Source organism: Leopardus geoffroyi, chromosome B2 (assembly GCF_018350155.1).
Source record: "Leopardus geoffroyi isolate Oge1 chromosome B2, O.geoffroyi_Oge1_pat1.0, whole genome shotgun sequence".
Lineage (NCBI taxonomy): Eukaryota > Metazoa > Chordata > Mammalia > Carnivora > Felidae > Leopardus > Leopardus geoffroyi.
Genome location: NC_059332.1, coordinates 83,878,723 through 84,167,080, shown reverse-complemented (window position 1 = coordinate 84,167,080; position 288,358 = coordinate 83,878,723). Strand labels below are relative to the sequence as shown.

The window sequence follows — 288,358 nt, the reverse complement described above, 5'->3', positions numbered from 1 at the left end:
AAAGCTGTAGGTGCTGGCTGTTGAAAGGGAAATTACACTGAAGCTTCTCCCCCACCCGCCACATGCCTCCAAACACATTAATGTAATAAAAAAGAAGCTAAACTGATCTCACCAGTACAAAATGCATGTGGAGGGAAAAAAAAAATCAAAGACCAATATTAAGCATTAATCCAATGTTAAGAAGAACTAATAAAGATGACTGAAAAACAGTGACCAGTGAGGAACAAGTAAAACCAAAAGAGCGAGTGCATTAACTTCCCGGGACTATTATAACAAATGACCATAAACTGGGTTCCTTAAAACAACAGAAATTTCTCTTCTCACATTTCTGACAGATAGAGGTCGACAATCAAGATGTCAGTAAGGCTCTCTCCCAAGGCTTTAGAGAAGAATCCTCCCTTGCCTCTTCTACCTTTTCGTGGTTGCCAGCCCTACTTGGCGTTACTTGACTTGTAGATACATCAGTCCAGCCTATTCCTCCGTCTTCACATAGCCTCCTCTCCCGTGTGTCTGTGTCTTCACATTTTCCTTCTGTCCCTGTCTTCGTGTCCAAATGTCCCTCTTTTTATAAGGACACCAGTCATATTGGGTTTTGTGTGTACCCTAATCCAGTGTTACTTCACCTTAACTTGCTTACATCTGTAAAAGACTCATTTCCAAATAACATCACATTCACAGGTTTCAGATGGATGTGAATTATATGGGGGCACTATTGAAGCCAGTACAAGTTGTCTCAAAAGCCAATGAAGAAAGCTTATCAGAGAGGGAGTAATGATCAGCTAGCTGGTCAAGTACTGCTGTAAGAAATGTCCTTTTGCTTTAGCTACCTCAAATTTGGTGATGACGTTCAAAAAAGCAATTTCAGTGGAAAGTTGGAAGCAAAATTCTAGTTTACGTGGCTCAAGAGAGAATGAATATTGAAGAATTAGAACAACTAGCAGAATTTTGCTAACAAAAGAGAAAGACATATAGTATCAGATGGGTGATAAGTAAAGTTTTTTGTGTTTGTTTTGTTTGCTTTAAGGTAAGTTAGACAGTAAGTAAAATGTTGTTTTTGTTGTTTTTTAATGTTTAAGCAAGAGGAAATAGCAACAATTTTTAGACTTAAGAGAGTGATTAAGTAGAGAACAAGTAGTGATGATTAAAGGATAAAAATTAGGTCTACTGATGTCTTTGGTGAGCAATAAAGGATGGAGAAATTGACTTTTGGACTTACTTTCTTCATGTTCTTTATAAACCTGTGTATGTATCAAAGATAATTTGTCATAAATAATATTGTCCATGATTTTAAAAAGTTGTCTTCCTCATAAAATTTGAATTAGAAAGCTCTGCTTCAATTTCAGTTCATCTTCACATGACGAGAAATTTTCAAACAGAGCTTTTTCTTGCAAAACTTGTACCCTTGATGAATATGTACAAATGAAATAGTTATTAAATGATATTTTATTGAATATTATGAATACTGGTACAACAAACAATCCACAAAGATTATAATTATGGTTTAATATAACCTCCATTATCCTGCTTTGTATCATTTAAATTTGTATTAGCATTTTTTTGCTAAAAGAAGGTATCTCTCTCTCTAGCTATCTAGCTAAGACCTTCATAACATTCCTTTTTAATCATCAATCTATTTTCTTGTTCTTGTAAATATTTGAAAGATTTTGATAATTACTTTTGTGTATATAAGAAACTTCCATGTGTCTAATTAACTACTAGGGCATTTTGCTTTTGTAATCATAAACTAAAAATGAATTAAAAGGAGTGATAGAATTTCAACACATAGCACATAAAGAAATTTTCACTTCAAGCTTCATATGAAATGCTTGACTATATTTGATTGTTAATATTCAGAAATTAAAAATAAATCTGAAGCACTTGACTTCTTCATACTACTGTTATTAATATATACTGATTACACACAAATGATGCCAGGAATCATGCTAGCAATTCCACACTGGATGTCTGATCTTACTAAGAAAATTTGGGAGAATACCAAGGTTAAGCCAAACCTCAGTCACAACTTAAATCAAGTATATTAATTATGCTTTCTAAATCTAAATCTTGGCTTGATCTTGTTCTGCTTTGTCTATCATGTCACAGAAGTATGTATTAAAATCTCCAAGTACACTGTTGATTTAACTAATTTCCCCCATTGTCCTAGCATTTGTTGCTTTAAACAGTTGCAACTTAGGACTATAAACATTCATGAATGTTATATGGTTTTAACTGATTGTTATAACTAAATATATTTGTCCCACTCTATCTCATATTTTTGTTGAATCCTCATATTTCTTCGCTAGTTTTTTGGCTGGTGGTATTTATGGTACTTACTGGTTTCCAATATTTCGTGTTTTATTTTTACCCTATTACCTACCCTATGTTCACTAAGCAAATTTTTCCTATTGCTATGAAATAACATAGCCTCTATGATTGTTTTTCTGGTTGTGCTCTTTAGCTTACCAAGACTTTCTGTTTAATTTTTCCCATCAATTTCATAAGCACATTAGTACTTCATAAGCACCTCATAAGCACTGCATCTCCCTTCCAAACAAGATAACGTAAATGAACAAGCTTCCAATTCCCTCTCACTCTGGGATTCTTCCCTGTTGACTCATGTTATAATTCTGTCCTACATTTGTATTTGTTTTCTTGGTAGGAGTTTCTTCCAAAATTGTGTTTTTAAAAGGTCTCTCTGTATTTTACAAATCATGTGCCTAAAACTATCTTCATTTTCTCTCATACATAAAAAAACAGTTAAAATTCTAGGCTCTGATTTCACATTGTTTGCAATTAGAAAATACAGTTTGAGGGGCGCGTGGTAGGCTCAGTTGGTAAGGGTCCGACTCTTGATTTTGGCTCAGGTTATGACCTCACAGTTTATGAGATCGAGCCCCCATATTAGGCTCTGTGCCAACAGTGTGGAGACTGCTTGGGATTCCCTCTCCCTCTCTCTGTGTCCCTCTCTTACTCGTGTTGTCTCTCTCTCTCTCTCTAAAATAAAATAAACAGTTTAAAAAAGAAAATATAATTTTGTTGCTTTTTTTTGGTCATATATTTCTTGTGTGGTGATATATGAAGTCAAAACAATGTTTGTTCTTCTCTTGGTAACCTGCTTTTCTCTCTGAAAAACATTAGAATCTCTTTTTGTTTTGAAATTTCCTACACTTGACTAATATATTAACTCACTCTGTTATTAATGACATTAAGATTCTTTCTATTTTATGTCTGTTATAAGCAGTATGCCTTACATATTCAGGTACACATCTTCTACTGTACAAATACAAATTTTTCTTAAGCTCATGCCATAATACCTTACTGTTGTATAATACTTAACTGATTTTCTTTCATAGATTTCACAAGTTCATACGAGTTCCTCTTGTTGCTCATCTTCAGTGACAATAGTGTTAGATTTTTCTTTACATTTTTGTTAAAGAAAGTAATGTCTAATTTTCATTTTCCTAATTATAATGTATATGTTTTCATATTTTCATCAAATATTTGTTTCCTGTACTGTGAAATACCTCTTCATATCATTTGTCCATTTTTATTAAATTTTTAAAATCCATTCATAGGAACTTTTTATATATTCTAGTCACTAATAAACTGTAAATTATATGTTTTGCAAACAACTTCTTACAGTTTGTGGCTTTTACAAGATTATAGTATCATTAGCTCTATTTTGTGATTTCTTTGTCTTGTTAAAAATTCCTTCCCTACCTTAATGTTTCAAAAGATATTCTCTTAGGTATTTTTTCTTAATACTTATGATTTGCCTTCTCCTTCATCATTGATGCACATGGCCATCTTGGTCATATATCAAGTTCCAATATATGGCTGAGCTTGCATCTGGAATCTCTTTACTGTACCATTGGTGATTTTCTCTACTCTAGTACCAATATTACATTATCTCAATAATTTTGCTTTAATATAAATCTAAATTTATGACAGGCTATAGCTCCTCACCTTTGTTTTTACAAACCTTTCATAGTAATCTAAGTGGCCAAGATGCACCCACAATATATAAGGGCACAAATTTAAAAATTCCCTATTTTACGGTACTTAGATTGGGCTTATGTTCCTGGTTTATCAGCAACACCTCTCCCTCTCATACACATAATAACATTTGCCCCAGGAATTTGGCACAGTTTCCAGAAACTTTATGAGTCTGCTGATAATTTGATATCCTACTGGATAAGCAATATTATTTTGCCCACTTCACAGCTGAGAAAACTGAAGTTAATTGAAATTTTAAACAATTGACCAACTAGATATAAATTTATCAAATATGTCTTTGTATATTTCAGAATATCCAAAATTACTTGACTCTAAAGAACACAAAAATTTGGTCATTGATTTATTATCCACTCTTAAGGAAATTCGTTATTACAGACTATAGAATTTATTGTGGAGAGGAAATCCAGAGAACACTCTTATTATTTTGACAGATAATTGTTAGCAAACATTAGAAAGTAGCATCCTCTGTTCTTTAGTTTGGGCATATAAAGTTAAATGTTGCCAAAATCTTCTACTAATTGTCTTCTAGACAACAGCTGAGACTTGGCCACCTCATATGTATGGTAATTGTCACTGTCACGTGCAAGCCATTATAAATCAGTAATAATGCACGACGTCAAATATGCACAAAATAATGCCCTCCTGTGGACTGTCAAAGCACGCCCATAATTTTGCTGCATGGCACACCTGTGAAGGTTGATTTTGGTTTGAAGCTCCAACCACTGGACTGTTTTCATCAAACTGTTCTGGATCCTGTTCTAAGTGATTATTCTTGTTGAAAAATGTATCTTATCTCTGATTATTGCATGCCTACTTGTGCTCTCTGCCCTTGTTTTTTGCCAGCAATTTATCTAGGAATGCTTCATGTGAATTTGTACTCAAATATGTTTTTAAAGTTTCTTTCCCATATCTCTTATACAATATAATTAAAGTGAAATTGTAAAAGACCACTTATTGGAGATGAACCCCTTCAGAAATTTCCCTGAAGCAGCAGCCACAGAGTACTGGAGAGAATTCCTTACTGCAGTTTCTCTATTGCATCAAATTTCAGTAAAATGACTAGTGTAGAGATGATAAGCTCACTAAAATATCAGGAACATAAAAATTCCACTCATATGTAACAGACCACAGTATGTTTAAAGTGTTTCTACTAAAAAATATAGCTTGGAATTAAAAATAAGAGTTACTCATCTAACTATCCTGCATATAAATACATATTCAATTCAGATTTCTTTACACCATATGACCTTGTTTTTCGTAATAAGATTTTTATAATGCACAGAGTAATTGTTATGTACTTAAAATAATTCAGTCAAATGCATATATTCCAGATCATATGAGAAATATTTTGGCCCCCGATTCCCCTTAAGATAACACCCAGTCATGATCTAATGCCTGGGTTTTTCCCCCTTTTTTAAATCACTGTTTATTAAACTACTTACTGATAGTGGACCTCACAATACATATATGTCCTCTCTCATTATTTAATCTGCCATTTGAGATTATAACACTGACTATTAACTATTATTTAATATTGTTATAGTCAAATCAATTACAATACACTTCTTCATTATCCAACCATATGAGTCTTCCTAATTTTATCCTATCCCTCAATTCATCTATTTTAATAATAAAATAGGGCACCCTAAAAAGACAAAAATATTTACATCACTGTTGACATCAGCCTAACACTCACAAGTGAATAAAATTAGATACATAAGAAATATGTACAGCAAATATCAGTAAGATTATTTCTATATAAAATTATGTAGTTGATGATGACGATAATGATGATGATGATAATTTGTTTACCACTTGTTGTATGGGATAACTGCTAGTAAGATATACATTTTACTGAGAAAGGAATAAGATGAGACTATTACATGACTTAAAAGAAAAATTTTTTTCATGTTTATTTATTTATTTTGAGAGAGAGAAAGCAAGCACCCACATGAATGGAGAGGGGTAGAGAGAGAGAGGGAGAGAGAGAATTCCAACCAGGTTTTGCACTATAAGCACAGAGCCTGAGGTGGGGCTCTAGCCTACGAACCATAAGCTCCAGCCTATGAACCATAATCATGACCTGAGCCACAATCAAGAGGCAGATATTTTAACTGACTGAGCCACCCAGACACCACACACAATTACGTGACTCAATGAAGATCATGCACGTAAGTAGTGGGAGAGTTTGGAATAAAAATCATCTTTGATTCCCAAACCATAATCATTATGCTATGCTATCTTGGAAGTTGGGAGAATGAGAAAGTGAAGTCCTGTCAAGGTATGAAAATCCTGCATGACAACACTAAGTATATCTTGGCCTGTGCACCTAGCCTTTGTAAGAGCAGTGAAGAACATAGTTTGTTCTTATCCACTGCTACAACATGGCTAGAATAAGGTATATAAATTGTGCATTATCAGACACAAATGAACAAAAACCAAAATAACTTTTGTATCTTTCGTGGTACACATGTGTTTAGTTGGGTGGCTGGTGGGAGGGAGCTCTTTTTTTCCCAAGATGAAAAAGAATAGTTGTAAACCCCATGTCGATCTGCCAAAGCCTAAATTCAAGGTTCTTAAGTCTTGACATGGTGTTTGACACATCAGGGGCAGATTTAGGTTCTTCTGTACTCTGGTAAAATTAACATTGTGGATCCAGCAGAAATTTGTCAAGACTCAACAGATAATAGAAATGACTAACCATAAAATGTATTGGGAATTATAGATTACCAAATTACATTTTCTCTTCCCAGAATAACTTTTGTCATATAAGGGAGCCCACTACAGTATCCTCTACATCATATTCATAGGAGTCTTTTTGGTCATGGTGATTTCTAAAAAGAATGAACAATAGTGTTAATTACAAAGCACTCAAGGCCTACCAGGCAGGCCAGCCCTCTTGATCCTGTCTTGGAGGATGTGTTCTGTCGCTTCTAATCTCCTTTTATACGGACATAGCTAAGAATACATTTTGTACCTGTGTCCACAAAGAATCAAGTAATACCATGCAGCATTGGTCAGTGAGTTAAGTTGGTATCTAGTAAACACCACCAGACTAGAGGCCAGAAAGCATACAGTCTGGAAAAGAATATTTTTACCTTCTAGTCAGGGTCTGGTTTGTATTGATCAGACTTTACACTGTATTTTTCCAATATAACTATTAATTAATAGGATAATAATAAATAAGTAGCATCATTTTTACTAGAACGTTAAGGTTAGGTGCAATTAAGCATTTTAGAATATGGCTGAGAATTCCACCTAAAACAAGCAAACTAAAAACAAATCTGAGATTCTTTGGAATTTATTTATGAGAAACCTCCTCTAATTCCAAATGTAACAAGAAACAGAACGTCAGGAGCTAATCTGGATACACTGCTGGAATGACTCCTTGAAGTTTGGAAAACATGATGACTCCTAGTAAAAATGAAAGGTAGATGCGGAAATTGCCTTGGCATAGGTATTGAAGAGGGGGTTAAGAAGTTCAGAGAGGTTGGAATGCTAGAATGGATTTATTACATGTTATCAGCAACCCCATAAGTTACTGATCAGTGATCCCCATAAGCTGCCTATGTTCCCCAGGAGAACCTAGTGGACACTTCATTTATTAAAGCAATAAAGAATGATCGAGTGGTGAGGGCACGGGCATTACTGAGGAGCTCAGTTTCAGCTTTCTTTTGTAGGTCAGAGTTGATAGTAGGAAAAGCTATTGGGTTCTTTAGAGGAAAGAGAAAGAACAAGGTTCTGAATGGTCCTAGTCAGATGAAAGCAACTGTCAGAGGTTAGGTGTTCATAATTATCATAACAGGTAATAAATCCAAAATGGCACCTGGAAGTCCTGACTTGCAGGGATCTGTGCTGATGGCTAATAGACTATGGTGATCCTATGAGTGAGATATATGGATATCCAACAAGGGTATCATTGACCTATATAATTACAAAGATCAAGTGAGAATGAGCTGAAAGTTGGTGTCAGCTAATGTGGTTGAAAATCCCAATCTTTCATCCAGCTCCTGTGGGAGTAGATGCAAAGGCACAAATTTTTATATCTTATACCTCAGTGCCAGCTAACGAGTTTCTGGCTTAGAAGAGACACTAAATAATAAGAAGGATAAAATGACTCATTCAATGGTCAGTCACCTTTTTCCTTGACTGTTCAATGTTTGTATAAGACACCCATGGGGCACCTGGGTGGTTCAGTCGGTTAAGTGTCTGACTATTGATTTGGCTCAGGTCATGATCTCCTGGTTTGTGAGATAGAGCCCCTTGTCATACTCTGGGCTGACAGCATGGAGACTGCTTGGGATTCTCTCTCTCCCCCCCCCTTCTCTGCCCCTCTCCTGCTCTCTCTCTCTCCAAATAAATAAATAAACATTAGAAAAGAAAAGAGAGACCCAAGAATAGAGTCACTATTGGTGCTTTGGCCAATGGGATAAAAGTGGAAGTGATATGTGCCACTTTTGAGCAGAAGTTTTAAAAGTTACTACATTTTCTGGTACCTTGCTTTTTCCTTTCTATTATTAGCATAGAAATATCCTTGAAAGGAGCTGCTTTATGATGCTTGATTCCAATGTAAAAAAGAGAGAGAGTAGAGGATACAGCCTACCTATGATAGACCTACAACATGGGCAAGAAATAAACCATTGTTTTTAAAACCAGTGAGGTTTTTGAGGTCATTTGCCACCACAGTGCCACTTAACCTATCCTGACTAATGTAACTATCAACTCAGTAATTATAGCAATAACTTGTCAAAAAAGAATTAACTATTCCTCTTTTATAACCTATAATTCTTAGTGCTCAATTTTCACATGGCCCAGAAGTCCCTCTCACAGGGACAAAGACAGACAGGAGGACTTGCCCATATTTCTGGATCGTGGTCTGATATCTCTAGTTATAAAGAATGAGTTTGTTTTCCTTGTGGCAGAGCCTAAGTGTGTGCAGGGCTCATTTCAAGAGCAATCCTTGACAGGTGTTCAGCCAAGTTAACTAATAGCTTCCTTATCACCATGTACAATGGGCTCCCCATGTAATAGTGCTTTCCATTTCAATATATGCCACTTCAAATGAATTCATGAGGCAATAAGTCAGTAATTTTCAACCTTTGCCTTCAAAATTTCATAAGGGAAGAAAGAGCAGCACATTCGTTGCAGATTATCTTTTCAGGTCTAAATCAGGATCTCCACCATTCATAGACTGTCATTTGGAGGGAATATTCAGTTTCCTATAAATTTTCATCACCTTTGTAGACCTATCATTATTACCCAATGCAAATGCAGCCTCCAGTGTGATTTAACCACATAGGAATCTGTTCATTTGCAAAAACAAAGCAAAACAAAATCCACAACAATAATGTGCTGTATAGTTCACATTTTTGAGATTGAAAAGATAGTTTCTTACCACAAGGTGGAAATAACACTGACAATAAGGATAAATCTCTTTCCTTACAAATATGAAGCCTGATGAATTCAACGTGGACTTGAACTTGTGGCCTCAAGTGTTTACATCATCCTAGGTGCCTTGGCAGCCCACAGGCCATTGAACAAGCATTAATGTTTGTCATGAAACCATTGATTCTTGTGTGTATTTCACGGCAGGGAAGCATTAATTTAAGGATTCTTCCTGACAGGTTTCTACCCATGGGTTGGGTATGCACAGAGGCACAGCATTTAAACATAAACATAGGACTAACCCCTTCCTTTCCTTCTAGTGAATCACTACTATATATTCTTCTATCATTTTTCTGAGGGAGGAGGTGATGGGAATAGTCATTTATCCTGGGGCAAATCTCTGCCCTTGTTTATAAAAACAAAGCCTTTGTTATTCTAAGATACAAAGAAACACAGTGTACCTTCCACAGGTTCCTTTTTTCCATCACATCTTTGTGGCCCTAGATCAAAATCAATTGTTGATTTTAAAAATTAAAACAGCTGGTGGTCTGACTTCCAGAGGGTAATAGCAGTACATTCTTAGTTGCACATTGCCTAAATTAAAGGAATAGCATTTTGTTCATCTGGTCATAGGTATATTACCACTTCAACCATCAGGTTGCATTTTGAAAGACATGGGAAGATTGGTTTGCTGATAGACCTCTGATGTCAGTCTTTGAAATGCCCACTCAGATGTATCTGAGTGAGTCTTTAGCATATTATGAGATATATTTTGGTGGGCTGGTGCCACTTCTTAGTATCACAGGCTATTTGGTGGTTTTCCCTAATTAAGATAGCTATACACTCCTACTCTTTTTCCAGATATATAATGCAAGAATTCTTTAGGGTCAGTGTTAATAGTAACACCAGATACTGATTGTGTATTTTGATGAGGATCTCACAGTTGTCCACATAAGTATTTAAAGTATTGCATGGTCCAGTAGGTGGCAAGAACACTGATTTTATGGGCTTGAAATTATTACCTATGCTCTTATATATAATGATTTTGGCAATTAGAAATTACTAGACATTTTGGAAAACAGCTGCAGTGGAGGTGAGTAATCAAAGCAGAAGGTTTTACTCAAGAGCATTCTTTCCACTAATAAGGAAAGTCCAACATATTTAGAATACTTGAGAACAGAAAAAATAATCCATGTGTTACACAAATATTATTTCATCATTTTCTTTATTAATTTACAGAGTTATTTAATGCTATTATATTCTACTATGTCATATTTGTCACTTAAAGTGGTCAGTTTTGCACTTTGCTATGTTTGCAATTAAGTAGCTTTATATTATTGAACAAAAGGCGTTTCCAAATATCCTAATGTAAATTAATAATTTGTGAAAATGTAGTATTCTATGCCCCAATTTCTTCACATATGCTTTTCAACCAATTCTTTATTTTCAAAATTACTATTGTGCTTTTTTGTGTGTCTTGCGTCCATGAAATACAGCTAAACCAACACTAAACCATCCTACACACTTAGAAAAATGGAGGATTAACATAACCATCTGCACAACCTGAACCACAGAATTCAGCAAGTACGCGGTGCGGAGACGTGAATTTGGGGAGCGAGAAGCCGCAGACGGTAGAGAACCGCTTTTGTGGGTGGAGAGAGGAAGGAGACTGGGGAGTGAGGGAGAATACAGGAAAAGGACCCCTCTCCAAAAAGAGCTGGAGAGAAAGTGGAAAATTGGAAACAGCCTCAGGGACTAAACTAAAAAGGGAGAAAGGAGAAAGGAGAGGGTTTAAATTCCATTAAGACAGTAAACAAGGGGAGCGCAAAGGCTGCAACTCCGCAGCTCCATACCTGGCGGTGCTCTGGTGGGAAGGGCGAATCCCCAGGAGCAGAGTGGGGTCCGGGAGGTTCTTGGGCCTCAAGGGAAAAACGGTTCCACTGCTGGAAGGACAATTGGTAGAGACTGTTGAAGCCACCTGGTCCCAGCAGACCCAGAGAACAGCCACATTCGCTGGTGCTGGAACAAGGTCATTAAGGGTGAAGCCTGGTGCCAGATGTGTGTTGTGATTTTCCATAATCCCTGAAACGCTGCTGCTACACTATCTTGCAAACTTTTTCTGGGGCAGGCTGGTACCTGGCCACAGTCTCAGGGCACAGGCAGCAGCAGGGTCCAGCAAGTATTCCTGGGTGGAGCCGACATTGGGCCATTGCTCATTCGGCCATTGCTCAGTGAGACCTTCCCACAGAGGAGCAGAAAGGGTCAAAGCCGCAGTCCTTCAGAGGTAAGGGGCCGGGGAAAACAGCCGCATCCGAGACAAAACTCGGGAGAGAGGTACTGCCTGGAGCCTGGTCACAGGGAGTGAAAAAGTGGGAAGTGGACGAGAGCTGAAGACAGAGGACGGGTGCACGATTGCTGATCTGGGAGAACAGACTGGGTAACTGCGTGGTGCCATTTTCACTCCCGCGCTCCCACGCAGGCGCATACGCGCCTACAAGCACCCAAACAATCCACCCCAGTAGGATAGCAGTGCCATCTAATGGAGAGCGGAGCTGTTACACTGAGCCCCGCCCAAATGAGCCAACTTCACTCTTCAAGAACACAAGCCTCACTGCCGGCTTAGTTTATGGACTATAAAGAGCTACATAGACTAACTTCTAGGGGAAAATGAAGTAATTTCAGTCCTATTTCAATCTGTTAGCAGGTTCATCTATTCAAATTTCTTTCTTTTTTTCTGTCTCTTTTACACTTCTTTTTCTTGAATACAGAAAGAAAAAAATTCATTTTTATTTTCAATTTTTATTAAAGACATTTCTCTTTAATTTTTGTTACTGTATTTTTTATTTTTGTGTAATTTTTTTCAAATTCTATTTTACTTCCATCATTTTATTTTAGTCTACTACAGTGTATTAACTTCTCCAAATTTTCAAACGATTTCCTTTTTTTTTCTCTTTTTTGTTTCTTTTCTTTTTTTGAATGCAAAATGAGAAAAACTTCATTTTTTTTAATTTCTATTAAAAATATTTTTCTTTAATTTTTTTACTATATTTTTTGCTTTTATGTAAATTTTTTCAAATTCTATTTTATTTCCATCATTTTATTTTAGTCTACTACAGTGTATTCACTTTTTCAAATTTTCAAAAGATTCTTTTTTTTCTTTTTTTCTCTTTTTTCTCTTTTTTGTTTCTTTTCTTTTTTCCTGAATACAGAAAAAGAAAACATTCATATTTATTTTTAATTTTATTAAAAATATTTTTCTTTAATTTTTTTCTACTATATTCTTTACTTTTGTGTATATTTTTTCAAATTCTATTTTACCTTTATCATCTCATTTTAGTCTACTTCAGTGTATTCATTTTTTCAAATTCTCAATTTCCTTTTTTTCTCCCCCCCTTTTTTTCTCTAATCTGTCAAATCACTTTCAACACCCAGACCAAAACACACCTAGGATCTAGCATCATCTACTCAATTTGTGTGTGTGTGTGTGTTTAATTTTCAACGTTAACATTTTTTTAATTTTAATTTTTTTTAATTTCAATTTTTCTACCTCATTAATTCCTTTTCTCCCTTCAAAATGACGAAACGAAGGAATTCACCCCAAAAGAAAGAGCATGAAGAGACAACAGCCAGGGATTTAACCAACACAGATACAAGCAAGATGTCTGAACCAGAATTTAGAATCACAATAATAAGAATACTAGCTGGAGTCGAAAATAGATTAGAATCCCTCTCTGCAGAGATAAAAGAAGTAAAAAATAGCCAGAATGAAATTAAAAATGTTATAAATGAGCTGCAATCACAGATGGATGCAGCGGCGGTAAGGATGGATGAGGCAGAACAGAGAATCTGCAACATAGAAGACAAACTTATGGAGAATAATGAAGCAGATAAAAAGAGGGAGATTAAGGCAAACTAGCACGATTTAAGAATTAGAGAAATCAATGACTCATTACAAAGGAATAACATCAGAATCATAGGGGTCCAAGATGAAGAAGAGAGAAATAGGGGTAGAAGGGTTATGTGAGCAAATCATAGCAGAAAACATTCCTAACCTGGGGAAAGACACAGACATCAAACTCCAGGAAGCACAGAGGACCCCCATTAGATTCATCAAAAATCAACCATCAACATGGCATATCATAGTCAAATTCACAAAATATCAGGCAAGGAGAGAATCATGAAAGCAGCAAGGGAAAAATAGTCCCTAACATACAAGGGAAGAAAAATCAGGTTTTCAGCAGACCTATCCAAACAAACTTGGCAGGCCAGAAAGGAGTGGCAGGATATATTCAGTGTGCTGAATCAGAAAAAAATGCAGCCAAGAATTCTTTATTCAGCAACGCTGTAATTCAAAATAGAAGGAGAGATAAAAAGTTTCCCAGACAAACAAAAATTAAAGGAGTTTGGGACCACTAAACCAGCCCTGCAAAAAATTTTAAGGGGGACGCTCTGAGGGGACAAAAGATGAAAATACATATATATAAATAAATAAATACCAAAAGCAACAAAAGATTAGAAAGGACCAGAGAATACCACCAGAAACTCCAACTCTACAAGCATCATAATGGCAATAAATTCATATCTTTCAGTACTCACTCTAAACGTCAATGGACTAATGCTCCAATCGAAAGATGTAGTATAACAGAATGGATAAGAAAACAAGACCCATCTATATGCTGTTTACAAGAGACCCACTTTAGACCCACTTTCAATTTTCAGATTGAAAATAAGGGGATGGAGAACCATCTATCATGCTAATGGTCAACAAAAGAAAGCCAGAATAGCCATACTTATATCAGACAATCTAGACTTTAAAATAAAGACTGTATCAAGAGATGCAGAAGGGCATTATATCATAGTCAAGGTGTCTATAGACCAAGAAGACCTAACAATAGTAAACATTTATGCAAAGCTCCAAATGTGCAAGCACCCAAATGTGCAAGCACCCAAATATATAAATCAATCACAAACATAAAGAAACTCATCGATAGCAATACCATAATAGTACAAGACTTCAACACCCCACTCACAGCAATGGACAGATCATCTAATCAAAAAATCAACAAGGAAACAATGGCTTTGAATGACACACTGGACCAGATGGACTTAACAGATATATTCAGAACATTTCATCCTAAAGCAGTGGAATATACATTCTTCTTCAGTGCACATGGAATGGTCTCCAGAATAGACCATATACTGGGACACAAATCAGCCCTAAGTAAGTAGAAAAAGATCGAGATCATACCGTGCATATTTTCAGACCACAACACTATGACACTTGAAATCAACCACAAGAAAAAATTTGGAAAGGTAACAAACACTTGGAGACTGAAGATCATCCTACTAAAGAATGAATGGGCTAACCACGCAGTTAAAGAGGAAATTAAAAAGTATATGGAAGTCAATGAAAATGATAACACCACAACCCAAAACCTCTGGGACGCAGCAAAGGTAGTCATAAGAGGAAAGTAGATAGCAATCCAGGCCTTCCTAAAGAAGGAAGAAAGACCTCAGATACACAACCTAACCTTACACCTTAAGTAGCTGGAAAAAGAACAGTAAATAAAACCCAAACCCAGCAGAATATAGGGAATAATAAAGATTAGAGCAGAAATTAATGCTATTGAAACCAAAAAAAACAGTAGAACAGATCAATGAAACCAGAAGCTGGTTCTATGAAAGAATTAACAAAATTGATAAACCACTAGCCAGTTTGATCAGAAAGAAAAAGAAAAGGACCCAAATAAATAAAATCAAGAATGAAAGAGGAGAGATCACAACCAACACAACAGAAATAAAAATAATAAGAGAATATTATGAGCAATTATATGCCAATAAAATGGGCAATCTGGAAGAAATGGACAAATTCCTAGAAATATATACACTACCAAAACTGAAACAGGAAGAAATACAAAATTTGAACAGACCAATAACCAGTAAGGAAACCGAATTAGTAATCAAAAATCTGCTAAAAAACAAGACTCCAGGGCCAGATGGCTTTCCAGGGGAATTCTACCAAACATTTAAGGAAGAGTTAACACCTATTCTCTTGAAACTGTTCCAAAAAATAGATATGGAAGGAAACCTTCCAAACTCTTTCTATGAAGCCAGCATTACCTTGATTCCAAAACCAGACAGAGACCCCACTAAAAAGGAGAACTATAGACCAATTTCCCTGATGAACATGGATGCAAAAATCCTCAACATGATATTAGCCAACTGGATCCAACAATACGTTTAAAAAATTATTACGACCAAGCGGGATTTATACCTGGGATGCAGGGCTGGTTCAATATCCACAAAACAATTAACGTGATTCATCACATCAATAAAAGAAAGGACAAGATCCCCTCAATAGATGCAGAGAAAGCATGTGACAAAATATAGCATCCTTTCTTGATAAAAGCCCTCAAGAAAGTAGGGATGGAAGGATCATACCTCAAGATCATAAAAGCCATATATGAATGACCCAACACTAATATCATCCTCAATGGGGAAAAACTGACAGCTTTCCCCCTAAGGTCAGAAACAAGACAGGGATGACCAGTCTCGCCACTGTTATTCAACATAGTATTGGAAGTCTTAGCCTCTGCAATCAGACAACACAAAGAAATAAAAGGCATCCAAATCGGCCAGGAGGAGGTCAAACTTTCACTCTTCACAGATGACATGATACTCTATATGGAAAACCCAAAAGATTCCACCAAAAAACCGCTAGAATTGCTTCATGAATTCAGCAAAGTTGCAGGGTATAAAATCAATGCACAAAAATCGGTTGCATTCCTATACACCAACAATGAAGCAACAGAGAAATCAAGGAATCGATCCCATTTACAGTTGCACAAAAAACCATAAGATACCTAGGAATAAATCTAACCAAAGAGGTGAAAAATCTATACACTGAAAACTATAGAAAGCTCATGAAAGAAATTGAAGAAGACACACAAAAAAAAAAAAAAATGGAAAAAGATTCCATGCTCCTGGACAGGAAGAACAAATACTGTTAAAATGTCAATACTACCCAAAGCAATCTACATATTCAATGCAATCGCTATCAAAGTAACACCAGCATTCTTCACAGAGCTGGAACAAATAATCCTAACATTTGTATGTAACCAGAAAAGACCGCATATAGCCAAAGCGATCTTGAAAAAGAAAACCAAAGCAGGAGGCATCACAATCCCAGATTTCAAGCTATACTACAAAACTGTAACATCAATACAGTATGGTACTGGCACAAGAACAGACACTCAGATCAACGGAACAGAATAGAGAACCCAGAAATGGACCCACAAACATGGCCAACTAATCTTTGACAAAGCAGGAAAGAATATCCAATGGAATAAAGACAGTCTCTTCAGCAAGTGATGCTGGGAAAACTGGACAGTGACATGCAGAAGAATGAACCTGGACCACTTTCTTATACCATACACAAAAATAAACTCAAAATGGATAAGAGACCTAAAAGTAAGACAGGAAGCCATCAAAATCCTCAAGGAAAAAGCAGGCAAAAACCCCTTTGATCTTGGCCGCAACAACTTCTTACTCAACACGTCTCTGGAGGCAAGGGAAATAAAAGCAAAAATGAACTATTGGGACCTCATCACAATAAAAAGCTTCTGCACAGTGAAGGAAACAATCAGCAAAACTAAAAGGCAACCGACAGAATGGGAGAAGATATTTGTAAATGACATATCAGATAAAGGGTTAGTATCCAAAATCTATAAAGAACTTGTGAAACTCAACACCCAAAAAACAAATAATCCAGTGAAGAAATGGGCAGAAGACATGAATAGACACTTCTCCAAGGAAGACATCTAGATGGCCAACCAACACATGAAAAAATGCTCAATATCACTCATCATCAGGGAAATACAAATCAAAACCACAATGAGATACCACCTTACACCTGTCAGAATGGCTAACATTAACAACTCAGTCAACAACAGATGTTGGTGAGGATACGAAGAAAGAGGATCTCTTTTGCATTGTTGATGGGATGCGAGCTGGTGCAGCCACTCTGGAACACAGTACGGAGGTTCCTCAAAAAACTAAAAATAGAACTACCCTATGACCCAGCAATTGCACTACTAGGCATTTATCCACGGGATACAGGTGTGCTGTTTTGAAGGGACACATGCACCCCCATGTTTATGGTGGCACTATCAACAATAGCCAAAGTATGGAAAGAGCCCAAATGTTCATCGATGGATGAATGAGTAAAGAAAATGTGGTGTATATATATATATATATATATATAATGGAGTATTACTTGGCAATCAAAAAGAATGAAATCTTGCTATTTGCATTTACGTGGATGGAACTGGGCGGTATTATGCTAAGTGAAATTAGTCAGTCAGAGAAAGACAAAAATCATAGGACTTCACTCATATGAGGACTTTAAGACATAAACAGATTAACATAATGGAAGGGAAAAAAATAATATAACACAGGGAGGGGGACAAAACATAAGAGACTCATAAATATGGAGAACAAACTGAGGGTTGTTGGAGGGGTTCTGGGAGGGGGGATGGGCTAAATGGGCAAGGAGCACTAAGGAATCTACTCCTGAAATCATTGTTGCACTATATGCTAACTAATTTGGATGTAAATTTTTAAAAATAAAAAATAAAATTAAAAAATTACTATTGTGTCCTTTCTCAAAAAAATAACTAAAAAATCATAAATATAAACTTATGACTCATAGTCAGAATGTGATTTTTTTTTTTAAAGTTTATTTATTTTTGGGACAGAGAGAGACAGAGCATGAACGGGGGAGGGGCAGAGAGAGAGGGAGACACAGAATCGGAAACAGGCTCCAGGCTCCGAGCCATCAGCCCAGAGCCCGACGCGGGGCGCGAACTCACGGACCGCGAGATCGTGACCTGGCTGAAGTTGGACGCTTAACCGACTGCGCCACCCAGGCGCCCCAGAATGTGATTTTTTTAATGTTTATTTATTTTGAGAAGGAAAGAGAGTATATGTGTATGTCATGTGCAAGTGGAGGAGGGCCGAGAGAGAGGGAGAGAAAGAATCCCAAGCAGGCTCTGTGCTGTTAGTGCAGAGCTCGATGTGGGGCTTGATCTCACGAACCATGAGATCATGACCCGAGCCAAAATCAATAGTAGACACTCAACCCAACTGAGCCAAGCAGGCACCCCAGTGATTTCTCTTAAACAAAAATTAATTGTGTACAACTGTCATGTCTAGAACTCTATGACAAACATTTTTCACAGGCTTTCATCTTCTCAACAGAAATACATATAAACATAATATCGTGGTCATTATAACTATTTAAGATTATTTGTCTTGCCAAGTGCATATTTATTCAATGGAAACAAACTTTATTTGTGTTTTTCAAAAAAAAAAAGGAGTACTTGGGTGGCTCAGTCCAACTCTTAATTTTGGCTCAGGTCATTTCTCAGTTCGTATGTTTGAGCCCCGCATCGGGTTCTGTGCTGACAGTGCAGAGCCTGCTTGAAATTATCTCTTTCCCTCTCTCCCTGGCCCTCCCCAGCTTGTACTCTCTCTCTGTCAAATAAACTTAAAAAAAAATAAATAAATAAATATCCATCCAAAGGTGATATTTAGGTTGGTCAACTGTCGAGTAGTTGTGTAGTTTTCAAATAATTCTTATTAATTGTTTTGATCAATATTGAAGAGAAATTAGTATGTTTATTTTTTCTTTAATTGTTAATGAGGTAATTTGCATTTTATTTATACAACATATATGGATTGTTTATAATTTATCATATACAGTATGGCAATGTGCTTTCTTACAAGTCTGCATGTTAATAATCAGCTAATGCCTATTTTTATTATCTAACAAGCATGACCTCTTGATATTTTAGGAAGCAGTTATATGGATCTAGAGTAGAAATTGTTTGTATGTAGACTTCCGTACATTTAAATGGTAATCAGTACTTTTCTTCTTAAACCAATGAAATCATTTTCATTTAAACTGGCAGAAGAAAACCAGCTTCCTTTTCAGCAAACTATGGTATAGGCTTAGATATGGCCATAATACATTTATGTAATAGTTATAGAATTATTAATTATGATACGTTAATTTTTGTGTATCAATGGAGATCTAGTCAGGAAAAGAGAAACACTATTTGTTATTTCAACATAGGGAAGTCAGTATAAGGAATTGTTGTAGTATATGCTAGAGAACTAGAAATATATAAAGGAAATACTGAGGTAACACAGACAGTATCTGCTGGAGGCAGCCTACTGCCTCTGGGCCTGGGGAGCAGTAAAAGGAGATGGGTAGAGAGCCCCAAGAGCAAGACTCCAACTTCTGACGCAGGAGCATGACTCCTTGTACCTCTGAGGGGTGTGGGAGTGGACAAAAATCAGGCACTGGAATCCACTGGCACTGCCAGGGAAGGTTTATCAGGTCCAACAACCAAAGAGGAGAGAGCAACCCTCCCAACCCCCAGACCTCTATGCCTTTTCTTGTGATACTACCACTGGAACCTATGTGGAATCACCTGGCGATGTGGTTTGCAAGGATTCCCCACCACCCCCAGCATCATGGTATAGAAAGATGTGTTTGGAGTTAGGAGAAAGTGTAGCTCAGTAATCAACACTTAATCTTTCTTGTAGTCATTATTGTGAAAGTCTCCTTAAAATTTGAGGATTTGGATTTCACGATATGACATATGCTTTTAAAAGATCAAGATGGATTACATTATATGTGTATATTTTCTCTAAATGTTAGTATTTACTGCTTTTTAATTAGCAGGATTACATAAAATCCTTGGTGCTTCTTAACCCCCTTTTCAGTTCCCTCTGGATTTCTTCACCTGAGGGAAAGTGACAGAAGTGTTTCATATCCATGTTCCCACCTGTGCTCTTCCCCATCAAGAAGAGCAGGTTGACTGGCCAGGCTGTGCCACTTATGAAGTTTGTCAAGGAAGGGATGAGTAGTCCCTCTTGATGTAAGCCATTCCTCTCTTATCCATGAAATAATGTATTTATAGATGCGTGTTGTTATTGGATGACTAGTACGCATTTAATGATTGATTGTTCTATTAATGTCATGTGCATTGTTTATATTTCCATTAAAAGCATAATATTAATTTTAAAAGGCGAAAGATTTATGCGATCTGAAGAGAAAACAGAGTATAGCATAATATTAATTTTAAAGTACAAATGAAAATGTTTTCTGTCTCACTATTTATATGTGGCAAAAATATATCATCAGTTGAACTTTTTTTTTCCCATTCAGTCAGTACTGGCAATTTTCACGAAATATAAAAAGAAAATTTTTATTTTGAAATTTAGAAAATTACAGTGAAAGTATTGTGATCAGGAAAGTTTTTTTTTTAAATGTTTTTATTTATTTTTGAGACAGAGAGAGACAGAGCATGAACGGGGGAGGGTCACAGAGAGAAGGAGACACAGAATCTGAAACAGGCTCCAGGCTCTGAGCTGTCAGCACAGAGCCCGACGCAGGGCTCGAACTCACGGACCGCGAGATCATGACCTGAGCTGAAGTCGGACACTCAACCGACCAAGCCACCCAGGAGCCCCGATCAGGAAAGTTTTTAAGTTCATACTGAGAGTGGCTTTTGTGGCAAAATTGAAATTTGAGACTTTCTCTTAAATATAATTTTCCACGACCAGCTGAAAAAAGTGCTAAATAACAAATGCTGAGACAAGGGTCTTGAGGACAATTGCTTCCCAAGTAAAAGAACAGTCAACTTAATTTATCAATTTCTATTTTGAATATTAATGGGTTTACCTATTTGTAAGTGGGAAACTTAGTCAAAATTCCCAAATATTCTTAAATCAGTTCATGTATCTAGGTAAGTAGGTGGAAAAGTTCTTTGGAGTTGTACAGCATTTCAATTCCATTCCATGAGGACGTGTAGCTTGAGGAAATTTCTATGACTGTATATTTTTTAATTAAACAATATTTCTATTATAAAAGATAACAAATATATGCATCGAAGATATACAGTTCCATGAATAATCATAAAGCAATTACTCATGCAACTCCATCAATGTCAAGAAATTGAACATTACCAGCTATGGTGGGCAACCTGCTGAATGATGCTCGCTTCCTGTTTATTCATGCCCTTGTATAGACTGGGTTTAGTAACTTGCTTCTAGAAAATAAAATGAGGCAGAGGTGATAGGATGTTATTTCTGAGATTAGGTAATAAAAAGATAGTGGTGTTCCTCTGGGCATTAGTTCTCTTGTTCTCCCTTAAATCACTCACATTGAGGGGAACCCAGGTGGCTCAGTCGGTTAAGCATCCAACTTTGGCTCATGATCTCGTGGTTCGTGGGTTCAAGCTTCGCACTGGGCTCTGTGCTGACAGCTTGGAGCCTGGAGCCTACTTCAGACTCTCTGTCTCCCTTTCTCTCTTCCCCTCCCCCGCTTGTGCGTGTGCTCTCTCTCTGTCTCTGTCTCTCTCTCTCAAAAATAAATAAACATGAAAAGTTTCTTTTTTTTTTTTTTTAAATTTTTTTTTTCAACGTTTATTTATTTTTGGGACAGAGAGAGACACAGCATGAACGGGGGAAGGGCAGAGAGAGAGGGAGACACAGAATTGGAAACAGGCTCCAGGCTCTGAGCCATCAGCCCAGAGCCCGACGCGGGGCTCGAACTCACGGACCGCGAGATTGTGACCTGGCTGAAGTCGGACGCTTAACCGACTGCGCCACCCAGGCGCCCCGAAAAGTTTCTTTTTAAAAATCACTCACACTGAAGGAACCTCAAAGTCATGAGGCAGCCCTTTGAAGAGATTCACATGACCAAGCTTAGAAGCAGATTTCAGAGGACTGCCAAAATCCTATCAGTGAGCTTGGAATAAGACACTTCAGCCCCAGTGGAGGCTTGAGATAGCTGTCCTGGCAGACACTTTAATTTCACCCTCATGAAAGACATTGAGCAAAAAGCACCTGTTGCATCCTGATTCCTGACCCATAGAAACCGGTATAACAAATATTTGTTGTTTTAAGCCACTGAGTTTTGTAGTAATTTGTTGTGCAGCAATAGATAACTAATGCCATCACCTAAAAGGCTCTTCTGTGTTCCCTCTTAAATATTTCCCCTTTCTCCTCACCATCCCCCAAAGTAACCACTATTCCTACTTCTAACAATAGCTTTGTTTTCCCTGCTTTTGAAATTTTTCTGAATCCAATCATATAATTTATATTCTTTTATGTCCAGCTTCCTTTGCTCCAAATTATATCCATGAAATTCGTTTTTATTAATGTATAGTTTGGGGTTCTTGTGATTATTGTTGTTGTGAAAATTCTTATGCGTGTCTCCTGGAGCTCAGGTTTACGTATTTCTTTTTTTTTTAATTTTTTTAAATGTTTATTTATTTTTGAGAGAGAGAGAGTGAGAGAAAGAGAGAGTGTGTCTGTCAGAGCACGAGACAGGAAGGGACAGAGAGAGAAGGAGACACAGAATCCCAGGCAGGTTCCACACTCCAAGCTGCCAGCACAGAGCCTGATGCCAGGCTTGAATTCACATGAGATCATGACCTGAGCCAAAGCCAGACACTTAACCAACTGAACCACCCAGGAGCTCCGGTTAACATATTGCTGATTACTATAAACTTTCAATTAAAATTTCTATATCAAAAAGCACACATGTTTTCAATGTTGGTATTAAATGACAAATTGTTTTCTGGAGTGTTTGCACCAGTTTATATTCCCAACAACAATGTATTAGAGTTCCCACTACTCCACATCCTCACCCAATTTTGCTATTTTAGTTTTTAAATTTTAGCCCTTCTGTCATGGGAGTAGTGATGTTTCAGTGGGAGTTGAACTTACATCTTCCTGGTGACTAATGTGGTTGAGCAATTTCTGATTTCCTTGCAGGGTTCTCCTTCAAATATTCTGTGGATTTGTCCTTCTCTTAATAATTTTAGTAGCCCTTTACAAGTTCTAGACACAAATCTTCTCTTAGTTATATGTATTTAAAATCATTTCATCCATATTGGGGGGTTTGCACTTCTATTCTTCAAATGGTGTCTTCTGATAAACAGAATAGTTTTTATTTTAATCTGATTTCTTAGTCTGTTCCTTATGGTTAGCACTTTCATAACTAATATAAAAAGTCTTTCCCTTTCCCAAGGTCAACATGATTTCACCCATAGTATCTTTTATAAACTTTATTGCTTTATTTTTCATATCTACAATCCACCAGGAATTGATTTTTATGTAAGTGTGAGGTAAGTGTCAGATTTCATTTTTTCCCATATGGATGTACAGTTGACACAAGATAATTTATTGAAAAGACCATCTTTGCTCCTCGGCATTGTGGTGTTACCTATGTCATAAATCAGGTAATATGTTTTCAGACTCTTGATTTCATTTCATTGGCCTATATTCCTGTCCCTATGCCAGTATATACTGTCTTAATTACTATAGGTTTTTAATAGGTCTTGAATTTTGATATCAGTTTATCAATTTTTCCCTAAAAATAAATACCCTTCAGGATTCTGGTTGGGATTGCACTTAATACTTAAATAAGCTTAGGGAAAATTGACATATTCACAGTAATTACTCCTTCAATTTAAAACTATAGTATATTCCCTTGTCTTTTAGGCATTTAATCTTTGGTCTTAGTTCTTTGGCCTCTAGTTCTGTGCAGCATTAGAGTTCAGGACACACACTGTGGGGGAGACCAGCCATGTTTGAGCTCCCTGAAACCTCTAACTATGTCAATCCAGGTCCATGTGACCCCCCCAAATCCACTCCTTCTCTCTAGTAGCAGCCTTATGTGCAGGTAAACTTACGGGTCTCTGCTTTTATCCCAAACCTATGACCAACAAGTGCCTGCAAGGATAACTGCAGATCCTTAGCTCTTGTCCATAACCTTACGTACTCACTAGAATTCTTTCTAGTCTTTGCGGCTTCTGGGGTATTATGGTCCCTTTAAATCAATGAGTTTGTAAATTTCCCAGATTTTCTACTTTGTAACTGTTTTTGATCTGTTTTAAAATGCTTCATCTTACCGAGAAATGGACCTCTTTGAGGGTTTATATTTGACTTAGACAAGAAGCCAGAGCCATTAGCGATTGGTTAGCACCTTAATCCAGTTACTGAGATTAAGATGGTTCAAATTTGGGCTTCAGTCCCTATTTAGGTGAAGATATTGATTTCTTCTTTCTGGATTACCTTTTCTTCTGCAGTGTAACTCTTTGGAGATTCTAATTCAAATGATAGGGCTTTTCTCATCTGGCCAGCATAGATTTGACTTTCTGCTCTTCAGTATTGCTAATTTATCACAAGTTCTACTCAGTTTGTCTCTAATGGAATTTATAGGTGCCTCCAAACTTAGGAGAAGGGTGCCTGGGTGACTCAGTTGGTTAAGCCTCTGACTCCGGCTTGGGTCATGATCTCATATTCATGGGTTCGATCACTGCATCAGGCTCTGGGATCACAGCTCAGAGCCTAGAGCCTGTTTTGGATTCTGTGTCTTCCCCTCTCTCTGCCCATTCTCTGCTCATGCTGTCTCTCTCTCTCAAAAAAATTAAGAAGATAAATATTAAAAAAAAGTTAAATTTAGGAGAAAAGCAGCCCTAAATATTGGGATTACTTCTTAGGGTTTCTATCTCTTCCTGGATCATAGCCCCGTAATTCTTCCCATCTTGTTAGATCTCTGGTGTCTCAGCAGAATTGTTCTCATATATTTTTCCTCGGCATTTTGGTTCTCTCAATGAGGAAACCTGATTAGCTAGTCAATATTTCTTTACCAAACGTAATATCATAGAAAAACTCATTAAGGGTTGTTTTCACCACAAGGAAGGTTGCAATTTTTGGAGGAGGCAGAATAAAATAAAGTAGTCTGATTTGATTTGACAGCACTTCATTTTGTTGGTGTTGTTCTTGTTTTAGTTTTTCTGTTTTTGAGTACAGTGCCAAAGATCTGCTCTGTAAGTTCAAGTACTTGGAATGAATGTTTTACTTGACAAAATGGTAGCAAGAACACATTAAAACATGGGGCTAGCCCGTGCTTTAATTTTTAAGGTTCCATTTAGAGACTTCATTTGGCTGGTCTTCTGCCAGCTTAAAAAAAACACTTGAACATTTTAGCCTTGCACATGCTTTGCATTTACAAAATTGCTTATAAAAATGTATAAAGGCTGCTCTTTAGGGACACAGAAGTATTCTCTCTTACTGTCAGCAATATCTCAATCCAGATGATACAGCTCTATGTTTTATTGTTGAACATGAATGAACTTTATGGAATTACATGTACCAGAACCCCAAAAACCATAGTTGAAATATTTGTAATCCCTCATTATTTGGGTATCACTATACTCTTGTTCACAACATTTGCATCCTCACAACCATGCATTAGATTAAGCTCCAGCAGCTTACTCAGTTTACTAGTGCTTGGTGCATTAGCATTATGCTTTCAAAATAACACACGTGTACCCCTGTATTAGTTATCCATTGCTGTGTAATAACTTAGTACAAAAAGTTAGAAGTTTAAAACAACACACATTTATTACCTAAGTTTCTTAGGTCAGGAATCAAGGCATGGCTAAGCTAGGCCCTCTATTTTAGCGTCTTCTGTAGGCTGCAATCCATGAGTCAGCTGGGATGGAGTCATCTCAAGGCTTAACTTAGGGCAAGATCCACTTTCAGGTTCACATGGTTGTTGGCAGGATTCAGTTCTTTGCAAGCTGTTGAACTGAGAGCTTCAGTTTCTCACTGGCCAGAGGGAACTCTTTGTTCTTATACATGGACCTTTGCAAGGTGCCAGCTTGCTTTATGAAACCATGCAACCTGAGAAGGCAATACAGAGAGCCAACTATCACAATGGAAGTCAGTGTTTTGTAATCTAATCAAGTGACATCCCAGCATTTTTACCATTTCCTGTTGGCTAGAATCTAGATGCGAAGTCCAGGCCACAGTCAAGAGAAGGGGATTACAAAAGAACTGGAATGCAGGAAAGCTAACCTATGGAGGGAAGAACTGACCAAAAGTTCATATGCAACTGGAAATCATGCTCTATGTGATTAGTGATATACTGCAATCAATCTTCCTGAAGTAAATCTCTGATGATATCACTACACTGCCTAATGAAAACATCAAAGATTTTATTGCCTACAGTTATTTACAATCAAACCTCAGTCTTCATTTCCAACTTTTCTATTTTTTTTTTTTTTTTTTTACCATTCCTCAAGAATTCCATGCTCTAGCCAATGTTGTTAGTTTAATTCATAAGGTGCTTGCTCTGCATGTTTGTTCGTGTTGTTCCCCTTGCCTGAAATAACATGCCCTTCTCTTGCCGTAAAGTAAAGGTTTCAGTCTGGAAAAGAGAAGGGACAGTGGAAGACACATTATTTTTTCACTTCAAATATTTAAATACATAACACTAAACAAGCCAATATATAGAAGACTAAGAAGGCAGGATTTCAGGAATAATGGAGAATTCCTGACAGCTATCAAGCCTGCCCAACAGTGAAATGAACCGCCTCAAAAACAGTGAATTTTCCACTTTTTTAGGGGTTCAAATAAAGAGAAAAACCTGTCCATTATTGGGATAAAGGGATTTTAGCATTCAGTGGGAGTTAAAATGAAAAGACTTCTAAGGCACCTTCCAACTCTTAAGATTCCATGAATCCATGAATTTATTTTAAAAAAATAAAGCAAAATTATTCTCTTTGGCATACAAAGATGAGAAAAAATTATTTCCATGATAAAATTTAAAAATAAATCATACTTTCTACTTAATTTTAAGCTCTGGGTGTTGAACAAACTCAGGAAACACCATTTTTCCATAGTTCCCTTATTTCTAATTCATAATTGTCATAATAAAGTATGAAATTACCTAACATTTCAAATTTTAAAATAAATGTTGGTAATCTATGTGCAAAAATGAAATGTAATATTTGGTCTTTATATATTGTGTTCTTTATATATCTTCTCCTATTCTGTAGGGTGCCTTTTAACTTTGTTGATAGTTTTCTTCACTGTGTGGAAGAAGTTCCCAATAGTTCGTCTTCTTGATGAAGTTCCAATAGTTTATGTTTGCTTTTGTTTCCCTTGCGGCGCTTAGTGTTTAGTAAGGAGTTGCTCCAGCCAAGGTCAAAGAGACTGCTGCCTGTGTTCTCCTTTAGGATTTTGATGGTGTCCTGTCTCACATGTAGGTCTTTCATCCATTTTGAATGTATTCTCTGTGTGGAGTAAGAAAGAGGTCAAGGTTCGTTCTTTGGCATGTTGTCATCCAGGTTTCCCAACACCATTTGTTGAAGAGACTGTCTTTTTTTTCCACTGGATATTCTTTCCTCCTTTGTCAAAGATGAGTTGGCCATATAGTTGTGCGTCCATTTCTGGGTTTTTTACTCTGTTGCACTGATCCATGTGTCTATTTTTGTGCCAGTACCCTACAGCCTTGAAAACTACAGCTTTGTAATATAGCTTGAAATCTGGAATTGTGACACCTCCAGTTTTATTTTTCTTTAGTTTTCTTTAGTTTCATAATTGCTTTGGCTACTCAGGGTCTTTTGTGGTTCCTTACAAATTTTAGGATTGTTTGATCCAGCTCTGCAAAGAATGCTGGTAAAGAGAAAAGATAGTGCCATTTGAAAGCCCTTTCCCATCAAGTATTTCTTTTTTTTTTTTTTAATTTTTTTTTTCAACGTTTATTTATTTTTGGGACAGAGAGAGACAGAGCATGAACGGGGGAGGGGCAGAGAGAGAGGGAGACACAGAATCGGAAACAGGCTCCAGGCTCCGAGCCATCAGCCCAGAGCCTGACGCGGGGCTCGAACTCACGGACCGCGAGATCGTGACCTGGCTGAAGTCGGACGCTTAACCGACTGCGCCACCCAGGCGCCCCTCCCATCAAGTATTTCTTAAGAATTTCCATAAAAGGAATCCAGTCTGTGTTTTCACATAATCCTTAGTTATTGTTCATTTTAGGTTGATGAATGAGACTGAACTTCAGAAAAATATTTATCTTGCTTTAGAAAAATTCATAGATGAATCAGCTGCCCAAACTCTTGTTGCTATTTCTCTGGATAAGTTGAAGCAAGTGGGCTATGAATGATGCTATGAATCATCACACGACTAAAGACACTTTTAGAAGCATGACTTTGAGTGCTTTGAGAGAGACAGAGGGGAGCAGAGATTAAAGGGGCAAGTGGTGTCCATTCCATATTGGAGCACCTGATTAACCGTCCCTCCAGACGGTGTCCAGTAGAAAAGAGCTAATCTGTAGATGGAAATCGGAATACTTTTTTTTAAAAGGAAAATCTTTGGCAGTTGCTTATATTTTGTTTTCTCTAAACTATAAGATGGCTGCAGGCAGGGGCCCTGTCTAATTTGTTTTAATGGCATGTCTCCATTACCATCACATTCACACAGACAAACATTTATATTAATCAATGATTGAGTGAGTGAACACAGTGACTGATACGTGAGACTCAGACGAGGTGCCAGTGTTTTGGCGAGCCCTAGAACGTAGATTCTGCTGAATGGTGTGGTATCATGCAGCCGAGGATTGTATCTCATAGAAACAAGGGGGCTTGAACACCAGTATATCCTGACTCCTTCATGAGGAGAAATAGAGTTAGGTGCAGCCCCGTCTGGCCAGGCTCTTTCTGTCACATATATGATATTATTCAGGGGAAATAAACCAGACAAAATAAATTGGACTACTTTGTAAAATTAGTAGTATGGCCATAAGACAAAACATATCCCTATAGAGGAGGATGGAGTTTTCTTTAAGACAAATGGAGACTTCCATCAAGGGAGAAAGTTTGTTCTGGGACCTAGGGAAGCAGATTTTAAATTAGGGAAAGAGAATTTGTTCTGCTTTTAGTGGAACCAAACGAGATGTGGCAAGAGATGATGGTAAGAGATTCAGATGTGGTAAGAGATTGATTGTCTTGGCCACAAAGAAAAGGGTTAAGAGTAGGAGAGGAGGCAGGCCAATAAAGGATTTTTATGATGGGTCTGGACCTGGGCAGTTGTCGAAAGTTGTTTTTTTGCTTTTTGTTTTGCATACACATTTTACTTTCCAAAATGAATGGCAAAACTTCGTTACAATTTGCTGTGTGGACTCTGTCTTGTGTTTGGGAAGAACTGAATACTTTCCTTAGTGTTCTAGTCACAGTAGCGGGGGCAGGCACCAGAGTGGTGACCCTGATGGTCAACAATAACAGAAACAGCTCAGTGCACACACGGTGTGGAAGGCCAGGGGAAAATGTCCCTGACAAATTGCCTGAAAATATTCTGAATGTACTTAGAGAGTGGCCATTTGGTAATCAGTTACCTCATCTGTAAAATGGGGCAATAATATTTGTCCCTGCTTCCCTCCAGGGAAGTTATGAAATGTAAAATAATAAATGACTGTAATGTATTTGAACACCTTGGAAGAAATATGATATATAAGCATATGATATCATGATTACCTCCCTAATAAAAAAGGAAAGAAAATATTAAAATAACAATAATATGTACATTTTCACCACCTGCAGTTGTATATGAAATATATAACTCTTTTTATTGTTTTCTGTCTAATCCACTGCACCTGCATTAAAAATGTACCCCAATGGCCTAATTTTTAAAAATAAATAAAATTTAGACAGGTACTTATTCTTTTATTCACCCCATTGTGCCTAGGTCTCACAGAACATATTTTAAATAATATACTACCACAAAGAGACCACTTCAATACAAATCTCAATAGTGTGGGTTAGTAAAAATTACTTTTAAAGGCAAACATCTGGCACCTCATAAATATATATCACCTTTCATCAAGAGTTTTTCAAACTCTCTCCATATATATTACACTTATAAGCATTATTAATTCAGCATATTGTACATTGGTTTTAAGTAGTCCCAAAGCAGAATTATATATGTAAAATATGTGCTGCAATATCTAGGCCCGTGCAGATCATAAAGAACAAGACATTAACCACAATGCTAAATCCTTTTGATTTAATGTGTTCTGTTAGCTAACAGGGGTGATTTTTAAAGCACAGATACAAGAAAATACTAGTTAAGCTTAAAGGCAGCTATTTATTCTGTCTAATTTTTTTCCCTCTCTTGTGACATTTAGCAAATTATTCTAGGCTTACATTTAGCTTGTGTCAAAAATATGTCTAAAATATTTTACTCTGGTTTATTTCTACATCTGAAAGAAATCCTAAGACGACTTTGCCTTTACAAAGGCTGAATCTGCAACACCTAACTGGTGCCTCTTTTCCAGGGGATATTGGAAAAAAAGGGAAAAAAAAAAGGATATTCTGTAATGCCCTTTGGCATTTTTTTCCTGTCATTAATGATCTTACTGTGAAGTTATTTGTTGTAGTTCAGTTTTTATTTTTTCTAAACAAGTAAATGCCAATACCTCTTGCTGTGTCTTTAATAATGTTGAAGAAAATGCAGTCAGTTTTATTGTTATATTTTTATAATGGTGCATATATTTATTTCATCAATCTTACTATTTTGCCAAATTTAATAACACTAGCTCCTTTAGCTGTTCCTGACAAGTTAAAGTTAGATGAATTTCCTTCTATTTTCATATTTCTCTCTACCCCTTTAAGAAATGAATACCACAAAATAGGTACATTTAAAGGTAAAAGTTGTGCAAGTCTATGGCCTAATCTGGAATCCACAAAATAGGCTGTTTCCCTCACTCATCTTGTACACCTGGAATTTTATGTAAAATTATAATCATCCCTTTATTCTACATATGTGTATGTTTTAAATTCCTATTGACTTCCAGGCGCTATGTCAGGCAGGAGACAAGCAAAAGAGACAGCATTTCTAACCATGTAGAGCTTTCAAAATAAAAGAGAGAGCAAAGAATAAGTAAACAAGTAACTAAATAACTTAAAATTATTTAAGTGCTCTGAGGGAAAATAAAATGGTTATGCCCAAAAACTAAAAGGGAGGATCTTCTTTGGATAAGGTGGTCAGAGATACCCTCCCTAAGTACCTAAGACTAAGTATATCATACTGGTTTCCTGATTAAATAATGAATAGAACACATATATGTAACTTCTTTCCCAAGTCATATTAAAATGACTATCCAAATATTCAGTGTATACACAGAAAATTCTGTCCTAGTTTATAAAACATGGAAGAATAATAGTTACATACCAGAAACTTTAAGAAAATTCTCTGCATAAGGACAATCTGTACAATGATTGCTTGTTTGGAAAATAAGTGTAGAGATTTCAAAACAATTCACTAGCAGCAACATGTAGAAGGCCAAATGGACGTTAGGACAGTAAGACAGCAATATGTGATTCCATCAGAGTCCCAGTAAGTGCTCAAGTACTGTTTGCTTTGTGTCTGGATCCCACAGCAATTGCTCACAGTGCATCCTTGGTACTGCCCTTGATAAATAACGGCTGCCATGATAAATGCAAAAAGGTGGCCTTTGATACAGAGGGAAGCTCCCTGCTGCAAAGCCTACAGCATTGGTTCTCTCTCTATAAACATGTAATATTGGAGCTCTAAACTGGCAAAGTAAAACCATGAAATATGCGAACTTGATCTTTCTCCCTTTGTTTGAGCTTAAAAAGCTTAGTCTCACAACCTCTAATACGTTCCATTTCACACCAGAGCAGAATGATCCTAGATAGGTCTCCATAAGGATAAACTAATGTAGAAAAATCATGGGTACGTAAAATTATATAGAAGTTCAAAAGACTAACTCAGAAGTGCAGTCAGAAGAGTTAAATTTTCTTACAATACACTAAACATTTTAAAAAATATATAATCAATGTTTTTTTATAAGAGCCAAGGCAATAGTCAAAGCAGCTATGAATCAGAGAACCAGAGGGAAAATATAAACCAGAAGAAACTACATAAAGAACAATATAACCACCAAATTAAAATCTTCAGTAAGGCAGACACTAGCAGATGGAAAGGGCAGAAACTAATCACAAATTTCTACTATGAGCCACACAGTCTTCTAGGCACTGTGGATGCAGCAATGAAGAGCACAAAGTCTCTGTTTTCATATAGTTTACAATCCACTCTGGAGAGACAGCCAGAGACAAAATGAACAATTAAACATCTGCTATATGGGAAAATAAAAAGTGGGATTGAAATCCATAAAAAAGGGAAAGGGAATGGGGATCAAATTTGGTAGTGAGGTTGCAGTTTAGACTTGAAGGTCAAAGAAGGTCTTACTGAGAAGGTGACACTGGAGGGACTTGACGTTGTAGGAAAGACAGTGTGTGACATCTAAGGCCAAGTTGTAAAAGACATTGTAGCTTGTCTTGATTTCTTTCTAGAGACAGCCATCTGTCATGTCAAAAGGACACTCAACAGGTATGGAGAGGTTATCATGGAGACAAAGTGAGCCTTCCCATCAATAGACAATACCAACTTGCCATACGTGTCAGTAGCCACTTTGGAATGGATCTATCTCCCAGGTCCGGTAAAGACAAAGGATAGCTGCAGTCCCACCCAACTTCTGACTGAATCCCATAAGAGACAAAATTTCTCAGCTGAGATGCCCCAGAATTTTGGACACAAAGAGTCTGTGTGAGATAATACATATTTAAAGTTTTAAGCTACTATGTTTGGGGATAATTTGTTATGCAGCAGATAATCACTACACATACAGTTATCCAGAGAAAGAGCATTCCCAATGGAAAGACAGCAAGGGCAAGGCTCTGAGGTAAGATATATTGGATATGTTTTGGGAAAAGTGAGGAGGCCAATGGGGCTGGAGCCAAGGGAGTAAGGAAAAGAATGTAAGAATTAGAGTTAAGGTGAAGAGATAGAAGCCAGACAAGATAGGGCTGAATAAACAATAGAAAGGAGCGTGGTTTTTACATAGAGAAAAATGGGGATCAGATAGAGATTTTAACCTCAGAAGCAACAGAATCTGACTTATGGTTTAAAGCATTCACTCTGGCTGAGGTTCAGAATACACTGGGGGGCGGTGAACAAGCTCAGAAGCAAAGAGACTAGTTAGGAAATTGCTGCAATAATCCAAGCATACTTGATAGAGACCTGATACCAGTGAGAGTGGTAGAAAGTGGACAGGTTCCAGATATATATGGAAGACAGAGTCAAGAATTAGGTGTCAGGTGAACAAAAAAGGGGAATCAATGATGACACCAACATTTTAGCCTTAACAAGTAGTGTTATAGAGTTAAATCTGAAAGGTATTATAAAATGAATGTCTGTAATATTTCATGTGGAACTACATGGTGGTATGGAAAAATATGTAGATTAGGAAGAGATCAAATAGATCAAATTGTACTTCCACAAATGAAAATTTTAGTTTGAAATTAAAAATATCTCTAGAAAAAAAGCAGAAAGAGATGAAGACAGAATTAATGGGTAGGAAAAATAAAAAAGAATGTGGCAAAGTAATCCAGAATAGCACAAAGAACTCAATAGATAATTTCGCATAGATAATATAAGAGATAAGTTATGAGATAAGGAGAATGGAATAATAATGTTCAACATGAATACAAGGCTGGTAGTTCCGTAATTCCTAGAAAACTACTTAAAACATAGTAGCTTTCAATAAATATTGACATTTTTTTAACCGAATTGATAATAATCCTACAAGAAAAGTGTCAGGAGAATGAGAGAGAAGATTCCAGGTGAGGGATTCCAGTTGAGGGACTCCAGCACTTGGGTAAAGCACAGAAATAGAAAAAAATGGATTGAGGAGGGTGGGAAACATCAATCCACACTACCCTCATCATCCCTTCCTCAGGTCTGGGCAGCACAGAGCAAACAAGGACATGCTCTCTATGGGAGAAGGAGAGTGAAGTGAGCACTTGACTTTACCATGGACCCCAGAAAAGGCCTGTCTTTCACTAGATGAACTCCTGTGGCCATAGATAGTTCCTGTAGGCTCCCACAAACCCAGGCCACTGACCTACACTTGGCACCTGCCAGCACCCGCACCCTCAGGTAGCTCCTATGTCCCCAGCATATGTGGCACCAGGCTCCTGTCAGGCTCCCACAAATCCTGAACCCCAGCTCACCCCAGTCCTACCAGCTCCTGCAGCTCTGGGCAATCCTCAATGTCCCAGGAGGCTCCCATGACACTGGTAAGTTAATTGTAAAAGATATGTTTATGAAAAATATCACAAAACTTCACTAAGGAACAAAAAATATTTTAAAAGATAAATAAGAGGAGAGATACATACCAGATTTCTGAATGAAAGATAGGATGTTAGGGGCACCTGGGTGGTTCAGTCAGTTAAGCATCCGACTCTTGATCCCAGCTCAGATCATGATCTCACAGTTCGTGAGTTCGAGCCCCACATCAGGCTCTGAACTGATGGCACAGAGCCTGCTTTCAATCCTTCTCTCTGCCCCTCCCCAATGTGTGTGTTTTCTCCCTCCCTCCCTCTCTGTCTCTCAATGTAAGTTAGTAAACTTTAAAAAACAAAGAAAGATAAGATGTTGTAAAGGTGTCCATTTTTCAAAAATTATCTGTAAATTATCTGTAAATATAATGAGAATCTAACCAATATCCCAAAAGGATGTATTTTAAATTTGACAAAAATAATTCTAAGCTATATCTGGAAACATAGATGGTGCTGTCCTTGTACCCTCTTGCTTAGAGATGGCCATGCTCTCGAGGGAAGCATTAGACTGTATTTTACACCTCCTGAAGAAGATGTTACATATAAAGGTGGACAGAAAATTAGTATGTGACTATTTTAAGTTAATTTCCTATCTTTGATAGGTGCCTTATTCCACACTAATTTCTTACAATGCTTCTAAGAAGGAAATCTGTGTTTCAAAATTGTATGTCCATCAAATCGATTTTAGTGCACAGATTTGCAAATAAAGGTTCACCAAGCTTCAATTGCTAATCTTTTCTTTCATAAATGGTAAGATAAACACTAATATGTATTGAGTACCTCAATTTTCTAAGAATTTTATATGCATTTTCTCATTCAATCTTTATACAAATGCCATGAGATAGATAGTTCAGAGAAATTAAATACCAGTTGTTGAAGTACTTATTGATAAACTCAGTCAATCTCAGGACTTTGGGGCTCTAAATTCAGGCCCCTTCTTTTTGTTGTTATTTTCTTATGGTATTAGTGCTTTTTAAAAATCTCCTTAATCATTTTGAATATTCCTATTGCAAATGTTATTATTTCTAGTTTGGTCTTTCTTCTCCATTGTATCTGCCAGTTCTCATTAGTAATGCTACACATTAGTAATTTGTTGTGCATTAGTAATTTTGTTTAATTTAAACTTAGTCTATTTTATTTATTATTTTCTATTGGATGCCCTAAAGTTGTTGAGGAACTGTATGTCACTTCAAAGATGTTTTGGCTTGTTTATTCTGGGAGTTTCAAGGAGTTCAATGATCCTGGACCAATTTTTATGTTGAATATTTGCCATATATGCCTCAGCCATGGAGGGTATGTTCATGGTCACCTTCTTCCTGCATGTTAAGTAGGCTTGGGATTTTAATTTCTCTTCAGCGACATTTTCTCCCAAGAGATAGAGACCAGAAATTCCCTTATGCTTTTCAGGAAGAGAGAGTAGAGAGAGAAGTGCTGAGTTTTCTATAGGTCCTTTCCTCTTGCAGCCCTGAGGTCATGTTGTCCATTCTTGAATGCCTTCATACATTTTAAAGCCCACTTCTCCAGCTCCTCCAGGACCTTCTAGAACTCCAATCCCTCAGTCACCTGGGTATCAACTTCGACCTATTACTTTTGCATTGATTTTGTAATTGATTTCAGGCAAATGTGGATTCACTTTTAATTTTTTATGTCAGATATTTGACTTTTTAAATCTAGCATTTCTCTGTGTGTGTGTGTGTGTGTGTGTGTGTGTGTGTGTGTGTACAGAGAGAGAGAGAGGGCACAAGCAGAGGAGGGGCAGAGGAAGAGGGAGAGAGAACCACAAGCAGGCTCCCTGCCCAGCATAGAACCTGATGTGGGATGGGGCTCAATCTCAGGAAATCACGAATCCAACATTTAACTGACTGAGCCACCCAGGAGCCCTCCATCCATATTTTTAAAGGAACATTTCCTAATCCTCATTCACATAAGGTGTCTTGGAACCCATGCTCTACCTTCCCTCAGTTTGTAGCTCTATTGACTGAGAGTTGTTTCTCTCTATCCTTGTTTAGTTGTTGTTTTGTTTTAATCCCATATATTTTCTATTCCTGTATCACTTCCTTATTTCTTGATTTCTTCTATCTTCTCTACTTCTTTCTTCTCTACTTTTCCTCTTTACTTATCCACAACATCAGCCAGCTCCTTTTCCCATTTTTTTCCCACTTCATGTAACTTGTTATCTATTAGCTATAAATTTTGTTTGGTTGTCTCTTGTTACACAAGGATATAAGTCACAGCTGGAATATTATGCTATATTTTGTGTGCTTCATTGGTTAGCTCAGAACACTACAAGAAATTACAACCAAAATGGGACTTTAGGGATCAAATTATGATGAAAAATTAATTAAGTTAATTAACTGCAACTTGGAGTTTGAATGTACAGAACTCTTTCAGGTAATTAGCACTCCTATAGGCGAGGGACTCTATTATTTAGGATGTAACAAAGTGTGAAGTTTAAACTGAAATTAGGTTATTTATGGAAAAACTCTATCTCAACTATAAGTTCTAAATAAATATCAGACATATTTAAAGGTAAGATCTGTTAAATATGCCAAGACAACTTTAGAATGAAGATATTCTGTAAGTGTGGCTAATTCTCATTCTAATGTAGAAAGGCAGGTAAAAACATTTCATTGATTGATGTAAGGATGGAGTTTCTCTATCATTTTAGATCATCTCTTAGCAGGATATCAGTTTGTATAGTAGAAATAATATTAGCTCGCACTTACTGGTTATCCACCATGTGATACATTTGGATACATTTAATTACTCATCTCCTTCTAAAATGACCCTAAGAGATAGTACATATCATTATTTCATCTTACATATGAGCAACTAAGACACAGACAGTTTAAGTAACTTGTTCAAGGTGACACAGATACTAAGTTAGGGAATTGGGATTTAAAATTAGGCAGGTTGACTCCATTCTAGGCTTTTAAGAATCACTACACTTTAAGAACTATACTCAAAGTCTAAAGCAGCCACATTACAAGAACCATGGAGTCCTTGGATAATTAATATTAACTGAAACATATCTATGTATTTTTCACCTAAGTACATATTAATGTTTTAATTCCTAAATATCTATACTTCACATGAAGAGCTAATACTTGGACTTTTTTTTTTTTAACTGAAAAGGAATTCCTTAATATGTTGCCATTATGGGTGTGTGTTATCCAACTTGAATTGAGTTTACTTTTATGGTATTACTATTTTAATAATACCATAAGAAGAGAAGCACAAATCATTAGGATAATCTATAAAGAAGAGTTCGAGAAAACATTCATCACAGGGCCATCCTTACCTTACTTTGGTCCAAGGATTCATAATAGCCACCTGTGACTTTATTCAGATAAAGACAATAGAAAAGAATATAATCACAAATTAAAAAAAAATCATTTTGACAATCTCTGCTCTCAGGCACTAAAATAAAAATAAAGGTTTTCAATTTTTCTTATGCAACATGTTTTAATTTGTGAGTTTTATAAATATTGTATGATTTCTCTTGATTATAAACAACATATAGGAATTGTACAAAATTTGGAAAGCACAGTAGAGTAAAAAGACAAAAGAAAGAAACAAAGAGACAAAGGACGGGAGGAAGAAATGAAAGAAGAGGAAAAGGAAAGAGGGAAGAAAGGAAGGAAAGAAGGAGGGAGGGAGGGAAGAAAAGAAAGAAAAAGACAAGAGAAAGAGAAAGAAATAAAGAAAAGAAAAATTACCTATAATCCAACATCTCAGAAGTAATTTCTCTCAATATTTTGGTGTACACTATTTCTAATACATATATATATATATATATATATATATATATATATATATAATGGTATATAAATTATATATATGTATATATATATATATATATATACATATATATATTTAAAATATTCACACACGAAATGCAATGTACATACTCATTTGTGCTCTGCTTCTTTTTCAGGTAGCAGTATATTATGAAGAAAACATACCCTGTGCCATTAGTCAATCTTTTCACTTTTTGTTTTGAAATTATTCCAGATATACAAAAACATTTTGTTTTTAATTTTGTTTTTAATTTTTTAATGTTTATTTACTTTTGATAGAGAGCATGAGCAAGGGTGGGGCAGAGAGAGAGGGAGACACAGAACCCAAAGTAGGCTCCAAGCTCTGAGTTGTCACCACAGAGCCCAACACGGACTTGAATTCACAAACCGTGAGATTATGACCTGAATTGAAGTCGGCACTTAACCAACTGAGCCACCCAAGTGCCCCCATACAAAAATATTTTGTATCTTTCACCCATCTTCTCCAAATGTTAACATCTTTCAAAACACAGTAAGATTATCAAAACTAGTAAATTAACATTGATACAATACTAGTACTAATCTAGAGACCTCACTGAAATTTCATCAATTGTCCCACTAACCTCTTTTTCTGGTATACGATTCAATCATGATCACATACAGCATTTAGATAATCATGTTTCTTTGGATTTCTTTAATCTGGAACAATTCCTCAGTTTTGATCTTTCATGATTTTGAATCTTTTGAAGAGTGCTGGCCACTTATCCTTTAGAAGGTCCCTCAATTTAAGTTGCTCTGGTAGTTGACGTTATGCATTTTGGGCACATATATCACAGAAGTAATGTGTCCTTCTTAGTGCATCATATCAGGAAGCTCAAGTTATTGATATGTCTGATTCCTGGTGACATTAGCTTTGTTCACTGAGATGGATCTACTAGGTTGTTCTACCATGAAGCTACCATTTTAATCCCTTTGTAGTCCATAAGTATCTTTGGGAAGATACTTGAGATTACGTAAATACCCTATTTCCCATGAAACTTTCACCTACTAATTTTAGCATTGATAATTCTTGCCTAAAACAGTTATAACTGCAGTGTATACTAAATGGCAATTTTCTTTTTCCACCATCCCTCTACAATTATTAATTTGAATTTTGCTGTTAAAAAAGGGCTTTTCCCATTTATTTATTTATTTATTCAATTATATATATATATATATATATATAATATATGACATATATACATGTCATACCAATATATATATATGACATATACATATGTCAGTATGGACTCACAGATATTTGTTTCCTTTTGTGTTTTATAATCCATTACTATTGTTTATTTTCCTGCTCCAATTGTACCAGATTGGCCATTGGAACATATCCCTATAATTTTTCAACTACTCTCTTACTTTCTAGCACCACAAGATATTCCTGTCTTATCATATACTTTCTCTGCCCTAGAATCTGCCATTTCTCCAAGGAAATGGTTACATCTATTGGAGAGTAGCATTAAGAAACCAAGATCCAGGCACTAGGCATGTTGATTACTGGTTGGTTTTGTTGTTTCTAGACCCTTTTAGTAGACAAAACTAGGAAATATATGTATGTATGTACACTAATATACACACATTTATTTTTTTATCTGTATGTAGGTATATATGTCTATATTAAAAATCATGAATTTATATGAATTTTTAAAATGTTTTTAACGTTTATGATTTTTGAGAGAGAGAAAGGGACAGCAAGCAGGGGAGGGGAAGAGAGAGAGGAGATACAGAATCTGAAGTAGGCTCCAGCCTCTGAGATGTTAGCACAGAGCCTGACGTGGAGCTTGAACTCATGAGCTATGAGTTCATGACCTGAGCTGAAGTTGGATGCTCAACAGACTGAGCCACCCAGGTGCCCCTATATGGATTTTTAAAGTTTATTTATTTATTTATTTATTTATTTATTTGAGAGAGACAGAGACAGCATGAGTGGGGGAAGGGCAAAGAGAGAAAGAGAGACAGAACCCCAAGCAGGCTCCATGCTGTCAGCACAGAGCCCGATGCAGGGCTCGATCTCACAGAACTTTGAGATCATTACCTGAGCCAAAACTGAGTTGGACACTTAACCAATTGAGATACCAGGCTCCCTTTAATTGATACTTTTTAATTCCACTCCAACAACTTCTAGTCTCCTATCTTTCCTGACTTACAATTCTTTTCCTCCACAATAGGAAACCTGGCACTTATTACCCACAATATCTACATATGTGCTCAATTGAGAATATACATAAAGTCGTTTCCCAATTACTAACCCACTCTCCTACTGAAATATGATAGTTATTATATATGAAAGTTATTTTGTCTATGTTCTTGAATCATATAATTAAAATATTGTTTTGCAAAGTTACTTATTTTAGTTTTTATTCTTCATCCCTCCAGTACAGTTATGTTATTCATTTGTAATACTATGAAGCTCATTTATACTTTATGTATTATATTAAGCTCCCTTCCTAAATCCCAGTCTTAATTAATTAGGAATATGTTAAACTCAGAAGGGCCCATGCTTGGCTTAATGCTATGCTGTTGCTGTCCTGAAATTCCTAATTTTTGAACCATAGGCACCTCATTTTAATTTTGCACTTGGCCACCCAAATTACGTACCAGGTTCTGTGTCCTAACAGAGCTTTCGGTATACTCTTATAGTAGCTTCCATGTCCACCTGCTTCGTCACTTCAAAATAACATAGCCTCCATCATCCTTTATTTCTTATTCACTTCTCCTTTTCCAAGGAAAGTTTATTGTTGAATTATTAATTCCGTGATCTCCTAGTTCTTAAGAAATAGTCATTTTACTTGTTCACTCTTCAACTCCCTCAAACATGGTTATATATCTGCAACTTAAGCGAGGAACCCCATCACGACTTGTTAACTCATCAAGCTAAAATTGTATTTATTTTATACCAAACATCTCAAAAGTGGTTTTATTTTTTTCTCTACTCACATTACTCCTTAAGTTTTAACACCATAGTTCTTTTTCCTTGAAACTTCATTTTCAAAGTTGCACAATGATCGACCAATTGCCAAAATCAGTACACTTTCCCTAGTTTTTCACAATTCCTTAACAATGTCTTCATTGTCGACCACTTTTCCCTACTTGCAATTTTCTCCTTAACTGCCTTTCATTATGTAACACATCATTTCCCCTCCTCTTCTCTGGTGGTTTTTCTCTCCCTCAGTCTGCCTTTTGTGGATCTAAATAAGGCTCAGTCTTCAATCAAAAGAAAAACAGGGGTAGGAGAAGTTAAAGGCAGGATGCAGAGGTACAGTACAGAACCAAAAGAGTTCTGGAGAAGAGCAGAAAACTGAGTTGTCAGAACTGAACTACAGAAATCTGGAAACCTTTCCCCAGGGTTTTACTATTAAAGTGTTTTAGTCCAGTGATTTTTAACATTCTGGGAGGTTTCAATTCCCAAAAGAGAGGATCAGATTGAGGCATCATCTGCCTTGGATCAATCATCTTCGGCCCTGCATAAAACTGGAAATAGAGTCATGGTCAGAAGCTGGAAAAGACCGCAGTTGGTACGCACTGAAAATATTCACTGTCTCCTACATTCCCGTACTGAAGAGAATATTCTTGGTTTTTTTTTCTTCCATTCTGAGTGATATAGTTTAAAACAGACAATAAAAATCCAGCCAGTAAGTACCCAGGGAAGAGTGGCTGAATGAGGATAGTCTAAAAACATATATATCTTGGATATAAGAAGAGTTACAGGGAAGAAAATATGTGACAATAGTTTTCAAATATTTTAAATTTATCAAATCATAGGGACCCCTGGGTGGCTCAGTCTGTCAAGCATCTAACTTTTGATTTCGGCTCAGGTCAGGATCTCAAGGTTTGTGAGATCGAGCCCCAAGTCCCGCATTGGGCTCTGAGCTGACAGTGCAGAGCCTGCTTGGGATTCTGTCTCCTGTTCTCTCTGCCTCCCCTCTGCCCCACTTGCTCTCTGTATCTTTCTCAAATTAAATAAAAATAAACTTTAAACCTATCATAATCAGAAATCATCTGCTAATTTCATAGCCCCAGGGAAGAGAAATGAGTATCACAATGTAAAGTATGGGTGATCATATTTCTGAAGCTCAAAGTAAGGAGGAATATTTTTAAATTATAAAGTTTTTCATTAACAGTATTATGAGAATTTGAATACCCAATATATGTTATGAGAAAACTCAAATTTTTCCCTCACTGGAGATGTTCAAATTGAAAATTAACAATCATCTATGAGGAATATTCTGGAGAAATATGCTGATACTATTTGCAAATCCACAGTAACCATTTTCCAGGAATATAATTATGTAACATTGGCATTGGGATAGATTTTAGCTCATCTAGTCTACTTGCATCACTCTATAAGTGAACAATAGAGACTATGAGTTATGTGGCTACAAGGTTGGTTAGTGATGGAACCAGACCAGAAACGCCATGATGAATACTCCACTAACCTGTGGAGAGCACAGTATCTACAATGAGCAGAAGAACATAATAGGTCACAAACAGAATACTGGTTAATCTTAGCCCTTAATGCCAAAAGTTATTCTGACAGCCTAAAGCTATAAAGTTTAACAGAGCACTCTGTTATTATGTGGCAAATAGCTTAAGCTGGCAGTTTTTTCCACCCATGATGATGAAAAATGTTTGCATAATTTTTTAATGTTTATTTATTTTTGAAAGAGAGAAAGAGAGAGAGAGAGAGAGAGGCAGAGAGAGAGGGAGACAGAGATTCCGAAGCAGACTCCAGGCTCTGAATTACCAGCACAGAGCCCATCTCAGGGCTGGAACTCAGGAACCATGAGATCATGACCTAGGACGAAGTTAGATGCTTAACTAACTGAGCCACCCAGGCACCCCTGCATATATATTTTTTTAATGTAAAAGTAATATAAAACAAAACCAAAAAAAAGATAAATAAAGTAGGAAGCAGAGTGAAGAAAAATCACTGGTGGTCCTATTCAAACAAAATTATTTGGGTACTTTGGCTTATTTAATTCCAATATTTATTACTGATGTATATGCTTGTACATGACTTATACACACACATTTCCCATGTATAAAATTTCACACTTTTATTTTTACTCTTCTCCTAAACATCATCACATACTGTTAAACAGTTCTCTACTTTTTCTTTAAAGGAATCTTTTTAAAAAATTGTATCTTAATAAAGTGTTTTTTAAAGGAAGTAGTTGAATACAGTAGCATCTTTTTTTCTCATATTACAGCAACATTCAGGTCTTTCCAGATCTCCATATTTAACTTTTTTTAAGTTTATTTATTTATTTTGAGAGAGGGCATGCAAGGGGGGGGGGGGGGCGGGGAGGGGCAAAGTGGAAGGAGAGAGAGAGAGAATCCCAAGCAGGAAAGAGAGAGAATCCCAAGACCCTGGGCTGGATGCAGGGCTCCATCTCATGACCCTGAGATCATGACCTGGGCCGATATCAAGAGTTGGACACTTAACTGACTGAGTCATCCAGGTACCCCTTCATATTTAACTTGAAAAGACTCTCTAATCACTGGGACAAAGGGCTGTGTCTTACCTCCACAGTCATTCTCATCTGTGAATAATTTAAGGCAGAGCAAATTTGCGACTATACTTCAACAAGTATCTTGGCCATCTATCCCATATATCATCATAGGTAATGCTTCTCCTCTCCAGAGTGCTATGAATGGTGCATGACTGTTTTCCCCTCAAATAAATACAGTGACTTAACGCAAAATATCCCAGGTAAACATGCATGTGCTCTTAAGGCTTATGTAATATTCTTGTTTTTTCTGTTTGGAGAAAGAGAACTTTTTCTTTCAGAGGTAAGCATGCATCTTGCCAGAATATTATCCTTTTAAAATTAATTCCTTGTGATAATTGAGCAAGAAATGTTGGAGAATTCTCATCATGGTGAAAATGAGCATAGGAACTATGTGAATGAAGGACTATGAGAGTTCAGAATAGCAGAAAGAGTGAGCATTCAGGTTAATATTAGAGAAAGGGAGACGAAGATACAGAAGAATATTTTCATTTTGAATAATATTTCTGATCATATTTGAATTCTAAAACCAACTGGAAACAGAAATATCCAACCCTTCATCCTTTATTAAACATCAGCTGTCACCTGTGTGTGTGACAATGATCAAATTGTTTTGGAGTCTCAGTTTACTCTTCTGTTATTAGTGCATTAAATGATACAGTTTCCAAGATTCCTTCCTATTCTTCAAATCTAGTCTGTTAATCTGTTATTCAGTGACTGTCACTATTACCATCACCATCACCAACATCTCTAGCAATGTTTATTAAAACCACAAGATTACCTTAGTGAGGATACAAAAGCTTATTAACCATGATCCCTGCTGTCAACGTCCATCTACAGTAGTGAAATATAGTTAAATCAGGATTATAAATAATGATAATATACAGATTAAACATTCTATTTTAACTTAAAATATATTAATGACTACTCATCCACCAGCCTTTTTGACATAAAGAGCTTTAAAAAAAACATATGTCGAGTGATTGGACAATAATAATATATTGTTTATAATTTCTAGTCTTTATTTCTTTGGAGTAAGAACTTAAAGTTTTCTGAAGATCTATGTTTGCAAAATCCTTTTTGGATTATTTTTCTTTTTCTAATCTGTTATTATGGTCTCACTTATATAACCTTAAGGTTTTCTTTTTTGAGCCTTTTGAAGGCATTTGGCTTAGTTTTCCTATATCCAACTCTTGCTACACTTACATTTTGTTACTTTTATAATATGTAATTACATTAAATAATTACAATTTTATTTAAACTGTTATAAAAAAATTTGAAAACAAATTCACCTTTAAAACAACCAAATTCATCTTACTTTTGATAAGCATATAAGTATCTGGTGACATTTATATGTACAGAAGTGCACAGGTATGCTGGAGTGTGGCCTTCAAGTAACCAATATTCATTGTGCCTTGGGCAGCAGTTGGTGTCATTTACAGAGGGATAGTTGAGTGCCTGTTAATCCAGCAGTTGTGGAAACTGGGTAAGAGAGCTTTACTATATTTGGGGATAAAAGATAAGCAAATAAACAAGTGTGTAGAAACATGGTAGATATCACTATAGAACAAGGGAGTGAATATATAAATACATGAAATAACATAAGTCTAACAACTGAGTGGACATTATATGGTAAATAATGAGTCCAGAAAAATGTTTTCAAGACACGGACTGTTAGGAGGTAATAATAGACTTTCCCCCCCACACGTGAATATTTCCTTTCATGTCATAGTAAATAAAATTAGTGGAACACTCCTGTCCTCCCTCTGCCTCTTTAGTCCTCTTTAATTCAGGAGAATACAATGTCTTTCCCATTGAAAACTTGAACTTAACATTTCCCTTCTTCTCTTTTGGGAATGACCTGCTGTCTGGAGTGGGCCTGTACTCCCAAGATTAGGTGCTGCCCCAGGGAGTAGAGGGATCTTGCCCCAGCCCAGAGGTGACTGTGGTTTGGGGTTTGGTATTAGGAAGCATGCTTGCCTACAGATATAAGCCACATTTTCCAACACAGACTTTAGCAGTAATATAAGGTAATATTTTGGCTCTTCCTGTTTATCACCTATTTCTTTCATTTGGTTCAGAACTTGAGTGAAGACAGGTCTAGGTAGTGGCTAGCCTCTTCAAGGAATCTAACAAGGAGATCAAAGAAGGCTGTCTGAAGGATATGGAACTTTGGGTGAAGACTGAGAGACATAAAGTCCCTAGTACTTACCTGTTTCATTGACATTACCTTTTAATGGGTCTGTCATTCCCAATTCTTTGCTGATATGTCTTAGACTCTACAGCCAAAATAATCTGTCTTAAAAATGTGCCTCTGCTTAAAAATCTCAGTTACTTTCTTAGCATGACATTCAAGGCTCTTTATGACCAGGGTGGCCATTTATCCTTTTTTGTCCAGGAAAGTTCCAGTTTATATTCATTGTTGTGTGTCATTATTTATAGCACCCCCTTCTATTCTCAGAGTATTCTACTTCAAAAAAATGTTATTGTCACCATTCATGATCAACATTTATGTCATTTATGATCAACATGACACCTAATTTTTCAATTTGTTATCCTGCTACTCTCTAACCTATTCTTTTAGCTCTACCCAGTACAACCACTCAGCAATTCCAAACAACGCCTATGCTTGTCTCTTCTGGCCCTTCATCAAAGCAGCTCATCTTATATGGAATGCCTTTCCTCCCTTCTTCATTTGTTAAAAGCCTACTTATTCTTTATGGCCCAGATCTGAGGTCACTGCTTCTGTCATCCATGACCTCTCTCTCTGCTCATGCGAATTCACACTTTGTTTGTGTCTACCACTGGAACGAAATGTACTTTCAGGTTCTAATGCACCAGTATATTTTGATCAATGTATACTATTTAATTTTTGCTAAAACAGAATATACGTAATATTAAACAGTGCCTAATGAGGGAACATCAAGATGAGAGAGTCCTTTATTACAGTTTAGAGCTGGGTACAAGATGCTCCAGGCAAGAGTTAAGCACAGTTTAATGTTAAGCGGGTGACAGAGAACAAACTCAGATTAAGGGTGACGTGTGAGAACTCTCCCTGGTGAGTATATAGCAGTGCTTGTTTAAATGGGCAGTAAACAGTCCAGCTCCAACAGTGGCCTGTGCTCAGAAGCATGGATCTTTTTATAGATACTGTGAAACACTGTTATGCTGTGGTAGTGATTGCATTATAATTATTGCTAACCTGTTTAGTGTTCTTTTGAGTCTTTTAATCACTTGATTCAAGTGTACTATCAAAAATTCTAGGATTCACAACTGTGCTGTGATGACCAGAGAGAAAGAGAGCTACTAAAATAGGCACTAAGAGCAAAGGTTTTTGAATAAAAGAAGATGTGGGGACCTGTTCTGCTGCACCCTATATGTGACCTTAGACAAATCACTTAAACTCTCTAAACTAAGTTTTTTCACCATTTATAGAGGGGAAAAAAACACCTGTCCTATAAATGTTGATGTGTGGATTACATAAAATCATGCTTGTAAAGGGCATACAGAGTAAGTACTCAGTAAATGTTAGCCACCTCTGCCTAGAAAACATTAACGTGCTCTAGTATATTAGGTTATGGTACTGTGGGAACCAGTCAACTGGTACAACTTTGTGTATGTGGGGAAAAGTATGCAGAAGAAAACTCAGATGTTTAGAAGTCTCCTCTAAACAGCTTTTCAGCTAAGCTGATTCTGAGCCACCCATTGCAATTTTCATAAACTGGTTCAAATGTGTTGGTCCTTGAGGGACTGACAGAGAGGCCAGGACTTCCTGTTGGTGTATATCCTTGGGGATAACTTTCAAACTCGAATACCTTTACATCAGTTCTCTCTCTCTCTCTCTCTCTCTCTCTCTCCCTAGCTCTTGTTTTCTCTGTCTCTCTCTTTCTCTCACTGTCTCTCTCTCTCGCCTTGTATTTTTTTTGCTTTTGGTTTTTAAGAAACCTAAGTGTTGGGGTGCCTGGGTGGCTCAGTCGGTTAAGTGTCCGACTTCAGTGCAGGTCATAATCTCACGGTTGATGGGTTCGAGCCCTGCATCGGACTCTGTGCTGATAGCTTGGAGCCTAGAGGCTGCTTCAGATTCTGTGTCTCCCTTTCTCTCTCTCTGCCCTTCCCTGCTTGTGCTCTCTCTCTCTCTCTCTCTTTCTCTCTCTCTCAAAAATGAATAAACATTAAAAAAAGAACACTTAAAAAGCAATCTGTTTGCCTGGCAAGACTGTTTTTTGCAACTATTTTCCCAACAAAGGTTTCTATACCTTCTGACTCATGATAGGATAGAAAATAATTTCCTGTCTTCTTTCCTTACTCTATTCCTAAACCAAGTGTACATCACATTAAATGTTTTATTATAATGTCATTGCCATTAATGAAGGCAAAAAAGAATAAAGAAACTTATTCTACTACCCTCTTCCCCCTTATTATATTCTATAAAAAATAAAAATCAAGAAAATATCCTTCTGTAAGGGCTAGTGGTAGATTTAGGTACACAAACAGCAGATATAAGTCCTATCCACTTTTGAGAGAAAAATCATTCTGAGAATATCTGAGCATTTCTTCTCTCGTAGGGCTGGGAGTCAGTGCATGAGAGAGTCTCTGGATAAAGTGCAGAAGAGAGGAGGGAGGGAAAGATGGGAAGACAGCAGCTACACTTACTAGAAGTAGTAGCAGAAGGTTAATAGAAGATCAACTTTAGAGAGTTATTTCTTTTCTTCCCATTCCATTGTTCTCACCCAGATCAATATTAATCTTGCCTCACAAATTGTTCTTTAGTTTTCTTATGATAGGGATAATATCAACTTTATAAAGTTGTGTGGGAATTAAACATGATAATAAAACACTAGAAAACACTAGAAACAATACATTGCACATGTAAGAATTCAATGGTGTTAATCATTATTATTATCATTATTTTTAACTTTTATTGTTGGTCCTACCCAAGAGTGATACGAAGGCAGAACAAAACATCAGATGGATTGTGTGATATGTGTGAGATGGGAAGAAGAGAAGGCAATGTTTTCTGTACTGGGATAGGAGTTTGCAAATGAATGGAGAACACAGAAAATGCAAAAAGCATTTTACTAACAGGAAAGGGGAGGCCCCATATCCATAAACATAGGGTCATAGGGACATATATGTTCAGTATTTGATTTCAGCCTGGAAGTCAAAAATGCACAGACTGTAATGTGGTGAGACAGCAAGAAAGGAGGATTGTGTCAGGACAGAAGTGGAATCAGTAAGTAGGAAAGTAAGATGGCAGAGGGATGGTCATGGAGGATGACCTGAGAAATGGGCACAGATCATTAAGACAGTTTCAAGCCAAGCTCCTAAGATTGGAAAAGGGAAGGGTGTAAGAACAAATGGCTCCTTTCTGACTGGAATGTGGTGGCAGAGCAGCAGTCAGTGAACATATCAGAAGAAATTCAGGTCATCCCAGGAGACGTGTCAGCAAATTGAAAGAGATTATAAGCAGAAAAGTATTCAGGGTTCTGTCCATCGGAAATGAATCAAGATAAATTAGAGAAAAGTATGACCTTGGTCAAAAGGGGGTCAGACATCAATATTCTCCAGGAACCAATATGATATGAGCTCATAAAAGAATGGGATCAAGTAATTAGCCTAATCTCCCAGGGAGAGTTTTTGAGACAGACTGTTGCCACCAATCAGGTAGTGAGGTATTTCCAAGAACACCTAATGAGTAAATTAATTAACTAGGCTTTTATCTCCTAAGAAAATGAAAAGGACATCCCTCACATAGTGGAATGCCTGTTTGACACACTGGATTGGGGCAAAGACAATGTAGGCCCTCTTACATGCGGAAGCATTTACATTTATGTAAACCAATTTACTACAACACTTAAGTCAGTATAAATGCAAATAAATGTTGACTATATCTAACAAAGAGTTTATTTGCATTTTAACCATATCTTTTAATCCCAGTATAGAGTAGTGATTGATGGAGGACTTTCTAGGACATTGGCAGGACTATGGATGGAGATATTTTGGAGCAAAGAAGACTTTTGCACCTTTTAAAATCCCATCGGAAACCTGTATATACCTGGGGCCATTCTTAACCCAGGCAGTTTTTATAGAAGGTTCTGGGAGTTGTCAAGGATGCCACAAAGAAGTAATGTAAACATTGCTGTCCACATTCCTCAGTAAGTCAAATCACTTAACCATTTCTGTTGAAAACAGTCTGAAATTATGAGTTCTTCAGAAAATCACACAAGTTCTGTCATGGGACCAAGTGAGCTCTTAAGATTTTGTAATTTGGGGGCTAGAGGATATGTTAAAATTCTTATTAGCTAAAGTGAGGGTAAAGGAAGCAGGGTACAAAACTGTACATGTTTATACAGAAATTAAATATATATGCAATTTGGCTAACAATGTACTTGGAAGAACTTTAAACTTGTGGTTAAGTTTAGAAAGTGAAGTTGAGGGTTACCTGAGAATAAAGGGCTAGCTTTATTTTACCCATCACTGTAATGCAGCTATCAATATTTTTTCACATAACCTCAAGTTCTCTGAAGTCTCCTGGATTTAACTCAGATTTCTAATACCATTTTAACATTTTACACAGTGGTTTAATAATACAGAGTCTTCCACTCAAAAAAAATTAGGAACAGATGGTGAGAATGGACTCATTCCCATTCCTGATGTGCACTTTATTATACTACTTTCAAAGAGTGACTTAAAGCACATTCCAAAAATGTACAGTAGGTGTGTGGATTGTGTCTCTTGAGAAATGACTACTTTGTGCTGTATTCCTTTAACTATTGCTGTTCCTAGCTCTGTTTCAGACTGTAATGGGACAATTTTAGATAAAAAATAAAGCAAATTTATATCTGGTGATGCAAATGCACACCACAATAATTATTTTATAACCTATAAAGGAATTTTAATATTTGAGTCTCTTTTTAAAATAAAAACTCTATTCTCTAATATTTAAAAAGGATCTTTATAGCTCTCAGTATCACACCATAATAGGATATTTTTAAAATTTTAATTAAAAATTTTTTGTTGAGGTATAATCAATATATAACATTATATTACTTTCAAATGTAGAACACAATGATTCAATATATGTGTATAATGTAAAATGATTAGTACCATAAATGAGATATTTTTTAAATTCCTGATTTTAGAAATTAATTATCAAATTTTAAGCTAAAAATAAAAATAATGATAGTTAATATGAAGTGAGTAGTTTTTACTTGCCAGGCATTATTTTAAGTGCTGTACATTTTTAAATCTCACTGTTTGCTCAAGATTACCCCAATTTTAGCAAATAAATTTTTAGACATAAATTTATCCCCAATCATAGATGAGAAAACTGAAATATAAAGAAATAAAGTGTTTTATGTTCCTAAGATTTATAAATACATACTCTGTTAGATGGCAATCAATAGTAACATTGGACTAATAGCAGAATAAGAAAAATTAAATGCATACCTACAGAGTAAAAACTTAGTTGATTGTTGAATGTATTTACTACTAGATTGTAGTATAGTTTGTGTCTACCAGAAATATAGATAGCAATGAGTAAGTTTTCTACAAATATACCATTGGCTCAATGTACCTCAACTATGTTCCTAAACACTAGAATTGTGTTCAAAATTTGATATTCTGCTTCATATGTCATAGCTACTTTACTAGAATAATAAACAGAATGCAGAGTTTGGGAGAGGCCAATGCATCTTTATAGTGATAATGACTTGGTATGAGCACACTGCTTGGGGGTGAGGGTTGCTATGTAACAAAACAATGATCCAGGTCTGATGCTGTAATAAAATTCACCACCAATCTATCAAAGTGATTGAATGAAATATACTTTGGTGTCCTTGAGTCACATTTCCTTTTAGAGAGATTTCAAAATAACATCCTGTCTTTGAATAGTAAATATTTTCTTCATGTGAATTCCAAAAGATCATGCTTGCTTAAGAAGTACAAGATGAATAATGAAACAAGAGATCCCTATCTTCATTTTATCAAGTGACCAAGTGTTGACTTGCATTTCCCCTGGATTTACAGTTTAGAAAGACTACTGATTTAGGATCAGAATTAGCTCTTGCCAACCTTATAAGCCACATGAAGCAGTGGTTTTCAAACATTAGAGGATATCGGAATCACGTGGAGCGTTGTTAAAATTCAGTTTATTGGGAACACCATCCCAGAATTTTGGATTCACTAGGCCTAGAATGGGGCTAAAGAATTTGATCTCTAACAAGTTCCAAGTGATGTTGATATTGCTAGTTGAGAGACCACACTTTGAGAATCATATTCAGTGTGTGCGACATGAGTCTCAAAACCAAGCATTAACCATTTTGATTTGCATATGATTTTTATGACTTTGAATGTTCTCTTGGAGCTAATTCTAATATTTAATATTTTATAGTTAGTTGTGTGTGTGTGTTTGTGTGTATACACATATATTTAAATTTCATAACTCCCTTTTTTCAAAGATGATTGCCCTAAATATCCTTCTCTTCTGGGTACTTAGATCCTAAACAAATTTTAAAAATGTAAAATTTTGTGAAGGGATATATTCATGTATATAAATCTTCCTTCCTATATTACCACCAATTTTAGGTGGCAGTTTTGCATAAATGAAAGGATTTTTTAAATCAAGAAAATGGTAATATGCTTCAAGTTGATCTTTCTAAATAGACAATATTACAAAGAATTATTGTCTGCAGCTTTCCAGAGTATATACAGACCATATAAAGTAACCGAGGCCTTGTGTTAGATAGGTCCCATTATTTTCTCTTTAACAGAGAAAATCACTTCTTTTAACAGGCTTAGAATAGTATATATAAAATTTTGCATAGCACAATTCCTATCAGGTTTGGAGAACAAATTTTTGGTGCTACTTAGATATGCCTTCCCTTTTCAATAAGTTTACTCTACAAACCTAATTTTGAAATTAAAAATTGACTAATATTATAAAAGGGAAACACATTAAAAGTTGGTCAGAAATGTAAGTAATTTATTAAATTCTAGTTTCCACTCACTCACATTTGTGGCTTAATATGGAATTCAATTTACAGATTGTTGACATGTTTTTAATGGAACAAATGCAATATTCCCTTTATCTGATAACTCTACACACAACTATGTTATTAAGATGCGGTATTTAAAGAAATGCTTACAAACTTAAAAAAAAAAAGCTAACATCTGTTTGCAAAGTAATCTTGCAGTCACTAAGAGTAAAACTATATTACTATCAGGAGACACAAAAGAAGGCCAGAGGAGTTGTATTTTCTCCGCTTGTTTGTATTGTGAAGCACAGTTAAACAAATAGTGTCTCCCTTTCATGGCTCAGAACCCCAGCCAATAATACAGCTGAAGGCTGAAACTATTCGAAAGGGCGATGTGGCTTTTGTTGGGATCTGGCTGGATGACATTGCTTAGTGGAAAGCAAAAGCACTGTTTCTCTACCACAAATACTTTACAAGGCAAGGAACTTTAGAGAGGGACGACAGCAGAAACTATTAGAAGATTAATGAGGATCCCCACAGCCTGTTCTTTTATGGATTGCCAGGAACTCTTTCATCAACTATATTTACTGAGCAAGTGAATCTACTGGAAAAAATATATATACATAAATATATTTATATATAAAAGGGGTTCCTATGAGCTTGCTTTAAGGTAAGAGACCCTAAACAAAAGAGTTAACATTTTATTAACAATGCACGACTCAAGGTAAAAAAAAAATACAGAAAAGAAAAAAAAACAGGGGGAAGCTAAGAAAACTTTCATTGTGCATGACAATTAGACATTTTGCTCTTCAATGCCAACGAGCTGCTTTTGGGTTTTCTCACAAATGTAAAGAAGGTAATGTAGGATGAAAGTAAAATATATCACACTAACAGGTATTAATGTACATGATAAATCATTTTAAACCTGCCTTACCAATAGTATTTGGTATCTCAACAATAACATAAATATTTATGAGTTCATTACATAAAATTAACAAGAAAAATGACTATTTTTTAAATTGCAACAGGTTTGATATCAAGTTTATATACCACCTATATAAAACTTATGTATTTTTTATTTTTATTTTTTTCATGTTTTTGTTTAAATTCCAGCTGGCTGACATAGTGTATTTTTTTTTAAATACAGAGTGAACACGTTTTAATCTATTAATGGTTTAGATGAGCAGAAGAAGTTTAAACTTCAGATTCCAAGTAAAATGTCAAAATAATTCGTGCAATTCTGTATTAGTTTTAAAATAAACGCATCTCCAGTGAAGAGAGCTCCCTTGTTTTATAGCTTACCCTTTCCCTTCTTTACCTCCTCCCAACACGGTAAGCACATATAGTTCCAGCAGAAAATATGCAAGTTAACCGAAAAAGCACATATGATAACTCTGCTAAGAAATGGTGCTCTATTCCATTGACAGGGACAATTGCAACAAAATTAATTAAGCTTTTTTTATATAACTGTTTTTGGTAACCAGATTTTATAAAATTTAACATAGGTATTATGTGGTCTCCATACAATTTTGGATCACTTTATAACATTCCCAAACAAAACAGTATCCTAAACATAGATGTACATTGATCCAAGTTATAGTTCATTTAAGAAAAGAAACCAGATTAGTGTAATGGAGTCAGAGCACCATCAAAACTCATGATGTCACCCCAGCTACATATCCCTAGTAAACAACACCATAGTAAGAAGGATGTACATAAGTAGAAGACGATTACAAATGTCAACTATTAGGGGATTTAGAACAAAATTAAACATTTATATTTAAATATGATCTCAAAATATTATATTTCAGAAATACTATTGCCTCCGCTGTCTTATTATATCCATTTGCTTCTTGTTTGACCAAACCCTAAGACCTTCTTCCCATTAGGCGAACGAATCTGCCATCATTTACCAGATTAATGAAAAGTATAAACTAGCAGATCGGTCCTCTCCCTTTCTGAACCAATCCTTCTTTAAAACATAGCAATAAATAAAATGCTTAGGCTTCAAAGACGTTCCCTGTTAGGCAGCAGGCAAACCACAAAAGTAATTACATTTACAAAGAAGAATTGAAAGTAAGGCATCGTTCTAAAAAATAAGAATAAAGATAAATTCATTTATTGAATTAGAGCTACTTTAAGGACACTATTTCTACTACTGTTTGGCACTCTATGTGTTTTGGAAAAAAAGATTTAACCCCAAAGAGGATATATTAAATTGTATTATGCTGAATTCATGACAAAATATTTCAACAATATGAAAAAGTATAAAAAAAAGCCCAGGAACCTACCACCTAGATTTAAGTTATCAGTTTGCTGTACTATTTGCCTCAGATAGTTTTCCTTCCTTCTTCCCTCTATTCTCTTCTTAATTAGACATTATAATTTAATCTCAAGGCTATTTACCACATTGGCTAATCTCATTTCCTTCTCTCCTTCCCAGTAGTAGCCTCTATCCAGAATTCAGTGTGTATTAATTAGCCTTATTCATGTTTTAATTATTTTATTACACATGTATGTATTCACAAACAAGATGCAGCATTATTCTATATTGTTCCATGTATTTGTACACTTCACATAAATGACATCATACATTTGGTATTATTCTGCAACTTGAACATTTTTGCCAGATGTTATATTTTTGAAATTTAATCACTTTGGTACATATCTATTGAACTCATTTGTTTTAGCTCTGAATAACGTTTTATTATATATATGTAATATCATTTATTTCCTCATTTCTCCCATTGATTAGAGTTTGGGTTGCTTTCACTTTCTTTTTCAATTTCTACCCTACGAATAATAATAAAATTTGTGTTTATTTTCTGATGTGGTTTATGACACTGGCTCAAATTTCAGATTTCTTTCTCCTCCTATAACTTTTTTCCTCACCTCTTCTCCTCTTTCTCTCCTTTTCTCTTCTTCTCCCTGTCCCCTTTTATCTTTCTTCACCTCTTTCTCCTCCTCCTCTTCATTCTTCCTCTTCTTTCTTTCTCTATTTTAACTTTATTTATATTCTGATAATAGATAAACCTTCTATATTCAGAATAGTCAAATTTATCCTTCCATGAGAAGATAACCATTTTTGAAGAAGAATTTGGAACATATGCCATATGAAGAAGAGGTAAAAGTTTCAAAGATAAATAGATAGAAAGATTATTTATTTTGAGAGAAAGAAAGAGAGAGAGAGAGAGAGAGAAAGAGAGAGCCAGGGAGGAGTAGAGAGAGAGGGAAAGAGAATCCCAAGCAAGAGAATCCCTGATGCGGGGCTTGAACCCACGAACCATGAGATCGTGACCTGAGCTAAACCCAACAGTTGGACACTTAACCAACTGAGCCACTCAGGTGCTCCCAAAGAGATTTATATTTGAGAGGAGACTATAAGGAGACATAAAAACACATTTTTATAGTGTTTTCCTGTTTCTATGCTTTATTTCACTGACACTTAGAAATATCATAGGTTAAGTGTTGTTACCCCTTTCCTAGAAATGAGGAAATTGATGTTCCTTGGTCTGTATCACTTGATCAAGATCACAGAACCAATAAAAAAATGAAGCCAGGTTTAGAACTTAAATCCTTCCAACCTTGAACTGCTGCTTGGTCACTCTACTGTAAAATTTTCTGAGACTGCCATAACAAATAACACCAGATGGGTGGATTAAACGCAGAAATTTACTCACTCACAGTTCCGAAGGCCAGGAGTCAAAAATCAAAGCGTTACACTCCCATAGAAGGATCTCAGGCAGAATCAATTCTTCCTTCCAGCTTCTGGAAGAAGCTCCAAACATTTGTGGCTCCAAACATTCTTCAGCCCATGGCTGCATCTTATCTCTGTCTCTGTCTTCACATAACCTTCTCTTCTTTCCTTATGTCTGCTCCTGTGTGTGTTTTTTAATTTTGTATTTATTTTTGAATGGGGGGGGGCAAAGAGGGAGGGAGACACAGAATCCAAAGCAGGCTCCAGGCTCTGAGCTGTCAGCACAGAGTCTGATGCAGGGCTCGAACTCACAAACCATGAGATCATGACATGAGCCAAAGTCAGATGCTTAACCAATTAAGCCACCCAGGCACCCCTCCTTTTTGTTTGTTATAAGCACACTCGTCATGGGATTTATGCCTACTTGGATAATCCAGATGACTTTTATCTTGATCCTTAGCTTAATTACATCTACAAACACTATTTTTCCAAATCAGTTCACACTCAAAGGTTCCTAGGATTAGGAAATGGACAGGTCTTTGGGAGGCCCACAACAGTCCTTGTACAAGGCATTAATTATTTAAAGGATAAAGTATGGAAGATGGGTCATTAAGTAAAGGGCAGACAGAATCAATGTAATTATTTTTATTATTATTTTATTACTTTATTAACTTAGCAAGTACTTACTGATAATCTACAATATGCCAAGAACTCTGCTAGTGTAAGAAAGACTGTCATAAGAAACACAAACTCACCCCCCAAAACAAAACAATCTTCTGGTGTTCATACATGAAGTTTCTTGATTAATAATAAAGATATGTATTAAATATATCATTAATCAATTAAAATTGTAATATTGGCCATGATGAAGCCCATTCTAAAAAAAGTTTTCTACCTAATGATTAGGCAAATAACATTCAAGATTAAAAAATCTTACAAATATGTAGTCCAACATCCTAATTTTTAGCTGTTTCCCTTTACTTATTAAAAATACACAGAATAAACTCCTTTTTTAATCAAAATGTATTTGATATATAGAATTGTGAAAATCTAAGTTGAACAGCATGTTAAGTAGATACATTTATATATTGTAATATGATGCTATTGCAGTGACAGTTAACATCTCTATCACATCACACAATGATCCTTTCTTTTCAGTGGCTGGAATCATTAGTTCTAGTATCTCAGCAAGTTTAATAATTATAATACAATATTGTTGCCTACATTCATTTTATGGTGCACTAGATCTCCAGGGCTTATATACTACTCATGCAAGTTTGTACTCTTAAACAACATCCATCCTATACCTTTAACCCCATCCCCTGGTAAGTACCATTTTACTTTCTATTATTATGAGTTTGGCTTTTGTTTAGGTTCCACATACAGTGATATCATACAGTCCTTTCTCTGACTCATCTCATTTAGCATATGTTCAAGGTCCATCCGTATTGTCACACATGGCAGAATGTCCTTGTATCTCATGTCTGAATAATGCCACAGAACAAATTCTTAAACACATGAAGGGAAAAACAAATGCTGTCTTCTTTTTTTAAGTTTATTTATTTATTTTGAGAGAGACAGAGACAGCGTGAGTGGGGGAGGGGCAGAGAGAGAGGGAGACAGAGAATCCCAAGCAAGTTCCATGCTGTCATCGTGAAGCCCAATGCAGGACTCGAACTCATGAACCATGAGATCGTGACCTGAGCCAAAACGAAGAGTCAGACACTTAACTGAGTGAGACACCAAGGCACCCCAAAACAAATACCTTCTAAGATTCCTTTCAACATTATATTCTATACTTCAAACTTAAACTTAAGCGTTCATATGTTAGCTATATTTTTCATGAAACAAGCCATACTAGTTACCATGTGACATAATTGATGTTGAAACACAAAACTAGAGAACATGTAAGGAAACTTAAAAATATTCTATTAATTGATTTGTGGAAATGGTAGCAGGAGTAGATTTATCATGGTATAGTAGATCCACCATGCAAAAAACCCAATTGGTTTTATTTAATATTTTCAATTTTTGTTAAATAGATGGTAAGAATATAAATGACAATAACACTAATACTTGGAAGTCAGTGGGTTTACCGGAAAGAGCAAGAAATTGAAATTCTGATATACCAGAATTTAAATCTTTATGCTTTATCACTACGTAAGTTAGCTAAGAGACAGTCTTCTCTCACTTTAAATTTTTGAGAAATAATGAGCACTTGACAGTATTGTTGTGAAGATTTTCTGAGTTATTATACCTAAGATCTTAGTCTATACAGTTGCTCAAAAATGTTAAATCTCTTCCTAATGATTAACTGGTTAAACTTAATGGTCTCTTCCATTAAGATGAATAATCCATATTCTAGAAAGATATACCTAAATGGCTGCTCAGTATTTCTATTTGGGTACCCAATGGGCATCTCAAAATTAGCAAGTGCAAAACAAAACTCTTGACTCCACTTTACCCCCAAGTACCCTACCCCAAATCTGCTTCTCCTTTTACATCTCTTCATTCATAGTCAATGGCACCTAGATGATTGCACTGCAAATACAAAAGGTAAAATTGATTCCTTTCTTTCATCACCTCCCATGTACAAACCACCAGAGAGATCCAGTTACTATACTTCTTACATATATCCCAAATCCGACCATTTCCATTGAACATTGACCACTTTGTTCGTTACCATCTTCTCTAACCTGGAAAAATGTAACAGCATCCTAACCTGTTTCCCAGTTTCCATCACTGGCTTTCACATGGCTCATTTTCCACATGTTAATCAGGGCAAACTTTTAAAACTGTAAATCAAATCACTCCTCTGATGAAATCTCTCTAATGCCTTCTCATTGAAATTAGAATAAAATCTAACCCCATTGTCTTCACCTACAATATACTGTTTGATTTAGTCTCTGCCTATCTTTCTAACCAACCACCACTCCAAACAAACAGACATGCTTTCAAAAGCTGATTCTCTCATCAGGGCCTTTTCATATTCTACTCAAAACGTCCTTGCCTTTAAAACATTGGCCCATTCAGGTCTCAGCTCAAATGTTACCTCCTGAAAGAGATCTTCCTTGGTCATCCCATTTAAAGTAGCCCTCTCTTCCTTATCTACCTCAGCCACCCCTGATCCCATATTCTAGTTTTATTATTATAGCACTTACTACCATGTAAAAGTGTCTTGTTTAACTATTTGGGGATATGTTTATATCTGCTCTATTGAAAGGTAATCCCCAAAAGGGAAATCATCTCTTTTGACTTCCCACAGTACCTGGCATCAACTATCAGATAAGTACTCAATAAATGCCATTAAATGCTTCAGAAAAGCAGATGGCAGCAATAAAACAATAACAATTTGTAAAGATTGTGGGAAAATGCTCAAATGATCACAAATATACTTAAGTGTTCTGACAGAAATAGAGAAAACAAAGTGAAATAATTACTTTAAAATTCTAAAACAGTGGAAGAAATGTTAACGTTCTGAAGTATTGATTTAATATCCTTATCTTCTTAAAATCCTCTTTGCTGCACATTGAAAAATAGTGTGGAATATAATTACTAATAATAAAGATATAATATTAAGCAATAATAATGCAATTATTATGATTTGGTTTATAAAAGAAGAAATATAAGGAAAATAACATATCCTAATAAAATTTTAACTCACATAAACATTTAAAAAATCCAAACAACCATGCAGTAGGCTGATTCATGTGAACAGTATACAGTAATTCTAGCATTAATAAATAATAGTCATTGCCTTTAATGAAGGTCAATTTCCTTCAAGTTAATATAATAATTTTGAGGTTTTGTAACTCAAGGAAAAACTATATGGAGGCTTAAAAACTATTCACGTAAGCCATGAAAAGCAAAGGTACTCTTTACTCTTGGAAATTTTATTAGTGTAAAATGAACATGATTATGATTTGATTTGTGCAGTCTTGTATCTGTGATTACTCTAAATGTTGCCTATTAATTCTTAGAATTATATTAAATACACTGAAGGAAGATTGGTTAATATCCCTTGAGATTTCCATGAGAAATACATGTCTTTTTCATTTGGCTAGCCAGGTGGGAAATATGAACACAAAGTCAATACTAATTTACATAACATACTGTTACTGTGTCTAAAGGCTTAAGAATATGCATTTTCCAGATAATAATAATCCCTTCCACTTTACAGTTTACAAGTCACATCAAATACATTAATTCACCTGAGCTGTATTAGCAATCATGTAAGGTAAGTATAACAGTGTATTATTTCATCTTTACAAATAAGATAAAAGAAAGATGAGGATCAGAAATTTAAGTAATTTTTCCAAATTGCATGGCTAGAAAATGGACAACTTAAACCAAATATAGCCCAAGGTTGAAATTTCTATCCCAGCACGCTTTTCATCATACCATCCACCTCTGCTAATTTCCTGACAGGTAGGACATGAAGTAATTAAAGAATGGTGCCTTGAGCTATTGCTACCCAAGGAAGTGTCATGACATCCATGTTTCCTTGCAACAGCAGATCTAGTTCTGATTCCAAGCAAGAAGTGAGCCTTAAAAACAAGGAACTAAAAACCCCTCTTGCATCACCAAAGTAAAGAAAAGAATACTAATTCTACAAAGAGAAAACAGCTGCCAGTAGACACAGTGCTCTCAAAATAGAAGGGCAGAGAGCAGCTGGAAACTACTCCCAGACAGTAGTTTTCAGAACATATTGAAGTGAAGCACAGCTTTCTGCAGAAATCAATTGGTAAAGATCCAATGATAAAGATTATACTTTGATGAAGAAAAATAGAAAAAGACAGAATCTTGTATTAAGGATGCAGGAGCTAGGTCAGACAGATTTGGGCAAGAGAAAGTTGAGAGACAGAGATCAGAACCCAGATTGGATCATATCATGTTGTTAAATGAGCATTACAAGTCTTGTGTGAGGGTACTTTGGAAATACCAGAGATTACATTATGCCCATTATAAATCTTACCTGATTATACTGTAAATTGTATAAAGCATTCCTTTGGTTTATCGACTCAGTTACTCTAGATGAATAAAGTTACTATCTTCATTAAGTTCCAGTATGAAGAGACTTCTCTGAGTATCTGTTTATATGAAGAAACCTAAACAACACTGTTCTTATTAGAGTTGAAATTCTGGAGCCAAGATTTGATTAAATTAGTCAGTTAACCAAGTTTATACCTTTCTGAATGAAGTTTATTTCTGTCTTAGGCTGACTGTATCCCTCCACCAAGGGTCATTGCTTCTCTTAAGGACATGATTGTACATGACTGTGTCCCTCCAGTCCCCCAAAACTTCTTCCTCCACTATTCCCCCTGGATCTAAGTGTGGTAATACTTTGCTGATATGATCCAGATTATTGTAATATACTTTGTGGTGACTACACACCTACCGATTCATAATTAGTATCTCTAGAAACAAATTATTCTAGAATTAACCTAGTGCAAGTGTGACATCTGTTTCCTATTGGTACCTTAACTGATATAGACCCAAATGGCCCAAGACTGTTACCTAGTTTTCATCACAAACATTACAGTTGAATTTTAGTATTTCCTATTGACACAAATGCAACTTGGGCTTCTAGAGTTTAAACAAGTTACCTAACGTCACACAGATACTGAGGGAGCACCAAAATTTTGATATAGACTAATCTAAGCCAAAGCCTCTGATATTTCAACTATACTGCATTGACTCTTGAGTTTTTTTTTATTATATAGATTTCCACATTTGTATGCCTTATTTCTAACAGATTGTTTTTTTTTTTTATTTTTTTTTTCCAACGTTTATTTATTTTTGGGACAGAGAGAGACAGAGCATGAACGGGGGAGGGGAAGAGAGAGAGGGAGACACAGAATCGGAAACAGGCTCCAGGCTCTGAGCCATCAGCCCAGAGCCTGACGCGGGGCTCGAACTCACGGACCGCGAGATCGTGACCTGGCTGAAGTCGGACGCTTAACCGACTGCGCCACCCAGGCGCCCCTCTAACAGATTGTTTTAAAGTGACAGAATGTGTGAATGAAAAAGACAGTAGAGATAATCTATCTTAAACCCATTATGAATAAATGAGGTAACAAAACTGGGGGAAATGAACTAATTTGCTCAAATTCACAAAGGTATTGATTGCCAGCTAAGAATCCCACATGCATTTTAAATAAAGAGATATGTGATATTCAAAGACCTACTGATGCAGAGAGGTAAAGTGAGTTACCAAACATGAAATGCTCAAATATTGAGATTTTCTTTTCATTCTCTAATATATGTTCTAAGAATTGTAAAGCAGAGTAGGTCTCAAAATCCTGACTACTAGAGAGGAAATTGAAAAATTTGTGTTAACTGAATATATCCATCTATTGATTTTTCTGATCATATTATAGTCTTGATTAGAAATAAAAAATTATTTTCTGAAGGTAACGGTAATATGGCAAACATATTTGATATTTTGAAATGCTGTAATTCTTATTCTTATCCTCACAGTATTTAGAAAATCACTATCTGATCAAATGAATAATTCTGATATTTGAGGCAATTTTGAGTAAACCTTATTACTGCCTTTAAAATATAAAATAAAGTAGTAATCTGGGTGGCTCAGTTGGTTAAGCATCCAACTCTTGATTTTGGCTCAGGTCATGATCTCATGGTTCATGGAATTGAGCCCTGCATTGGGCTCAAGCACGGAGCCTGCTTGGGATTCTCTGTCTCCCCTTTTCTCTTCCCCTCCACTGCTTGCATGCTCTCTCTCTCTCTCTCTCTCAAAACAAATAAATAAACTTTAAAAAATATATAAAATAAAAAAGTTAGCTAAAGCAAGCATAGCTAACTTCATACTAAATATAAAACGCTAATAAACAATAACGATAAGCTCAAATAAAACTGCTATAATGTTTAATGCCTTTGGAAGTTCTAACCAATACAACTAATAAAAAATAGTAGTTAAAATTCAGTCAGAAAAAGACAAATACCATTTGATTTCATTCACATGTGGAGTTTAATAAACAAAACAAACAAGCAAAGGGAAAAAGAGAGAGAGAGACATACCAAAAAACAGACTCAACTATAGAGAACACACTAGTGGTTACCAGAGGGGAGGTATGAGTGGGGATGAGTGTAACAGGTGATGGGGATTAAGAAGTACACTGCTGTGATGAGCACTGGGTGATATGTGGAATTTTTGAATCACTATATCATGCACCTGAAATTAATATAACACTGCATGTTAACTAACTGGAATTAAAATTAAAACTTAATTTTTTTTAAATAGTAAAGAATAAAAGTGAAAAAACAGGGAAAGAAACAAAATTATTATTTTTATGAATAATATGGTTTACCAGGAAATTAAAAAGAATGAAGAGAAACACTATAAAATTAACAAGAAAATTCAATAAAGTAGCTGGAAACAATATAAACAAACAAAATGACATAGCTTTCCTGTATATCTGTATTAAATAATTGAAAGTATAATTACAAAGACATATATTAGCACTAAATATCAGGTACTCAGTAAGAAAACAAAAGAGATATATGAGATTTATATGAAATAAACTAAAAATTTCCTGAAAGCCATAAAGTAATATTTGAATAAATTAAAAACCATGAGTTATCTGTGGATATGAATGCAAAATATATAAATCTCTAATTGTTTCAAAACTACTTTAAACATGTAAGACTATTTTTTTTTTAATTTTTTTTTTCAACGTTTATTTATTTTTGGGACAGTGAGAGACAGAGCATGAACAGGGGAGGGGCAGAGAGAGGGAGACACAGAATCGGAAACAGGCTCCAGGCTCTGAGCCATCCGCCCAGAGCCCGACGCGGGGCTCGAACTCCCGGACCGCGAGATCGTGACCTGGCTGAAGTCGGACGCTTAACCGACTGCGCCACCCAGGCGCCCCAAGACTATTTTTTAAAATTGTTTTAATGTTTATTTATTTATTTTGAGAGAGAGAGCATGCATGTGTGCACAGAAGGGGGAGGGGCAGAGGGACTGAGAGAGAGAAATGCCTAGCAGGCTCCACAGTGACCCTGGATCATGACCTGAGCTAAAATCAAGAATCGGACGCTTAACTGATTCAGCCACCCAGGTGCCCCTAAAATTGTAATCCTATTTTAATCAAAACTCTAGAGATCTTACCTTAATTTAAAAAAATTCAACATCCATGAACAGAGAAGCAGAAATCAAACAATTTTTGTTTGGAAATTTACATGAAGAATTCGTTTGCATAAAAGAACACATGATAAAGAAAATATGGAAAACAATTAGGGAGGAATAGATTAATCAACCAATTGTCTTGAACAAATGGTCAGGTAATAGAAAAATATCAATTAAAATCTTTTACACAACATGCAAAAATATATTATAGATTAAAGATTTTAAATATAAGATATCAACACATATAAAACAAAAAAACATGATTAAAACTTGTTTAGTCATTGGAAGAAACCAAGGAGGATACAATTAATATATTGGCAACATGAAAATATAAAACTGAAGGGGGCACTTCGGTGGCTCAGCAGGTTGAGCATCCAATTCTCGATTTTGGCTCAGGCCATGATCTCACTGTCAGTGAATTAGAGCCCCATGTTGGGCTCTGCACTGACAGCGCTAAGCCTGCTAGGGATTGTCCCTCTCCCTGTTTCTCTGCCCCTCCCCTATGCGCTCTTTCTCTCTCTCAAAATAAATGAATAAACTTAAAAAATAAACAAATAAAAGAAACTATAAAATTGAATGATGAGAGTATCATAAACATTATTAAAATATAAACCAAAGTTTGAGACAATATTGAGAAAATAGATAAATGAAGAAAGAATAAAAGAGACAATTGAAAAGGAATTTCATGTAAATGTATAAAATGTATAACTGTATAAAAGACATTGAACATCAAGAGTAATGAAAGACATTTTAATTAAGAAAAAAATAGATTCAAGGGGCACCTCGGTGGCTCAACTGGTTAAGCAACTGGCTCTCGATTTTTTTTTAATTTTTTTAACGTTTATTTTATTTTTGAGACAGAGAGAGACAGAGCATGAACAGGGGAGGGTCAGGGAGAGGGAGACACAGAATCTGAAACAGGATCCAGGCTCTGAGCGGTCAGCACAGAGCCCTACGCAGGGCTCGAACTCACAGACCGCGAGATCATGACCTGAGCTGAAGTCGGCCGCTTAACCGACTGAGCCACCCAGGCACCCCCTGGCTCTCGATTTTAGCTCAAGTCATGATCTCATGATTCTCAAGTTAGAGCCCCATGTGGGGCTCTGCACAGACAACATGGAGCCTACTTGGGATTCTCTCTCTCCCTCTCTCTCAGCCCATCCCCCCCACTCTCTCTCTCTCAAAATAAATAAATAAATTTTAAAAAGATAAGAATCATTTCTTTAATAAATAGCTTTTCAAAGATTTTTTAACAGTTAATAATTTCACAAATTTGTGAAGAGAAGAAAATCTCATCCATTGATAGAAGTTGTGTCTATAGTACAATGTTTATGAGAAATAATATGAAAATATGTATTGATATACCCAATAATTTCATTCTTGGTCATCCAAAGCCTAACAAGGGCATAATCTAAAACATAATAGTTATGCACTAATTTCTTCTATACTGCATTAGAGTAAACACAGGATTACATTGCATAGTAATATATTAACTATGTTCAACCAGATAGGAAAATAGTAGTAAGTTTTGTAAATTGTAGTTCATGCTAATTGATTCTTATATGAATCAAAATATCCATAATAATTTGCAATTCCCTAATGACTAATGATGTTGAGCATATCATTTCATGTGCTTATTTGCCATCAGTATATCTTCTTTAGCGAAGGGTCTATTCAAACTCTTTCCACATTTTTATTGGGTTGTCTTTTTATTAGCAAAGTTTGAATGTTTTATATATATATAATATTTTTATGATATATTTTATTTATATTTATATATAATTATATATAATATATATTACATACCTATATTTATCTATATTATATAATATATAATTTATATATAATTTATAGTGTAGATAAATATATAATTTATAAATATTACATTTATATAATATATTTATAATATATTTTATTTATATTTTAATATATTTTATTATATATTATATATATATATTTTTTTAAATAATAGTTACACAGTGTGGTACTACTCTTTGTATATTAGAAGAACTAACTATACCAAGTATTGGAAGGTTATGAAGAAACTGGAGCTCTCGTACGCTGCTGCTGGTAAAATGGTACAACCATTTTGGAAAACCAGTTTGGGAATTTCTGAAAATACTTACCATATGATCCAGCCATACCACTCCTAGTATTTACCCAAAATAAGCAAAAGAATATGTCTGAACAAAGACTTGAATACAAATGTTCATAGAAGCTTTACTTATAAAAGCCCAAAACTGGAGAGAAAAAAACAAAAATGTCTTCAATAGATCAATAGATAAACAAATAGTGATACTTTTATATAATAGAATACTACTCTTCAACAGGCAGGAATGAAGTACTTACTGATACATGCAACAATATGGATAAATTCAAAATAGTATGCTGGGTGAAAAAAAAAAGACAAAAAGTTTGTATATTCTATGATTCCATTTGAACAGAATTACAGAAAATGCAAGATAATCCAGAGAAAACAGATTAATGGCACTAGGGACTGGGAGGGAGAGAGTGTGAGGTGTGTGGGGAAGGTGGAAAACAGGAATTATAAAGGGTTTTGAGATTAGTTTAGGGAATGAAAGATGCATTCATATCTTATTCCTATTGGTGGATTCACAGGTGTAGACATACACCAAAACTTATCAAAATGTACATTTTATATATGTAAAATTTAGTGCATGTCATTTATACAACAATAAAGCTATTAAAAGCTCACAATGACCATGCCCTTTTATATTTAATTGTTTTCTTTATTCTGTGATTACATCATTTTGTGGCCAGATTCTTGACCTTGTGCCACTAACATAGTGGGTGAAGAATATCCCTCAAGTGAAAGGTTTATGGAGGGAAGTCACATGGGACTTTTAGGTAGGGAATATTACCCAGAAGCCACTCCATAGAATCTTCACGTAGGAGGGAAGACAGAGAAACAATAGGAATGAAAGACCAGAGAAATAAGAAAGGTGAACATGGGTTAGGGAGAGGAAATAGGTTTAGAAGGGTCCAGGAGCACATGAAGGCCAAGGTCAGTAGTTGAAGATATGAGACATTTGCCCAAGCTACTCACCTAACGGGTACAGTCTAAAGTGTCTAATTAGACTTGGAGAGTCTAGCATATTTCATTCGATGAGATATAGCTATTCTAAGGTAGGTAATGAGTTTACTGATTAAATAAAGAAGAGATCTCTCAGTGATGCCCCTTTAAAGGAAGAGAAGTCCCCATACTTGAGTAGGAGAAGCATTATGAACATTATGTAAAAAAACTCTATTGATGAAGTTGAGTTGTAGCTGGAAAGAAAGGTATGTGAACACTTTCTTTTCCTGCTGTGTATATAAAATAATTGCTCTTTGAAAAAGTAAAATCTCAATTTAGTGATAATGCTTAGGGATTAAGATGTTCTTGTTAATTGAATTTTTTATTTATACAATCATCGATGACAATCATAGAATTTCACAGCTGGAAAGAACCTTAGGGATCATTTAGTCCAACCTCATTTTATAGATTAGGCAACAGAGGACCAAGAGGTTAAGTAAATGGCCCAAGGTGGCAGTCAATTAGTGACAGAACTGGGATTATAACAGAGATTTAACTAGAACACGCTTTTTGTTTCAGTCTTTGTGATTGAAAAATTTTCTACTCCAGAATGTGTTCATGTACTTGTTTTAATATGAAATTACAGTAACTCTGAACCAACAGAGAGGTTGTGCTCACAATTTCTTCCTTTATTAATTTATTTAAATAATGTTTATTGAATGCCTACTATGTTCTGGGTACTAAGTTATGGGAATTAAAAAAAACAATGTGCGAAGGGCTTATAGTCTAAGGACTGACAGAAAATAAATGTGATAAATGCTATGACAGATGAAATCACAGAGCTCTGAAATCACAGCAGAGGGGTATGTGCTGGATGGAAAGAGTGGTGATGAATATTCCATTAATACACAAAATGTATTAATCAGGGATATACACACACCCATAAAACCATAAAGAAAAATAAAGACTTGATTATCACAAAATTTAAGAAAGCAATTACCTCTAAGATGGAATGAAAGTAGGCAATGACCAGAAGCCTATTCAATTGTATTAGTAATGATCTATTCCCTTTTTTAAAAAAGTTTATTTATTTATTTTAAGAGAGAGAGACAGACAGAGCAAGCAAGGGAGGGGCAGAGAGAGAGGGAGAGAGAGAATCCCAAGCAGGCTTAGTGCTGTCAGCATGGAGCCAGACATGGGGCTCCAACTCAGGAACTGTGAAATTATGACCTAAACCGAAACCAAGAGTTGGTTGCTTAACCGACTGAGCCACCCAGGCACCCCAGTAATGACCTATTTCTTAACTGGATGGGTACATGTGTACTCACTGTATTATCTTTTAAATAATTATATATACCTGTTTGTGAATAAAAAGTAAAATATTTTTTTTTCAACGTTTATTTATTTTTGGGACAGAGAGAGACAGAGCATGAACGGGGGAGGGGCAGAGAGAGAGGGAGACACAGAATCGGAAACAGGCTCCAGGCTCTGAGCCATCAGCCCAGAGCCTGACGCGGGGCTCGAACTCACGGACCGCGAGATCGTGACCTGGCTGAAGTCGGACGCTTAACCGACTGCGCCACCCAGGCACCCCAAAAAGTAAAATATTTTAAGCAACTGAGAGGTACACAGAATGAGAATGAGTGAAAATTATAACCCCTCTCACAGTAAAACAAAGAAAGGAGATTCCGTAAAAGTTCAAGAAGTACGAGGGGCGAAGAAAGGAAGAAATACTTTGGTTTTCCTGGTGTCCAAGATGAAATAGATTGAACATGAAAAGGAGAGGACTATGTTAATAAATGGAATTGTGGAATTGTGGAGAATGTTAAAGAAGCTGTGTTAAAGAATGGTGACAGGCACATCTTTTTGTTAGACAAAAGAAAAGTGGAAAAGAGTTAATGGTGAGAAATATTAGAAGCAAATGAAGACATTGTTGGGAGCCCCCTAGAGTATCCATGGTTCTCTTCACAGAGATAAGAGGGTTGTTCTTTATTTTCTCAGAGTAAGTGTAAGAGGTGGTAAGGGAGGGGTGGGGTAGGGAAGGGATGGAGATGGGAGAAGTGTTCTTAGAAGCTGGAAGGGAATGATTGCATGGAAAACAGCTTCTAATGACTACAGAAATTACCATTAAAGTTTATCTGAGGAGTAACAATGAATCTGTAGTTGATTATATTGGCAGTCTTACGGCTTTTTTCTCTCTTTTTTTTAAATTTTTTTTTCAATGTTTATTTATTTTGGGGACAGAGAGAGACAGAGCATGAACGGGGAGGGGCAGAGAGAGAGGGAGACACAGAATCGGAAACAGGCTCCAGGCTCTGAGCCATCTGCCCAGAGCCTGACGCGGGGCTCGAACTCACGGACCGCGAGATCGTGACCTGGCTGAAGTCGGACGCTCAACCGACTGCGCCACCCAGGCGCCCCTTTTTTCTCTTTTTAAACAATGATAAACAAGCTGGCTGAAGAAGTAGAGAGCTCAGAAAGCTCAGAATAACATAGAATGTGCTGTGGAATTTATTGAGGGAACGAGGAAGCATAGGGTGTTGGGACACGTCATACACTGCTCTGGGGTATGAGATGTGGAGCTCCAATCAGGCAAACGAGAGTGGAAAGGCTGAAGCCATTTGGACCTTAATCTAAATCCACTGGGACAGAACAGGTGTGGAGATTATGTTTAGGATTCAATAGTTAGATTTATTGTGAGACTAACTACAAAGTGCAGTTGAAAGGGGAAGGGGTGTAGGAGGTAGTATGAGCCAGGAACAATGTACAAAGAATGTAATAAACTCAATTTGGATTCAGACAAAAGTCAAAAAGAGGTTTGCAAGAGCAGGTGTTAGATCCCAGCAGGAAGGCAGAGCACAGCTATAATCTGGTTGATGGCCCAGGAAATTTAGTGAGGAAAAAAAAAAAAAGGTCACTATTCAGAAACAGGTCTGTAGGTGGAAAATAAGGGCCCAATTAGTAGGTGGGTGTTTATAAGCAACAGTTTTGTACATCTAGAAGGGAGCAGAAAAGGAGACTGGCTAAAAGGAACTGAATTATCAATTAGTCCTTTTCTGGGAACTGGATCCCCTAGGGCTAAGAGTGAGAGTGACTCTGAGGTCTACATTCCAGAGCCTTTGGTGAAAAGAGTCACTAAGTCACTAAATATCTTCAGATTGGTGTGTTATGCTGTTCACCAGTTCAATAGTTCTTTCCTAAGTCAGATGGTCTGGGAACTGGAGAATACAAAGGTCTACTGGACATATAGAAGTGAATTCAGTCCAGGGTGCCTGGGTGGCTCAGTCAGTTAAGCGTCAGACTTCGGCTCAGGTCATGATCTCGTGGTTAGTGACTTCGAGCTCTGCATAGGGCTCTGTGCTGACAGCTCAGAGCCTGGAGGCTGCTTTGGGTTCTGTGTCTCCCTCTCTCTCTGCCCCTCCCCTGCTCATGCTCTGTCTCTCTCTCTCTGTCTCTCTCTCTCTCTCTCTCTCTGTCAAAAATAAATAACCATTAATAAAATTCTTTTTAAGAAGTGGATTCGGTCCTATTTGTGGAGTCAAAAGAGTCCACTGGAACAATAGAGTCAAGAGAACAGAGGTGGCCACTGTCAACGAGAGCATGGTAAAAAATGGTTTAGGTAAAAAAAAAAAAAAAAAAAAAAAAAAAAGTAACATCAAGTCTAGGAGACTGGCAGAATTTGGGGCCAGCAGCCAAAGAGATTCTCTAGTTGTGACTAACTCAATATGTTGGTTGTCTTCAGGTTTTCTACTTGTTCATATCCCTTCCCAGACTGTACCAAATGATTTATAGTCACCTGTGTTTCCCCTTATAGATGAACTTCAAGATCACATTCATCAGGATGTCAGATCATGGGTTAGTGTTTCTTCAATGACTGTGTTATTCTTAGGAAGTCTGAAGGATTGCCCAAAACATATGAGTATCAGGACTGTCAGAACTTCTGTAGTATATGAAAGTGCCACACACACACATACAAGAGCAAAAAAAACCAAAACAATGCACACCTGCCTTCATGAACAGTTCAATCAATTTCACCTATAGGCCATACTTTGAAAAATAAGAAGCCAGGGTCGCCAACCTTGATTATGGAATGTGGTCTCTCATTTGGGAAGGTTAAAAAAAGAGGGGAAGGGGGAGGACAATTTGTGAAAAAAAAAAAAAAAAAAAAAAGACATGACATGTGAAAAATAATAGGAATAAGGCTACAGAAACATAGGAACAAATACTCATACAAAATAGGTTAAAGGTGTATTTTGAAGTTAGAAAATTTTTCTTATTGAAATGTATTTTAAAGGTGTCTTTAAATATGAAGGATTGACTCTTAAATAGCTCTATGTGGAGGCTATGTTGTAGAAGCAATGTTCTTCACTATACGACACATTGTAAAAGAAACAAGTCTATTTGGGCATCATCTGGAGGAGAGGTATTTATTAAAATACCAGGAGGATCTTTAAATGATTTCACTAAAGGCAGTCTCACAACAGGAACTGTGAGTACAGTGTTTTAGCAAAGTTTTGTATATGTTTGTATTTTAACACTTTGGAATAAAAACTACAATTTGCTTAGAAATTAAAACATAGTGTACCAAGAATCTATGACAAGAATGCTAAAAACTTCCCTATTTCATATCTTAAAAAATAATTTACTAAAACCTTACAATTATGTCACTTTTGGTGATATCTTTAATTTTCACCTTTAAAAATACATGTAAAATGTTAGAAAAATATTTAAGTTATTAATGTCTTCTTTATTGTTTGTTGATTTTAATTATTATCCACAGAAAGTATTAAATTGGGTTTTATTTGTTCTGAGCACAAAACTTTCATGAAAGCTTTTCTTAACCTTATTTACCCTGAGAAATACTCTAAAGTATTTTAATTTGATTTATGCTCTTAAATAATTACACTTAATGGGAAAGTTTCTTAAAATGCACATGCTATTCAGCTTCAATCTACATAATTTTGAATTATTGTTCTGTAATAAAGATACATTTTGCTAAAACATGCCATTGTTCATTTTTAAGTTAGTCTAGCACACACACAGCTGCCTAAGGGTGAACAAAATTTATGGCTGTATAAAGTAGTAAAAAAATAAAACAAAGAAACACAAAACAGAAAAAGCCATCCTCATTGACTCTGAATTTTGTCTATGGAATAAGCAATTATGGAAATAGAAGAGAATTCTATCAGTCAGGTTCCCAACAAGAAACAAATGTCACACTCAAATCAGGATGACTTAACAAACCACCCAAATATGGGGCTATTTGAAGAGATGGGGGTGCGGGCCAGCCAAAAGTACAGGGGCAGCAATGCGGGCTTAGCAGTAACAGTAGCTGCTGAAGCTTGACCCAAGGATCAAGAGAGGAAGTGGGTACTGAACCACTACAGGGAGAGAACCATGAGAATAATTTCTGAATTCATTCTCTGCCCTCCTTCAGATCTTTCACAGGCTTCCCAAAGGCTGAACCCAACTAGAAGCTTCTTAGCACAAGATACCTATGACTGTAGTCCAAATTGTTCAGTTTCTTCAGACAGAGAACAGGGTGGAGAAAAGAGAACAGAGAATCTGGAGGAGCAAACCAACAATATTAAAGCCCAAAATACATAGCCTTAGCAAAAATTTTTCTCCTAAACTAACATGTAAGGTGTTTAAATTATAATAATCATTGAACAATATTAATAATTACAACCAACGTTGAATTCCTTCTGAATTCTATTACTGTTATTGATAGAGTTCCAAATCTGCCTCATACAAATCTCATTACTAAATGAAAGAGGAAATACTTTCTTGGATTTTGTTCACACACACACACACACACACACACACACACACACGCACACTCTTAATATTTTCAATAGCTACATTCATCATCCATTCTTTCAATATTATCATACACTCTGCTAGGCACTGGGGATTAAAAAGAGATCTTTGCTTTCCAGAAATATACAGTCAGTGAGACAAATTTAGTAATAATTAGAAGACAATAAGTGGAAAGTGGTTAAAGACCTCAGAACAGGGAAACCTTCATAAAAAGCTAACTTTTGACCTGGAACATGAAGAAAGCATTATTCTAGACAGAGAGTTTAGGGTTTAGGGAGTCCTAAACTTGTGCAAAAGCATGAAGTGAGAGGGTCTGGTATTTTTGGGAAACCACAAAATTTCAGAATGATGTAGACAAAGTGTGAGTGAGGGTGAAAGATACGGATGAGATGAATTCGAAAAGATGAATCAAATTATTAAGGGCTCATATGCCATGAAAAATCTTAAATTTTGTCCTTAAGATATGCTTTTCAAACTTTTTGCCATAATAATAATACAGAGAGAAGACAGTGAACTTATACACCCACAGGTCTGTTGGCAACATCTGCAACAGTATTCTGCTGCAGGCAAAAATAAATTTAAGTCTCATACTTTATTGTGAAAAGAATGAGAATTTTGCATTTTACTCCTTTGTTTGCAATAACATGAAAGTGATATTCTGACCTGCTTACAAATGAATAAAATGGATACTACAGTAGGCATAACCATGGTTAGTTGAGGCTTCTAAAACTCCCATTAATAATCTAAGAAAGTATCTTCTCCAGGAATTTAAAAAGCAGATTTGAAAAATGCATGAGGTAGTGGAGAGGCAATAGAGGTTTATATACATATATATGTGTGTGTGTGTGTGTGTGTGTGTGTGTGTGTGCATATAAATTTATACATAATTTTTATATTTACATACCTGTATATTTATATAAAATATATAAATTTTATAGGCATATATAATAAAAAGTCACCAGAAGAGGAAATACTTTGATGTTAGGATGGATCTGTAAATGATGTTGAAAAAGTACAGAGTCATAACACAGTGATAATGGAGAAAAGAGAATTGATTCAAGAAATGCAGGATCTCATGTCTGGGAAAATTGAGAGACAAAGAATGAGGCAAAGTTTCTATCTTGGGTAGTTGCTCTTAACCGTGATGATATTTTTTAAAAATCACAAATAAAGTGAGGAACGTTTGTGAATAAACATAGTTGACCACAGCTTAGGAACATATTGAGGGAATTTCAAGAAGAAGCCACACAGTTAAGTAAAGCTTTCCAGAGGAATGACGTGAAATCAGGTCTAGAGTTCTAAAAATAAAGGCTGGGACTAAACATCAAAAATTGGTCACTCTGAAATCAAATCTAGTCTATAACAGGAGTTTGTCTGAGCTACACAATGTTGAAATATGTTTCTGAACTAACATGTAAACATCTGGAGGCTAATTTCAACTGTTCTTGAAATAATACAAGTTCAGGGAGCCCTACGCACATTACCACATGACCCACTTACTAAGTAAAGGCTCCCCCCTTAGAAGAGGTATGTAATTTCCTTTAATCCACTATGCATGAAGGAAGCACATGCACTTACCTCCATCTGTTCCACTCATTTGTATTACCTGTGAGACCCTGATGAGGTTTACATTTGCAGTCTCTGGTCTAGGTCAAAGCTAAAGCTTTACCATTAGTGAAATCACTCATAGGAGAAAGGAGGAGAGTAAAAATAGATGATAAGAGAGAGGCAATGAAAGGAGAGGAGAAGGGGAAGGAAGAAAGGAGAAGAATGTTTTCCTTGAGAAACAGTTGAAATTTTGGAGAAAGTCATGCCCAAAAGACAACTATAAGAATGGTCCAGCAAATAAGAATACTGACAGTGTGCTGTCATGAAAGCCAAGGGAGGAATGATTTCCAATAAAGAAATGAGAAATGCCATGCAGTCAAGAGGTTCAGTGAATTTTGATTTTTTGAGATCATTGTTGCTTCAATAGGGGTCAGATTGCAGTACATTTTAGGGGAATAGAAAGTGAGAGAAGAGATACAAATAGTCTAAAACAGTCTGTTAGTAAGTGATTTTTGTGTGTGTGTTCTATGAAAAGTTTCATATATATGATAGAGCATGGATGCATTCTAAAACAATTTTTGAATTATTTTATACTTAAAAGTTTGTGAGACAGATTAAAAATGATAAATCCTTTCTTAAACTGGAATTTAAATAAATTTATCTTCAGGATATACATATCACAAATGGAATTGGTAAAGAGAACGACTCCCACCCTGTTCTAGAACATTGCTGGATTATAAGGATAGATGAGGACTTGAAGTAATTCGACTTCAAGACAAGGCTGTGGTGAATTTTTTGAATTGAAGTTGATACCGATTCATCTTTATTTTAGAGGAATGAAAGAAATATTAGCAAAAGTATGATTATGCCCAAGATTTATACAGATTATCCTCTCACCACAATACTAACAAATACATTTTCAAAACAGAGTAAGTCCACTCACAGCCAATGACCTGTCCCATAAGCCACCTTTATCAACCGGGTTATGACAGGAAACAAGACATACTCAAAAGGAGTGTGTTATTGAAGAGAATTCACAGAAGGGACTATTTTATAAAGGCTTAAACACAATGAAAGACAAACAATAAAGAATGGTATAGCATCTTTAGATGTTCATGAAAGTGGGAAGAAGGCTCAGCCCTAGGCCTGAATAGGAAGATAATATTTACTAGAAACCAGGTAAACAGGAAACTGCAGGAACAGGACAGGAGCTGTGGCCTTCAACAGAGCAATAGCACAGCTAACCTGAATGCAGCCTCGGGGAATGAATATCTCAAACTCATTGTCCTCCTGATCTCCAATGTTCAGCTTTGTCTCCCATTCTAAACCCAATCAAAAGATAAGGGAGACCAGTTGACGTGGTCATAAAAGTCAGCCTTTCCTAGCACAAAGCAGAATATAGAGAGAAGTGGGAAAAAAAAATCTCTAGCACATCCTCCAGAAAGAAAATAAATGAGTTTTTCTTCAGCAAGTTGCCAAGACCCTGTATTATATCATTTTTTTTTCAAGCAAAAATGAAGTGGAACCCCCATTCTAACAGTAGTGATGTTTCATTTTACTTTCATTGGAAGACTCTCGCATAAGGCAGGTACTGTAATGTGCTTTTTTTTTTCTTTGTTTGTTTGCTTGGAGCAACATCCAATCCCCTTTCTTATTTTGAAGGAATTTGCTACTGTTTCTTGCCTCTGTGGGCAAGTGGAGAAAAGAGCTTCTGCCTTAGACTATGAAAGCTAGAGACAGACCTTTCCTCTTGTTGCCCTCTGCTCACTAAGGCTAGTCTCTGGAGCTAACACCATTGAATGAGATGCATCCTCCCAAGATTCTAAATTTGGAGGAAGTGAAAAATATTACCTAAGGAATTAGGATTTATCCCAGGCAGCGGAAGCTCTGCTCATTTCCTTAGTAGCATCAGTAGCAGCCTAGCCAGGTCATTCCTCCTGAAAACATTTGTAATACCTTCTGTACTTTTACTACTGGGAAGCACTTAGTTCAATCCATTCCACTACCCAAGCCTCCCATCTTCTCTGCAATTATATCATCTCCAAAAATTTTCCCAATAAATGCTCTTGTCGGCTTCTGTTATGAGTACTCAAGAGCATCTTAACGTGTATGATTCCTGTTTGCAGGGTTGAATTAATTGCCAATTGGATTGACACCAGGTTTCCCCATGGGAATGAGTCTTTCCTTTGCATCTGTAACCTGGACCTATCCTTATTTGTCATGTCCTCCTTCTCTAGCCACTCAGTCCTCTTCTTAGTGTCTTACCTAGTCCTCTCTTCGTGCTGACTCTGTCCTCATCTGGGGGCTTTCTCTTCCATTCTTTACCCATCTTTTTAAATGTGCCCTATTTTTAACCTCAATATAATCTTTGGGCATGTTGTAAGCCCAATGTTTGAATACACTTAGGTGTGTATAACTGACAGTAGTTTGATAAGATAAACAACATATTTTCAGATGTGAGAGGCCAGCTGTTAGTTGAGATATTTGGAAAACAGGAGGATCATCCTGGGAGTATCAAAAAATGTCGGCAGTTAGAATGTGATTATTCTGCTTAAAAATACATTGGATGCAAGGAAAAGAGGGAAAATAACATCTTGTACCTGTCTCTTGTAAGTCAACCCCACTGTACTATTTAAAAATATTACCTTCTTTCATTCTTACCGTAAGAAAGGTAATTTCCCAAGTCACTGCTATTTAGTGGCACACCTAGGCTTGGGACCTGTGACTCCCACCCTCAGCTCTGGTTCCCATACTAGTGCCCTGCCTAAAGATGGCAGTTACCTCTTTCAAGATCCTGACACTGAAATATGAGTGTGAGAAAATCAGTGGCAGCAGTCAGTTTAGTGACACAGGTACAAGAAACTCTACAGCATCTCAAATTTTGAGATGAAATTTTGACAGCACAAGAGGCATTTCATTAAAAAGTCATGAATTTGATTGGGTTATTCTTAAAACATCGACTAGAAAACCATTTCTTAAATTGCCATTTTATTTTTCAGGGTATTGACAGAAAGGAAATTATATAATTTGCTCATGTGTCAGAGATAGTCTGCTTGTTTACTGTTAATGATAATCGAAATATCTGATATGTGATAATGTTCTGGTAACACTTAAATCAACCTGATTATCCTGGAAACCTAATAAACAGTAACTACAGAGGGCTTTAATATGCTTCTGGCTGTTGAAGTACTGCCAATCTGTAAAATATTTCATTTCCAAACTGCAAATGGATGTGTATTAGATAGCATAATCAAAATAGAGGAAGTAAAAGCACGGTTTTGATTGACTAGCCTTTTAACGTTAAATTAAAAAAATTGAAAATCATAAAAAATGGACTTCAATTTTGAATGTTAATTTTAGGAAATTAATATTATTTTGTGGCCAAGATGAATTCCTCAGTGTGATTGAATTCTCTTTGGTAATCAGGTTTCAAAGGTGTGACCGGAAGCAGCTGCAAGAGCAAATCAAGTTGGCTCAGAAAGAATATTAATGGCACTCTGAAATTCTCTATTCCCAAGAGGAGAGTAAAACTTTAAGCTAAATACTTGAAAGAATACACATTTTACATGTTTCTTTTATTGGTGATGAGAGTTGCTTATTAATCAATGTTTAACAATGTAATTACAGCTGTTTTAGTCTCACCAGATAACACAGATTAATAAATGACCTGCAACTAGTGAAGTGTGCAGAAAGGGTAATGAATTCCTTCCATCAGCACACTAATTTATTAGTAATAAACAAAGACCATGATGAATTAGGAGAATTGTAGAGTTTCTGAATATTGAAATCAAATTTCCAGATGAAAGCATTTAATCATTGAGTTTTCCTTCATTTATTTCTCTTCATGTCTGATAATGGTTTGGGATTTGCCTTTCTGGACTGCATTAAATAGTTCATCTAAAGCTCATCTCTTATAACTGTTTGCAAGTTTACATTGATTTGACTCTTATTATGTGTTAGTTTTACCTAACTCCAAAAGTAGTATAACTTTGATTTCAACTAATTGGATTATTATGTTTAGAGGAGCAACCTGTTCCAGCTCAACAAAGCACAACTGGATTAGCCCTCCTTTTCCAAAACCAGCTTTCACTATGTAGAATTCTATCTGAAACTTTCAGGTAACTCAAAGGAGAAAGCTACAAAGGCACATACATTATGATAAATATCACCAAAACCTGACAGTGAAGGAAAGATCAGTCACAAGCACACCCAAAAGTAACACTGAACAATGTTTAACTCAGACTCATTTTATAAATATTTTTTGTTTTAACTCTAGCCTTCTTTGGAACTTCCGTGGCATATACAGTTTTTCAAATACGAACTTTACCTAGTGGCACATGTTATACAGTAAGTGCTCCTTCAATTACCACCGATGGGGAGAGAGTGGGGGGGAGGGCAGTCTAAATATGCATTAGAAATGCAATGCCGCTCTCAAGAAAAAGGATAAGAAGAATGAGATGTTTAACATTTTCTTAAATTATATGAGAAAATTAAGAAATTATTGTGCTTAAAATCTCTATATATTCTCAGATGGTAGCTACACTTGTTGTGAGCATAGCATAGCATACAGACTTGTCAGATCACTATGTTGTTCACCTGAAACTAATGTAACATTGTGTGTTAACTATATCTCAATTTAAAACTATACACACACACACACACACACACACACACACACACACACATATATTCTATTGAACTGTTTTTTTAAGATGTGAAATCTGCAAGATATAAATCCCTTTAAGAAATAGGATGAAAGTGAGCTAGAAGTGGGAAGAGTCAAAGAACAAGGATTTGAAGCAAAATAAATTTTTGCAGTAACTTCTTGACCAGAATGAAAATAAGTCTAGCAAGAAAATTACTCTTCTGATGAGAAAGGGTAAATCTTAGAATTTTTCAAAGGCCCTGAGGGGTGGCATTGCCTTCTGTCTGTATCCACATATGGATGGAGGTATCCTCCCTTCTTCTAGTCAAGTCTAGCCTAGTGGAGGAGAAAGCTTTTCCCTTCAGGTGAAAGAGGCAAGTAAACAGAGGGAGAATTACACATGCAGAAGTGGGAGGTAACTTAGTGCTTTTCCTCCATGTTAATTTATAAGGAGGGTGTTAAAACCTTCAACTTTAAGATTAAGAGAGTGTAGCTGAGAATGTCTGGAGCAACTGGAACCATCATACATCGTTAGTGGGAATGTAAAATGGTTCAGTTGCTATGGAAAACAGTTTAATAATTCCTCAAAAAATTAAATATATAATACCATAGAAGCCAGCAAATTCACTCAGTATACACCCAAAAGAAATGAAAGCAGGTACTCAAAGGAATCCATATTTACACATGTTTATAGCAACACAGTTCACAATTGCTTAAAGGTGAGAACAGCCCATTCAAGGATGAACTCATAGACAGATTGCATTGTGTATGCAATGGGATATTACTTAGCTGTAAAAGGAATGAAGTGTTGATATATGCTACAACTTGGATGAACCTTGAAAACATCATGCTAAGTGAAAGAAGGCAGCCAAGAACACCACATATTATATGGTTCCATTTAACTAAAACATACAAAATAAGTGACATCCATACAGACAGAGATCAGCTTGGTGGTTGTCAGGTTATGGCAGGAGGAGAGAATGACAGCGGGAAGTAACTGTGTGATGGGGTGGTTTCCTTTTGGGTGCTAAGAATGTTTTAGAACTAAATACAGATGATAGTTGCACAATATTGTAAAAGTATGAAATACCACTGAACTGACTTTAAAATGGTCAATTTTGCATAAGATGAATTTTACTTCCATAAAATTAAAAACAAAGAAACGGAAAAAAACATAAGTGATGGCTGAATGGGGTTCATTCAAGAAAGAATGACCAAATCAGAATATCTATGTAAGTAAAAAATTCATAGGATTACATGAAGCCCAATAAGGTTTCACAGCCAATACTAATTAAAACTCTAAACATAACAGAAACAGAAGGAAACAATTTAACTTTGACAAACATCAGTAACAGATGTTTACCAAAAACTGATCATTATACTGAATGCTGAAATGTTTTAATCATAACACAAAAGTCAAGAACAAGACAAGAATGTTTGTGCCAACTACTGTGATTGAAAATTATTTTGGAGGTTTAGTTAATGCAGTTGGAACTAAAAGTAGAAAACGATTTTAAATATTGGAGGAATAAAAACATATCTATTCACATAATATATGATATATAGCTGGAAAAATCCAAGAAATTCTAAACACTAGAATTAAAAATAGAATTTAGTAAGTTGGATGGATACCTGAAAAATACACAAAATTCCATAGATAATTTCCAATGACAAGTTCAAAAAAAGACTAAAAAATAGATGTCCCAGCAACCAAAAAAATTTACAAAATACGAGTAAATTATTTTTAAAAAGTATTAAAGAAACAAGGCAAGACCTGAACAATTGCAGAAATAGATTCTTTCTTTGGATAAGAATGCCTTATATTATTTTTATTAATTTAGTGCAAACTCAATCAGAATTCCAACAGTTTAGTGTGACAAACTTTTAACACTCACATGAGATAATACATAGCCAAGGAAGACACAACAAAATTAAGAAAAAGAATAATGAGTATTAAACTAATTATTTTAAAACACTAGCTTTTCCCAAATACCAAAAATGCTTGCTATAAAACATTTGTCATAAAAATGAGATTTTGGTATAGGAAGAAAAAAATAAATCAATGAACGGACAAGAATTTAAGACTACATCAAGTATAAATGATGACTCACAACACTAGGGGGTTCTTTAGGCAGTTAGACACTCAAGAAAAATAAAGATAGAGCCCAATGTCTCATCATATGTCAACTTGATTTTGAAACGGGTATAGTGTTTAAATGGAAAAATAAAATTTTATAAGAGATTTTTAGAAGAGTAATTCTTATTTACGGAAATGAAGAGATTCCCTTAATGTATTAAGCGCAAAAAACAAGTTGAGGATTCAGACGTTATGATTTTTGTTAAAACAATTTTGTAAACCTCAGGAAAGGTGACCATATGATGGTAAAAGGATGGATGAAGCCACGCTGAATACACACCAAAATATTAACATGTTTATATGGGATCACCTTGGAGGGCCAGATACAACAGAGAGAGGGTAGTGGGAGATAATCAACTTTTTAAAATAGATCCTGACATTATTTAACTGGCTGTAAGGAGCTCATGTCATTTTTATCACATTTAGAAAGACATTTACAATAAAATAATACAAGGCAAAACATTCTGAAATAGAAGGTGGCTTAAGAAGTAGGACAGTAGAAGATGGAGACTGAAGAAAAGTCACTAGAAATGTGTACTGGCAAGAAGGAGGGAAGCACACTTTAAGCCCAGGCCAGGAGGTGGAATGCAAAATATGTTTACCACTCTGGGCACTAACAACATTTAGATAACTTTGTAGTACCAGGTTGCCAGGAATTTGGGACAGAGTGGCACAGATCAACACAGTGTCCATTCTGAAGAAGAATTCAGGGATTGGGCCTCCTCAAACCTACCCCAGATACATGAGGGCCTCAGCATGGCAGAGGTCTATAACTTGTTCCAAGTAAGAGACAGAGAAGACTGGAGAGGATAAAACACTCAGTAGGAATGTTGGGATGGAGTCAGAAACTGGGCAAAGGAACCAGGGACCATTTGGCAAATATTCTCCATTATCAATCAGGCTGCTAAGTAGTCCACAATAAGTGATATACATATAATGTTTCAAAAACTAATTACTTAGTCTTTTTGCTAAAAGAGAACTTTTGTAAAATTTGACTGCATAGTCCTGTGTTAAGTCAGTTATATTCATAAGTTCGAGTTGTTACAATTACTCTGGGAGATATATATTTTCATCTCTATTAGACAGATGAGAAAACTGATACTCAACAGCTAGAGACACTTGCCCTAAATCACAAAGAAAATAAGAATAGGGACTGGGATTTGACCCTAGATGTGCATGTGTGTATCATTATGTATCATTTAACAATGTACCCCAGAGTAAGACTGTAATAACCTTTTTGATAGTGCTCCCTGAATAGTATTTATTTCCAAGATATATGTCTGGAACTAAGAGCTGGACTTATTACAAAAATCACATTCAATTAGTGAATAGGCACCATCAATTCTTTTCCTTTCATACAATTTTTCTAACAGTGCGGTCTTAGAACTTAGTCAGGTCTGAGTTATTGAAGCTATAGTTACTGAAAACCTTTGAGAAAAATGGATGAAAGCAAATGGTGAGATGGAATAGAGAATTCATTATCAACTTTTGTATGATGGAAACACAGGGAATAGAGCAGGAGCTCAGAAAATTTAATGAGCAGTATCCAAGCTTATGTGATGCTAGAACTTCTACCTGAAGAAGAGACAAAAAGAGAGCTGTTATATGGAAACCTTCCTTGAATTGAGAAAACCATCACATATTGTGCCACGAACTTTACACTGACAACATACTTGTTTCCCCAGTCGGTCCATACATAGCACACATGGTAGATCATGAGTTGCTTTAACAATTTGTTTTCTCTCAAGTATTTTGTCTTTGAAAGACAATGATATATGGATAGCATTTTGCAACTATATTCACTTGCCCTACTGAGTTCAGACAACGTTATTATAAATGACTCATAAATGATGGGATCTGCAACATGTAGAGAGAATTTGTTTATGGATAGCCCTCTGGGTATAAAGAACAAGTTAACCTGTTACAGCCATGTGGAATGTGTTTCTCTGTCCAATGCAGATATACATACATACATACATACATACTTGTATACATACATACATATATATGACTTCTGTCAAGGCGTAAGTCTCTGTAGTAAGCTAAAAGGATCTTACTCCATCAAGCTCTGACAGAGAAGTCTGTTGGGAACCTCAGCCTCGTATTCTTCCTTTTAAGATGTTTTCCTTACAAGGAGCTTCCTCCTTGTCACAGCAGTTGCAAAGGGAGTGTGTCAGTGGCATTTGATCATTTTACATCTCAAGAAGGGCTTAATTAGGACCTAGAAGTTGGGCTTAAGGCAAGTTAAAGCAAAAATATGTTTTCCCTTTTTAATCTACTTTTCTTTTAGTGGGTTATTTTTTGGCCTCTTTTGTTTTTTAATTTGTTCTACTACTGTATGGAAAATAGTGATCAAGTACATGCCATACATAATACAGTCTATTATGAGGAATAGTTTGAGCATTAAAGAGTAAAGATAGATTTATATAACAAAGATACGCACTTTCTTTAAACAGGTCCCAGATTACGGCCTTGAATATGTTCCCGTGATTGCTTTATTAGAAAAAATCATTGCCCAGTCCTTTTCAGAGGTTCAGGAACCTACAAGAACAACACTACACTACTACTTGCTTTTCAGAAACACTGTATTTCAATTAAAATAAAACACCCCAAAATGAAAATCCTATTATAAGACATTCATTTGTGTGTGCATGTATATATACACACATGTGCATGCACACACACATGCATATATATATATGTACATACATATTAATATGTCGCACATAATATGTGAACACACATATAAACATTTTTAGGTACATGATGAGGATATAGTCAACTCCTCAATAGACTTTTCCCTAGATGGAAGGGGGAAACAGTTGAAAATATGTGTTTGTTGAATTAAGTACAACTCACATGACCCTGGTTATTCTCCTCATCTACTCCTACAGAGCCCCTGCCTCCCTGCAAGGTCTTCTCCCTACCTATATTCTAGACCCTCCAGAGAATGTACCACTCTCAGAAACAAGTTCAGCTAACAAAGCCAGTGTGGAGGCAGGGTTGGAATTAAAGACATAAGCAGAAAGAGAGCCTGGGAAATTATTGATTCCCTGGCTTCGGTTAGTCCTAGAAGCAGTCCGAACTCTTCAACTCCTTATATGAGTCGATGAGTTTTCAGCTAGTTTAAGTTAATTTTACTATCACTTTTCAATCCTGTATGTGTCACAATATGGCAAAACTTATCATGAATTCAACTTCTCAAATTTTGCTTCTCTCATTCCTTCAGCCTATACAACCAGAGAAACAAAATTCTACCATCACATTTCCATCATCATAAAGGGCATGTGCATAAAGTCCATGACTGCTTCTCTATCTTACTCAAATCCTCATTATGCTTGACCTCTTGTCAGCATTTGGCAGAGCTGACCACTCTTTGGAAGACATTTCCATGTTGTGTTCTAGGTTACACACTTTCCTTTACCTTCCCTGAGGAGGGATAGAAACAGAAAAAAGTCCACCTTTAGCTCAGAAGGCTGACCTACAGTCTGCATAGTTTCAATAAGGATCAAACAAATGCTGGTTGCTACGTTCTTAAAGGGTCTCAGGACTGCCTATAAATGTCACCAATTGTTAACATCGAACTAAATGATAAGCACCAGAGAAATCTTGTGAAAGCAGTTTTAGGAGTACAAATTGGAAGAAAACATTTATGATCTAATACTCCCTGCATGTCTCCTCCCCCTTGAGCACTAACCACATAGCTACCAGCTTCATACAGCAAAAACGCAGGTCTTTCTGCCCATGGGTCCTGCCCCCGTGCTACTTAAATAAACCTACTACGTTGCATGGTAAAACATCTCAAGGGGGCCCCTGGGTGGCTCAGTCAATTAAGCATCCTACTCTTGGTTTTGGCATAGGTCATGATCTCACAGTTTGTGTTCGAACCCCGTTTTGGGCTCTGTGCTAACAGCGTAGAGCCTGCTTGCAATTCTCTCTCTCCTTCTCTATCTGCCCCTCCCCTGCTTGCTCTCTCTTTCTCAAAATAAATAAACATTAAAAAAAGAAAGGAATTCTTTCTTGACCATCGTGCTCAACAATCCCTTAACATTCCTCACTTTCTCTTCTACTCCTTGACAACTTCTTCATGTTGGGATGCTTGTATGTCCTCTTCTCTATCTACATTCTCATTCTATGTGATTTCATCAAGATCTGGGGCTTTAATTACCATATGACAAATGTGTGTGTTTGTATCTGACCTGTCACTTGATCTCCAGATTCGAATCTCCATTTGACTACCTAACATCTCAACTTAGATATACTGCAAGCATCTCAAAGTTAACCAAGTACGAAACAGACACTGGATACTTAACACCTCCCAAATTGATTTTCCCCTAGTTTTACCCATCTCAGTAAATTATAACATTATTCATAAAATGTCTCACATCACTGTATTTATCTTTGATTCTTCCCTTATGCTTACGCCATATATCTACTACATGTATAAATCCTGTTGGCCCAAGAGTCCTCTAACTAGTTGACCTGTTGTTTTTTGTTTTGTTTTTTTTTCCCCACATATGACTTTTGCCACATATTAGTCAAATGACCACTTTAAAATGTGGATCACATTATTTCCCTGTTTAGAACCTACCAACATTGTCCCATAGAATGACAGTAAAATAAAAACTTCTCACCTGAGTCTATAAGAATGCATATAATCTGGCCTCTGCCAAAACAGAATCAAACTATCCTCTTCAGCTTGAGCCACAGTGACCTTCTGTGTCTTCTTCAAAAAGGACTGATCTCAGTGACAATTTAAAGCCTTTGTTCCAGCAATTCCTTCAACATGAAACACCTTTCCCCCAGATTTTAGTCCACCTGTATCCTTCCATCTCATTAATTCAGGATTCAGCTTAAATATCACTTCCCGAAAAAAGATTTTGCTTATATCTTTATCGACAGTAGCCTTTTCTTCTAATAAACTTCATTATATTACTAATATTTGCTAGTCTCTAAACATTTACTACTCTCTGAACTGGTATTACATTTAGTGGTTCACATTATGTCTCCCTCATGCGGAGTATAATTTCCATGAAAACAAGTATGATTTTTTCATTGCTACATCCCCAGAACCTGCAACCTAATCTTGCTCTGAGAATGAGCATGAAGAGGAGACATGGAAGGGGAGTAAGAGGAAGGTGAGGAGGAAGAGAAGAATATAAGAGGGAAGGAAGGGAGGTGGAGAAGAAAGTGAAGAAATGTATAAATCTGAACCTCAACTTAGCGAACTTGAATTAGCCAAACTCCAGATGTATTAGTAAGTTTGGAATCCAAGGCACTTGAAACATACTTCTAAATAACTTCTAGAATGTACCAAAAGGGTGGGTAAATACAAGGGTATTAATCCGCCAGTTTGCAATGGTTTTCAAACTTTGCTGGGGAAATGTTCTCAACTATTGGCACTGGAACAATGAGAGCATAGGCCCCCCCCAATGAAGCTTTGCCTAAATCTTATACCTTAGAATCAAGTCGAAAGAATCACAGTTTAAAATGTAATATGTAAAACTATCAAACTTATAGTAAAAAACACATAGGAGAAAGTCTTAAGTCACTAGAGCAAGAAAAGACATTTGTAGACTTGGCAACAAATACACAATTCTTAAATGAAAAAAATAGATAAATTGTACCTCACCAAAATTAATTTTCCCTCTTAAAGGGGATAAAAAAACAAGCTACAGACAGAGAGGTAGTATTTATAAACCACTCCATAAAAGGTCCTGCATCTAGAATATAAAAGAAAAAAAAAACTCTCAAAATCTCAATAGTTCAAAAACAAACAACAACAAACACAATATAATTGTAAAACAGGCGAAAGATATAAAGATTCATTTCACCAAAGAGGATAAAAGAGGATATACAGATGGCAAAAAAGCACATGGGAAAATGTTCAGTGCCATTAGCCATTAGTGAAATGTAAATTAAACCTTAATGAGCTATCACTACATATCTGAGTAAGTGACTAATTTTTTTTTTCAAAAAGTAATAACACCAAATGCTGGCAATGATGCAGAAAAAGTGATCTCTTGTACATGCTGATTGGAACGTAAAATGAGACAGCTACTCTGAAAAAGATTATAGCAGTTTCAGTTTCTTACGTAAACTTACTTACTTGTGCTTACCATATGGACATTTATTTAGAGAAATGGAAACTTATGATCTCATACAAAAACCTATACATGAACATTCATAGCCTGAATGAATACATTAATGATGCCTGAATACGTTCCATGTATTGTACCGGTGTCAACTTCACGGTTTTAATATTGTACAATAGTTGTACAAGACGTTAGTATTAAAGGAAACTGGGTGGATGGTATATAGTCCCGCTCTGGGTCCTTTTTGTAGTATCTGCGAAGCTATAGTTCTTTAAAAATGAAAAGTTTAAAAAAAATCACCTGAGAATCTTTTTAAAACCCAAGCCCAGACCTCATCTCAGATTAATTAGGTCAGAATCGCTAAGTGTGGAATCTAGGTAGTAGTATGATAAAAAACTTCCTAAGGGATTCCAATAAACAGCCAACGTTAAAAACCAGTGGCTTTCATGGTGTGATCCCAAAATCAGAAGCAAGGTATCACTTGAAAACAAAATTCTCAGATTCCAGACTACACCTACTGGTTCAGAAACCCTGATCAAGCTATTTTAATAAAACTTCTAGCTCATTCTGAGTTATACTATATCCAATAGGATAGTCACTAGCCACATGTAGCTATTAAGCACTTGAAATGTGGCTAGTGACACATGTTGAAATGATAATATTTTTGATATATTAAATAAAATGTATTAGTAAAATGAATTTTACCACTTATTTAAAATTTTTTTTCAGATATATTGAGATATATCTGACATATAACATTGTGTAAGTTTAAAATGTACAGTATGATAAGATACACACAAATATTTATTATAAAATGATTATCATAATATGTTTAATTAACATACCCATCACTTCACAAAATTACAATTCTTTCATTTTGTATTGAGATCACTTAAGGTCTACTCTCTTGATAACTTCCAAGTGCACAAAAAGTATTCTTAACATTAGATCCACAGAACATCCTCATCTTATAAATGGAAATTTGTTACCCTTTGGATAACATCTTCCCTGACCTATTTCTTTTTAATATTTTTAATGTGGCTACTACAAAATTTTAAATTACATATTCTATTCAACAGTGCTGCTCTAGAACAGTTACTTCAGCTATGAGTATACAATAGAACCACCAATCCAAGCAGCTTTAAAAACAAACAAACAAAAAACAAAAACAAAAAAATAAAAATTAGTGCCTATACCTTATGCCAGATTAAATCAAATTGCTTATAATGGCCCTGGTGTTGATAATTTTAAGAAATCTTCCCGGATGATTTTAATGTGTTGCCAGGTGTGAAAATCACCGATCTAAAGGTGGCTTCGGATTTTTTTCAGCTTGGATTCCTCCAACAATTAGATCTGAGAAACTATCTCTGCCCCTCCCTGCCCCAAGAAAATGCACATTCACACATGATTTGCTTCCATTTCCAAGGTATTTCTAATCATTATATAAAGAACTCCTGCTCTTTGGTTTTTATATATTTACTTTTAAGAAATTTGTGTTTTAGAGAATAATACTTCTTCATGTCCTTTGTTACCACATTTCATTTCTAAGTAGGTAAACTGGAGTTAGGGTGAGCTCTCTGTCTAGATCTTTCTGAACTATCAGAGGTGATTTTTTTATATACTGGCCATGTATAAAGAGAACTTATCTTGCTTAATTCTGCATTATTTCCCTAATAATTATTTGCTATTTTTAAATTTTTATTTTAGAGGGAGAGAGAGAGAGTGCGTGCATGTGTGGGGGAGAGGGGTAGAGGGAAAGAGAGAACCTCAAGCAGGCTCCAAGCTCAGCATGGAGCCAGACATGGGGCTTCATCCCATGACCCTGGGATCATGACCTGAGCTGAAATCAAGGGTCAGACACTCAACTAACTGAGCCACCCAGATGCTCCTATATGCTATATTTTAATAGTTACAGCTTTCTTTAAAAATATATATATAATCTCTGGTATGTTGCTCCCTCTTTTGAATTTATTTATTTGCTATTCTAATTTTCTTCAAATATTTGAATTGTTATTACTAATGGCATTGCCAAAAATCTTGCCTCCAAAAATCTTGACTAAACTGCAAGAAATGTCTTCATAAAACATTGCTCTAGAAATAGATTTATAAAACTAACTATGAAACTCATGGTCAAACTAATTGAAAATCATTCATTTATTTAGCAATTAAGTATCTAGTATATGTGTGTGGGCCTTGTTCTAGGCATCAGGGAAAGAGAATTTAAAAATTCCTTGTCCTCATGAGTCCCACATTCTAGTTTGGAGAGAAGGGCAATGTACAAGGTATGTAGAGATAGGATATAGTGTGACGTGATAAAAGCTGTGGAAAAAAACAGAGAGGATAGAGAAGCCCAAGGGAAACTTTTATGAGAAGAAACAATTGAGTAAAACTGTAGGAGGTGAAGGAATGATTTATGTAAATGTCTAGAGGAATCATATTCCAGGCAGAGGACAGAGGGAATTAAAAAAAAAAATTTTTAATGTGTATTCATTTTTGAGAGACAGAGTATAAGCAGGGGAGGGGCAGAGAGAGAGGGAGACACAGAATCTGAAGCAGGCTCCAGGCTCTGAGCTGTCAGCACAGAGCCTGATGTGGGCCTCAAACTCACGAACCGTGAGATCATGACCTGAGCTGAAGTCAGACACTTAACAACTGAGCCACCCAGGCACCCCTTGGACACAGGGAATTAAAAAAAATTTTTTTTTCAACGTTTATTTATTTTCGGGACAGAGAGAGACAGAGCATGAATGGGGGAGGGGCAGAGAGAGAGGGAGACACAGAATCGGAAACAGGCTCCAGGCTCTGAGCCATCAGCCCAGAGCCTGACGCAGGGCTCAAACTCACGGACCGCGAGATCGTGACCTGGCTGAAGTCGGACGCTCAACCGACTGCGCCACCCAGGCGCCCCAGGACACAGGGAATTTGAATGCCCAGATGTTGAAGCTTGCCTGGACTACTAGAAAAGCAAGAAGTCAGTGTGATGGGAAAAGTGAGAAGTGGGGAAAGGGACAAGAGAGGGGGTTGCATAGGTCACAGTTTGGTGGAATTGTTTAGACGATTAATGAGCTTGACTTTCACCACTATGTGAGATGGGAGCCAGTGGCGAGTTTCCAGTGGAGGACTGGTGTGTTCTAATAAGTGTTCTTAAAAGGATCGCACAAACAGTTTAGGGACAGTGGATGGATTACTTACCCACCAGAAACAGCCCTGGTCCCACCTCCTTGAGTTTTTCTTGACCTCTCTCTGCCCTCCAAGAATCTGCCTGAAAGGGTGAAATCCCAAGGAGAGTGGCAGGGTTTGGGGGACTGTGCTAGCTCTACCTATCCCCCCAAATATAAACAGGAGCCTTTCATTCATATCATCAAAGAGATGTGACTCTGCATGAATAAATGAATGAATGAATGAATGAATACATACATACATACATACATACATAAATAGGATCCCTCTGGCAGGCGGTCCTTCAGTGAATGGACTGAAGGTATGAGCAATGCCAGAAGCACAGAGCCCAGTTAACAGAATAATGCAAAATTATAGGAGATAGGTCATGTATTTTAAACTTAAATTATATATTTTATACCTAAATTTCAAAGTTACTTTAATCACTTCATTTATAATCACCGTCAGCCTGTGCTGTGTTCCAGGTTGGATAAAGCAGGAAGGGGAAGAAGAGGAAGCAGCAGGAATGCATGGCTTCTGGATCCTTTTCTCTTTCTTTTGGAGAGAGTTGAGGGACATGCCTTTAAAAGCCTTTCTATCCTTGCCATGATTCATGATATCATTCATGGCAGTGCTTGCTACTTCCTATCCAGTGAAACAGAAAGAAGAGTTTGGGCAGATGAAACACTTGTGGGCGTGTCTAAAGTAAGCAGTATATTTTCCAAGGATCAGGGTAAAAAAATGGATAATGACTAGACATTGTCTCAAAACACAGAGTAAGATTTTCAAAGCCTTATTAACAAAATTGGGATCTTTGTAAAGCTATGTGATGGCATAGGATTTTAAATAGCACTTTCCCATGTTATATCAAAGCAGATAAATATGCCAGATTTCTAATTAGCATGGTTTCTTTGACAATAGAATTCCCTTAAAAACTTAGTAGGATCTTCTATACTTACAGTCACCCACTGGATTTATGACCAAGGATCTATTGCAATGCAGTGCAGAAAAGTGGGTCTTTCCCAAAACAATGCTGGGTTCAGTGGATACTCTCTGGTGAAAAATGCATCTTGACCCCTACCTTCTCCCATAAACAAAATCAATTCCAGATGGATTGAAGATCCAGATATAAAAGGTAAAACAATACTTATTTTAAAGGAAAACATAAAGAAATAGCTTTGTGGCCTTGGATTAGGTAAATATTTCTTGAACAGAATGCTAAAATTACTAATCATAGTAGAAAATAATGATTAACTGGACCATATTGAAATGAAGAACTTTTTGGGGTACCTGGCTGGCTCAGTCAGTAGAGTATGTGACTCTTGTTTTGGGGTCATGAGTTCAAGCCTGCTGTTGGGTATAAAGTTAACATAAAATAAAGTAAAATAAAATAAAATAAAATAAAATAAAATAAAAACAACTTTTTATCAAAAGATGTCATGAACAGTTTGGAAGGCAAACCACAAAGTATGGCAAGACATATATATCTGACAAAGGATGGATATCTATATATATTAAAAACTCCTAAAATCTCTAACAAAAAGACAACTCAGAATAAAAGGACAATTTTAACAGACCCTTCACAAATGATGATATTCTGATGTCCAGTAAACACATAAATGTATATTCAACCTCACTTGTCATTAGATACATGAATATTAAAACCACAGTACGATACCACCACATAGAGTGGCTAAAATAAAAATATGGGAAATATTAAATGTTGGTTAGTATAAGGAGCAACTGAACCCTCATACCTAGGTGATCTGATAAATGCACTGAAGAAAGAGAAACTACCCCAGGCATTTTAAGTTGAAGAGATTTAATTTGGAAATTAGGTGCCCACAACAACTGGTGAAAGTTTTTATGTTAGTTTTATATAATTACATGCCAAATTAGCCCAAAACTCATCTTCTGAACAAAACCAGGATTTATTATTCCAGTTCCTGTGGGTCAGGAGTCCAGTGTCATTTATTTGGGTCCTCTGGCTCAGGGCCTCCCACGGGCCGCAGTCAAGGTTTCAGTTGGGACTATGGTCATTCAAGGCTCAACTCAGAGAGAATATGCTTTCTAACTCACACATAAGACTGTTTTTAAGCCTCATAAGATCTACTTTCAAGATCATTTAAATTTCTTCAGCTTGAAATGTCTAGGGTAGTTTCTGTTTCCTCAGTAAACTGTAACTTATACACTCCCTGGTCTTCACATATTATTTCTTCTGTGTGAAATTTCCTTTCCCCTTTCACCTTTGTTTATATGCCCAGGTCTTCTGTGCAACCCCCAAATCAATCTAAATTGCCAACCCTTCTAGAATGCTCTCCCCAGTCTGATTTACTGCTCTGAATATATCTAACAGAGCACTTCTGTCATTTAAAAGGCATTGTGTGTTAATTGTGTATATTTCTGTCATATACCATGAGGAAGACCATTATTTATTTTTGCATACCAGTACCTAGCCTAAGGCTAAATGATAGACTGTGCTTTGTAAAGTGTGATGAATGAAGAGAAGGAAGAAATGAAAGAGGGAGTAAAGGAAGGAGTAAGAAACAACGACAAAAGGAAGAGGTAACTCTAAAACCAGGTCTTTTTTTTTTTTTTTTTTTTTTTTTTCAACGTCTATTTATTTTTGGGACAGAGAGAGACAGAGCATGAACGGGGGAGGGGCAGAGAGAGAGGGAGACAGGTCTTACTCTACTAAGTATAGTGATTACAACATGGGGTTTTATAATCTGAGGGATAGCACATTCTATGGTATCTCCTGATGTGGCAAAGACATTGCAGGCTAAACATAGAAGAAAAAAATAGTAGAAGGGGTCAGGGCTGGAATAAAGGTTTGCTAAGGGAAATACCTAGATCCACAGGGGATGAAGGGGTCTAAGAAGGCAGGTGGTATTTATTGGACAATCAATAAATATTTGATAGGAAAAAGATACAGAAAAGTGTAGTAGGCGACAGGCAAAAAACGGCACTCAAGTGCAGTCAGTAGAGAGGCAGATGGCAGGCAATCCACATCAAGACGCTGTATCAGTAAGTTGAAAAGCCTAAGAGGTTAAGGCAAAGGGCTAGGCTCTAAGACAGGAATCCCATTAAAGGGATGAGGTAGTGGGAAGTTTACTTAAGGGACTCATACTTATGGGCCAAGATATGGATTTGAATACCAGATTTAGCAAACCAGATATAGACCGTGACTCAAGAATGAAACACTGGTTCTCCGAGTATATAACTCATTCTCCTTGAATTCTGCCTTCCTACGGCTAGTCTTAGTTTGGATAGAGACTAAGGTAAAAGCCAACTTGTTTTTACTGGGTGAAGAGAAATATACAAAGTCTCTGAGTCAAGTAGATCTTAGAAATGATACATTATATGTGGGTCTGAATAGGTGAATATTTCCGGATCTGTGTTTACTATTCCAATCAGATATCTTTAAATAAATAAACGTGGCAAGTAAATGTGACATTTACTTTTAACATTGGGATATATGCCTTACAGTAAGAGGCTTTGAAACATTTTAATTTTGAATAACATATTGCTGGAGAATATATTTTGTGCTAAACTATAAAATATGAGAAAATCAATTATTTTTCACAGCTGTACAAAAATATACACTACCATATTCAAATTTCATATATAACTTTAAAGATCTTTATACACATATCTCTAACACTAAAATTTATATGAATTTGGGGCTCCTGGGAGGCTCAGTTGGTTAAGTGTCAGACTCTTGGTCAGAGTTGAAACTCTGGTCATGATCTAATGGTTCTTGAGTTTGAGCCCTGCATTGGGCTCTGTGCTGCCAGTGGGGGTGCCTGCTTGAGAGTCTCTCTCTCTCCCACTGTCTCTCTCCTTCCCGCTCACAAACTCTCTCTCTCTCAAAAAATAAAAAGAAAATAAACTTTAAAATTTATATAAAATTTATACTTTTATTAATGAGTCAAAAATGGATCTTTGTTTTTTAGCCTTAAACTTTATAAAAGACATTTAAATGGGTGAATACAGAGTATATTTTTAAAAATATTCATTATATTTTGAGATATTAGAATACATAGAACTCTAACATCAATCCTAAGCTTGTAACTACATTTTTTTTTTCTTTTTCATTCAGTATCTTTACCATCATGTTGTATAGCCTTGGGAACAAGTACAACCAGTTGAATCACAGCTGTTATTCTGTAAAATGGATACAATTACTTTTTATTCGAAATGTGATGGGGCACCTGGGTGGCTCAGTCACTTAAGAGGCTTAAGCATCTGACTCATTTTATTTATTTATTTATTTATTTATTTATTTATTTATTTTCTTATTTACTTATTAATTTACTTAGAGAATGCAGGTGAGCAGGGAAGGGGAAGAGAGAGAGAGTGAGAGAATATCTCAAGCAGGCTCTACACTGAGTTAGTGCGATCCCCGATGCAGGGCTCAAACCCGCAAACCGTGAGATCATAACTTAAGCTGAAATCAAGAGTTGGAATTTCAACTGACTGAGCTACCCAGGCATCACAAGCATCTGGCTCTTGATCTCGGGTCAGGTCATGATTGCAGGGTTCATGAGATCAAGTCCTGCGTGGGGCTCTGCACTGACAGTGCGGAGCCTGCTTGGGATATTCTCTTTCCCTCTCTTTCTGCCCCTTCCCCACCCATGCTAGCTCTCTCTCTCTCTGTCCCTCTCTCTCAAAATAAATAAATAAAATTAAAAAAAAATTGATAGTCTACTGGGCAGTTTCCCAAAAGTACCTGAGGACATGCCCATTATTATAGTGTCTTTATTCAAATGTAGAAGGTAATTGTTTCCTCAAAAGTTTAGCTCAAAGGTATATGTAGACATAAATTGTTAAAATGAATACAGAGACGTGATAGTATAGAAATACTAGATCCAAGCTGAGATCTCACAAAGGGTACTGCCCTTCTTTACTGGAATGCAGGATACTTTATTCAGTCCCTGTGCTTGTGAGGTAGATAAAGTAGGTCTTTTATGGTTATCATCTATCCTTGAATGAGTCAAACTTCTGCCATGTTTTTTACATATTTAGTTTTACAGACTTTGCTACCAGAGCTTGCTTGTTAAAAGACTCGGAAGAGAGTGACTATCAGATATTAAAATACTTAATTAAACTGAGATTGACCTCAGTCATTTCATCAATCTAAAATCAACTAAAGAGTGTGTCAGGTGAACGCTACAGCTTTAGCTAAAGCAATGCATCTATAAAACCAAACAATGATAATAATAGTCCCATAGAATCTGAGATGGAGTATAAATTGTCATGAAAACTTTCTATCTGATCTAAGTGCAGAGGGGGGAAATGAAACAACTTCGGATACGTTAGATGTTAAAATCATCATGCACACTGAATCATCTTGCAGTGTATGGTCAATAGTGTGATTATGAAGACGTCATCACTGTTGACATGGTTGAAATCAACACTGAGAATGACTAGCTAGTTACCTATATCTCTAAACATATGATCTCCTTATGTGTAAAAGGAAACTTGAGTCATAAAGGAATCCTGTTGATGATATTAGGTCTCTTGAGTATTGGGTTATGTTTTATTCACCTGTATATGCCCTCCCTGTGCATTTCTAAATATTTAATATATACATGAAAATCCTGTTTTTTAAAGTAAGCTGTAGGCCCAATGTGGGGTTAAACTCATAACCCCAAGATCAAGAGTCGCATGCTCTACCGAGGGAGCCAACCAGGCACCCTGAATATCCTATTTTTTAATTGAGGTATCTGTCAGCATTCCCTCTCTGAAACATTATGCTATTTAGATTATGAATCTGTAATCAATTCAATCCACATAATTAAGGAGTAATATACTCACTTATCTCTTTTAAGTTGGCTTTTCCAACTTGAAAGGAAATCTAGCATCTCCTTCTTGAGGCTTTCTCTTCTCCATAAATAAGAACTCCTAGAAATTCAGTCCAAAGGGATGAGATTTTTTCCAAATGGGTAGTATGTTCAGTCTAATTTATTTTCATTATTGCTATACTATATAACTTTTAAAATCTGGCTTTACAGAGAATAGGTAATGATGCCTTACTTTACAGAACCTTCTCAGTTATGTTATTCCACATTTGAGTTACAATGGGACAATCTTTTTGTCCATACTTACATAATTAGTACAAACACCACATCTGGGATGCTGGGTTCAGAGGGCTTTTGAGAGTCAGGCATGTGTCTTCACCTAGCATATATGAAGACTAGAATTTTCTTTTCCTCACAATGAGCACTTCTTTGGGGTACTCCAGATCATTTCCCCCTTAGTTAGAACCATCCTAACATTTCAGAGCTTCTAATTTTGTTGAAACTCAAATGGGATTGGATTGGAGACTTATGATATCTCTCCTCTCAGGAGGATAGTTGTTTCATACAAATTTGCCCTCTTTCTACACAGAGAACAACACTGCACATCAAGGGGTTAGTATAAGGTGCCCTCTTCATCAGTATACACAATTTCACCCTTAGTCAGTGCAGAGAATACCCACAGTTTTATAATTTTATAGGTTGGGGATACTGTTCATATATTTTTTTTCTCTCTCAACATAGAAACTCTATTTCTAAATTACTTCGATACATAGAAACTCCTACTGTTCAGACCTTTTCTTAGACCTCCTTGAGAGTAGCCAGGCAAGTTTTGAGGGAATTTCATTTGTAGTGTCAACCATGGCAGAAGGCTAGGGTGAGAAATGGTCTCTAAAATGCTCCTCGAAATAAAGAGTTCTAAGAACTTCATGGGACCCTTAAAACTCAGAACTATCAAGTCCAAGAAAACACTCAATCCCAGTCTGGCCCTATTTCCCAAGAAAAAGACTTTTTGGGAGCTAAGTGGGTGGAGAATAAGGAAGAGAATAGTGGAGGTCTATCTGGAGACTCAGAGTTCCTCAGATGTTAAGTTTTAAAAAAACTGGAGTTAGATTTTGTGCAATACAATTCACCTTCTATGGTACTTTTGGAGCCCCTTCCGTTAACTTGGTCTCTATAGGCTGAAAGAGGTCACAGAACATCTCACAAATTTTTATGAAGGCTTTCAGTGTGCTGGCATAGGTACAAACAGAATAAGAAACTCAAAAATGCCAGTGGGGCAAATATATATTAATTGTATCTATATAAAACTATATAGATATAAATACATATAATTATATATTTAATTTCATAATTACCTTGTCCTTATTCAGTGTGGACTTGATTGGCCAGAACACCCAGAGATCCTGGTGCCCCCTGGTGGTCAGTGAATTGTCACAGATTTCCTTGACACCTAAAATACAAGGGTTTTAAGGAGCTAATAAATTGCAAGAGGAGAAACTACGAAAGCATGTAGAAGTAATTTGCATAATTTACGCTAGTTCTATCTATCACTGCATTTGACTTATGGCAAAATAAAATATAACTAAAAGAAAGGAAGAACCTCTTCAGGCAAAATCAAATTAAAAAAAATAAATTCATCTGAAGAGTAATGGACATGTGTTAAGTGATTGTGAGTATAATGTGACACATTCCTCTGATATATTCACAAGTTCCTTTAATATTGGTCAAATAATAGAGGTTATTTGATTCAACACTTCGAACATTATAAATGGTTAGGAAATTTCCGAGTGACACCTTAGCAGTATTCAACCGGACTCTTATAATTTTGATATATTTTTTTTAATTTGTTAATCTGTCTTAAATTAACTCAGTCATCACAGTCAAAGAATTATATTTGTTGTTTTCCATGACAGTATCAATGTATCTGACCTTGCAAAAATGAATGAACTTTTTATAAAGGCTCAAAATGTAGACTTAACTTGTAATTTGATTCCTGACCTCTGACTTCCTATACTGTTGGCTAAATCTGAGGCTTACAAGAATAGGTGAAACTATGAGTATGTGTTTTATGAGCCTGGTTTATGTACATTTTTTACATTGGACTGCAAGTAAATATTTTATATTCACTACATAAATCATGCTAATGTAAATATGTAAATGATTTTCCTGCACAGTGGAAAGATTGTTTACATTTTGACTGAAATCACAAATAGAGAACCCAATTTTCTGTAATATCTATTAACTGAGACATAATGTTTCTTTTCTGTTTATAATCAGTTTCTTCTGCACAGTACCTTTTCTAATTCAGTTTAAATTACCCCTTTTTCTGTGATGAACTTGCATTTTCACATTTACCAGCTGTGAATGCATTTAGACAGTAAGTGCAAAAGTAGTAGGTTCAGAAACAGCCCTTTGATTTCATTGTTGTTGTTAACTATTTAGTTTGGCAGCCTTGGATTTGTAACATACCGAAGTCTCAGATTATACTTTATCCTCTAAAGGCATGTTTACCATACGCATGTGAGCATGTGCACGCACACACGCACAAAACGGCTTTTTATTTGAAAATTCATGGAACTTATTCCCTGAAGTCATTATAATTTACTCTTAAGTTACTATTTCTCTCTTAATATCATAGAATACCTCCCAGAGATAAAAAGTGACATGAATATTAGTATTGAAGCATGTTAAAAAAGAGATAAGAGCTGTACCCTCATTTGGAATGTGTATCTTGAATTTGTACATTTATTTTCATATATGTACATTTATGTGTGATTATTAGTAGTTGGATAAAAATATGGTGCATAAAAATTGGGTATATCTTCTTTGCATCTGAAAAGAGGTATTTTTCACCTTTCTACTATACATTTATAATAGCTGTTTCAAAAGAGGAGATATAAATGGAAATTATTTCCTTTTTTCCCCTTTTATTTCAAATTAGCTAAATATATGTAGGCTACTCTATCAACTACATTACACAATGAATACATAAAAATAAAAAAAATAGTTTTCAGAATTTCTGCTTTGGCTCACATGTATTGATTGTATACATCATTTGGTATTGCCCAGAAAAATGATTTGTTTTCTAATTCATTTTACATACACACATCCATATACTTTCCTAAAAAATGCTGTAGAAATAATATGAAAAATCACAGATATGAAGCTAAAATAAACCATTTTTAAAGTGATAGAACGAAATTCACTATTTAGTGTTATTTTAAAATAGGAAAGTTTTGCGAACTGATTATTTTTTTTTCAATGGTTTCATGTACAAATAGGTTTATGTGCTTTGCTGTTAGCCAAGTAGAGTCTATTAACAACTTAAATACTAAAATAAATGCTGTATAATACTGCATAATGAACATTCTTTTGTTGACTAAGTTATTTACTTTTATTTAAATGTTATGACTTCTTTACCAATATACCTAACTACAAAAGAAAGAAGGCTGGTAAACCTAAAAATGAGTATCACTGTGCAATTCTGCAGGGAAAACTGTCAGCAGCCTGGCACATGTGCATTTAATGTGAAGCCTCTTGTCTCTAAAAATAAAAGCAAGGCTGCACATACCCCTATGTCTGACAGACAGAAGGGACACAACAAGGGGACTCCCTATACCACCTACACCCATCAGAGTGAAGGATGTTACTTCTTTAGTTTCCTGGTTTAATGGAAAGTTATTTGTATTCACATCACTGAGTATTAGTCATTCAATAGATGAAAGGAATATTTTAAACTTTAAAGGCTACCTTGGTGTCACTGTAAGAAGTGGGGATGAGACCCTGGAGAAAGTGCTGAGATCTTGTAAAATTATTTTAATGATTAGAAGTGGATTAATATTTGTGGCTTTGTGGTTCTGAGATTAATAGTTTTATAGTGTATGTGTACAGATTTATGTTTTTAATTGTTTTACCTTACAATTTTTACTCTAAAGCATATGTTTGTGTAAATACCATTTGATCTTCTCTGTAAGAAGTGCACTCTACATTTTTTTTTTTTATTTTGGTCTCTTTTCAAGGTTAACATATTAAGCAGTTTACATTTTCTATGCATCCTTTAAAGGGCACTTAAGATGCTTTTAGATATAATTTCTAAAATATGTAATAGGCATAATGGCTAGGAACAAGTAACATTTAAGAAATAAACTACAGGAACAAAGAGAAGTTAGAGAAGGAAATTTCATTTCTTTCTTCTTTATAATTGCATTAGGCAAGTTAAAACTACAGGAGACAATTTACCAAAAAATAAAACTTAAAAATCTGGGGATGTGTCATCTCTGAGAAGTCTTTGCTGTAATACCAGAAACAACTCAATTTACTTTATATTTCTGTATAGAAAGAATAGGAAAAGTTTGGAGTCTTAGGCGAGATCAAACTTTGCGCCTATCATAAATAAAGGCAAATCATGAATGACAGATTTTTAAAAAAGGATTAAAAGGACAAGAAGAACACTGAACTCATCTTAAACATGTGATCAGGTTACTCTGTCGTGACATTTGAAATTGATGATTTGGCAGTTAAGTTTTTAAAGTTCTTCCTCTTATATCACCCACCCCTTGAATTGCAAAGTGTCTGAGAAACTGCCTAACGGTGAACGGATTTCTCTACGATGTCGTCCTTGCTATTTTAGTTGGATGAATTCAACTGGGGATGTTGGTTGTACTTTTTATTCTCACTTTCCCTTGAAAGCAGTTTCCCTTGAAAGATTGAATAATAATAACCATAAAATTGAATAATTATTGGAAAGTACCAATTTGCGAAAGAGGTCTTGCTTTATTAATTTAATACGTGGCAACATTCTTCAAATTTAAGTGTAATTTATGCAGCGAAATGGGAAACGATCAAAATGGGGCAATCCAAATAAAACCTTAGAAAATGATAAAACATATAAGAAAAGTGATACGGAACCTTCTAAAGGTTCTTAGTGTCCTACTTCACCAAACAAACTATTGTGAGATGAATGGGCGGGGGTGAGGAGGGCACCTAAAACAAAAGACTTCCTTTCTCCACTCCCTTTTCCTCTGTTTCTTTTGCCAGAGCTTGTTGCAAACTCTTGGAAACATTGTTTGAACATAATACATTTGGATACTTTTATTCTTCCAGGGACTGTGCCGGGTGGTGCCTAGAGCTGACTGCTGTTGAGTAACAGAAAAAGAGACGTATAGACCCTTCAAGAAATGAAAAGAACAAAGTTACCCGACCCGAGGAGGTTTTGAGTAACAAAAAAGTAAAAGGCACTTTACTTAAAGGCACAGCTTTGGCTCCGTGCTTGGTAGCTGAGAGATGGCTTGCATTGCCTCCGGTTTCTAAAAGACCACAAGGAGTACCGCTATACGTTACAGGGCTCTAAGTTGGGAGCGTTATTCTCGGATTGATTCTGCTCCACGAAAGCAGTGATTGCTAAAAGCCGAGTGCCCGCAGCAGCACGCACCTCGGCTGCCTTTCGCGTCCTCCCTTTCAGAGCATCCAGAGAAAGCTGGGAGCTCAGAACCTGAAGGGAATCCTGGACCGGCAACCTGACTCCGCTCGCTGCCGATTGGCCCGCGCCCCGAAGCCCGCCCCCGCGGCCGGGGCGGCCTTTGCACCAGGACCCGCCCCTCGGCCCTGGGAATCGCCGCCTGGCAGGCCGGCTGTGCCTGCCAGTCAGCCCGAGTGGCGGAGGCCCTCTGCTCGGAGCTCCGCCCCCTCCCCCCTAATTGATATTATTGGAGTGTGGAGCAAGCGGCCGGTCTGCAGTCGGAGACTTGCAGGCAGCAAACACGGTGCGAACGAACAGGAGGGGGAAAAAATAAAAAAAAGCTGAACGTGGAGCAGCCGGCCGGAGATCGAGCAGGAGAATCGATGCGAAAAGCGCAATAAAAAAGAACCCACTTCGGAGCAAACAGCATTTAAAAAGCTACGAATCAACTGAAACCTAAAATAAAACCTGCTCATGCACCATGGTTTTTCAAACTCGGCACCCTTCATGGATTATTTTATGCTACATCTGGCTGCTCCGCTTTGCACACACCGGGGAAGCGCAGGCTGCAAAGGAAGGTAAGGTGATGGGAAAGCAAAGTTTGTTCTGACTTATTTATTTAGCTGTCTACCTGCATGAGCCGGCTCGTCCGCGGGGCTGCCGGCCGCGCCTCCGGCGCGGGGCGACCCTCCCCCGCCAGCTCCCCGCCCCCTCACCGCTCCGGCTGCTCCCGGCCGGCGAGCGGCAAGCGGGGCCACTCCGAACCGCCTTCAGCCCCTCGCCCGGGGCCGTCCGCCCGACGGGAGTGGGATTTCTGGCGCAGGCAGTCCGGAGGGCGTGAGCAGCAACGCAGAGCGGCGGGGTGGAGTGGGGTGGTGGGGGGGATGACCAGCGAGCTCATCCTCTAGGATCCCAGGCGGGTCAGATCTCTTCCTCTAGAGCTCTGCTCTTCCTCCTCTCGGTGCTCGCCTCCGGTGGGGTAAGCTGCGGCCGGAGTTAGTCGGGGACTGGGGAGTGCAGCTTCTAGCGTCCTGGACAGCCCGGCGGCGAGCAGCTGGTGTCCCGAGCCTTCCCAGAGGGGCCGTGACTTGTGTGTGCTCCGAACGCTCGGGTTACTAATGAAGTGTTCACTGCGTCGGAGGAGGAGGCGCGGGCCTGCGGTTGGCGCTCGGCCGCCGGCGCGGAACAATAACGCCGCGGAGGTGAAGCGAGAGAGCGGTGCGCGCCCCGCGGCGGGGACGTCTCCATTCAGCGCGCGCGGCGCGCGGATCCTGGCGGCCGCGCGGACAGCCGGAGCCCTTCTGGCTCGGCCGGGCCGGGGAGGCAGGGGACGGGCTGGGGCTGTGCAACTAACAAGATGCCGCCTGGGCGACTAGAAGTCCCCAGCATCTGCCCGGCAGTTGAGTCGGAGCGGTCAGACCTTGCGAAGGACCTGGACCCTGAAGGCTAGTTCTGGATGAAGAGAGCAGGTTTCATTTGGGCGGCCAGATACGCCTGTCTATGGTTATTTATTTATTTATTTATTTATTTTTCTTCTCCTTTGAACCACTGGCAAGGTAAAATACCTTTCGGTGCCTGTAGTTGGAGCTGGGGAAAAATAAATCCTCTCAATGGAAATGTCTTGCTTCTTGAGCAATGTCACAATCTCCCTCCCCCCCCCCCCCCCACCCCTTGCCTGGTCTTCCAGACTGTAAATCTAAGGTTGATTTCCCGATATTTAAAAGCAGAATACTAATAATTACTTGCCCCCGAAGTATGGAGAATGGAGGAATCCGTTATCAGATTTAGGTCATCGTGGCGATGCGGGGGGGGGGGGGGGAGGGGGGAGGGGTTTGTGTTAGATACTGGTTCTTGCTTCGTCTATCCCTGAAAACTTAGTGATTTAGTGCTGCCTTTTTTTTTTCATTCTTTTCGCTCACCCCTCTTCTTTCACTTAAACCATACCCCCCCACCCCAACGCCTTGTCCTACTTCTTGAGACAGCCTGACCTTCTGACCCCAGTTTCCACATCTGCAACCAGTGTTGACGCTGAACCCATTCACAGAAATTTTCAGAAAAAAACCATGACTCTGGCTGTCGGTTACGCGTTAGCCTAGGAAGCGACGTCGGCCAGAAACACCCACCCATACACACACCAAAACGCACGTTTCTATTTGCACGACATTAGCGATTAGGAACATTCAGTCCTGGAACCTCGTACTGATTGCTCCGGAATAGCGGGACCTGAGGAAAAGTTTGCACCGCCGCGGCGAAGCCGGGCGCGCAAGCTCACGCAGACCCGGCAGGAGTTTGAGCTATAAATAACTGCATCACTAGGGGGAGAGGTTCCTGCAGCCAGAATGTCTCGCTCGCTTGCTTTTCTCTTCTGGGTGCAAGATACGTGAAGAGGATTCTGATTCTAGGAGGCTGAATTCTTTAAATGCAGAAGCGAGAGGTTTAAAAGGTGGGCGGGAGGGCGAGTGCGCCCCGCTTCTCAGTGGTGACGCTCCCAGCACGCAGCGGCGATCGAGAGCTGCGGTTGTGGGAGCGAGCAAGCCCCGAGGGGCGCCGCGGCACCCAGGGGCGAGCGCTAGGAGCCGCGTCGCGCAGGTGCCAGGCCTCCCCAGGGGTGCCTGAGGGTGGCTGGAGGAAGATGCGGGACCTCCTTCCTCCACTTTCCTCAAACATACTCTCTGGGGAGGTCAGTTCCCGCTACTGGGAGCGCATGTATAAGTCAGAGTCTGACGCTTGGAGGCGAAGTGCAGCTGCTGTTTTTCCTCTTCGTAAATGCCGCCGCCGCCGTCTCTCTCTCAGAGGAGACGCTTCCCGAAAGCCTCTCTCCTCCTCCCGGCTCCTTCTGGAGCTAGGGCGCCACCGGCTCCCTAGAGTATCCAAGTCTGGCGGAGGCGTAATGGATGCTCGGCGCGGCGGGCGCGCCGGTCTGGCAGCCCCTGCCCCGCCCCACCCCGCCGGGGGCCCCGCCCCGGCCGCCGCCGCTGCCCGCGCGGCCGGTGGCTGGCTCGGCCCGGGCGCGCCCTGCGTCTTGCCCCTTGCTTTTACCCCCCGCGCGGCAGGGCGCGGAGTCCCCGAGCCTGGGCCTGGGCGCCCCACGTCCGGGTCAGCAGCCCGGCGACGCCTCCGTGGGCGTGAGCGGAGGATGGCTCTCTGTGCTCTGAGCTGGAAGGCAAAAGCGCGCACTTGCGAGTTTGTCCAGAGAGCGGACAACGCCGAGACACTGATCACTTTAGAGCTGCTTCTGATTAAGCGCTCAGGGGCTAGATTCGGTTTTGTTTTTATTTGTTAGTTTGTTTCCCTCTTAACTTGTTTGCGGCCACCACCCCTCCGTGGTCCCCTGTCCCCACCCCGCAGGCTGTGCTGAGGGGTAACAGAACCGCAGTAAACAATCATCACATTGCTTGTTTCACTCTCCAGAATGACTCTCGAAGGTCACCTGGGTTTAAAATCCACTTGTCTCTTGTCAGTGCAGAAGACAAAAATAATAGTGATAATAAATCATCTCAAAAGGAACCCGGAACCCATGTTTGGTTGTGCTTCGTCCCTGTTGCTGAGGATAAAAACAAAATAAACTTTAAAAATTACTTTATATAAATTTACTAGTCCAACGATTTATTGATGTTCCAAGTGCGAAATACAACTGGGTATTTTGAAAGTGTGTTTTTTTCCCCCCTTATCTGAAAGAGAGTCAAGTGTTTGTGACCGACGTTTGTGCTTTCATGGTCTTCCCAAGAGTCTTAAGTGTAAAACATTTTTGCAAAAAAGTATCTCTGTGTCTTTCGGTTTTCAGTTGCAGAGAATAACCTTGACTAGAGTGAAGGAGTTGAGCACATAGTCAATGTGTTCCTTTGTTTTCTTAGCGTAGCAAATTTCCATTACCTTTGAAATATACTTTTTTCCCCCTCTAGTGATTATTTGAAAGTTCATATAAGCATGTATTTTATTTAATTCTAAGTTTTAACATTTTGCTGAGGTTGATGTTAAGCACATTTACAAACCTGGAAATATATTCAGTATTATTTCTGAACAAATTGATACATTTGTTAAAATGCTGTAGTCAGGAATATTTTTAAAGAGTAAAAACTCATAACTGAATCAGTTTGAGCAAAGAGTGAATGCGTTAGGAGGGTAATTGTCTTAAAAAGCAATAAACCATATTGAATTGGAAGTATGATATATATATTAATATATAACATTTTAATACATTACTTTATGTTGATACTACCAGGAGCATTTGTTTCACATATATAAATTTAAATGAATTGTTTATGCTTTTTGATAATATGAAAGTGGAATACAACTGTTTTTAAAAGTCAAGTCAGGAATAAAGTCAAGTCAGAGTTTAAATATACCATTTTGAGAATTAGCTAATGCTTTGAAATATTTGGAAATTAAAAAAAAAATAGAAATATTGAAAACAGATGTTTGACTAACCCATAAATATATCTTGTGAATAATGGGCGATTTATTTTCCTCATGATGACATTGCTTGATACAGTTTCCTGTTATATTAATTTTGGCTTAAGAGAAGACACTGTGTGTGGAAAAGTTTTTGAAAAATAAACTCCCAATTCTCCAAGGCACGAGGAAAAACTTTGGGCAAATATCACAAATTAGTGACTGACTGAGGGCTAATAAGGAATTACATTTTATTATGTCTATGTCAATATACTTGACAAAATATGGAGTGCTCAATGATTTATAAAATTCTTTATAACATGTAATTACTATGAAATCAATATACCTCATATCATTTTTTATCCTTACTTTCATGCTCCTTTTCAGTTTTTAGATTTGTTTTAATATTTTAATTGAAAAACCCCAAACGTAAAATGGTGTTGTAACATCTTTTCTCCCTAAGAAAGGGGGATATACTGGTATCAGGTGGGTATTCAGGTCATCATTCATTCACATAGATAACATTATAAATAATGTTATTTAGATTACATTATAGATAGATAACATAAATAGATCGATAACATTATAAATCTTAAATCATAAGTGATAATTATATAAAAATTAGATTCACTTTAATAACTTTTACAAATTTGTTTAAATTTTTCATGTAACATTTGGAAATAAAACTTTCTTTTTCAGTACTACTGCTGGATTCTAAAGCACAACAAACAGAGTTGGAATGGATTTCTTCTCCACCCAATGGGGTAAGTGCATCTCCTCACAGAATACATATCACCATTTATTTTAGCAAGAAACACAACCTTCCCCTTCTCCCCCTGAATGGAATTATTCATGTTCTTTATATTTACACTGTTTTAATTCCAAGTATCTTGTTCAAAATTTTGTGGTATTACAATGAGACATTGAGTTCTTTCAGTAGGGAAGGTCTACTTAGTACTTGGGGAAATGGCTTAAAAAAAAATCTTATACCCATAATCTTTTGAGTTCTTATTGTGAGAGGAATTATATCTCAGTTTCCATGCTATAAATGCTAACTAATTACAGGGAACGTTTCTTTCACAAACTCACTTAAATCTCTTTAGTTGCTTTATACTTCTTAGTATAATCACTAGGTAGGTTGTATGTAGTTCTTTAAAACAGTATGTGATCTGTTTCTTCTTTTAAAAAGTTTTAGCATCATTGAAAATATACCTTAAAAGATAACTAAAACTGTTATGTGCTCAATATTTTATGTTGGAATTTGGTGTAAAAATCCAAATTTTTATCATGTGCTCTCTGCTGTTATTAATCTGAAGTGATGGCAGAGCATATACATATTGTAGTAAAAATCTGCTATAACAAATATGAGGAAAAGGTGTACAATAAAAATCTATGAAAACATAAGTAAACCCTAAAAATATTCTGACCGTTGCATTTCACATATCTGGAAAGGTATATTACTTACTTAAATTTAGCTCAATGTCTTTGTCTTTAGGTCTTATTTTAATTGTGAGAGAGAACACATACTTCATCCCTTATTGAAGGAAGAGGCTCTGAGAAATGAGAGTATGCAGCTCATTGTTACTTAAGTTGGTCTTTGGTACAGTGAGAAATCTGGAGTCAAAGAGCATGAAGTATAAGTGAGGATATAAAAAGTGTAACAGATTTTGCAAAGAGAAGAATGAAAGTCTAAAAGGGATTTTTGAGTATAAGAAGAACATAAAATCAACATGTCATGAACTGGAAGTCAGTTTAAGAATGCAAAATGTGAACACTGCCATTCTTAAAATATTCAGATTTTTCAGCAATTAATATTTGAGAGATTGTTTAAGATCATATTGCAGTTATCTGTATTGGTCAGATTAAAGTATGAAAAGTGACACATTTTACAGATTAAATATAAAAAGTGCACTGACTTTAAGGTAGGAATGTCATACTTTTCTTGTAACTGGAATAGTTTCCATGAGTAAAATAATACACATTATAGGAAGACATTCACAATAAAAAAGAAACACCTTTCTTACCAATGACAGATGTAGCACATTTTCTACCATCCATCAATTAAAACAAATAGAGATAGAAGATGGTTTTTATCTCTAAGGAGAAGTAAACTGATGTAGGATTGTAGTGATTATAGTATTTCATCAATGTAATATACAAAATGAAAAATTATGACTGTCTGTGTTCTCTTTGACTCAAATGGGCATTTTATCAGTCCAAAGTATCTTAACAGTTAACCCTACATATCTGTAGGAATCAATAGATAATATTAGGGAATGATGATTGACGATGTGTTTTATATATGAAATGGATTGGCTTGCATGTGATTAAATATCTAACAGGACATAGTGTTATTAAAGTATGTTTCTAGAAAATACTTTCATGAGTATACCATAAAATTACAGTATCTGAACTAAGACTTCTTTCCCAGTGGTGTCATTTGTAGAAATGATTGTGGTCTCTTAGAAAAGTGAAAGAATAAAACAGGAGTTGTGTTAAATGCATTTGTGTAGTCTCACTATTTGCTATATATACAATAGTTGTCCTGAAGTTTTCCCCTCTGGAATACATTTTTAAATAAAAATTAAAATTAACTTGGTTTCATAGGTCGTGAAATTGATTTTTCGTACATACAACAAAGTAATATGATTGTTCTTGAAGTTAGAAACAAGAAACGTTGAGACATATATACTTTTATAATAATTAGCCTTGGTTTCTTCAAGCCGGGAAATTGTTAAAAAGAGCACATTTATCTTTGGAGCTTTTGATTTCTTGGTAGATATCATTATTAGCGTGACTTCTTTTAATAATTTCGATCTAACTAAGAGACTAAAATCTACCCATCCAAATGGATGAATTTAGGTATATTTGGCTAAGTGCCATTTAGACAGATTATAAGCAGCTAACTGAAACAAAGGGAAACATGCAATCATTAATAGTCAGAAACTCAAGTTGTGTTGAGTAAAACCTGCACGTGATAGTGGGTTCTTTGCTGCATTTGAGGAGCTTTGATACGTATAATAAGAATGTAGCAAATATATAATGTCATGTAAGAAATTTCTGAATTACAGCATTTTGTTGTCAGTCATAGTTTTCTGAAAAACAGTTTTAACAGTAGATATTAATATTTTAGAGTATTTTAATAAATTGATTCTCTGATCAAGTTTTACAAATAAAATTCATTGCCGCATGCTTATTGGTTTGTTTTCCTATCTGCTTTACTTGAAACGATGGGTTAAAAAGTGTATTGCTGTGTGACTTTGGATTCGAATACTAACATATTTTCATATTTAGCATTGTATAGTGGGGAAATGATAACAGGTAGATGGTGATTTCACTATTATGGTAGCCTAAATATAAAGTGGTAAGTTTTGTAATAATGGTAAGAAAGGACATAATAAAACGGTCATTTTAGACTATTAAGACTGTTTTAAGTGCAAGGAATTTATTTGCTAACGAGCAAATAGATAGTATCATACATGGCTTACTAATCTTTAAATTGTTGCAAACTCTTCTAAACTCATTATTTTCCCTTTTCATGAAAATATATATTTTCTGTAGTATATATTACATCAGCAGATGAATGGACATTTTTAAATGTGCTATTTTTCCTGTCATAAAGCCTATTACTGAAGTATGATCCAGCATGCTGATTTGCCATGTACATTTGATTGTCTATTGAAAGCAATTTATTTATAAAGATGAATCATGCTTTTTTAACTACTTATTTATAGTTGGGTGGCATATGTACAATATTATATATAACGCTGCAATAAATAAATAGCTATGTAAATGTTACTGCCTTATATCTCATTTTGAAAAGATTGTAGAAGATTTCACATTATGAATATCAACATGTTGTGGAATGCTTTTACATTTCAGAGCACTCTTGGCATTTTCTTCCCTGTGTTTTTAGGTACTCTAAGTTTAACATCAACACTTAAAATGTCAACTGAGTTCTCAAAAATTCTGCCATGTATCCATATACATATGCATTAAATGGAAATTTAAGTAATTGTGTTGTGCGCTTAGTCTATAAAAATTATAATCTCAATGGAGACTATAGACATAAGCAAACACGTGAAAAAGAAACACTAATGCACCAGCAAGCAGATATTAAACAAAATGAAATATTTATTGTATGTGCAAACAACGCAAGCACCCTGAACGATGTTCAGCCACCGGATGAAGCTGAGCGGAGAGTCCTGTATTCTCAGGTTACAGTGTTTGCCAGGGCAAGAATCTACCTAACTCTTTCAAAGACCACCATTTGTGCTGTGCTAAAGGTTCCTGGTTTACTGTCAAAATAAACATGCTATTATTATTATTATTATTATTATTATTATTATTATTATTATTTGCTGAATGACTGATAACCTTTTAAATGCATTTTACAGTGGGAGGAAATCAGCGGTTTGGACGAGAACTATACCCCGATCCGAACGTACCAGGTGTGCCAGGTCATGGAGCCCAACCAAAACAACTGGCTGCGGACTAACTGGATTTCGAAAGGCAATGCACAAAGGATTTTTGTAGAATTGAAATTTACCCTGAGGGATTGTAACAGTCTTCCTGGAGTACTGGGAACTTGCAAGGAAACCTTTAATTTGTACTATTATGAAACAGACTACGACACTGGCAGGAATATAAGAGAAAACCTCTATGTAAAAATAGACACCATTGCTGCAGATGAAAGTTTTACCCAGGGTGACCTTGGTGAAAGAAAGATGAAGCTTAACACTGAGGTGAGAGAGATTGGACCTTTGTCCAAAAAGGGATTCTATCTTGCCTTTCAGGATGTAGGGGCTTGCATAGCTTTGGTTTCTGTCAAAGTATACTACAAGAAGTGCTGGTCCATTATTGAGAATTTAGCTATCTTTCCAGATACAGTGACTGGTTCAGAATTTTCCTCTTTAGTCGAGGTTCGAGGGACATGTGTCAGCAGTGCAGAGGAAGAGGCGGAAAACTCCCCCAGGATGCACTGCAGTGCAGAAGGAGAATGGTTAGTGCCCATTGGAAAGTGTATCTGCAAAGCAGGCTACCAGCAGAAAGGGGACACTTGTGAACGTAAGTAATATGTGTTATTAAAATTCCACTTTGCCTTTTGTTCTATTTCAATATCAGAGCTTGTGAGTGATAATAGTTATTTAAACAAGTGAGTTTGCGCCACACCAGCCTTCCGATTCAGCAGATCTTAAGCAAAGTCACTACTGAACTATCAGTGATTCCCCACAGTGATAGTTGCACTAATGGTATGCAATAAATATTGGCAATAATAGCATTTGTTGCTAAGATTTAATTTGCCCTATGCTTGACCTAGAAGTCAACAGTTGCACATTGGTCTATGAGATTTAAGAGAGGAGACTGAGCAGAATGAGGTGTGATATTAATCAGGATTCAGTGATAGGGTATTGCTCCTATTTTGAAATCTGTATTGTCCGAACTTGTGAGTAGCAGAAGAAAGGACGTTAAGGGGGCTGCTAACAAGACCTCTACTGGCAGGGCACCTACAAATACATTTCTAAACTTTCAGAATATTTTTTTAATAAATACTAAAATTTTGATACAAAAATCATCAAATTTCACTTGATAAATCTCCGAGGTTACTTCTGCCAAAGCCGTTTCTCTTTTTTGGACTAAATAATAAAGCGAGTACTTTCCTGATAAGTCATGTTATAGTGGACCACATTTTTGTGGAAGTCGGCCAAAGTAAAGCTGTAGTTATTGTAATACCTCAGTTGGACGTTTTCTATGTTTTGAAACAAAAACAGCATACAAATTAGTGAACCTTTTCCTTTGTTTTGTAAAACTGGATTTTCTCTTCTTTAGTATTTTGTAGTCATCATAATTGGCCAGTATTTTTCTACTTAAAACTATGTCACATGGACCTTCAAAATTGACAGATACTTTTCCGTTTGTGGATATCCTAAATATATTCTATAGTAATGTTATATTATTTTTTTTTAATTTTTTTTTCAACGTTTATTTATTTTCGGGACAGAGAGAGACAGAGCATGAACGGGGGAGGGGCAGAGAGAGAGGGAGACACAGAATTGGAAACAGGCTCCAGGCTCTGAGCCATCAGCCCAGAGCCCGACGCGGGGCTCGAACTCACGGACCGCGAGATCGTGACCTGGCTGAAGTCGGACGCTTAACCGACTGCGCCACCCAGGCGCCCCAGTAATGTCATATTATTTATGTATCTTTTAATTTATAAATTAGAAAAACATAGTGCATACCCAGAAATAACTTTCTATATATTCTTTGTACTTCAAAGCCAACAACATAATTTTAATAATTGAAAATCCTAGTTAATTTAGAGGGGACTGGATCTAACAGTAGTAACTTGCTATGTGCAGGCACTCTTCCATGTGCTTTGTATACACTAGTTCATTTAATGAGGTAGATTTCATTATCATGTCTGTTTTACAGAAAAACAAAATGGCACTATCAAGGGTAAATTGCTTGTTTGTTAGATACTTTAGGAGGTAGTATCTGTCTTAGCTTAGAATCAAATTCAAGGCATTCTGATTCCAGAGCCTAAGCTTTTAGCAACAATATTGACCTGGCTTCTAACACAAACCAAGGAGAATCCTCTCAAATATTCTGTTTCATTGCTGAACTCAGATGTCTTGCTCTTAATAATTTGGTATATAAATTATATATACCATAAAATTCTCATGCTAATAGAAAAATTAAAGAAATATAGTTTAAAAAATATTTAGATCTGTGTTGTCCAGTACAGCCACACATGACTTTCAGGGTCTAAAAAATGGCTATTCTAAATTGAAATGTGCTATAAGTATAAAGTGCACCCTGGCTTTCACAGGCTTAGTATAAAAAAATAAAAAGAATGTAACATATCATTAGTAATTTTTTATGTTGCTTACATGTTGAAAGAATCATACTTTAGATATACTGGGTTAAATAAAGTGCAATATTAAAATTAATTTTAATTGTTTCTTTTTTACTTTTTTTAATGTGACTACTAGAAATTAAAAACTTTCATACGTAGTTCGCATTATATTTCCTTTGGACACAATATTTAGATGGAGTAACTGAGCAAATATATTTTTCTATCCTGATTGAAGAGTTAAATACTTAATCGCCAGCATGTAAAACACCAAGGTCCCCAGCACTCAATTTTCATCCATGATCTAGCTGATATTGTGAGGTGAACTCAAGGCAAAACAAACAGATGCTATAGGTTCAGGTCCTATAGACCAGTTTAGCAACTTCCTTTGATACCCTCCTGAAGGAGTCAAAAGTGTCTTATGATCTGTCCTCTTTCCCTATCCCTTACACTGGTAGAATTTCTTATTGAGGAGATCATTCTACAGGTTCCATACATGTGGAAATCAAAAACTGATGAGGACTCGTCAGTACTAGTAGGTGGAATGCTAACCACCGGGAAATTATAGAATATTCCTAGTAAACTAATCAATTCAGTGAAAGGCACTGTTCTTATCGACTGGAAGTTAACAACAATTACTTAAAAATAACTTTAATAAGAAAATTTAAGATTATTGTAGTTTAGCTGTAAAAGCAGCCACTTTGAGTAGTTATACAGATTATGATGGATGTGAAAGTGGAATATAAACTTTTGCGCAATTAAAAATGGGAAACATAATAGAACAGGAATATATAAAAAAATGCCCAATTAAATTTGTCTAGGAAAAATCTAGGAAACAACATTATAATTCTGCTGTTTTAAGGCTTAAAGATTTTTAGAGAAAATTATTGTATTTTTTGAATCATTTTGTGTAATTTAACTCAAATGATTTCTGCATGCATTTATTTGTGAAAAACAAACAGGAACTGTTTGATTTCTATACTTAAGAATATAGGATTTAGTAAGAAAAGGAGTCTTTAACTCCAATAAAGACATTTACCATGACGAAAACACTTCCAATTTCTTCCAAACTGGCAAAATAATATCATTAAATGTGGTACTATTAAAATTATTCATATTTATTTATTTTGGTTTCAAGAATTGGAGCCACATTTGAGTACCAAAATCATTGTCACCTGCAAACCACACTAAGGTAATTGAAATAAAGTAAAATTACCTCACTGTCATCTACATTAATCGTGCATTAGGTATTAGGTGGAATTAGGTATTAAAATGAAGAGTTCATTAAAAAAAAAATGTGATTAGTTAAGATGCCTCCTTATGGTTCAGTTGAAAGTGCATGTGCGCACCGTTGTGAGTCAAGTAAATTGTTTATCACATAGCTTTCTTAATTTTTAACCTTGGTGATGTTGACAAAGGAATTAAAGACCTTATACTTAACTATGCCACTATGTTCATTTGCAAAAACACTTCCCTTCTTGGCATAATTCCAGTGCATTGCTGTGAGAGTACTTGCCGCTGGACTCAATCCAGGCCTGCCTTTATAGTATTTCTCCTGTTTCCTTTCAGTGATCCTGTTAAGAGTTTGGAAACAAATTCCAGTTCCATATTGAGAAAAACTGAAGTGTTTGGGAGAGGATGCTAGTGGGTCCCTAGCCAAATGAGGGTAGTTAGCCACTTAAAGGCAAGTTTATCAAGGCACTTGGTAGAGTGGAAGTCCATGGTGATATTTGTTAGAGTATAATTTGCAGTACGAACAACTGTGAAAACTGATCACAGTTTGGATCTGTTGATGTAGAGCTTTTTTTTCTTCATGATTTTGAAAAAAAGAACTCTATTTTGGGAACCACTTGTTTCTCAACCATACTAATATATGGAAAACTTCTAATTCTTCGTGATAATGTTATTATGAAGACATCTCTTCAGTTGGTCAGCAAGCTTTTATTGTCAAAAAATCATTTAAAAGAAATTTACCATGACTTGTCACAACCTCTATGCAAACTAGAAGATTATATTATATTTTACATATATAAATATATTCAGAAGACTAATAAATTATATTCTGAAACATATTTTGAAATTTTTGGAACTTTTGTATAATTTGATTTCATTTAAAAAGTAGAACAGTATTTGTCAAAGTGTGGAGTGTAGTATTATAACTTGGATTTGTATGGGCGATGGGCAGTTTACAATGAACAATCATGTTCATTTTACTGTTTAGCTCTTATCACATTACTGAGTGGTGGAAAGTATTATTTTTTCTCTCTTTTAACATATGAAGGAACTGAAATTCAGGGCTTTTACTATGTGAGAAAATTGGGTAACAATCCAGTATCCTGTTTATCAGTTCAAGGCTTTTTTTTCCCGCTATACCATGCTGCATACTAAAAATTTGTCCTGGGATTCAGCCAGTGGATTTTAGTTACTAAAGAAATGGTAGAACTATTCTAAGTAAGGTGACCATATGTCTAGTTTGCCCGGGATGATTGTTCTATTAACACCGCTTCTCTTTTGCTTTCAAAAGTGTGATGAAATGATAAACTATGATAAACTACACGGTCACCCTAATTGTAAAAAATCATTGGATGTAATGCAGTTTACAGGCACCTATATCAGATCATAGAGATGTAATCTACTTGCATTATTTTTATATTGCTTAATTTTGATTTTCTAAATTAACCCAAAAATTTAAGCACTGCCTTTAATGATTCTAATGGAAAGGGGAATTCAAATAATTGTAGATTTCTAATTTTTATTATAAGGAATTTCCCTCATAGTTACTTCTTGGTATTTTATATTAATATGTTGACAGGTGTGTCATTATTTTATGAATGTATAATTTATGGGCATATAACATATATCACTGAATAAATTAAAACATTTATTCAATTTGAAAGCATTGGTAATATTAAAATCTGTGTGTGTTGATTATATTTTTGAAATCCATGTGTTTTTTCCACAGAAAAGTAGCATGTAATTTGTGCCATCCCTTTTCATGATAACAAATGAGGCTTTGTAATATATCGTGTTTATCATCAAATATATACAGAAAAGTGAGATACACTACAGGGTTAATAGCTCAGATGTAGAGTCACAGAGTTTTCAAATTCTGGCTCTACAACATACCAGGTGTGTAAACTAGGACAACCTCTGTAAGCCTTAATTTCCTTAAGTATAAAATGGGGCTAATAAAAATAGTTCCTCCTGCATAGAGTTCTTGTTAGAATTGAATGAAATAATGCACGTAAAAACCCTAAGAATAGTATCTGGGACACAGCAAATAATCAATGAATGCTTGCTATTATCTTGTTATTAATAATGCAACAAGGTGTTTGCTAAGTAAAGAAATCTCATGGCAATGAGTGAATGAGAATAGATCTCACAGGCCACAAGTAGTTAAATATCCTTTAAGCCAGTAATCTCATGCCTGGTAATTTACTGAAGGAGATATTTCAGTGAAAGAAAAGAATCTTTTACATAACCTCTTCTTCCTCCAGCCATGTATATGATTTGAAATTAGAAATAACCTAAATGTCCAAAGTTAAGTGCATCACCTTGATTGAACTTAGTTCTTAAAATATCAGCAATGTGATGTAGGAATTTTAAATTACTCTCTATTAATAATTTTGAATGAAAAATAAAGAGTAAAATTTTGTAGACACTGACATTTAGAATATGCAAGATATGCATAGGGTAAAAAATAGATACAAGCATAAATAGCATAATCAATGTGTCAGATTGGTGGGCTCCTGGGTGATCTTTTGTTTTCTGCATTTTTAAATTATTTGGCACATTAACTTTTTTTTTTTTTTAACAGTTTTAAGTTATGTGTAACCTGGTATTTCATACAACAATACCTTGAATTGTGTCTTGAATATATGGGTTTTTTTTTAACGTTTATTTATTTTTGAGACAGAGACAGAGCATGAACGGGGGAGGGACAGAGAGAGAGGGAGACACAGAATCGGAAGCAGGCTCCAGGCTCTGAGCCATCAGCCCAGAGCCCGACGCAGGGCTCGAACTCACGGACCGTGAGATTGTGACCTGAGCTGAAGTCGGACGCTTAACCGACTGAGCCACCCAGGCGCCCCGAATATATGGGTTTTTAAATTAAATTAGCATCTGTGTAAAATACAGGGCTCAGGTGATAGAGCAGTAGTAAATAGAAGACATAGTTTAAATAATTTAAAGGGTATATTCAAGGCATTCAACAAAAACAGGTAATAGATTTTGTTTGCTTTCTAGTTAATAGATGGCAAGAGCTTGTTTCAAGTGTTTTACATGTATTAATCCATTTAGTTTCAGAGAAAGATTTACTAACTTATTTAATCCAGTAGGTAGGCACTGTTATCACCCTGTTTAAAGGACAAAAAATACTCCTACTGAAGTATTACATTATATACCTACGCTAAATTATATCTATAAGATGCATATATATATACAAGATACATATATGTACGGTTACATATACATATGATATATACATGCACACACACACACACACACACACACACACACACACACTTTTATGTAAGGAAACCAAAGCACAGGGAGAAGTGGTTTAAGTATCCATAACCTCAGAGTTGTAGCCTGCTGTTGACCAAGGTGGTCTGGTTCTGGAATCCTTGCCCCTCACCAATATAGTCCCTACCTCTTTACAGATGGGCAGTTAATCTATCACAAAGTCTTTTTATAAAAATAAACATTCTTCCAGGATATTGAAAGGTGCTACAAATCTGAACATTTTCTTTTGTTTATAATATCAAAATATTTAATATCTCTGTCTTTCCCAGTACACTAAATATATCATCTGCTTTGCCAATATCTTTTGTATCCCGGTTCTTTTTTTTTTTTTTATGTGGCAGACAGGATGCACATTTGTCAAGCACAACATAGATAGTATTACTTTATTAATCAGAAAATTTCAGGCTTCTTATTACCAATAAAAAATTCCCTGTTTCCTATCCTGGCATTTAAGTCCTCCAACTTGACCCTAATCTTCTTTTTTAACATTTGCTCTCATATTTATTGTACTTAAAGCCCCTGTTCCCCTGCCTGGAACTGGTCTGTCATTCTACAGATATTTTTATGATGCCCTATTATTTTAACATTTGGCCCCAAATAAACAGGAAAAAAAGTAAACTATCATGGCCTCTCACAATTACCTATTGTATCTCAATCCTGCACATTCCCGACTTCTTCAATGGCCTCTGTCTCCCAAATTCTGATAAAGTTACTGGTAGTGACACTCTCCTGGGACTTACCTTGACTTCCTTCTTCTACCTGCAGTGCCACCTCCCTGTCTCAGCTCCTTGAAATTTTGCCTTTCCTTACAATTGCAAATTAAATGACTTATTCCCTGTTTGATCATCTCTTCTTGTGGATACTTATAAGTACTTTGCCCTTTCCCTATGGGAATCATCATACGCAATCTGATTTTAATCCTTATTTGAAATTCCTTTTACAGCTTCTGAGCTTCTTAACAACCAAAACTTACTTAGCGTTTTCTACTACTGACCATAGTACCCAACTAGCTCAGTTCTTGTATCACCTTAGTCTTCCAATAAATGTCTGTCACCTTTCTTAGCCTTAAATCATATGAGTATGGAGGACTCTTTGTTATATTTTGTTCTCATAGCATATAGCAAGATAATATGCTAATAATTAGAAAACCTGAACAGAAGACTGCTCCAGATATGGAATTTATTTCTCTGAAAATAATATATAACTATTTACATTTATTCATTGTCATATTCCCATTCTCTCTTTGTCACTTTGTGTGTCTTTCAGTTTCTCTGTTTCCCTCCTCTAATGAAATGAAAGCCATTTCACCCTTGTTACTAATATCTATGTCTTGAGAAAGAGAGGATTTTATGAGCCTGGTAACATTTTCTAAAGTAAGAAGGTCTTGGGGTGCCTGGCTGGCTCAGTGGAAGAGTGTGCAACTCATGATCTTGGAGTTGTGAGTTCAAGCCCCACATTTGCTGTAGAGATTACTAAAAAAAATAAAGTCTTTAAAAAAATAAAATAAGGTCTTTTTTTTTTTTTAAATGTTTTTACTTATTTTTGAAGGAGAGAGAGACAGAGTATGAGTGGGGGAGGGGCAGAGGGAGAGGGAGACACAGAATGGGAAGCAGGCTCCGGGCTCTGAGCTGTCAGCACAGAGCCGGACGCGGGGCACGAACCCATGGACTGTGAGATCATGACCTGAGCCGAAGTCGGATGCTCAACTGACTGAGCCACCAGGTGCCCCTAAAATAAGAAGGTCTTGAAGTATATTTATGTTTATCTTATATGGGAAAGTGACTTTTGTTATAAGATTATTTTTCTTCCAAATTATATATTTAAATATTATCTTACATTACAAAACCAAACCAAATAATAGAAACCTGAGACATCCATCCTTAAGCTAGTATTGTACTGTGTTCTATAAATCAGAAATTACATAAATTCAGTGTCATATCCAAATATATTTCTATTTGAGTTATAACTACATTACAATTTTTTTATACTCTTCTATTATTCACTGTCAGAAGCTTGTACTGCTTGTTTAAGGCATTTTTTGAATAGGTTAACGTGCATAGATCTGGAATGAATGCCATCTCTTTGCTCCTCTCCCACAGGGTCTTTTTATAGAGTAGCTACTGTTACTAGTTTCTCCCGTCCTTTACAGAGATATTTGCTCATAATTCTTTAAAGATATGGAAAAATATCATTATCGTAGTTAAATTAGAGTCATATTGCAATTTCTTACTAGGACTTTGTAGACTTCACTTAAAATTATACCGCTTTTTGCTCGTCTTCAGTCATCTTTGTATGTGCCCACTGTGCATTGAACATGGTAAGTATTCAATAAATAAAGGACAGGCAGAAGGAAGATGTGAAGTGAGGAAAAAATAAGGAAGGAAGGAAATCTGAAATTAATGTACAGGATTTATCTTGTTATGATTGATATGACTTCAGAACATTTCTAATTGTCCTAACTTTGGCAAGTATGTGGTTAATCTTTTATATTTCCAGTGGAAGCTTAAATAATTGGCATTAATTTCTGGCAGGCAGTATCATAATACAAATCAATGGTACCTGAAAATTTTGAATTTGATTTTATTTATGTATCCAATTTCTAGCCATTTCCTCTAAGATTATTGTCACTATAATTATAATCTACAAGCTGTCTTATTTATGATGATATTGTGCATATTCACAATATTATTTTGTGCAACTAACAATATTATTCTCATGGGAGAAATTTGACCTAGCTGTATATTTGATGTTTTCCTCTATGTGTATAAAAATCTGATGCATGGATCAGAGAGGAAAATCTTAGAAAGCCTCTTTATTCTAATTTTCCTCATATTGAAGAGAATTTAAGCTATCCCATCCTCTGCAAAACATGCTACAAATTTAGTTTATGGAAGCATGTCTTTATTAGGGTATTCATGCAATGTTATGTGAAAATAGAAGGTTACATGCATATATAATTTGAGGTTTTAAAAAATTTGGTAGCAAAAGCAAAGCTTTTAGTTTAGGTCAAGTTAATTAATTATGTACATTACTTTTTGCTTTCTATCTGTGATGTCAACTTTGTTAAAAGCTATAGAATCTGTGCTATAGAATATATACGTCATGGTATTTTTTCCATATAACAGCATTTCATGAGAACACAGAATAATGCATACCTCAGTTGAAATAAATGGGTATTATTTCTCTCAAATTCTGTGGTCTTATAGAAGGTTTATTATTTAGTTTACTTTGTTTAGTCTGGGGTCAATGAATAACATAGAAAACCAGAGAAAATGCATTCTGGAATATAGGAGGTTAGAATTTTTTTTCATGGTTACATTTTTTTTTTGTGCTGTGGATTTTGAGCATTTACATTTCAAATGAAAAAATTACTTTTGATGATGATATTATCTCCTGCTTCTAATAGAAAATCAGGAGGCTTTGAAAGGACACATACTGTGTTTTATATTTTGTTTCATGTTTTACCCAACTAATACCTAGTTTAGCTTCTCACCTGTGGTGATATTAGCCTCTGACCTTCACTGAGGCCATTAACACTAAATTACAGCCTTTTATAGAAAACCAAGATTTGGAGAAGGGAGCTCCATGATACTTTTATTAATAAAATAGAATATCAATCAGATATAATAATTACCTACATATCTTGCATTTATCATTTATCAAAATTGTTTAACAATCTGTTGTTAGTGTTACCTACTCTACTTTTTAAGAATATTATTTCTGCAAAAGAGGGATTAAGGGTGGGGATGGCTTAGGTGTGTGTGGAGGGGTAGGATATATCTAAATCACCAGATATAATAAAAGTTTATTCTGAGAAAAATAAACTGAATATTAGTGACTTTACTATACTACTCTGTATTTTCCAGTGGATTTATATGTTCTATGTTTATTTAGTAGTTTGTTTTTATTAGCTAAACTAGTTCCCATGTAGACAATGACATCTAATGGCATTAACTTACCTAATGACATTAATTAATGACATTAATTTAAATGAGTGGATGGCTTAAATAAATAAACTTGATTGATTTTAAAAGAATTTATTCATATATAGAACTTTTAACAGACAAAATAGCTTATACTACGTAGTGTTTCTATTTCAGTTGACCTTTTCCTGTGAAGTAGTTTTATACTTGAAAAGAGGTGTGAGATAGGACAGGTACCTTACTGAGTCAAATATATACATTTCTTATAACACAATTGTTCTATTGACATTCTTAAACTCCTTGAGGGTATAATCCCTTCCAAGACAATTAGAATCATAAATTCTTGGAGTTTGAGTGTACCTTAAAGATTATAAAAAATAAATGAGAGGTTTTTTTTTTTTTTTGGCTTGCTCTCTTTTTTTAAAAAAATGGGACAACTAAAGACCCAATTTATAGTTGTAACAGTTCATTCATGACATATCCCAAAGTTAAATCAGAACTTACTCTTTCCATTTTTTTTCCATTTTGACATTACACACACACAATACATACATACGCATATATGTGTCTATACATATATATCCACATGCATATATATGCATGCATGCATGCACAATTACCTGACCCCCATACATACAGTCACTGCCCACTCCTACCTGCCCCAGGGGTAAAAAAACATAGTCAACATAATGGAACAAAAAATTAAGTTTATTTTTTCCTTGACCCATTTTTAGATTTCTAAATTGCTCTGCACTAATATTTTAATTTGTAAGTGCTGAATAATTAAGATTTCTCTCTCTGTGGAAATCTCAATTGACTTTTACAAGGAGGTGGAAAACTCTTACAGGATATTCTTGGATGATTGCATATTTAAAAAGGAAAAAAAAAACAAATAAAGCTACCTTAGTAATGTCATTAAATTTTCCTTCACAAAGAAAAACATTATAAACTAACTTTTACTCCTTTATTTTCAAGTAGATTGTTTAGTTTTCCTATGCCATATGACAAAGTCAAAACTTTTTTTCTTTTTTTAAGTAGAATTTCAATTCTTGTAGTATTTTAGCAGATCGTAGGATGGTGAATTTTAGCAATTGCATGTTATGAGTATCGTTGACAATTGTATCTAAATGTGCTTTAAAATGAGAATAGTGAACACCTCCTACATTATCTGAAATCTAGAATTTGGGAGAGGGCAGAAACTCTGACATATAACCTTGTGGTTTCTAACTGGATCTCCTCTGAGAAACCTTCAGACCTTAGCCCCTCGGTCTTTGCAAGGGCAGAGGGACAGTCAGGCTTCTGCAAAGTCTATTTCTCAGACTGACCTTTAAACACATGCTAAGCTTAGACATTCGGGTTGTGAGCTGGAGCTGGGAAAACATGTGGTTCCAAGTTTAATACGTTGAGACAGTATTTTAGTTTGCAAAGGAAACCTGATAGGAACTTTTAAAAGTTTGCTATTTCAGCCATGCTTCTTGCTGTTTCTGATGTTTATTCTGCACAAACATGATGTACGAGAGTACTGTTTTTCAAAGTTGAACCTAATGGTTTGATCATTTTACCACTTTTTAACTTTTTCCAATATAACAACATTTCTTCTCACTTCAAATTTCAAATGGCTCTCTCGCTGATTTTCAGGATTATTTTCCAGCCCATCACTCTATGCGTAATCACCCTTCTTTCTAACATCCTTTATCCTTCAATGTGGGAAAGTGGATGTTCTTTCCATCCCTGCTCCCTCTGATTTCTCCTTTATTCTCCTGCATCTTTTTCTATAGTGTCATAGACTTTGGCAATAGGTTTTCATTTGCTTTTCAGAAAATTTCATGCTATTCCCTGGTTTGAAACTTATCAGAACATACCTTCCCATCCACTAACTGGGTTCAAATATTGAAAGTACATCTTCCTTACCCACTCTGGGTTTTTATTTATTGAAATCTAGGCAGATAGTTGGCAACATTTTGTCTTTCGCCTTCCTTACCTGACAGTAATTTTATGTATTATAATTCAGTGCTGTGCATATCAATTAAAAAAGATTAAACCTTATTAATAGCTATTGCTCATTATTATTGCAAAATTTTGATCTAATGATGGCGTATCTTTCTGTTTTGAACTACTCTCCATCCTTAGCAGAAGTTTTAATTAGGTATAACAACAAAACAATTTTTACCTCTTCAGATCGTTGATCATGTTCATTACTTACAAACATTTATAAAACTAAGCTTTTAATATTAAATTTAGAAGAAAGTGTCATAATGGGAAGGTAAATTTATAAATAAAAATCACAACTCATAATATGTAGCAAGACTTGCATAATTTGAATTCTAACTTGTTTTTATTGAGCTAAGAAAATAAGCCATACTTGGATCCATGCTGACAGTTACAGTTCCAATTGTAACGTCTGGACTGTGACTATACAATTCTAGAATTACCACTGTCAGTCAGTATCATAAAGGAACTTAGTCAGGATGCATATATGAATACCTAATTAGTTAAAGTTCTTAATGCTTGTTTTTTGAAAAAGCTGTAATAGTTTTGTTTGGTATGTTTAAATCTGAGAAAGAGAGATGGGACTTAACAACAAAAGGGAGTATGGTAATAATTTAAATAGGTTTGGGTCTTTTTTTTTCCACCAGGAAGGAAGACTTAGGGAAAATACAAAAAGGAACAAGGTTAGGAAACTGCCACAACTTCTTCTGATCTTTAGTTTTTTAAGGATTTTCTGTCATTATGTACTCTATTGAGGAGACAACAAACTACGTGTTAGGTCTGTAAAAGACAGCATAAATATTCAGGGGCCTGTGAATACAGCTCATTTAAGCTTATATGATACAAGCTGAGACAAGGTTGACTTGTTGAAAAGCAGAACACTAATGTATACCAGAGTTTGCATTAAGCACATCTTTCATTGCAGCCACTTGGTTTTGTTTTTGCTTTTGTATTTTTTTTTAACCATTTCCTAACGTATGAGATGAAAAACAAACAAACAAAACCTCCCTGAAACAAATCTGCTTTTGCATATAGGCTAATCTATACTGACAATAATATATGTTGTAGTATTATAAACCTAAAGGGCATGCTTATTTATTATTCATTAATGTCAATGGATAACTGACTGTCACTTGCAGTCAGAGTGGAATCTACAGAATGCTGACATTGATTGACGGACATGCTCCTGAGAATCTGCATATGCGGACTGCTTAGGTCAGTTGAACACATAAAACCATCCCAGACCCAGATTGCGCATGAGGAATCTTATTGGTATTTTTATTTAAATAAAAAAAATTGCATAGATGTAAGAACTCATTTAATCTTAAGATTAATTTTAGATCTTTAGTGCCATAATTATTAAATAAAAGTAGTAACTGACTTGATTTAAAACAAAAAATTAGGTTCCTGATGTTTCTGGCTCACTTCCTAGAGACAATTTTGATTTTGTTCACTCTGTCTTCTAGAAAGAGAAATAAATAAAAAAGTAAAGGTTGAGAGTTGCTTTGTATACACATACCTGAAATTATTGGCATTGTATTGAAGGAAATACTATTTAATTTAGAGCCTAAAAGTTAAAGGCATTGATATACAGTCTATATGATATTAAAAGAAAAGTGAACTTGTTCTTGAATTTTTTCCTTGAATTGCCTCACTGTATTTTTAAATGGATTCCTTAACCCTAATAATTGTACATATTTTAATGAGAGTTGTTACTACTGTATCTAGAACAAAATGGCTACAGAGATTTTAATTAATAGTTATTTTCAACTATAATTTGCTAGTTTTCTCAACATGGATGAAAACATTAACACTAAAAAGTAATATACAGAATTTCAGAACCTTTTAATATAGGCTTAATGGTTTTATTTCAGAGTACAGGAAAATTATCACATTATATTTTGTCTGCAATTTAACAAAAGGGTTAACCTGAGTTAGAAATGGCATATTCTTATATCTTCAGTTTTATGAAATTTATTTTTATTTTTAGTTCTTTTAGTGCTGAGATAACTATATTTTACATACATATATATTTATTAGCTAACTCTGCCATTCCAGATATGCCAGTATGTTAAATTATATTTTGCATGGAATAATGTTGACAGTTACATATTATAATATTTTAGAGCTTCTGAGTTAGAATCCATACATACTCAAAATAGTAATTTTTCATAAAATGTGTTACATGTAAATCTGTAAGAACTTTTCATCATTTTAGTGTATGCGTTTTTGAACATTTGAATTTGAGGTTAGGTAATTTCTTTCGGATTTTTCAAATATCAATAACAAATCTCCAACATATTAAAATAGCTCGCAGCCAGGATCGTAAAGCAACATGTAATTTATTACATTGTTACAGCATCTTTGTTATTATTAAATATTTTTATATGTTTTTTTTTTACATAGAAAGCACCATATTTCAGTGCCAGCCACTAGTAGAAAGCAAAATGGAGTTCTGAAAATTATATAGAATATTTTCATGTACATTTAAAACATGATTATTGGTAACTGCTTATATAAAATGACTGAGAAGTTCTTTCTTCTGCATGACATATTTTATGTATGTTAGCCATCAAATAGATAGGAGGTTTTGATTTTCCGTTTAGAAGAATACTTTGAGATTATCTAAGGGTTAATTTTTACAGACAAATGACATATCACTTTCAATGAAATGACATTGGGAAACTGAGATAAATAGTTCAACATTTTCTGTACTCACATGATGTTTGCCTGTCTGACTGCATCCTTTCCAATAGACAGCAGAGATGCAATTACAAAAAAAGACATCTGTGCCAAGGTTTAGCTAGCCAAAAAGGGCAAGCTCTTGTGTTTAAAAGGTAGAGAATCCAATCGATGAAAATGTCTGGACCTGTTAGCACCAATAAAGCTGAAGGCCACTGGGAGGCTCAGAGAGGGTCTTTTGTTGTGGAGATAGAAAGAGACCCAAACTATGACACTTTAGGGGAGCAGGGTCAGCAAAGAAGATCATCTGTCTTCTTCAGTGGCAGCTTTCTGTCAGATTCTAACCCTGCTCAGTCGAGGAACTAAGCCTCTACTGTTGACACCAACTGATTCTCAGCCAAGTGTAAATGAAGCTAATATTCACTGACCTTATGCATAGCAAATGAAGCCCTGTGTGTCATTTGAGAAATAATGTTTTCTGACACTTCAAAAAGTGAATGATGGACAGAATGTGTGTGTGTGTGTGTGTGTGTGTGTGTGTGTGTGTGTGTGAAGTAAGCAAATATACATCCTTTAGCCACTCCATATTTTTGGTTGATTTTCACAATAGCCACGGACCTACCATTTAGACACCAATTTAACTTCATATTATTTTCATTTACATGGCATGGCATTTTACATGCAGAACCTGACTGCGCTGTGAAACAAGCTCTTATTTGGCTTCTGTTAATCTTTATAACAGTGCCTCGTCACAGGAAGGGGAGATTAAATTTTCACTAATAAAAGATGTAAATTTCAAGAAAATTCTGAGTTACTAGTTTACATTCAAAACATAATGAAACAATATATTTCTTTATGATTATAAAAAGTGGAATGTCTCATTAAACACAAAGTTAGAAAGGCTACATTTTACTTATCATTTTTACAGCATTGCCTAAAAAGCACCTTTTCTTTCCAGTTAGTAATGTATGTTACAACTTGATAATCTTTCCTCATCTGTAAATCAAGATTTTCATATATTTTTCTTACTGAGGATTACATTTTAAATTGTATTACAGTGTGCATTTTTCACTCTAAAGGATTTTTCATACTACTTAAAATTCTCGCAAAACTGAGGGTTAACATGTACATGTGATCATAAATGGCCATGACATCAACAATAGTAAGTAGCCTCTGTACTGTGTAATGTGTAAGTAAAACATTACCACTGGCTAAAAATTGGAAAAGCAGCTTGCTAAAAATACAAAAAAAATAATTTTAAAGAATGTGTGGAATTTAAAGATTTAGGGAAAGATAAGTTAAAGCACAGCACTGAATTTTCAAAGAGTTCCATTGAAGGTGATTGTCTGACATGGTGGGTTCATGAGAATCACCAGGACAGATCTGCATCTAATTGACATCAATCATGTTTGAACTGAAAATAAACAGTTGTAAAATTTTTGGAATCTGTGTATTGATTTTTGTTCACCTCATCAGTCTTGTTTATTTGTACTTATTAAAGGAATGAGCGTGTTTTTTGTTCCACCAAACTTAGAAAGACAGCGTCTGATGAGTAAGATATTTTCTTCTTCTTTTTTTTTTTTTTTTTTTTGACAAGAAACTAAGATCAGATGAGATCATACACAAAGTTTTCTCCTGGCAGTGTTCCTGAACCTAATCATACAAAGACACTAAACATGTGTTTTGTCAATTCTTATTTGGCCTCACATTTGTCTGAAGCTAAGCACCCTTCTAAGTAAAGTGAAGCTCAAAGACCAAAGAGAAGTTATTGTGTTGATAGTGTCTTCACTGAGTTCTGACAGCTCTCTCTCCTTAGTTATCTTTTGCAAGATGTAATAATGAACTACATATAAAATGCAAGCATTAAGTTTGTAGCTTTGTTTATGAATTATATGCTATATCTGCACACATAGATGTTAAATTCAGTGACCCAATTATTTCCCAAGCAGTACTCTGACAAAGAGTAACTTCCTAAGTTATGTAATTGTGGTTGTTGGTGGTGGTGAGGGTGGTGGGCTAAGCTGAGCTGATTTTCACATATTTTGAATTACATGAGTTTGTATGAATGGTCTTTGAGATAAACCCAGTGACACGAGTACATACAAACACACTCCAGAAATGACAGGAGCCTCTTATTCTGGATATAAGTTTGTTCCTAATGACCTATGTAATCTGTTCTCAACTCTTCCATAAAAATTTGTGAAAAGCTCTCTGAAGTACCGATATAATTGTGATTAATTTTTTATGTTTGTTGTATATTTTCTTGATTTCTTCAGATATGTCATTCAATGAGTTTCCAAAATAGACACAAATAAGGAAGAACTGGTAAAAAGGCAGTAGATTTTGCTTCATGGAATCCCTGCCTAATGGATTTAGCCAGGTGTTTGAATCTAAATTGAAAAGGCCAATTGTACTTTATGATCTGCAGAAGTCAGTTTAGATTAGTAACACTGAAGTTTGGAAACCAGTGTCATTTTCTGCTGCTGTTAAGTATCAGCCCCTTTGCCCTGAGAGCTTACAGAGTGCAGCCCGGTTCAGGTCTGCTAGCTCAGCAGAGAGTGTTTTATATGCGAATCTGTGTATTAGGATGTCATAAAGGTTTCTGGTAACTCTCCAAAATCATTCCTTTTTAAATGATTTGAACCAGGGGTGTCATGTCACAGGACTTCTTGGCTTTTTCTTAGAGGCATTGTTTGGATTAGAAATTTTGAGACTAGGAAGGTACTGAACATTTTTCATGGGTTAATTTAACAATCACTCATTAAGCTACTACCTCACTCAACATTTTACCAGGTACTATATTCACATACAAGATTGATTTATGTTTCAGATTTTTAGGTGCCAAACAATGCCCGAAATAATTGGGGTTCCTAGATTTTGGTCAGAAAGACATAATAGCTGAGGGCTATGGTTTGAGAAAAGATACCAGTAGATGGCTATTAGCGATGCCTAAACAAATCGTGGCACTTCCGAATGAATTGCGATTTGCTATAACAGGTCATAAAGTGAGTTTCTGAGATGTTTACATTCAATCAGTCTGTAGGATCAAAGCATCCTTTTTCAGAGTTTATTGTAATTATTGCTATATATTATTATTAAATGAAGTGAGATGTTTTGTCCTAACTAGTGATATTCTCTAAAGTAAGAAATTGCTACAATTTATTTAATAAGTTCACATAAATGTTAAACACTTATTCCCAACAAAAATTTGTTTCTATTTATTTAAAACAATCAAAACATTTCAAGTAAAATTCTTTCTTTTTTTAATGTTTATTTACTTTTGAGAGAGAGAGAGCATGTGCGCGAGAGCAGGGGAAGGGCAGAGAGAGAGGGGGGCATAGGATCCGAAGCAGGCTCTGCACTGACAGCAGCGATCCCAAAGTGGGGCTGGAACCCATGAACAGAACCCCGAGATCATGACTTGAGCCGAAATTGAACACTCAACCAACTGAGCCACCCAGATGCACCTGAAGTCAAATTCCTAATTTTGTATTTTATGCTTCATTTTTAAGATCTTGCCTGGGAAATAAATGATATCAAAATAAGCATTATGCTTACTGCTTTTAAGATAATAAATGGTATTTTATTGTGTATAGGATAGGTTCACATGCTTATATATATATATATATATATATATATATATATATATACATATATATATGTATATATGTATATATATATATTATTTTAAAGCTTATTTATTTATTTTGAGAGAGACAGTACGAGCGGGAGAGGGGTAGAGAAAAAGGGAGAATCCTAAGCAGGCTCCGCACTGACAGTGGGACTTGAACTCACAAAACTGTGGGATCATGACCTGAGTCGAAATCAATAGCCGAACACTTTGAGCCACCCATGTGCCCCTTGTGCTTACATTTTTAAATATGAAGGAAATTATTATGCATCTACGCCCCTCCCTTAAAAGTCAGCCTTTTCCTTGGTAGTAACTTTACATACTGAGTTAAAATACACTAAATGTTACTTTTATATCTTCAAGGAGCAATTTATGGAAGAATCAGGTAAATGGAGAATCGTATTTAGTTTTAAATGCTCTTTTTTTTTTTTTTTGCTTTTCCTGTTTGAAAGTGTAAAGAAAAAAACAGGACAGGTTATTTGCAATCTAATCAGTCGAGGAGAATCATCAGGTGAATAGTGACATCTCTGAGAGCCATGAAAGTTGTTTATTCCTCTGTGTCAGTCTGGAAGGAAAAATAAACTGGCCATTCTAATACCTGGTCTGACATTTGCCATCTTTTCCTATTGAGGCAGCCAGGCAAAGGTACACACCGCCGCTGAAAAGGTAACCATCCCTCTGAGGGCATGGTGGATTTCACTTCTGATTCTTACTGTGCTATAGGGGTCAAGGATTTCTAGAGAAACCTGACCTATGTTTGCTGTCAGGAAAAGTGGGTGATTTTCACTTTCTACACCTGCAGGTCTCTGAAGTTATGTGCAGATTGGAGTTTACTCCACATTGCTTTGTCAGCATAGCTGTGGCTTTTTTTTTTTTTTTTGACAGTTGTAAAAGAATTTGAAGATGGAAGGAATCGAACATAAAATTTACTTTCTTCTGTAAAGCAGGAAACTACTATATATATACATTTTCAAATTTTAGATTTTACCATATATTTTTAAATTGTTGGTTATGCCATTTCATATTTAAGGAAATCATGCCTAGTGCTGACTGATAGACTACTCCAAAGGATACACATTATGAGATGACATCCAACTATAATTCAGGTATTAAATTTTCAGTTTTAGATTTTCTTTCTCCTACACAGTGAAAACGTTAACTTTTATTCTAATTTTAAATAGCTAGAAGTTAAATGCAGAAGTAATAGGTTATAAAGTGAATTATTTGTTCTGTTCCCTTTATCTGTTAGCTGGTTAACTGAATAGCCAGCATCCCCTTCCTCCATTTTAGCCTCCCATCCGTCCTCCTTTCCTTCTGTTATTATTTATATTTATAAATATAATATAGATAGTTCAGAATAATGTATAGATAGAAAACTTATAAGTTTTCTGAGGTCTACAGGCTTTTGCAGCAATATCCTTTCTTGTCTGCATCTTTTCCTTTGTGATGAGGAAATCGTTCCTTGAGTTTTGCCCTATTCATGTAACTTCCCTTAGGCCCTTCTGTGTCCTGTTTCACCAGGGCATACACATCGACCTTAAGAAGTCAAGACACTCTATTTTGTTCTTGGTAAAACCATATAATTATGCTTCATCATTTGTATACTATGAAGTGTTTTCTAGTTTTCTTTTCCTCTATTGCCAGTTGTCTGTTTTTGTTTTTCTTGAATAGTGATATCAGTAGTTTTACCAGTGAACGTGACACTAAAGTTTCCATTTACACTTTTAGACCGGTAATGACCCTTTTTGCCCTCAAGGCAGAGATGTGTGTTTTGGAATCTGTATGAACCTCTGGAGGGTTCGTATCTGGTATAAAATTCTGGAGGGATTTCTCTCATTAGAGTATGCTTATAGCAAGGCTACATATTAAGCTAGATTTAAATATTTGTTGACAATTTTAATTATTGCCAAAATTTAATGCATTTTACTGAGAGAAAATTATGAAACTGACAGGAATATAATATACAGGGGGATTAAGGATTCTTCAGTGCTGCGTGGAGAGCAAAAGATCAAACAAGACAAAAATATTGGAGTTAACAAGAATTCAGTACTAAAAAGACTTACGGAAAAAGATGTTTGGGATATAAAACCAATTTAGTTCAACAAACATTTCTTGAGTGCTTTTTGTTTATAGATAACTATGATAAATTTGTCAGGGAGAGATAAAATTATATGAGTTTGTAGATTGCCAAAAACACTTAAATTGATAACGTTAACAATCCAATCCAGTGATGAGTTTTTAAATCCATTTGAGAAATTTTTACCTAGTATTTTTTTTCCTTTTAAAATGTTTAACCAACAGAAAAGTACAAAAAAAAATAGCACGATAAACACCTTAGTGGTCTTCAGACTCTCTGATTTTTTAAATATTGCCACATTTGTGTTTGTTTACCTGTCCCCACCCTTTTACCTTTGTGTGTGTGTGTGTGTGTGTGTGTGTGTGTGTATGTGTGTGTTTGTATAATTTTTTTTTTTCCTGGCTGAGCCATTTGGAAATAAATTGCTGACATCATTACATTTAACTTCTACTAAATTACTCTAGAATATTTCCCCCAAACAAAGACATTTTGCTACATGCACATAATACCCAAGAAATTTAATATTCATTAATAAGCTTATCTAATAAGTAATACATATGTCAATTTTTCAGTTGCCTCTAACTGTTCTTTATGGTTGATATTTTTTAAACATTTTTTAATGTTAATTTATTTTTAAGACAGAGAGAGAAAGAGCATGAATGGGGGAGGGTCAGAGCGAAAGGGAGACACAGAATCCGAAACAGGCTCCAGGCTCTGAGCTGTCAGCACAGAGCCCGACGCGGGACTCGAACTCACAAACTGCGAGATCATGACCTGAGCCAAAGTCAGATGCTTAACCGACTGATCCATCCAGGCTCCCTTATCGTTGATATTTTTAAATTCATGATCCAATTAGGATCATATATTTGTTTGGTTGTCATATTTCTTCTTTTTTAATCTAGAACTTCCTTTTAAGTATTAGTTTTGTTTTACTGATTTTTTTTTTTAAGGAATCTAGACCAGACCTCTTAGAATAATGCCACATTTTGTATTTGCCTGGCTATTACCTTATTATTGGATTCAAGTTAAATTTTTGGCAGTGATACAACATAGTTAATGTGATTTACTTTCTATTGCATCCTATCATGTCACTTTGTCCCCTTATTTGTTTTTTTTTTTTTTTTTTTTTTCAACGTTTATTTATTTTTGGGACAGAGAGAGACAGAGCATGAACGGGGGAGGGGCAGAGAGAGGGAGACACAGAATCGGAAACAGGCTCCAGGCTCTGAGCCATCAGCCCAGAGCCCGACGCGGGGCTCGAACTCACGGACCGCGAGATCGTGACCTGGCTGAAGTCGGACGCTTAACCGACTGCGCCACCCAGGCGCCCCTGTCCCCTTATTTGTGATGCCAGGTTTGATGACTTGGTTAAGGTTACATATACCAGATTCTTCTATTGTAAATTTACAATATTGTAAATCTTAGTGATTAATTAGTATATTTGTCATGATACTTGGAGACACTGTAATTTTCCAATTCCCTGACAGTCTTTCCCCAGTGTTTTATCATCCATTGATGATGTCAAGTGGAATCATTTATCACCTTTGGTAGTTGCAAAGTGTTGATTTTTAAATTTCTTACTCCTACATTTATTAGTTTTATTCTGTAAGAAAGAGTTTTCTTTCACTAGTCCCAAGTTTTTTGAATAGTGCTATAAACTAAGATTCTAATAAAACAGTATTTAAAAAAAAAAAAAAAACAACCTCATATCTACTGAGTTTTTACTTAAAGAGTAATTTCAGCTTAAAAAAGGATGAAATTGAATATTAATTATATTTACTTTGATGTCAGGTTATAATTTTTAGGAATGAGATTCTAGCCCACATCTTCTAGCCTTTGTTTTACTATTTTTTGCTTTTTTAAAAATCTGTGAAGAGAAGTTTAACACATCTTAGTTGTTATGTATCCTTTGTAATGAGTGAATAAGTATTTTATTTTCAGGAGACTTTTTGAGACATATTTCAGATTGGAAGCATCACCATGTTAAAGCAATTAAATAATGATTAAAAATATCTCTTCTGACGAGATATACATACCATCAATTAGCTGTGTGCACAGACAAGCTACTTAATCTTTCTAGGCCGTGGTCTCTTACATTCAAAGTGGGAGATATTAACAGTATCTAATTCCAGAGGTTGTGTACGGACCAAATGATCTAATATACAGAAAGCACTTGCACATGGAGTGGATAATATGCATAAAAATGAGATGGTGCTTGTAAAACATTTAGCATATCGTCTAACACATGGTAAGTAATCAATAAATGTTAGCTACAATTGTTATTCTAAGAATTGCTCTCTGTGTTTCTATTTGGGTAAATGTGGCTGGAAAAGATCCAAAAATCTTATTGATTGTACTTCCATCAAATCTCTCCAACATATCTGATTCATTTTCCCCATTCTATTGACGCTATCTTGGTTTAAGTCGTTGTCCTATCTGTCTTAGAGAACATCAGCAGCCTTCCAATTTATTTTTTATTTTATTTTTGTTTTTTAGGGGTGAGGTGGCAAAGGGAGAGAGAATCTTAAGCAAGCTCCATGCTCAGCGCAGAGCCCAACATGGGGCTCGATCTCACAATTGTGAGATCATGACCTGAGCTGAAACCGAGAGTTGGCTGCTCAACAGACAGACCTCTCAATTTTTTTTCTCATTTGGTATTATTCCCTTTCAGTATTTTTTTCTATCACCCTCTAGAGTCATTTTTTAAAATGTAAATTTGGTTATGCTATGACTTTGTTTAAAATATATAATTTCTTGGGACATCTGGGTGGCTCAGTCGGTTGAGCATCCGACTTTGTCTCAGGTCATGTCTCATGGTCTGTGAGTTCGAGCCCCGCGTCGGGCTCTGTGCTGACGGCTCAGAGCCTGGAGCCTGCTTCGGATTCTGTGTCTCCCTCTCTCTGACCCTCCCCCGCTCATGCTCTGTCTCTCTCTCTCTGTCAAAAATAAATAAAACATTAAAATATATATATATCATTTCTTCACCTAGCTTCCAAGGTATTTTTTAACATCTTATTTAAAATCCTTTCTAACTTGCCTCTCCTTATCTTTTGCCCATTACTCAACCATACTGAATAATTTGAAGTATCCTCACTGCTTAATTTCCCCCTATGATTTTCATATATTATAATTTTCTGTCTAAATTTCCATCTCTTTTTGGAAGACTTTTCTAATCTCATCATTCTCCCCTCCCATGCCCTGCCTGCCCCTTTTCACACAAGGCCACAGCCATGCTGGTCAGGCAGATTTCCAATGTGCATCAGCTTTATTATAATAAGCTCCATTAGATTATAGGTTACTACAGAGTAATGACATTTCTTTATATCCTTCTCAACTAGCACCCTACATACCTTACCCTCCCTACTCAATAAACAGAAGAAGAATGATTAATCATGTAGATGAAATTATTTTGTTAACTCCTATAAAGCAGGACACAAAGATTATAAATTGCCAATGTTCAGTTAAGTGCCAACAAATCATTCTGATGATGATAATTATGATGATAATTGGGATTCTCTTCTAGAGCAAGCAAAAGACCTTTGACTCTTGAAAGGGAGGTAGCACCCTCAATGTCCAAGAAAAGGAGATTAAGACTATTGTGAATATCCATGAGATGTCATATAGACTTTTAAATCATGCCATTAAATTATATATGTTTACATGGAAAAATGTTCACAATATTAGGCCAAATGAGAAAGCAGTTCACAAAGTAGTGTCATATAATTTTTAGAAGAGTGGAAAAACATATGAAACTGCTGTTGTGAGTCATCTGTGGTCGGTGGCATACAGATTTATATTTAGTTTTCTTTGGGTTATTCCCGAATCTTTATGTTTTCTGCATTGATCATGTATTACTCTATGTGTGTATATGCATTCATACACACACACACACACACACACACACACACACACACACACACACACATGTCTGTCTATCATCTATCTATCTATCTATCTATCTATCTATCTATCTATCTCATCTATCCCTAATTTTGTGAAGAAAAAAAGGAACATAGAAATATAACATGACAATATTAACCCACCCTTGCCTTGTTTTTCATTTTCATTAACATGCGGGGTGCAAGTACTTTTTTTGGTTATTTAAAAATATTGGCGGGGCGCCTGGGTGGCTCAGTCGGTTGGGCGGCCGACTTCAGCTCGGGTCATGATCTCGCGGTCCGTGAGGGCTGTGAGTTCGAGCCCCGCGTCGGGCTCTGTGCTGACAGCTCAGAGCCTGGAGACTGTTTCGGATTCTGTGTCTCCGTCTCTCTGACCCTCCCCTGTTCATGCTCTGTCTCTCTCTGTCTCAAAAATAAATAAATGTTAAAAAAAATTAAAAAAAAAATATTGGCTACCATTCTAGTTAACTGATAAACTTATTTTCAGGAATATTTTATCATTAATTTGAAATACAATCTCGACCAATTTAATGACTGCATTGTTATAAACATGGCAGGAAAACACGGACTTTGTAGAGTTTAAAAAGTTATGAAGTGTTTTGATTTTTATGATTCCTTTCTGATTGCTGGATGACACAGACTAGATTATTTAAACACATTGTAATATATAAAATATATCAAAATGTCTCTCTCATGACATGTGTACATACACACATACTTTAAAACTCTTATAGATTGCTAGCCCTCAAGCTCTTGTTCGTACTAATAAGCCATTATACATTTGCAGTCAATTGCATTGTTTTGTGGCAATGAATATAACTTATAGAATAAGCTGCAAATGGGTAGTGTAAGTTCTAATGGCTTTTATATATTAATTCCCCAAAGGTAAATGTGTCTTTTTTGTAGGGAAGAAATTGGTATATAATTGCATATTAACTCTAAAAATGAAACCAAATTAATACAAACTACTAAAAGGAAGTGAATGTATTGTAACAATTTTCTTTGACACATATTGAGTCTTGCTATATTCTATATGTTGCATATGCATTTGTATTTTTAGCACAAGTAATTTTTTTTTGTCTGATACAGCATATCCAAATTCTTTGGGCTTCTTGGTTCTATCAAAAATATAGTTTTTAACTTTCATGCCATTCAGTAGGTTTCTTTTAAAGAATTAGCACCCACTTTCATATTAGACTACAGAAAATATTTTAGGGAGCTACATTATCTGTGAATCATGTGATAGAGTATACATTAATAAGATTTTTTAAAAGATATATAGACTTATGGCCTCTAGCCCTGCTTCGTCTTATATAATTTTTGGTAGATCAGCTTTCTCTACTCAGATGTTCAGAAGATAGATATCAATTTAGTATCTCAATCACAGAAATTTCTTCATCATCGGGGAACTTGTGACTAGTAAAGTGGATGGAAAGGCTGCCCATGCTCATGTTTTCCCTGTGCAACAGCTGTTGCCCAGTTTAAGACAAGCATCAGGAAAACTTTTGGTCCTGCTGCTACTTTCTTCCCAAGTTTATCTTCCGATCCATTAGTTGAAAAACAAACAAACTAGAAGAATGAAACACAACTGTATTGTGCATCTATTCTGTGTACCTTAAGTAGACTTTGTATTTTCATCAAAGAGTAAATGTTTAAATAACTAGTTACAACATAAGCCAGAGAATGGTAAATTGCATATGAGTTCTGATTAAGTGAGGAAATAAATTTCAACTGCAGAGAAATAAAGGCTTACAGGAGATGGCACACACATTGAGTTTTAATAGACAGATGTGCGATCTGTCTGTGAGATCATACAAAGGTACTTCTGGGCCCAGTGAATATTATGAGCAAAGATGAGGGATGTATGAAATTGTGGGTCACATTTGGTGATCAGATAGCTGGGATTCATGTGAAGAGGATTATAGTGGTAAAGCTAGAAAAATAGAAGATAAATTGGATTTAATCCTGGGGGTAGGTGGCTGTCTATGTTGTATTATGGAATTTGTAGTTAGTACCTTTTGTAGTTATGAGGAAATCATCAAGAACTCTTAAGAAGGGCATATGATCAAAGTTGTGCTGTGGGGATAACTGAAAAGGAAGTTGGAGACTGGATTAGAGGTGGGAGAAGCTGAAAGCAGCAACTGCTTTTGAAGGGACTCTAGGCAAAGACCATGAACTAAGACCCTATTATGGAGAATGGGAAGGGAGGGATGTGTTAAGCACACATTATGAAGGTAGAACTAATGCTTAGCAAAACAAGATATAAAGGGTGACACGTGACATGAGAATTTTGAGCTTCTCTTTTACTACTGTTCTTTTTCAGCCTATTTCACTTCAGTCAGACTAATTTGGTTTGCCGGTATTTCTAAATGTAGCCCTAACTTTTTGGTTTGAGAATTTTCTATTGTGCTTGTTTCACTTTCCTGACATGGCTTTTCTTCCATATTCTCATGAAATATTTGTATATTGTGTGTTCTTCAAAAGCTCCCTCTGATAAGGTCAAAATTGATCTTTCTTGTAGAAGTCCCAGAATATTGGATTTGTATATTTCTTATGAAAAAATAAGTTATTTCCTAAGATACTACGTTTTCATTGTGAAGAACAATAACTTTGGAGTCAAATTTGTATTGTTTACTGTGACCTTAGGCAAATTATCTAATCTAATATAATCTCAGATTCTGCATTTTAAATTGAGTATCATGATAGAATCTATGTAGTGATATCTGATACTATTATTAACATTAAATTATATAATGCGTATGTATTACTAAGTGACATCCCAAGAACAAGATAAGTGCTTGGTAAATATTAGTTTAACTCTTTAGGTAGTTTGTGAGAGAATGTATGTTACCTAGAAGATTTAAGGCAATGGGGAATGAGACCCTCCTATCAAATGACGATGGGTCAGTCAAACTGAACTCTTAATGCCCGATTCTTAAAATACAATAAAGACTTTGATTAGGTACATTGGACCAAGAAGGGAAGAGTAGTTTCAAGTACCCGCATTTGTTAGTCTCACCTTCCGTTGGAAAACCCGACAGGGTTAGCTTCTCCCTTTAAAACCAATGTGGCGTGGGGTGCCTGGGTAGCTCAGTTGGATAAGCCTCTGACTTCTGCGTAGGTCATGGTTTTGCCATTTCTGATTTCGAGCCCTGCATTGGGCTCTGTGCTGACAGCTCAGAGCCTGGAGCCTGTTTCAGATTCTGTGTCTCCCTCTCTCACTCCACCCCTCCCCTACTTGTGCCCTGTCTCTCTCAAAAACAAACATTTAAAAAATTAAAAATGAATGTGGCTGTAGATGGTGGTTGTGTATAGATGGTGGCTTGTCAGAGATACCTGTGAAAATAGTAGTAGTAAAAATACGAGGGAAAGCTGGGAAGACAAGTTAGATTAAATCTTGGTGGGAGAGTTTTTCAGGGAGAACTATATGGGCTTAAGTAGGGTCTTATTCCATCATGTAGACAGTGGTGAGGGCAGAAACCAAATTCACCTGAACCAAGAGTGAATAGTAAAGTGAGAAAATGGCTGGGATGAAAATAAATAGTTGTTATGAAGAAAGGAGGGCAATAGCAGTAAACTTGTTAGCAGAGTGGTTAAGAGCTTAATTCTTTGAATGGTCCACATACAATGGGATCTGTTCCCTTTTGGAGAGTTCATAATATGAGAAGAAAGCATTGAAAGACTGTATTAAAGACTTTTTCTGTCCAGAGTTTGCTGAACTTATTTGACTGATAGAATGTGCATAGTCGACTTTAAGATAAATCCTTTTTATGTAATTCTTAGTAATATTTGGAGCAGTGTTTGCGAACATAATTGGTCTAGGGTCCTTGAAGGAGAAGGGCAGAGAAAGGATTACAGTGGAAAAGGAACAAGATTCAAGAATGAGATCAAAGTGAGGAATTTCAGTTTGTGACTGGAAAATGAAAAAAATTCTGATTGATGATGATGGCTTAAGTATGGCTGGGCTTGTTGACAGATGGAGATGCTATCAATTTATCTCTGCAAAAGATGAAGCTAAAGAATTGGGATGAGAGGATCACAGGGTATAAGAAAAAGGGGGATGGGGGAAGAGAGGACTCTCCTAGAATTCCAGACTATAATGATCTTTTCTCCTAACTTATTAGCTCATTGGTTCCAACGACCTTTGATACAGCTTTTAAGCTTTTCAATTTGTGAAATAATTTGTGATTAATTTAACTTAATTTGTGATTAATTTGCTAATGTTTATTAATTATCCAGTTGTTAGAATTGCTAACTACATGTGTTAATAATCACAGTATCAAAAGAAGCAGCTTCTTTGCCCTACAGAATAAATCAGACAGAAAGCTTCTGTTTTTTAAGGACATGTTTTGAAATAAAAAGGATTTCTGTGTGAAATAGAAATCTTTACTTTGTTTCAGGGAAGGTAGTAAAACACAGTATGATCTTTTAAAGGCATATCACATTAGACCTTAACTTGTGTTCCCCGCCATTTCTCTTCAGTTCTCAATTTATGAAAATGAGATATGTATCACTGACCTAGCCAATAACTTAAAATAATGACTTGCTTTTATTGCTTATTTTCCTTTTAACTTAAAATTTATCACCTTAGGATTTTCTCTGTTTGTAATTGTGTTTTCAAGGACATATGTGCAGGGAGCACTGAAAGTAGATGAATTTGTAAATAGCAAATGCGATCCTTTGAAATGAACATCCCGGATTCTAGAACAGTAAAAATTTTCAGAAGAGTCTGCTCTGTATTTTTTTCTAAAGACTTCATTATTTTTAAAGAAGATGCTCTTTGAAAATGTGCAGGAGGCACTTTTTTTTAATGGTTAAGTGAAGCAAATGAAAAGCGAATGGAAACAAGGCAGTCACCTTCCACAGAGCTTTTAATAGTTACAGTGAAAAATTAAGGACCACCTGCCATGTTGAGTTTTATAAGTATGAATGATGTAGAGGTACTTGCCAATACATTCATGAATATGTGAAAAAGAGGGGTTTTATATAGTAACACAAACCTTCAAATGGAGTTAATAAAAGACAAGGCTTTTCTTTACTGGGTGGAAAGTTATCTGCTATATAGAAAGGCCTACTGAATGAAACATTTGTCCTCAAATTCCTTTTAATCTGCTGTGAGGTTCTGCCTGTTACCTCACTTGGAATAATGTGCCAATTTTGTAAGGATAAAGAGAATTTTATCCTTTTTTCATTCCTTTTGCTACTTGATGCAGCATTTCCTTGAATTTCACAGTACCTGCCTGTTTTTAGCAGCTCTCATTTCAAACTATTACTTTCCCGGAGTCACGTGTAAAAACTGATATTCTCATCTCCTTGATGGAGAATATTCAAGAAATGCAATCCCAGTGAGAATGCCACTTACTAATGGATGTTTCTTTCTCCAGGCATCTTAAAAAGTTCCGTTTCTGTTTCAACTCTTCAGTTCCTCCTATTCTTACATTACAAAAATGGATTAAAATGTCTGGGCTCTGTGGACGAATGCTTTCTGTGGCAGCATATTGCTTTCGTGCTACATATTGTCAGTGGTTATTGTCATAGCTCACACTGTAATAGTTTTGAGTTAAAAGTATTTTTCCTGGCCCCTTAGAAAAATATTGACTTTGTCCCGTGACAGTTTAGAACTGATATGCAAGAATTATGAGAGCAATAATAGGATTTGATTTGTTTGGTGTTTATGCTTTACTTTTCAAAGATAATTGGATATTGTTCTTATAGATCTAATAGAGTTACATGGAAATAATTACAGAATTTTAAAATGCTATTGGAGGTTGACATTTGGTTTGTAACTGCGGCAAAGAATGCAGGTTCTAGGACTAAACAGTGTACTTCAGTGTCGAGGAAGGTTAAAAGCAAACAACAAAAAGCTTCCCACAGTGTTAAACTCAGTTTTAATCTAGCTGTTATTGTGAAGTGTATTGATTTTAACTTACTTCTAAAAACATTGGTAGAGGAGCTGGCAGGCAAAATTTCCAGAATCTTCAAATTTCAGAATTTTTGTATATATGTCCAGGTTATTTAGTTATTTAAGTTGTGTACCAAAGTGAATTTTATTTAGGGGGCTCATCACCGGCATTTCAGGAGCTTTTAGAAAAAGCCATTTCCCTTTGTTGTGATCTCGTTCTAGTGATTAAGGTGACACTCATTCAGTTGTTATTAATGGCCCTCCTCTCACTCTTGAAAGGGTCCAGGCTGGGATGATGAATTATATAGTTACCTTCCATGTAAAGCATTTGGTCTCCTCTTACCACACATCTTATACATTTCCAAAGTAATCAGTTTTTAAATTGTACTCTAGTGTGTTTTAGCTTTGTTAAATATAAAGTTGTTAGCATTATCCAAAATAAAATTTATGTATGTGTAACTGGTAGTTGTATATACTAACAAAAGTAATTATTATACCCTAAAGTTAAGTTATTAAACTGTGACTCAGCTATTCATATTTCATGATGGCAAACTAATTATAGGGTTTTTTTTTTTTTTTTGGAGTCAAATTTAGAGCTGAAAGGTAAAGCACCTTATAGGATTATGTGTCAAATGAAATTAGATGGAAAGAAAAATTATGTTTTGGAAGGAGAGGCAATTCAACGTTTTTGCTTCTCTGGAATTAATGTGCATTTAGAGTGAACTTGCATGAAGGCAAATTTGATTTTCATAATTCATTAAATATTTATATTCTGATCATATTGCCAACTAATCCGTGTGAAAAAGAATTTTAGCCTGGACAATGCTAATAGATCTTTTCTTCCTGTATTACTTACATTAATATAAATGTCTATTTAGGATTTTATTCATTCAGTTATATTCAGTATAATCAGAGTTTATGTTTTTTTTTTTTTCCATTTCTTTGTTGAATGGTTACTGAATGTATATACACATTCATGAAATGATTAGAAAATTATACATCACAGTATTCAGGTACAAGAGTATATAGTATACACCAAACGGCACAGGACGTGGCAGAGGTCTGGATCCAGAAGAAACACACCACTGGAAACTGAACTGGAGTCAGAAACTGATGGCTGGGTTCTAAGCCCATTTTCACTACCCTGTAACATTAACATTATAAATTAGTGTCACTAATGTCTCTGAGCCTCCATTCTGATTATCTATTGAATGAGGGGTATTTGCTTGCCTGCCTAACTCATATGCTGCTGAGAGGACACTCTTAAAAATCAACCTGCAATTTAATTTTTAATATTTTAAAACCAAAACTTCTGGCGCGATCTGGATAATTGGGAAATGTAAGAGTAGAGTCTAGGAGATATCTAACGACGACAAAAATCTCTTAACTCTACCCCCCCAGAGATGTCCTGAATGTCCAGTTCTCTACAAACAACCACGTGTGTCCTGTTCCAGTCCACCATCATCTTCCACCTGTATCACTGCCCCACTTTTTCTCTGTTTTCCTTTTCTGCCTTGTGCTTATCCAATGCATCTACAGTGATTTTTTTTTTAAGTTTACTTATTTATTTTTGAGAGAGAGAGAGTGAGCAGGGGAAGGACAGAGAGAGAGACAATTCCAGGAAGGCTCTGGACTGTCGGCATAGAGGCATAGAACCCAACACGGGGCTCGATCTCACGAACACTGAGATCATGACCTAAGCCAAAATCAAGTGGCGGATGCTCAACCAACTGAGCCACAGCAGCGCCCCTACAGTGATGCTTCTAAATGTGAGTCATATCTTACCATTGTCTTCTAAAAATCCTTCACTGGCTTACTATTCCTCTTAGAAGGAAATAAAAACTTAACTCTCGCCTCTGCCTTGTTCTAGGGTCATCACTTGCTCCTCTGTCATTAGTATCCTACATTCCATCGCAGTAACATCCTGCATTGCCTCAAATTGCCATGATCTTTTTCCTCTCTGCTCTTTCTTTGTCTGTGAATAATCTTCTTTCCACTCTCTTTTGAGTACTTCTTACTTATTCTGCAGGTTTCACGTATACCAGAAGAGATGCCACTGAACCGTGTTCCTGCACTGATTCCCATTCATGACATATCATGCTTTTTAGAATTGCTTGTTTAATTATTGGCCTTCTACTAGACAGAGCTCTGTGAGGACAAGGACTGTGTCTGTCTTTCTTCCCACAACGTCTATAGGTCTTTGCATAGTGAGTACATAAGAAGCATTCATAATATTTGTTGGATGATAAATAAGTGAATAACTGTACAGGAAGACCGCACAGTACATAAGATGAGCTGTGATAAACATTTGTCAGAAGGTTACTGTATTGTGAGTGTCCAAAGAATAATGGACAATAATTAACTTGATATGAGAGGTAGAGGGAAGTAGAAATTTCAAGTTTCCTACTAGTGAAGGAATAACAACTTTAGTTTTTGTTTTTTGTTTTTTAATTCTAGGTTAAGACTTATCTTATAAGTGGAGACATACCTTTTATGTAGATAGAAGTTTGAAATAGTGACTCTGATCTGAGAGAAGAGAGGGTGGTAATAAGAACGGTCCTATCAACTTCAACGTATATAGCACTTTTTCCATTTTTCAAACCTTTTTTTAACAAAAATTTCAAGTGAGGTTAATTTCTTCTTTCAATGTTTATTTATTTATTTTGAGGAAGAGATGAAGTGAGTAGGGGAAAGTGCAGAGAGAGAGAGAGAGAGAGAGAGAGAGAATCCCAAGTGGGCTCTCCACTGTCAGCACAGAGCCTGACACAGGGCTCAATCCCACAAACCTGTGAGATCACGACCCCATCTGAAATCCAGAGTGCAGTCGAATGCTTAACCCACTGAGCCACTTAGGCACCCCAAAGAGGTTAATTTCTAAGCAAACATCTAGAACTTTAGCTGGAGAAACTTGAAGAAAAAGTAAGTTTATGGAAGCTAAAACTAAACTTGGTAACAAAGTTATGTTCCATTTTGTATGACTATGAAAAAAAAAATCTAGCCGTAATCTTTTTTTTCCCCCTGCTAGTTAGGACAGGGCTTCATTAAAGGAGATACCTAGGACTCAGGAGTAAAATTGACAGCCTGTTTGTAGTATAGCAGGGTTTCTCAACACTAGCCCTACTGACATTCATGCCACGTAATTTCCGTTGTGGTGAGTCCGTAGGTTGTGTAGCAGCATCTCTGATGTTCACCTACCAGATGCCAGTAACATCACCCCAGTTCAAATAACCAAAAATGTCTGCAGGTATGGCAAGATGTTCCCTGCGGGCAAAATCACCCCCACTTGAGAAATATTGCACTGGAAAATTAAAAGTTATATCCTCATGCTGTATGGATAGGAAAACTTGATAATATTTTGGAGCCGTTGTAATTCCCATGTAAATTGTTTCTAGCCCTGTATTTGGTGATTATTAGCAAAATGTGACCAGTTTCAGATTTTGTGTGGAATGTGAAAGTGGTGAGGACTCTGGACTACTTGTCTCAGAAAACAAAGACATCAAAGGAATAGAATGGGTGGTAGAAATGTAAGATAAGAGTGTAGAGTTAATTTGTGTCTTGAGGATCTGCCTTAAAGGTGTGAAGAGAGAATACATGAGTCTGCCTGAACCTTTGACTTGCTTGGGACCCAGGGTTGAAGAATTGAAGAAGCCTTACATTTCCCGCAAAGATGGGCTTCAGTTATGGGGTATGCACTTGTGTATATAGTCTTTATTTTTGTTCAAATGCACTTGAATGGAAGACAGTGAGTGTTTCTTATAACGGGTGGCTACAGTTTTCCAGAAAATGAGCTGCGTATATTCCTGTAGGTAGGAGACATGTCTTTGGCCTTCTGTTCTCATATGTTATGGTCAGCTGTTATCATGTCAGTTGTTTGGCTGTGGACTACCAGTGTTGTATTAGTAGGTGAAAATGAAACCACAGTTTGTCACTTGGTCACTGCTGGTGACAGTATGGCATACTCTCTGGAGTGTGATCCCTTTCCTTCTTGTTTATGATCCTCAGAGTTATTAATTATGAGAAGGCCCCACCTTCTTCTGCCTAACTTCTCCCATATCTATAGACCATAAATCTCTTATAATGGAGGTTTTGTGGGCATACTTGCTAAGAGAAATAATGACAGAAGTCCTAAAATACTGTGATTTTTCTCCTTTAGTTGTCATGAAGAAAGAGAATGGTAGCGTTCACTTTTCTTAGTTGTCTTTAAAAAAATGTCATACTTTGCAGATATGGATAGAAAGCATATTGATAGCAAATTGTGTATGGATGCTTACATCACTGTTAAGGGCAGCAAAGGAAAAGCATGAACTGACTTGAAAATAAGTTGTATTATTGTAGAATTCTGTTCTTTTTTCATTACTTTTCCTTTTTTCGCTCTTTCTCGCTCTCCCTCTTTTCAGTGAACGTTTTATCTGTAATAGCTGCCTGCAGTGTACTGGAGCTTTTCTTGACCCTTTCAAACCCTTGAGTTTTTATCAGTCTGTCTTATGTTGTTTTATTTTGGTATTACATGGCAAGTTACACAGATTGAAACGTGTGTTTGGCATATTTTCTTTCATTGGAGATTATAGGGCAAAGTTGTACCTCTATCTAAATAACCTACTAAACAAAGTAAATTTGTACAGACCAAAGCAACAGAAGGAAAACTGGGTTAAATTTCAAATGGATTTTTAAATGACGTTATTTTAAAGAATCCTTTATACATGATTTCTTCAGCTGTCGAAACTATTAAAGGAATTCCTAAATTGAAACTTATAGATATTTAGCTACATAATTTATATAATTATGCAGTTAAAAAGACTGCTTACAAAAATGTTGGAGAACATTCCAGAAGCTGTTTTTACATTTTGGTGAAGCAAAATTATCTTAATTAAAAAAACAAACAAACAAAAAACAGAAACAAACCTGTTCTTTACAATATAACGTAATAAAGAATTATAATATTAATTGACATGTATAAAGTACTTAGTATGTGCTAGGGATTGTTATAAGTTATTTTGTCCACCTAACAGTCCTATTAAGAAAAAAAAATTACTTTTCCTAGGCCGTTTACTATCCAGTGGTCTAGTAGTAGGTCAAGCATTTAAACCTAGGGTTTGAACTCAAAGTGTTTGGCTCTGTAGCTTGCATTCTTACAGACTGTCCTCTACTGATCTATAAACTTTTTCTTACCCATCAATATGTATCCAATATGCAAGTTTCTTCTATTTTGACAAATAGAATTTCAGTCTATGTAACTATATATAAAACACTAACATCTTGGGCAGTATTAAAGACTTGATTAGTGAGACATTAACAATAGAATGAAGACTTCAAAGGACCAAACTCTTGTGAAATATAAAGGAAATATGACTAACATCTTTACATTTAATTGGAGGAATATGAGAACTGTCTTGCAAGACTGTAGTGAGAGTATAATGACCCTGCATGAGATGATAGATAGATAGATAGATAGATAGATAGATAGATAGATAGATAGATGATAGATAGGTGATAGATAGCTGGAGATAGAAATGTAAATCTGAGCTAAAGTGATTAATTTTAGGAACGGGAAGAGAGAGGAGGGACTCAGTTGCTTAAACCAGAGGTCAGATATGGCTTTACGAGGAGATGCGATTTAGAATTGTAGCAAATGCATTTGTAATGAATCTTCTTCCAAAAGTTTAGTGCCACATAGTTTACTTCTTGATATAAATAGCTCTAAATTCGAACCTGACTCTAAAAAAAAAAAGAAAATGCTCTGGTTATATACCTTTTGTGAGACTCTATGTCATTGTAGTGCTTTCTGTTGGTTGGAAAGTCAATATTCTACTACCTACTTATTATTTCTTCTTCTGACATTTGATAAAATCTTCTTTATCTATTGTTATGCCATTTCTCTCTGAAAGTTAATAATAGGAATATTTATGAAACACTGAGGTGTAGTATGAAAGGATTTATTCTTTCATATGTTAATCAAATATGTAAAATGGGATTTGGAGTACATTTTTTTGTTTGTTTTGCAAGAAAGCATGCACTATATTTATCCATTAGTAAATGGCATGCTCATGTTATGCTCGTGATTATTCAGAAGGAATTGCATTCAAGGAAACGTAGAGTAACAAATATAGCATAAACCTTTGCCATTCTAGAGATATAACTGTGGAGATGTTGATGAATCCTGAATGTGAAAAATACCTCTAATTTTGATACTATCCTCAAACTCACTAATTAAATTATCTGCATAACACTGTTGATAATCCTATGTGGTAAGCAGCTGGCAAGTCAGTGATGTATCAAATTCCAGAGAATCAAGAATATATACTGATAGCAAGATTGAGAAACTGTTCCATAGTATTTCCAGAAATCATAGTGAACAAAGGAAATATGATTCTAAAGTACTTTTCTGGGTTTCCTGCACAAAGTATTGGTTGAAAAAATTTAACTATAGCATTCTCTATTTCTGAAAAGTCAGGGCTTATGCTTTATACTTGATACAAATCTGTTTTTCACTTGACCAAATTCTTTTTTTAATGTTTATTTGTTTTTGAGAGTGGAGGTGGAGAGGCAGAGGGAGAGGGAGACACAGAATTGGAAACAGGCTCCAGGTTCTGAGTTGTCAGCATAGAGCCTGACGCTGGGCTTGAACTCATGAACCATGAGATCATGACCTGAGCCGAAGTCAGATGCTTAACTGACTGAGCTACCCAGGTGCCCCTCAATTGACCAAATTCTTTAATAACTAGTTATATGGTACATCTGGATTTTAAGAAAAGATGAGAATTTTTGCTCATATAGTTTTCTGTTAATTTTATTTTTGACTTTGATGTTAAAACAACAAAGTAGAATTTTAGGGTATGTTGATAAAATTTAATGTAATATAAACTGCAGAGAAAATGTGGTATCTATTGGTTCATTCCAAATATAAATTATTGCAAGCTTTGATTAGGTCAAAATACACAGATATCTTTATTGTATTATTATGTATCACAAATATTTGAATAGAAAAATATATAAACTCTTAGCCATTGTGACAATTCTTTTAAGAAATATACACTCTAAATCATAAGTCTGTATATAAAAACTTGGCAGAGAGTAGTTTATTTTGAGAATTCTCTATTCCCTTGCAATGTAACCTTTTTTAAAGAGTAATAGAAGAATTAATTTAATAAAAATTAATGAATTTGTGAAATAGACATTAAGGCAATAACAATATATAAACCTACTCAACTATCATATTTTCCATGTGAAAAGTAGAATGTTTAACTAACCATATTAAATGGCACTTAGGTTGTTAGAGCTACACACGTTGCACTTTGCAATGAGGTATTCAAACATTTCATGAGCAGAAAATTAACTATTTAAAGGTTTGGACGAACTGCATACCATTTGGTGATGCAACATAGATGGAAAATATAATAAAGCAAAGTTATAATGAGGATAACAGGTAAAGAGCAGTGCACCTTATCTTGATAAAAGATGGTTTCCTCCAAATTCTAATTTTGCAAAATATTTTATAGCATTCAACGTTTGTCTATTTGTATGATAAAAGAAGGATTTCATTTTGGGAAAATCTAAGAACTGCAAAATCTTTACTGACACTGACTAGTCATACTCTTTTAACATCTGTAGCTTGCAAAGATTCACCTTTTAGCCTTTACTGATTATTTATTTATTTATGTATTTATTTTTAATTTTTTAAATGTTTATTTTTGAGAGACAAGAGTGTGAGCGGGGGAGGGGCAGAAAGAGAGTGAGGACAGAATTCGAAGCAGGCTGCAGGCTCCGAGCTGTTCCAAGCTGTCAGCACAGAGCCCACTGTGGGGCCTGAACTCACGAACTGAGAGATCATGACCTGAGCCCAAGTCATATGCGTAACTAACTGAGCCACCCAGGCACCCCAAGGACTGCTGATTTAAACTACAAAATAATGTTACTGAAAAATGGCAGATGGAAAGGAATGGCAAAAGTCATATTCTTGCAAGGTTGGGACTCTTTCCTCTTATCATTGTTGACATTTGGCAAGGTTCACCATTGGTCTTGTTATGCCTTAGGTACAGTTTACTGTTTCATTATGGTGAAATAAAATAAAAGCATTTGAAAAATTTCAAGCATCAGATGCAGATGCCTCAGTTTTTCATTGGTATATATCCAGTCACAAAGGTGTTACACAAATTCTTATACAATGCTTGATTATTCCTTAATTGATCACACCTTGGCTTTTAGACATTATGTTTATATAGGCATATAGACAGCTAGTATTCTTGTCTGTCTTTTGTTGAACACTTACAAAAAAGTAATTCAACTTAAATGTTGAAAATAATTACTCTAAAAGTATTGTCTGACCCATTCCACCTGGTTTCCATCTGTGACAATATGTCTTCACAATCTGTCCTCTGCTTTTCTTCTGTATGTTCTTTACCATTAGTTTTGGGTGCAATCTTTGAACTGCTTTTTTCCTTCTTTATTATCTGTATTCTGGTTAGTATAAATTAAAATTTCCAAACCTTTATGTAGGCTTTGAGACGACTTGATTCTAATTAACTAGGAATATTTAATTCCCTATCAGCTCTCTGTACATAATACCGTACTGTATGGCACCATTAGTGTAGAAATAGAATGGATCATTATATTCTAGTTTAGCCTTTTCTTTGTAAGAAATTTCAACACATTTTTCATTTGGAAATGTACACATTTACATTATTATCCTTTACCATAAGAAAACAGTATTTCACTTGTACAGTTTTCATTTATTTCAGATTTAAATATACTTTGTAGTACTTACATTACTTTTTCTGAGCTAATTCTTTATGATAAAGTACTCTATGTTCTTATCCAGTTTTCCTGTCTTAAGGTTTCAGTTTTAACTTGAAAAAAGTAAAATATTAACATGTACATATAAATAGGCTTTAACCCTTGGTTTTGTCATGCCCCTGCATAGGCCATATGCAAAATGAATTAATTTATTTTAGAGACATATGAAATTGAATGCAAAACACAAAGGTACAGAAGGGTATGTGGATATATATGTGTATATCCTTATAATAAGAGAAAAGATGTAATGGCCCATTGTATTTAAATTACTTTTTTTGTTTACAATAATTGTTTTTAAAATTTAAAAGAGAGCCAGTAAGAAATAAATTGAAATCATTTTTCATAATGTAAGGCATCAGTGATATTTCTGTGTTTTCCAATAGAAATGTTAATTACAAGAATTTATTTTAATAGTGGCCTGTCTAGTTCCAAATTACTAACAGAAATGAAAGTATATGTGTACTTTCTAGAATATGGCAATTCTGGATTATCTACAACTAGAATATTCTTGTTTTTGAGTTTGGATAACTCATATATTTAAAGAAGAATGGTCTGTTTTAAGAATGAGGGACTATCACTCTTTATCTTTTTGTCTTAGAAAAGAGCCCTACACTGACAGTTTGATTATGATTTATAATTCACAACTAGTAGTTTCCCTCTCTTGGAACTTTTCTTTCCCTTGTTCAAAGAAAAATGCTCTAATTATATGGTTATAAAATATTTCACATCTCATTCATATACTTATTCATATTACTGTGTTAAAGATGCTCATAGAATTGTGTTGCAAATTATCTAAAGCACTAATCTAAACATGGCTATGCAGTTTTCTCCCTGGACAGCATAAAGGGAACTCCTTAAGAGTGAGAGCCCATGAAGTGTCTTTCCTTAACTGATATAGTCAGGACTCTACTGCATTCTACTTAGGTATATGCTATGCTCTTCCCATTGATCTGATTACAATAAAAAGTTTACTTAGTTGTGTTGGTGAATTAGTCTTTGGTAAGTGGGATAGTTACTGCCTGGTGCTTAATATTGCAGGATGAATTCAATAAATGCATTCAGTAAATGCGGGTTAACTTCCTGCTATATGCTAGGCATTGTGCTAGGCTCTGGAATCTACAGATACATAATTTCTGCCCTTGAGGGTCTCACAGTGAGCTAGAAGAGACACACCTGGGGAAATAATTACGACAGTGTTAATGCTATAATTGTGGTATGTCATACAGATCAGTTTGGATTGTCTTCAGTAGCTTTAGGAGAAGGGAAATTTTTAACTGATTCGTGAAGGATGAATTAGTTATTCCTTAAAAGCAGGAGCTAAACTAGATGTTTTTTTTTTTTAAATATCGAACATAGCTACTCTTTTTAAAAACAGTTTTTATTAAAAAAAATATTAAACAATATTCTAGTAGTACCTACAGTGTCTTTCTGCAAAATGCTGTGAATGCAAAGTGGATAGGATACTGATAGAGTTCTGTTGGATTATTTACTTGGTGTGGAGATAAAAATTAAAAATTAACTCGTTTTCTATTTTTAAGGAGTAGAAAGTATGGGGATGCAGTTACAAAATCTTACTGTTTAATTTCTAGAAATTCAGTTTGTCTTACCACTATATATACACATATGTGTATATGTATGTATAAATGTGTGTGTGTGTGTGTGTGTGTGTGTGTGTGTGTGTGGTGAGCTCCCTTTTTTGAAAAAACGAATGAGCTCAACAATATCATTTGCTGCGAGGATTTATTCTGCCTGTTATTTTCTTTTATTTCTAAGAATTAAGGATTGAATGAATACCCTCATTGTCCTGATGCATCTTTTTAAAATGTCATGCTTCAGGGCAAACTGATTTCTTTATGATCTTCAAAAAATTTTCCACTGACATAACAGAAATGATTATTTATCTTCCCACATGTTCAAACTGCCTTAAACTGCTTTAGGGTTATTTGCTTCACAAGACTTAGTATTGATCCACATTTTATAACTGACTAAATAAGGAAAAAAGTAGTCTTCACAAAATAGCTAGAAAGATTGTTTTAACTGATGATTGTGTTTTAATCATTTTTGAAAGTTTTGCTGAAAACATGGTGAAAAGCCCACACTTCAGACTGCTTGAAATGGAAGGACTGCCCTTTGCTTTAAGAAATTAAGATGGAATTATTTCTTTTCATTATGGTTATGGATCTCGCAAACTTTTTCTACAGATAGGTAGATTTAAGTGTTTTGTAGGAGAAAAAACAAATATTGATGAATCACTCATAAAATAGTTTAATTGTAATACTTTGAATTGTACTAAAATGTTCACTTTATTAAATATGATTACATTTCAAATATGTGTATTGATATACATATTTCCTGCCCCACTAAAGTTTTTTGAACTTGAAGTAACCTGATTTTATGAACCATTTTGATGTTGCCAGATCCACACTATTAGCATCGCTGAAAGACAAACCAATAACTGCCACAAATAACTCTCCAGTTTAAATATAATTGGTCAATAATAAGTCTCTACCCACATTTCCTGCATGTCTACCTGCGCTGAGTAGTTTTCTCTCTTCACGTTGATGAAGTGCTACAGCTCTGGCAGGAAAGGTGACTTTAGAGTCTGTATTCACCACTGAAATAGGAGATAATTAAGCACATTGTAAAAGATACAGATTAAGGCACAATATTTATAGCTTATAGAACACTTTATTATGAAATACCAGAATTTTAATTGGCTTAAGCACATAAGCAACTGATTATTCACACCATTTGATACCAGGACAAAAGTAATATGTATTTAGAGATCATCATATTTGCTTTTTTAGTGGACAGAACTTTGGTCCGTTGCCTAGCATAATGCAGAGAGTAGACAAACAATAATTATGTAGTCGGGGAAAGAATGAGTAATTTGACTGTATTTGCCTAATAATTAATTTGTTTTTCTTGTTTGTTTACACATCTGATAATGCAGAAGTGGCTCATTGTTTATTAGAGGTAGAAACTAGAGTGAAATAAAAACTCAGCATGGAAACTGACATCATGAAATAATCATATAGTTATTTATTGAGTGCTTATTCTCCACCAGGCACTGTGCTAGACTTTTCACAGGAATTATACACTTTAATTCACAATAGTCTGAATACAGTCTTATTATTAGGCGTCGCTGTTTTAGATATGGACAAACTGGGCTCAGAGAACTTAAGCAGATTTGCAAAGGTTACACAGCTAGTACACGCTAGAGGGGAAGCCAGTGTCATCATTTATATAAAGGCCAAGTTGTATTGCTTTTACAGGCTTGTTGAAGTGAGACTTTCTGTGGTGAAATTAACAATGTCATTCGGAACATGAATTTCGTCTTTTAAGAAGTGTTGTTTTAAAAATGATTATGTTCAAGCTAGAGTTTTGGTCGTTCAAAAGAGGAACCCTCATTCATATATTTTACTTTTTTTGTATGTAAAACCTACATTGTCTAAGTTTTCTTGGTATGTTTTCAAAACTATGAGGAATGGTTTAGTATAATGAGAATGAATAATAACATTGAAATTATAAAACCTATGGTATTATAATAAATATAAGAAAAATATTTAAAAATGGACTTGACATACAACAATTTAAATAAAAACTTGAAATTAAAAAATAAAAGAAAAAAAGAAACTTGACAGTGGCCTAGATGCTATGGTAAATTGTGTCCCTGCCTGAAATCTTTCTAACACCAATTGCTATTTAAGAGCTCTCCCCATTACAGCCTCTTGTTGATAATGACAATGCCCTCAAGGAGATCTGTTAGTAAAATAAAATAATACTGTATCATAAGCAAGGCACTTTTTAAAGTCACTACAGGTAAGTAATGTTTGAGTTTGGTTAGCTAGCTTCCCCTAGCAGAAGTGTTTTTAGACCATGGGAACCCAATAATTATACCATTTTGCTATAGGCTTGTATTAGGGCTAAAATTATTCTGTGTTAGTGCTTTTCCCATGGGGTTATTGCTAGAAAATAGGTAACATACTGGAACATACTGAATTGCATAAGTAATTCAGTTTTTTATCTGTAGGTTGATCCCTCAGAATGGACCTATGAGGATAATCTTGAGTGAGATCCAGAAGGGTCTGATTTCATTTTTCATCCTTTCTTTTATGACAGTTGATGTTTAAGTTATTTACCTAATTTAAAAATTCCACTGCTGGATTCTTATCTGCATGAACCAAAATGAATGTGCCCGTCTCTGGCAACACAGATAGGGTTTGACGACAATGGCACAGTGAGAGCTAGAGGTGAACTGTTGGGCAGATGCATCGCTGACACTGTGCCCGCCACTGCCTATCAAGGATGGCGTGCAGAGGCCGGACAGTCCTTTAGAGCTGGTCTTTCACACTCTCGCTGAGGCACCACTGACAGACTAAGTGGGTGTGAGTTGGTATGTGGGGTTTTGGAGGTATGGTGATGGTGGTTGACATACACATTTTTTAAAGGTAGCATTTCAATGAAAACAATTGTATGGGAGTTTAACAGTTAGAGAACTGATTAACTGATTACTGTATTATTGTTAAGACAAGTTTTTGTAAACGGAAATACACACACGCACGCGCACACACACACACACACACACACAAACACGCGTATGTCTACAGCACTTAATAATTGATAACAAGGAAAACAAAGACATTGAAGCCCAGGAATGTGAAGTGACTTTGTCCAAATTACATGCCAGTAAATCATGGAGTAGATTTGAACAGATTTTTTTAGTTAAAATCCAGTTCTTGTTTGCCGTATCACGTTACTTCTTTAGCATAGCCTAATTTTTATAAAGTAGAATAAGAAGACAAAAAAGATATGAATGTTCTAACTTGACATTTTTCCTCTTTTTTTTTTTTTTTTTTTTTTTTTTTTTTACCATTTTGGTAATGACATCAGAATTATAGTGATATTTTGGTAAAATGAAGAGTACCTTAATGCCAGACCCCAGAAAAATTCCTGGCATATTCCAAACCTATAATTTAATAAAGGACAAAAAAAACTGTGTTTATATAATGCTTTGTTTTCTTTTACAGTCTTTTAAAAAGTTTTAAAATAAAACTTTAAAAAGGTTCTCATTTTACATGTTTCTTTTCCACTATATGGTATTAGTAAACATTAAGTACTCAATTAAATAACACAACTAAATAATATATATACTTATAATGCCCTGAAATTAATTTTTCTTTTTTCTTTTTAAAAATCCCCAAATATTTTCAGTACGTGATACCTGTTATCACATGCTTTATATTCTGCACCATTTCTTTTCTAAACTCTTACAAGTTAGTTCTAGGGTGATGTGGATGGTGCCTCACAAACTGTAAGATGTTCGTTACATCATGTTGTTTTTATCCTCTCTGCCCGCTGTTCATTCTCAATGTGAAAAATCATAGCATATCAGTGACAGGAGGTCTGGCGTTCAGGTGGACTTTTGTAATTATTCCCACTGAGGCACTGTCAATAGGATTAAAAAACAGATTCTGGATCTGTCCACCCCAGATGAGGTCAGCACTTTGAGCAGTGGGAGTACTATTTCTACAAGCTGTGCTTTCCCCCTTGCATTGTAGAGCATAGACATTAATATGACACAAATATTTGAGAGCTCCTATGGAAACGGACTGGCTTTGCTCTGAATTAGGCTCTGAATTAAGCAAAATGTCCATCTGCAATAAATAAAATAACATTCATTAGGATCCCTAACTATGTATTTATGTAGATTCTACAATAATATTAAAGCCCAGAAAGTTTCAATTACAGAACAATCCACTTATAGTTCATAATTAATAAACTCTTTGCAGCTGCATAACTGTGGCCGGAAACATCTGCAAAACCTCATATTTTACACACAGACGCATACACATAATTCCTTCAGAAAAAGTTCAATTGTGCTTAAAATCACAGGTCTGGAAACAGAGTAAGACCTGAGGAAGCTGAATCTAGCTGTATTCAGTTAGCTTATGGTAGGAGAAGGGGGGACTGGGGCTTCCCTTGTTTGGCAAAGAGATATGGGTAAAATAAAATAATGTTTAAGGTCTATTCAGGTATTCACCCAAAACTAACTTTGTATCATTAAAAACCTCCCCTGACTATAAGCTAGTTTTAATAAGAATCTATTTCTTTTGTTATAAAATTATTCAGATAAAATTGCTACTCCTGAGATTAAAGATAAATTATTATTTATGAAACTCTAAAATTAACAAATGAGTAAAAGGAATATATTGATGATAGGTTATAATCTAGATCATAGACTTAAAAATTTCCAATTCTTTAAATAATTCTTAGCTAATTTTTATACCTAAATACAGCTTTATAACAATAGATGAATATAGAGTATATGTATTAGAAAGGCAAACTAATATATTATTGAAAGCTTAATTTGACATTTTTCTTAATATTTGCTTACTTCTGTGTTCAATTTGAAGTTGTATTATTAATGGGTTTCATTATATATACCAGCTTTACTGAAATATAATTCACATACCATACAATTCACCCATTAAAGTGAACAATTCAATGGTTTTTCAGTATAGTCATACGAGTTGTACAACAACCATCACTATAAATCAAATGTAGAACAGTTTAATCACCCCAAAAAGAAACCCTGCACCCAATAATAGTCACTCACCATTTCTTCTCCCTGCTCCAGCCCTTAGCAACCAGTAACTTATTTTTGTGTCTAATGGTGTGAGTATTCTGGACATTTCGCATAATGGAAATATATTTTTGTAACTGGATCTTTTCATATAGCCTGATATTTTCAGAGTTCATCCATATTTGATTGCTGAATAATATTCTTTTGTGTTTATTTGTTTGCTAGTTGATGGACATTTGGGTTGTCTCTACCTTTATGGCTATTATGAATAATTTAGTTGTGAACATTTATGTGCAAGTTTTGTATCAATATACATTTTTTATTTCTCTGGGGTATACACCTAGAGTGGAGTTGTGAGGTGTTGTGAGGTAATCTGGTAACTATGTTTAACTTTTTGAGAAATTGCTAGTCTTTTTTTTCAAAGTGGCTACACCATTTTACATTCCTAACACAGCAAGGCATGAGACTTCTAATTTCACCATATTCTTACCAACACTTGTTTTATCTGCCTTTTTTTCTTATACCTATCCTACTGGGGATAAGTAGTATCTCATTGTGGTTTTGATGTGCACTTCTCTGATGGCTAATGGTGTTGATCATTTTTATACGTGTTCATTGGCCGTTTGTGTGTCCTCCATATAGAAATATCTGTTCAGATTCTCTGCCTATTTTTGATTAGCTTATTAGTGAATTTTCATTTTTTCATTTTCATTAGCTTTAAGAACTAATCTTTCATTTCCATTTTTCATTTCATTAGTTTTAAGAAAACTAAAAGTTTTCTTAAATTTCTAATTTATTAGATTTCTTAATAATATCTCATTTTACCTCCTTCATTGATTTTATGGTGGATATATCTTGTGATGTATTCTTTAGAAACTTTGATAGTCTGAGACAAGACCCAGAACCTGCAGGATGATGGTTCTAAACAACTGGAAAACCTTTAGAGTATAGAAATGTCCAGACCGTAATGATGATTCAGTGATTTTGATAAGGTCAAGTCATTACTGTTTTTTCAATGTGTCCCTAATGTGCAGTGATAGTGGACAGCTGACTAAGATATAAATTATCAGTGCTTTAAGGTCCAGGGTCGTGTCAAGTGTGTCTGATATTAAAAGTGGAGCTTAAGATTTCCAGAAAATGAGTCCATGAAGGACCAGGAAATCTTTCCCATCTGTAGAAGAACTCTAGAAGTATGTGGGTTTTCTGGGATAACCAGTTTGTGGGAAAGGGTCAATTGAAATATAGTTAAGTAGGATATCCCCCAAGCTTACCCTTATAGGTCATAAACCTAAAGAACCAGAGCAAGTCTGAGTATCTGCATCCTCATTCAGAAGGAGAGATATTCCATTTCAACTAATTTTCCAGGCTACACAGAAATTTGTCTGTGGCTTTTAGGATGACCTTTAAGATTGTTCACTGTTGGGACACCTGGGTGGCTCAGTCGGTTAAGCGTCCGACTTCGGCTCAGGTCATGATCTCATGGTCCATGATTTAGAGCCCCGTGTTGGGCTCTGTGCTGACAGCTCGGAGCTTGGAGCCTGCTTCAGATTCTGTGTCTGCCCCCCCCGCCCCTCCCCCACTCACTGTCTGTCTTGCTATGTCTCTCAAAAAAATAAACAAATAAATATGAAAAAAAAATTAAGATTATTCACTGAGAACACGGATTTTTTATACCAGTACCCTGATTGTTCCATAAACTGCATCATGCGAATAGATATTCAAAGTCCTGGCACCCTGTCGACATTCATTGAAGACAACTATGGAATCTGATTGTTAGAGTTTAACTGAGAAATCAGAATACAAGGCTTTAGTATCCATTCTCATATATTTAAATGTCTCCGTGTTCAGGATTTGTTGCAGTATTAGTACTTTTAAGTAAGTCATTTATAAATAGGAAACCCTATTGCCTTTTTTTGTTCTTTTTTAAAAGAATTAAAATCTCAAATATTATTTAGCCACTTTAGTTTCATAGGGACACTATTCTTATTTAAAGATAGTTGAAGTTAAACATAATAAATTTCATTTATTTCATCACAGTAGATATTATAACAGATCTTGTAATATACTAGTATTATGGTTTAGTGGATGTATTATAGTATATTGTTACTGCCTGGGAAACAGAAGTTTCATGTGCTTCCTAGATTCCGTTTTTCTTTGACGGTTTTTCATTGAAGAACGGACTAAGTGAAAACTTGCTTGGTGTATGAAATCTGACAAGATTATGGTTCTCGGCGCTAGGATAATGAACTTATGTTATTTTATTCATTAGGGCCCCACAGGACTTGATAAAACAGTCGAAAGAATCAGTCCCAGGCCTTTGTGATAACACTGAAAAAATAAACTATTACTAAAATAATAGGATAGATCATTTTTACAAAATTAATTAAATATCGAAAACAAATTTTGTACATATTCCCAATCTTCATCAATATAGTGAATATTACCTTCAAATAATGTTCAATTAAAAAAGCCAAAAACATCAAAAGGTAGGAAATTAAAATTGTATGTTTCTTTTTGTAACTAACTTTACCATAGTGCACATACTATATTTTTAAAAAAAAAAATTTAATGTTAATTTTGAGAGAGAGAGAGAGAGAGAGAGAGAGCGTGAAGGGGTGAGGGGCAGAGAGAGAGGGAAACACAGAATCCGAAGCAGGCTCCAGACTCTGAGCCGTCAGCACAGAGCCTGACACGGGGCTCGAACTCATGAACTTTGAGATCATGACCTGAGCCGAAGTCAGACACTTAACCACCTGAGCCACCCAAGCACCCTACACATACTATATTAATTAAAGTTTGCTTTGAGTTCAAATACTATTGAGCAAATTGAGAACTAAAGCAAAGAAAGAAAAGTTTTAAAGCTGCATTTGCACAATTCCTAGAAAGTTATTTCTAGATACTTTACAGTTACGTATAAAGGAATTTATCTTTGAGGTTTCAGAAGGCATTTACCTCTAAAAACTTTCTTACTGGTACCTTTTAGAAAACCAGTTGCATTCCTATAGGGGAGAAATGGCCTTGTTTCCAGATAGCCTTTTTGGGGGCAATTGGAGAGCTCATGTAGATCTTATGTGGCTCTCAGATATGCTACTTCGCCCCAGTTTCTTTCCCTGAGTATTTTACTCAGGTTATTTCTTATAGATATCTCATCTAAATTTTTAATTTTACGAGCATCTGCTACTTCCTACCCAAACTTTTTACCACCCAGTTGCTCACTATTATCCTGAGAGATACAGCTTATGTCTCTGCATGTTCTTGGCTTTACTCTTAACACCCTAGCTCCAAAGATTTTGTACTTATTTTTAATAACTCTAAATTAATAGTCTTCCTAGAGATTAAGTGAAAACTGTCTTGTTACCACTTATTATTTTCAATATTAACTGAACTGAAACAGAATATTACTTCAAAGAAAAAATGTTAAGACTTTGATGACCACATTTTTCCGGCATTGCCTCTATCATTATCTATTTAATGATAGCCATACATGTACTCCTCAATTTTGCTGGCATCTTGGTGCCAAAATTCACAGTGAAATTGAGAATACCTATTTAGTATCTCTTCTGGAAGGTGTGCTAGGCTATTATTTCATAGTTTTCTGAATTAAAATAATAGCTTTAAATTAGTGAAAAGATATCTTAAAAGACAACAGGGACCCAGAGAAAATTAATTTTTAGGGTTGCTTTAGCAACCCTAAAATTAGCCCTGGGGACCCATGGAATGAGTGCCAGACTTTGGCTCATTGAGCAGTCAAGGCTGGTGGAATAGCATATGGTTGAGTATCAGTAGTCCTGTGTTCTAAATCCAGTTTTAACCTAGACAAACAGAATTATTTGAAGAACTCAGGTTACTTTTGCTTCAAATCTGCCTTCCCATCTGTTAAAGTGGTAACAGAATTTAATGTAATTTGAAAGTTGAGTGATAAGGGTTTTACATTTCTCTACATTAGGTACCATATATATTCTACAAACTATGCGAGTTGAGCAAGAAATGTCCCTCCTTATTCGTAAGAAAAATAGGAATAAGCCTTTATTACAAGCTTTTATTTGCAATGGGAGCATGAGGATTCTCCTGGATTCCACCAGGCAATGTGCTGGTGGAATCTTCTAATTCTGGAAGCCTTTCCTAGTGGATGGTAAATTATGTTGCCATTGTGTTTCCCATCTCCGGGCTCCCTAACCTCTTCTCCTTGTAATAACTAATACACACATGTCCTTAAAGACTGTCAGCACATACCTCTTCTTTCTCCTTCTTTTCTGTTTTTAATTCTCTGGACCTTGATGTTATCAAGCTGCAGGTTGTAAGTAAAGCATTGTCTTCTCTATTTTATGGATGTCATATGTGATCACTGAATTATAGATGGAACATAAAGCAACATAGGGTGCATACTTAAAGAGAGGAATTTCTATCTTGAGAAACGCAGGCCAAATCCTTCATCCTATCAGTTAACCATTTTTTTGTGTGGCAGGATCATGTTTTTAGAAACATTTCAAGGTGTTATATTTTAGTTGTATTGTTTTATAGTCAATCTCATTGCTCTCTCTGTGCCTTAGACTTGTATAATTGCTACTGAGAACATGTGAAGAAGTGTCTTTGCCTAAGATGTTTGTGAATGCTTTCCTTTTGTATGAATTAAGGAAGCCAACCAAAAGCAGATTGGCTTCTGAGGGCAGTAGTGCATCATCTATTTGTAAGGAGATGCTTGTAGTTCTGTGTATACATCTATCACTTATCGATTGCAATATAACACATATTTAAATTAAGTTTCTAAGTTATCTGGAATACCTATCTTGTTCGTGTAATATAGCCTTATTTTCTTGAAGCTCAAAAGATGATTTTGAGCTCTCCATTGTTTCAGAATTATGCATTAAGTATTGAGCATGTGAGCAAAAATAGAGAATGACTCAGTATACCATCTTGATAAGATAGGATTGTTTAACTTACCTAAGAGTGAAAATGTAGATTATGTTCCTGAGGGATGCTCAAGTTGAGGACATTAAATAAATGTGCATATAATAAGTTAAAAGCTATACTTGAATTTATGTTAAATATTCACTAATCTTTCTTTATAGATATGATTAATTTTTATTCAATTTGAAGGTCACTAAAACTTAAACATATATTCATTTGATAAATATGAAGGGTAAATTAAAGTTACTTAATATGGTCAATGTATCATGCCATTAATTAATAAAAAAATTTGAAATAATGAAAATTTAATTTGCTAAATTTTAAAGACAAATATATAAAATAATCAGTGATAGAAAACGGTTCAAGGTTTCCTGACTTAATAGCAAATAGGGTCTAAGTGAGAGCAACTTTACTGAGAGGTGCTAGGGACCTTCTTTGTACTTGTCTATTCATTGCTGAGAGCGGTTGCTGTGTTAGTGTGACTGTATTGTTAACTTCTCTCAGGAGAGGATAAACAGTCATCATCTGTTTACAGTTGAAGGCTTTCTCCTTATTTCTGGTGGAATAGGTTTCTCCTATTTATGGGCTTTTGTTATTTTTAGTAACAAGAAAGTTCACTTAGTGCAAGGTACCCTGCCTTATAACTTAAATTGGTTGAAATTGTATCTTGAAGTTTTCTGAACACTTGAGGGAATACATTTCTATCATTTTCAGATGAAATTTTTTATATCATTATTCTTCCTCATCAGGTAATTAAAATTATTTTAGTATTTTTCAGTATCAACCAAATTAACACATAAAAAGTTAATTTACAGCTATTTTATATTAAGAAAACATAGCTTTGAAGTATTTTCGTATGTTTCAACAAGTAAGTTAATTATATTGTAAGTGAAGTTACCCTGAATTAAATATCCTAAGATTTTGTCGTATTAAATTATGCTTTTGTTCAGTTTTGGGCTCTAGGTTTCAGACCAATGCCACCTATTGGTGCAAGTTTACTGTATTATTTGGTTTTTATTGTTTTCCTTTAAAATGTAGTATTCTACATTCTACATTCTACAAATTGATTTACACTGAATACACTTTATTTTATCATAAAGAGCTTGTTTTTCACAAATTAAATTTCATATTTTATTCTTTGCTATTACTAAAATTAAAAAAAAAATCTATCTGCTCTCATGTTTCTATTTTCACTTTCTTTTGCATCCCCAGCCTGTGGCCGTGGTTTCTACAAATCTTCCTCTCAAGATCTCCAGTGCTCTCGTTGTCCCACTCACAGTTTTTCCGATAAAGAAGGCTCCTCCAGATGTGAATGTGAGGATGGGTATTACAGGGCTCCATCTGATCCACCGTACGTGGCCTGCACAAGTAAGTTCAGAATCGTAACGTAGGGAAGGACTTTCAGATTCCTTACACTGGTTGTACTGTTGTGACATCATTGAGAGGGGCTTTGGGTTTGTGAATGAATTCTTAATTGTTATTAAATATTGAATTTTTTTTCATGAACTGATAAGGCCATTTTTCTTTCTTTTTTTTTTTTTAATTTTACTGTTTGTTTATTTTTGAAAGAGAGAGAGACAGAGACAGAGAGAAAGAGAGAGACAGAGTGTGAATGTGAATGGGGCAGAGAGGGAGGGAGACACAGAATCTGAAGCAGGCTCCAGGCTCTGAACTGTCGGCACAGAGTCCGACACGGGGCTCGGGCTCATATGCCGTGAGATCATGACCTGAGCGGAATTTGGACGCTTAACCATCTGAGCCACCCAGACGCCCCAATTTTTCATGAACTGATAAGATGCATTTTAAGAATATTTTTCTCATGTATCTAATAAAAATCATAAATAAAATGCAAAAGTTATTTGAGTCTTACATGGTTATGAAATGTGATTAAAAAGTAATGGTTTCTGACTTAAAATTCCATCACTAAATAGAGCAAATCTCACATCTTGGTGCTTCAATTAATGAATGTTCGAGAGACCCAAATCCAAAGCCAATCCCAGACTTACTGTAAATCATTCTTGAGCACATTAGGAATGAATAGATGTATTCTCTGTTATATGGTTAAAAGGAAAACTATTTTTAAACAACTGCACAACTGTTTTTTTTAGGTGCATTAACTGTTCTTTGTAATTGCTTAGAAGAAAAATAGCTAAAGACTGTGGCAAAAGCACAAAGACAGTTGTTATCCTGTTTTCATTTTGACATATTAAATGGAAAATAAATAGAGCCTCTTGCCAAGTGAATTCAAGGAGGCTTTTATACAGCTTCTCTAGGAAAGGTAATGAAATGTTTATGTAGAAGAAAGCATTTCAACTAGTTTTCTGTATGGTAATTGAGCCACTAGCTTAGTGGCCCACACAGATCCTTTCCGTCATTTTTTGTTTTTGGGGGTTGTTTTTTTCTTTTTTTGTTTATTTGTTTATTTATTTTTGGTTTCCAAAGGGCCTCCATCTGCACCACAGAACCTCATTTTCAACATCAACCAAACCACAGTAAGTTTGGAATGGAGTCCTCCAGCCGACAATGGGGGAAGAAATGATGTGACCTACAGAGTATTGTGTAAGCGGTGCAGTTGGGAGCAGGGCGAGTGCGTTCCCTGTGGGAGTAACATTGGCTACATGCCCCAGCAGACCGGATTAGAGGATAACTATGTCACTGTCATGGACCTGCTAGCCCACGCTAATTATACTTTTGAAGTTGAAGCTGTAAATGGAGTTTCTGACTTAAGCAGATCCCAGAGGCTCTTTGCGGCTGTCAGTATCACCACTGGTCAAGCAGGTATGTTTTTCTGTTTGTCTTCACTGAGTGAATAATGCGACTACATAAGGGAGGTGTCTCGCTCGTGTGAATATTTAGTTAACTTGGCTACACAGAACTAGATTATTCCAGCTCGTTGATGATTCACACCTCTAACTTTTCTTTGTTATTCCTCCTGTTGACTATTAACCATTGCTAGACTCATTAGCATCTCCTTCAGAGATTCTGGCAGGAGAACTAAAAAGGGATAAATTGTCAACCAGTTAAGACTGTTCTAAGACAAGAAGCTCCACTGAAAGATCTAGAAGAGAGTGAAAACATTGGACAAAATGAGATGGTGGCTACTTCTTGCAGTTGGACTCTTTTGTGTGGCATATGCGCATGATCAAAGTCTGCATGATAATCAGGGTGATGAAAGAGTGGAGTGCACTGCCTCACAAAGTGTTAGCCAGTGTTTTACCACATACGATGTGACGTTTGTCATATATGGCAAGTCTGCGTTAAAATGGGCATGAGGGAATTTTAAGTTCATCAGTAGGTTTGTGATCATATTACCATTTGTCATATTAAAGCAAGTACTTGGGAGATCTCGTGAGAATTTCAAAAGAAGTGAATTAGGAAGTAATGACCATGAAGACCGTGAACTTGTAGCTTAGCCTAGGAGCAGTTTTCACTTTTCTTCATGGCATTTGAGGTGCCCTACTCAGTCATGCTTTGTTGTGGTATGTTTTGGAAAATATAAGTTGGAGAGGAAGTTTCAGAAATTGGAGACTTTCTAAACCTTCAGGAAAATCTTATTACTGAAAGAAGTTTCAGAAATTGAGGGCTTTCTCAACCTTTTAAAAATTCTTGCTGGTGAAAGAAGATCCTGTGTGGTAGATGTAGCCAAGTACTGTGTCATTGTTATTAATAAAATGGGACCTGCACTGGAGTACTGAGTTGTGAGAGCATCATCATAAGCTTATAACGGAGTCTTCCTGATCTTTGGCTGGCTGTCAAAACCAGTATTATCCCAAATTCCTGGACATAGATTAATCTATTCTTCACTTCTATGCCAATTTTAACAAAATGTTACCTATTTAAATTATATCTGCAGAATGAAAACTAGGCATCTGGTTTTATGCTTACCATTTTGAACAGATTAATGAGTTCTTATTCTAAAAGTTTCATTTTGATGTTTATTTAAAAGGCTATTGCAAATCTGATCTCCTGTGTAAAAGCAGCAATCTGGAGGAAAAACAACCTAGAAAATTTGAAATTTCCAAAAACTAGACAAAAGAAATCACTAATTTAACTGATTTTGTTTGATTCATTTTTATTTACCCTGACTCTATTTGCTATTCTTTCAAAATCCTTTTGTCAGATATTTTTGCTTGTGTTGCTTTATATTGAAATTTGTCATCATAGCTTTACAGTGAGTGGGTTTGAAACATTTTAGGTTCATGATTGTGACACTAGAGCTATCTTTGGAACCACTAAGAGCAACTCTTAGGCCTGCTGAACTAGAATAGTTCTTTTATTCCTGCTGATATCAAGTATAGAAGGGACATTTTTATTTATTTTTGAATATTACCCAAAGTTGTCGAGCTTATCCCACAAATAGAGGTCGCCAAAGAGTCTGCTTTTGGGGTCTGTATGTTTGCTCTTTAAATACCTGCTGTTTAATTTTTCAGGTTAATACTGCATGGGCTAAATCGGTCATAGATTTTCCCATAAATTCTTGAATCAAATATCTCACAGTTGTTAGGTAAAATGGCTTTGGGTGTTGATTCTCTTCTGACTAAGGGCAAACTAGGTTTGTTTGTTTGTTTGATGGGGGAAGATAATTTAGATTAGATTAGATTGCAAAATTTAGATTGTGATGATTGCAGAGCTCTGTACAAATGCTAAAAAAATACTGAATTGTACACTTAAAATGAGTAAACCTTCTGGTACGTAAATTATATCTCAATAAAGCTATTAAATTTTTTTAAAAGAAATAAATATAAAAAGTTAAAAAGCAAACTATGTTCATACTTTTATATTAACATATTCATTCATAATTGCCACGTCTCTCCTACATCTGAAATGCTAAAACCTCATGAATTTAAAGTTAGCTTTTTTTTTAAAAAAGCTATGCTATTTTTTTTTTTAAAAAGCTATTCTTTTTCAAAAAGAAATGCATCTAAACAAGACAACCTGTGGTAATTGTAGAAGGTTTCCTGTATTTTTTAACAGAGGAAATTTAGAATATATTAGTGACCGTCGCTCTACTGAATTTGCACACCCACTTCCCGCTGTTCCCCATCGCTAATATTTTTGTTCTTTTTAAGGGGAGAATGATTTGAACTTTTTCCCCTGTTCATTACTACACATGGAAACCTGCAGTGATCCTTGAAATTCTCATTCTCTAGTAACTAAACAGCACCACCTCCCACCTGGTTTATGCTGCAGTCATTTCAATAATGAATTTAAATCTAGATCTCTGGTCAGTCATCCCCCTCATCAGCAACCCACTGCTACCAAGTATAAAAAGATGTAGTAGGAGAATCTGCTTGTGTCTGGGCAAGAATAGAGTGAAAATGGAAAATTATTAGCCAGTGTGTGAAAGGTAGTGTGTATACTTTGTGGTTTCTTTTCTGTTAAGTTTGGAGTCTGGAGCATAAGTTTCCCCCACACCCCCTATCAGTGTTTGTGGAAATGAGAGTACATTGAAGTCCCCTTATGCTTTGTTCAGGGTAGGAGTCGGAGGTTTGGTGTTAAAAGATCTGTGCTCCAGCCCCTCCCCTGCCACTTAGGAGTTACATGCTCTTGGGTAGATCACTAAAGTTCCACATGACTGAAATGGGGATAAAAGAATACCTACCCCCCTGTCTTATCCTGTTAGATAATATTAGAGAAAACTTAAAAACTCTTCAGTGTCATAAAAATATTACTTTAGCGCATTGTAGTAGGTTTTTTTTGTAGTACTTTTTATTGTAGCATAGTGTATTGTAGCAAAATGGATGCTGAATTAACCCTCTTTTTATACAACTCTTTGTGAACCTGTCAAGGCAAAGCACAGTAAACTCTGTATCTATTGCAGTATGGGGGGAATTATTGGAGGCTCAGAATTGGCATTTATGTTTTATAACATTGGAGGAGGAAGAGATTAATTTTGTTTTGTCTGTGTAAAATGTGACTATTATCTAGTCATAAGTTATCTTAAGACTGAGATTCTACTTTAAACCGATAATTAGCTTTAAGATGAGAAATGCATAGAGAATAATATATGATATTTATATAGAGATAATTTTTGTATTTATTAGGAACATAGGACCTCCAGAAACTGGCTGATATATATATTTTTCTTTTTTTGTTTTACATTTATTTTAAGAGAGAAAGAGGGAGAGAATGAGAGAGAGAGAGAGAGAGAGAGAGCAAGAGCATGGGTGAGCAGGGGAGGAGCAGAGACAGAGGGAGAGAGAGAATCCCAAGCAAGCTCTGTGCTGTCAGTCTGGAGCCCAATGGTGGGCTCCAACTCATGAATCTTGAGATGATGACCTGAGCCAAAATCAAGAATAGGACACTTAACCGACTGAGCCACCCTCCAGGAGCCTTTCATTGTTGTTTTATTTTGTTAGGAATGGTATTACTTATTAAGGGTGAAGTCTCACATGTCAGGCTTATGTATGTCAGAGATATGTTAAAAATCTCTAAGTGAGGGGGAAAGCACATGCATTTCATCTATGGTCTTATGATCCTTATTCTTCCTTACATTGGAAGGTTCTCTTAAACAAAAATGGTCTTAATAATTACATCAGTGTTCTTAAGAGCTGACTATTTAAATGCTACTTTTTAAATATTAACTCAGCCAACTCTACTAAGTATGTGTATCAAACAGTGTAGGTAAAGATTGGTCCTGTCCTTATGAGGAGCCCATATTGTAGCGGATATATTTAGTTACATATCTAATATGACAGAACACTTGAATATAATGTGATGCCTGCTGTAGAATATTAGGAACAAAACACTGAAACCTCAGAGAAGGAATGATCCATTCTATCTGCAGAGAGGGGGAGTCCTCACAGAAAATAAGTTAGTCAGTCTAGAACTTTGGGGCGGATATGATTTTACCAGGAGGACAAGTGAATCATTTTCTAAGCCCTCAAGAGGACCTCCCCGATTAAAACATAATCAGTGCCACTACATTTCTTCTACAGACCAAGTACATTAATACAAAAATGGTCTGCAAAAGTATGAAAGTTCATAAAAATAGGTCACCCTAAAATTATTTTCTCTTTTTATAATACCTCAGTTCACTGTGGGAGCACTTAAACAATTAGACCATTTTCAAAGCAATACAAAATTATAATATATGTGATCTTACCCCCCAAAGAGATTTAAGGAACTCTGCAATTATTCTTCAAGCAAGTGATTATGCTGCGTTCATCTGTACCTTTACCATGTAACACAATTCTTTCTGTATGCCAGCTGTACAACGGATGTTGTGCACTTAATTCTGATGAGGAAACCAGTCGTACATAAGAAAAGTTAAATGATTTTACAAGAATGAAAGCATCGAGACATGAATGGAAAAGGAATAGGATTTGATATTCAATGACATAATTACTGAATTTTAGATGAGTTATTTCAGCTCTTTGAAATTGAATTTTCTCCTGAAACAGTATCATGCTATTTGACTCCTCATGTGCTAAAAATTGAGCCTTTGGCTTATTATCAGTTATATTTTTAAAATAAAAACGTGTGTTATGGTACTATAATGATTATAATCATAGAACTAATATTAAGAGTGACTCATTACTGAACACTTATTATGTTTATGGCACTTTTCACATATAAAATGCACATGAAAAGAGTGTTAAAACTGAATCACTTCTTTGAACTCATGGAATTGTACTAAGTAAAGAGAGGTTTGGGACATAAGGCCTCTAACAGCCCATCTTATGCCCATCACTAAATGGACTGTCTAAATTCAATACATACTATACATTGTGCAGTACGTTGTTGATTGAAATTATGGAGTAATTCATAGCTGAGTATTATGTATACAGGTACTGTAATTTTAACAGGATTGATAATTGTCAGAATGCTGTCGAAAACACTGGGTAGGAATTAAAGATGCAAACTGTCACCTCTTGAAAGAGGATATAATTTCCCATGTTGGGCTCACCAGGAAGCAGACACTTAGACAGGGACTACTGTGCAGGAATTGTATGTATGAGGGCATGCAATTGGGATCACTGCCTTAGGAAGAGACAGGAAGGGAGCAAGACTGGAGCAGAGGGGAAGCTGAGCTTTGATGCAGTCTCAGTGGAACTCCTCAGCCAACTCCATGGGGAGCTCTCCACCCGTAAGGGACCTTCATATTGTCCAGAGCTGAAGAAAGAGTGGCAAGCCCTTATACCTCGTTGTCGTCCAAACATGACTATGGGAAGGAGCCTACAAAGGAGCAAGTTGTCATTTTTCAGACAAGGCAATTGTAAAGTACAGCAGGGAACTGAGGTCTGCTTTTTAGCAGCCATCTCAGCATCTGAGCAAATAAATTCTTCAGTCCTTCACTGAGGAGAATGTAGGCAGCCCATCAGAGCATCCCAGATTATTGCAGTCAAATACGCTGCTTACCGGGAATTATTAAGTGTTATGTAATCTTATCATGGACTACTACAATCCTTTACCTGGGAATTTGCAAATTATTTTAATGGTGTGGTGATAAATTACTCTTCAATGAAAAAGGAACCTACTAAGAAGTGTTATTTCCTGAGGATATTATTAACAAATATAGTCTCTTAGTAACAAATACAACATTGGTTACTGTAACACTTGCCTTCTGGCTATGATTTTATTTCCCTTCTTTAAGAAACTTAAAAAATATCCCTGCATATCTTAATGTGACTAATTTCTCTTATGTTTTCAAATGCCCAGATCTTTTATCTCTGTCAAAATTAACATTGGCTTTGGTATTCTCTTTATTTAGATTTGTAATGTTTATATAATGTCCAAAATGAAATATAACCATAGAGTTATATGATATAACATTATAATAAGCAAAATTATACAAAAAAGAGACAGTATCAAAAGTCGTTTCCTGTATTTGTCAGAAATATCTTCACTTACATTTATTAATGTGACTCAACTATGACTATTTTCCTCGTAAATTAACTCAGATCATCTATTCTCAATGATTTAAAATGGTAAGCCATCAAGTTATGTGTCCTTGAAGTAAAAATAAATTACTCCTATTATTAAGTTTATACACTCTGATATTTCTTTGGAATTCATAAGTTTGTATTTCAAGGGAAAAAGATGTTAAGAGAATATATTTCCTTGTTTGAGAGAATATACTGATTATAATATTGAGTAATATGAAATGCAGCAGTCTCCATCCAGTGAGATGAGATAAAACACAGACAAAAAACACTGCCACTACCCACAAAAACATTTTGTAGAAATAGTGTTAATTTTGTTAAAACATACATACACATGCTTATGTACACTGTAGGAGAAAAATCAACTGAATAAGATTTAATAGTAAATCACTCAAAATACACATTTCTATAATGTTTCCAGTTATTTAAAAAAAATTTAAGTTTTTTTTTTATTTATTTCTGAGAGAGAGAGAGAGAGAGAGAGAGAGTTGGGGAGGGGCAGACACAGAGGGACACAGAATCAGAAGCAAACTCTGAGCAGTCAGCACAGAGATCAATATGGGGCTTGAACTCATAAACCATGAGATCATGACCTGAGCCAAACTGAGCCACCCAGGGATCCTTGACTTAACCAACTGAGCCACCCAGGGACCCTTGCTTCTAGTTATTTTATAAACTTGATGTGTCCAAAAACCAGAAAACAATTCAGTCATGCTAATTCATGCCTTAGGCCATGATATTTTAGAATCATGCAAGTAGGAATCTTAGACTATATTGAAATTTAATTCTTTAAAGTTTAAATAGTTTTGACACCATTAACTTAAAAATATACATGTAGATACATTTACAGTCTTTCTTAGTGGCTATCAATAATTAAAACCTATAAATAAAGAAAGATTTTTTTGGATACTATTTTAATAAAATTGGCAACCATATTGGCATTGATACTGAACTAGGACTTCTTGAGTACTTAGTATGTGGTGACCACTTTACATGTAAAGACTCATATGCCTACACAGGATCTTCACATCCCAAACTGACAATGAAAATTTAGGTGAGAATTACATCTTTCTGTGATATGGCCTCACAGTGACTATTTCATGCATTTTTTCATCGTATTTTTCACATATTATCCATGCAATGTTTATCTTTCCCATTAGACTTCACAGTGTAAGAAAATTGTAACATCTTTGGTCTTATTCTCTAGCTCCTGAACCAGTTGGGCCCAGGATACATGCTTAGTGAATATATTGAATTAAATACTTAAATTCTTTGTGTATCATAATGTGAAAAGATACTTTCTAAGATTATCAAGATTAATATCTAAAGAGTTAATTAAATTGAAATTCAATGTAATTTTATTTAAATTATCCACTGAATATATAAGGTCATGATTTCAAATACAAAATTTTTGTGATTTGGTCTTAAAACTCTAGATTTATTTAAAATCTTAAAATAAGGGTGGCTTAGCTGGTTAAACATCTGACTTCAGCTTGGGTCATGATCTTGCAGTTCATGGGTTCAAGCCCTGAGTCAGGCTCTGTGCTGACAGCTCAGAGCCTGGAGACTGCTTCAGATTCTATGTCTCCCTCTCTCTCTGCCCCTTTCCCGCTCTCACTCCATCTTTCTCTCTCTCAAAAATAAACATTGGGTCTCCTAGGTGGCTCAGTCAGTTAAGCGTCCGACTTAAGCTCAGGCCATGATATCACAGTCCATGAGTTCGAGCCCCACATCAGGCTCTGTGCTGACAGTCTAGAGCCTGAAGCCTGCTTCAGATTCTGTGTCTCCCTCTCTCTTTGACCCTCCCCCCGTTCATGCTCTGTCTTATTCTGTCTCAAAAATAAATAGACATTAAAATTTTTTTAAATAAATAAACATTAAGCATTTTTTAAAATAAAATAAAATCTTAAAATGACTTCACAGCCACAAACTTGATATTTAAGTAGAGATTTAGAACAAAAGCTTAAAGTAGTCTTATTTTAAAATATTAAGCTATAATTAACCTTTATATTTGAAAACTTTTGTAATTCTTCATGTTTAGAAAATCTCCTGAAAATATAATTATTTTTTTTTCTTTCAACATAACCTTGAAGCACAGGCAGAGACCAAGATTTGAGATCTTTTTTGTTAGTGCTTAGGACTGCTTAGTATACAACACGAGCTTTTCGGAACTTATTTTAATATCTTCTCCTTTTTGTAGTTTTGTGACATTTTGAGACTATGTGACATAGCTATTCTATGAATTTTCTCAGTTAAAATATATGTAAGGAAATGTCCCTAAACAACCTGTGTTCTCAATCCCACATCTTCACCTTCTCACCACCTCCATGCTTTCTGTCCCAGTGTCTGTAGGAGTTATCAAATCCACCCTTTTCTGATTTTATAAATATTTGTAATAAACTGTTTTGCTTACGTTGATGTTAGGTTGAGGTTAACAAGTTTGATCTGTAGGCTCTTGAATGGAAGGATTCTTTGTAAACATATGGAAGAAACCTAATACAAAGTTTAAGTAGCCTTTCGTATCAATTTAATATAGCTTAATCGTTTCTTAAATTCTTTGATCTCAGTTTTGCTGTTTTGTGGATAATGATATTTAAGCATCTGAGAAGAACGAGTTAATTTGTGTGATAACTCGGTTATAACACTGTTACGGATTGAATTGTGTCCACCTCTAAATGCATGTGTGGAAGCTCTGACCCCTAGTATAACTGTATTTGAAGACAGGGACTATAGGGAGTTAATTAAGGGTACATGAAGTCCTATGGTTGGGGCCCTGATCCTGATAGGGTTAGTGTCCTTATAAGAAGAGACACCAGTGAGCTTGCTCTCTCCCATTGACATTCACTGAGGAAAGACCACGTGAGGACCTAGTGAGAAGGTGGCCATCTGTGAGTGAAGAGGAGAGGTCTCATCAGAATCTGAATCTTGCTGGACTTTGATCTGGGGCTCCCCACCTCCAGAATTATGAGATAATAAATTTATTTTTGTTTTGTTTGTTTTATAAATTTGTTTTTGTTTTGTTTTGTTTTGTTTTGTTTTAAGACACCCAGTCTTTGGTGTTACAGCAGTCTGAACAGGCTAACACAAATATCCATCCCTGATCCCTGACATAATTTAGTTCTATCCTATTATGTTGAAGGAAAGTATTTATTTTCCATGTGCATGAGGACGGGCATGCATACTTTTGTGGTTGGGGCAAGGAATGGGAGTTGTAGGAATTTTATTCATTTCTGTGATTCCCCGCCCCCCTCAAATAGGCACTAAAACTTATTTAGTGCAGTGCATTGGTAAGTGCCAGAAAGACCAATAGTAATATTTTGCTCCTGACATCTTGGACAGTTTTTTTTTTTTTTTTTAAACAGAGCCAATTCATTATCTTATAAATTATAGAAGGTGCTACTTTCATGGTAGCAGAACATTCTATATAAAGTAAGTCATGTGGTTTGTCCCTGGATTTTCAAGCTTGAACAAGTTTGCCAAATTCCTGGCAATTTTAAACTAGCAATTTCTACATGATTAAGAAGTGAGTGCTGTTTCAAGATTTTCTAGTGAAAAGGTTTTTATCACCATATTTTGGAGATTAAAATTTGTAACTTGTTAAATTTAAGCTTCTCTAAATAGACTCTTCCACAAAATATATGACTGCCCATTAGGATCATTGTCCTGGAATAGTAGATAATGATGGAATTATGTAAAGTAATTCTTATTATATGTCTTGCCCTTAAAAGGAGGTCCTTTATTTTGCTACTGTTAGTTTATTGAGTGGAGATTGTAGTGAATTGAAAATGCACTCATTAGACTATATTTATAGAGAAATAGTACTTTACTTTTAAAGTCAAGAAGTTTGTTCAAGTGAGATATAGAAAATCTGTTTTGACTGAAATGTGACTAACCAGACCACCTACTCTTTAATTTTAGCAGGAAAAAAATACAAAAAACAAGTTAACACAAGAGACTGAAGTAAAATTTTTTACAAAGTACAACCCCAGGTCAATATATATTGAATTCAATCTCTTTTTCTGGAGGTATTATACAATTATAAATAATAAAACAGCAAAATATATGTATATAGGAGGATTACTATGCTAAGAACACAAATCAACACATTTGTAAAGGATTTTTTACATGTATTGAATCAGGAAGTGATTTTTAATTAATTCTCAGAACTGGTTACCTTATTTACCTGGTATTGTTCCACCGTACAAAAAGGTTTTGGTCTGTGAGTTGTTTGCTTAGTTCTTATGGAGCATACTATCTCAATCATTTCCCCGAAGTGTTATTAAAGGAATAGCACTGTGAAGACAGTTTCAAAAAAAAAAAAAATATATATATATATATATATATATATATATATATATGAGCAAGAAATCAATAAGCTGCATTTCAGAGAATGAAAAGCCAGTGGCTGGTAATTTTATACATTATTCATATATAGGTGAATACACATAATGTGCATTGGTGATGATGAGGAAGAGGATTATGATGATGATGATAAAAATTTGGTGATCAAACTAATATAATGTTGTATGTCAATTGACCTCAATTAAAAAAATAAACCTGGGCTCATTAATTTGAAGTACAGGTTTTGGTTCCCTGCACTTCCATTTCCTACACTCTCCCACCCCCAACCATATATTCCATTTTATGCCCTGGATAAGCTAAGGGACATAGCTTTGTAAAAGGTAAGAGATAGTCTTTAAATTGACAAGCATTTAGTTGTTCTATTTTTGGTACCAGTGTTAAGAGAAAGTAAATGTTGATTATTTTATTCCTTGCTTCATTGGTGATGAATTGAAGCAAATTTGATTCAGACAAGCAATCTGGTGGAATGATGCAAAGCCATCCACAAAAACATCTGTACTAATCATCCGATGCAGTAAATTAGAGCTACAAGAAAAAGACATTGATCCAAGAGGATCATTAACAGTTTTAACCAAGTGATCTAAGTAATAGGGTAAAAGAAAGAACACCACCAAGGTCTTGTTTTCAGATGTGTTGATTACCACTGCAGAAGCCCATTTGGTACTTGTTTTCGTTCCAACTGCTTTATGACTTCAGTTCCCTTTATACATTGTAAGCAAGAAACAAGGATCAATCAAGGGGTAAAAACCAGGAAAAAATTATCCAAATTTCTTACATTTCATTTACAAAGAGGTCTGTCACACAGGAGAGATAATTGCCACAACTCCACAAAATTAATCAGGGAGAAGGCAGAGTAGATGATGTCTGTCCTATGACAAAGTACGGGCAGGAGATGTACTTGCAGTCCTGTAGCTGCTTGGCTTGTTTAAAACACAGGGGCTAGAAAAGAGCTGTGAAAAACAATTATCATATCTTAAATGCACACAGTTCTTAATTATCCATAGCATGTTGACATCAGATAATTAGTGTACCAATTTTAAATAATATTTGATCATTAACTTCAGCATATAGAAAGATGTGGAACATTGTCTGAGCATAGCATTCATAATGGCAATCATATATAGTAATAAAATTCAGAGATACTGGTTAAACTGTATCACTAATGACGAGTTTATTCAAATGTTACTAATACACTTAAACCTAACACCTTTAGCTCCTGTTACATCAAGCTGTATCACGTAATGTGACGTATTTATGGATATAGACATGTATATAGACGGTTTTAACTGTATGTACTTTTTAACTTTGTACATTTTATGAACACATATATATTCCTAAGAGTGTTGAAATGGTAGGGGAGCCTAAATGTTACAGATTTGGCAATCATAAACCTATAGAGGGCAAGTTAATGAATGGCCTATTTCGGGGCAGAGGAGGTAGAGCTATAATATAAAAAGTTTGAGAGAGAAGTTTTGAGAATATCAACAGGAGCTGGCAGAATATCAAAACAATGGGATGAAGACCAAAAACCTTTTTACCCAGGCCAGTTGGATAGGAGGGCTGTCACAGTAACCAAAGGAAGGGATATTTTCCAAGTCAGTTAATCATAGAATCAAATGTCACAGGAGGTCAATACAGTGAAGACAGAAGAAAGTCCATTGGATTTGACAATTTTGAGCCATGAGAAACAATTTTGATAGACAACTTGGAGTAGAAAATGTCATAATCATATTTGTCATGGTTGAAAACAAAGCGTAACACTATGGCATATGTGCTGTAAGTGCTCAATGTTGGCTGAATTGAATTGTAATAGATACTTTTTATGCTGATTTCATACAACATTTATCAGACTGGTAAAGAGTCTAAGATAGATTATGAGTCTGGATTTTGTTTGGAAAAAAAATTACTGCCTTTGTTCTGTTCTAATACATTATCATAACCTTGTTTTCTCCTTGTTCTGACATCTCATCCTATTTTCGCACATCTCTGACATCACTAAGAACCCAAATTTAGCCTCACATAAATGTCATTGTTGAGAACCTGATAATCTCAGTAGAGGTCATAAAAGGAAAGATGTTAATTCTGTAAACTATGGTTTATAACACTGCCTCTTGTAATATCTTTATTGTCATTTTTAATATGAAATATTGTTATAAAGTCAAATGACTACACACATCTCATAAAGACTGTCGCTTACTGTGTATATGTTGTATGTATATAGTATATGTAGTTTTATATATGTGTATATATATGTATATATATATAGTTATATTTATGTATATATGGTGTATATATATAGTTATATATATAGTTATATATATAGTATATATATATAGCATATATAGTATATATATATAGTTATATTTTATGTTATGCTTTTGTTTTCACATTTCTTTCTCTTCCTAGTTTCCTCCTCCCAGACATTTTAAATTATGCCCCCTATCATGAACTCAGCTATAGAAAAGTAGAAGATCCACCTAAAAGTTTGGAAACATTATTCTTGCTATCTTCAGTATATTAATACTAAGACTTTACCTTTTATTTTTAATCATATATCCTTTATATTTAAGAATGACGTAAACAAAGAACAGGAAGCCATAATGCTATTTCAGCCAACCTTGGATATTATTATGATTTGCAAGTTACTTCTAGCGCACCTGGTGCATTAAATCCTGGTGTTATGTTTGAAAAGATACTAACTGACCTTCTTTAGATTGCTGTCTGACGACTTTGATGTTTTGTTATTTTCTTCAATTCCAGGATGAAATGGATGAATGGATCTTAATTATAGTGTCCTGGTGACTCTTTTTTCAGGCTATTTTTCTGGACAAGCATCAGATAATCTGACAAATCATGAACAGTTTACTTTATAGTTGGGTTGGGATTAAGTTACTGGCATCTGCAGGGAATGTAAAAAGCAGTGTCTTCTGATAAAATGTTTGGGTATTTGCCATGCCTATTTTCAATTTTAATCAGTAACCTTTAGGAATGGAGGACTATAAACAGATAATTCTTTGACGGATATATTTTTTTATACATTAACCTATGGCACTTCAAACACAAGCAGGTCCTGTGTATCAAATTTACATACCTAAAATTTTATTGTGTGTTTGCCCATGAATTTTCTTACTTCTGAGTTTTCACCATGTGGAGAGACCTGCTATATAAAATTTATTTTTATTGAAAACAAGTTTAGAAATAACTACTTTATTATAATTAGGTTAGAGTATTTGTGATGAGCCTCTTAATTGCCTATAGGTAATAGTGCACAATAGTTTTTCATTATTTTTGGTTGTCTTTTAATTTGAAGGATATTTATGTGCTATTGAGATGGATAGATTATTGAGGGGAATTTCAACTCAAATTTTGTCTTTTTGCAAGTTAAAAAAACATATAAAGTGGGAATTTTTGGAAAAGTTACATAGTTATTTGAAGGTGTGTAGTAATAGATCAATATCTACATTATTATTAAAGATTTCCATAGGCAAAGGTTGTTCAAGTTTTTTGACGTTATTTTTTTTCTGACATTGATTGTCTTTTTTTTTTTTTGTGAATTTCGTAAGCCATCTACTAGATGACATAGTATTCCTGTTCAGCATTAAGTTTATTCTTGCATACAAGAACACTTTTGCGCATTTTCTTAAACAGGTCAATAAAAGCAAGGTATGTTCATTAGTTTCAGCAAGCAAATGAGTAACATATAAAGCCATATTTTCCAATAACTAACATTTAATTGGACATTTTGTTTCACCTATCTTCTCTTAGGTGTATAATAAACACATCTAAAAGAACTCAACAGAGAAATTAGATTTAGTATCCCTCTGGGTAACTGAAATTACCCTGCCGTTGTTATAAAACACTGTTTTTTATTGTTCTTAGACTGTAAATAAATGTATTGACAGTAAAGAATTAACAACACATCCAGGAAGATTTTATTTAATAATGATGATGTAAAATACTTCTTATGCCATTCGATTTATCTAATTTATAGCTCTGTTTGATTACCCCAGCATGCCTTTCATCTGTAAGAATTGCGCCCTGGGGACTAGTCAACTTATTAATTCATCACTTGTTCTTTTATGGTTGCAATCCCCATTATAGTATGAACATAGAGTGATACTCTCTTCTGAAATCTGCCAGCCAACTGGTTCCAGTCTAGCTGACCTTTTGTTTGTAACTGCGATCCTAATGGTTTTTCTATTGGCTTCTGTTTCTAATAGGTTGCATTACAATCTGCTTTTTTGTCTTATGGTATCATGGTGAGGATAAGACAGCAAGAGTGAATTCCACACCTGCAATTGCAGAGTTTCATAAAGAGGAAAGACCTGCTTCAAGTTAACCTGTAGTCTTTTTTAAAATGCCTTTTGATTTATCTGTCACCTGATCCATCAGCAATGAATAATTTTCATGGAAGGTGCACTTTAATTACATTCCCATTTGACTTGCATTATCAAGCCCTATCTAGGTAATTAATCTCACCAAGTATCCAATTTCGGCCTTTATTGCTGGCAGGCAGGCCTCCTGAATTATGTGTGCTTGAATGGGTCTTGGGTCTTTTTAACCAGGCAGACCCTGAAAAAGGTCTGGGGCCTTCCAAATCCTAGAACCGTGTCTCAGAAGCTTTTTTCTTAGATACTGTGATTAAATTATATTTGGCATCACAAGTACACTTCCATAGTCATTGAAGCCTATAGATTATTGTAATCATGAAAGCCTTCCCTTCGAGGTATAGCCAATCTGCCTGTCATTTTGTTTGTGGGATGTATGTATTAAATTGTTAACTGTAGCTAACATCTGTATCAATCTGCTAATAAATTTGCCACAGTTATCACCTAAACTTAAGCAATAAATAAATAAATAAATAAATAAATAAAAATAAAAAATAAAGGATTTGAAGGATTTGTATCAATTTAGGTGAATATTTGGGTTAAAAGATGGTTACAAAATTAGAATCAAAATTATCCTGCTTTATATTCAATCATATACTCTATTTTCTACAATTTTATTTATTCTGAGTTAATAGACAGCTCGCCTTTTATGTTTTACCTGTGTTTTGATTTTGATGATTCTCATTCCTTCATTATACCAATTAATGCCAAAGTTCAATGATCTTACCAACTTGGTTTATACACATACACATCCAATTATTCTGAAATACGTAATTTGTCCTTTTGTTACAGTCTTGTTTAATAATCTAGTGCAAAAACACATTAAGTGTTTTATGATTTTTTTAATTTGGAAAATATGTTAATTATATATACTATACATACAATTAACTATATATAATTATAGCTATATATTTATAATGTATTATAATATAACTATATATTTATAACTAATTATAAAACTACTACTATATATGTATGTATATGTAGTTTTATTTCTCTACTCTGAAGGCATTTTAAAAAACTCTGGCAGCTCCTTGAAAATCAAGTTGAAATACAGTGTACATCGATTAGCTGTCTGTTTGAAAGTGATCTAAATATCTGACAATATTTTAAACCAGAGATTGCCTGAGTAACAGAAGAGAAGGTGTCCAATCTTTAGTAGTCTGAATAGGTTAAAACATTTACAAGGTAAGATATTTTGGAAAATTTGGACTGATGATACTGAGGATACTTCTCCAGCTTCTGCTATCACCTCTATACAGTTAACTCCATAAATCTCTGCTGGCCCTGACCTCACTCCCAAATTCCTGCCTTGTATTTTTACAAGATTATAGGCTATGATTGATTTTATAAGTATTTCATTATCAACTAAACTCTACCCAAATAAAATCTAGCTTTACTTCAACAAAATTTCTCAACATGTAACTTTAATTTGACTCTTTGTTTTAAGGCAAATAATTGAACACATATTAATGTAATATGTATGAAAAATGGATCCCTAATACATTTGACATCACTTTGTAAAAATTGCCTTGTATTTCTTTATCTGAGTATTGGTTTCTCTTTTCATATTTTTTTTTTCCACAGTAGTTTAATTGCAAGATATACAGAAATGTTTTACCATCCAGGGATGTTTGGGCGGCTCAATCAGTTAAGGGTCTGACTCTTCATCTCAGCTCAGGTCTTGATCTCAGGGTCATGAGTTCAAGCCCCAGAATGGGCTCCACACTGGGATGAAGCCTACTTAAAAAATAATTTACCATCCATAATATTTCTCAAATGAAGATGCAATAATTTAATCTAATACTTTTTGATTAAATATGTTCATAATAATTGCTTATAAGCTATCATATAGCTTCACTCAGAATTTAAATTGGCCAGAAATATTCATTACTAAATGGTTTACTGTTGTGAATTCCTCAGTAAATTGTGCGTGCTAACACATATGTATGGGTGCATGCACACCCAGATATGTATATATTATGTTGTATGAATAAATTCAAATCAGACATTTTTAAAGGAGTTATTTGATTTGTGACTATATTATTAACATATACTGTCTGTAATAATTAGGTATATTTATTTCTTACATAGATATATTTCCTCTTAAATATTAATAGCCAAACAGTTTATGACTTTTTAATATCTGTTTCTACATGTAGTTTCTTTTTGGCATTTCTGAATCATGAGAGTTTATATTTTTCAGTAATTGTTATTGTTTCCTGTAACATCATTTTGAATTATGAGTATAAGAAATATAATTACTTTAATGTTTACGGATCAAGAAATTGAAACTTAAACAAAAGAGACTATTTGTTTAGCATCATGTAGTGAACCAATAGAGGCAACTGGTTTGCTAACCAGAAACATTCCATTTGAGTTATTTTGCTTTTCTCTGATATATTCTTAGATGTAGATTTTATTCAGTGTATTGACTTGCCAAAAATATGTATTGCTTAAGCTCTTTGCATAATCAATAAACATACTGAGCTGAGCAGATTATTTACCTATATCAAAATGAAATCAGTTTCTATATAATAATGCATGTGTAGAAAGATAGACTTAAATATATCAGACAAATTGGACCTAGAACACTGGATTTATAATAAGAATGTATGAGTCCAAGTTGAAACAACTTGCTTTTTGACCTTGGGCATTTAATACATTCTTTATATCTTACTAGTTAATCTTAGTATCACATGAGGCAATACACAAAAAAGCGTTTTATAAAATAAAAACACTTTGTGGTTGACTGTTGGTGGTGTTGATATACTAGAATGCAATTTTGAGCAGCTGTGCTATAAATTTAGCTGTGGCAAAGCACAGTCTTGGCAAAATTAACAAAATCCTGCTGATGATAATACAAATTAATGTTGACTTCATTCTCACAATATGTAGCCCTCTCAATAGACAAGACTACAAAAGTGAAGACATTTCTAAAAACATTTCTGGGAAAAATCATCATAATTCAGAGAATTCCAGGAAGTCTTAAGAGGTATATTAGGTATAATCAATTTTTTAAAATGAACCTTGAATTCTTAAGAAAGTCACACGAAATTTAGAAACTATTTCTATTGCCAGTTTTCATATTGTTATACTTTTAGAAAATGATGCTAAGTATTAATGTTATATTTTATCCCTATTTTTTAAATTTAGTGTTGTCAGATATTTGGCACCTTGTGGTACTATGTGTGTAAGTATATGTATTATATAAAGACTAATATTTAATTTTAATTTAACATAAATTCTCTAGGCATATAGATAGATCTCATAACTATATATATTTTTCTTTACTGATCTATCAGAATACAGAACCTCTTCTATTGGACTTGATTTATGTTGTATTTTGAAGGGTAAATTAGTATAAAGTTGGAAGAAAATGATTTTATAGCAACAAATTAAAAAAATTCTGAAGATCAATAATTTTCAGTTAAATTTTTAAAAGATAATTTGCCAACTGTCTCTGTTACCTCATAAGAAAAACTTTTAAATGACTTTCTTTTGATTATTATTTAATATTCAGATGTATAACTTTGATGAAATCTTAAATGTTTGGGAACATCTATATTTGAAACATAAGCCTACTTTTGGCAAACTGAGAGCAGGAGAAATGTGATTTATTGAAATACCAATGGAGAGAGAAAGTTGAGTTTTTATGTTTCAGATGTGGTATAGGGTCACTCTTATGTAACTCTGTAAGGGCTTACTGATACCTGACAAGTGTTCTCTCGTTTAATATGTTTGATTGCTTTCTACTTTTCCGTTGGTTCTTTCTCTGTTGGCTAGAAAATGAGCCCTTGAATACACATTCTTGCACACATATCCCATATAGATTACTTCAAACTATTGGTGGGGCAGGGAGGAGGGGGGCGCCCAAGAATTAAGAAGCCAAAAGATGTGAAGGAGACCTTAAAAATAAGAGCAAGAGGGGAGAACGTGACTTTGCACATTCATTCTAATTTTGGATGGAATAATATTGGCAACAGTTCCATACCGACCTTTACCTCAGAGAGTTGTTTTCTTCGCCTTTACATTTCTATCCCCAGGGACTGTCGATGGGCATTTTTGGAAACATGACAATATTGGATTTCCTTTTCTAGACCTTTATACTGTTTGATATGTCATCTCTAGCTCTTTCTTTTTCTCTTTCTTCTTTCTTTCTTCTTCCCCCCAGTCCTGCTCCTTTCCTTCCTTCCTTCCTTCCTTCCTTCCTTCCTTCCTTCCTTCCTTCCATTTTTTTCTTTTATTTTTTTTTTAGATTTATCCCCTGCTCCCCTCACTCCTTCATCTCTGTTTTTCTCTTCTTCCTGCCTTACTTTCTCTCCTATTTGTTTTGGTGGTGAGCACCTAGGTACAGGAAAAAGCATGCAACGATATGAAACCACTGTTCCAATGTCACAAGAGTCATATAAGTGGCGAACAAAGAACAAGTTGTTCCCTAAGAATTCGTTTCTTTGCCGCCAGGATGCTGCTGCTTTTTACATCCTGTGATATTTACTTCTCTTTCTGAGGTACGTTGAACTTGAGAGTTGCAGGTTTGAGATCAGTAGTGAGAGTAACAACAGACTTGTCTGTGATATTGTACTGTTTGATATGGAAAAATATTGGAATATTTTCTTTTTCTGCTAGCTTTCTATGAGATAAATCTCTCAATTTCTACTGAATACATTTATACAAATCGGAATGAGTTTTTTTTTTAAAGTAGTTGTTTGAGGCCCTTTGAAACAGATTTTCTTTCCCTCAGATACTTAAAAACTCAACTAAATAAAAAGCAGCATTATGACCAAACTGATTTTATATTTGTAAGAGTAGCTTTTTCTAAAGGGTAGAATTTGTCAAAGAACTTCCCACAGAAAAGTAGGTCTGACTTCTAATCTGTATTCCAAAGAATAAAAATGGAGTTTTTTGTTACAGTCTTACTAGACCAGTGTGTAAATACATTCACTTACTACAAGACCTTGTGATTCTGACCTTTTGGAAGTGTTGTGCGGTCACTGGAACCTTGCTTTTGATCACTGGTAATCTTTGACATTATTGAGCAACCTTATCCATAAGGATCTCTCTCTAGTGTTCTGGGTCAGTCTCCCATGGGAGAAAAGTGAGCTTTTGAATTGTGGATATGAAAACAAAGCAGCAATACACTCTTCTGTTGTTTAACGTATTTTCTGTAAAGATTCTCACTGTAGTGAATGTGCCTTTGCCAAATACCCTAAAACACCATCAATCACTTTTAATTACCCGTTTATACTTCACTTTGCCTTTTTTCCTAACAACTCCCAACCCCCATTCCTATAGATGCCAAACAAAGGAACAAGTTGGCCGCTATAAGCCTCTTTGTGTTTTCTTTCTCTCTCTTCTATAGTGCTTTATGAAGGGTATCCAATTTATATCACTCCAAACATTCTTCCAATGTATGGCATAATTGTTAAATTGGAAGGAAGATGCCATTGGAAGCAAAGAGGTTACTCTTGGCTGCTTGAGTACTAGCTGCAATTGGAGTTGGTGTTGGGGAAGAACTGTTTCTGTTCTTGTAAGTTGTATAAAAGGCTATGTACAGTGGCACGTGTGACTGCCCACTAGCCTTTCAAAGTGATGGGCACACTGTATCAAAGTAGTCTGTAACATATCACAACATATGAATAGAATCTGAAATTCACTTTCATGTATGCCATGCATTTGCATGGTTTTATGATGGTAAACTCATTTAAGAGAGTGCAAAGATATCCCTCTGGGTAATCTTAAAAATCAACAGCAATGTTATAGATAAAGTTATGCAATGCTTGTATATTATTTTTCTCTTTTGTATCAAAAAGCCATAGTAGTTGAAAGGCTCGAAAGTCTTTAGTACTCAATATACTACATGAACTATTTAACTTTTTCCCTTTTATGATACCACTTTACGTGCACTTTTTAAAATTTATAAATTATAGTTAAACATTATCCAATTTGTATTGGGTAACAAGGATAATAATATCTGTGCCTGTTTTCTAGGTTATAGAGAGAAAGTTGCATTATCCATCTCTCATATCCTGGATAGGTCTTCAGATCTCTATCCCACTGTTTCTGTTGAGTATCAAGAGAAGAGTTTCCCCATGAGTGACTTGAATCTTGTTTTTAAATGTTTATTTATTTATTTTGGGAGAGAGAGAGAGAGGGAGAGGGAGAGGGAGAATGTGAGTGGGGGAGGGGTGGGGCAGACAGAGAGGGAGAGAGAAAATCCCAAGCAGGCTCCACACTGTCAGTGCAGAGTCCAACATGGGGCTCGATTTCATGAACCATGAGATTATGACCCGAGTTGAAATCCAGAGTTCGCCAACTGAGCCACCCAGGCGCACCATGATTTGAATCTTAATAATCCTTTTTTCATTATTATATTGCTAAATTGTTCCTATCTCTCTGTTTAAGTTTTCACCAAATGCAAAGGAAAATGATGCAATTTACAGTTATTCATAGGCTAGTAAGAAATTATTGTCAAGAGAATTCAGAAACTATACTTAGATTCCAGGTCTCCATTTTAATTGGTATAGATAGAATGGGATTTAAAAACTAAAAACAAAACTATAGATTATTATTGCAGTGTTACCAAATTACAGGTTAACTTAGGGTCCGATTGGTTTTTCTCTCTTGTCTCTTTCGTTTTTTTTTTTTTTTTTTTTTTTTTTTTTTTACACTCTACATCTTTTTTGGTGGTCTTACTCACAAAATGCAGGTGCTTTTTTAAAATATAATTATTTCACTGCTTTTTTTTTTAAGTAATTCCTTATGTCTGTAATGACACCCAGAACTTTAACTAATCCTTTGGAATTATAATGTAAATACCAATGAAGTTGTAAAATTTTAAATAGAATTCATGTCCTAGGTTTCATCAGGGCAAAAAGCTTATATTACAACCCTAGACAGATAATATAACACATATGTAGATGATTATGCCTTACATTGGATGAAAAGTCTCATTTCATTCTAATTCTAAAAACAGAAGTCTGGAGAATTTTCATAATATTTCTTGAGCTCCCCCCCTCCCCCGCCATACTATTTGGAAGCAGAAAAAGTAAGACTGAAGTTACATAAAAGATATTTAGGGATTCAGTCCTGTCTGTTAACACTTTATTGCCTCCCTAGGTATCAAATTCTCAACCATTTTATGAGGAATGTGTTATTATTCAGAATGCAGGAAGAAGATCACAAATTGCCCAAGGTGATAAGGCTGTAAAGTGGCTGAGTGAAATGACCAGTAATGTCAGACAGGCCCTGTGGCCAATGGTCTTATTCCCTAGGTTATATTATCTCTTTCTGCTCTTGAGTTTTTAGTTGTGTTGTCCTATTTCTGGAGAAAATGTCAATTCTAATAAACATGTGATGCATACTCATACTCATACTCATACTGGAAAATTTCTAAATACAGTTTACACATCACAACCTATACTACTTTTGGATTAAGTGTAAAAGTGAAATATGCAAATATATTCATGGTTATCAGGGAATTAAATGGACTTGCATCACACATTTAACCTTCATATTTGTGGATTTGATTCAGAATACATCCTAGTTATAAATGCATGGAAAAACCCATAAGGACATAGATTTCCAGAGTAGCAGCCATGGTAACATCTAACATGCTTCTTTGGACATTTTTTTTAACATTATAGGTTAAATTTTCTCTCTAGTAATTGGAAAGTATTTCAAATTGCAGGCATTGTATATGCAGGTTAAAAAGCTATCTCTGGAAATATAAAATTAGTTTCTATTATTTTGATGATTTTGAACCAGGATTTTTCACATTTAAATTAACACTTTGCACAGTTTAATTGCTTTAAATCTTGCCAGATAACATTGTTGATCATATTAGTTTATTTGAAAATTTTAAATTCAAAAATATTCTAAATATTTTTTGCTTAATTTTGTAGAAAATTTAAGGCATTTTTCTAACACATCTCTTGCTTTTGCCTTCAGAATTTAAGGTGTACTAATAAGCTGTGCCCAAAATCAATACTAATGTTCATACAAACTTACTTTTGCCATGGACAAATACATTACAGTGTAGCACAAAAATTAAACTTTATTAAATTATGATTGAGTTCCTATGTAGCAACTGCACGTAAAAATATTATAAGTCACTTAGCAGAGAGAAATGGAATTTGTAATTTTTATAAAAGTTTGCATCAGATCAAAGATGCCAAATATACAAAGCCCACATTCTGTAAGTAACTATTTGTTGTTTATAGTGTATTCTCTTTAGAGTTATAGATAGCAGAAGTGTAACTTGCCAAAATGAGGGTAAGAGGAGTTATAATTTCCGTTCATGTATTGATTTTATTAATATTATTATTCATTTATTAATTTTCCAAGAAGACTATTTATTTTAATTTTTTGCTTGATTCAGTCCCACTTCTCAACTCCCACTAGGTTTGCTGAGCTCTACTGTAAACATACTTTGAATCCAGTTCTCTGAGAATATTCTTAAATAAGTGCTTTTATTAAACAGGTTTTCTAAAGCAAAACACCTAAAAATGTCAGGTACATAGCAGGTGCATAATACATATTTTTGAGAAAATAGGTTAATACATTATTTCCACTGAAATGAATATGTGATTAAATGTGACTTATAGATGTCTGTCTGTGATCCCCTTAGGGCAGAGTTGATACAATGAAAGCCTATGCATTAAAAATTGACTTGTGGATACTATAGAACAGATAAAATGGCATAATGGTTTACACTAGCAGCTGAAAAGTGAAAAATACATACCTTTAAAGAAATCATTGCTAAATCAAACAACATATAATGTAGTTGTTGCTGTTTGCCATACACACAGATTGCACTGGAGACTCATTGGGTGAGAAAGCATCATTATGTCAACTGCTTGCGTATTTCAAGTGAAAAAAATTTTTGTCCTCAGTTATGCAGATTATTTCTTCAACTCTCCATGATAATGTCTTTGAAAAATGTTATGTGTTTTCACAAATAAATCTGGTATACATCCTAGAAGGAATCTCTTTTTCTGGGTTGTAAAAGAAAAAAAAAATAACTATGTCTATGTTTGATTTGAGGGAGCTCCAGAACATGCTTTTTATATTTGTTTTCTGCTAAAGATGTAATCTGCATATTCCAGGAAGGCATGTATGTATTAAAAAATTAGAGGTTTGGAAAGGGGCTATGGGTGAAGAAAATGAGAGAATACATTTGGAATTAGCTAGAAGAATATCAATGGAGACTTTGGAAAATGGTTTCATTATAGTAATGTGGCCATATTATGTGCAATATAATAAAACTAGAGAAAAACTAGTAGCCAGATCTTCTTTACTCCTTTTCCTAAAGTACAATGAGACACCTTATTTGTAGTATTCTGACGTATATTCTTTGCCAAAAGTTATACCTAAACTCATAGTTTTACTGCATTTCTGTGTTGCTAATTTATATTCCAACATTTGCAATACTTTTCCTTCAAATAGCCATTGCTTTATTAAAATGTTTGATCTATATGCCCACTCTCAAATGTGAACTTGATCAGCAGATCTTCTGATGTAAAGCCACTTAAGAAATGTTAAGATTCAAGATTGTTGTTAACCGTGTGTGTTCTTTAGGAAACAAAGTCCTAAGCTCAGTTCCAGAGTAAGGATTCAGACAAATGCTTAGCACTTTTTGAGATGTCTTCTTGGCTGGCAATGAAGAGAGAGAACAACGCATTTTTTGTTCTCAGAGAAAATGCTGTCGATTTCCTCAGAGTCACCTTCAGCCTATGGCTACCACTTTATGCAATGTTTGAAAAAGAATTTAGTTACTATGTTTAACATTGCATAATAAGGATTATTCCAATTTCCTGTAGCCATGTTCTCCCCTCACCCCACTGACTATGATTGTTTTCTTCGTTCCCCCAAAAATGTAGTTTATCTTAACCAGCGTAAAATAATAGATCTGGTTATACTTTAGGTGAGAGTTTACATTGCTAACAATTTCATTGTCAATATCCTTGTTCAGTATCTTCTGTTCAAGCCTGGGTCTTTCTTTGTTTCTGGTTTCACTTTAACTGTTTAGTGGAAAGACGATGGGCCCTTGAGCAAGAAAGATGTGGTTTTACTTCCTACTTCTGCTGCATTATTATTGTTTGAAGTAGACTATGCATAGAAAAACATTATTTTGTACATAACATTATCAAAAATATTCTAGAATATGGAAAGAATATTTGAGAAGATTCAGGATGTCCTAAATTTATTGATCTCAACCATACTTTCTAATGGATGTCCCCTTATTTTCAAAAGTATACAAAGAACAGCTGTGTTGGAAACGTACTTAAAAAATCAAATATATCAGGATTAATAGTTCATGGTAATGCACTTACATTTTTTATTAATGTGGGGCAAAATTCTTAGAAGAGCTCTTGGACCACATACTATTGCTATGTTGTATGTCTAAAATTTACAATTTTATTTCCATATTTGTATTAATATTGCTTAGATATTGGTCTGGCTTAGATATTAATTGACCAAAGCTTTCAAACTTTTATGTTTACCATAAGAACTGCAGATGATTAGCAATTAAAATTTTAGTTATTTCTGCTTAAAATATAGATAAATGTTTGGTGGCCAGTATCTCATTCAGAGCTTGAGGGCCATGCTCTGAAGTCATATATGTTAGGCGTATTTACTTATATCATTACAATACAGATCTGAAGAAAAAAGATTCATTCAGCCTAACTGATGCTAAAATATAAAATTTCTAAAGGAGACAATAGTTAAAAGTTAATGGTAATAAAAAAATACTGCATTACTTCATTAATGGCAGTTCCACGTGGAGTTAGTTAATTGTGTGTGTTAAAATGATGAGACTTTCACAATTATAGTGTCATCATCGCAAGTTGGTTTTGATCATGAAAGACGGCCATGGATTTTTATAATACAGTTTTGGTTAATTTATTCTACAAATTGTGCCCTTTCTTTTCTTTCTTTCTTAAGTTTGTTACCTTGAAATTAGGAACTTAGTACTTTGCCTATTTTGTTTATTTTATTCTTCGGTCAAAGTATTATTTTGACCATGCTTGTATGGAGTTTGCTTAAGGAGACTGTGCCATTCTTCCCCTATGTTTTCCCCATTAAATCTTTCTCCTATTATTTAAGTTGTGTTCTTTGAAGGGTCATGTTGATTATGTAGAGCTTCCATGGGAATTCTTTAATGAGAATGTATAATTTCCCAGAGTGAATAGTAATCATATTATTCTTCAAAATTGCTGTAATCAGGAACCAATGTCCTAAGAGAAACCTTGGTATCCAAGGATAATAAAGTGGTATAAGACCAGCTTACCTCTATTTTGAGTGGGAAAGAAAATTCAATAGTGTGACATATGGTGCACTTCCTGGTTCCATCACACCAAAACCCTTCCTAGCAGGCTGATACTTGAAAATTCACTAGTGAAAGGTTTTTCCTTAAAACTACCATTCATTCTTTTATCATTCAAAAATCTTTATTCAGCATATGGTAACTTTCACACATTGTTCTAGATACTGGGAAAAAACAGTAGACACCCACAAACAAATCTACCCTTAAGAACCTTCTAGTAGGAGTGAGGTGTGGGGTGCAACAGATGAAAGTATATTAAATGTGGGAGATATTTAAACATTAGATGATGTCCATGTAAATAGAATAGAATGGCATGAACAGAGTTGCAGAAGGGTTGGGGATTTTAAAAGGCTGTCAGGAAAGACTTCATAGAGAAGAGGACATTGGAATAAGAGCCTGAGTAAGGTAGGAAAGCAAAACCAAAAGAAAGAAAAATGTTCCAGTCCGAGAGAACAGTCTGTGCACAGTCCTGAGCAAAAGCATGCTTGGCATGTTCAACATGGATGTGGGCGTAGCTGGTGTGGAAAGATAGAGGAGAGCAGGAGTGAATGTCAGAACATTAATGGGGTTGGAGGATATTGTGTTGGTCCTTGCAGGTCATAAACAGTTCCCCTACCCCCCTTATCCATGGTTTCAGTTCAGCTGTGGTCTGAAAGTAGGTGATTTTCCTTTGACATATCACCAGAAGGTCAATAGTAGCCTAATGCTCCATCACAGTGCCTATGTCATTCACCTCACATCCTCTCATCACACAGGCATTGTATCATCTCATATCATCATAAGAAGAATGGTGAATACAGTGCATCAAGATATTTTGAGAGAGATCACATTCATGTAACTCTTATTACAGTATATTATACTTTTTTCCTATTTTATTATTATTCTTGTTAGCCTCTTACTATATTTAATTTATAAATTAACCTTTATTATAGGTATGAATATAAAAAATATAGTATATATAGAGTTTGGTACCGTTTGAAGTTTCAGACATCCACTGGGAGTCTTACAGTGTTACTCCCACAGATAAGAGGGACTGCTGTGTAACCACTGGCTTTAGATGGAAATAGAAAACCATTGAGGGGTTTGAACAGAAGAGAGACATCAACTTACGTCCATCTTAACAATTTTATTTGGCTGCTCTGTTAAAAATAGACAAGAGGGGCTCAAGGGTAGAAGCAGGAGATTAGTTTGGGAGGCTGTTGCAATAATCTAGAAGAAAAATGAAGTTGGCTTGGTCTAGACATTTAGCAATGGAATGGTAAAGAGTGGTAGTCAGTCTGGATACATTTTGAACATAGAGTCAACAAGATTAACTGGCCATTAGAATGTGGGGTATGAGAGAGTGAAAGAGAGCAAGGGTGACTGCATATTTTAGAGTAACTGAATAGATGATGCTACTAGTATCTCAGATGCAGGAGATTATGAAAGGGACAGCTTTGAAGTTTTGGACATACCAAATTTAAGAGACCTATAGTTGACTTCTAGTTGGATATACAAATCTGGAGTTTATCTATGGGGTTTTGGTGTGTGATATAAATCTGGAGTTAATCAGCATAGATACAGAATTTAAAGTAATGAAACTAAACATGATAATCTAGACAGTGCATATCAATAACATTTTAAAAAAGACAGCTCAGATCTGCATGCCAGGGCAGTGGATGATGAAGAACAACTAGAAAAAAGTGACAGAGAATGAATGGCCCGTGAGATAGGAGGTAAATGCAGAGTTGAATGCCCTGAAGTGCAAAGAACGTATTTCAAGGAGGAGGCAGTGATCTGTGTCAAATGTTAATAGCCCTGCAAAGTAAGGAGTAAAAAGTGAACTTTGGATGAAACAACTCCATATGAGTCTAATGGCCATCAGAACATCTTACATGTCTTAGATTGCACTAATCTACAGACCAAGGGTGGCTGACATTCCGCCCTCCTGTACACTTGTCACCTCCAACTGGGAGTATTGTGTCCCATTATGAAGTGACTCACAATCATGTAATATAAGTCCCAGTTGAAAGAATGGTTTTGGCTAACTTGGGTAAAACTGGGGAAGATATGTCGGTAATCTTCAAAAAACTATGAAGCTTTATGTCTGAGAAAGTTCTTTGTTACCTTTATTTACGATTTGTCTAAGTTGTTTCTGCCCATTGACTCATTTATTCAATAAATATTAAGTGCCTAGGATTTGTCAAACACTCTGCTAGCCACTGGAGATCAAGTAGTATGCAAGGAAGACAAGATTTCTGTTTATGGAGTACATTGTCTGAAGAATTTTAGTCCAAAACCGTGATATGCCATGATGAGATCCCAGGTATCTGGATATTCCCACATTAGCAGGAAACTCACTCACTATAAGTGATGAAGAGGAAAGCAGGAGTATAATTTTACCTTAAAGATTCGAGGGACAAATAATTTCTGTTTTAAAAATTGCTTTCTATGCTTGTTTCTGCTTCTAATTTTCAGTGAATTATTGGAAATCATCACATTGAAAGGATTTTAAATTATAGGCGTGCCAGCCTTTCTTCTAAGTAAGTTCTAGTTATACTATTCAGTAGATATCTAACACTCATAATTTTGCTGAGGGCTGAGGGATTCAGTGGTGAAATGGTCATAGTGCCTCATGGAACCTAGATTATTGGGGAACATCAGTGTCAATCTCTTTTCTTTTTGCTTCCACTATCACTATGGTCTTAATTCTTGAGTATTCTTATGAGATTTTCATGAAAGAACATTAGCCTATGGATGATATCATCTGTTATATGGCTAATGTTTGTTGAAGACATCAGACAGTGTATAAATATGTAATTATTGTTCTTGAATCTTTGATGGATCTCATTGATGGCAAAGACAGGATGTTATGTCATTTTTTTTTTTTTCAGTAAGCATAGGCATCAGCACTACATCTATCTTGAGCCAGCAAAGAAAACAGATAATTATTTAATCTCGTGTTTGATGATAACCATTTTTTCTTGGCAAATGCTTGAATTAAGCAAGTTTTCTTCATTGATATTTCTATGATTCAAAGTCCTTTTTTTTCAGCCAATTAAATATATTCAGTTTCTGCATAGCGTGTCTGAGTAAATATAAAATATTAAGCATACCACTGTGTTCAGAACAATTTTTTTTTTTACTGCAATCACTGTTGGTTAAGTGTACACCTGTTTTCAATATTAAGAAAAGTGGTAGTTATTTTGTTGGAATAGTTTTTAAATCCTCTTTCTTATTTTATCTCTTATTTTTTACCTAGGTGCCCGAGGTAGATATATTTTGGCAAGATCAGGAGTAGGTGTGGAGGGTGGGAAGCAGTATAGTATAGCAAGATGTTATATCCTAACTGTAACCATTTTAAACAAAGCCTGCAATTATGGGAAATTTTAGACAATTGATCCTAGCAGACGTTTGTTTTGAGTCAGTTACCCATCTCTGTTTTGACCTGTGTTCTGATGCAGCTAAAAAGGCCTGACATTTGTTTTGATAAAGGGTCATTTATCTTTTTCAGAAGGGTAAGGTGAAAAGTGTTTTTCAAGAGTTTTGATTATTAAAAGAATATAGAAGTGAGGTAATGTTGAGATTTCCATGAAATGAAAACCGTTTAGAACTAAATCTAAATTCCATTGGTCTCTTGCTTTGAATTTAGCACTAGAATTGAGCTAAATTTTTGCAAGTATTTCTCTATGTACATATGTTATTATTGGCATTTATAATTTTTTCTGCTGGTAGACTCTTAAAAGAAATTTTGGTCTTCACCATAGGTGTTTTTGTGCATTGTGATTTGGATCTTTTCTTTGTCTCCCTAGGGTAAGTACAGAATTGGAGGCTAAAAGTTTTTTTCTTGTAAGATACTTACATGAACAAAACCTCTCTCTACATGTATTCGCTTCCTCTCAAACCACTCTTCTCCCATCCACACCCGTTTTTATCCTATATAACCTTCATCCTGGAAAAGGTATTTTTACCTGAAATAATGCTTTTTTTCTGGATTGTTATTAAAAAGTAGAGAATAGGGGTGCCTGGATGGCTCAGTTGGTTAAGCGTCCAACTTCAGCTTGGATCATTGATCTTGTGGTTCGTGAGGTTGAGCCCACATCCGGCTCTGTGCTGACAATCAGGGCCTGGAGTCTGCTTGCGATTCTGTCTCTCCTTCTCTTTCTTTGATCCTCCCCCACTTGTGCTCTATGTCTCTTCCAAAAATAAATAAATAGACTTAAAAAAAAAGTAGAGAATGGTATAGTGAATGGAAAACCTGTGGATAAGGGACATGCACACACCCTTTCTCCCTCTGAGAGCTTGCACACACCCCTTCTCCCTCTCAGAAAACGAACCTTTCCTTCTTCTGCTCTTGCTATGAACACACAAACATTTTCCTCTGCTTCCTGGACAAGGACTTGATTTGTAATAAATTGCAAAGTTCCGAATGCTTCATGTTTCTTTGCCAAGGTGCTAAGAAATGCAGATTTGTGTTTCTCTATGTAAATCTTGAAATCATCATTAATACTTTGTTTTCTTGACTATGTTCTTTTAATCTGAAACAATGGACTTCTCTTAGTTGTCCCAACATACTTGCACACATATTTTTTTAAAGCATGACCATCATTATCTAAAGACAATGTACACAGTTCTGAGAGTATATAGTTTCCTGTTTCCAAACTTTTCCTATTATTCAGTAATATGTTGTATGAGTTCTGTGACCCCATTTTTGCCTCAATGGCAATATTGCTGTATTTTTGTACTTCATGCTTTTCATCTGCTCTTGGGGTTCCTGAAATCTAATAATGCTTTATAGATGATTCCTCCCCAACCTAGAAAATCGAATTGCTACTGGGATTTATGGAGTATTGTTTAGAACCATCTTGATCTAGTTTGGTGATTTTCAGGTAGAAACTTTTAAAAATTACCTGAGATTTTATTGGCCACTTTGTATAATTGCGATTTTATTGGCCACTGGGTATAATTAAAAAGACACTGAGAACCATTATAAGGAATTAATTATAAACATATTTATTGGTAACAAATTCATATGTAGGCCAAGAAAGTTATCTTAAGGCAAACTTAATGCATATTTCTATAAAATCACCCTGTTCATTGACATTAATTTAGCAGGTTTTTTTTTTTCTAAGCAAACACATCAAAAGATGCTAGCAAATACTTTTTGAGAAAAATCTCAAAAAAATTTCTTTTGCTCAAAAAAAGTCTGTCTGCCCCTTCGTGGATAGGTTAAGACAACTTTTGACAACAGAGAGCAAGCACACCACCGATAATGCTTGAAAGTAGTTTGTATTCGTGCTTAAAAGCATGTGAAATATGTAAGTGGAAGGACTCCTGGAGTTAAGATTTTAATATTTCAGTTGTAGATAACTGTCTTTGAAAACATAGCTTTTTATACAGATTTGGTGTGAAAATGTTTAGTTGAGCAGATGGAGATCCAGCTGGTAGAGTGTATGTTTGTCAGGGTATCTGGCATTTAGCTACATCCAAAAATGATATCAAGCTGAAAGACGTTAAGGAGCAGCACTGTGTGAAAGCCAGTAGGATCAGTTAGGGGTAGCGTTCTTGCATTTCTGGTTTTCTAACCTTGTAGGAATATATTTTAATCCAGACAGAATTTTCAATTTCAAAAATAAAATCTTAGAAAATGTAAATAAAATTGTCAGACAGCTGCCTTTCCAAAATCTTGATTATAGTAGGCCAGGAAACAACTGCTACTTGGTGTATTGAATCTAGTACCTGATGAATAGTATATATCTGTAAGGCCACAAAATCATGCACATTTCCCAGAACTTTATACTCTGTATACTTTAAATCATTAGTTTGGTTTCATGAGCTGAAGTGTAAGAAATGGCAGGGGGTAATGAGTGGAATTGTGAGAGAAAGGAGTGCTTTTTGGGGAAGAATGACAGGAGTCCCAAATATATGTGAAGACATTTTAGCTTATTGGATGCTAGTATTTAAAGCCCACACCGTGGTGGGTAAAAGGCCCACTTAGGAAGAAAGAATAATATGTTTAGCTCCACGTTTTAAAGTACATAAATTTGATTAATATAGTCTGCTCACTCACTCATTTCTTTACTAAAGAGATGGATATTCAGAAATAAACTGTTAAAATACTAAATACATATATTCAAAAAGTTCTGTATTACACATTTATTTGAATTGTTTGGATTGACAGCAATGAGCAAAAGCCATGATTGCAGTTCATAAAATTTTTCACATTATAGTTTTTGTTTGGCTTCCCCTTTAGATACTGTGTTCATAAAGCCTGAATTCAAACTTATAAATTAATTTCACTGAAAATAACCAATTTTACCGATGTTTTATATGAACCCCAAAGAGAATTAATTGATATATTTATTCATGTAGCTGTTAAAACGCTCCCTCTCTCTCTCTCTCTCTCTCTCTCTCTCTCTCCACAAACACACACACACACACACACACACACACACACAGGAGGATGGAATATTCTCCAAGTATTTGCAATTGTTTATTATAGTGAGTAAAAGTATCTTTAGGTGACTTTAGGAAGACTTGTCTTAGAGATTTATGTGAATCACTGAAACCCAAGATAATTTTTTTATTCTGATTTGAGCCAATGACCTCATGAATTCGGGACCTAACATTTACAGGTATAAAGTTAGGATAAGATAGTCACTAATATGCCTCCCTGATTTAGCCAATATTGGTATAATCAGAACTAACTGCACTGATTTATCCCTTTACCAAAAATTTGGGCTGGAAAAAGCATGTTTCTTAGTGAGCATGAACTAGTGAGTTCAAATTTAGAAACTGTGTAAGGAAGAGGGTCTATCTACAAAACTCCATTTATCGGAAAAGCATACCTCTATGAAATAAAAATCATTTTCCTTCTCCATAGAGCTTCATGTTTTATAAAACAATGCAAAAAATAATTGTTATGAAAAGACTATAAATAATACTTGCTTTTGGTATCCATGTAATTTTTTATTAAAATGTTTTTCCTCAATTTTAAAAACAATGCTAATAAATATTTTCTTTCTTCAAATATCCATCTAAATTTACTTATTTCACCTCCCTATAGTATAAAATTATATCCAGTGTATCATAGATATATAAATTACATGATGTGTAAATTATATACATATATGTGTGTATATATGTCATATATATATATAAATGTGTGAGTATATTCATCTGTGTGGTGTGAAAAACTGCTTAATTTACTTTATACTGAGTTCTGTATCAGGTTCTTTGCATTCATTATTTTAGTGAATCCTCACAATACTCTCTAATGTAAGTGATGTTAATTTCCCCATTTTACAGATGAAATAACGGTGTAGAGAGTTTGAGTAACCCAAGGCTGTTCAGAGGCAGAAATCAAACCCAAAATCATGCTCTTAATCACTATGCCTAATGACTTTTCCTAATTCTCTAGTGCTTTTAAAAGCTAAGCTTAAGTCTTAAAGGGTGCAGTTTAGATATGTACCTGAGTAACTGACCAATTCATTTAAATAAATTCCTAAGCAGTTGACCTATTGATGTTGGAGTCAAGGTGGAGTTGTGTGGACTAAGGGGACATGGAGTGTGAATGACTCTTCCCAAGGGAACAGTGGTCTAGTTTTTGCTGAGGATGCATGCATGCATATACAGTGGGGCCAGACATGTCAGTTCCAGAAGGCAAGCCAGAAATCTAGATTTTTCAGTAAAATCTTCCGATTATCCAATTTTTGTCTAATAATTCAATTTTAAAGCAAACAATACCCTCATTGTGTCAAACAAAACAGATATATAGAAAGGAACTAGAAGAGCCTTAATTTGTAAGCTCAGCTATAACCAGACTGTGTGTTGAATTCCAAGGTTAAACGGACCCTGGGACAGATGTACACAGGAAGTTTATGAGGGACTGCTCACAGGTGCAAAAGGAGCAGGATTGAGCAGAGGAAATCATGGAGCTAAGATGCATCCACAACAATGGCCTGAGTCAATCCCATCAAGTGCTTTGGAGCTGGAAGGGCACTCTACAGTTGTCCTGATTGGGGTAAGGAGCCAGGACTTTATGCCATCCCAACTTCTGCCATTAAGTAGTCCTTGGCTGTGCCACTACCTGAGGATGTGAACTTGGGCCAGGTTGTTCTTATCAGCCTAGAACAGTTGTCAAAGGAATATTCAACCATAAGCTGTCAACCTCCAAAAAACTTAATACCAAAGAGGTGCTAGGAGATTTGGGTAGTACAGTGGCCTGCTATCCACACTTTAGCCCAAATCGCTTTTACCACCTAAGTCATACTACCTACTAACTGTTTTCTAAAACTTCTTTAATAATCCAGTCCCCTCATCAGAAACGCCTTCTTCCTACCTCTGTGCATTCAAATTCTGTCCATCCTTAAATATCTGCTTCGGTATCCCTTTTTCTACTGATCCTTATATACTGTACTCTTAGCCACTGTGATTGATATATACGCCACCAATTAATAATGTATTACTGTTGCCTATTCTTTGATTCTCAAAATTTTATGTCCCCAGAATACATGTTAGATGCATGTTACAAATGAAGATACAAATGCAGGACCCACATTCAGGAAGTCCTGAGTCTGTATGTAACTGGGGTGGAGTCTAGTCCTGTGCATTGCTTATATATATGCAGGTGATTCTTACGATTTTAAAATTTCAGGTGTTTATGGATCAGTTTGAAATATACCGTTTTAAAAGAGATACATAAAAATACAATTTCGTATCTTCTTCAGCTTATGGATTGTGTATTGCAGAGTTTTTTTTTAAGCCTTCCTCATAGTACTTATAATAAGTAAAACCCACTGCTATTTTTTTTTAGCTGTTGTATATGAGAACAAAATATATAAAAGTACACAAAATCTTGAGTAAACCATGGGACATCTTATGTAAGTGAAATTATATTTTAACTAATCAAAATGATTATAGAAAACTTCTGACTTGAGAAGCTCCTACAATCTCATATTTCAGCATTTTAATGCTGCCTCAGGATTTGGCTAATTGTGTTGGGCCATCTTGTCTCTAAAGCATTAGATACTTGTAAAGCTGTGTAAGCTTTAAATATAATTTTCCAAATTATATTTTCTGACTAATGAGTATGAAATTTCATATATTGTCAAAACTCCAGTACATTTCTCTATTATAAACTATATCTATTTTCCTCAGTTTTAATTGTACATCTGACCTGTGTCTAATGGCATCTTTTTAAAATGGAAGAGAGATGTAAGCATTCAACTTCTACAGAACCTGTTTTTTCTAGCTACATTCTTTTTCTTGTTTTTAGAGTTACATTCTTAAATATATTTACTAAATATGAAAGGGAATTGTTTTCCTCTCAAGTGAAGTAAAATTGCACTGCAAATCATTTTGTGCTAATGATTGTATTCTTTTAAAATAGCCAAGCATATTCAGTGTCTAATCACTCTGCCTATCACTGGAATATAATGTTAATTTTAAAGAATTCTCTTTTGGCATGAAAGAACTAATATACTGAATCTTTATTTGAATTTTACTTATATATCAAAATGCTTTGCTAAGCTTTTGTTAAACCTGCAGAATATTCCAATGTGCTGAAGCTTCTTAGTATTAAAATACGGCATTTATTAAAGCACTTCTGAGTAAAATAAAACCAGGCATGAAAATATAATATTGGGCAAAATGTCTACAGTTTCCGAGGGAGGTTAATTAATCAATGAAATGGATCAGTGATTTCTTTCCTTAAAGGAGTAACCCATTAATACTAGTACACAATAATTGCTACACATTTTGCCACTGAGTCACAGCCTTCATTATCTACCATACTTTCTAATAGCAACATTTTACCCAACTTAATATACAGCCTATATATCTAGTAAATATATCCTAGTAAGAGGGATCTTCAGCATAGAAAATTTATTTTACAGCTTTCCACAGAAATGAAAAAACATCACTTATAAAATTAACTTTGTCATTGATTTACAGATATTATTTTCCATGTGAGTTTATAATTATCAGTTGTTGGTTACTAAATAAAGATTACTATAATACTTGATTGTTAATATACGCAGTCTCAGGAAATTCCGTTGACTCCACCTTCAACATATTTATGTATTTATAAAATATATATGGAGAGAATCTGACTCCACTTCCATGGTTGTCTGACTGTTCCAGGCTACCAGCATTTTTTTTACCTGGAAGACTGTGAAACTTTTGTGTAGGTCTCTGTTGTCCTACACTTGGGCCGTTACAGTCTGTTCTCATCACAGCAATTAGATCCTTTTTATTTATTTTTTATTTTTTTTTTTAATTTTTTTTCAACGTTTTTGTTTTTATTTTTGGGACAGAGAGAGACAGAGCATGAACGGGGGAAGGGCAGAGAGAGAGGGAGACACAGAATCGGAAACAGGCTCCAGGCTCTGAGCCATCAGCCCAGAGCCGGACGCGGGGCTCGAACTCACGGACCGCGAGATCGTGACCTGGCTGAAGTCGGACGCTTAACCGACTGCGCCACCCAGGCGCCCCAATTAGATCCTTTTTAAAGTATAGACCATTTTATTCCTTTACTCAGAAAGTTTCAATGGCTCCCCCTTGTCATTCAGAGCAGAGGAAAAGTCCACTAGGCCTTAAGTGCTCTGTTTCTTGCCTCACCTTCTTAACCCCTCTGGCCTCCTCTCCTGCCGTTGCCCCCTGCACTCGTTTATTCTAACCACATCAGTCTCTTCCCTGGTCCTGAAACACACTGGAAGTGTGCCTATCTTTGGGCTTTTGCTCTGGCTAATGTTGCTACCTTAGAATTGTCTTCATCTAGATATCTCTTTGGCTAACTCGTCTCCTTCAAATCATCATTCAGAACCACTGTTCTCAATTAGGTCTCTTCCTGACAGCCTACTTAATATGGCAGCTTGTAACTTCTCAACATTTTGACACCCTGACCCTGCTCTACTGTTTCTTTTTTTCCAGAGCACTTTTTACTTTTCGTACCTACAGTTTTCTTAGTTGTTAGGTTTATTGTCTATCTTCCTTCCAGAGAATGTAAGCTTCATTAAAATAGAAATCTTTCTATTCCTTGATTTTATTCTAGCACTTTGCAAGAGAAATGTGAACATAATAAACCCTTAAGAAATACTAGTAAAATTGAGTTGAATGGTGACATTAGGAAAATGAACTATTATATACATACTATGTATAATTAAGAATTTAAATCAAATTTAAATAACAAAGATTGGAAAGTTGAAACACCTGAAAAATTGGTTATATTTATCAGAAAAGACCACCATTTATTTCCACAGCAATAGTTTTCTGGTTCTAGAATATTAGGCACTTTTAAATTAAAATTCAAAAAAAGAAAGAAAGCCTTAAAAATGAGGAAAACTACATGAAGTTTTAACAACTAATCCCATTATGATATCCCCAAAAGGATATTAATGTTGCCAGCAAAGCAAAAAATCAAAAATACCCCAAAATTATGGCAAACTTTTATCTCCACTGTTTCATAAGAGCAATTGTTTGAAACCTGTATGAGCAGAAAATAAAATTGCATGATTAAGGATATCTACCAAATTAAATACATTTTCTTTTATTAAATATGCACTAATTTATAGCATTATCGTTTTCTCTTCTCTAGTGAAAACTGCAGTAAGGAATCGCACCAATCCACAAACCTGAACTTAGATACCATGAATTAGTGAACTCATTGGCTTCAAAATGCCGGATTCCAAGTAGTTTCTTTCCATGCATTTCTTTTACTTTCTCACCAAGCAGATGGCAGCATGTGGCAAGCTATGGAGGCATGCAGGCCAATTTATTCTGCCATGCACGGAAAACTGTGCTAGAATTTGTAGGCAAAATAAAAGCAAGAGAAAGAAACTCACACTTTTGAGAGCCATATTATATACCAAGCACTGTGTTAGTGTTTTGTATATATTATTTCATTTAAGAAACCCATGAATTAGCAAGAGAGAGATGTTAACACATAGGAATACAGTATGTCTCGTAAGTACAACATTTTTCTTCTGAGGATAATGCCATAGTTGGATTAGCTCTTCAAGCTTCATGCAGTGTAGTGTTTTGATCACAAAGAAATAAATGATAGAGCCTTCCAGATACAGAAAATGATTATGAGGAAGGTATGGAGGTGGGAATGAATGCTCTGATTATTGGATGGCTGACTTGAAGAGAGCTGAAGAGTTCCAACTCCTATTGTAACCTCATTAGATAAGCTATTTCACCTCTCTCTGTAGCTAATGACTCTCCAAGGGATTCTTAAGCCAGCTGTGATGGCAGCAGGAACCAGTTTCACATATTGTAGGTGCTAGACGAGGTCAAGGATTTCTGCTTTTATAACAGCTGACGGGATTGGGGATGGGTAGGATTTATGTGGGGGGAGTACACAACTGAGCTAGGTTTTTATTCTGGTAAAATTGGTTCTGCCCAAGCAGTTAATATTTAAACTTGTCATTATGTATAACTCTGGGGTCAAGTATAAATGCTGCTTAAGACTAAATCTTCATTTGGCAAGGCCTTATTAAAAGAGAGTTCATAGGTGGATAAATGACTTTGCTAGTATTAAAATGGAATACCCTGAAAAATGTCTGAGAATCAATCATGGCCCATAATTCACATATAAAGGATCAAAAGCAGCACAAAACTGGGTCTTCTATAAATGTGTCTCCCAAATTTGTACCTTTCCTTTCTGAACTTTGTTTCCAGCCCTAGCTTCTATTGTGGTTCATACTGTGCATTCCTAGGACACAACTCCACCTATCATGCAGGAACATGTGAATTAATTTTCACATTAGTTTATTTGAAACATAATTAAAATAGTAAATCTTTAAAATTCCTCTGATAAATTCTAAAGCCGGAAGGTTACAGGGTTTTCTGCAACACTGTTTTATATCTACCCAGGCAAACATACAACATGCACAGAGTAAAGCCCTCAAGAGCATCTGCCCTTAAGCTTGCTTTCATCCTAGCGGAGAGGAGGGAGGAAATCCAAAGTGTCCAGTGTGTTATTATTTGTCTGGCAAAGAGCAGCTGGGGAGGAATGACCCTGGTAAACACAGCAGGTAGCTTTACTAAATGTGCAATATGAAATTACTACATTCCATCTTCAGGCTTTGGTTCAGTTTTCTCTTGTCAAAGCTAATTGTTATTTTCCATCCAACTTCTAAGTGTTTTTAATATTTGTTTTTATAGCTCCATCACTTATACATTTAGGAGCCATACATATGGGAAATACATCCAGAGAATCTTGAAATGGACACCATTAATTTATGTAATATAGCAACTCAATAATCAACAGGAACTTCTTGAAAATATATCATTCTTCTCTAATCTAATCAGATATAATAAAAATGTATGCGATAGGTTTACTTAGTCGTTTTTACCAACTGGTATAGAAAGTAAATACTTTATTCCATTGATATTTATGTGTAAATGATTAATTGCATATCAAATAAGCAACGCGATACCTGGTAGGTAGTAATTTAAAAGGACAGAAATTGCTTAAAAACTGTGTGTAGATGTTTTCAATGAAGTTGTATTGTACACAACCTAGAAATTTTATAAGTGTGGTATGTACTCAAATACGAACTATATCCAAACAATAGCTTTCAAGGTCTCAAAACATATCTGTAGCTCCAGAGGAAGAAACCTTAAGTATTTTCAGGTTGATTCTGTAAGAGTAAATCTTAATGTTATAGGCTGCTTGATATGTTCAGTTTGGCAAATGAAACACTTTTTAAGGATTTAGTTTTCAAACATTCAATTATTTAGAAGGTGGAAAGGGAATGTTATGCTCTCATTCTTAAACATAGATAATCTGCTACCTATTCATTGTTAAATAGAACACAATTTTAGAAATCAATTCCTGCCTGCCTTACCAGTTGTGGTTTGAGACAGCAAGTAGACCCATCTAATTATCTGTTGGCTTTACTCTAGTATTACCATAACTATGGCAGTGCAGAACCTTCCTATGAGAGCATAAATAAACCACGTGCTTCCTTTTAAATCTTGTGTTCTCATTGTGCCCTCTAACCATTTTCAAAGAAGATAGGAACTTGGTTTAGCCATTTCTTCTTCGACTCTGACAAACTTTAAGTTCTACCACAGCACCGAGGAAATCAACTTTTTCATAAACCACTAAAGATACATTTTAGGGTACCCATTGCAGGAGGCCTAGTCCTGCGGTAGGTTTCTTATAAAACATAAACTGTTTCTCTAAGGAGAGGATCAAAAACTGAGATTGGATTATTAGCACCGGAATCATAAGTAAACGAACACATTGCGAAAAGCTTAAACAGCTTCACAGGCCATGAAATTGGTAAGGCAAAAGCATGGTACACCATAAGTAAGAACCTACACGAGGAAAGGTCAACAGATAGCAGAGGTGTTTATGTTAGAGTTCGAAGATTGGCATGTGTGTTCTTCAGAACAGTGCCCATTAACACGGTTTTCAGGCTGTGTCTCTGATGGTTGTCCTGGTTTGGGGTCACGTACATAAGGCATAAGGCGGACTTGCTACTCTGTTGATGGAACTAAGGTCTCTGCCAATGCTCAGTAGATGAATATTCTGATTAATGGTGGTGAGGCAGGTTAGGAGATATGTGGGGACTTGAGCAAGTCTGAGAATATCCTTCTGCTACATTGTTAAATGCTTATCCAAGTCTAAAATTCTTTATCTCCGAAGTTGGAATCACAATAATAGTTATTAGGATGATTACTGTGCCAGTTAAATAGGTAATTAATATTAGAAAATGTGAGTGGTGGTAATGGGTATATTACGTAAGGTTTGTTGTTTGTTTTTTTCTTTTCTTTTCATGTAACACTTCTTTCAAAAAGAGCAGTTTAGCCAAAATGAAACTGCTCAGAATTTATTTTCTGATGTAATTTATTTTGACATATTGTATTTTATAAAACAAATTACTTTAGATATTTTCCTGAATGAAAAGAAATATTTCCTATGGAATTTGCTTGTTTAGCCACAAGGGGAAAAATGTGAACGCAATATGATTGTTTCAATATGACTATTTTTCAAAACATTCTAAATAGCTGGTACCATGCATGCTGAGACCACCATTGCTAAATGGAACTAGCATCTTATAGAAACCAGACAGTGGAATAAGTGGATAAATAGAGGGATAAGGCAGTTGAAGCAATAGAAAAATAATAGGGAACAAAGTATAAACCATAAGACAGAAGCAGAAGAATTGAAAAGAGACAAAAGAGATGATGGGAGTGAGAATATGAAATAAGAATATTTTACTGCGTGAGGGCCTTTTACAACATTTATTTTTTTTAGCTATAAAATAAATAACATGTTAGAGAAAATAGGAAATGCAGATATGCACAATGTACAGAATAAGGAAGAAGATAATCAGCTGTTAAAATCTTCCCAAATTTTTATTAATAACATATATTTGATTCTATCTTTTCCTCAATATCATGTAGTATCATTTTCTTATGAGTGATGTATTTCTTGAGAATGCTACTGACATCACTTTCAGTGGTTTTATATATTTGGATTGTTTTCAACTCTCTACCATTATTGCTAATCCCTTCCTATTCCTCTAATGATACATCTTGTTGAATCTATTTGGGATACATTTACAGAAATAGAATTACCCAGAGACTTGGTGCTTATCGTTAAATTGCTTTACAAAGGGGTTATTTCAGTGCATGCTGTATCTAACACTTCAGGAGAAAACTTGCTGTGAGTTTTGTTGTGTTTTGAACTTTTAGAATACTATAAAGTGAAATACTGAAAAAAATTGATGTCATCTATTTAGGGTATTTTCCGTTGCTGATTTTCATTCAGTTTTCAATGTCTCCCCATGATGAAACTGAAAAATTACGTGGGGGTTGAGGGTTACAACTTTCTCCACTGAGGCTGTAACCAAAATTTATATGAACTTGACTCATGTCATAGGCCAAGTAATCTATTCCAAAACTCAGCACCATGAAAATGTAAATGAATTATAATTCATCTTTATTGAAACATACCCCCTTTTAGTCTTTTTAAATGCACTTGTTAGATGCCTGATACAGCAATAAAGCTGTCAAGGAATTCAGGACTGTGAGCCAAACAGAAAGTGACTGAAGTGGTTATAGTCCACCTCTTAAAGATTTGTTCTCTACACCCCTGATTTCACTTTTCTGGTTTGCCTTTTAAAAAGTAAAAACAGGAAAGTGTTATTTTCTTACATAAGTTAACAGAGCAGTTATCTACATTGTTCATTTAATTGGGCAAGTACTCACATCCACTAATATGAGAAGCTATGTTAATTGCTAGTCTCCACATGAACATTTATTTTGTTCATTACTTACATTGGACTGAAGAATAAAGTATCTTATGATAAAATATTTTAGTAATTTTATAATATTTGTGTAGGTATGTATTTATTTTTCATATACTTATGTTCAATTATATAAATTATATGAGATTAGGATTTATGAAATTTATGAAAATTATGAAATTTATGAAAATTATTAGAAATCTATGAAATTTATGAAATTTGAAAAATAGATTTCATTTTGATATCTTTGATTAGCTATATTGGGCACCAAGGATTTTTTGCATTGTTTCAATACAGGTGATAACTTCTTTATAAGCCATTGAGATCAAGATTGGCTTTTCAATTGAAGTATTATTGTGAGAGATGCTGAAAATATTGGAAAAAAGTTGTGACTTGAAAAAAATGTAGAACTTTGGTAACTATAATGATTTTTTACTATCAGCATTTTATGTGGCGAAGTATTTAATACAGAACATTTTTAAAATGGCTATCATATCATGAAGAATTTCAAAAAAAGCAAGGTTATTTTGTATATACCCTTTCAAGGGGAAAAGACCTCTGCAATTTATTTATTGAAAGGTATTTGAATTACTTATAAAAAATTGTCATACTAAATCTACGTACAAATATTCAACCATAAAATTTTAGCTATTATCAGAATTCATAGTGCATTGATTCTACTAATTATAACAGCTACAACAATAGAATATTCTTTCCTTTTGTGTAGTAATCTGTTGCATGGCAGCCAGAGCAGGTGTTGAAGGGCCTGTGTGCTCAGCTCAGTGAGCCACAGAGAAAAGGTTCTAGTATCCTGAGCAAGGAGGAAAGAAGATGGTTAGAGCCTGAGACAGAGTTTGAGTTATCATATAGCATATCACTCAATAGTGATTAAACCTCGAAAGATTAAAACAGCCAGCATTTAATGAGATAACAAAGAATATGCTTTCTGTTTGGATAGTGTCAGATTTCTGTGACTCTGATACTGTTAATCTGCTACTGCTGGCTTCGTCTGCTCACCCACATCTCTCCCACGCTGCACCTTTCACCAGGAACGCTGCAAACAGAAGTCAGGATAACATTCTTCCTTTATGCTGACAGTGGTGACATCTGAACAAAAATGCCTACATTCATATTCATTGTAAAGTATTGATAGATGAGAACTAAGTAAAGACTGTTTACTACTAACACTAGTTTCAGGTAACCATACAAGGTACTTTTGTTATTAGTAAATCTTCCTGGTTTCATCCAGGTTCAAAGCATGGATGAGTGCATTCCCCAGAATAAAAAGGACAGGATATGATCACACAGTTGTCAGGGGATAAAGAACACAGTTATGACAATTGATCTATATTACTATATATCATAAGTGTGTACATATTTTAACAGAATTGTTGTTATTTATCTGCTATCTGCTAATGGCTTCATCTGAATGCCATGAAATTCAGACTAAGGGGAATATAAACTTGCCTTGAAAATTGTATACTCTATAGTATAGAATTTTAAATACGATAAAAATGTATTTTATTGAATAGATACTGAATTGAATGTATAGCTTTAATGAAATACATTCAGCTCTCTGGAAGTTTTTTGTTAGGAGGAAAAAAGGGGTGAAGTTAAATAATCTTCTTTCCATGATACCTATTGCTGAGGTATTGTGGGTGTAATTTAATCCAGAGAAATCTGAATATTATAGTAAAAAAACGTCATTCAAATTGTGTTGTCAGAGTCAAAACAACTCAGTTCATGGGCTGGAAAAATTTAAAGGTTTGCTATCTTTGATTTATTTCTGCTATATGGTATATATAATATCTTCTCAATTAGAATTTTATGCTTGTCATCATAGTGAAATTATTTGTGCCACATACTGTCACACAGGTTCTCTGTATTTTCTGTGTCAGGAAACCAACCAAACATTGATACAATATTGATACAGTGATGACAACTTTAAGCATTTCCTTTGTAAACAGATGCAATTTAGATAAACTTGATAATTTACAGTCTGATTTCATTTTATTTGCAGTGATGTCTTCAAATAGAATATTCATAATCATACTTCTTTTATACAATACTATTCTATTAAGATTAAATCAAGATATGAATAATTCTAAGTGTGTCTAGCCCTATGATATTTTCTGTTAAAATAAATAATTTCCACTAAACAACTATGTTACTTGGTTTATCTTCATAGAGAGATTTCTGTCTTTCAAGAAGCAGTTGATTTCTCTCACTTGATAAACCAAAAGCTAGTGTTTCCACCATGGGTTACAGGATTCAGTTCAAATTGTAGCCTAGTTGGAAATAAACTGAGGACTGGTGGTGTCGTGCCTTAGAAAATTGAGATGGGTTATCTGTTAAGGGTCTATATTATTTACATATTTTATAAATACATAAATTAATTTGTATTGCATATGGAATTTCGCTTCGAGGTTAGGGAAGGAAAAAACAACCTATTAACATGAGTTTTGTTCAACATGGGAACTCATTTCACATTTCTAAAAAAGCCTGTATTTAGTTCAGTGTAGCAGGCCACGTGAAATACTATCTGGCTTTAGGTCTTTACTTTCCCTTAATTCTTCAGATTTTAGATTTTTTTTTTAATTTTAATGTTTATTTATTTTTGAGAGAGAGAGAGAGTGTGAACAGGTGAGGAGCAGAGAGAGAGGGAGACACAGAATCTGAAGCAGGCTAGAGGCTCTGAGCTGTCAGCGCAGAGCCCGATGCTGGGCTCGAACCTGCGAACCACAAGATCATGACCTGAGCCGAAGTTGGATGCTTAACTGACTGAGCCACCCAGGAACCCCCAAATTTTAGAATGTTCAAGTCCATAGTACTGTGTCACGGGTGCATTTAGGGGGTTGGTTATATCAGTAGAAATTACTATTTAATCAAACCCATTTGAGTAGTTGAGAAATAAATTCCTAAAACTTTTTGGTACTTTGTAGGAACCCGGTACTTGGCAAACTCCCTGAGGGTGTTCTTTATATTTTCATTCCCACAGAAGCTAACATTATGGTTCTCTTATCCCATTAAATGAGATAAAGTGGAAAGTTCTCAATATAATCTCTGGCACATCAGCCAAATAAAGAGTCAATCAACTGGGATTCCTGGGAAGCTTTATGAGAGAAGTCAGAAGAAATTGTAGGCTGCTTCCCCAATTCTCCAGTCAAATCATATTTTTTAAATAGTTCTTTTAAAGTTAGAGACATGGTTGGACTTATTTATTTCAAGTAAGTATGATTCTAGCATAAATAGTGACTTTCACACTAGTTTTTCTTTAATGTAAAAGTATTAGCAAGTACTTCCACTTCTTAGACTAAAATAGATTTTATTCTGATATTTTATTGTGGCGCTCATTATGCAGATTGATTTGTTTCAAAGAAAAAAGGTCTGGGTAGTAACTGAATATCTGTAAATAAGTACTGATGACTGTATTAAATACCATTATATCTGTGTGAGCATTCAGAGTATATTGGAACAAATTTTTTTTAAATCTTTCTACAAGTTTGCAAATGTGGCACTAAGGGAGGGATTGACAGCAGAAAAACAGTCCCTAGTGTCTGTTTCCGTAGGTTATTGAATACATTAATGACTGTGATTTTCATGTGCTTGGCAGCATACAGCCTACATTATTTTTCACAGTAAACTAAATATGTCTAACAAGTATAAATTAGCATTAATATGTATAAAGAATTAGCAGGACAGCCACTTTCAGAATCACTATTTATTGGTCACTGAATTGTTTAATTATATATGTATTGTGGGTTTTTTTGTTACCAGAGAAGTATTTCTCTCTTACGTGGTCATTTTAGGTTGGAATTGCCCATGTGGCTTTTAAAGGTTATAATGAAAATGTAGGAGGAAAGATTCCTTAAAAAAAACTGAATTTGTCAACAGCATAGGGCATCTAGGGATTATTTGGAAATTTTAATCCACTACATTCTGTATAGCAGAACTGCTTCAGCCTTTCATATGATTCTGCAAGCTTTTATTTGCCTAATTGCTTTTCACTATCATCACCTTGTACTTTGCCTTTTCCCTGTTTAACCAAAATTTCCCCCCTTATTTCAGGTTCAACTCATGTTTTTCTTCTGTGAACTCGCTGAGTTGTTCATTGATTCTATATACGTGTATTTTGTACCAGGAGGTAATAGAGAAGCCATCAAAAGTTTTGTGAGGAAAGACACACACACACACACACACACACACACATATCAAAAAATGCAACCCTCATTAGAGATGCAACTTATTCTTTTAAATAAATTTTAGGGGTGCCTGGGTGGCTCAGTCAGTTAAGCATCTGACTTCAGCTCAGGTCATGATCTCACAGTTTGTCAGTTCGAGCCCTGCGTCAGGCTCTGTGCTGACAGCTCAGAGGCCGGAGCCTGCTTTGGATTCTGTGTCTCCCTCTCTCTGTCCCTCTACTGCTCATGGTCTGTCTCTCTCTGTCTCTCAAAAATGAATAAACGTTAAAAAAATAAATAAACAAATAAAGAAATAAATTTTAAAATAAATTTCAAAATGAAATTTTAGAGTTTATTTTTAAAATAAACTTTAGAGAGATAAAGGAGATAAGCAACACGATAAATTAATAAACTATGGGTTATTTTAGAAGGCAATAAACAGAAATTGGTAGTAGGAATGGAGTAGCAAGGTAGGGACTGATTGGCAATTTTAAATAACAGTAAAAGGGTGACATTAGTATCATGAAGAGAGTAACCATGTGCGTGTCTAAGGGAAGAATGTTCCAGACAGATGAAATACCGTATGTGAAGCCATTAGGCTGGACTGCCTGGTGAATTGTGGTAATAAGGCAAGACTCACTAAAATGAAGTAAGGTAGTCACCCTGAGGGCTTGGGCTTTTTAACTGAGGTACTTGGGAAGGCAGTAGAGAATTTCAGCAGAAGAGCAACATAATCTGACTCAGGGTTTTGAAGACTCCTCCTGTAAATCGAAATCCACAGCATTCTTTAAAGCATATGTCTTATTTTCTGCACTTGGATCTTACTTTCTTAACCTGATTACATCCTCCTTTAAGTCAAGGACATAAGGTATAATCAATCATTTTATATTCCCTGGAGCATCGAAAATAAAGTAGGTGGTGTAGTGGCATTCAGTAAATAATCATTGATTTGGTTTGGGAGGCTGGAGCTGAACAGATAAAGTAAGCATTGCTACCAGCATTAGCAATCCCAGAAATCTTTTCTACACAGATTCATTAGTTTACCTTGTAAATACAAGCAGGCCAATGGAAACTGCTTTTCTGTTTTCAATCTAGAACCAAGAATAAATCACAAACCCTCAGGATGCCTTTTTATTGCCTTTCAAAACATGTAGTTTGAGCAAGTATCCAAAATTTAGAACTTAAACATTAAAGTTCCCTGTGTCCTACAATGCCTAGGTCCTTTATACTTTAACCAGGAAATTTTCCAATGTTCTCTCCGTTAGAGTGCAGTGACGGCTGTCTTTAACAGATGTAAAATCATCTTTCTCCTATTCATTTCTCAGACATTTATGTCTTGCAACATGTGAGAAGCATATTAAGAGGCAGTTAGGTAATAGTAGAAAGGTTTCCACAGATAATGCTCGACAATTCAATCAAAGAAAATCAGGAGGAACACTTCATGGAAAACGGGGACTGAGAGAAGAGAGGTGAAGTTCCTGTGGACATTTAGAATACAAAGAGTGGTCCTTTGCCTTGCTTTTTCATACTTCAGAAACACAACTGCACCTCCATTTTTACAGAATCGTAAATCACCTGTCTACTGATGAAATTACAAAATTAAAAATCTCCTATAAAAGCCTATTTAATTTAATTTAAAAATGCAGAGTAGCTACTATGCTGATCATGTTCATTGCTTTTGTCTCCATTTATTTCCATTTTATGTCTCAGAAAGGAATATATGGTAATGCTGTACTACTGAAAGTAATCTGTGCGGTCGATCTAAAATTGCAGCCATCAACAATATTTCCCATCTCTCTCTTCTGCCGTTTTTCCTTGTTAGTGCTTCTCACTGTTAGCATAGTATATATTCTACTTATTCATGTTACTTCCTAGGTATCTCTTTCCTACCCCTATTTAGATGAAGGTTCCTAAGAATCAGATGTATATTTTTAAATCTATCTTATGCATTATTCAGTACTCAGAACTTAAAATAATGACATGTTAGGCCCTAAATAAATATTTGTTAATCAAATGAATGAAACAAACATGATATATTTCAGATATATATATATATGTATATATATATATATATATATATATATATATATACAGATGTTTCTAGTTTGTTGTGTTTTAATTGTATATATGCTACCCCATGACCCAGAGAACTTTAAATTTTTTGCCTATCATTTGCTTAATGGTTTATGAGAATAGTATCATGATTTGAAAAAAACGTTATCCATAACAAAGTTATAAAAATACCTATTCATATATTCTTCTATTAAATGGCTTAGATCTTATGTTAAATTTTTGAATTATCAGGAATGTATTTCATATACAGTGTGAAGGTGTTTCTGCCTTTCACTAATCTTTTCAGTTGCTTTGGTATTACTTACTGTAAAGCTATCCTTCTCACACTATTTTAAAATGCTTAAATTGTCTACCAAGGCCATATAGAGACTGGAGCCTGTTTCTGAACTTTCTAATCTTAATTATTCATTATTTATTTTTTGCCTAATATGATATTTTTAACTTATTATAGATTTATATTTTATATTTTATAATTTGCACCACTTAATTGTAATTATTCTTAATTTTATTCTTCTATTTACTTCTCCAGCTAAATTATAGTATCTTTTTGATTAAAAAAAGTCTCTTGAAGTTCTCATTGAATTGTAGTATTTTTTAATTTATATAATATTTGAATACAGTAGTTATCTGTCCAGCATTGAGTCTTCCTATCTCAGAAAACATTCTATACCCTTTTTAAATTACATATGTCTCTCTGTAGCTGAATAAAATTATTATTTTCTTTATAGAAGTCCTGTTGATTTCTTAGGTTTATTCCTAGGTGATCATTCTTAAAGAGTTTTTACATCTAAGGAAAATAAAATAGCTGTTGACTTGCAGAGCTGTAAGTCTATATAGTAAGAAAACCTTTTCAATTCATAAAATTTACAAATATGTGCTATATTTTAAAGGCCATAAAATAGTACACTATAAATAATTGATCGTGTACTCTTTCTCAGCCAATTTACTCAACTGAGAATTTCTTGAAAGTGCTTCACACCATGCTCCGTGGTCCAACCCTTTAAACTCTGTAACAAAAAGACATTTACAAATGGAAATGTTTTTTGTTTCTGGTCTTTGTACTTCTACTGTATGGATCAGAAAAGTATTGCCATGTAGCTGTCCAGTTAGGGGCAATTTGAAATACCAGAAAACCCACTGACCATAAAACAAGTAAAACTGAATTCTAATCCAATCTCCTACTAAGTAAACATTTACCTCACTTCACTTTTTGGAGTCTTAGTGTCCTAGCTCTAAAATTCAAGATACTGAATTGGAAGGATATTTTAGTTTATTCACTGTGTTCTCCCTGCGTTCCTAATATATGGCAGTGAATAAGGCAAAGTCCCTGTCGTCATGGGAATCAGATTCCAGTGCACCAAGAACTATTCTGGTTCTAACATTCTCTGTGTCTATTGCAAATTGTGATGAAGTGTGGGGGAGAGCTAAACCTTGAGTTATAATCAAGAAAGTTATTAAAGTCACTGGAATCCAAATACAGTAAATTGGTGACTATGACCAAAATCAAAATCTCAGATTAAAGTATCATGTAGTATTCAGTTTGGCCAGTGTCTGCATGTCTGTGGACATGCTTCTTTCCTTTTCCCTTTCCGAACTTCAAAATGCTCATGTGTACAAAGACTATAATAATACAATCTCTTAAAAAAGACTGTGCTCAATAAATGTTAATTTTATCCCTGTTCAACATCCCCTGTGATCTATTCCTAAAATTGGAACTTTTCTTCACTCATAAATTACATTAGGCTGAGGTCAACCTAAAGATCACAACAGGTTAAAAATAGAGGAGGGATAAGAAGGAGCTTCTCTGTTGAACAGGATCTACCAAACACCTCCTGGAAAGGTAATCTCTGAAATGTCATGTATTTAAGGTAGACCTTGTTTAGTTGAAGGCTAATTTTGTTCCCATCCAAACTAAGGATAATTCCAACTCTAATCAATGGAGAATTACATATGAAATATCATAATGGAAATAGTGGTGACCTGGGTATTTTGGGCAGAGACATATGCTGAAGTAGAAACTTCAGTGGCTTAAAATGCATTTAGCTCAAGCCTTTGTAGTATGTTTTGGTGCAAGCTTGCAGATACAGTATATAGGAACCTCAATTACCGAGTCCCTGTTTTGAGTAAATAGCTGCCCTGTAGGTCACTAAGTGCTATTGCTGACAAGGTTGTATATGAGAAAGCTTTTATTTTAATAACTAGTGGCAACTTGCACTTATAAAGAACCTTGCATTTCTCGAAATCCTTCTTTAGTTCAGAATGGCTACACAGAATTGCAGCCACCTCTGGAATAGTCATCCTAAACCAGTTATTAACACAGGACTAAATGGAAGACAAAGAAAAGGAGACTTTTTGAGTAGAGACAGCACCAAAATTTATTCTTATGAAATGTGGTCTGGGGCCTTTATGGACACATTGAACAAAGAGAACTTTGGTTAAAAAAAAATGTTTTTCTTAAGATTCATATGCAATAACCTGCAAATAATTAAACTTATTTTCCTCAAAAGTAAACTGGGCCTACTACAGAATCTACCTTGTGGTTGTCACCACTTGGTGCTATAGGTTTAGTGACCTTGGGAAAATTATAGTTCTTGTAATCTGTTTCCTGTCAGTAAAATTATGAAAATGTCTCCTCCAAAGACTGTTTTGATGATTAAATTAGGTGCTTATATAGGGCATCTTCCACAGTGTTGCAAAATGAATGGCGTCCATAGAGAAGAGATAATTTTTTTAAACGCTACTGACAATTGTAAAAGTAAACAGACAAAAGTCTATAAGAGGCAATGTTATACACATGGTTTTATATAGAAAACTACAAACATTTTCAGATGACATAAAGAAGACCTCAAAATATAGAAAGCTCGACAATATTTATTGCTTGGAAATCTTCATACCCTAAATATATCAAATTTTTTCAAATGGGTTTATATATTCAATGTGATTAAAATCAGATTTCTAATACAGTGTTTGCATATGTGTAAAACTTCATTCCTAAATTGCCTGAAAAGGGAAAATGTCTAGGAATGGCTACAACAATTTTGAAGAAAAAGGCAGGAAGATGTAGTATAAATCTATGTGATTAAGAATACGATAATAGCAAAAGACAGTAAGTACCCTAATGCAAAAAGACAAATATCTCAATCATATTTGGAAATAGGATCTATGATGGAAGTGGCATAATTAAATAAATAGTAATGCAATACTATTTACTGTACTGCACATAATAAATCACTATCCATAGAAAGAGACATTGTGAAGAGAGAAACATAACTTCAACAATTTTAAAATATAGAAGGCTTTCTTTATGGCATTTTATAAGAGAAGAAATTTCCTGGAAACACAGTCTGTAAAGAAAAGATTGATAAAATTGACACAGAAGTGAAAATATAAGCTACATGTTGAGCAGGAAATGTTATATGTTATATATATATATATATATATATATATATATATATATATATATATACATGTGTGTGTGTGTGTGTGTGTATATATATATATATATACACATATATATATAATGTTAATCTGTATGTATAATATGTATATATGTACATATGAGTATAACATATGTAATATATACATATTATGTTATATGGATGAGAAATGAATAGAATCCAGTATTTATACTAAAAAAATACAAAATACTAAGAAAAAGAAAACCTGATATATGAAACTAAAGAAACGGGAATGAATGGGTAATAAATCAATAAACAGGGAAATTCAAAAATGAACAGCAATGAAAAACCACTTAATATATGAAAGTAAAATGTTAATTAAAAATATAACAATATCACGTGTTGTCTAGAATGCATAAAAATGGAAAATTTCATAAATTTCTAATCAACTAAGAATTTATAAAACTGCTTAGAGTAATGTAGCAATATCTATTAAACTGAAAAGAATATTACTAATGAAATCGTAGTAGACACACAGTCACAGTGGTTCACTGTATTTTCTGTAATCACTTAATTACAAATAAAAATAGACATTAACTTAAATGTCTATTAAGACAATGCTGGATAACAATTACCTTTCTATTTATATAATATGTAGGATTTAAAAAAAATTCTTCACCTAATTTTGTCCAAAGTTCCGTCCGTAGCCTCCCTCCTCCTTTTTCTCTTCTTCTCTCGCTCTCCCTGTCTTTCGATTTCAAAAAGTAATCACTTTGGAGGATTTGGAAGATCTTTTAAGAAAAAAATTAATTCAAAACTGTTACATATGAAGCTTTGAGAAGATGACTACCGAACAAGTCAATCTATTTTAAAATAGAAATGTCACATGTTTCAGGTGAACTCGGTAAAATGTGTGTAAACAAAACAAATTATTAATTCTACTTTCTGTAGACTTCCAAGACTATGACTTATTGTCACTGCCCTATGTGAATCCTTACCTTTTAACAGATGCATTGAAAAAGTTGGATTTAAATTAATCATGAAAAAATAATAATTAAGAGAGGTATAGAAGTTTTTGAGAGCTGGTAAACTGCAATTAATGTAACTATAGTTTCCTATGATGATATATATTATATTTATATGTTCTTTGATACAAAACAACACTTGACAAATGTTTTTTTAACACACGTTAAAACAATGCTTAATGAATTTGTAACACTGTAATCTTATTTTTGTGTATATTGGGGAATATTCATATTAACAAGGGTCAAACTCATCACCCATCAAAAAATGTGCATTTCTCCAACACATATTCTTCCATTTTAGTATGTTAGTAGTTACATATAAATCAACTTTTGATACATCAGAATGGAGTTTATGTTCTTAACCATGTTTGCCATTGACTTTATTTAAAGTTAGACTACCTCGACACATTGTCCCCAATGCACTGCTTGTTTAAAGGGTAAGGAAAATCCTTATTATTACAGGGGAAAAAAGTGCTTTGATATATTCTATTCGGAGTCCAGGGTTAGAACCTAGGCTATGTTGTCATCTCCACATTCAAAATCATAGTGTATTAAGACTTTTTCCACAGCTAACATCCTTGAGGTTGACATCTTCTTGTGACTGAGTAGATAGCAGCAAGAAATTCAATTACAGCAAGCCGGCTCTGTCATTGCACCTGTCTGCTTGCGGAGGAAATGATTTGTAAATTGGGCTTTATCTTTCCCATCCCATAAATCTCCTGTCCATAATTGACACTTGTCACCATAGATGAATAGGGGGAGAAAGAAAACAGAAAGTAAATGAGCAGCCCACCTGGGAAAATGATGTCTTGTTGCCTTTGGGAGTCATTTACAAACAGCAGTACCTACGGGCCAGAGTTTTTATCCACAAGCAGGTGGCAAACATTTTGCTATTGAAAAATACAGTGCCTGAGTTGAATCACAACAAACACCAGACAATCTAGTGATAATTAATGTATAATATTTTCTGGAGAATATAAACATGTCTTCCAAAGAAATAGAAGCTTTCCTTTGCTATTTTTGAAGCTTTCTTATTGCTGCTGCACATTTGTAAGTATCAGGTTGGTGTCTGACCTGTCAAATGCATTCATGAAGCAAGCATTTTGGCTGTCTTGGGAGTTGATATTGTCACTTGTTACACAACTCAACATCAGTTCAAAGTTGTTTAATACCAGTGTCGACAGATTGGTTTTAAAAAGACATAAGAATGACGATGTTTTCTTTCAAATGTCAAAGAAAGGAACAGGGGATTTCATAAAGATGATCTTGGGAGCAAGCACTAACCATAAACACATGACAGATAAACCTTCATATCTAATTTCCCTAAATGACTCATTTAATTTTATATTTCTTTCTGAAGCTTATCTCACATTGTGAGACATGCGTACTTTAAAACAAGAAAAATGTTTCAGAATTTAATAATCTCTCGATACCGAAATGCCTGAGAATTCTAAAAAAAAAAAATCATTCTTAAAATATCTCCAAAATTTTCATTGTTTTAAATACAAAATATAACCATATGTGCAAATAAATAAATTCAAATGACAGAACAAATTCTTTACAAGCTAAATTATGAATAACAAAAATCATTGTGTATGCATCATGTATGGCTTTGAATAGTGTTTTCTTCATATTACTTGTTTTTTTGATAATTTAATTCTCAAGTGCATATCTTTTATCAATATTTTAATCATCTTCGACTTATTAGGAAATAAGAACTTAGCATTCCTTTTCAATTTTGCAAGATCGAGAATTATTTCTTTCATCCATATGACTTACAAATAGTTCTAACCAATAGGGTAACATCTTCAACACTCTCTTTGCTCCCACAGATGAGCAAATTATAAAGAGTTTATATTTTTCCTAGAATGGGAGCAGACTATTAGAAATGGAGCTTTGGCAAGAGCGTAGATTTAACTTAAATACCTCTATATGCCTGTCACCTGGGATTCCACGGGTTGTTTGCCTACCTACGTAGCATTTACAGAAGTTGTAAGCATTCTGTTATTTTTATGCTACAAACTGAAAGTTTGTTCAAGGAAGTTAACTTGCTCCTCTGTAGGTTATTGTTAGCGTAAAACAAATGATTTATTTATGCCCACTTTAGTATGCTGGGCTTGTAAACACAGCAGGGAATTTCTTGGATATTGATCTAAAGCAATAGGCATTTATAGCATAATATGGTGGTATTCCATAACCCTTTATCAAGGTCAGCTTTGTCATCTGGCAACTTAACTGAAGAACAAAGAAAAATCTTTCAATACAAGTAAAAGTGTTACATTTTTACCTGCTTTTGCTTAAATCAGCAGTTTTTAATAACAAATATATCGGCTCTTGTTATCTAAGGAGTATCATCATCAGTCTGGACACATATATTTAAAATACTCAGGTGATATGAGCAATATCAGCCAGCATTGAAAGTAGACATGTGAATATTGTATTCACATGACAAATTGTTTTAAAGCTTCTGTAAGCAGATGCATTATTTGTCCAAATGTCAAAAAACCTTTCAGTTTGTCCCACAACCGTGTATGGAGTGCTCCCTTTGTGTCTGGTACAGTACAGTATCTGGATATAACCATGAGGAAATATATAGTCCTTACCCCAGTGGAGCTCATCATATTCTGTAAGGGAGGAACTCTGCATGAAGTATACACCAAGTAAGGACAAGCTGAGCTTTTGGTTGTCTTGAAGTTATGAGCAGGTTGCCAGCAGGCTGGGGTATAAGGATTTCCAAATAGAGGAAATCGAGCAGCCATAACCATGGAGTAATGAAATAGCATGAACTGTTCAAAAAAAGAGAGATTTTCCTGTTAAAGAATCTTGACGGAATTTTGCAACCCTGACATAAAGATATGAGAAGGAAATGATGGGTAATTGGTACTGGAGGAGTAAACAGAGGCCAGTCACAACAGACCTTGTATGCTGTGCTAATATCATGACACTTCCTCTCCATTCTGTACTTAGTATGCTAAGAACTTCCTGTCTTTTCTCATTTTATACTTTCAACAGCTCAGTATTACCTTAAAAGTCGGTATTATCTTCATTTGAGAGGTGAGAAAACTGAGGCAGAATGAAAGGAAGTGTGTCCACAGTAACACGCCTTAAGGTACCCAACACTCTGACTCTCAATTGGGATTTATTAAAAACACTTTAAAGTATCAGAATAACATGATTAAAATGTGTTTTGAAAGGTTATAATAACATTGTTGGGGTGCCTGGGTAGCTCAGTTGGATAAGTGTCAGACTTTGGCTCAGGTCATGATCATGGTTCTTGAGTTTGAGCATTGGATCAGGCTCACTGTTATCGGCACAGAGCCTACTTTGGATCCTCTGTCCCCCCCATCTCTCTCTTTCCCTTTCCTGCTTGCACACACACACTCTTTCTCTCAAAAATAGATTTAAAAAAGGATTAAAAAATAATAATAGTAAGTAAATAAAATTTTTCAATAGCATTGTAATGAAGTGTTAAAGTCATAAATCAATTAACAAACCAACATATTAGCAAAGAAAATTCCCTATAATCAGAAAATATTACAGTTTATAATTAATATCAGGCGGTTTAACATATAATGCTTTATATAGTAAATGTCATCCTTACATTAGAATTTGTATGGATGATTTCAAATTTTGTAGAGCATTTACCAAGTAATGCTCAAAATAAAAATAAATTATGTAGGACATAATAATTGAATAAGACAGTTCCTCTCTGCACCTCAGCAAGTGCCTAAGTATAGGATATCCCCATGGACTTAAAATGTTTAGGGTTCCAAATATATCGTATTTAAAATATTTGTTAAATTTTAAAATGCCAGGGGCGCCTGGGTGGCGCAGTCGGTTAAGCGTCCGACTTCAGCCAGGTCACGATCTCGCAGTCCGTGAGTTCGAGCCCCGCGTCAGGCTCTGGGCTGATGGCTCAGAGCCTGGAGCCTGTTTCCGATTCTGTGTCTCCCTCTCTCTCTGCCCCTCCCCCGTTCATGCTCTGTCTCTCTTTGTCCCAAAAATAAATAAACGTTGAAAAAAAAATTTTTAAATGCCAGTTTACATTAAAAAATGCAAATAAATGTAAATGAACTGAATAGAAATATTTCTTGATGTATTGCTTTGTAAATTTGTTTGGCACATTTACTTCTTTAATTTCTTTCTTAATAATGCTAACATGTATTGAAAGATTGCTAATTGCTAAGTATTGTGCTAAGTGATTTACATTCATTGTCTTTCTAAATCCTTGCAACACTCCTTTTATTCCCATTTTATTCCCATTTTATTCTCATTTTATTCCCATTTTGCAGATGACTCAGAGCAGTTTAGCAACTTGAGCAAGATTAAAAAACTAATCAGTGGCAGAGCTGGGATGGAAGCTTTTCTGTGACTTCAAAGCTTGTGAAGTTGGGGGTGGCATCGTTGGCAATGCACTGTCTTTCTGTTTACTATAATTACCCATATATGCATATAAAACGATAACCAATCATATGTTGTGGTGGTGGTAGTTAATTTCAAGCATTTAACCTAGAATTGTAAGTAGTTTTTCTTCTAACTCTGGGCCATAATGGAGTTACAGTTTTTGCATGCATGGGCACGTGTGTATGTGTGTGTGTGTGTGTGTGTGTGTGTGTGTGTGTGTTCTCACACCAAGTGTCTCACAGTCAAATGACCTTTTGCACCTTTTCGAAGGAATAATGTACAGTTTTCCAAATGGATAGAGGGCAGCCGCTAACTAGTGGTTCTTGTTTCTTGAACATGTAATCCCGGTAATCTGCTACCAGAAAATTATCCCTTGTCTGTTATTTAATGATAGAATATTAATCTATTTTGCAACCTTTATCAAATATTTTATTTGGTTTGTATGGCTAGATGCTTAATGATAATTCTTTCTTTTGTATTTGACTAAAAAATCTCAAAACCATAAAAACACTGGACTTCTGTTAAATTCACAAATTCTTATTTTATTTTTATTTTTTTTAAGTTTTACTTAAAATCCAATTAGTCAGTATACAGTGTAATGTTAGTTTCACATTTACAATATAGTGTTTCAACACTTCATACAACACCAGTGATCATCACAGCAGTGTCTCTCCCATTCCTCCACCCACCTCTCCTCTGGTAACCATCAGTTTGTTCTTAGGAGTCTGTTTCTTAGAGAGTCAACCAAAAGTTCTTATTTTAAAATACTTTGGAAGAAAACTTCTATTCAAAGTAAATTCTTCGTAAGTACAAACCCTATAGAATCTGCCTTCCACTTTTCACTGATATGTTAGCACAAAATATGTTACACAATTGTTTCTGTTTACTATCCCAAGCAATTTAGAACAAAAATAAGTAATGTGTCTAGAGATATGATGGAGTTTTCCAGAGAAGCTCTTCTTTCCAGAAGAACTTCCAGAGAAGTTTTCCAGAGAAGTATTCCAGAGAAATATTAAGTGAACATCAGCAGGGTACTGTTTGCAACACAGACAATTGGGATATATTTCATTGTTGTGTTCGTTACCTGCAGTTGCATATTTTGTTTTGTTTTGTTTTATGGTGATGATGAATGATATTTGTATTAACCAGGAAGTAGAATTGCCTTTAATGAATCATTCGTGTGACTTTCTGCCAGGACTCTAATCTTAAAATTCCTGGACAGTGGGGATCCTGAGGAGCCTGGGGATCACTGAGCTAAAATTGTTATATAATGGAAGGTGCTCATAACCCCTCATCTCTTCACTTCTCAAGAAACAAAAGTTGCTGAGTCTTGGTAGTAGTTTGTGGAGAGTTTGCTGATTTAAGGTGAAAGACCTCTACACTGAATAAGTAATGTAAAACTAAAAAAAAAAAAAAATAAAAACTAAGAGAGGAGGGAGAGAGAGAGAGAAGGAGAAGAAGGAGAAGGAGAAGACGAAGAAGAGGAGGAGGGGGAAAGAAATCCTTTCTATTCCAGAGGAAAATTTTCAATCAGAATTTTGTAACAAAAATGAACTATAGTGACAACAGTCCCTTAAAATTAAACCTGGCAAGTTGACCCACAGAGTTGAGCAAACATCTAATGCTATTTCTCATGTATGGATTGTTGTTTGAACAGGGTGTCGAAGTGTTATCGATGCCATACCTTTATTAAATACTGAATTTATTTTTAGAAGATATCAGCCAATAAAATTTCTGAGACTGCCTTTCACAAATGAGAAATATCTTTGAGAATATATAAATATTTTATTTCACAATACCTTTCTGTAGTTACCACATGAGGGAAATTACTAGCCATAGAATTAGCAAAATATGTTGATCATAAATTGCTAGCTACAAATATGAAGATGTTTTTATATAAATATCATATGTGTATGTATATATATATATGTGTATGTAGTCTTATATATGACATGTTTAAAAGTCATTTTTGTGACTTTACATTTTAGATGCTATAAATAAAAGACTGTAAGTATTTTATTACATGGATAGTTACTTAGAATAAATATTTAAAAGGTAACTTTTACCACTGTAAGTATATACATCATTTCAGACAAATAATAAGAAAATAGGTATAAACTAAAATCCACCATTATAATAACCATTTAAATACAAATTCAGGAAATTGAAACCAACTTTTTTTCCTTATTACTAATTTTTTTAATTGCCATAGTTAAAATACAATGTCGCATTAGTTTCATTTTGTTAGGCTTTATTTTACTAACAAGTGTATATAACCAATGATTTTACATGTCCTACTTGATCTCCAAAGTCCTGTGCAGGCACATAGAATAATCTAAGATGAAAGAACTTGATTGTGTGTGGAAAAATTTTTTTAATAAAATAAAGCCCCAGAATACTATAACCAATATTATTCTAGGTACTTTTAAAAGCTGTTAGTTTAAAAAAAAAAAGCTGTTTAAAAACCATTTGAATTAATAGTTTGAATTCATTGGTATCAAAATTTATCTAAGTGATGACTGAAAATTACCAAAACTTCATTGCTGGCTTTTGTGTTATCCTAATTAACAGATTGGTATCCCTAAGTTGTTTCTTATTTTAAATCATTTGGAGATTTAAGATTTCTCCCCCGAAGAACTGCAATATACATTGCAAGCAGTAGTAAAAAAAAATGAAGTGTCATCTTAAGGTATATAAACTACATTACAAAGTTCTATGAGATATTTTAGTACTGTAATTTGAGAGAACTAAACTAGAAGAAGCAAAGTTGCTTCCTAGAGGAAATTTTTAGATAATTGAGGGTTGTTATATTTGTTCATTAATCCAGAATTTAATGGATACCTAGAGACTGGGAAAAATAGTGGGGACATATTGGTTAGCAAAACCAAACATGACCTCCCAACCTTATAGAACTTACAGTCTAGTGGAGGAAATAGACATTCATCAAATAATTTTATAAACACATGTCAATTTCCAGCTCTGAAGTGCTGTCAAGAGGGATTCCCTAAATCCAGGAGAACACTTAATAGGTTGGATTGTATCAGAGAGGAGAAGAGAAGTTGGAAAAGATACACTAAGAGAAAGAGTCACAATGATGTTTTAACTCAGTGCGAAAGGAGTTTAACACAGCTGAGGAATAAAATGGAGTACCAGATACACAGAGTAATGGAGATTGAATGTGGAAGATAGATGGAGGTCAGACAGTAAGTCATGTTAAGAATTTTGGTTCTTATTCTAAGAGTCATCAAAAGCCTATTTTTAACAGCTTTCATTAGATATAATTTGCATACAATAAAATTCACATATTTCAAGTGTATAATTCAGTGATTTTTAGTAAATTTACAGTTTTGTAACCATCACCATAATTCAGTATTAAAACATTTTCTTACCCCAATGAGATCCGCCATGCCCAGTTACAGTCACTCTCCATTCCTACCCCTACACCTAGCCAAATACTAAGCTATTTTGTGTCTATATAGGATCATATAGGATTGTCTTTCTAAATATTTTATATAAATAGATTCATACAATGTGGGTCCTATGCATCTGGAATTTTTCACTTAGCATAATGTTTTGGGTTTTTTTTTAATGTTTATGTCTGAGAGAGTGTGAGCGGTGGAGGGGCTGAGGCGGGGGTGGGCAGAGGATTCCAACTGGGCTCTGTGCTGACAGCAGCAGGCCTTATGTGGGGCTCAAACTCATAAACCATGAGATCATGACCTGAGCCAAAGTCAACTGACTGAGCCACCCAGGTGCCCCTATCATAAGGTTTTTTGAGGCTCATACTTGTTGGCCCATCCATTTTTACAGGTTAATACCGTCCCCTTGTAAGTATTCCATTTTATGTGTTCATCAGTTGATGGACCTTTAGGTGGTTCTTTTTTTTTTTTTTTTTTTCTGCATGAATAATGCTATTCTGAACATCCAGGTTTGAGAATTCATGTAGACCTATGTTTTCTCCTGGTGAGACAACTAAGAGTGGAGCTATTGGGTCATATGGTAACTTTATATTTAACTCGTTAAAAATTGCCAAACTGCTTTTCCAAAGTAGCTATTCCATTTTACATTTCTACCAACAATGTATAAGAGTTCATTTTTCCACATCCTTGTAAACACTTGATATCACCTGTCTTTTTGATTATAGCCATTCTGACAGGTGTCAAGTGTTATTATAATGTGGCTTTAATTTGTATTTCCTTAATGACTAATGAAAATGAACATCCTTTTATGCAACCTTGAGGAAATTTGGCTTTTTGTTGAGGAGAAGGGGCTTGCAAAGGACAAATAAAAGAATTAGCCACACAGATAGCCAGGAGAGTGTGTCATGGAAGCTAAGGAGAAAAGGAGAGAAAGATTAACAATGTTACCGAGAATCCAAGAAAGATGAGGACTGCGAACAGTACCTTCATGTGTCTAGGTGAGGGCATTGGTGGCTGTATCCATAACTCACTGGATAGAATGAGGTGGACTGAAACCAGACTGGGGAAGGTTGGAGCATGAGTGGAAGTTGAGGAAATGGATTAAAAGAATCTAGACAACTTTGTTTTAACATATTTGTCAAATATTTGACATATTCTTCCCTTTGACAAAGGGAAGAAGAGAGGTTCCTCACCAGGTGGAAAAGAATATAGGCTTGACAAATAATTTTATTTTCATGGGAGAAAGTTGAGTTATTTAAAATCTGTTAGGAAAAATCTAATGGAGAGGACTCAGTTGGTGCTCAGTTGGTTAAGCATCTGACTCTTGATTTCAGCTCAGGTCATGATCTCATGGTTTGTGAGTTCAGACCCCATGTCAGGCTCTGCCCCGCTCTCATCCCCTCTCTTTCTCTCAAAAATAAACAAATGAACCTAAAAAGAGAAAGAATGGGTAATTTGTAGTATAATGAATTTATCCATTTATTTAGCACATACGAGATGCCTAAAATATGCATAGTGGAATATTTCTTGTTAGAACTGTGAATCAATTTGAGACCCTCTTTTTCACATAGAAATTTCTTGAGTATAAAATGATTAAATGAAATAATGTCAATGAAAAGTGTTCTTATAAAAAGTTCTGTATTTATGTTGGTTGACATATTGTTCGTGCTGTCTAGTAAATGTCTTCTCTAACCAAAATATGTTTAAATCACTTGCTCTAACCTTTTCAGTCCTGCTGTTGCTCTGCTCGTGTCCTACAGCTTTCTGGTCCTACAGGGAAAAGCCTTATCTAAAATAACTCCCCGATATAGCCAAACAAGGAAAACGTTTTTTTTCCCACCTTACTCTTGAAAGTGACAGAAAAGGACTTAGTGGTGCCATTAATATCTCTTCAAGTCCTAACTTACATAAAAGTACTTTTGTTCATGATCTAGTGCCTTCATTTAAGAATCTGAATCACTTCCCTTGGTCCTTACTCTTCTATATTCAGAAAAGAAATTGAGCAGGTTGGGGATGGGGTGGGAATCAAGTTAAGTGAATGGTCGCCGTCTCCACTGCTGTTGGGAAGATGAGGGTGGCAGACAGTGCTCGTTTCCTCTTTAATAACAAGTTCTTTCTTCTTTTTTATTGTCATTTTTTAGGACAGCGGTACACCCCGCTTAAAATTTAAAACTCCATTTCCAGTGTAGGGAATGAGATGAATGAGATGTAAACAGAAGATTGCTAGAACTTGCTGTAAGAGTTGGCTTTCCTTATTTAGATCGTGAGCATTCCACATTGCCTTTTTATTGCATGCCAGCAATGTGGATGTGACGGCTGTAGTAGCAGCAACAGCAGCATCTTGCAACCACGAGGGAAAGGCCGGGGGCATCATCTGTAAATCCTGGAGCCGATGAACAAAGTATAGCAACTGCCCATCTGCAGAGTACTTTTTTTTTCTTTTCTTTTTTCCTTTCTTGTTCTTTTTTTTTTTTTTTTTTTTTTTTTTTGCATGAGGAAAGCAAAAACAAAAACCTTAAACCACTGTTTATTTGTTTTTTGTTTTTTTTCCCTACTTGCAGCCAAACAGACTCCAACTCAGGGGGACACAAACTTTTTCTGAAAAGTACTAGATAATAAGTATTTCACACATTACAGGCCATATTTTCTCTGTTGCAATTCCTCACCTTTGATATTTAGCACAATAGCAGCCATAGACCATCTGTAATCAGATGCAGCTATGTCCTATTTAAACTTTATTCATGAAAACAGTTGACTAGCCAGATTTGGCCCATGACCATTGACCCCTACTCTAACTGATAAAAGGCAAAATGTTATCCTAATTGTATTTATGTTCTAGTTAGTTACTGACATGGTTATTTCTAGGTGGCTGGATACTATGGAATAAAGTAAAAACTTCATATATGGCAAGAGGAGGGGAGAAGCAGAAGGCAAGCAAAAGCTGATCAGTTTCCGTCTCTGGCTAGGAGACAACAGAATTTTAGGAGTATTTGGGAAGATCTTAAATTTTTTATTGAGCACCATATTCAGTAGTAATTACAAATACATTGTACGCATTGTGTTGGTTTTTCTGTTTTGCCTAGTTGCTAGTATTTTTTTTTTCAACGTTTATTTATTTTTGGGACAGAGAGAGACAAAGCATGAACGGGGGAGGGGCAGAGAGAGAGGGAGACACAGAATCGGAAACAGGCTCCAGGCTCTGAGCCATCAGCCCAGAGCCTGACGCGGGGCTCGAACTCACGGACCGCGAGATCGTGACCTGGCTGAAGTCGGACGCTTAACCGACTGCGCCACCCAGGCGCCCCATGCCTAGTTGCTAGTATTAAAACAGGATTATTTAACTCCATCTCTGTACCCATGTACAATATTTTGGGTCAATTACATGTTTGTGTGCTAACCTGGCAATCACAGTGCTATTTGTGATATTGTTTCTATGAGAAATGAAGCCCAAATTACAAACAACTAAACCTCAAATTAACTTTTGGAACCAAATAATCATGAATTGATAACTCTCCCTGCCTATAACTATTCATTATAAGCTAGATTTTCCCAGTGCATAAAAGTGACTCCTTGGGTATTAATTGGCCACTGTAGTAAACTGCATTAATTTTCTCTTGGAACTAAAATATTATTTGGTGAATTAATGCCACATTGCACCATTGGCATCATACAGGTTTAGGGAATCCAATGTAGTTTTCATTTGTGACTAACTTCCTAGGCAGTAGCTTATACGTTGTGAAGCAGCAACTTTAAAACACAATCTGCAATGTTAGCTGAAATTATTTAGCAGATTGTATTAAACTAAGTGCTTAGTTTGTAGTAAGATCTTGACTGAAGTAAACTAATAACTGATGACTGATATTGAGAACTTATTATTAAGCAATACAAATTTGTTAAGTTTATGCACTGTGAGAGAAAATATATTCAGAATACCTGGAGCAGATATATTTTCTCCACAGTGAGGTAACATTTTACACTTAAACATTTTAAATGAATAAGTTTAGTGAGATACTTCAGGTCTTATTTTTCTTCTCCACTTCTTTATCCCATTCTTCCTTCCTTCCCCTTCCCTTCTTTCTTTTTCCCCTTCTGGAATAGTTCAACTTATAATAGAATGGGATTAAAATCAAAATTAATTGTGAGGAACACTACCGGAATGATGATTTGGGGAAAAAAAGTAAAAAATAAAATGGACAAAATCACAAATGGGGAACACTTTTTGGAAAAAATAATAATTTTAGATAACATTTTAGAAAGTAGGTTTGAATACATGAGAGCTTAGGCCTGGAGAAAAATAGAGTCAAAAACAATTCATACCAGAGTAGAAGATGCAAAGAGGAGGGGGCTCCTGGGTGGTTCAGTCGGTTGAGCATCCAACTTCAGCTCAGGTCATGATCTCACGGCTCATGGGTTTGAGCCCCATGTCGGGCTCTGTGCTGACAGCTCAGAGCCTGGAGTCTGCTTTGGATTCTGTATCTCCTCTCTCTGTTCCACCCCTGCTTGTGCTCTCTCTCTCAAAAATAAATAATGATTTTTAAAAAAATCTTTTAAAGAGATACAAAGAGGAGAGAGAATAAAAAGAAGTTGTAAAGTAGGAAAGCATGAAGTTGATAGCAGTCAGAATATAATGGACTTGGCTATTCTCTTCAATCATTATCGAGAACTTTGAGATAGAATAAAAGAACGGTGCCCTATGAAATTATCAATCTTATATTTGCTGCATTGGGTTTTGCGTTGTATGACTTTAAGTATATGTATATATCATTCTATAAATGGATATACCCTCAATTATATATCGTATAATGAAGTGGCTTTCAAAAAATTTTCAATTTATTTATTAATACTAATCCACAGAAGCATATTGTATATCTTTACTTTGGTACATTCATACACGAACACTCACATGTGAAACGTTTTATGAAACTATATCATCACATGCAAAGAACACTCAATTTTTATTCTCTTTCATTAATTTTAAGAAACTTTGGTAGCAATACATTATATTGATTTTACAATGATGAAAAATGGCAATATACTGGAAAAAGATTTGGAAGCTCTAAATGCAGTGAGGTCTCACAGTAAGCACACAGCGGCAGTCAGTAATGCAAGTTTTATTCTAATGGAAAATAGGATTTATTTTGAATGTGTATAACTAACACACTGCTATCAGGCAAAACTGATGTCACTTCTTTCTTTAATATGCTTCTTATCGACAATGTTCCTCTTAGTAAACAACCAACATGTTTAAATACATGCTCTACTGCTCCTGAAGAGTAAACCAAATGTGGACTTCCAGAATATTGTTATAATATACCGAATAATTTAAATATTGTGTAGATATTTAGGAGAGGAACTAATGAGCTTGCTTTGCACATAATCATATATGTGAATTTATATAAATATTAGTATATTTTATTATATAATTTAAGAACAGTCACATGATGTCATGATATTATGCAATAGTATATAAACTAAACTTATTTATCTAAATAAGAGATTACACTCATACACATACTGCAAGAAAATATAGTTACAGTAATCAAACATAAATATCAAACAAAATAATTTAGACAGTCTTTATTTAAAATAAATTAATAGAAATAATATTCATGTTGTAAAGAAGTTAGATAGCTATGAAAATTATAATTAAAGATATTTATAACATAAGCATTTGGACTAAGTTAACATTTCAAAAATTGTCAACTGGTATTACAGTATTTTTCTGATTGAAATACAACACAATTCTGTATTTATAATAAAACACATTCCAATACCAAAGAAAATATACACAACTGAAATGTTGCTTTGATGACATTTAGGGGAGGTTTTTGTCATTAGCCAATGTGTGTATATAAATATGTAAATATAGATATTCTATATGTATTCTATTTAAAGGTTCATTTTCATTCTTAAAAAGATCTAGTTTTGGGCCATAGTCACATTGTTGGCCTTGTAAATAAGCTAGTCTTTTGCTATGGATTCATGAAAAATTAGTGATAGAACCAGATTACCTGATAGACCATGTGTGATGATGGCTTTAAAAAATATCATTCAGGGGCGCCTGGGTGGCGCAGTCGGTTAAGCGTCCAACTTCAGCCAGGTCACAATCTTGCGGTCCGTGAGTTCGAGCCCCGCGTCAGGCTCTGGGCTGATGGCTCAGAGCCTGGAGCCTGTTTCCGATTCTGTGTCTCCCTCTCTCTCTGCCCCTCCCCCGTTCATGCTCTGTCTCTCTCTGTCCCAAAAAATAAATAAACGTTGAAAAAAAAATTAAAAAAAAAATATCATTCAAAATATTTTTTTTTACCACCCAAAATAGAGACATTGCTTCATCTGTATTTTGCTCTCAATTCAATATATATTATGATATTTTGAAAAAGAAATGTATTGTTGGTCCCCTTCCCATTTGGGTAGTTTTTTTTTTCAGTTTTTACAGTAGTATGTTCCTTCTTAATGGCTTAAATTAATGTCTTTCTGTCTAGCTGGTACATATAAAATAATATAAATTATAGAAATTGGTCATTTCTAAATTATAGAAATTGAATAAAAACTCTCAATATAATATATATCAGCACTTATTATGGAGAGCACTGGAATTTCACCTTGAAATGGCAATTTATGTTCCCCCCAAAGCTGCAAAGAAATTGTTCTCAAACTCAGCTGTATGTTAGCTTCATCTGAGAAGCATTTGAAACATACTGATGCCTGACTCCGACGTTAGAGTATTCTTAAGTGAGTCCCAGGCATCAGTAAATCTAATACAGACAAAAAAATATAGGATAATAATACATAATATATTGTTTTGAGATCTTACCATGTACCAGGAATGGTTTTCAGTATTTAATATGTATTTATATATAAAATTTCTAGAACAATTCTATTTATAAAGTATCCAATCCAATTATAGCTATTTTATTTTATTTATTTTTTTTTTTAAATTTTTTTTTTTCAACGTTTATTTATTTTTGGGACAGAGAGAGACAGAGCATGAACGGGCGAGGGGCAGAGAGAGAGGGAGACACAGAATAGGAAACAGGCTCCAGGCTCTGAGCCATCAGCCCAGAGCCCGACGCGGGGCTCGAACTCACGGACCGCGAGATCGTGACCTGGCTGAAGTCGGACGCTTAACCGACTGCGCCACCCAGGCGCCCCTATTTTATTTTTTAATGTTTATTTATTTTTGAGAGAGAGAGAGAGAGAGAGAGAGTGGGACAGAGAATCTGAAGTGGACTCTGTGCTGACAGCAGTAAGCCCGATGCGGGGCTCGAACTCACAAACTGTGAGATCATGGCCTGAGCCGTAGTCAGATGCTCAACAGACTGAGCCACCCAGGTGCCCCAAGATTATAGTTATTTTAAAGTTGAGAAAGCTGAGGCACAGGGAAGTTCAGTTCCTTGCTCAAGGTTGCACAGTTTTCAAATAAACAATGAAACTCATGAGCAAATCCAGTAGACGAGTTCACTGGGACTGTGCCCTTCACTCCTACACTGCCACTTCTCTAAATTTCCTGCCTTCAAGGAGCATCAGAGTACCAGAGGAGATGTTTAAAAAACTATGAAATAATTAAATGTTATATCATGTAGTACTGTCAACAAGGGAACTAGTATTTTAGGGAAAAAAGTAATAATTCTGTATTAGCTGAAACAGAGGAAGAATGATTCAGTAAGTTGTCACTTACTGGTGGAGGCCATTAGAGAGAAGTCATGGGCCCAGTCTTGAACCTGGCTCTGTTGTTATTTAGTAGATATAAAGTTCTCTCTTGCAGATTATAGACTTGATGACAATATTCCTGATAATTAGTTTAAATATGTAGTTATACCAGTCAAACACTGAATTAGAACCGATTTTTTTTTAAGCAGTGATAGTTTTTGTATGGTTTGCTCTTTACTGCCTCCCAAGAACTTACTAGCACATGCTTCGTATCTTGTGTAGGCTATTGTACTTACTTGTGTATTCAGAATGTGCATATTCACATTTTAACTCATTTTCTACATTAAAATCTCCTTGAAAGTGAGAACTTGAGTCTCATAATCTTTGCAATCTGAACAATTCTTTGTTTATACTCTATTCAGTCATGAAAATTTTTATGTTGAATTTATAAATGAATGAAACTCTCATCAGAAATCAATGACAATGTTGTTAGAGTGATCTTACCTATTGGACATTTTAGTATAATAGTGAAGGGTACTTAAGACTAATCCTAGAGTACTTTTAAAAGACATTGCTACTCAGAATGCTAATATATGATAAGTAGCTTGTCCCAGAAAGAAAACCATCAAGGAGACTGCAAAGAAAAAGAAATGCTTCTTTCATCAAGAAAGTTTTGCTCAGAAAAAAGATGTCAGCTGAGCAACAACAAAAAAGTCCTGGCTGTCGTAGTTGTACATCTGACACAAACTCTTCCGCTCCTCATAGGCCACTGACTTGTGGCTGCACTTGGCCTTGCAATAGCCAGTCTGCACTTAGCGTGTCACTATCTTAAATATTTAAGATATAATAAATTTATTTAGTACTCATTTCCTTTTATGAAGCAATGACTCCAAATGAGTTTTAACAATGAAGACATTTAGCCTATTCAGCCCATGTAACCTCGCCTACCTGTTTTTCACCTGCAGGCACTAGTCTGCTCTGAAATATTTTGTTCTCCTCAGAGGATTCATATTAAATACTGGCTTACCAGCAGTTTCATTGCAGCATAATTTATAAGAGAAACAGATGGGAAAGGCCCATGCTTATTGACAAGGGTCTGGTCAGATACATCCTAGTACATCTGTACAATGGAACACGACACAGTTGAAAGAGCTGTGCAGAGCTGCATGTGTTCAATAATACAATTTTTAAAATGAAGTATAAATGAAAACATCAAGGTTTTGAACTGTGCCATTAGAATGCCATTCATGTAAAAAATGCATATACTTGTACATACCTAGGCTGCTTCTGGAAGGGTATCAAAGACTGCTAAGCATGGTTGCTTTAGGGGAGGGTAACTGTGTCATGGGATCAGATTGGGAGGGAGTCTTTCTTTTTGCTATACACTATTATACTTTTTGAATTTTGTAGGATATACATGAATTCGCTCTTTTTTACAAAAATAGTAATTAAACAAACCTCTACTCAGTTTGATCACTTCTGGTATCTGCAGGTTCTAGGACTATTGCCTGTGGAGCAGGTCCCTAAGGGCCTCTTCATCATTATGTCACATCGTGGAATCTTAGCAAATTTAAATGAATGAATGCTCAGCTTTCCTCCTTCTAGCATCTACTCACTCCCACCTGGAATGATTGTTCTGTAGTTGAAAACAGATGAGAATTACAACTTAAAAGCATGAGATTCAATCTAAAATCTGCCCCTTCCTGATTGCATTCTACTTAATTTCTGAAACCCAGCTTCTTCACGAATAAAATAGAACCTACCTAGTTCACAGAGTTTTGGTAGGGAAGAAAGAAGGTTATACACATATATTATTATATAAGGAAGATTATTTATGTGACCACTGCAAACTGTAAGGATTTGTAGAAATGCCACAATGCCCTGCAGATAGTAAATGGCAAACAAATACGTGTTGAATAGAACTGAACTACAGGCGGTCCCCATTTACAATGGTTTGACTTACAATGTTTTGACTTCCCTTTTTTTTAACTTTACAGAGGTACAAAAGTGAAACATACTTACTAGAAACTGTACTCCAATTTTTGAATTTTGATCTTTTCCTCTCTTGTGATACTGGTCAGCGGCCCCCCACTGCAGCTCCCATTCAGTCATGCGACCACAAGGGTGAACAACTGCTATGCTTACAACAATTCTGTTTTTCACTTTCAGTATAGTGTTAACTAGATTATATGAGATACTCAGTAGTTGATTATAGGCTAGGCTTTGTGTTAGATGATTTTGCTCAAGTGTAGGCTAATACAAGTGTTCTGAGCACATTTAAGGTAGGCTGAGCTAAGCTATGATGTTTGGTAGGTTATGTGTATTTAGTGCATTTTCAACTTACAATATTTTCAAGTTAGATTGATAAAATGTCTGATTCAATATCAAGGACTCTTTAACCTTTCTGAATTGTTATATTAGGTCATCATTTACTTACTCCTTTGTAGGTGTGACTGGTCTGAATGATACACCTAGTTCTGGGAAGCTGCCTAATGTATACCTACCGTTTATATAATATTTTATTTTATTTATATGAAGAATTACAATTCCACTGTAATTATATGAAAATTCAAATGCACCAGGAATTACAAATTAACCCTTCATCAATTAACATTTTAGAGGTTTGCAGGAGTCCCAATATATGTTTAGGACCAATAGCCACAGTAGCTTTCTACACAGCCGTTTCCCTTAAAGCATTTTACATAGAGATTTTGCCAAGAAGGGCTAATTCCCATGGTAATTAATTAAACATGCAAACAATTGGTTGTTAATCATCTGATGATAACAGAGAAAAATTTTTATTCTCAGCAAGATTTTTTGTCAGATCATTTTTACAAAGATGCTGTGACTCTTGCTTTAAAAAACAAGGCCATTCTTAGTTGTTCAAATAGTGGAGTAGTGACTTTTGTTGTTCCTGTTACGCGTTTTATCATCCTACTGAAAATGTATTGACTTGACTTACAGATCTACTTGACTTGGATACCAATCCAGATGCTTTCTTTTCCTGTGCTGTCAATTCAACATCAAATTCACTTATTCACAGAACTTTTAGATCTTATTTTTAGCTCTTAGTCAAGTTGTCTTTTTAATAATTGTTTTGAAATATGTTTAGAAATCCATTCTATGATGTATCTTATTTGTGATATTGTATATTTTACATTTCAAATAAAACATCACCATCCTAATTGGTGTGTTGAATAAGATAGCAATGCAATTTATGTAATTTAATTTTGAAAAAGATTAACTTATTTTTTTTAACTACTTACAGACTTTGTTTGTTTTAGTCATAGATCATGCTTCTATCCAACCAAAAGTAATTTGACAGACATCTATTGCAAATGGATTGTTTGTAATTGCTGCAGACTCAATTGCCCCTAGTCCCTGTGCTTTTTCTTTCACATAAAATTTTATATTTACTGCTCACAATATTATTAGTGACTCTATTTTTTTCTGAGCCAGGAAGAAATTGAAGTTTAGTGAAATCACATGTTAGAATTTTTTATGTATTCTAACTTACCCTAAAAGTGGAATTGATACGTTACATGATACTCCACAGAATCATATATGCTTGTGGCCTAGTGTTTGTTATTGAAATAAATTTCTCTATATTTTTATATGTGTGTCCTGCAGTGTAAAAATGAAACATCTGTGAGGAAGAGTGAAAAAGCTAAAAGTTGTGTTATAAAATACTAAGCTCCTAATAATACACATATTTGTTATTTCAAGGGATTGTTAAAAATGAATTCCATACTGGATAGCAACAAAGCATTAAGTAAAGACTATTTTTCTATTGTCAGATATGCATTTGACTGTGTTCTAAAAATATCTTCATTTTCACTTTTTGTATTTACCTAATGGAAATCTAACAAAAGTCAGTAGATTTAACAACTTGAGATGAATGGTAAAAGGTCATTTCATGCTTATTGACCCATCCTACCTCATTGTATTGTTTAGAAATACAAATATTATTTTTTCACCCACCCGTCTTAAAGTTTTTCTTTTTCTTTTTTTAATGTTTATTTATTTCTGAGAGAGAGATTGAGAGCGTGAGTGGGAGAGGGGCAGAGAAAGAGGGAGACACAGAATCCGAAGCAGACTCCAGACTCTGAACTGTCAGCACAGAGCCCGATACAGGGATCGAACCCACAAACTGCAGGATCATGACCTGAGCCGACGTCGGATACTCAACCGACTGAGCCACCCAGGCGCCCCAATTTCACCCACCATTCTTTATTGAAATTCATTGAGAACATTTAACTATAGTAAAAATAATTTTTAGTACAAATAAATTACTTTTTAAATTCAAAATCAAATTCACTAGCTTCATTGAAGTTCTACCACACACACACACACACACACACACACACACACACACACACACGTTTCTTCCAAATGTATATTGGAGATTTTTTTTTCTATAAGACATTGCATTTTGAGTCCTAATTAAGATAAAAATTCCTTGACTCTATGCTATTTCAACATAAAGTCTGATAGATCACATTATTAAACTATCCTACCACTAACCTTTATTCACAGACTTCATTAAAATTCCAGTAAGTCTATTTATATATTTTTAATATGTGTATTAGTTTTCTATGGCTACTATAAAAACTACCACAAAAAACCTTAAAGCAACACCCATTCATTATTTTCTAGTTCTGTGGGTCAGAAGTCTGGGTGCAATGGGGCTCAGCTGGGTTCTCGCTTGCCAGCTTCACTGGCTGAAATCAGGTCATTAGCTGGGCTGTACTCTTATCTGGAGTTCCGGGGAACATCCACTTCCAAGTTCATCCATGTTGTTATCAGAATTCAGAGCTTTTGAACTGGTGGAATTGTGGCCTCCATTTCCCTTCCTATGTGAACCAGGGTCAGTCTTTGATCCATAAGTCTGCCTCCATATTTTCTCGTATTTCTCCAGTGGCTCCTCCAGCAATGGGAAGTTGATTTTCTTTCATGTTTCAAATCTCTCTGACTCCTCCTTCTGCGGCATCTCTTTGACCCTGGCTGGAGAAATTCCTCTGCTCCTAAGGGCTGATGTGATTAGATTAGGCCCCCTGGCAAGGATCCAGAATAATATCTTTATCGTGAGGTCTGTAACCTTAATTACATCTGCAGTGTCCCTTTTGCCATGTAATTGCATATTCACATGTTCCAGAAATTAGAATATGGACATCTTTAGAGTGCCATTTGCCTATTATACAATGTTTTTAAATTGTCTTTTCCCCCCTTTCATGCTGGAAAATTTTTCCATGCATATAGGTAAATTTAATATTTTAGTGGGAAAAAATGGAGCCCTTATGAATATTTTTCCCCTTGTAATTTAACTATGTTTGTTGTACTTGAATTTTAATTAGACATTGATTAAGATCAAAAATCATGCACAAGGGCATGAAGCTCAAAATCTGTAAAATGTTGATTGGTTCAGGTCTGTACATAAACCTACCATTCTTACTGATTATTTTTAAATTCAAAGCCTTTGGGCACCTGGGTGGCTCAGTCACCTGGACGTCCAACTTCGGCTCAGGTCATGATCTCACAGTTTGTGATTTCAAGCCCTGCATCGGGCTCTATGCTGACAGCTCAGAGCCTGGAGCCTGCTTCAGATTTGGTGTCTCCCTCTCTCTCTGCCCCTCTCTCGTTCACTCTGTCTCTCTCTCTCTCTCTCTCTTCCTCAAAAATAAATAAACATTAAAAAATAAATAAATAAATAAATAAATAAATAAATAAATAAATAAATTCAAAGCCTTACACTAATAACTGCAGCCCACAGATTTTACCTTTTGGCCTGTTATTAGACTTTTGATTTCCTTTGCATCAACTTTATCAACTTTGTTCTTATGTTGTTGAGATTTTCCATTTGAACCTCAGAAAGCATTTTCTGAATTTCCTAAGATTGTCTTTCACTGTCAATTGTTCGGACTCCATATGTGTCCCCCATAAGTCCTGAGACTTTTTAGGGGCAAAGAAAAGTTTCTTCAGTTGAAATTAATTTTTATATTTTAGAATTGCTAGAAACTTAGGTGAGATATGAATCTGTTAATCATTTGTTAGAAACCCTATTAAAAATTCATATGTAGAAGCTCCCTTCTTTGTAGTATTTGTTTGCCCACATTTTCCAATTTAATAAATTTACTATTGTTGGTTACTATTTATTAGCTTCTCATCAATTCCAATTACAATAGATTTTGTTTCACTTTGCTAATTACAAAAATATAATTTAAATGTCATCATACCTAATTGGGTCTTAAGTATATATATAATTTAGTTGCATACATTTCTTTCCAAAATGAACTTCAGACTGCAGTTAATTGGATATTTTGGTGTAAGAGTGAGTTTATTAGTGAAATTGTTACAATGTGATTAATTTAGATCAAACCTAGTAATCCTAATAATCATTGTGTCTTAAGATTAAAGAGCCTGATGTCATTTCAATTTTACTTTTACATATAACTTTGTCTGAAAATAGTGATCATGTTAGAATCTGACTAGCTTAGAGATGGTTTTGTTTATGAGCTGTAGATCTTTATGCCTAAAATATTGAAACTCAAGGGAAAATATTATCAATTCTCCTGTACCAAAATGTTGTACTTGAAGGACGTAAGACAGACAAAGATATTTCCTATCATGCAATTTATCTATTCTCAAGGGCCACGTGCTAATACTTCTAGCTCTGACCCTCTTAAATGTGTGACTCGATATAGTATCGGCAAGGGACACATTTTTAAAAAGGAAATGTACAGAAAATCAGGCGTAGAGTCATTCACAGATGACTCCATGCACAAAAGAGGGAAAATACATTGTAGTACAGTTGCTTTTAATGCTGTGATAAAAATACTATATATTACAAATGTATTTTTGACATCTCCCCCCCATCCTCAGTTACCATAAACTTATTGGTAAAAGTTCTTTTCCAGGATGAAATAATGAATATAATTTTAATGTGTAACCTGCAGAAATCAAATCTCATTCTATACTTAGATATTGCTGTGACATGTCAGAAACTAAATGAGGCACATCTATATCCCCCACGTCTCCTCCATTCCTTGAGGAATTCGGTGTCTCTTCGCCTTACTATTTAGGATACAAACTAAGCAAAATGTGCTACAGTTTGCTTGACATTGAAAATCACATTCAGCTCTCTGTGTTGTTTGAAAAGGACCTAGATGGCATCTCCTAGCTCTGTACCTGTTTTCCAGTACATGTATTTCCAAATGGCACACGTCATATCCTAAACCCTGATCAGAGGCTGGCAGCCTTACTGACTAATTCCGTGTTACTGACTATTGTAGTATTCTTACCTGTGCTCCATTCTATTTTTTACTAAAGTTTACATACAGATTTTTCGGAATGATCTTAAGTAAATTAGGTTATTGGAAATTTTTTGCTAAGTAGATTTGCACCTCAAAATTCGTTGGGGTTTGTGTTTCCCCGGGCTATAGCTTGCAGAAGCAGCCTCTCGAACATCCCAGGCGGCTGAAAATATGCTAAGCATGTTCTGGATGGATAGACAAATCACTTTAGAAACAAATTCTTCTTTACTGCATATATTCAGGTTTTAAAAGTCATGGCAAAAATAAGAGTTCTTATTAGAAATTTGTTTCATTGGAAACATATCAGAAACACATTTAGTCTGTAAACACAGTCTGTTGAGTACTTCAGCTGCATCGCCCTAAAGGGAGAGTTGTTCCACTTAATCTGCCCTAGTTATGCTTCTGTTAGTAATCTGAGAGGAAATGGGAATCATGCATCATCCATGTGCTTCCCTCAAAATCGCCAAGCCGGAAAGAAGTGAAAAATGTGTTTCCTAGACATTGATACAAGAAAATATTAAGAAGTAGAAGAAACAAAATGAAGTCAAAGGGATAAACATCAGAAGCCTGCTTAAACCGCCCTGGCCCCATATAATTGCTTTTCTGTCAGCAAGATTATTAACAATTTTAGACATCTGAAAATTAAATTAACAGCCTGAAAATATTTTATAGAATGAGATAGAGCATGATACATGAAACATAATGACCCCACTGAAATTCAGCCAAGCCAGTGCAGCTACTCATTTAGACAGAGGAGACAACTAGTTAATCATCACCGAGCAAATTAGACAGAGCAAATTAGTTTGCTACATTCCACAGTGTTAGCTACCAAAAAGAGTATATGCCACTAATTAGAATGAAAGGGCTCTAAGCATATTATTATCTATATAGAAAGAGAGAGCAAAACCATGGTTTGAATTACTTCTATCAAAGCTTGAAACCTAGGTTACGTACGTAGAAATTACATGTGCAAGCGTCTGCGTGTGTGTATGTTCACCCACGTATTGAAGTGGCGGCAGCTTTAGCGTTCTCCTGCATCTTGACCTAATGAAGTGTAAAAAATTTTTCCCAAGGTTAATTGGAATTCTTTGGGAATACACACACACACACACGGACACACACACACACACACACACACACACAAACACACACAGTTAAAACATAAAAACATTTCTAAAAGCTGCTGTCCCTTTAATTGAACACTGAAGTAGCCATTTGTATTACACAATATTAAAGTACTTTTTTCTTTTAAAAAGTGTATTGCCATTGCATGTGAAGTAAATATTTGGACTTAGTTTATCACTGGAGATTAATCTGAAATCATATTTTGTAGCCTTAATTAGCATTCATTTGCTTAATTGTCATTCTCAGCCCCATCATTTCCATTTTTCACTAACTTGAACAATGCTATCTTCTGCTGTTTGCACTTTAATTTAAATTTCTATTAAGGTTTATGAACAGTAATAAGGTCCTATTTGAATATTCATTAGCTTCTGAATTGTGAGCTATGAAAAGGTGCTTTCTTTTACCTTAATGAAACTGGCACAGCATGGGACTGATCGGTTGTGACATTTGATTTGAGGCATCCAGTGAATTTTCTCATTGTTTATTGACATGTCTTGTCCAAACAGCTCCCTCGCAAGTGAGCGGAGTGATGAAGGAAAGGGTGCTGCAGCGGAGTGTGGAACTTTCCTGGCAGGAGCCCGAGCATCCCAATGGAGTCATCACAGAATATGAAATCAAGTATTACGAGAAAGTAAGTGCTAAGAGCAGCTGAAATGTGCAGCCAATGTGTCTCGTGTCGTCCTACTGCAGTGTAGACTAAACTTGGTCATTATGCCAACTGTTTGGAGCTATTTGGAAATGCGGAGTGAATTTTAGCCATTTTTAATGACCATCTTCCTGCATCTAGGGTTCATTTCTGTGTATTAAGTACCTGTGTTACACAAAGGAAAATATTCCACTGGCAGTATATTTGTTCAATTTTTGATACATAATTAGCTGCAGGATGTTTTAGTACCACAGAAACCACACAGCCCAATGCATTTTTTTTTTCAAAAAACAGTTCTTTTAGGATCTCTAGGCCCTTAATGATTTCTTATGTCTATGGATTTCTTAAGTACATGGTTTCAGTGATAATGATGGTGGCCTCATGTAATTTAGTAATTTGAAAACATACAAATATTTTCTGTAATAAATAATGTAGTTTCTCTAAACTGCAGAAGCCAATGATGATATTCCACTCCCTTTAATTCCTCCTGGAATTTATTCCACATATGTTATACTAATCATATCAAGCACTTCTTCGCACTCCCTTCTCCATGAAAAATAGGATGGCTGAAACCCAAGCACTGCCCTTTAATCTCTCCAAAATGGCTGAATTTTAGTAGAGATCTAACTGAGTGGTATGAGTGGATTTATTTCTGACCCATCTGAAGGGGGCTGGGCACCCTTTTCACAAATTATTACCTAGGCTCCACCTCATAGAAAGACCTGGTTCAAGGTTTGAAGCACAGAAACTATTATTATTACTAATATTACTATTAGTAATTAATAATTATTAATATTAGCAATTATTAGTAATATCAATATATTATTAATTCAGTGTTACTTATTGACTTAAACAAGTTAGCTAAAATGCCATAGTACGCATAACCTTTGTAGCCATTTAGACAGAATTCCAAAATAGGATCCTAAAGGCTTTGGAAAAACTTGGGGGCTGAATTGACTTTATTGAATAATTTAAATGCATACAGTGCATTGGCAATAGATATATTTTTCCCTTTGAAGAAAATATAGCTTAAGATTAGTTTCAATGTTCAGATTAAGTTTACAGTATTTTTGCTTATTATTTTCATTATGCATTCATGATTTCCATGGCCAAACTGACATTTTAAATACCTTATTTTTGTACCAGGGAATACATTTTTTACCCCATCAAATGTGTTTCTGAGGGAATCATTGTTTTTAACGTTTGTTTCGTTATATCTGTTTTCCAGTAAACACTAACAGTTGTATTTTCTCCTGAAATTTCATCAGATTTCAAAAGCAGTAAAGTACATTTTAAAAATATGTTAGGTGGTAAATGAAAGTAAAGTTTCTCACAATGCGACAAAATATTTTGCAAATCTTTGCTTGGGGGCAAATTTGTTCAAATAGTTTCTCTTCTATTTTTCATGACAAAAACGGACTGTATCTACATTTGCTGAACTTACATATTAGGCAATTATTACAACAGAATAATAGTATTGCATTGTAACGTATGTAAGCATGTGATCTCTATATGTCATTATGTCATCTAATATCAGTTATGCCTAGTTCTTCTATTTGAGATAAATATATATTTATAATACCAACAGTCTTTTTATAAATGATTATAATTAAGACAATCACAAATCGGCCTCACTGAATATAGTGTACATTTATTTATACTTTTGCAAATATCAGTGTAAAGGCAAATCAAACAACCAGACTGACATTTTCAGATTTCAATGAATAGTTTTATTGTAAACAACTATTTATTATAGAACAAATAAGAAACTGTCTAAAATTGTATATTTTGATGGCTAGTTTTTATAGCTTTTTAAATAAAAAGCCCATTAGAGTCATATCAATTAAGCTTTAATTTTTTTTCATTTGATGAAAGTTTTGATGGAGTTTTTTATATTCTTGAATTTTTATACTTCTTTCATTCTTAATGTATCATATATAATATGTAAAGACATCTTTAAACTCTGCAAGCCTCAGTTTTCATATCTGGAAAATGAGGAACTTGAACTGAGAGATGTTTAAAATATTATCAAACCATAAATTTTATAATACTTTAACTTTTATACTGATAGTTTTAATTTAAAATATTCCATTAAGTACTATTTTGTAAAGTTTTATTCAGTGAGAAATGTAGTTTTTAATGAAAGCAATTGATATGTCAGTATGGTGGTGGTATGCATTAAATTTCTTGAGTTAACAGCTTTCTTCATTTTTCACACATGGCCTTTTGCTTGCTAAATAACATTCAGGAAAAATATTAAAAGAACTACATTATGAAGGGAAGACCTCTACTAACCCATAGATTTTATAAGTGTACCCAGGTTTTGGTCAATAGGACTTTTGATTATATTTATGGCTAAATAGTTCTTGCCACTGTGCCCTCTACCAACAAAGCAAAAGCTCAAAAACATATAAATGGTCTAACAAAATTATTTCTCTTTGAAACTTATAGAACAAAGGCATGTGTTCACATTTACATTTTATATTATCTCAGAAACGACTCAATGTTACAATATTCCACAGGGCACAATGTAGCCTTTATAAAAACAATGCAGTAAATTGAAATAAATTGCAAGAATTGCCTGTCAAATTGCCTGGTTGCAATTACAATTAAATATTCCCTGAATATATTGTTTCTAGGATCAAAGGGAACGGACCTATTCGACAGTAAAAACCAAGTCCACTTCAGCTTCCATTAATAACCTGAAGCCAGGAACAGTGTATGTTTTCCAGATTCGGGCTTTTACTGCTGCTGGTTATGGAAATTACAGCCCCAGACTTGATGTTGCTACACTAGAGGAAGCTACAGGTAAAATGTTTGAAGGTAATTACCACCTTTGGTTTGGATTCTTACTCTCTATACCTCTGTCATATTTTTTCCAATATTGAGGGTGATGATTTGGTTCAAGATTATTTTTATATTTAAAGGTGAATATATGTGCATAAATATGTCCTTTGTAAAGGTTAGACAGAATAACGATTGAAAATTCAATGTTTTGTTTCTCAGTGTTAGAATTTTTTAATTTATATTAGTCTCTTTAATACATACTGGGTTTATTTGGAAAAGAAATAGAAACAGCACTTGTTCAATTGGGTATTGACACAAGCTGTTTTTGTAGAATCCAAAGCAATATTATTCTGGTTGTGTCAGTCAAAGGTGCTCCTGCACAGAAACCCCCAAATGAAGCCAGGATATACACAGGATGGGCCAGAGAAAGATGCATCTATAAAAATCCGTGTTAATTTAAGCTCCTTGCCTGTTAGCAATGATTTCAAAAATGGCAGTTGAGAAAGAAGATCTTAGAAACTGTATTTATTGTTATTTTTATCATCTCTTTTCATCTCTTATAAATGCTTCAAGCATACTAAAGAACATATTCAAAGTATATGCGAAATATTAATAATTGAAATGAATATCTCTGTATCAACCACTGATCTTAAAAACACATCACCAGTATCTTGAATTATCATTTTTTTTGCTTTATAATTCAGCAGAAGGTAACAAAAATGCATGTGTCTATAGTGTATCACAAATAGGCAGATGTATGTTGGAATGCATGTCCAGAATGCAAGTTCAGAACAGCTCGAGTACTGCTCTGGTTGTTTTTCACTTAGCTGAGATCTTGGGGTGTGTTTCTGTCTTTTGGAGTTCTTGATTTCTCCCGATGTTACTGTTCAGGCACAGGGTTCCCCCAACTGTTACCTTCTCATCTCCTTGCCGGTGTAGTGTTCCCACAAGGATCTCTCTCTCTATTTTTTAAATGTCTACTTATTTATTTTGACAGAGAGACAGAGAGAATGCACGTGCACTTGTAGGAGGGCCAGAGAGAGAGGGAAAGAATCCCAAACAGGCTCCGCACTGTCAGCACAGAGCCCAACACAGGGCACGAATCAACCGTGAGGTCATGACCTGAGCCAAAATCAAGAGTCAGATGCTTGACTGGATGAGCTGCCCAGGTGCCCCCTCACAATATTCTAAACAACGATGAGCTAAAAAACATTATGTGATTTTTCTCTCCTCATTTTCTAATAAAAAGTTTTTAAGTAAATTAAATCAGTACAATTTCGATCAATTATTTTGACTTCAGGAAAATATTTTTAAACAGCTTTTAAAAGGCAAATTGACAAATATTCTTTGATTAATGAATGTTCATTAGGTTTGCTAACAGTATTCTTTTTCCAAAATATTTTGTTATACTTTTAAATTAACCAGTAACTCTCAGAACCTCAAATAATGAAACATACATTATAATAAATTTGAAATACAAATCATTTATATAGAATTATAGATACAAAAGTATCAGTTGGGAAAATGTCATATAATTTTGTGTGACAAGCTTAATGCCATTATTCTTTATTACCTTTTTAAAATGGAGTATCTAAGATTAAAAATGAGAATATCTAAATTCAACGGCCACAAAACCTCAAAGCATTTTAAGATTTCAACATTTAAACATATAAGTGGTCTTGTACTAAATGTTCTAGTAGTTTTCAACTTAGACTGATTTCATGATATTACTTTGTAATTTCTTTTTTTTTTTATTTAAAAAAAGAATTTTTTTTAACATTTATTTATTTTTGAGACAGAGAGAGACAGAGCATGAATGGGGGAGGATCAGAGAGAGAGGGAGACACAGAATCCGAAACAGGCTCCAGGCTCTGAGAGGTCAGCACAGAGCCCGACGCGGGGCTCGAACTCACGGACCACGAGATCATGACCTGAGCTGAAATCGGCCGCTTAACTGACTGAGCCACCCAGGCGCCCCACTTTGTAATTTCTAATATAATAAAACACTATTTATGAATAGTTTAATCTTAAATTAGAAATATTAATTTGTTATCTCACATCCACCTAATCATTCTTTATCAGTTAAACCTCTCATTTTGAAAGCTCAAAATGAATACGTGCATTGTGCTGACTTCCTAATAGGAAGATCTTGGGACAAACTCTTTTATATTGAGTGCTGAGATTCATAGATATTATTTTCATTATTTAAAAAATGAAGTAAATAACATGAAGTAGTAGAACCTGAATGATCATATGAAATGAATGTTAAAACCGGATTTTTGTGTTTGAGAGAATTTGCAATTTTTATCATCAGAATATTTTCTCCCACTAGAATGTAAAGTTGATGAAAGAGTTATCCATATCTCTTTTCCTTACTATTGTCTTGCCAGTGTCTATCATTAGTGCTTGACACATAGAAGGCACTCAGCAAATAAGCAAGGAATGAATACCTTGTGGTCATCAGCATAGAACAGATTATCACTATCCGTCAGTGCTCGTAGACACATGCCTGGTTTCTCATCTTAGTTCTTCCATGGCCAGTTGTGAGACTTTGCATGAGCACCTTCCCAGACCCTAATTCTGGGATAGTAGCACCTAACTCATAGGGTTTTATGAATATTACCCAAGTTAATGTATACAGAGTACACACAGAAAGTCTCAAGTCAGTTTTTATTTATTTAGCACAGCCATTCTCCAGCTTTTGTTCTATTGAAAAACATATTGAAGGGTGCATGGATGGCTCAGATGGGTAAGCATCCAACTCGATCTTGGCTCAGGTCTTGATCTCAGGTTCGTGAGTTCAAGCCCTGCGTTGGGCTCCCTCCACTCTGGGCATGAAGCCTACTTAAAAAAAAAAAAAAATACACACACACACACACACACAGATATATATTGAGGATCTCCAAAGACATTTTGATTATTTGGATTATATCTATTGATATTCACCATTAGAAATTAAAACAGAAATTTTTAATAAAACACACAAACACACATTTCATTAGCCATCAGAGTAATGTTTTTGTCACATGTCATGTAACTTCTGCAAAACTCAGCTGTGCACCTGTGAGCACATGAGAGTGAAAAAGGCAAATAACATCGTATCATATAAAATAGTTTTGACCCTGCAAATCAAACTCTTGAGGCACTCTTAGGTGTACAGACCATCCTTTGAGAACTGCTGATTTGGCACAAGGTGCTGAGGTATGAATTAGGGATGCACAGAGACATATGACACAGTAATGCTCTGTTTAAAGTTTAGTGAAAGAGAGAAACTTATATACAAATTCTGCCATACAGTTCAGCACTGGTGGAATGCATGGCCCAATCCTATCAGAGTGCTAGGAAACAGTGATTCACTATGCTTGGAAGGAGGGCAAAAGAGATGCTGTCAAAGAGGTCACTGGAGCAGCGTTTGAATACAGAAATTAAAGAGATTATTCTATTGCACATATATCCTAAAATCCCTGTCTATTCAGAGTCAATACTGATGTTTTTACAATTTTGAAACCATGGTGTGGTGATTGTGACACTTACAAATTACTTTAAAATTTTACTACCCATGAAATAGATGAAAATATTAACCATAAATATTGACTGTGGAAAGATTAAAGTGTGACCCTATCTAGAAAAACGTATAAATATTCACAAATTCTAATCATCATTCAGTTTTCTCATTGGAGTTTTCTTTCTGAAGCTAAGGCAGAGCTGAGTCTAAGACAAGCAAAGAATTAGACCCAGGGGCACATGGATTGGATGGAAACAATTTCTACACATACGTGTATAATTTTTTCCTCCCTCATGAACAGAACTACTATATATATATACAGAGAGAGAGAGAGAGAGAGAGAGAGAGAGAGAGAGGAGAGAGAAAGATAAAATTGTTTTTTTTTTTTTTAGACCCAAATGAGAAAAAGCTACTTCAAATCTTTTCTTTGTTGAATACTAATAGGCTGCAATTCAGAAATCAAAGTCTAAAAGTTGTTTTCTTTTTCTTCTTCCTCCCGCCCCCACTTTGTTTAATTCCCTCAGGGAGTAAATCAGCAGGTGCTGAGTTAGGAAGTCTGTATACACCTTTGTTTGGAAACCATTACACCAGAGCTACCTCGCTGTTTTTCAATCTAAGATCTACGTATAGTTAGCATAGGTATACAAAATTAAGAAATGAGTTGTCAAAAGGAAAATATAGATAAAACAGAGAAAAGCCAATCAGAAAAAACTTGACGCAGCCTATTGTGGCAAAACCTACTCTGCCTACGTATGATTTACTGCTCTGGAGACTCAGTCCCTTGACACCACCAAGAAAGAGGAGTATTTTCCATCCTACCTCATATTAAAGATTGCAGCTGTTGACTGTTTCAGCAATCAGCAAACTATATTATCCTGACATTATATGTTAAATGGCATTTTGCAACTGGATCATTCATTGGAATATACATTTCGTTGTTTTTGTATTCCTTTGATTGTTTTATCAAGTCTATAATAGTATTAGAAATATAATACTCTGGGGAAAATATGACAATTACGAATTCTCGTATAAGTAAAACTTTACTAATTTGGAAAAATGGAAGTGAGAAGGCCTTGTGACTTGAAGAATCGGAATCAGGCTGTTTTGAAGGACATGGAAACACACACTGTTCCCAAAGAGACTCTCAGAAAGGTCCGGCTGGGCTTGCCTTAAGAGGCATACAAGAATCACAGCATTGCACAGGAGGTTTTTGCAATTAGATAATACTAAACCGTTTTTTAAAGTACTCGTGCAATGTTTGCTCTTTCATAAATAGCCTACCTCCTCTGTAATCTTAAATTCTCAAATGTGTATATTGCATACTTTGTCAAATTAGAACAAATGATTCTGCTCATCTTTTTCCTAAATTATGATAGATTATAAATCCATGATGATTTACTATGATTCCATAATGATTTTTATTTTATATTGATGATATGAGAGATAAAGCACTTTTCTGCTTTGGAAAATGCAGAGTATATGTTTTGTTTCCTTTTTACATATCAGAAAAAGACACACAGAGATCAAATACTTTGCTGGGGAATAAATGGAGATTTAATACAACTGTACATCAAAGATCTTTCTCTGTTGAGTTATAACTAAGTTTTCAACAACTAAGCAGGGGATAGCCATTCAATAAGGCATTTTGTGGGTGTCTTTTATAACTGAGGAATATAAAACAGATGAAAGTTTGTCCTTACCATGCCCTTAAAATGCAAAAAATAAACATTTATTGAAATCTATATCATTACAATGTAATGCATTTATTTAAGATTAGAGGTAAATTAAATAGCATAGATACCTCTTATTCATAAGACTTTGTTTACCCTCTCAAGTTCTTACATGGTATTGAGTGTTGCTGAGCCTCTTTTTCTCCGTTTACAGCAACAGCGGTCTCCAGTGAACAGAATCCCGTTATTATCATTGCTGTGGTTGCAGTGGCAGGGACCATCATTCTGGTGTTCATGGTCTTTGGCTTCATCATTGGGAGAAGGTAGAACACAGATTTGTTCTAATCTTTAACACAGAATGTATTGATTTTTTAGAATTATGTCAGCCTATTACTTACTATTTAGTGTATTCGAATGTTAGATACTAAATGCAAACATTCTTTGGGATGAGATACTAAAGGTTAATAAATTTCCATTCTCCCAAGGTCAAATACAGTGTGAGCTTAATCATTCATTGCCTTTAGTTTAAGAGCAATGAGTACTGTAAGTGCTATTGGGTGTATTTTTATTGGTTACATTCAGCTAGGTTTTCATTATAAATACAGTAGATACCTAGGGAGAAATTCACTCTTTTAGTTAATGGTTTGTGGAAACCATTTAAAATCTGCTGTTGTCGTTGTTTTTCAGAAGAAAGTACAATTATTCACTCATCGATAAATCTAAATCTGTGAAGTATGTTCCTTCTACGTTGTCTCACACCAAGACTTTATATTCTGTATGTTTTTTAATCATATTAGTTACTATATTATTAATGAGTTCATAACTATGGGCAAGAAGTTTCTGCATGTTGTTTATTGCTCTAACTAGCAAGTAGTTAAAGAATTAAGGTATATTGTACTGAATTTTAAATATATAAAGTAAGATCATTGTTTGAGATCATCACAAATTTGATTTTTTTTTCCTAGGCACTGTGGCTATAGCAAAGCTGACCAAGAAGGGGATGAAGAACTTTACTTTCATTGTAAGTGTTTGGCTTTTTTTTTTTTTATTATTTGTACCCCAGTTAATACAGAGACCTGATTGTTAGTATTGGCATGAATAAATTCCTAATGTATCATGCTTGAAAGTACCTAATGAACTCAAAATGTTGCTTTAAAGCATTTGAACGAGATATTTAGAAATAAAATCATATGATGTGAATTTTAAAAACAAAATATATTCAGAAATTTAATCTCTCGTAAGAAATTTTAGTATAACTGCAGGATATTTAGCTGCTTTTATGTCACAGTTTTTCCTTTTGCAAACTTTGCCCAAGCGTTTCATACCATTCTAACAACAATCCATTAAATGTTGCATGGCCCATATTCTAGTGAAGGAATTCATTTAGAAGGATAGACCCTTTGTCCCACCCAATGAGTGATGCTACCATGACAGCCTAAGCTAAGGAGCCTTCTTCTCTTCAGCCACTATCTATACATTGTCGGATAGATGTTTCCCCAGATATAAATTGAATAATAGGATTGAATCCTCCAATTTTTTTCTGTGGATTTTGGTTCCCTGATATTTAAACATTCATTTTGGAAATCATATTCAGAAGAGACCTTGGGAAACCAAAGAAAATAGATGCCCATCTGCATTAATTTTATTCCTATTGCAATGTGGATGGCAAGTGAAAAAATGAGAGCTATGCAAATAAATGTTATTCCTTCCTGTAGCCAAAGAAAAAACCTCACAATCATATGGTTTTAGTTCTAATGATTAATGATGTTCATATCCAAGTACATCATTTTTATTTTTAATCCTTGGAAATATTAAAAAACAATTTCACTTATTATTTTTCTTGGTAGCATAATCTTTACTAAGATTGCTCTTGGAGAAAAAAATTTTCTAATTTGCCCATGAGTTACCCCTATTATTATGTTATTTATCAAATTATTATGCTAGTATCTGAGAAGATATTGTCATGTACCCATCCTAACGTCACAAAAAATGTATAAACATCAATCAAGAAAATGCATGGTTTAAAGACACAAATTGTGAGCACTATTATTATCGTTACTGTGATTCTCAGTGATGAGAGTGCCACAGGCAGTTTATAGAGATACACAGAAAAAAACGGAGGGTGCATTTTTTTCTCTTTTACAACATGAGAGAATATTTTTAACACTTCCCCAACAGAAAGGAGCGAGTTGAAACTTGAATGCCTAAACTTTTACTCTAGTTTTAAATGTATGTAGAAGAGTAACATATAGTTCCTAAAATCCCCTATTCTACCCATTTGTGAACAATTTGATGACAGAATCATTTAATTTTACCTTCAACAGTTTCTCACTTTTCTTTCCTTTACTGAATACGTCTGAGACATCCCCAAATTATCAAATACGTTTTAGTTTCTTTGCCTTTAACTTTCAGGTTATGCAGAAGGTAAACTGAAATGTGACTTACCTGAAACATGTTGTATAGCCGTATGCTAAATTGTCATCACTCAGTTTTAATATTTTGATGCCATTTGCTTTTTTTACATTTGACATCGAGTTTGTAATTAGAAAAAATAGAGCTGCATGTTTACTTGCTGACATAGACAAGATAAGCCTGATATATATATATAAACCGTTTTCACCTCTAGAGCAAAATATCAATGGTGGTTTTAAGTTATTTAACACTCATGAGAAATGTCAATGAGATGTTAACACACAAAAAAGCTCATTCTCTTAAATTGAGAGAAACAAGAAACCAGAATATTCAGAAATATGTCAACGTTTTCCTTATTTTAAAACATCCGTTTTTAGATGAATAATGAAAAATTAAAGTGCACTTAGCAATATCCTACCCGAGTAAATCCTTGATATTTTTGAATCACCTTCTTTACAAAGGTATCTTTTCTTGTCATCTGATGAGAACCAGGCACTTGATTTGATTTTATAGCCGTATCTAAAATACGTAAAGTACGACTCTATGGTCACCAGCTGTTTACAAGTTGGTGTCCTTTTATTTCTTTAGTATACAGACAATTTTCTTAGGTGCTAAGACACCAGATTGAATTTTTGCAGAAACATGAAAGCAACCATTTAACTAGCTTTTAGAGCACTGAATTTAATAGAATGTCCAGTCATTTGTATCAGGCGCCCTCAACTCTCCATGGCCCCGAGTGCTACATTTAAAGATATAAACACAATGGAGAAGTTTAGTGAAGCAATTCCAATTTACATTTTGTTTCCTCCTACCATTTCTTCTAACAATGTCTTTGAATCCAAGCTGGGCAGTATTTCATGTTTTTATGCCAAAATTGCTCTGGCCTGTCAAAATGTTTTATGACAGCTTGAATAAAGAACCATCAGAGACCCATTTGAGATGCAGAAGGTTACCTCCAATCTAGCTCCCTTATCACAAAACAAAAACAAAACAAAACAAAACAAAACAAAGAAAGAAAGAAAAAAGAAAGAAAGAGAATGGAAAGGGAGAAGATGGCTCATTCTCCATCTGCCTGCCAATCTAGGAGGTTAACCTATTGTTTTCTTCCCTTCTCTCTTTTTCTCTTCCCCCCCTCTTCCCTGTACTCCTTCTTCTCTCTTTTCTCTTTCTATCCCCTCTCTCTTTTCTTCTTGTGTTTTTTTTTCATGTTCAGCTTTAGTAACAAATGAGCATCTGTCAGTTTTATAAACTGCAACAATAATTGTTTAAGACAATCAATTTTGGATAAACAATCAACTACAGCAGAATAAATCAAGATTTTTAAATCCCATTTTCCTTTATACATTCTGCTTCTTTTTGTTTGTTATGTGTTTATTTTTTAAATATAGTTTTAATATAATGTGATGACATAAGCACAGTTAGGCTGCAGTGTAATACATAAATATATTGTTCTCAAAATAGTAAGATTTAATGAAAAGATTGTTCAGTGGCTTTGTTAAAACAATAAAGTTTTTTTGAGGATATAGTGTAATTCTTTTTATTGCATTAATATAACCAAATATATGCCTATCTATCTTATCTTTGTCTTTAACCAAATGGTTAGATTTGGAATACATTATTGTAACTGAATTTGCTTTAAAGTTGACATAGCATTATCTGTTACCTGCATGCTTCTGGGTGCATTTTAAGAAGATTTTAACTTTTAAGATGATTCTATGTTGTTTGAATTTTGACTACCTTTTCTGAGGCATATTGGCTACCTCCTTCCAGAGCCTTATATTTGAAAGTTCATAGAAACCATTCCTCTTTCAAATTGCTGTCATCCATGGTTAGCAGATCCCAGGAATATTGTAAATTTTCTAACTTTACTCTGCATTTTGTACATCTGGCCTCTATTGCCCTTCAAGGTGAAGATGAAACTGTGTCTTTAGTAGATTTCTCTCTGATTCTGTGATAGTGGTCCCTCACATCTTGTACTAATTTTATGTATATGTCAACGGTGGTTGGTCTTTACAAAAATAAATCAAAAGAATAAGTAAGATGTCTAAATGTTTTTTAATATTGCTGTCAGTGTAGTAGGCTACCTGTAAATGAAATGTCTTCTTTTCCCAGTGTATTAATTTGATTGATTGACTGACTGGTAGATTTACAAATGTGTTTCCAAGTCCATTACAAACCTCAATATGGCTTGAACTATGCCATGATAGCAGTGAATTTAATTAAACCTCCAGTCTGATAAGAGTCATGTCAGAGAATTTTGGTGATGTCTTTTGTTGATTTACTGGAAAAGCAATTCAGTTAGTAACCTATGAGCTGGATCCTATGTTACCTATAGAAGCTTGCAGATAATACCTATACGCCAACAGACCGAAGTAGTCTGTTAAAACTGCTGTGAATCAGGTGATGTGGAAGCAAGTTCACTGTTCCAAGGAGCACTCTGCATAATGAAATTCCTGGGCTGACTGCACAATAAGTGCTTTGCTTCATCACAGTCATGCTTTCTTACATCATTACAGTTAAATTTCCAGGCACCAAAACCTACATTGACCCTGAAACCTATGAGGACCCAAATAGAGCTGTCCATCAATTCGCCAAGGAGCTAGATGCCTCCTGTATTAAAATTGAGCGTGTGATTGGTGCAGGTAAGGCTGTTGTAGCTTCCTTGTTCAGCTGTTCCATTTAGCCAGGATCGAAAGTCATACATCATAATGACAGGCAAATAATTATACCTCAAGTATAGAACTTTTGCATTCACCTGAACTGTTGGAAGCAATGAGGCTGTACTTGTTTATGAGATCTCAAGAAAAAAAAAAATGAAAAAGAAGCATGTGGCACAGAAAATCTGTATATCTTTTGTCTTCTGTTGGATTGTTAAGATATTGCTCTACAATAAGCTACTTCACAATAGTTCTGGCCTGCTGTTTAAGAAATGACTTAGTATTTTTTTTTTTTTTTTTTTAATGAGAATGTTCCTGAATTTTGTTGGAATCTACATTTCCTCTTACTTGATTTGCCATCTTCCTGCCAGGCTTTCACCTTTTTTGATCCTTTTTTTTTTAACCTTTTTTTTTTTTTCATGCATTTGTAGGTATTAGCCATTTAATTCCATGCAGAAAATTAAGATGTGTGACTTCTATAAAAAGAATATTATTTTCTACACATACAATATATATTTTTTACATGTGAATTTATTTATTTTTGAGAGAGACAGAGCATGAGCGGGGGAGGGGCAGAGAGGGAGGGAGAGAGAATCCCAAACGGGCTCCATACTTTCAGCTCAGAGCCCTATACTGGGCTTGAACTCATGAACCGTGAAATCATGACCTGGGCCGAGATCAAGAGTCGGATGCTTAACCAACTGAGCCACCCAGGGACCCCTGTATACAATATATTTTCATAGTAATTATACACTTTGGATTCAGCTCTCTTAGATTTAGCAGTCCTAGTGCATACAAATTTCAGACTTTGAAATCTAAAAACTACTTGCTTCTCAAACCGTAAAAGCAATAGCAATGTTTAGAATTTGCAAATGCATCCTCATGCTTTAGCCGCCAGTGTACATTGTATCCTGTATTCAAATCTAAAGGTTGTTTCTAAAAACGTTTTTGTTAATCCAGTTAAAAAATTGCAGTTTGTGTAACAGATAGTTTAGCAAAGCTTAGAAGTGTTTTTTAGTATTATGCATTTACTATGAACGAAGAAATATTTTTGAGATTAACATACACCTGCCTGTTCTATTACTTCAGGAGAATTTGGAGAAGTCTGCAGTGGTCGTCTGAAACTTCCAGGGAAAAGAGATGTTGCAGTAGCCATAAAAACCCTCAAAGTTGGTTACACAGAAAAACAAAGGAGAGACTTTTTATGTGAAGCAAGCATCATGGGGCAGTTTGACCACCCAAATGTCGTCCATTTGGAAGGGGTGGTTACACGAGGTAGATATTGATACCTTTCATTTATCAAGTGGACTGTCAGAAATTAGTGTTATTTTGTACCTAATTAAAAACTCAAATTATGAACATGTTGCATATTCTAAATGAAAGGTTTTTTTTCTTGGTATATCATGGACTAAATTTTTCGTTTATGTTACTACCTCTGAAGAAATCAGGATAAATGAAGGCAGGATTAGAGTTAAAGAATAAATCTGATAAACAGACGGATTGACTGATATTTTCATTTAGCTTCAATGGCCATAAAAGTGATGCACTCTAAGTTTGTACATTTTATATAAAGTGTCATTTTCTCTGAGTTTTGCTCACAAAGTAGGAGTCAGAAGAACATACTGACTTTGTTCTTTAATTTCGTTAAGCATAACCATCTTCCAAACAGATATTTAATAACTCTGAGCTTAGCAGCAGCACTGGGACATTAGAAACACTCACAGCTCACCCATTCAGCCTTTCAGGAGAGCACCGTGTATTTTATTGAGGGTGAGAATGGGAATAAGCCTGAAGTTTAGGTTATGGCTCCTTAAGATACACTTTTTTTGATACATATATATATATCTATTTTTTTTTAATTTTAGGGAAACCAGTCATGATAGTAATAGAATTCATGGAAAATGGAGCCCTAGATGCATTTCTCAGGGTAAGTAACAAAAAAATTATCCTACCATTAAATGCATTATCCATGTTACAACTATCATGTTGACTATTGTGCACAGCATAAACCATAAACATTGTAAACTTTACCAGATCAGAAAATTGCCTTTAAAAAAGCAGATTAAATTAAAGATCAGAATCCTGGTCTGGATTGAACTAGAACTTTTTGAGCACATAAGTGATAAAGTGTAGTTTGAACCTGAAGCCCTTTACTCTGAATACATGGTGTAGAGTAACATTTTACTTTTCAGTACAATTATAAATTAAATACAAAAGTAATACAGAGAAGACTAAAAAGTGAGATAACCGTTCAGTAATTGGCATGATGATCCCAATTCTGCCCTGTGGAACCATTTCTGTTATATCGCTGTGTGAACACTGAGTGTAAAAGATAGAATTACTAACATTTTTAAAATTAATAATGTGTGATTATTTTTGTGATAATTCTAAATACATAAGCATACATATTTTTTGCTCTGAGACTTTTCACCTAAGGATATAAACACGTTAACAGTTTTCCAAATGACAAGGAGAAAGTAATCTAAAGCTTAAGAGGACATGGAATGTGATCATACATAATCTGCAGTGATACACTCAACTCAAATTTATAAGAAATCAGAAGATTTAGAGAAATTTTTATTTATGTATAACTATCAACTCTTGGGAATAAAGCATCACCTGGAAAGGTTATCAACTCAAATCAATATCCTCATGCACTGTATTTCTAATTCAGTTGGAGAAATCTGTGAGTTAAAAATGGGTTAGAAATATATGGTTGCCAGTCTGTTTGCAAAGAGCTCTCGATCCCATTTGCTGGCACATCTGTTTTAGAGAATCTTTGTTGCAAGTAATGTTCCTACCGATAACAAAACAGGGAAAAATATAAAAAGCAAACAAAGTCAGCCAGCATCATCATTTCCTACTTCTTAGTTTCTCTTCACCTTTAATCAAAAAATGTCTCCTTTCTCTTTTTTATCATTTGGAGAAAATAAATCTTAATACATATGTTCATCCCCTTATACATTTCTAGATTACTTATATAATATTTTAGCAAGTGGAAAAACACTTAGTTGTCAAAGACAGTATTTTTGGATATTCCATTCTCTACCTTCGCCTCAAAAATCAGTGCATACTTTTGGATCTGCGTAACCTGATGCTATTTTCAATCAATAAAAATAACATATCAATGTAAATAACTAAACAATTATCAAAAGTCTATTTTGTATTATTTGGCTGTCCGTTGAATCAACACTTTTTTTTTTTTTTACAAATGTCTATATTTCACACATGTCTATATTCTATAGATAATATAATAATTCTTATACTATAGTAAATCACTAGCATGCAGACATTTTTAATGGTAATTTTTCCCTTTGAAAGTAGAGTTAAAGGATGTTTATTCTTGTCTTCCTGTAGAAACACGACGGGCAATTTACAGTCATTCAGTTAGTAGGAATGCTGAGAGGAATTGCTGCTGGAATGAGATATTTGGCCGATATGGGATATGTTCACAGAGACCTTGCAGCTCGCAATATTCTTGTCAACAGCAATCTTGTTTGCAAAGTGTCAGATTTCGGCCTGTCCCGGGTTATAGAGGATGATCCAGAAGCTGTCTATACAACGACTGTAAGGACAAGTCCCTTACTGCACCTCTTCATATTCCCGAGATTTTCCGTCCAAGAAAGCAGGATTTAATAATACAAAGCTACACAGTAGAAAAGACGCAAATAGATCTCAGCTTTTTGTTGTTGCTGGTTTTCTTTTTTCCTTTTGGAGGAACTGTCGTTATGTTTCCACTCTACATACAGACTGAGAAGTGAGATAAGAATGGCAACATGCTTCTCTTATAGCAGGGTGTTCATATACATAACATTCGGTTTTATACAGTAACATCTAGTTGCTAGCTCTCATAATTGTAGCAGAGAAATATAGTCCCATTTTAAATAAATAGATTTTAACAGAATATTAACTATGCTAATTCTTACAACTTTTGTGAAATTAGCAAAAAGGAAAATACATGAGGATTTAGTTGAAGTCCCCATATTTCATTCCATTTTAGCATAGTTATGTTGCCTAATTTGTCATTGTCTTTTGACTAGACTCATGGCCTAAGACCACCTAAGGGCCCATTAAATTGAGTCGCCTTAAAAATGAAAACTTGTAATGACATTTTAAAAACAGATTAGTAACTTTAAATACACTTAGAGAGATTCAAGATGGATAGATGTGATACTGCTGAATTGCTAACCAAATATACAAATGTTTAACTGTAGCTTTATAGCTCTGCTATAAATGATTTATAAGTTATTATGCATATTTAAAATTTCAATTTCTTTTTATAACAGGGTGGAAAAATTCCAGTAAGGTGGACAGCACCTGAAGCCATCCAGTACCGGAAATTCACATCAGCCAGTGATGTATGGAGCTATGGAATAGTTATGTGGGAAGTTATGTCTTATGGAGAGAGACCTTATTGGGACATGTCAAATCAAGATGTAGGTGTTACACTATTTAAACAAAAAGGATTTCATACATTAATATCCACTGTTATTGGAACATGTTGGTAACGAATGGCTCATAAGAAGAAAGTTTTATAGAATTATAAAAATATGACTGCTGAGTTTTCACAATTATTCCCACAAAAATTACCATAAATTAGTGGTTCAATTAACTTCACTTTGAAGATCGTCTTTCCTTTTTTTGAAAATATCCTCTCAGTAGATACAAAGGATATGTCCACTATCTTTTTCCTGAATAATGATAATGATGCTGTACTTGTAGAACTGTAGTGGGAAAGTTACCTGAGTAAAGGAGTCATTTGCAGAGGGGAGGAAGGAAGCCTGTGTTTTATTTTGTCTTTGAAGCTTGGCTTTCTTTTTCTTTTAATGTTCTCAGAAAGTCTGTTTAACATGTCTACTGTTGGTTGATTTGATTAAATTTTAATTTCATGAGACAAACTAAATCTTATGCTCAACGCTGGTAGGTGTTCCATGGTGATATTTTAGAATCTAATCACAATGGGAGTACTTTTGGAAATTCCTAAAAACTTCGTACTTGTTAAATATGTATCCTGTTGCATACTAAGGCATAAAACATGCTGTGATGCGTTGAGAAAAAAAGGAGATAGCAGTTGTTGGGGGTATACATGTCACACCAAGAGACCACTTACAAAACAATACAGCATAAATGCAAGTGAAGATTGGCTTCTGTTAGGTTGAATTTGATGAAACAGGCATTTTTGCATGTCAGAAACTTTTAAACACTGGCAGATTCATATGGTCCAACCTACTGAAAATGCGAGTGAAATCTACATGAAAGTAGAGCAAGTATAAAATCTAGGAAGGTACCCTGGATTTGAGCTAGCCATCTGGAGAAGACTTTGGCCATAGCTAGTGAGAGAATTTTCCAAAGAGGCACATTGGACGGTCCAGAAGCTAAAACTCAGCCAAGTGTGTGGAGACCAACCAAATAGATTCCCGGTCCTAGAACAGAGCTGTGCACACTGGTAGTGATTTGATATGCAGATTAAGTTGGGGCAAATTGATGAAAGGCTTTTATGAAGGAGTGTTTAGAAATGGTACAAATGCATGTTCATGAAGAGTAAAGAAATACGTGGTGCTTGAGGAAAGTCTGTATCGCCATTAAAAGACGGATGTGACCGGCAAACTGGAATAGTCAGTTCTCGAAGTACTGTAAACATGGACAGCAATAGAAGGTGACTAAAATTAAAATCGAGTTATTTTTCAAAAATAGGTCATGAACATTGTTACATAAAATCAGCATTTTGGGTTTAGATTTTAGAATTTACCATATCAAACTCCTATGGTCTTAAAACTTGTAGATAGTTATTTTTTGACACCTGAAATCAGATTGTTTGTTGGTGAGGTTGTTTTCAGTAAATCTTCCCACAAATTCTGAATGAACTGCAAAGTTCACAGCCTGACGAGGTGACGTTTTTAAGTCATTTAAATCTTTTGGTGTTTTGAACTGAGGGATGACATGAAACTTTTTTGTTTTTTTGGTTTTGGTTTTGGTTTTCCAAAGATAAAAGTCTAAATGATGAGTCTGTTTGGCAGAGGCAAAGTTGTTAATATTTGACAGGACTCAGTGTCAAAGATTTCATGGACTGTCAAAATGTGGGCAAACAAATCCTTGGGGCAGAGAAAGAGAAATATTTACATTCCCCAGACACTCAGTGGAGTTTCATTTCTTTTGACACCTTCCTTCTGTACTAGATTCAAACATAAAGGGAATGACAGGAATATAAGATGACTTAAATTCAAAGTTCACTTAACTTCTGAAAACAAGTAATAGAAAGGGTGAAGAAGAAAAGAAAATCATCAATGTTAATTTTTAGAATTCCTTAAATATTGTTAGTCTTTCCTGAAAATGAAATGTGAAAATATATAATTAGTAGAACAAGAAATAATAAATATTTGTACTGATCAAATTAAATTATTATGTCTACAGTGACATTTACTTCCAACCTAGAACATTTAACACCAAGTTTCTTCTTTTTTGTAATTTTGAAGGTCTGAATTATAAATCATACACCAGTTTGTATAATAGTAAGGGATTACCTATACATCTCAGTTTTATAGTGAAGTTTATATTACTATTCCTCTTATAGGATAATATTCGTTATTTTATACTTAATGTTGTTAAAGTGCTATTTGAGCAATTATATGTATACATTTCAAAATGCAAGTGTTGAAAAAAATGAATAATTCAAAATAATGAATTTCATTCTGGCAAAAAATTCCCTAGATAAAAGCTTTTTTACTTGAAATCTCTGGTAGGAGTTCATGGAAAGACTGAGGAGTTCTGACAATCCCCTGACACATGTGAAAATCCTGTAAATGTGTGAATAGATAGTGGGAAGTTTGCTTTCAACAGATCTTCCTAGATATTAATTTTTTAATTAGTTTAGATTCATTTATTAAGTGAATTAATTAACTTTACATTGTTCAAACTTAGTTCCTAGTAATTTGTCAGGGATTTTAGAAAGCCTTCGAATTTCAAATGCCTTGGATTTTAGAAGACTTTTCATAAGACATCACGAGAACAAGATGTAAATTGATGGTTACATTTGTAAACAAATCCCCCAAATTCCAGGCTGAATGCTGAATAAAGGGAAGTGTCTGTGATCACTCTGAACAGACAAGGGTATTATAGAAGTCAGTGAGGTAGATAGTTTCCAGAAGGCTTTATCTGTATGCTAGACAGGGCAATGAGCAAGAAAAACTTGGGAAAAGGTAGTATGTATGTGTATGATGATACCCATATCCAAACAGGGTATCACTTGATTAACACTTGAATGGATTCTTACTGTATTTTGACATACGTACAGCATTCTTGAATTTTCACTGCAATGGAAGCAGTTGGAATTTAGTTATTTGCTATTACAATTGAGAGTGAATGTCCCAAAGAAATTTCTAATTTTCATTCTTAAAAATCTGCAGATGTTTAGCCCTTTCCATAATGGCTTTTCAAAGAAAGTTCTTTATATATGTACATTCAGTCAAACATAATAAATATTACAGAAATTGAAAATATTCTTCTTTGGCATTCACAGCAGCTGTGTTTTAATTAAATGTATGTCTTAATTAGTTCAAATAGTTACCCTCAAATTTTGACGTTCTTTAGGTAGATTACATTTTTTTCTGTTTATAGTACTCAACAAAGTCATTTCTTTTCACTTTAAGCTAAGCTAATGCATTGTTAGTTTAACTAGTGTGTAGTCATAAAGATGGTAAAAAAATTAAGGTTGCATAAAGATATTGGACATAAAGATAAATTCTTAAAGTGGGTCATTAAAAGACATTTAAGAGCTTCAAAAAAATAATAATACACTTTAACTAAATTTGCTCTCAGTTAAATTGTGAGCCTTCAACTTTCCCTTTTGAAAGTCACCACTAATTTATGACTTTGTATTTTTTGTGTTACAATAGAAACAAAATTGTGATTGTTTTGGTAAAACTTTGCCATAATCCCATACTTGGGGTCCAAAATATTTAATTGCATGAACTGTGGGTCATACATTATTGTGAGGTTAATGGAATGGCGATGAGCATGAGCAAAGAGCAGAAGTCCTTCATGTTAGATCCCATTTTGAGTTATTACCAGCCCATTATCATGGGGTCATTCTGTGTTCTTTTTCCTCTAATTACAATAGTCATACCCTAATAATACTGAAACACTTCGCAGTAAGCAACTTTTGCTTTTATTTCCAAGTATTTCTTTACAGTATATACTAAAGCCATGCTTCCTCTCATATCCCAGTGGTCTTTTATAAATGTCATTTACCCATCACTTCCTATGAATCCAGGACCTATCTAGAATTAGAAATTGCTTAATGTTTTTCTTTTTTCTTTTATTTGAATATTAAGGCTAGATCTGGACAGGTAAATCCCTGTCCAACGGGTTTCTAGAAATTTCACAAAAAGATCTTCTAAATGAATTCTATGAATAATAACATAATGCTCTAAGAAGTGTAAGTTTAACCATTTTACCCATGTGCCTTGTTGTTTCCAAAAATGAATAACTATTTGCAGAAAGTACTTCTTGCTTTCCCAATTGGAAGTAAAATGCAGCTAACCAAATAAAAACTGCAGAATTTCTAGATTCAGTGTGTGTCTGAATCACCCCTCATCAGCAGGTTTACCCTCAAAGGGTATGTATGCTTGGATTATACCAGACTATGCTCTGTAGAAGGTTCCCAGCAATTATCACTAGTGCTCCCATAGGTAGGTGCATGATTGTTAATGGGAACGTTAGGTTCCCAAAGTCCATTCCCAATCGAGAACATCTCTTATTTTAAATTCTATCCTTAGCTGCTATTCCTTTAAAAATGTATCCACCACTGTATCTATCTTTGAAAGCCAGATGTTTCATTTTATGCTGAAATAAATGTTTTCCTGCCATAATAATAGAGTATGAAATTCCTATAATGCAAAAGGACTACTGTAGAGGTTCATTAACTCATTCCTGTAAGAGTCATTTGATGGTATTATGTTCATTGGCACAAAGACTTAAATACATATTGTGCTCAAAGATGAAGAATTCTAAATGTTTTTATGAAGGCTTGGAGAGCTGCTGAGGAATATTAATGTCAGGAGGATTGTGACCAGATTTAGATTTATACTTTATTTTATGTTTTAATTTTATTTTTAAGTAACCTCTACATCCAATCTGGGGCTCGAACTTACAACCCCAAGATCAAGAGTTGCATGCTCCATGGCTGAGCCAGCCAGGTGCCCCTAGATTTGCATCTTTTTTTTTTAAATTTTTTTTCAACGTTTATTTATTTTGGGGACAGAGAGAGACAGAGCATGAACGGGGGAGGGGCAGAGAGAGAGGGAGACACAGAATCGGAAACAGGCTCCAGGCTCTGAGCCATCAGCCCAGAGCCTGACGCGGGGCTCGAACTCACGGACCGCGAGATCGTGACCTAGCTGAAGTCGACGCTTAACCGACTGCGCCACCCAGGCGCCCCTAGATTTGCATCTTAAAAGAGTATTTAGAGGGAAAGAACAAAGGAAAGATCACTCTATGTGCATTGTTACTTTCTAGACATCTGAAGACAAATTACATGCAGGGATATTGTTAGAAGGTGATGGAAAATAATAAGGATTGCACTAATGTTATGAGCATGGGAACTTGTCCTGCCAAATCAGAAAGATTCTGCTTCTGTTCAAATATAAGCAACCTCAAATATAAGTAAAGCCACTCTTTTCCCAATTAAAAAAAAATGCCTCTCAATTGTATTATTTAGTCATTTTGAATACATTAAATTTTAGAAGTTGTTTATTTACTTATTCACAATTTAAGTCACTATTTAAATAACTTAACGGAGCTTTCCAAAGTACATTATTTTTACTTGCATTTAAGTTTTGTAACCTAGAGCCCCATTGAATCCAAGTATAGGGCTGTCGCTGGAATGTTATACAAAGCCATGGAAAATTCTTTGCATTTAATACAGTTTTTTTAAATTTAATTTCTCCTATAATTATATATTTGTGATCGTTACAGAGTTACCATTGTGTTTGTTTGTGTGATGTAAAGCTTTCTGAAGTTTGGGATATTTTAGAGGACTGCTTACAAGATACACAACCTTTGTAGCAATGGGATCATAAACAAGGACACTTTTAAAATTCTGTCCTTTGTCCTTCATTGGCATTCAATACCAACACTGATTAAGGTCACTTAAGTATAAGGATTTTTTCTCCATCATTGTTATTCAAACTAAAGTACTTCTCTTATTTGAACATGTATGCATTTAAGAAGGAGCATCATCAGAAAATGGTGACTAATTTGCTGTACATAGAAGGAATCTACAACTGTTCTCACGTCAGCTTTCTGGGTGTGATGACTGGAAAGGCCATTAATTGATTAGTAAAAGTTTTTAGGGAAGGCGAGAAATTCAATTATGAATAGAGTATGAGATGCTTTTAGAAAATTCAGTTGAAGACATCTAGTAAACTGATGTATAGGATATATAACATAGTATTCAGGGGAGAATTTCAACTAAGAATTGTACCTTATAATATTTTTCAAAAATTGCTATTATTAGGTTAATCTATTTACCTTTTAAATTTGATCAATTTGCATATAGAGATTTTTCTTAAAGTGTACTTTTTTTTTCCTATACAAAGGATTTTCTGTAGAACTTGTTGATGCCAGCTACTTTATTCATTCCATCTGCAACCTTTTACATTTTAATGTGTTATTCTGGAATGTCAACAAGCATCTTAGGGATATGTTTCCCTACAAATATTGTTAATCAATATTTCTTTTTTTTAAGTTTCTTTACTTATTTTGAGAGAGAGAGAAAGAGAGAGAGAGCGAGAGAGAGAGAGTGCAAGCATGGGAGGGGCAGAGAGGTAGACAGAGAATCTCAAGCAGGCTCTACAGTGTCATCGCGGAGCCCTATGCAGGGCTCGAACCCACCAACCGCTGGATCATGACCTGAGCTGAAACCAAGAGTCGGAAGCCTAACCGACTGAGCCCCTCAGGCACCCATGTTAATCAACATTTCTTAAAGCCAGCTTTTGTCTGCCTACTTTTGCCTTTATTTTCTTCAGAAACCCAAGGTTTCCTCTTTGTTTTTTCCAGAGTCACTTTTTTCTTACATTTCTACTGCTATTATATCAGTCAGTATCAAAAATGATTTGTTAATTCCCCTTGATATTATTCTAATGTTTTACAAGTCCCTCTTATTTGTGTTGTTTGCCTTGGTAATTATTTTCCTGTGCTGCTGAGATTTGTAACAGTTTCTGGCTTTTAGCGTCAAATCTTGCTTTCCATATAAACAAACAAACAATAAGTCTGAATAATAAACTTTTAGACTTTTTGATTGCCATGTACCAATGTTTATGGAGACTTATTTTTCATGAACATTCAAAGCTTGTTATAGTGTTTAGGCTGTTATTAGATAGTGTATTAGCACTATCACATACAGTGATGTGCTAGTAAAAGTTTAACAACCAGCACTCTGGGAAAGCACTAACTTGTAGCCTTCTCCGATTTCCTGGTGTAACCCTTCTCCCATCCTTTTCCCCAAAGCTGATTTCAGTCTTCCAGTGTGAGGTCACTAAACTTGGAGTTGGAAAGTGATGCAGTCACCTTTATGAACCACTGTATGCTATTCGCTCCAGCACACCACTATATAACACTATATATTTCATAAGTATATAGGCTCCATGATATTTAAAGTGATAGTGTGCTTGGTAATATTTTCTATCATAGTACATTCTGCATTTTGATGTCTTGTTTGAAAGTGTCATTTGAACTCTGCAAAAAGTGACACTTTTGGGGGGTTAAATTCGGGGTAACTGAGACCTTCCTCTTACAACTTGAAGAATTCATAGATTTATAGACAAATATGTACATGTACAGCTATATACAAGTAAAATGGTTTCATAACATATTCCACTTTCAAAACCTCTGGGATGACATTAGTAGTTTTCCATCTATTGCACCCTGAGTGACTTCAATTATTGCTCCCTATTGCAGAATTAACTAGGAAGTGTCATGATATCGTGCTCTTCATGCACCCCTTGATAACATATTTAAGGTTCATAGATGTTTGGGGAAAAATATGTCTTTTGCAATGCTTCAAGATGTGCTTCAATCTTATCTGGATAAATCGCTTTGCCTACTGAACAATTCATTTTATTATCATTGAGCCTCAATTAGTAATATTTTTTATGTCCCTTTGGCTATTAGGTTATAAAAGCAATAGAAGAAGGTTATCGTTTACCAGCACCCATGGACTGCCCGGCTGGCCTTCACCAGTTGATGCTGGATTGTTGGCAAAAGGAACGTGCTGAAAGGCCAAAATTTGAACAGATAGTTGGAATTCTAGATAAAATGATTCGAAACCCAAATAGTCTGAAAACACCCCTGGGAACTTGTAGTAGGTAAGAAATACCTAAGGGAATGGACTCTGGGAGACATTCAAATACTCACTTAAACCTTCTGTCTCCTCAGTCCTAACCCAATGGCAAATTGACATTTGTGTTAAACTATATATCCATGTTAAATTTATTGTGTTTACCAAAGTCTTTATTTCTTCTTTTCAGATATCTGGCTTACCTTAATTAACTAGTGTTTAAAGGGACCTATTGTTATTGCCTTTTGTTTTTCTTAAAAGTTATGGTAGCTATCGTTGGCCATCATTTCAGAAGACTTTCTAAACTGGAATTTTATGATCAGGTGGTGTTCCACATTTTCAAATCATCGTTAGTATTATGTGGGATTTTATTACTAGTGCTTTACTTTTTTGCATAATATATTTTCTTGTTTTGCTTTAAGCTATTTAGTAAAATGATTCTATGAAGTTAAGGCTTATGAAAGTAATTCAATACATGATTAAAGAGGTGTACTCATTAAAAAGAGTCCGAAGCACTCCATGCATTCTTTGTGCTTGGCTTACTCCATTGAAGGTGTATTAGAAATTAATAAGCTTTAGCTTCTGAGTCATGCTGATGCTCTTGTCTGTACTGGTCATTAAGCCCTTGTGGAGGTATATGAGCTCACTAGGCACTACAAGGGTGCCATTAGTACGGAGAACACATAATGTTCTCAATAGCACCACGTGGTCTGAACAAGTTAGTCCATAACCAAATGTGCTTCCTTTACTCCCAGTTACTTTTGGAGAAACAAATGAATAAAGAAATGTGTACTGATTACAAATACTGTTAGCTGTACTTTTAGAAGTACATGGAAGATGCAATGATGGTTGTCAAATCCAACCAAAATGTAAATTGTGGATTTTGCAGTTATTGGGCAACCTTTACACATTAGATTTTTTTATTTTTATTTTTTTTTTCAACGTTTATTTATTTTTGGGACAGAGAGAGACAGAGCATGAACGGGGGAGGGGCAGAGAGAGAGGGAGACACAGAATCGGAAACAGGCTCCAGGCTCTGAGCCATCAGCCCAGAGCCTGACGCGGGGCTCGAACTCACGGACCGCGAGATCGTGACCTGGCTGAAGTCGGACGCTTAACCGACTGCGCCACCCAGGCGCCCCTTATTTTTTTTTAATGTTGATTTATTTATTTTGAGAAAGAGAGGGATAGGGAATGAACTGGGGAGGGGCAGAGAGAGAGAATCCCAAGCAGGCATCACGCTGTCAGTGTAGAACCTGAGATGGGGCTCGATCCCACAAACCATGAGATCGTGGCCTGAGCCGAAACCAGGAGTCACACACTCGACTGACTGAGCCACCCACATGCCCCTACACATTAGATTTTCGTTAACATATCTGTTTATTTTTTACTACAACATCAATTAGAATATGTAATTTTATTCTTTTACCCTTATTTTTTTATGAGCCAAGACATTCTTCCTTTAGTAGTTCATGAAAAAAATTTGCTTTTCTGTTTCATTCTTATCTAGGCCAATAAGCCCTCTTTTGGATCAAAACACTCCTGACTTTACTACCTTTTGTTCAGTTGGAGAATGGCTACAGGCTATTAAGATGGAAAGATATAAAGATAACTTCACGGCAGCTGGCTACAACTCCCTTGAATCTGTGGCCAGGATGACTATTGAGTAAGTTGAAACTCTCAAAATTCTATTTAATCATTTATTAAGTACATTCCAAGCTTTATGCATCAGGTCATTGTCCATAAATTACAGAGGTTGTAAACCCCAAAATCAGAGAGAAAATCATCTCTTTAATAAGTGTCCACTATGTGCCAGGTATTACACTAAATAGACCTTTGAACTTACAGTGTATTCTTAAACTCTCACAGCAATAATTTTATTATGTCAATAGCTTTATACACAGCAAGGTGCAGGCTCAGAGAATTTAAATATTGTTCCTAAACTAACTCAAGTAGTAAGTGGTAGCTAATTTGTCTCCATAGCCAGTATTCTAAGCCCCACAGAGTGAGCCTCTTTCCTTAATCATGTATCATTTAGGTGCCTGTTCACTGAGGAAACTTCCTCCATTGCAAAAGAGGATTTCTTTCACCATGTTTGCATGACATGAAAAACTCAAAGCTTCATACCCAATACCACATCCACTTTGACATCCAATATGATCACTTTCTGAAGAGGTCAAAGGAGGCTTAATTCAGTTAACTGTAACTAAGAATTTAACCTATATTTTGGAAGGTGTGTGATTGATTCATTTTTTTAAGTTCATTTATTTATTTTGAAAGAGACAGCACAAGTGGGAGAGGGGCAGAGGGAGAGAGAGAGAATTCCAAGCAGGCTCCACACTGCCAGCGCCGAGCCCGACATGGAGCTCAAACTCATGAAACCGTAAGATCATGACCTGAGCTGAAACCAAGAGTTGGATGCTTAACCAACTGAGCCACCCAGGTGCCCCCATTTTTTTAACCCAAAGAATGACAATAAAGCAATTTTTTTTTAATTTTTTTTTCAACGTTTATTTATATTTTGGGGGACAGAGAGAGACAGAGCATGAACGGGGGAGGGGCAGAGAGAGAGGGAGACACAGAATCGGAAACAGGCTCCAGGCTCTGAGCCATCAGCCCAGAGCCCGACGCGGGGCTCGAACTCACCGACCGCGAGATCGTGACCTGGCTGAAGTCGGACGCTTAACCGACTGCGCCACCCAGGCGCCCCAATAAAGCAATTTTTAAAATTGCTATGAACTGAAAGTAAAAAGAACAAATTTTCCTTTCTGGCTCCCACACTGATTATGTGGTCTTAGGAAATCCACTTACTATCTCTGAACTTCAGCTTCATGTGCTGCAGTGTAAGTCTTATGGACAATGAGGTTCCTCTCGGCCAACGTGTTTGAAAATGGGAAGCAATTATCAAGGATCTGTTAGTGGATCCAGTTTGTGAACTTCTGTGCAAAGGGTTTCACGTTTTTCAGATGAGAAGGCCAGCAATCAGCTACTCTTTTTTGGCGTGCCGGGAGGTGGCACCCACGTGAATTTAAGCATGTGCGTGCTGTCTTGTTGGGTTTACTCCTAGTCACCATGTGGGTAGAGCTGGCATAATTGCACCTTCTCTCTCCAAAGAAATCTACTTCCCTGAAAAATGATGTTTCTCAAAGTTTTCTTGGACCCCTACTATGAAATACTAGAGTATTGTACTGTTGCTATATTTTAGCTGCTTGCAAATACCTAACTAAGCTCAGTCCTTCTGGCTATTAGGAAAGGTACAAAGTACATACACAGACACAGTATATGTCAAATTTAAACTATTTAACATAGATATTGCATATTTTAGAAAATAATTTTTTTTTCTAAAATGTAGGCAAATGATTAAACTGAAATGGAGTTGAGTATACAATCAATAATATGCACAGAATCGCCACGTGATAATTAAACTCAGGATAAATCTTTTGTGATCATTGACGATTCTTGATTTACTAGACCCCAAAATGTTTACATTCATCCTCCATCCTACTGTAACAATTAAAAATTTTGAACTTCGCTCAGGTTCAAGAATACAGCATTTCAAATAACATTTCCTAATCTTAAGTTAATAATAATTTTAAGACTGTGATAATTTCTGGTACAAAATTTCAAATCAGTTTAAAGACAACCTGTGGCAAATCAAGAGCCGGAGAAGTTAAGTTCTTAGGAAGGACCATGCCAATGAAGTTTGCCAGTCAGGCCCGCTGCAGGGATATGATCATAATACCCAAGACCACTAAGATAAGATCTGTTTGCCTACGATAAACAGATGTTTTAATTAAAGAGTTGATGACAGTTTAGTACCAAATCCACTCTTTGAAAGGTAACTAATAAAAAAATGCATTTGTCTTTTTCAGGGATGTGATGAGTTTAGGGATCACACTGGTTGGCCATCAAAAGAAAATCATGAGCAGCATTCAGACTATGAGAGCACAAATGCTCCATTTACATGGAACTGGCATCCAAGTGTGATTAGCGTTTCTCCCTTACGAGGGAGATCACGGACTGCAAGAGAACAGTACTGGCCTTCGGGATATGCATAAGAAATGCTGCTAGAAGACAGTTGATGTCCTGGGTCCTTCCTACAGTGAAGAGAAGATTTAAGAAGCACCTACAGACTTGAACTCCTAAGTGCCACCAGAACACATAAAAAGGGAATTTAGGATCCACCCCTGGTGGCCAGGAAAACAGCAGTGACAATAAACAAAGTACTACCTGAAAACATCCAAACACCTTGAGCTCTCTAACCTCCTTTTTATCTTATAGACTTTTTAAAATGTACATAAAGAATTTAAGAAAGAATATATTTGTCAAATAAATTCATGATCTTATTGTTAAAATCAATGAAATATTTTCCTTAAATATGTGATTTCAGACGATTCCTTTTTAAAATCATTTGTGTTTATTCTTCATAAGGACTTTGTTTTAGAAAGTTGTTTATAGCTTTGGACCTTTTTAGTGTTAATCTATGACACATTACTACACTGGGTACCTTTGAAAGAATCCAAAATTAAAAACAAAAACAAAAACAAAACAAAACCATAGCATGATTGAAGATCTATCTCCGTCAGAACATTGGTATCCTTTTTTGTGCCATTTTATTTTGTTTAATTAGTGCGGTTTTGATATCGTTTGCTAATTGGCAGGTAGTCAAGAAAACGCAAGTTGCCAAGAGCTCTGGTATTTTTTAAAAAGAAATTTTTTTGTAAAGATCAGACAACACACTATCTTTTCAATGAAAAAAGCAATAATGATCCATAAATACTATAAGGCACTTTTAACAGATTGTTTATAGAGTGATTTTACTAGACAGAATTTAATGAAAAAATTCAAATTGTAGGTTTATGACTATAAAAAAAAAAACGAGGCGCTTCATCTAAAGAGTGTGGGTGAAGGCAAGTCTCTGAGAGCAAGAACTATCCAGTGTTATCTAAAATTTAATCTGAGCACATCGAGATTTTTTTCAATGTTGAGACATTAGGAAATTTAGGAGAAATAGTTGACATATATTTTATATCCTATTCTGTTTAATGCAGTCCAAACACAAAAAGAAAGGAGTAAGTTTTATATTAGAACTCGGAAGCATGAGAAAAGGGGCAGTTCACATTTTCACCTTTTAAAAACAGATTTGCTGCACAGAATATCATCACTGCAGTTTTTAAAAAAGTCTTTTATTTGTGAACGCTGATGTAAGAAACTTATTAAATGAAAGAACTCTTTTTACTGTGTAAGGAAGAGGTGAAGGATCTGGCTTTTTTTTTTTTAAGCTTTATTTATTAAACCATATTATTTGATTACTGTGTTAGAATTTCATAAGCAATAATTAAATGTGTCTTTATAGATATTTCAGGAATGTATACATATTGTGAGTAATGCTTTCAAAGTTATGAAAATCATGAACTACCCCAGAATTGAACTGTTGTACTTCCAAAGAGAATTGGGCTGTTTATAATGATTTTAATAGAGAAAGATCCCAGGGATCGGTCATAATTGGTCTTGTTTGATAATGTGGGCATCCACAAACAAACAAATAACAGAAACAAAAACCTGTAAATGTTCCTTTGTAAAACTTGTAAATTTTATTTATACTGTCTTGTTTTGTACACACATTTCTCTGTAGTGGGCTCTGAATACATTGAAAATGCACTATATTTTTCTATTTTACTTGCAGAGCATCACAAAAGAACAGGTATTTTCAGTGCTACATAATGTGTTTTCCCACATTTAGGACCAAAGATGGCTATAGAAAAACTCAAATGGATTGCTTCCCAAACCCCTCCCCACCCTTTTTTTTTTCTTTTAAATCACTGTACAGTGTTATTTGATATTTTAATTTATTTTTCAATTGACGAGAAAAATCATTTTAATTTCACTAAAATGTTTTTTGTCCCTAAGGAACAAAATAATCTGTAAAATAACTTTAATTAGCATAATACAGTCACCTAGACACTTCCATTTGTAATCTTTGTAATAGACTGTAAATATATTTTTGGAACTATAACACAATGTGCTTGAGGGTTATTTTTCAGTGTCTGCAGTGTATACAAGTGTTTATACTGAGTACAGCACTTTACAATTCTAATCAGTAGCATTGGCCTTTGAGAGAATGAGTGAAAGAGGTTGAGTGAGTGTTCCTAATTCCGTTTGGATTCTAAACTCACTAATAATGAAGTTCTTTTCCTGTTCATAGCTTAAGGTGCTTATTTTTTCTATTAAAATTAAATTAACAAAAAGCCATTCTAGAAATAGAAGACATAGTATGGTACATGCAAACGGTGTCTTTCCTGCTTTTTTCTAGCACTAGATTTATAGTTGAGTAGTCTTTCTTGCGTAGAAGGGCAGAATAAAAGTTTTTTTGAGTTTTTTTTCAAAAATAACTTTTTTCTTCAGCAATATACCTCATCTGCCTTAAATTTTTTACAGCTCTTTACAGGGAAAGGGGAGAAGGGATGGGAAAGACACACAGCACAATAGGAAGTGTATGAATACATCACTCTCTCGTTTGTAGGTTTCTTTTCTGGACCAACATTATGATTTAGAAATACATGTATGTGAAACGAATATTCAGAGAAAAAGAATTAACATTGTAATGCTGATTGTAATACTCTCTTCCAGAAAGAGATGAAATGGTATAACGATAAGAATGTACAACTTGCACCTTGAAATCTTTTTTTTTTTTTTTTTTTTGATAAATTAGTGCTCAGGGGAGGAAAGGTAGAGAAAGCAAACGTCAAAAATTGAATTCAAAACTTATAAAAATGCAAAAGGAAATGGCCTCCTTGCTTTAATAGAGCCACCTTTTTTAGAACGCTGTCTTCACACTCGACTTGTGTTTTGCATTCAGTACTGAAATAAAAGTAACTTTTATTACATCCGAATCTAACATTTTCTCAGCAATTGATCGGCCTTGTTTACTGGGACTGGTGGTTTATGCTTGTCAGAGCACTATTAGTTGAATCACATTGTATACTTATGTAATCTACATTAGCTAGTACTATTTAGGACTATATTTTAATTGCTCCTCTTATCCGTGTTTTTAAGACAATTAAAATGGTGTATTTCACCTCTTTTTTTTTTTTTTAATTTAGGTAATGCTGATATTCTCCCTTTTGTTTCCTGAGTAGCCACAACGGTGCTGCTCACTGATGTGCATGTTCAAATAAATTACTGATGTGTATTTTTTTGCTCTATGTGGAGAAATCATGGGGAACTTGGGGCGAGATGTGCTTTTTGTTGGTTGAATTTGTCCCTCCTTGCCTAAGAATTACTACAGGGGTCATCCTTTTATAAGGACAAACTGCTTTTGAACAGTGTCTTTAATGTATCAAGCACAAATAACTCTTTCTTCAACACGAATCATAAGTCTCTTTTTACCAGCTTAAAATAATAAACGAGTCTATTAGACAATGTAAAGAAAATCCTGTCTCCAATCATTGGCGGGTTCCTTTATGTCCCTTACTCATTTATTTTCTTACACGATATCATGAAAGGAGATGTCTTGAGTAAAGGTTTCATTGAAATATTTCAGTGGACCAATAAGAATAGGAAGAAAATTAATATCCACTGCTTCCCTTCATTCTTTTTCACAGTGACTTACTTCCACTCTAATTATTACAGAATAACAAGTTAAGACTATGTTTTCAAAGAACCATACTATCAAACATTTCAGTTAAGACCTTCTTTCTTCTTTTTTCAAAACTACAACTACATGGGACTAACAAGAATATTTGCCCGAGAAAGGAAATATTTTGTCATTAGATCCTGACACATATTTTAGAAATTTGATATGCAATGGCAGCTTGGGGAGTTTTTGCATTTAAGATGCTGCAGGATGCAAACATAGGATCCAGAGCAAACGGAAAAGGTGATAAATCTGGCTGTCTGACCGGGATGTTTCCCATTGAGCATTGACACCGACTCAGTGATCATTCCAGCTTGCCCCTGAAATGAAGAAAACTAAGCACTCTTTATGCTACAGTATCACCACTTTAAGCTTAACAAATTCATAACAACTATCTAAAAATGTTTTCAACAATGAGAATAGACTAACACCCGATGAGGTGCTATCACTGCTTACCATTTGTGCTGCTGAGGCTTAGGCTAGTTTGGACTGAAATGCAGAGTTTCCTCTTGAAGTCTTAGCTATCCCTCACTATTCTATAGGCAAGGCACTCATTAACTTCACAGAATAATAATTATACAGCCTGAAACACTGATGGGCAGTCATACGATCCCTTAAAGCCTGGACTCAGAAGTAGAACCAAGATATGTTATCCTACCAGCACTCATTTCCCTACAGAATTATAAAACCATCAAGGATATACAAGTTCTCTCACTAGGGAAAAGATAGATTTTTTAAACTCATGGTGATCATCAGTAACAACTTTTATGAAAGCACTTTTATTTTTTAAATGTCTATTTTGAGAGAGAGAGAGAGAGAGAGAGAGAGCATGCGCATGAGTGGAGGAAGGGACAGAGAGAAAGGGAGGGCGAATCTCAAGCAGGCTCTGCACCGTCAGCACAGAGCCGGGCATGCGGCTCAATCCCATGAACTGTGAGATCATGACCTGAACCCCAATCAAGAATCGGTTGCTCAATGGACTGAGCCACCCAGGCACCCCCGTTGAAGCACTTTTAACTCCTATTTTTACCTTTTGTTTTACATTACTAGCTGCAATGAAAATTCAGTATCAATTTTGAGCAAAGCTGCTGAAAAGGAAGACACATGAAGCCAAAAGGTAATCTAATTCCTGAACGCAAAAGATCGTAACTACTGATACTAACAGATGATAAGAGACAGTGCATGGGGACTAGCCAAGGGTCCAGCTGCTCTGAAGGAAACACCATCCTCTTGCCTTAGTGTCAGTGTCCCCTCAGTACCCGTTACCTCGCTGCTCATCCTGCTCTGTCTAGTAGGTCTCAGCTTGAAAAATATGGGCAGGAGAATATAATATTTCAACAGGACTGCTTCTGTGAGCCTCATTAGAGTTAAGTGCTGTAAGGGGATATTTTTTTCAAGTTCAATGATTGAATGTAATTAAATCTATAATTAAACAATAAAAGACCTCTTCTGATTGACCTTGAGGTTAAAATAAATTTAATTAATTGATCTAATTTAATTGGACCAATTGCACAAAGTTTGGTAAGTAGCAATAAGTAGCTCAAGTGTTCTGTAGGTATGCAACAGCACTAGGAATTCTTTAAGTACGTGACAATAGTAGGGATTTCTAAATTCCCAGCATCTGATGCTTTGGAGATGGTAACAAGTGAGGTGTCATCTATTCCAAGCTTCCAGAAGTAGCAAATAGAGCTCAATCAGATATAACCTGCAATATGTACATCATTATTTCAAATATCCCAGGTTGCTACTGCTGAAAACTATTCTTGTTTTCCTTTGGAAATTCGCAGCCTTTAATTAAGTATACTGGTGGATTTTATACATAATTAAAGAATGCACCATATATTTTTAAACGAATGGTTAATCTTAGATCTTAATAAAAGATGTTCATGAACACATTTGTTTTAAGTAATGTTGGGTCTAAGTTAGTAACAAATAAACATATGCTGTTCAAATCTCGCCATTTCGCTGTGTAACCAAAACTAATTAAAGACAATGACTGGACAACAAACTCTAGTAAAACAGGTAGAGAAAAGGAAACGATACATATAGAACGAGTGTTCATGTAAATCACATGCTTTTAAAGATATTTTGCAATGCAAACAAATGAGGCAGACAACTCAAGAATGCTTTGAAAAAGTGATGTAAATTTGCAGACACTTTCTACACTAGGATAGACTGATAGGATAGACTCTGCAGCAAATTAAAAGAGAAATTTGTAAGTTTAACCTGATATCCCTCTGTCAATTTGCTAGAGATACATACACTGTTAACATAAAAAAAAAACTGAACAGAATATGAGGCTAAAATGTGCTTTTTCCAGAGGGAAGAGACCCACAAATTTCTTCAGCTCTGACATTTGCAAAGTATTTTCACGGAGCTACTGGGGGATGAGGGGGTGAGATCTATTGACCATGCATCATGGTAAATTTAGGTTTTCACTAGATCTTCGCCATTTGCACACCATGCTCCGCCTGTATTCACCAGAACCCAACTTAATTGGGAGAGAACAGGAACCTGATGCCACAAATAGGCCTGCCTAGCTTGACCTGAAAAATGGAGGAAAGTGAAAGCATGGGTTGTTGCTGCTAGTTCAATGGCTGCACTCATCACAAAGAAGAGCTACCTGGGACGCCTAGGTGGCTCAGTCTGTTAAGCATCTGACTTCTGCTCAGGTCATGATCTCGCGGTTCCTGTGTTTGAGCCCCACATCAGGCTCTGTACTGACAGCTAGAGCCTAGAGCCTGCTTCCGATTCTGTGTCTCCCTCTCTCTCTCTGCCCTTTCCCGACTCACGCTCTGTCTCTGTCTCAAAAATAAACATTAAAAAAAAAAAAAAAAAAAGAAAGAAGTGTTACCTGTTAGGTCAGGTGTGGTGGAGAGCCAGCAAAACAAGGAGCCACTAAATCTCCTCTGATCTACTTAAACAACAAAGCCAGAAAACACCAAATAATACCATCTTTCAGATTTTGAAGTGTATATAAAAGGCAGGGATAAATTACAGGAAATCTAGAGAGCCGGAAGGGAGAAGCCAACTTTAAAGAGAGAGGCAATGAAGAGCTATTGGCTATTCTGACCAGGAAAAGCATGTGGTGGGAAAGAAGTTTCAAGGACTGCAGTCCGGCAATGTTGCCTGGATTATGAGTTAATTACTCTTCATTTTTGGACCAGCGCCATAGAATGTACTCTGTGCTTCCATACCTTCACTCTCCATTTTCGCATTCCCTCTCACTTTTCTAAATGGGGGAAATCACTCTCTTCAAGACACATCTCAGAAGTTACCTCCTCCAAGTGTTCACTTCCTGCCACTTCGCAGCCAGAATTTTCTTTCCTGGGCTTTGCTTAAGCTGCTTCGCTGTGTCAGATTATTTGTATGTGTGTCTCTCGCACTGGATCAAGAACTCTTGGAGGGCAGAAGCCAAATGGAAATCTTTGTTTTACGTCCTTTGGGACTTAGCAGTTTCTGGCACTCAGTAGACACTCTATAAATATTTTAGAATCCTTGAAGTGCAAATTAATTCAAATTGTTTTCTTCTTAAAAGGTAGTGAGGATCAGGTGCTCTGAAGGATGAACGGGGTTCAGTGAAGGTGGTAGTGAACCGGGTGTTGAGGGAGAAAACTAATTTCAGAGCACGGTTGGCTGCTCTTGTGATAGGTTGGGGCAGCAGGGACACCCCAAGGGACCCAGAAGAGGAGCACAGAGACGTGGACCGTGTGAGTGAGGGAGGCAGAAAGAGCTGATTAGTAAGCAAGACCAGGACGCCCCAAATACAGTATTTTGCAGGTGTTGGAAGGAAGGAGGCATCACTGGTTGTAAATAACAGAGCAAGATGAAAGAGGAACTCGAAATCAAGCAGAAGAAATTGGACTTGATGAGAGAGACAATGAAGGGCTATTTACCAATATCTGGTGTGATGAGGCAAAGGTAGAGCAAAAATGTTTTTTAAGGAAAAGTATTCTGTAAAAATAAATGAGATGTGATTGTGACTAATTTAAAATCAGGCTTAGACAAGGCACAAGAGTGGTTTTCTTCTTCTACAATGAAAACACCACTCACTCCAGCTCTCAAGCTCAAGACAGTGTCGGGAACTCTATAGTTAAGTAAATTTACAATAATAAAGTTGACTTTCTCATGGGCCAGACTGTAAGTCTACTTACCATTTATTTCCATTTGAAGAGACAGTGGTGGGTCATGGCAGAGAGTTTGAAGACCGACCGTGTGAGACTAATGCCTATCACTACATGGGTAACGTGGGGCAAATGACTTAATTTCTGTTTCCGTCTTCCTATCTTACCTGAAAAATAAACATAAATAGTACCCACTCTAAGAGTTGTCGAATTTGTCAATTGATACTTGGAAAGTACTTTTAACAATAAGTACTCGGTACATGCTAGCTCTTATTTCTTTGGGAAATATTTTTGTTTACATTTCTAATTATCTATTTAACACACACACTCATAAACACACTGCTGTGAATTCTGACCCAACACGCAAATGAATTTTAGACTCTAAATTATATTTTTGTCCCTATTTCACCCTTATTCTTTTCTCAGTTTTGTTTTTGTTCTTGTTTTTTTAATCAACATTAATCATATCTCTCAAGTCAGGACCCAAAGAGTCAAACTTCACTCATCCAGCCATAAACAATCATTCACTATGTCCAACTGATTTTACCTCTTTGATACCTCTGGAATCTACCACCATTCTCAATGCCACTGCCCTGAATTAGGCTTTCATCACCTCTCACCTAGATGAATGTCACATCCTCCAATCTGTTTCTCTTTCTCTAATCCTTTTTAATTACAACTTTCAGAGTTATTTCTGTAACCCATGTCCGACTGATCATGTTTTCCCTCAGTTTAAAAAACTCTAATGGGCCCTCGCTAATCAGAGAGTTACATCCAATTATGTAACATAGCATTATCAATTGGGATGCTGCCCGTGTGATCTTCACCATTTTCACCTCCTGCTGGACTCAACAATTTGTGTCTTTGGCATACAAAATTTTTTCATAGACCCTTGTCATTATGAGTTTCCTGAGGGAGGCAAAGGAATGTATTTTACTCCTATTGAGCCCAACACAGATTTTAACATTGGAAATAGTTTCCATACCTCAAAGCAAGAATATGTAATTAACTTTAAGACAAATATTAAGTTTGAGGAAAAACACAATCTCCCTCAATTAATAATTGATATTACAATGTCATTTTTTTCCACTTTTTATGCATCTCCTTCAACGACGACTTGAATACACTTTTGGCAATTAAGAGACAAAACAGATCATTTGGTTAATAAACATTGCATTCTGAGTTATAGTACAGAATTATATCTCTATGTGTACATGCTAATTTACATTTTCTTTCATCTAAACATATATTTTAAATTTTGTGTTTGATTGCTTTTTATTGGAGAAGCGGTGTGGAGATTTCTGCATGGCTTTATTCTACCGTCTTGTCAGGAAGTGGGAAAACATTCTCTAACTTTTCTTTACCCAGTTATATTATATAGCATTTTATATTATATTTATATTGTTTCTGTATCTGTCAATTATGTTGCCTCACAGACAGGAAGTGGAAGTCTTGCGTCCAGCTCACATTTCTATTTCAAAGACTGGTACGGTGCCCGACACCTTGCAGATTCTTAAGAGGTGTGTTTTGAGTGATTGAGAGTCACGTGACCCTCAAGCCAGGGACTCTGACACTTTAGCAGTAGGTCCCAACCTAAAGCATGAAGATCATTCTCCAGAACTGAGCGTCTTAATCACTCTCATCCTACTAAAGAGTGTCTTTCTTCAATGTCACAGAAGTTCCCCAAATGCCACCCTGACTACTGAGTTTTAACTACCATCATGTGTAACTCCATATAAATTTAATATCAATGGAGAATCTTCACACTTAGGGAGGTTAAACAAGAACCAAGTTAGAGGGAAAATTTAGAAGGTCTCAGTTGTAGAAGTATTAGTCCTGGTTTCACCGTTTACTGATTCCTTGACCTTGGCAGAACAATTCATATCTATGAAGCTCAGTTTTCTTCTTTATTGGATTGGATGTGTCTGCCTTCCTTTGTTTTTAAAGAGCAATTTTATGAAGAACATATAAAATAAAGCAGACAAATGAACTTTTTTTTTTTTTAATTTTTTTTTTCAACGTTTATTTATTTTTGGGACAGAGAGAGACAGAGCATGAACGGGGGAGGGGCAGAGAGAGAGGGAGACACAGAATCGGAAACAGGCTCCAGGCTCTGAGCCATCAGCCCAGAGCCTGACGCGGGGCTCGAACTCACGGACCGCGAGATCGTGACCTGGCTGAAGTCGGACGCTTAACCGACTGCGCCACCCAGGCGCCCCATAGACAAATGAACTTTAAATAACACAGAGCAAGTTTTAAATTAAAATTACGATGATTTTATTTTCTGAATTGAATCTGAGATGCTACCTTCTTGCCAATTGCTTTTGTGTAGTTTCCAGTTAGCCTGAAAAATTCTAAACGTATGTGTATAGGAAAAGACACTGATGGTTTCTTATTTATTAATGATTTGGGTATATTATCTTCTGATCTGGGTTGGTATTTCCTAATTCCATTGTGGCTTTTCAAGCTTCCTGACTTGGATGTTATATAATCTAAGAATTCCTCTGCTTTGCTTTCATTTCAATGGCTTCAGTGAAGCAAAGGCTCAAATTCAAGGGTTTTAGAGATTTTTTTTCTTGGGTGGGGGAGGGGTTAGCTTCTGAAGATTCCTGCAATCTTTCAGCCTGTGACCTGCAAGGTCTCTTAATCCCATAAACTCTAAATCGCATCCCCTACTCTCCAAACTACATACCATTTATCTGTTCTTACAGCCCACCTGGAGTTTCTTGGTCATCGTGAATACTGTGTGTTGGCCCCTAGGTTATGGGTGACGGGTGTTACTCAGCGAACATATAAACTGCCTAAATTTAACAACTGTAACTTCTGCACGAATAAATGATATTTGCTTGTTCAGTAGTGCTCCGGGGTACAGTAAATTTTGACTTCTCTATTTTAGTCTTGTTGGGACGCATGTCTAATTATGCTTGTTGGTTTAGCACTGTGTGGAGAATGTTAGGTAATGTTATTATCGAGAGTTTGCTCATCTTGAAATGTCAGTCACAGGACCAGCGTGGAACGTCGAAAGTTGAAACAACATGACTAAGGTTGGGTCAACATCGCTTCCAGGCTCTGTATAATTTTAGAGATTTATAAGTTGGATGTAAATATTCACATCAGGCTCAACCATGTCAGGCCTTTTCTGACCCTTCTCACCGTGTTTCAGATGATTTCCAACTCAGGTGAGGAGGTTGACTGGCATTTGGGGGATCATTTTTTGTTGTGTTTTGTTTCTGGTTACTCTGGGTTTTCAAATGGCTCATTCCATTTAAAAGAAAGTAGACTGCATTACTGTTTTCTTTGTTGTTGTTGTTTTAATATATTGCAGACAGGTAGAAATGTGTATGCAGTATGTATAAATAACAATGTTTTCAAGCTCACCATTTCAAAACTATTGTGACCAGTTAAGTTAACACATAAGTGCTACAGAAGTACATTTCAAAGAGCCACTGAAATAAACTCTGATTTAGTTGGTAGTTTCTCCATCTTTGGCTATAAAATTATAATTACTATCATGTGCAGATCCGTATAATTTTTTACAATAGAGGGCATATTATGTCTTGATCTGCATTTTGCAGTTTCCTAAAAATCACCTGCAATTCTTCCTCAAAACTCACCCCTTTGCTGATCAACTTGGCAGCATTTTTCTCAAGTTAACTTTTCAAACTCTGATGGCAAAAGGTGCCAGTAGTGCCTGTTTTCATTTCAGAAGTAGATGTGTGAAGTTGTTACCTCCGTGGGATTGCAAGATATGATTAAGTCTCTCCTGTTCTCAGGCAAACTTAACAAGTTTGAGCAAGTTAGGCATATGCACATACGTGCATTTGGCTGGAGGAAGAGGGTAGTGCTGTTTGCAGCTGAAGAAGGTAAGAACCTCTTTTCTTCCTTCTTTCAAACCCAGGGTCTATCTACTACTAGTGATGTGACCTTGGGCGAGTTACATAACCGCCATTTGGCTCCTCGTCCATTTTGTTAAAATGAAAATGATAAATAGTACCTGTTTCATAAAGTTACTTTTAAAATTAAAGAAGTTAATGTAGGTAAAGATCTTAGAAGCATGCCTGGCTGTTACTATTTTAATGATTAAGCTTCGTGGCTACAGACCCTTCAGTATTTTTAAGTTAAGAGACAGGAACCCATCAGAGTTTGCCTCATTTTAAATAGCCGGAAAGATTCTCTGAAAGCAATGTAAATATCAAGCCTGTTGTTACGCCTCGGACCCTATGATCATGGAAGAATTCATGATAAAAGACATAGAGAACCCAGAAAATGGCAGCAGAGAACTTTTGAAAGAAGGATCTTTACCTGAATGTGCAGGTTTCTGGAGTAAAGCATAAACTTTTGGGAGAAAACCTGCTTAGGCTCTGCCTTGGGGTACAAATGTGAACTGTGGATTTCTGAAACTCCTTCCTCATCAGCTGCAGATGAGATAATTGCACCGATATTGGAGCGAGACACACGGCTTATGGCACAGACTTGGCCACTCGTTGTGATTTTGAGAAATCCTCTCAAATTATTTGAACCTGTTTCATCACCGAGTAAGTGATGCTAAAGATATCTGCTTCGGGGCGTCTGGGTGGCTCAGTCGGTTAATCGTCTGACTTCAGCTGGGGTCATGATCTCGCGGTCCGTGAGTTCGAGCCCCGCGTGGGGCTCTGTGCTGCCAGCTCAGAGCCTGGAGCCTGCTTCCGATTCTGTGTCTCCCTCTCTCTCTGCCCCTCCCCTCCTCATGCTCAGTCTCTCTCTGTCTCAAAGATAAATAAAAACATTAAAAGAAAAATTTAAAGATATCTGCTTCAAAGTGTGGCTTTCAGGAAAGAGAGAAAGAGAGAGAGAACATAGCATACTGTACCCTAATATAATGTTTACTTTTCTCCCCTTGACTCCACCAAGGACTCAACAGGCCACACTGAGGTAGCATGTGCCTTTTCCATGGTCTATCAGGCTCTGTCCACAGAGATAGAAATGCTGTACCCGAACAGGTGTAGCAGTGACCGTGTATCCTCAATATACCCTGGCTAGGGGTGCCTGGGTGGCTCAGTTGGTCAAGCCTCTGACTCTTTAATTTTTTTTTTTTTTCAACGTTTATTTATTTTCGAGACAGAGAGAGACAGAGCATGAACGGGGGAGGGGCAGAGAGAGAGGGAAACACAGAATCGGAAACGGGCTCCAGGCTCTGAGCCATCAGCCCAGAGCCTGACACGGGGCTCGAACTCACGGACCGCGAGATCGTGACCTGGCTGAAGTCGGACGCTTAACCGACTGCGCCACCCAGGCGCCCAAGCCTCTGACTCTTAATTTCAGCTTAGGTCATGATCTCACGGTTCTTGAGATTGAGCTTCAAGTCAGACTCAGTGCTGACAGTAGGGAGCCTCCTTGGGATTCTCTTTCCTCCTCTCTCTCTCTCTCTCTCTCTCTCTCGAAATAAATAAACTTAAAAAAAAAAAAAAAGTCTACCCTGGTTAATCTCTTTTTCCCAAGGAAGCTGAGGAGGCATATTTTTCTGGTTTATCTCCACCCAAAATTATCCTCCTAGTAAGGAGCAATCAAGATGTGACACAACCTAATCCCTTATTATCACCACACCTAGTTTTTGTTATGATTAGCGAAAGTATTTCTGGAGGGAAGCAAAAATGAAATGTCCAGTCTGCACCAGTAACTCCCATATCCAAATATAATCAGCATGCCAAATTTTGAAAGATGTAGCAAGAATATTTGAATTACTCTGAATTAGCGCTTAGTATATTCTAAAATTCAGCTGACATCACAAATGCACAGAATCGTAGTAGAAAAAAAGGGAAAAGAAGTCAAGGTGAAAGAGATTAAAAGCCAATTATTTGTTGAGGCAGAGGTATATTGATGGAGTATGCGTGCACTCACGCACACACACACAAACGCACACACACACAAAATAAGCTCATTGAACGGGGTGTTTGTGAGTACATACGATAAACTGGTGTGTATCATTCAGTCTAATACCACTAGTATTGTGGATAATAGTGTAACTCTCTACCAGAACTAGGTGATACTAATAGTGATGAAATGTAAGGCAAAGAAAGATAAATGCCTAATTATTATTTTTATAATTTAATTTCCCCTTTTGCTCAAATTCCCTTTCCTTTTACTACTATTACCTATAGAAAGTTAATTTTCAAGAAAGTATAGCAATAGCCTGCCTTTCTAAAACTGCATAGGTTTACAAAACCCATTTCTTTCCTATTTCCTAAATAGCTGTAGGCAGAATCATGAAAATTATAGAAAAACACAATCTTCCTCTACTTTATCTTGATATGTGTTCTATATTGTGTCACCGGTAGGAAAAATAATATCTTGCCTTCATGCACAGCTCAGCATAGAAAAGGTAATCTATTTGAATAACTATGCAAAGAGCTTCAGCTAAGCAATAAAATGCAAGTCAAGAAAGTATCTACACCTCACCCTTCTATGAATGTTTTAAAACGGGAGCATGTCAACTTCTGGTTGGATAGCAGGTGGTCATCAGACTTAAAATTCTGGCCAGGCTAATGTTGTGCTGCACAAAATCCACATTTGAACTATTGGGAAAAGCTAAAAAAAAGAAAAAAAAAGCTTCCAGTAGTTGGACATCTCTGCTTTTCCTAAAAAATATAAAACAAAGTATTGTCATGACTTCTATATTATATAATTCTGAAGGTGAGTTCTTGTGTTTTTATAACTTTTTGTAATGTTCATTTATTTTGAGAGAGAGAGAGAGACAGAGACAGAGCACAAGTGGGGGAGGGGTAGAGAGAGAGGGAGACACAGAATCTGAAGCAGGCTCCAGGCTCTGTGCTGACAGCTCAGAGCCCCACGCAGGGCTCAAAGTCACCAACCGTGAGATCATGACCTGAGCTGAAGTTGGACACGTAACTGACTGAGCCACCCAGGTTCCCCCCGCTGTGTCTTTTGAAGCATTTCCTCTTATTTATCAAGCTTTCAGTGTTGAATGTTTTCTAATTCCTTTGTTCCATTCGGAGGGAAGTAGTTGGGGCTTACTTGGGTTTATTTATTTTTTTTTTTTAACTTTGAGTATCTTAACTATTTTTAAGAGCAAAGCCATGCGAATTTATTTCTAGGGATCTTAAGAAAAAGAAAGAAGAGTTGGCCTTATTTTTAGATAAATAAAAATAATCTCATAAGCAAATACATTACATAGTATTAGGTCACCCAAGATCATCTTGACAGAAGTACAGTTTCCATGTTTACCTCATGTGATTTTCATAGCACGATCAGGAATCATTTGCAAATTGCTTAACTGTCTTTAGAAATGAGGAGAGGCCACAACTGGTCAAAACTCCTCTGACAACTAGCACTACTGACACCGTCACCAGATTGGTAGTCATTTGTCAAAAACCTCGAGGGACCGGGAATTAAAAAACAAATAATAATTTTACTTCCAAAAAGTGAAGGAGAATAGCCTTCTTGTTTATTTCAGGAATCAGAGTTCCCGTTGCTGAATAAGCTCTACATTAAATGCCTTAAGTGATTGCCTAAGCGCAGTGCCAGGACCGCTAACACCGCATATGCCCTCTGCAAGCAGCCCTGATTTTGTTGCTCACGAAGTTTGAAATCTTGCCAGAGAGAAATACCTCAATTTCTTTTAAACCCGCTGGGATATAACTTCATACAAAAGCTACAATTCATAGAAAGGAACCGACCCCACATAATTTTGCCTACACGTTTGCTGAAGTGTGAAAAACTTTAGTTTGTGAACTGATGTTACGTATAAGAAAACAGAGCAGAGCCTAGGACTGAGATCTCCAAGCTCATATTGAAACGAGTGATTCCCAAACTTGGACACACAGACGAGTCCACTGGGGGTCTTTTAAAAATACTGACGCCTTGCTCCCACCCGCAGCATTTTGAGATAATGTGTCGGGTTTGCAATCTGCAAGTAGAGACTTTTATTTTTTTTGAAATGCAGGTGACTCTTTTACGCAGCAGTTTGGGAGCCACTGATGTGGAATGTGGATTTACAGGCTTTGGGATGGACCAGAATAATGTTCTCCCAGCTCTTTCTTCACTTAAAAGAAGTTTTATAAATGATGATTGTTTGCAAGTTTCCTTTCCACTCCCACCCCTCATAACCTCAGGGAAAATGAAACAGTTGCCTGTGTCTCATGATTTTTCATAAAGCTTTAGACGTGTCTACAATGGGGGAATGTACCAGGAAGGATATTCATCTTAATTATGTTAATCCTCCTTAGTCAAGAAATGGGAAGTTGAGATCATCCCTCTGGATCAACAGAAATATGTTTATCACTGCCACAAAACTGTTTGGGGGCAA

At 35.3% G+C, this 288,358-nt stretch overlaps 1 protein-coding gene across 6 annotated transcripts; it reads left to right on the top strand.

Moving 5' to 3' along the window:
* Positions 1–102,551: 102,551 nt before the first annotated feature.
* Positions 102,552–275,724, top strand: EPHA7 (EPH receptor A7). Of its 6 annotated transcripts, none has more exons than XM_045499052.1 (17): positions 102,552–102,917; positions 107,431–107,495; positions 111,129–111,798; positions 163,708–163,863; positions 164,938–165,273; positions 242,792–242,916; positions 245,571–245,739; positions 251,108–251,216; positions 251,859–251,914; positions 255,834–255,947; positions 257,052–257,237; positions 257,828–257,889; positions 259,320–259,529; positions 260,249–260,398; positions 268,131–268,324; positions 269,807–269,962; positions 272,169–275,724. In XM_045499052.1, the coding sequence occupies exons 1-17, from the start codon at positions 102,821–102,823 to the stop codon at positions 272,281–272,283; spliced, it is 2,970 nt and encodes a 989-aa protein (XP_045355008.1). In that variant the 5' UTR covers positions 102,552–102,820; the 3' UTR covers positions 272,284–275,724. The 6 variants fall into 6 exon arrangements, with proteins under 6 accessions (XP_045355008.1, XP_045355010.1, XP_045355007.1 ...); XM_045499051.1 differs by having other exon boundaries at positions 102,553–102,917; positions 255,822–255,947; XM_045499050.1 differs by having other exon boundaries at positions 102,554–102,917; positions 245,571–245,754.
* Positions 275,725–288,358: the final 12,634 nt, after the last annotated feature.

Bases quoted from the DNA above. Each gene is read 5' to 3' on its own strand.
- EPHA7 (XM_045499049.1), top strand. From the start codon at position 102,821: ATGGTTTTTCAAACTCGGCACCCTTCATGGATTATTTTATGCTACATC. The intron at 163,864-164,937 runs GTAAGTTCAGAA...TGGTTTCCAAAG, and splicing joins ACCGTACGTGGCCTGCACAA to GGCCTCCATCTGCACCACAG. The intron at 259,530-260,248 runs GTAAGGACAAGT...TTTTTATAACAG, and splicing joins AAGCTGTCTATACAACGACT to GGTGGAAAAATTCCAGTAAG.